This window comes from Ochotona curzoniae, unplaced genomic scaffold, assembly GCF_017591425.1.
Source record: "Ochotona curzoniae isolate NIBS_2020 unplaced genomic scaffold, NIBS_Ocur_1.0 contig_3819, whole genome shotgun sequence".
Lineage (NCBI taxonomy): Eukaryota > Metazoa > Chordata > Mammalia > Lagomorpha > Ochotonidae > Ochotona > Ochotona curzoniae.
This window is the reverse complement of record NW_024466004.1, coordinates 53409232-53697589: the sequence shown is the minus strand read 5'-3', so window position 1 is coordinate 53697589 and position 288358 is coordinate 53409232. Positions and strand designations below refer to the sequence as shown.

The 288358-nt window shown below is 43.6% G+C and overlaps 1 protein-coding gene, 1 non-coding gene and 2 pseudogenes across 2 annotated transcripts; 2 read left to right on the top strand and 2 right to left on the bottom strand.

The window, feature by feature from the left end:
* Positions 1–11963: 11963 nt before the first annotated feature.
* LOC121158653 lies at positions 11964–12756 on the bottom strand (annotated as a pseudogene).
* A 39165-nt stretch (positions 12757–51921) lies between these two features.
* LOC121158882 lies at positions 51922–52028 on the bottom strand. Its single transcript, XR_005884254.1, has one exon. It is a non-coding gene; the product is annotated as a U6 spliceosomal RNA (small nuclear RNA).
* A 17515-nt stretch (positions 52029–69543) lies between these two features.
* LOC121158785 (prolyl endopeptidase) lies at positions 69544–189372 on the top strand. The gene is made up of 15 exons (XM_040983833.1): positions 69544–69753; positions 76185–76259; positions 99335–99468; positions 101460–101590; positions 103468–103677; positions 110728–110849; positions 124680–124785; positions 135349–135540; positions 139017–139214; positions 145703–145806; positions 179302–179438; positions 181926–182020; positions 184638–184769; positions 187282–187438; positions 188693–189372. Exons 1-15 carry the CDS (start codon positions 69709–69711, stop codon positions 188985–188987), a joined length of 2133 nt encoding a protein of 710 aa, XP_040839767.1. The 5' UTR covers positions 69544–69708; the 3' UTR covers positions 188988–189372.
* Positions 189373–246586: 57214 nt separating this feature from the next.
* Positions 246587–247687, top strand: LOC121158652 (annotated as a pseudogene).
* The last annotated feature ends 40671 nt before the right edge of the window (positions 247688–288358 follow it).

The window sequence follows — 288358 nt, the reverse complement described above, 5'->3', positions numbered from 1 at the left end:
TGATTTGATCATCTACACTGTTTACATGAATGGCCTAAGTGTAGACAATTGTGATTTGTTCATTAGAAATGAAGTGATTGTTTCATAAAAGCAGTACCAGTGGAAACCAAATGAAGGCAGAATGAAAAAGAAAAACAAAACATTATGCCAAAAGAAGGAATGCCGTGTGGTGAGGCAAATACCAACTCTTGATCTGCTTGAAGACAACATCCAAGTGGATAGAAATGCTGGGAAGCTGCTCCAATCGGTTTAGTCTATGAAGCTAATGATACTTTTGTTTTTGGTGGTAGAGATGGTAACTTTTAGTCAGAAATATTGACTGGGCTGTTTAGGGGATCCCCAGGGTTTCACTTGCAAATTCTTGGAGCTGTTGCACAAATACTGTTGCATCACCCCTAAGGCACATTTGAATGTACCATATACACAGCCATCCAGCACCATTAGGCCACATGGACCAAGGAGTCCAATAGGACCAGGGCCTGTCAATGAGACTATTGATGCAAAGCCTTGGGGATAAGTTCAACACCTTGAATTACATGGGAAATGAGCAGGAGTTCGGGGCAGCTGGGGAATATAGGTGTGGCATGTCCACTACAACCTTCATACTTAAGATTATAGGTGGCCGTATTCTGTTCAAATGTCATTCCCCGGGTGGTCCAGCTAACAAAGCTTCCTGTCATAAAACTATCGTTCAGTACAAGGAAAGTGTATTGTGAATGCCAGGTTCAAAACAGTTCATTGAAAACTTCTTGCCTAAGTAATTAAAGCAAGCTGAGCTTTGGGAAAGTCTCCAGGAGGGAGCTCATTTTGAGAACAGCTTTACAATTCACATGTTTCATAAGCTGAGAGTAAGCTGAGTTCAGATGAATAAGACACATACACACAGATACATATGCACCCCACAAACTGTGGGATTAAAGAGTAGAATTGAGGTCAGGCCTAGACCACAGCAAAAGTGAATTGGTTTAAAGGAAACGAGCTATTTTGTCTCCAAAACCATCTGTTTATTGGATTGTCTTGCTTGATTGCTACTACTTGTATCTCCAGATTAAAATCTATTTTAGAAAGGTTTCAGGTGAACTTGCCTGCCTACCAACCACATGCTCAGCCTTTTCTTCCTTTGGGCAAAAAAAAAAAAAAAAGAAAGAAAGAAAGAAAAAGAAATTATATGTGTTTCAGGGGAAGGAAAGCCAAGCAAAACTTAATTTCTTGCCTATCTGCAAAACCAAACCAAACCAAACTTAGTGGAGTCATTGTTCCCACAGCTCTGTACAGACAGCACAGACAAACCCTCACCACCTGAAGCCAGGCAATCAGGGGGATAATTACTCTAAGTCCTTTCCACTCTATTTTCCATTGTTTTGATCATTCATGTGGTTGTACACTTTTGTCCACTTGCAGAAATTGCCTTTTGGAGACGTGTGTGAGTCCTCTACACTTTTGTTGGGACAAAGTGCACCACACTGAGTGGGTTACAACAGCACAACTATTCTCTCAGTGTTGTAAAGGTCAGAGATCCAGAGTCATTTTCCTAGGCCAATATCAAGGTGAGAGTGGAGCTTGTACCTCCTGAAGGCTCTGAGACAAAACAATGGTGGCCTTGCCGTTTTTAGCTTTACGTGGCTACTAGCTTCTTGGTTTGCTTCTCCCTTCTGCCTTCAAAAATGTTATCTCTCTGACCTCTGCTTCTATGACCACATAGCCTCCTCTGTCAATCTCACTCTTCCTGCCTCCCTCTTTTAAGAACCAATGGCATTGCGAAAGTTCCATCTGCCTAGTCTTCATCGCATAAAATTCCTATATTTTAAATATATATATATGTATACATATATATATTCATTCTGTTAGAGATACAGAGATCTCTAATCTGCTGGTTCATTTCCAAGTTAACACCTTCCAGGTCTCCCACATAGTGGCAGGGCACTCAGCTAGTGGAGCCATCACCTGCTGCCTTCCAGAGAATGGATTAGCAAGGAACTGGAATTGGAAGCAAAGCTGGGACTTGAACCCAGGAACCCTGTTATGGAATGTCAGCATCCCAAGAAGTGCCCAAAACCATTGCTCAAACATCCCCACCAAGATCCTTCACTTATACCTGCAAAGACCCTTTTGCTGTAAAAGACAGTGTTCACAGATTTGAAAGATGAAGACAGGGATGTATTTGGGATGATATCATCGAGGCAATTATAGTACTTCAGAAAAGTTGATTGATGCCATTTCTTGAACTTGTTCTATGATTTCAGTTTTTTAACACTGTGAGGAGCAATAAATAACAGGAGTTTTAGGAGGTGTGCCGCTGTAAAATTTGTAATCAAATTGGGGAAACAGTATTCACAGGCAGGCTAGGGAGGTATTCTGCAGTGACATGGGGAGGATGGTATAAAGGGTGCCCATTACATGTCAGACAATCAGTGAGATGATGGGTATGAGAAGATGAATGAGTTATGGTCTCCACCCTGAGTGGAATAATAGTCCAGATAGTAGAGAATTCATTGTGGGAGGGAATCTGTCCTCATAGAGGAAGACTGTGTGTTGTGTTCCCACAATCTGTATAGATTGGATTGGTGAGATGAAAATAACAGTGGATTGGAATCATCCAGAAATCTGGACTTTTCCAATGAACCACGTATCATAGGAAACACCTGTCACTTCTCTGAATTTGAATAATTTTCTGGTCTTAATAGTGTCTGAGATTTCTGACTTCCTTCAAGAACTTCAATGAACGACTCATGTCAGCAATGGAATTGATGGAAATTGGGACCCCAGATACTGAGAAAATAGACAATTCAAGATTGTTCGAAAAGTATAAAGTGAGGCAGTAGCTATTGCTACAGATCTTAGGATCATGAAAGAACAACAGGTGTATGAAGAGTACTGCCACATGTAGAAAGCATTGCCTTCCCATCCAGGATGGAACTTGCTGTTCTGGAATGACCAACACATGTCCAAATTGGCTTGACTTTGTCACCACCATATCCCATAGTATGAGACCTACCTTTAGGGAGACAAAACACTTCTCATGGTACACGTGTCTAAGGAAATTAAGAAGTCATTTGTCTTCTGGAAGCAAATGTTAACTCCTGCATAAAAGCTGGTACTTTCTGATACTGGGCATGGAGTTTTCCAGAATAGTCATCATAAGACAAATAATGTTATTATGTCTATGGAAAAGTGTCCCTGAACTCTTTTTATTCTTTCTGACATAAAGGTGTAATTGCATATAAGGATAGGAATAGAGATATTAAAGAAAGTAAAAGTTTTCTCACGTACAACCTGAGGTGAAAAGACCTTTGTGGCTGGCTCCATCTAACCTGCATTCTGAGTTTGAAAGGCTGTTGTCATTGGTAGACAGCATTAATGCGCCTCAGGAGAGAAATAAACTGCTTTGAGCTGACCTGTTCCTGTTAGTTGAGAAAATGGGAGAGTCTTATTTTACCTCCTTAGGTAAAAGGAGAAAAAGAAATGGCTCACTTGAGAGAAATGATGTAAGTGGTATTTTCTGAAAGTTTCTGAGATGGTCCACAGAAATTGTACATGAGCTTCCAGATTTTATTTTTTTCAGAGTAGTGGAAATTAAAAAAGTATAGATTTTACTGGAAAAGGGACTCAAATTCAAGTGGTTGACCTAGCAAACACGTCTTTTCCCATTCATCTCCTGGAGAGCAGGTGCTTGACATTTGCTACATTGCAAACACAAAGAAGCACAGTTCCCAGTGTGAACAGGGGTAGAACAAATACACGTGCCATTTGTTGCTTTCTAGGAATGCCTGTTACCAATCTGTGATCAACAATCCTCAAACACAGGGTCATTGTTTGTTTAGCACAGTTGAGTTCTGTTCCAATGCACAGCCTCCAAGGATAATAAATCCCACTACTTTCCCTCATGGACTTACTCTCCTTACGTTCTTGAGGTGAGAAATATTACACCATTTGACCAATGACATGAAACTGTTAAAGAAAAGATTTATTTGCTTAGCAGGTTAATTCATGAAAGTATGGTTCTAATTGTTGCATTTGGCAACTGGAAATATAATAGTTGAACAATACTGTCATTGCTAAAATAGGTGGATGTTTTGTAGCCTCACTTTCATTCCATGGGATTTGCACCCCATTACTAAAGCAATCAACAGCCCTTGATTGATGGTGATGCCAATTAATTCAAGTGATGCTTTCCTAGGATTTACCACTCATAAGATTTTCCTTTTTAAAAAAAAATATTTTTATTGGAAAAGCAGATTTACAGAAAGGAGAGACAGAGAGAAAGATCTTCTGGTTCATTTCCAAGTGGCCACAACAGCTGGATCTGAACTGATCCAAAGCCAAAAGTCAGAAGCGTCCTCCAGATCTCCTGCGTGGATGCGGAGATCCAAGGCTTTGTGCTATCCTCTATTGTTTTCCCAGGCCACAAACAAGGAGCTGGATGGGAAGTGAAGCATCTGAGACATGAACTGGCACCCGTATGGCATCCCAGTACTTAAAAAGTAGGGATTTAGTCACTGAGCCAGTGCACTGGACCCAGAATTTACCTTTATTCCTTTTTCTTCTTTGTTTTCATAGAATTATGTTGAGGACCAAGCACCTACCTAACAATGGATTTTCCTAGTGGCTTTAGATGTTCTTCTGCTTAGAACATTAAAAAAATATTTCAGGGTCCGGTGCGTTAGCTTATTGGCTAAATCATCACCTTACATCCGCCAGAATCCCATATGGGCACTGGTTTGTATCCTGACTGCTGTACTTCCCATCTAGCTCCCTGCCTGTGGCCTGGGAAAGCAGTCAAGGATGGTCCAAAGTCTTAGGACCCCGCACCCATGTGAGAGACCCAGAAAAAGCTCCTGTCTCCTGGCTTCGGACCAGCTCAGTTCCAGCTATTTTGGCCAGTTGGGAAGCAAGCCAGCAGATAGAAGATATTTCTCTCTGGCTCTCCTTCTATCTGTAAAACTTCCTTTCCAATAAAAATAAGTAAATCCTTTTTAAAACAAATTTAAAAGCATACATTTTATTTTAATGCTTCTATATACCTGTCTGAAGGTGTTGGCAGTGCTGGATGAAAGCTATGCTCAAGTAAATGGTTCATTTTTCTTTCTGCAGAGAGGTTTATCATGGTGCATGTTAAAGTCAGTCGGTGAAGAGATTTGAAGAGAGAGTGTATGCATGGGTTCTGCAGGAGGAGGAGTGGGGCCTGAGGCCGCTAGGGACCAGCAGGTTTTTCCCACTGGCCATCTGCAGCACACAGAGGGCCAAGTCTTCTTCAAGGAGGGGAGAGTGGAGGCAAACAGAAAGGGAAAGGAGGACTTCCTGGAAGCCTTCTGTCCTCATTACCCATTGCCAGAGTTCTCAAGACAACCCTGGTTTCTGCAACTCTCCATAAAAAAAAGCTACAGCTGCATAGACTGGTAGCGACAGCTCTGAAGTTGTATCATGAACATTCAAGCCATGTAAACTTTGGCAAGATATCTGATTTCTTGAAGCTTAAATGCATTCCTGTATTAAGTGGTGAGGGTCTTAAGTACCTCCATTATAGAGTTATGGTGGTAACTAAATGAAATCTGTGCACGACAGTGTTGCTGATGCTTGCAGATGCTGTTTTTGATTATTAGGGGTATTGGCAAGGCCCCTATTGTACTACTCACTCATTCGATGTTCATTTATTAGTCAAGTGTCAACTGTAGGGGCAGTATAATATCTGACATTGGGACAGGAAAAGTTGTTAATGATAAGGGAAAATTGGCTCTCTTATCTGGAAGTGTGTGTTGGCATCCTATTTGGGTGTCGCTTTGTGTCCTAGCTGCTCCACTTCCCATCCAGCTCCCTGCTTGCGGCCTGGGAAAGCAGTGGAGGACCGCCCAAAGCCTTGGGACCCTAAACCCACATGGGAGGCTTGAAAGAAGCTCCTGGCTTCACATCAGCTCAGCTCCATCCTTTACAGCTACTTGGGGAGTGAACCAGCAGGTGGAAGATCTTTGTTTCTACTTTGCTCAGTAAATCTGCCTTTCCAGAAAAAAAAAAATAAATAAATCTTTAGAAACTAAACACACATTTAAGAAGTAAATTTGCTATCATAAAAGTTCTTGGCATAAACATGAATCAGGGAATCAAGAAGGAATGGCCAGGGTGGGATCTTGCGTGTTGTTTCCACAATCTTAGAAGAAGAAATTGAGCCAAGGCTTAACAGTAAATAAAATTACGCAGCAGATTGCCAAGAAAATACTTTTAAATGAAAATTTCAACCTTATCTTTCAAAATGTGCTGGTTGTTGGTCTTTCTCAGTGAAAATGTTAGTAACCTGGGTTGTGATTTGACTCCAAGTGACCACTGGGAAGTCAGTTATGAGACTTGGCAGGTTAACTCCAATTCAGACCCAAGCACCTGGAACAGTGGTAATTTTTTTGTTTGTTTTAAATTTCTTTCCAGTATGTGGTTTTCTGAAAGTGCTTTGCATATATTACCTTAAATAAGCAAGGGACTAAAAGCACATTTCTAAGGATACATTAGTGTCTAATTGCACCAAAACCCCATGCTTTTTTGGTTAAAAAAAAAAAAGGAAGATGATAGTGGTTTAAAAATATACATATATATAAATATATTATATATAATAATTTTTATATATTAAATATATAGCTTTGCTGTCAGGAGGGCCTACTTAATTTTTCTGAGCTTCATCTTCAAATGGGAGATTACAGAAGTATATACCTCACAGGATTCTGTGAGTAGAAGATGAGGTAGAAGTGTGGATACGTTTACTGAAATGTTGGGCACATACTGGGATATGCACTTTGTGGTTCATTTTGCAAGTGGTTCATCATTCTAAGTGGCTAACTGCCATAGCTGGATGCTGGAATCACCTGGCGAGCTTTAAAAGATGGAGGATGATAGATAGATAGATAGATAGATAGATAGATAGATAGATAGATAGATAGATAGATAGATAACTGGCAGATGGGTGAAAATGCAAACTAATCATAGGCTTTCTGAGTCTATTGGTGTTAGAAGCAGCCAATGCGTTGGCAAATTTCAGGTTCTTGAGATGGGAAAATGTGTTGCTGGCAATGAAAAGCACTGCTTTAGACTTGGCAGCACCCAGCACCAATGCTTACAATCCCTCCGTGATTTTTTTTCCATAGGGAATGATGCTGTTTAAGTTTTTAGATTTTCATTTTTAATTAGCAAACAAAAAATTCTACATATTTGTGGTATGAAACATGATATTTTTAGCTACGTATACCTTGTGAAATGGCTAAACCAAGCTAATTCACATAAGTATCATCTCACATCCTTTTGGGGTTGTGTGTTTATAATGAGAACACCTGGTAATCTAAACTCTCAGTGCTTTTCAAGTACACAGTACAATGTTAGTAACTTCAGTGGTCATGCCGTACAATAGTTATAGATTTCTTAAAGTTATTCTTCCAGTCTCACTGAAAGTTTTCTTTCTTTGCTCAACATTTTCTTAATCCCCAGCACTCCCAGATCCCAACATAATCCAAGTTAAAGCTCTCCCTGCTAACTGTCCAGGTTCCTCTCTCACATCTCAAGTAAAGATGTCTTTCTCAACCTCACATAGATTCAGAGATATATGATCTTTATATGACCCTCGTCTAACCCTTTGGTTCTGCCTTGTTTGACTTAGACCCCATAGTTTATCAAATTTGGGTGAATTAGTATCAGGTCTTCAAAGATAGCTTCCAATACAACATGCCTTGTAGTGACCTTGTCCTTGTGTAGCTTCCCTGCCCATACTGAGTCTAGCTGATCTGTGGCTCACTTGAGCCAACACAATGCAGTGCGGGTACCTCCAACTAGACCTAAAACTTAAGAAAGCCTGAAAGTGCCTGTGTTTGCATTCTGGGGAACCTCAAACTGCCACATAAAATGAAGCTACTCTGCTGGAGAGACTGAAAGGTGGGGTCCTTAGGGACGAGATGCCAGTTTCCTAGCTGAGATCAACCTCCCAGCAGTCTCTGGAAGGGACTCACGCTTAGTGATGTGCAGGTAACTGCAGCCCAAGTCAACTTCTCATACTGCAACAGAACAGTATTGCCAACCCAGACAATCAGAATGGTACATTGCGATTGCTTTCACTGGGTGACTTTTTAGGAACTTTGTGCTACAACCCTAGACAACTGAAATAAAAATCCCTTTCTATGATTCTTGTGCCATGATAGAAGACATCTAGAATGTGCAGCATGGCTTTGGTATTTAAAGAAATCCAGGGAATGTCACCCCAAAATATGGTGCTGTGCCATTGTCCATTATTTTAAATAAAAATCCTTATGTGTCAACAGATGCTGAATGGTGTTTTTCTCTGATGCTCCCTTATCTATGTAAAGACTAGATTCTACAAAGAAAAATATAATTGCTTTCTGTATTCCTACTGAAGTTTTATTAACAAAGGAAAATTAAATTCATGCCACAGGAAAAGAGACTGAAAGTTAATCGTTACACTTGGAGCCCAGAAGAATTTCACCTAAGCCATACTCCATTTATCTCCTTAAAAATCACCTCCCACCTGTCTATTTCCTAGAGTCCATACTTTCCTACTCCAGTAAAGGTATGTAAGAATCTTTTTTGGTTGAACTTTTTTTTTTTTTACTTATTTGAAAGAGCAGAAGAGAGACAGAATGCTTCCATCTATTGGTTCACCCACTGAACACCCACAGCCCAGAGCTGGGCCAGGTCAAAACCACAAGCAAGAAACTCAAGGACCCAAGTTCTTGACTCATCAGCTATTTTTCTCCCAGAGTGTGCATTAGTGGGGAACCAGATTAAAGTCATAGTAGCCAGGACTTGAACCAGGCGCTTCAGTATAGGATATAGGGGTTCCAAGTGGCAACTTAACCCACCATACCACAACACGCATCTGAGGTGCGTAAACTTCAGAACCTCATTGAGTTGCAGGATGTTCACCTGCGTGTGGCACCCTCTTGCACATAGATACGTGTGTCTGCTTTCCTGCTTATTGACCTCTCTACTGTCAACTGATCTCAACAGTTATAAAGATACACTTCCAAATGTGGGGAAGCTCTCCTTATTTATGCAGAACAGACTTAAGCTAGAAGAGTCTCAAGGACAGTACTAGTGAGGACTGTTAGGGTAGGGAGGAGACGAGCATTGTAGGCTGGAGAATAGGAGGAACTGGTGATGGAATTACAAACAGCTGGCAGAATGGTGGGGCATCGTGTCCTTATGGGAAAGGTACTAATGAAGGATTTACATAAGGACATCTTCACAGAATGAGGGTTTTTTTTGTTGTTTTGGGTTTTGTTTTTTGGTTTTTGGTTTTTTTGTTGTTGTTTTGTTTTAGGGCAGAGATTTTAATTCGATACATAGGAAACGATAGTGTTTTTAGACTGAAAAGTACCAAAAGAGTTCAAAAGGAAAAATGGCTTTGAACTCTAGCTTCTTCCAGGTAAAAATCAGACTGCAAATGCTATTTAAATACAAACATGAATCATCTCTTAAGGAGAAGCAGGGACAGATTTTACGGAGCCTCAGACTCAAAGGAGAGAACCAAATGCCAGAAGGAATGACTTCGAGGGAGGAAAATCATACCCTAGCCAGTGAGAATCCTTCGCAGTCCCACTGATCCCATCCCACTATTGGATGTTGAAGACATTGAGGACTGGGAATTTCGATCTTTACTTCCCAAGCCTTCTAATCTAGAGGAGCTGAACTCACGGAGATGCATCTAGATGGGATCATAACATCCCAGATTTTGAAACCTGAACCTCATTTTATAATGACGTAAAAGTTTGGGGAAAGCTTTGGGAAGGGTTCGAGTGTTTCATACGGGAAAAATGTGACACAGTGACGTCTCATTTCCAAGATGGCCACCAAAGTCCAGTCCCACACTGGACCAACTGAAAGTGGCAAAAGTGATGCTATACCAGTTCTAGTCCTAAGCCGCAAGAAGAATTGGCACCTTCTGGTTTTTGGTTGTTTTTTTTTTTTTCACTTTCAACTTGGAGCTGCCATGAAATAAGTCTGATTGCCCTGCTGGAGAGGCTGGGTAAAATGGAGGAGTACCTGAGGATACACAGAAACAGAGAGGTCCAGCCTCCCCCGCATCCCAGCTAAGCCCTATCTCCCAGCCATCCTGCCAACAGGCAAGCATGTGAATGAGCCAAAATGGACATCGTGGCCCAGCCAAGTCCATCACGTGACTGCAGCCCTGCTGACATCCTGTGAAGCAGAAGAACCAACAAGCCAAACCACAGACTTATGAGAAATAATAAAGGCTTGTTTAAAAATGACTGTGATTTGGGGTTGGGTATACCACAAATGATAACTGAAATACCTCTATTGTAACTGAATAGAACACTTCCCCTGTGTAAATGTACAAATGTGACACAGGTGTGTTCCCAAAGATAGGGGAGGCTGGAGAAACACCTGTACTCTTGCTCATTATTCTCCCTCGAGATCACGTCCCAAACTCCCAGAGGGCTCTTGGTGCTGTAGAGTAATAACACCATCCCCAATCCATTCACTCACCGGGACATCTCTTTCTCAGCATCTCACTTTACCTGTTTCAAAGTACTGGTGTCTTGTCCTCTATGCTTGCCATCCTCTGTAAATCTATCCTTTTGCTCCTTTTCCCACTGCTATATCGGAGGAAGTAAAAGATAATGTCTGCAGGCTCCCACTACCTCTCTTCATAGACCGAAGATTAGGAACATCTATTCTACCTTCCCTTTGCTATTTTCATAAACTGTCCGTGTTCCTGTTTAGTGGTAATCTCTGCACTTTTGTACTGGGTCTCATTCCCCATCACTCCAGCCTCCTTTGCTTCATCGTTGTTTCCCTCCCCACTGGATCATTTCCTTAGAATAAAAGACTTCTCCCCTCTCAAAACCTTTCTGTCAATCCCACTTGCCTATTTAATCACCATCACATTTCCATTCCCCGCTTTACAGAAAATTTGCTCCAAAAGATTGCCCATACTAACTCAACTGCTTTTCTTCTACTCTTTGTTAAAGTTGCTCTAAATAAAGATTTGCTGCCAATTACTTATTTATTGACTTTGAGCATCAGAGTTAGAGAGGGAATGAGAGAGAATTCTTCCATCTGTTGGTTCACTCCCTAGATGGCCACATGGCCAATGCTGGGCCAAACCAGACAAGAGCCTGGAGGTTCCTCCAGGTCTCCCATGTGAGTTTCAGAGGCCCAAGTACTTGGACCTTTTTCCACTACCTTCCCAAGGTCATTACTAGGGACCTAGAGCAGATGTGGAGTAGCCAGGATATGAATCAGTGCACATATGGGATGTCAACATCACTAGCAATGGCTTTACCTGCTGTGACACAATGCTGACCTCAAGATCTTGCTTCTAACCAATTCGCTAATACTGTTTATTCAGTCACAACTTTGAGTTGATACAAAGACCAGCTCCCAGTACTTATTTTATTGGGATGATCAGCAACATTTGACCTAGTTGATCACCTACCTTTGAGTCACTTATTTTATTTTATTCCCAGGACACATACTTTCTCAGATTACTTCTACTATGGTGATCCTTCTGTGTACTCTTCTTTCCTGGTTCATGTTCATTTTCACAACATCTGAAGTTGGAGTGTCCATGGCCTGGTCCTTAAACCTTTCCTTTTTTATCCATTGTCTCAGGCTTTTTTTATGTCATGTAGTCTCATGACGTTAAACCTGTAAATATGCTATTATTGATCTCAAGTGCTTATTCCCAATCTCACTGCTAAATGGTACACTCTTCTGCCCACTCAACCACAGGCATATCCAATTTAACGTGTGTGTAGTGCACTCCTGTGTTTCCCCTCTCCCACAACTTACTTCTCTGTTGTTTCCCAGACCTAACTGAACTTTAGTCTCTCCATTGAAAAATGGATGTTCTTAGTTTTAAGAGTGCCTTTCCTGGCAAAATTTATGCCAGCACACTTCGCTTCTTTCCTGCAGAGTTTATAGCACAGCACTTCTTGAGATGAGGGCTTTGTAATTCAGGTGTGAGCTGTGCGCTTGTCTTTGGTAGGGAACTGCTGAACGGTCACAGAGGGCTCCTGCGTACCATCTGACCAGTCTGCAACTTCATGTTGAGAAGCAGAGAACGCAGGAACTGAGGTAGTCTGTTCATCCTGCAGTTCCTGTTCGGTCATTGGCTTTTCACTTGCTGCCTGCTCTTTCTTCTGCTTCTCTTTAGGATCTTGTTATGTAATAGAGATCAGGCATGCACTTCCATGGATGTTCACAGAAGAGAATACCTCACATACTACACCTTCCCGGGACAGCATCCATCTCATCAGCCCCACTGATTAAGCACTAATATTCATGTAGCACAGAGGTGAGTCTGTTCACAGAGAAATGGCTGGTAAACTCACCTAGGAAGCCTCTGGGAGAGGCAGGCAGTCAGTACTGGGATCAATAGCCTCCAGCAGGCGTGGTTTCCAGAGGCTGCCTGCATCTGCTTAGTGAAAGTTCCTTATATAATAAAGCAACCAGTGATAGGAAAGCTCTGATGGTGGCAGCAGATGTCAGCCCAGCCCTCTGGCCAGTGTCCCTGGAGGGTATCATGCTGACATCAGCATGGCTTTCAATGGCAACCATGCAGAGCTGCCTGCAGAAATTTCTCCCAGGTCCTCTTCAGACTGATGATGTAGGTGTCATCACATTTCCTTTTGCAGATGACCATTTGGAAGTCAAGGCTGGTGTCACCTAGGTGGGTTCCTAGAATTTGAGGGTATGCTCCTTCTTCAGTTGCAGGACACCAAAGTCCCAGGATTCCACTGAAGTCATACTGGGAATCAAGAACAATGCCCAGTGAACATCTCCCTGGGTAGAACAGAAAACCAGCTTCATTCATTATTTTAATGAATTTTCATCTTGATATTTCGATCTGTAAAGTAAAACTCAATTGGGTCCAGATAGACTTTTTTTAAAAAGCCTTGGCTATTACATATCCAATGAGCAAATACTGTAATTTTTAAATTGTTTATTTATTCATTGGAAAAGTAGAACAACATAGAGGGAGAGACCAAGCAAGAGATCTTCCATCTGCTGGTTTGCTCACCAAACACCCACAGCAGCAAGGCTGGGTCAGGCTGAAGTCAGGGGCAGAAACAGCATCCACGTCTCGCAGAAGGGTCATCTTCACTGTTCTCCCAGGTGTATTAGCAGGGAGCTATAATGGAAACAGCACCGATAGGATTCAAAGCAGTGCTCCAACTTGTAGGTGGCAGCAAATCCTGCTGACTCTGCCTCTAAAATGTGTTCACAATATGGCTTCTTGTCAGTCTTCCAACACTGCTTTTTCTGAGCAAGCCACCACATCACTTGCATGGATTTTACCTTATCTCAAAGTCCTCTCACAACATAGCAACCAAGGTAATCCTTTTGAAATGTGAATAAAACCGTATCATCCCACAGTTCTAAACCCTCAGTGATTCCCATCTGACTTAAAATTAGAACTCTTACATTACTTACAGGAACCTAAAGCAGCCCGCAACCCCTCTCCTGTCTTTCCCACCTCTGTAACCTCACTCTGACTTTCCCTCCTTCTTTACTCCACTCCATCCATGATGGACTTTTTAGACTCCCCAGGCAGGCACCAGGCACCTGCTCCATCACAGAATATTCTTCTAAACAGCTCTTTGCTTCCTCCATTATTTGCTTCTCTATTAAAAAAAAAAAACATACCTATCTATTATATATGACATAGACACACTCTCATAGCTTCACATGTGTACTCAGGCATTGTATCTAATATCTCAGTAAGCACACTACCTGTGAAATTTTCCCAGGTACCTTTTTCTAACATTATCTAAGAGTTGCCTAACTCCCATTCAGGAGCCGTCATTTCCTATCTGCACTAATGCACACGCTCCACGACAGCAGGGATTTGTCTGTTTTTCACAGCCTGTGTTTCTATTGTTGAAAAAAAAATTGCCTAGCAGGTAGCAGATGCTCAGCAAGCATTTCCCACCTGATGAATGAAATGTTTATAATAATGATACCAGTAGCACATGGCTATGTGGGCAAGTATCAAGAACTTTAAGCTGGACTAAAGAAACAAGATACAAAGTAGTATAGATTGTATGAATCCAAGCATGTGAAGTCCAGAAGACATAGCAGTTAAACTAGTGATTGCCAGAGGCTAGGGGTGGTTGGGGCAAGTGACTGACATGGACAAAGGAGACTTGTAAGGGTAGTGAAAATACATACATATGTATGTGTGTATGTATTTATTTAATTGTCACATAGTAACTATATGGAGCATGGTGTGGCATTTCCACCAATATGTACAGAGTGTAACAGTCAGATCAGAGTAATTGTCTTATCATTTCAGACAGCCAAAACTCCCTTAACTTGATTGTAATGGAGGTTACACAGATGAGTCCAGCAAAATAGCCTCATTTTAAAATGCAAGCTACACCGCAATAAATTTTATATTTGTAGTTATGAGAACACATGTGACCAGGTTATGTGAAAGAATGTGAGAAGCATGGTGTTAATTTATATCTTTGGGGTTATAAGATTCACAATGACGTTAGAGGAACCATAAATCTCACAGATCATTACCTACAGTAAACACAGGCTCTCAAGAGAGCAATGCCAATCACGCTTCTCTTGCTACCTGTGTTAAGTGGCTTGTGTCTTTAGAAAATGTTAACCAAATGGGTCATCTCTTGGATTAAGTTCTCCAAATATGATTTTCTCTCTCAGCAAGACACATTCATTTCTCCTTCTGACAGCATAACTGTATAACTACGTTTAGTGGCGATACAGCCAGCAGGGAGGACACAAATCCACAGAGAAGAGAATGGAGAGCAGCTGCCAGGTCTCACTCTCAGCAAATTTAATAAAGGAAACCAAGGTAAGCCAAAACCCACAGGAACAGTCAATTCCACTCATTTAGAGTACCCAAGGAAATTTTATCTTTTACTCCAACAGTTTTTGAGGACCATATTTAATAAATGTTTCTAATAAATTTTTAAAATTAGATCCACTATATACATATTTGTACATGCTACATAAAAATAAGCTTAACCCAAAATGTACAGAAACGAAATAAAAATAATAGCAAAACATATCCATGCAGTTTTAAAAAAGCATCAGACATTGCCAACCCTGGCTTTCTCCTACCTGGCCAATCCTCCCTAAATATACACATAAAGCAAAGAGTCTGAAATTAATCTACCAGGAATCGTGCTAAATGGAAAAGGGTAACCGAAGAAGGTTGTATACTGTGTAGTTGCATTTATGTGGTGTTCAGCCAAGCAGTGGTTGTAAGGAGTTAAAGAGATGGCTGGGACAGGGAAATTGGGTGTGGCAGAAAGGGCAACTTTCTGGTGGTGGAAGTGTCCTGACTGTACCAACATCAGTACCCTGCTTTGGTCATTGTATATAAGATTTGGCAAGACGTTCCCACTAAGGAAAACCAGGCAGGTATACAAGATCTCTAAGTTACTTCTCGCAATTGCATGTGACTCCAAAGATATCTCAAAACTACAAGGTTGATTTGAAAAATTGAATCAATTATTTAACCATGGGGGAAAAATTAAGGTCATTCCTCTGCTTCATACGTGACAAGAAAACTAATTCAGGGATACTGAGGTGTTAAAGGTTTCATTTACTGAACAATTACTATGTACCGGGCATTTTCATATGTATGTATCAACCCCATAAATTTGTAAGAAATATATTAAAACCCACATTTTCCAAAGAGGAAATTTAGTTGATTTCTTACACACACTTACGCACACACACACACACACACACACACACACACACACACACACACACACAAATTATAAGTAGAAATCACATACAACAATGTGCTGGCTTTGACTTGGGCAAATAGTCTAAAAGCCTTTTTTTTTCTATAATTATTCATATGCACTGTGTTTTCTATAGTAAATATGCTTTATATTTTAGAAAATAGTCATGTTAGGCAAAAATAAAGTACAGCATTTTTATGAGTGATGAGAATCAAGACATACTGAATGTGGCTCACTCAGTGTGAGACAAAAAAACCCAGGTTAACATAAACTTCATTCCAATAATTGCATCTAATTACAAGGAGAACTAAACATTAATAATGTTGTTTTTAAAATAACAATTAGCAATTACAAAAAAGAAACTTGGCCACATTTAGGAAATAAGAAAAATAGTTTGTGAAGAGTGGAATTTATAATTACTAACTACTTTTGTAACAATTTCTACCCAACTGAGATCAGCCAGAGACAGCCAGTCTTCCAGACAAAGGGTAATCAGTACTTGGCTTTGAGGGTAGGAAGAAAGGGACAGAGATTAGAAAAGCTTAAAGGAAGTGGGTAAAACTTGATGATTCATTCGTAATTAAAAAAAAAAAAAGACAATGGACAGAGAAAGGGCAAAGTATGATGTAATAGAAAACACAGCACTAGTTACTGTTGGTTTTGCCGTGATCCGTATGTAGACCCTTGGGGCAGTCAATTAATGCTCCCTTCGTCTCTACAACGAATGGGCTGCTCCGTAGTTTTCAGAGTCTCTGCCAGATCTATCATCATGAGGCTGAACGTTCAGTATGATCCTTAATACGGGAACAAAAGTCTCAGGAAGAAAGCTGATCCCAGATGCCAGGGTTTAGAGGCAACTGCAGCCAAGTGAGCTTCGACAAGTTACCTACTGCCTCTGTGTGTCCATGGGAAAATGGTCACGACAAGATTCAAGGGCACCTGTCTCTGAAGTATATTTAATGGCCCCAAAGGAGAGACATTCTAAAATATCAAAAACCATATCATGAAATTCAACTTTTATGACCTCTCCTCCCATCAATGAGTATTACCAGAAGAAATGTTGCTGCGTATAGGAATGTGTGAGTGTCTGGGATCTTGGGGGTCGGGGGGGGGGGTTCAGGGAGTGTTGAATCACAAGTCTGGACTGACAGCCCTAAGGGACTACTTTCTGAAGTGGAGGAATGCCGGCTGTCACGTCCACTCTTTCTAACCCAACACCATGCCATCCTGGTATTTGTCATAGGTATTACCCGAAAGCAACAGAACATAAAGATCTGAGTCATTGTGAAAAACATAAATGTTGTTGCAGCAGCAGTAGCAACCGTCATTAGCAAACCACTCTGAGCACAGCGGGAGCCCGCACACGCGCCTGAGAGGGTTGTTGACCTCCCGGTTGTTGGCTCTCTGGGCATCTTGCAAGCCTACTAAGCAAGCACGGGCGAGATGGCAAATCCCCACACGTCCACAGTTTTCCTTTCTGCCTGCAGTATCCCCACTCCCTGAATCCTGTAAGAGACAGCAGTTCACAGAACAGCTGCCAACTTAAAAAATAGCCTAGGACTGCAGGAGGAAAACTTGTAACCAAAGAGTCAAACTTTGTGAAGGAGGAAGTGCTACTATTCCTAAATATTAAATTGATATTAAATAGTGGGAAACATCTTTGCACTATAAAAATGCAGAGAAATAATTGTGAAATTTGTGATTTCAGAGCCAAGCTCCAATTTCAACTTTCTTGAGGCTGCATGCATCAATTCCTCTCTAAACCACCTTCTAGAAAGTACTAAGGGTACTTTCCAGTCTAGCAACATTAGGGTAATTCTCTTCTATCCGGTTCCTTTGATTTCACTTGAATGGCCACCAAGATTGCTGGTTTGCAAATTATTTATAATATAAGAGTTAAATGGAATTAAATAATCCTTTCTTTCTTGGGCAGCAAAGAATATTTTTTAATTGTTTTCATTGTTCTTAAAATTATACAATTAATGGGTAAAATGTTTACATCAAGCCACAACATCTCTGTTTAAAAGGAAATCACAAATAAACAAAGTATTTCAGGGTTTGTGTCTAGCTCTGACTTTTAAAATAACTTAATAACTTATTTTTATTAATATAAATAAAACAGATTTTGTGCATTCCATGAGATGGTTTCAAGAAGACAACCCCACTCCCCTCACTCTCTCCCTCTCCCCAACAATATAATTCCCTCTCTTCCTTCTCTTTAAAAGTTTTTGCAAAGATATCGTTTCAATCCTCTCTGTATTCACAGGCTTAATTTTCCACTAAACATAATATTCAATAAGTAATAGTACATCTTTAAAGAAGCAGAAAAAATTTTCTTAAAAAGTCAGGGACATGAAGCAGATCCTTGATCTTAGTGATGAGAGAAAATGGAAGGACAACAAATGCATTTATTCTCTTGCACTATTTGGAATGTGTGCTTTGTAACAGAAGACCAGAAGTGAGGACTGGGTGCTGTTGTGATTTGTGCTTTTCAGATCATGACATAGCACTGAAAAAATTTTCAAACATGTGGCATTGTGTTACACAAAGCGTACACAGATTTCTTTACATGCTTCTTATCTTCCCTCTCTCTCCGCCAGATCTGAATATGGGGATAGCCGAAGAAAACCATGTGCAAAAAACAGTTGGTGAATCGGAAGTATGCAAAGCTGGGATGATGGAACCCAGAAGAGAAAGATCATGGCAGACTTGAGCTATGGACAGGAAACAGGTAAAATTTTCAGTGAGTTGAACAAAGACTTGCACCTGTGCACCATAAAGCATCTGTTCATGTTGGGAGATGTGAACATTGACCAACCCACTCCTTGATGTACTTTCCTGAAGTTATCTTGTAAATGGTAACAAAAATCACTCCATAATACTAAAGCAGGGTTAAGTTCATGCAAAGTTACTGAGAACAGGACAGAATGGGAGTTGACTGCATCATATCCGAATTCATGTTGCAAGTGAGTGCATTATCTTCTGTTTCGTTGTAGGAAATGTGAAGCAGGACAGAACTTCTCTTTTCTGTAATTCCCATAGTGTTTTATGGCCTGCACATGTAGAACTGTAGCTTCTAAAACTAATTAAGATAATAATCACTCTCCTGCTATTGGCACCATGCTTGGGAAGTCTCGCCTCCCCCTCTTTTCCATCTGTTGTTCCGAATCAACCTGGTGACAATGGTGACTATGGAAGGGATTCGAAAATCTCACCGTGAAACATATCACATTGACTTGTTAATTATTTTGTGATAAAGTGACTGAGAAACAACAGCTCCAGAAAGGGTTCTACTTACAAACAGAGCAGGTTTTCCATGGAAAATGTGCTCCCTGATAGCAGAAAGAAGAGAACACTATTTTCAGTAGTGCTGAGCTGGGACAAGCAGGCACTGCGATGAGCCTGCATAAGCAAGCCTTGCTAGAACAACTCTTAGCATCCATTAGCTTCCCTCGTAGAGTTCCCACTCTCTCCCAAATTACTGCCTCTAGGAGCCCCAGTTCTCCTACTTTGTCTTGTCACTTTGCTACAACTTATTGCCAGCTGCTAATATAAGCCTAAGTCTAACAACCTCTTCAGGATGCCTTCTTAAGCATTCCCTACTTAGCCCCACAAGTCACATAAAATGTTGACATCAAATAAAATTTGTATGTCTCTCCCTTTACTATGTCTTTTATCAGTTTATTTTGTATGCCCCTACTGTTCAATGTAAAAGTTGGAGGAATTATTTTTCCCCTGCAAGCTCGTTTTCTTTTCCTTCCTTTCTTCTTCATTAAAAAAAAAGTATGTGAAATTTATTTGAGAGACAGAGAAGGAACCTATGCTCGAATTCGCTCCCTAAATGCTCTCAACAGCTGAGGATGGTTTGGAGCTGGGCAGAGGGGCCAGGGACTCATCCAGTCCTCCCTTGTGGGTGCAAGGTTCTAATTTCTTGAGCAGTGACTGCAGGTTCCCAGGGTTCACACTGTAAGATACTGCAGTTAGGAACCAGAACGAGAGTCAAACTCATACACTCTAATGCGGGACACAGACATCTTTATTTATTTATTTATTTTAAATTTTAAAGTTTTTTTTATTTGAAAGTCATATTTGCAGAAAGAAGGAAAGACAGAGAAAGCTCTTCCATCTGCTCGTTCACTCCCCAAGTGGCTGCAATGGCTAGAACCGAACTGATTCGCAACCAGGAGCCAGGAGCTTCCTCAGGGTCTTCCATGTGGATTCAGGGTCCCAAAGCTTTGGGCCATTCTTTACCACTTTCCCAGGCCACAAGCAGAGAGCTGGATTTTAACTGGAACAGCCAGGATATGAGCCGGTGCCTATATGGGATCCCAGCACATGCAAGGTGTGCTTTAACCACTAGGCTACCAGGCTAGCCCAGACATAGACATCTTAACTGATAAGCTACATGCCCACTTCAAACGAGTCTAAATAAGAAGAGGAAGAGGAAACTATTGACCTCTTACCATTGTCAGAATTTTTATAGTTATTTGGTGCAACACAGATGTTATTGAGTTTCTTTTTTTTTTTTAAAGTACTTCTTATTTAAAAGGGAGAGAGGAGAGAATGTTTTGCATCTGCTGATTCATTCCCCAAATGGCCACAACAACCAGGACTGGCCCAGGTAGAAGACAGAAGCCAGGAATTCATCTGAGTCTCCCACGTAGATGGCAGAAACTCAAGTACTTAAGCCTTCATCTGTCGCTGTGTAGAAGCATTAGCAAGAGAGCTGGGTCAGAAATAGAGTAAGCAGACTTGAACCAGCAGTCCAATATGGGATGTAGAAGTTCAAAATGGAGGGCTAGCCCACTGAACCCCAACACTGGCCCCTAGGACTAAATTTTTGTTAAGTTAAATGAGCTTTTGATAGAACTCCAGTGCAGCCAGGAACATAAGGAAGGCTCATAGCCATGATACGTAACTCAAGAAAGAAATATTGAACCATATCATGATGTGTTTATAGAAAACCCCATTGAGACCTCAGAATGTTTAAAGTGTTATTTATTGAAGGAGGAGCTGGAATAGAGATGGCCATTTTCAAATAGTCAAGGCTGTCTGGGGCTGGGAACAAAAAGAAAAAAAAATATATGAAGTAGCATCCAAGCTCATTAGGAAACAATTCTAGGTGACAATGTCTGTCAAATGCTTAAAATAAAATAAAGACAGTGCCCACATATTGAGAATATAATGGCTATAAGAGACACATATTAGCAACTCGAAAGAGACATTGATGTGGGACTGAGTAGCTATTTTTTGTTATGTGTAACTAAGAAATCCAGAAAAAAAAGGGGGGGGGGGATCCAGGATCAAAAAAAGGGAGACAAGGAAAATTTAACTCATTGTTGATTGAGAACAATCTCATTCATATCTGGTAAGTTTTCACTTTCACCATCTCCTCATAACCAAATCTTTATCTTTTGTTTTTAAGATTTATTTATTTTATTGGAAAGACAGATGTATAGAGAGGAGGAGAGACAGAGAGGAGGATCTTCTGTATGATGATTCACTCCCCAAGTGACCGCAATGGCCGGTGCTGCGCTGAGCCGAAGCCAGGAGCCAGGAACCTCCTTCTGGTCTCCCATGCGGGTGCAGGGTCCCAAGGCTTTGGGCTTTGGGCTGTCCTCGACTGCTTTCCCAGGCCACAGGCAGGGAGCTGGATGGGAAGCGGGGCTGCCGGGATTAGAACTGGCCCCCCATATGGGATCCCGGCATGTTCAAGGAGAGGACCTTAACCACTACGCTATCATGCCAGGCCCCAAATCTCTGTATCTTTCCAATAAATTTCCTTTTTGGGCTCCCAGCAATTTCTGAGTTGTGTATCACAGTGGAACATATTTTGTACCCATTCAACTCAATCCAACCTATGTTTGTTGACTGCCTATTGTGATTCTTATGCCCAATAATTTAGATTTAGTTTTGAACTTGACTTGTGATTAGAGTATTGGAAGATTCCAAACTAGTATCAGGTATAGATTACTGCAAGACATAGATAATTGGAACAGTACAGAACCTGATGTAGAGCCCTTAAGTTTCCTTCAACATTTTGTCCAAGTAGATGCTAGTAGGTGAAGGCTATAAATGCTAGTATTGAATCATGGTCCCTCAAGTTGTCTTGTGTGTAGCCTGATGGACAAGGGGGGAGTTTGACACAGGAGAAAAACAGCATACAGCCAGGCTTCTGACCATTAGGAACAGAATCCAATGTAGCCTTTTAATTAAGCAGGATCATTTTTTTAATTATTTAAAAACTACTGCCTTAATCTCTAGAGGTAATAAACTCCATCTAAAGTCCTGAATTAACTCACTGTCCATAATGATTGCCATATAATTGGAGCCTTTATCCGCCCCCCCCACACACACACAAAAGTCATGACCAGGATACAACAGATTAAAAAATTAGCCAAAATCCCAATCTTCAGTTAGTATGCTTTCCTCTAGGAAAAGCCTGAGGCGAATACTAAATGCAGTTTCAATTTTGTATCCTCATTGCAAGGTCAGACCCCAAAAAGCAAAGTCAAAATAGATAGTGAGAGTAAGTCAACCCTTCATCGGTGACAAAGCCAAGCAACCCTTCAGCTATTGATTCTTGTTGCTATAGCAACCCAGTCATGATTCTCAGCACCAAATATCCCAGAGATCTTGCTCTCATTTTGTAACAATTTCATCTCCAAATAATGATCAAGGTTAGTTACCTTTCCCTATACAGCAACTTCATCCTTTGCCCTCCAAGGGGAGCTCAAAATAACCCAGCAGATGCAGATGGGGTGAAAACTACTCCATGCGTCCTATGTGAAGCACTCCCAACGTGGATCTTAGGCAATGTGTTCCACCCATCAGTGGCAGCGCCATGCCACAGCTGAAGACGGACTAGCATGTAACACTTCTTAGCCATATCCCATCTGAAACCATCTGTCTGACACCCAGGAGACAGATGTGCGTTAAGTACCACACACTGTCTTCAGCTTATTATTAGGATCCTTGACAACCAACAACCAAAGCAACTCTAAAGTAACAACAAAAGTCACTAAAGATTATTAGGTGAGAATCTTTGATAGGGCAAGAAAGCTAGGCTTAAAAACAGCACAGCCCAGGGAGGAAATGCCCAGTCTGCTCCATAGGACTCCAACAGGACATAGATTCTAAGGCTCTGCTTCCACTCCCACCAGAATATGGGCTCTGGAATCAGCAGACCCTGCTTGGGCCTTGCCACAAGAATCCAAGAAAAGAAGTTATTGCCTCACATTTAGGAGAGTTATTCCAAAGAAGCTAGTCAGCCAAAAGCACACAAATGTCCATTATATCAATTAATAATCTGGTTTGGTAAAACAGCGCTACCCATCACAGATTAGGAACCAATCTCCACATACAACTCCATCCCAAGCTGAGCTGAGCGTATGGCCGCTCAGCAGCTAAAGACTCCAATTCCCAGTCTCCTTCAGAAGTAAGATTTGCAATTAAATTCTCACCAATATAATAAAAAAAAAGTCTTTGTAGCTCCTGAATCTTTTTCCATACAGATGAAGGTACTTAGTCTATACTTCTTCATTTCTTCCTTCTCCTGGCTTAAGAATGGCAACGACTTGCCCAGCTGCCTTGGGTTTAGATGTAGACATGTGTTGATGATGGCAGAACCAACCACATGCCTTGTGTTCCTTGATGATGTCACAGGACAGCATCTTTCTAACCCTATGAGAACACCTTTGAACTGTTACACAATAGGAACAACTTTTATGTTTCTTAATTTGATATATTGTTCCAGCTGTTTGACCTCCACACTGTTGACCCATGTGGCTTAAAGAGAAGGACAGCTTCAATAAATGGGTCATTTGGAGACTTCGTCATCATGTGACTATCATAGATACCAAACTAGATGGTGTAGGTCAATCACCTGAGGTGGACTTGATGCAATCAGGACACACAGTGCATGCCAGGCAGATGAGGCTGCTGTGACCATGGCCCAGTACATTGTATAATAGTAAACACTTTCCAGTACATAGAAGAACACTGTTATGATTAAATGTGAGATAGAGTAAATAAATAAAACAATATTAGCTATGTATTTTCAATGTCAAGTATCATGCCCTATATATTTCACTTGTATTATACTTCTATAGGAATGGCATTGTGGTACTAACTCACAAAACTGGCTCCACAGTTTGTTCGTATCAGAACATGACAAACCTGTGAGTAATGCATTTGTGCTAGGACACAAACAAGGCTATGATGGCCCTAGGAAATGGAAAATTTTCAGCTCTAGTATAATCTTATGTATGTATATATAACCATCATGTATGTGGTCCATTGCTGACTTAAATATCACTATCCAGCCCATGACTGTAACATGGCTATCTTTCATGGGTGAATGTGCATGCTTTTATAAGTCCTGAGCTGCCTAAGGGCCAGAGCTGGACTTAAAGGCCCCTGTATTCTGGATGTCTTTTCACATAGCATGTAACAAATAGAAACACTGTGGAATGTCTCAGGGAATTTACAGATGTATAGGTCCGTGCACAGAATATAGTATGCATTTAATGCTAGGTAGCTGACTGCTAGGAAAGGTGATTCTTATTAGCCTTAAACAGTCTTCAAAAACTCCCAGAGAAGATCATGAAATTTTTTATCAGAACTAGATTCCAGCTTAAATGAATTCAGATAAGAACTTAGCAAAAGGAAGGTAGATATCTGGTTTACATTTGAAACATTTCAGGGAAAAACATTTCTACAATATTTAAATAGATATTCACCAAGAAAATTGCTAAGTTTCTATTCATGGAGTATTGTGGGTAGGGAGATACCACCTTGCTTAGATAAGGCCAGTGGCAGAAGGATGTAGCAGAACATCCCAGGGAACCTGTGATATGAAAGAGGTGGTAAGTGAGGAAGTAAAGGGTTAAGGAGAGTGGGACAGAAATGAGGTTTCCACCAGTGATGCCATTCTAACACCTCTGAAGCCTTCTGGTCCCTCCCTGATTCTAACTGAGTAATCCATACACTCATTCAGTAGTTTAGCCATGCTTACTGAGCACCAGACACCTGCCAGACACTTTGAAAGGACCCGTGAACATCAATGAGGACAAAACAGTACCTAAAAGGCATATGAGGAAAATTAAGGCTGAGATGATGTCAGCCTTGGGAGGCTCTCTTAGGAGAAACCTGAACAAAAGACACAAGTGACAATGAGGAAAGGGGCCCTTCTGGAAGTACCAAGAGTGTCAGAACCAGAACTTTAAACAGAAGTTTACTTACCAGATTTAAGTAAGAGGAAGATTTCTGGGGACACTATGGTAGCATATAAAGCTAAAACTTTGCCTGCAGTGCCAGTATCACACGAGCAGAGCAGTTTGTGTCCTGGCTGCTCTACTTACAATTCAACTTCCCACTAATGGCCTGGAAAAGCAAAGGAGAATTGCTCAAAGTCTGGGACCCCTACATCCACATGGGAGACTGGGAAGAAGTTCCTGGCTCCCAGCTGTGGACTGCCCCAACTCTGGCCAGCCATTACAGCCATCTAGGTAGCAAAACCAGCAAATAGAAGCGCTCTCTCTCTCTCTGTCTCTCTCTCTCTCTGCATGTATGTCTCCCCCTTCCCTGTAATTTCAAGTAAAATAAATAACTGTTCGAGAAAGAGAGAGAGGTTGCAAGAATTTGGCAGAGTGGTTAAGACACCTGCAATTCCACATCACAGCACCTGGGTTCAAGTCCTGGCTCTATTCCCAATCTCAGCATCTTGTTAACATATACTGTAGAAGACAGCAGGTAATGGCACAAATGGTTGGGTTTGCCACTCATGTTGAGTTCCTGGCTCCAATGCGGGCATTTGAGAGTAGAGGATGGGAGAATGGGAGAACCTCTCTCTTTCTCTCTCTCTCTCTCTCTCTCTCTCTCTCCCTCCCTCCCTTCCTTCTTCCCTCCCTCCCTCTTTCTCGCTCTCGCTCTCTGTCTCTGTCTCTCTGTCTTTCTCAATAAATAAAGCAATAGATGGAGACTGGTATGGTGAGAAGCAGCAAGAAGCAGGCTGAGGCTAGACACATTGACCCTGAGGTGCTAGAAGAGGACTCAGCTTTGGGGTTGTCAGCCCTGAGATTGAGTCTCCTTACTCTAATCTTCTGACACTGTCAATCACAGCACTTTTAGCACTGTGGACAATTGGCCAAAAAATTGAAATGGACTTCAGGTAAACTCTGAAATAAACTGAATGGTCTCATTAGTTGTACCCAACCTTGAAAATTACCTGTGCAATGTTTACTTGGTGTATGTGGCCATTCTCTGTACAAATAAGCTTGACTTTGTCAATCAACCTGTCAAATTTACTATCAGAAAAGACCAATCCTCTTAATTTGCATATGAATGTCAGTCTTCGAATTTCAGATGCATAGCTGCTCAAAAAAATTGACTAAAATTCCACATGTGCTGGAACAGCAGGGACACAAATCTATCTTGCTGATCATTTGGGGAGATTTTTGTAGAAGCAATCAGCTAGCCCAGCTCCGTCCGTTGTGGATATTTGGAGAGTGAAACAGTAGATGAGAGCATTCTCTCTCATGCTCTCTCACTCTCACTCTTGCTCTCTGTGTCTCGATCTCTTTGTCTCCCAAATAGATACTTTAAAAAATTATTTTCAGAAGTCATTGTTGAACAAATTGGGTTATAAGTCCATTTTCCAGGAAATATGAAGGAAAACTGCCTATGGGAAGGAATTTGCCCAATTATAGAAACATTCTTACACCTGGATTCACTAAGGAGAATTATTTCTTAGTTTAGAAACTTTCTTCAATATTAATTCATTTCTTATATATGTTCAAACTACACTGTCTCCATTCACAAAGAAAGATGTTTAAATCAGGGGATTTTCTTTTTCAACTGGCCTTTGACTCAAGGTCAGATGAAGATATTCCATAAAGGACATTGAGGGCTTTGTGACAGCAACAGGAAAAGCCCAAGAAAAGAGAGAAGCTTGCTGAAGGATGCTTCCCAGGGAGGGGTAGATGGCTATGGTGGAGGAGGGCGGGAGGAAGGCACAGAGTGAAGAAGATGAAGGGCACATGGAAGTGACTATTATTTCAAGAGATGGCCTTGATAAGCTTATTGTAGAGCCTGGAGCTTGGTCAGTGACCTTTAACTGGACTCGAGTTACATTAGCTGTCGTTATTCCGTCGTCACCAAAATGGTGCTGTCTATTTAAAAAGCGTATATAAACTACAGCTTGAGTGGAGCTATGTTGGCAATAGCGGCAGCATTTCCTGCTGTTCTGTGTCACATTTGTATAGAGTTTTGAGACAACCTTGCCTGCTAGGTACCTGCCATGATTTATGCTGTGTCAGGTGCTGTGCTCCCCAGTCTTGGTATCATGTGCCTGCTCCCTGGTAAAGACAGGATGGGTGGGGAGACAGCGTAAAGAGAAGGAAATAGTACAGATGGCTTCTATTTCACTGCAGCCATTTCTTCAAGATGTTCTTATCTCCACATAGGTTTTTTGTGGCAGTTTACAAATAGCTGTATTTGAGTCGTTCCGATATTCATGGTTTCTTCATTCTCCTTTCTCCTTTCTTTTCCCCTTCTAGGCTGTCCCTCACTTTTAAAGTCTCTCTTAAACAATTTAAATTTATAGGGATAACCAAACCAAAAACATAGTCAGCTTAGTGAAGGAAGATATTTCATTGCCTCAGAACATGCACATTTTGAAAAATAAACATGTTTCTTTTTCTCCTTGGTCAATTTGGCAGCATGAAGTAACTCATTTGTGGCTGCTATTTGTCTCCACAATTTCCCTTAATAGTAGGTTTCACAGTCTTTATATCCATGAAGCATTTCCTTATGTCTGGACCAAATCCCCTTTTCGCTCTAATTTGAAGCCTGCGACTCGGTGGAGTTGGTCACCATTGTCTGTTGAATAGACAAACACTTGGAGTTTGTTTTTGAAAATTCACTTTAATTTTTTCCCTACCAGAATAAACAATTCTGAGCCTTCCTTGATGGCCTTGTAATGCACACATGAATTGGATGCAGTTTAACACTCTCAGAGACTAGTTTAAGAAATGCAATCCGTAATTGATTTTACTTAATGTTATTATGCCTTATGTCTGAATAGTTCTTTAATTTACAAAGAACTTTCAAACAATAGTTCATTTGATCTTGATCGCGTATCTGATTTAAACATTACTCCTTTTCAGATGATATTACTGAATCTTGAGTAAAATTCTCTGGAAGGCAGACATTCAAACTGGGGTTTCTTATAAGACGAAGACTGGTAGGCAAATGTCCACTCTACAGCAGCTCCCTGTGATGTGCAAAGCCACGAGTAGCGTGTTGCCTGGGATATGATGATATCCAATATGTAAAGGATGTATGTGTAGGCAGTTCCCACAGACGTGTTTGTGGAGGTGAGGATTAGGTGCTGGGAAGAAACTACTGTGAGCTAGACTTCAAATGTTACAGTTTCGGCATATGATAAAGTTCAGGATGTACCTGGGTGTTCAGTGACATGTTATGCATCATCAGTGCATGGCAAACTCATTTTCAGAGCAAAGGGCATACCTGGGAGGTGATGGAGTGCTGAAGCTAAGAACTAAGGTTATTTGGGGCCAGCACTGTGGCATAGCAGGTAAAGGCACTACCAGCATGACAGGCATCCTGTGTGAGTACTAGTGCATGTCTCAGCTGCTCCACTTCTGATCCAGCTCTGTGCTGATGACCAGGGGAAAGCAGTAGAGGGTATCCCAATTACTTGGGTCCCTGCCACCTATGTGGGAGACCTGGATGAAACTCCTGGCTATTGTGATCATCTGGGAGGTAGGCCAGAAAAAAAAGAAGATTCACCTTCTCTCTGTTTTTCTCTCTGTGTCTCTCTCTAATTCTGACTTCCAAGAAATTATGTAAATGAATTTTTAAAAAGAGAATAGCAAAAGAAGAAAGAAACTAGGACTGTAGAGTCCTAGAACATGACTTTGGATTTCAACAAGCAGTTACTATATGGTCCTGGGAAATTACCTTCCCCTCTTTTGCCTTCATTTTCTATATATAACACGGGAGAATTTAACATATTAATGAGCATAGTCACATAGCACAAGAACAACTAATGACAATAATAATATGAATCACTGGGTGAAGATAAAATGTGTTCCAGTACTTCTCATAGAGGCTCTGACCTTCCACGATTGTGACAGGATTCAAGATCATTCTTATCCTTCTGCCACTCAGTTCCTTGGGCTAAAGCGTAAGATTGTTCTCATTTTCACTCTCACTGTATACAAGTGTAAACTAAATAATCACTTGGGGGATGAATAATGTAGCCCTTCCACAGAGGTCACTGTAGTTCTCAGTCTTGAATTTTAGTGAATTCGGTAAATTACACACAGACGAAAGTCAGTAGAATAGAAAAATAAATCTACTTTTTTTTATTTTATTTTTAAAATATAGAGGTACAAACACAGAAAGGTCTTTCAGTCCCTGGGATTATTCCCCAAATATCCATAACAACCAGGATTGGCCCAGACTGAAGCCAAAAATCCAACCCTTCATCCGGGCCTCCCATGTGAATGGCAGTAACACAAATACTTGAGTCGGCATCTATGCCTCTGGAAGCTGGCTTGAAGGTTCAGAAACCAAGAGTCAAAACAGGCATTCTAATAGGGGCATGAACGTTTAAACATCAACTTAATTGTTGTGCCACACAACTGTCCCTGAGCTCAATTTTTAAATTGGCTTAGACTACTATTGACTTTTTGGATTGGGAAGAAAGTTTCAAGTATTTCTTGTACATGATTTGCCTTTTTCCCTTTTCATTGTTACTATTTTTTTTCCACAGTACGGTTTTGTAAATACAGGGATTTCCCACTACCCCTTTCTTTTCTCCTTCCTCATTTCCCCTCCCACCATTTTCTCCCGTATTATCATAGTATTAATGTCCTCTAGTAGCAGTTGCAAGTTTAACATTCTGCTATTTAAGTGTATCATGTCATTGTAGGTATAGACAATGTAGAACATCTAGTATCAAATTGCCAAGTTGTGTTTAACAGTTTCATTGGGAGCCCTCCTTTCATTTGGAAGTAGAGATGCATACTTCAGTGTATCTTCACTTCTCGGTGTGCTAGTCTCCATTATACAGTTCGTCTTTGAGAATATATATAAACACATGTTTAGCCATGTATTTGTATTTTGATTGGAGGTGGTCTTATAAGAAAGAACATGTGGTGTTTGTCCTTTTGGGACTCACTTATTTCATGATGGTCTGCAGTAGGGACCACTTTGTTGCAAATGATGGAATTTCATGCTTTATAATAGTTGAGTGATATTCCGTGGAGTAAATGTACCACAGTTACTTAATTCATTCCTGTTTCAATGGGCATCTGGGTTGTTTACATGTCTTTGCTATTGTGGATAGTGGTACTATAAATATAGGAATAAAGACCTCTTTATTGTATGCAAATTTCACTTCCTTTGGATATATTCTCAGAAATGGGATAGCTAGGTCATAAAGTAGATCAATTTTCAGTTGTCTTGGCACTTTCCATACTGGCTCCCATAGTGGCTGCACTAATTTACACTTCCACCAACAATGAAGTAGGGTACATTTTGATTTCTATATGTAGGCCATTATCACTGGAGTTAAGTAGAACCTCAATGTGATTTTTATTTGAATTCCCCTGATAGCTAGTGAGCCTGAGCATTTTTTTTATATATCTATTGGCCATTTGAACTTGTTCTTTTGGAAAATGCCTGCTCATTTCCTTCATCCATTTCTTCACCAAGTTGGTTGTTTTTCAGTTACTGACTTTCTGAAGCTCTTTGCAGATCCTGGATATTAGTCCCCTATCAGTTGCGTAATGTGCAAAAATTTTCTCCCCTTCTGTTAGTTTCCTATTCACTTTGTTGATTGTTTCCTTTGCTGTACAAAATTTACTTAGGTTGATGTAATCCCCTTTGTTTATTTGGGCTTTGACTGACTGTGCTTTTGGTGGCTTTTCGACATTAAGATGTGTATTTCCATTTGAAAAACAACTTCTCATTTGTGTCCACAATCATGAATTAGGAATAAAGGAAAACAGCTAACATCATAGAACATTCACAGTGATTTGAGTACAACAATAAAAATGTGCCAAGTACCTGAAAGTCTTCTAGCATGTGTAGTCTAGGCAAAAAAAAAAAAAATGGAGTCACCAATACATGGATGTTAAGTAGGATTTTTGCAGGTAAACTAGGAGAGGGAAGTACTTATATATCTTGGAATGAGGTTATTCAGGGTCTCTCTTTTAAGGAGGAAGAATGAAGTACCACGAATTGTCTTCATCACCATGGGTGAATGGTACATGTGTACAAGCTACAAAACGATCATAGTTTGGATTTATTCCTTCCAATTACTTAGTGTGATAGGAGGGATGTCATTTGGAATTGTTGAGTAGATGGGTTCAGTTTCCATGGCTTGGGAAAGAATTACCACAAAGTTTGTGACTGAAACAGTACACCCCAAAAACTTCACAGTTCTGTAGAATAAAGGCCAAGTAGGGATCTTAAAAAGCCAGTCTAAGTGTCGGTAGGACTGCATTAATTCCAAAGTCTCCAAAAGAAAATCCATTTCTTTGCCTTTCCCCACTTCCAAAGTGTGCCCTCAATTCTTGCCTCCAGGTCTCCTGCTCTTCCTCCAAAACCATCAAGAGCAAGTCAAGTCATTCCCATACCCCATTCTGCTGAGCTCCTAGGTGCCTTCCTCTGCTGTTCATAAGGATCTGTGTACACTGGGCCCACATGGATAAGCATAATAATCTTCCTATTTGAAGGTCAGGAAATTACCAACCTTAATTCTATGTGCCATCTCTGCCATGTACTGAATTATATCCACAAAATTCAGAAATTAGAATATGTACATCTTGGGTGAGAGGGCATAATTCTGTCTACTGGAGTAGATGCACCAAACTTTCCGCATACTGAGTATTCAATAGACCCTTTGATTAATGAAATTATAGGCCTCATTTTGTACGTACACACACACACACACACACACACACACACACACACACACACAATCAATCAGTCACAAAGCCTATTTGGTACTGGTGTTTACCTGAAATAGCAGCTTTGCCTGCCAACTTGGAGAGGTACAAGGAAAGAAGCCAGAATGAAGACAATATGTACTATACTCAGCTACTGCCAGCCAACATTTCCTTTTTGTTATAGATGCTAGGGCCTTCCTCATTCATAAAGGGCACTTGCTCACCCTCCAAGGAAAACCCAGAACTTCTTTGCTGTGTGCTAATGAGCTCTCCCACATCCACTTGCAGCCTCCTTACTGCAATTCAAGTGGGTACAGAATAATTCCATTCTTTTCTGAGTATTTAGCCTTCCTATCCAGAATGCCTCAGGACAGAGGAGCTCAAATCCTGAGCTGATCTAAAGAAAAGAAGAAATACATCCAAGTGCACTTGGAAAATTCAATCCATGGTTCAGTCTCTCCAGTAGAATAGAGAAAGGAGTATGTTGCCCCTCTTCCTGAGAACAAAAACAGATATTAGACATAGTTCAGGAAAGATGATTCAATTTCTAATGTTAACTCATGATACTTTATGAGCTTGGAGAAGCTTTGAGCAATTTTTCCTCATGCATGACTTCTTTGTGCCAAAATAGGGATCAAATCTACATCTACGACAGTTGTCTTGTTTTTTGAAATGCTCATTCCATTGGAGGATTTGCCTGACAATATCATTCTCCCTCTGTAATGTATCCTAGCTCAAGTCCATATACATATTTTTTCCTCTTAGCACCTGTGCATAAAGATCTGCCTTTAAGCTTTTCAAGCTACCTGAGGACCTGCATCTCCATTTGTCTTTATTATGCTTGCCTGGTCTGAATCTAGAGAATATAGGGCCAGTTTTGACAATCTGTCCTAATAATGCTGTCCTGTTAGTCCAGACTGGACTCCAGACATGCATGTGTAACTGCACGTGAAGGAATGACTGATGACCGACAAGTGGATGGTGTATGTGTGTGTGTGTGTGTGTGTGTGTGTGTGCTCGCGCACGCTTTCAACAACAAAATTCCTGGACAAACCCCATTCACATCTGCAAACTGCCAAATTCTGTGTTTTTCCAAAATCAAAAAAAAAAAAAAAAGCCTAGCCTGGCTTAATTTGGTTTTTAAAATCCATGTTTCTAACATCAAAATGAATCATCCAAGGAAGCAAGAATCACAGCAGTTCCCACAGATCTCCTTGTATCTAGGATTACGTACGTCGACCTTTGCTGAAAATGAGAGGATGTAGCAAATGGGTGATTTTGCTTATTTCTGCTCCCATTGGAAGTCTGTGACACAGAATGAAATAGGATGCTGTTGGATATTTCAGTGTCCAGATCTTTCACAGCATGGACACAGGCGCTGTGGACAGACAAGTAGTGAGCCTTGGACCTGCTTGATACGTGCACAGATAGGACCCATCTCAGGGCACCAGTGGAGTCACTGTGGTTGACTGGTGCTTCCCAGTCAACCAGTGTTTCAGAGGTGATTTTTCTCCTCAGAAAGTCTCAAAAATACAGATAGGACTGAAAGAGACTGGGTATCATTCCAATGTAAGTTTCTGCCCTGTTATGAAAATCGTGCCTACAGTGTACTTTAAATACTTCTTTGGCATCTCCTCGTTATCTTATAAAAGGTCAATTATATGATGTTACTTTTGGATTGAAAGCATGCACTGGCTAACCATAAGTATTCAAAAGCTCTCACAGCTTTTTCTAGCCCTCTTCTGAGACTGGGAAAGCGGCCTGAGGTCTCTGCCAACCTCAAGGAGTACCTGTAGATTTAAAATCCCCTCTTGGTTTCTGTGCCTCTCCCTAAGAACCCACAGGCTCCCAATGTGTGGCGCTATGCCAGTGTCCTCTGAAAGCAGGATCTGCCTTTATTTGGCGTGATGCTTTGACGGCCTTTGATCAGGTGATAGAACTAGGGCAGCTGAGATATCAAGCGAGATGTGGCCTTTCAGTAACCTTCCTTTCTTGTTTGAGAATAAGACAAGTTAATTAGGCCTGACAGTACAGATGACCCTTTCAAGTCAGGTAAAATGAGACTTTTGTGCTTATCACGGGCAGATACCCATTAATATTGCTTGTACTATCTCTGGGAAGAGAAAGAGGCTTGTTTGCTTTAAATGTTTTTCAAGGAAGACAACCCAGATTCGGAGGCAGGCAAGTTGCCTGGCCAGGTCCAGGTAAGGAGACAATGGGGGCATTGGAAGGCTGCAAGACACAATGACAGCTAAAGAACACACTCCCATTGATAGATTACGATTATTGATAGCCCCTTCTTTGTCCGCTTTTTCACAGAACTGTCAAAGTTCAGGTTGCAGGGAACCAGTGGACTGACTTGGCTGCTGTCTTTAGAAAGCTACAGAGGAAGTCTCCTTGTGTTTTTGGCAGTGACAGAATGCCCCCACCATCTGAGCTATGTGTGTAGTGCTGTATTCAGAAATCCGCTTTGCTCACAATCTAGTTAGGGCTGTTGTTCCTTTGAATCAGTTTGATTGTCCTGCTCAACACCAGAGTCCCACGCAGGAGCTCCCTGAGGGAGAGAACACGTGGGACAAAAAGCCCCACAGAGGAGGATTCTCTCTTCTCTGTAGGCCAACTTTGCAGGGCTGCCAGGAGGCACCATCCTCCCCGGCCCCAAAAGGAGGCCCATTCAGGGAGTTGAGGACCATTGAGGAGGGTTGGTTTCACCACAGTTGGTCCTCTCCCAGTCTCAGCACTTCAGAATGTGATAAGGAGGAAGGCAGCAGAGTACATTCTCAGGCAGCCTGCAGGGCTTTCTGCTCTCCCTGACCGGGGCCTCGCAGACAGGGCATGAGCTAAGATCGGTGCCATGAGTCTTACGTCGGTAACAAGAGATCTCCAAATAGCTCCAACACGGGTTCTATTGCCTAGCACTGCAGGGCCTCAGAAGAAGAGGCTCGCCCATTTATTGCTCTGGGATTCACCTATTGGCAACATTTCTTTTGAAGAACAATCTGCAATGCATTTTAAATGCCAGAAAACAGGATAATATTATTTTAGAAGGCAATAATTCAGGAGGAGAATATTATATTAATGGAAATCTCTAAATAAGTAATCTACTTAAAGCAGCATTACATTATTCAAAAAATAGATAGTCTAACCTTCAAACACTAGAAGCTAATTGAACAATGAAATACTAAGGCTGTAGAATATTAGGTACCCATGAAAATAGAAAGCATGCTGAATCGACATGGAAAGATTTTGTGAAGAACAAAGTAAAAAACTAATATAAAATTCTACATAGAGCCCAGCATGTTAGCCTAGTGGCTTAGGCATCACCTTGCATCCGCCAGGATCCCATATGACTGCCTGTTCATGTCCTGACTGCTTATGGCCTTGGAAAAGCAGTAGAGGATGACCACAGGCTTGGGATGTTGTATCTATGTAGGTGATCCAGGGAGGCTCCAGGCTCCTAGCTCCTGACTTCGGATCAGCTCAGCTTCAGCCATTGTGGTCATTTAGGGAATGAGCCAGAGGAAGGAGGGTCATTTGCTCGTTTCTCTCTCTCTCTCTCCCTCTCTCTCTCTCTCCCTTTCCCTCTCCCTCCCTCCTTCTCTCTGTAAATCTGCCTTTCCAATACAAATAAATAAATCTTAAAACAAAACAAAGCAAAACCAGAGCCCGTATGGGATGCCAGTGTCTCAGGTTGCAGCTTCACTGGCTAAACCACAAGGTTGTCCCCAATTTCCTTTTGTCATTATACATAAGGGGATATTAGGCAACTTGGTTTAACATCAAGCTTTTTCTATAGCAATTCAATGTTTCCACATGCTTGGTAAGAAATGATATTAGATCTCCCTGCCCCACGGTCACAGAGGAATATGGGGGTTTTCCCTAACTCACCTTCCCCCACTCCTCTCCATCCTATTTGGAGGCCTGCATGGGTATAAAATACCTCACCTATGTAACAAACATTAAAAATTAAACAAATATTAATAATAATTAATAAAATCTAAAATGTATATTAGAGGGGCCAATATTATGTGACCATGGATTAAACCATTGCTTGTGACATCAGCATCTCACATGAGAATGCCAATGTAAGTCCCAGTTACTCCACTTCTAATCCTGCTTCCTTCTTATATGCCTGGAAAGGCAGCAGAAGATGGTGTGGGTACTTGTGACCCTGCCATCCATATGGGAGAGCAGGAATCACCTGGCCCCTGGCTTTGGATTGGTCTGTCCCTGGCCGTTGCGACCATTTGGGGAGCGAACCAGTGGGTCGAATATCTTCCTTACCCTATATCTTTCTCTCATTCTGCATGCCAAATAAATAAAGCTTATTAAAAAAAAAGATGGAATGCTAAGCACAGCATCTTCTTTTCCTTGAACAATCAGTGGATAAAATCTATTTTCACCATCTTTAACAACAGCTACAAAAAGCCCTAATTACCCTGTGAAGCTTCAGAAAAATAGTGAAATTGGACTATATAGTTAAATGGAATCAATTTGAAAATTAGCTCTAGAGATTTTAATATTGTCCCAAATTGAATGAAACAATAATACATGTACTCTGAGAAGAGCATAATCTTATTAGCAAAGCAAAAATTAATTTTCTAAATTTCTATGTATGACAAATGGGCTTGGATGAAGACATCTCCTTACTTCTCTGTTATTTGTGGAAATCTGTCCCTCTGTATACTAAACTCTTCTAAGGATAATTTGCTTTTGCATCATTTATCCTCCCACATATCTCTGACGCCTGGCATACAATTGTATTAAGTACATTTTTGCTTAAATTAATAACAAATGGGGACCAGAAATGGCACAGCAGGCACATCCCCTACCCAATGGCATCAGCATCCCATTTGGGTACCAGTTCTCATGCTGGCTGCTCCAGTTCCCATCTAGCTCTCTGCTTATGGACTAGGAAAGCAGTAGAGTGTGGCCCAAGCCCCTGCGTCCCTGCATTCACATGGGAAACCTGAAGAAGCCCCTTGGTTCCTGGCTTCAGATCAGCTCAACTCTGGCTGTTGAGGCCATTTCAGCAGAGAACCAGCAGATGGAAGACCTTCTTTCTCTAATCTCTCCTTCTTTCTGTATAAAATCTATCTTTCAAATGAAAATAAATATTAATAATAAAACAAATCAGTTACAAATGAGAAGGGCCAAGCCAAATTTTAAACAATCCTTTAGCCAATTTAATTTCTATGTACCATGCTACATTCAACTCCATTTAATAAAATAACACTGCCAACTTCAATAGAAAGCCAAAAGGAATTCAACATTTAATCACAAAGTTCAGTTCAACCTTGTGCAAAACGAGGAAATGCTACTGTTAAATTTTACATACTTATGAGTTTTTTATCATACAAAAATGCATTGCTTTTGTAATTTAAGAAAAAGAAAGAAAGCTAAAATGTTGGACCCAATGTAATAGTCTAATGGCTAAATCTTTGTATTGCAAGCCCTGGGATCCTATATGGGCACCGGTTTGTGTCCCGGCTGCTCCACTTTCCATCCAGCTCCCTGCTTGTGGCCTGGGAGGGCAGTAGAGGATAGCCCTAAGCCTTGAGATACTGCACCCACATAAGAGACCTGGAAGAAGCTTCTGGCTTCTGGTTTTGGATTGGCTCAGCTACTTGGGGAGTGAACCAGCAGACAAAATATCTTTCTGTCTCTCTTCTCTGTAGATGTGCCTTTCCAGTAAAAATAACTTTTTTAAAAAAGAAAATGGAAATGTTTTAGGATAAACATTCATACTTTAGGATTTTTTGGAAAGATTTGTTTTAGGTTTTGAAAGGAAGAATTATGAAAACTAGACAAAGAGAGAGATGAAAGAAAAAGGGAGTGAATCTCTTCTATCTACTGGTTTACTCTCCAGGTGGCTGCAGGAGCCAGGGCTGAGTCCAGCCAAAGCCAGGAGCCAGGAGTGCCATCCAGGTCTCCCATGTGGGGTGGCAGGAATCTAAGCATTGTGCTGCTTTCTGCTGTCCCAGGTGCATTAGGAAGGAGCTAGATCAGAAGCAAAACAGCCAGGATGTGAAGCAGTGCCCTCTGGGATAGAAGTATGCTTGAATTTGTTGTCCCTAAAAGGATAGATACAAAAAAAAGTTTCAAAAGTTCTGAAGCATAGGAGCTGTTGAGGGCAAGGGTTAAGATCCACATAAATAAGATTCATAGAAATTGCTGCTGATCTATTTCCCATCAATCCTCTCTTAAAACAATTTTTATGAGAAGCATATTTTCTGCTTTTTTTGAAATATTAGAGAACTTTCAGCTGACCAGAGGAATCATGTTGCTTTTCCTGTCTTACATGTAAATACACTTTAAAACTCCCCCAAGGAGAAAGGAGAAACAATTTTCAAAAATAGGGGCAAGTGCTGGCCCTGCCCTTTTCCCTTGGCAATTATATTCTTAGTTAAGAACTTACAGGACTGCTGCTAAAATGATCTAAACACTCTCTAAGCTATGTCTGCGGGGTAAGAAGATTGGACTCTAACGTTCAATTTAGAGTGACTTCCAATTGAGGTCCGTCTTCCTGTGTCTTAAACGCAAAAAGGAGAAGAGCATCCGCGGGAACTTCAGGGTAGCAACATCTAACAAACTGACCTTGACCTCAGCCAGGGGACCACAGTCCTCTGAGTCCTCTGACAACACGTGCCCTTCCTTTCTGTGCCCCGCTTCCATAAAAACCTGTAACGACAATCTAATCAGGAGAGTGATATCAAACATATTCCGCAATATCTCACCTGCATGGCCCACTTTGTCAAAGGTAGACAGACCAAGGCATGTCTGAGAAGCTGTCACCACCCAGGGGACACTGAGGACTCCTGACAACCAGTATGCAGTACAAGGGACTTGAGAAAGTTCCTAGGAAAGGGAATTTTAAAAATAAGCTTAGTTAGGTGCAAGAAGATTCTGAAATCTATACCCTTAAGAGTCCTTAAAAGGTTTTAAAAATGCATTTGCGAGAAAACTATGCATGAGGTTTTTTTTTAAGATTTATTTTTTATTGGAAAGGCGGATATACAGAGAGGAGGAGAGACAGAGAGGAAGATCTTCCGTCCAATGAGTCACTACCCAGGCGGCCGCAACGGCTGGAGCTGAGCCAATCCGAAGCCAGGAGCCTCCTCTGGGTCTCCCATATGGGTGCAGGGTCCCAAAGCTTTGGGCTGTCCTCGACTGCTTTCCCGGGCCACAAGCAGGGAGCTGGAAGGGAAGTGGGGCTGCTGGGATAGAACTGGCGCCCATATGGGATCCCGGGCGTGCAAGGCCTTAACCACTGCACCATCGCGCCGGGCCCTATGCATGAGTTTTTAAAAACACAAATAAACTTATCTTTCAAGTCTGCTTTTCCACAAACCTTGTGAAGCACCCTCCCCAGGCATTTTGGATGAAATCCCTCTTGGAACTGAAAAACACATTAGCAAAAATTAAGCAAATCTGGATCAAGTGTCAACTTTTGTTCATGTCAGTGTATTAATATTTGCTCATAAGTTGTGCCAAATATACTACAGTAATGCAGGATACCAATAAGAGAATAAGGGTGCAAGTATGCAGGAATGCTTTGTACTATTTTCACAACTTTCCTAAGAATCAAGAACCATTCTAAAAGCAAAAGCTTAATTTTACAAAAAAAAAAAAAGTAGAGTAAAATGAACAATTTAATATTCCAGTGTTAAGTGTTGAAGATTTCTTTAAGCATACATGTTCTAATTGTTTAAAATATATAGAAATCTTTGTGGGTTAGTACCACTCTAAAAATACTGTTTCCTGAGGCATACTCTTGAAACACATTTAAATACCCCCCCAAAAAATATATATATATATATGAGGATTCAGAGACCCTAGAAATCTACTCATTCAAATTCTTTGTTTCCTGAATGAGCTGCTGAGGAGCTAAGGAGCACAAAGCAAAATCGTTAATAAGACGTCCTAGGATTTCCCTGTGACGTAAACGTAAGTGATCTGTTTCTCACCACAGCTGAATAAATACCTTAAAAATCATTTCTGGTTCTTGATTCTTTCCTTTCAAAAACTCTTTAACCCTAAGATGTCACAGTATGTATATCCAGACTTCCAGTAGCTCAACATTTGAGCAAAATTTTTAATTCATGGGGCTGTCGCTGTGGCACAGGAGGTAAAGCCGTTGCTTGTTACAACAGTGTACCATATTGACGCTGGTTTGAATCCCAGGTACTTCACTTCCAATCTAGCTCCCCACTGATGCACCTTGGAAAGTAGTGGAAAACAGCCTAAGTGACTGGGCCCCTTGCACCCATGTGGGAGGCCTGGAAGCAGTTCTTGGCTCCCGGCTCCCGGCTCCCGGCTCCCGGCTCCCGGCTCCTGGCTCTTGGTTTCAGACCAACCCGGCTCTGGCTACAGCCACTGGGGGAACTTGCCAGCCTATAGAATATCTCTTTCTGTCTCTTCCTCCCTTTTTCTGTAATGCTATTAAATAAATAAATCCATGAGAAAAAAATGATTTAAACTCATATCTGCAAATACTCTAACAGAGGAAGCAATTGTTGTACCACACAGCTTTGTATGCACCCAAAGAGATGTTAAATAATAGTTTTGGGGAAGGAATGTTACTTTTACTTTCCTATCACTTTTTGGAATGATAACATTTCTGATGCTGTCATTAAAATGACTTATTATTATTATTAACATTTCATGATATAGTTCCATAGGCCCTAAGATTTCTTTATCTCCTCCCCAATCCCCTACCCCATCACTGAGGTCCCCAATATTACTATAGCATAGCTCTTCATAAACAGTCATATGTACATCATTGTGGGCATGGACAAAGGCAGAGTCCAGCATCCTATGGTCAAGATATAGTTGCATTGGGAGTCCATCTTTGTCTGGAAGTAGAGATGCATACTGCATTGTATCCTCACATCTGGATATGATAGTCTCCATTGCACAGTTGCTATACATCCCCTTCAATGAAAAATCCACAATACAAAATCAATAACAGAGAGAAAAATAGAAATTTACAATACCATGAAGTTAAATAACAAGCTGATAGATATGATAGTCTCCATTACACAGTTACTATACATCCCCTTAAAAGAAAAGCCACAAAACAAAACAACAGGAAGGAAAAAAAAAGAAATTAACAACACCATGAAGTTAAATAACATGCTACTGAATGACTAATGTGTTTAAAGGAGTCAACCTCATAGACCAGGATACTAGATATTATTATTTATGATTTATTTACTTATTTGACAGGCAGAGTAACAGGGAGAGAGAAAGAAAGAGAGAAGCAAGGAGAGTAGAGGGAGGAAGGAAAAGAATCCTTCCATCTATTAGGTACTTCATTCTGCAAGGGTTGGGCTGGGTCAGAGCCAGGAGCCTGGAATGCCACCCTAATCTGTCACATGTGTGGCAGGCTGCCTTCCCAGGAACATTCAGGGAGCTGAATCAAAGGCAGAACAGCACTTTGGTATGGGATGCTAGCATCACAAGCAGCAGCTTAACGTGCAACACCAGTCCCAGTTACAACATGTTTTGTAGCACTTCAGCTCAAGACCCAAACAAATTCTTTCTGGAGTTCAAGCAGGATTCTTGACTCTCAACCCAGGACCCTATACTGCATGGCAGCTGTTTATAGTTGTTGGGATAGTTTTAATATCTAATCTAGCATTTCCAATTAAAAAAATAAATAAATGTAGCCATTGTCAGGTGCCATGGAAAAGCACACACGTTCACATACTGCACCCAACGATTCTGGCTGGATATGCTCCCCAGGAACTGCTTCTGAAGTGCTCGAGTCATCCTGGCATCCTGAGCCCTTCTCTCCAAATTACTTTAACCTATGAAAGAGGACAGTTCCAGTGAAATACCATGCCTCCACAAAGATGTGATAGGCACTATATTTTCACTAGGACAAACCCAACACCGGCAATGTTTCCTTTTCACCTTGTCCTGGAGGAGAACAAATTGCCAGTCTGAGTTGGCTGACACACCCCGCTATTCATTGTCATACTGACAAGATTGACTCATTGATCAAGGACCAGTGATAACACAGAATCCACACTGCCATGTAGATCCTGGACCTGAGCTTCTCCAACACAGCCTGAGGAAATAGTCCAGGAAGAAGGACCACTGCCTCCCTTTTTTATTATTTATTTATTTTTATATTTTTATATATTATATGTAGTATTTACATATATTTTGATGACATAACCATGCAAGAACAGTTATACACAAACAATTCATTAGGCTCCGAAGAGACTAACTATATGCTCCTTCTAAAAGGACCACACACCCCTATTTTGGGTGATTGAAAGTTACCTTAGAAAAGGGTTTCATTAAGACTTTTGTTTTCAAATGCCATGATCCTTTCTTTTTTGTGATACCCTCATTCAAATAGTAAATAACATCATCTTTGATTGAGGAGAATAATTTGAAAGCACATGGACAATTTCCTACCAGTGTGTGTTTTTCATTTTCCCAGTTGTTAATGTTTCTCGATGTAGAAAAGAAAGATGGAGCCTGAACAGGTACCCCGTCCTAGGACTCCACATTCTAGACCAGTGATACCGATGGAAGTGTTTTGTAATGACAGAAAAGTACTGTATCTGTGCTGTACAATCGGGTAGCCACCCCTAGATATGGCTATGGAGCACTTGAAATGTAATTAGTGTACTTGAAGAACTAAATTTTAACTGAATTGAAGTTATATTTAGGTAGCCATAAGTGGCTTGTGGGTGCTTCCAAGCACAGTGCAGCTATGGACGGCAGAGTTTAGACTCTGAGGACTAAGTGGAGTCTGGCACATGGACCTGTATAACAGCCAGGTTACTTACAAAAGAACAGACATTAACTTTGAAGTCTGTGGAATTATGCATTGGCCACTGCACCATAACATCCATGCAGCTGCAAAATCAGAGGAAAAAGAAGGCTTACTTCAATAAAAAGTTAAAAGTATTTTTCAGGTTTGTATCCATCATATATTTCTGAGCAGCCAACAAGATTGCACTTTAATTTTTGGCAGTCTTCCTTTGCCTAGTCATTGCTCTGGAAATTTGATGACCATTGATTCTAGGAAACCATGCTGGGCCCTATAATGTTATTGTTAAAAGATTTTTTTTTTAAGTCAGAATTACACAGAAAAAGAGGGGCATATCTTCTATCTGTTGGTTCACCTCCCCAGATGGCTATAATGGGTAGTGCTGGGTCAAGCCCACGCCAGGGGTATCTTCCTGGTCTCCCAGATGGGTAGCAGGGACCAAACACTTGGGCCATCTTTCACTGTTTTTTAACCCAGGCTATTAGCAGGGAGCTGCATCAGAAGTGGAGCAGGTGGGACACAAATCCAGCACCCATACAGGATTCCAATGTACTATGTGGAGGCTTTACTTGCTATACCACAACACCAGTGAGCAAGTACATTTTTTTTTAATTGGAAAGTTGGATATACAGAGAGGAGAGACAGAGAGGAAGATCTTCCGTCCCATGATTCACTCCCCAAGTGAGCGCAGGCTGGAGCTGAGCCAATCCGAACTGCCAGGAGCCTCTTCCGGGTCTCCCACGCGGGTGCAGGGTCCCAAAGCTTTGGGCCTTCCTTGGCTGCTTTTCCGGGCCACAGGCAGGGAGCTGGAAGGGAAGCAGGGCTGCCGGGATTAGAACCGGCACCCATATGGGATCCCGGGCGTGCAAGGCAAGGACCTTAGCCACTGCGCCATCGTGCCGGACCCAAGCAAGTAAAATTTTTTTAAAAGTTTTTAAAAATTTGTATTGGGAAGTCAGATTTACAAAGAGAAGGAGACACAGAGAAAGATCTTCCATCCACTGATTTAATCTCCAAGTGGCTACAATAGCTGGAGCTGAGTTGATCCAAAGCCAGGAGCCGGGAGCTTCTTCTAGGTCTCCTATGTGGATACAGGGTCCAAGGCTTTGGGCCATTCTCTACTGCTTTCCCAGGCCACAAGCAGGAAGCTGGATGGGAAATAGAGCAGCTGGGATATGAACTGGTGCCCATATGGAATCCTGGCATATGCAAGGCAAGGACTTTAGCCACGAGGCTATTGTGTCAGGCCTGAACAAGTAATTTTAAGTGACTAAGAAGTTGAGTTCCTTTTATCTAAATGCTTAATTTATATGTACTTGCTAGCAGTATTTGGAACTTTACAAAAATCCTTTTAAAAATCAGAGGCCAGGTCTTTCACCTAGCAAAGGCATTGGTGCCCCAGGTTAGTGTGTCTGAATCTGATACCTGGTTGCAGCTCCTAATTCCAGCTTCCTACCAGCACTCAGCTTGGGAGGCAGGGATAAGAGCTCAAGAAGACAAGTGCCTGCTACTCATGGGAGATAGCAGGATTGCATCTCTGCCCTGACATGTCTGGCTGTGGCAGGCATTTCAAAAGTGAGGATTAAATGGGAGCTTGCTCTCACTAACACATAAATTTAAAAGAAATTATTTTTGAGAAAGCATATATGTTTGAGTCAACAGTCATCAAATTTCCAGAGCAATGACTAGGCAAAGGCTAACGTCCTCACCTTGTACATGACGGGATCCCATATTAGCACTGGTTCATATCCTGGCTGCCCTGCTTCCCATCCAGCTTCCTGCTTGTGGCCTGGGAAAGCAGTGGAGGACGGCCTAAAGCCGTGGGACCCTGCACCTGTGTGGGAGACCCGGAAGGAGATCCAGGCTCCTGGCTTTGGCTCAGCACAACTCTGGCCATTGCAGCCGCTTAGGGAGTGAATCATCAGACAGAAGATCTTCCTCTTTGTCTCTCATCTTCTCTGTAGATTGACTTTGCAATTAGAATAAATAAATCTTTTTAAAAATGAACATTATAAATATATTACAAGTTCCTTTTTGTCTGCACTAAAGTAGCATAAGTCTGATGAAGCAGTTGAAAATGCATGTCTATGGTTAAGGAAGAACCCAAAACAATAGTTTTCAAACCTGTCTTTAAACATTCTCTCACTGTTTAGATATTCACTTATTAGAATTCTTACCTTCAAGAGTCCTTCCCATAGCATTTTGTCCACTTTTATATATCATTGTATTGTTAGCAATACTAAATGAAAGGGAATACAATGGCATAAATGCATTCGCATAAACATTTTGATAATTATCCATATGTACATTCAAATTAATATTTTAGCTCTTTGCAAGAAACTGGAAGATGGCAACAATTTCAAAGTTCCAAAAATTCCCATGCATTTCAAACTATTACAATCAGAAAAAAATAATGTAAGCTTGTACATTTTGAAAACTTCTTTGGGGCTGATTTTAATGTGATATGAGCTATGATGTAAAAATGTAATGGCATTGGGCCCGGCACAAGTGGCGCAAGTGGTTAAGGTCCTCACCTTGCACGCCCGGGATCCCATATGGGCGCCGGTTCTAATCCCGGCAGCCCGGCTTCCCTTCCAGCTCCCTGCCTGTGGCCTGGGAAAGCAGTCGAGGACAGCCCAAAGCTTTGGGACCCTGCACCCGTGTGGGAGACCCGGAAGAGGCTCCTGGCTTCGGATCGGCATAGCATCGGCCCGTTGCGCTCACTTGGGGAGTGAATCATCGGACGGAAGATCTTCCTCTCTGTCTCTCCTCTCAGTATATCCGCCTTTCCAATAAAAAAATAATAAAAATAAATCTTTGAAAAAAAATGTAATGGCATTGTAATGTTGCATATATATTAACTTCCCCCCATGCATTTAATATTAGAATATCAAGCTTACAGACATTTAAAAAGAATCTCCTGAAGTTGTTAGTTCATCTTTATGTATTTGTGTTTAAAAAAAAAGATACAAAGGATCCATCCTGCATATCATTTTATAGGGCTGTTGTAGCATCCTGCCACATTTAAAAGAACCAGAGAAATACTAAATTCTGTTGTTATGAAACTTATTCCTCTTAAAGCCTCACTTTTTGATTCGTTTACAGCATACATTGTACAAGCACCTCCCACTCAACATCCTCCGTTGTGGAGCTTTCGGTTTTTTAGCATGTTTAAAATGAACACATTTTAATTCTGAAACTTTGAGAATTAAAATCAAAGGCATCCAGCCTTCCTGGATCTTAACTCACCAAAAGCTGGGGGTTTGCTGCCACCTGTTGACAGTAGTTGAATCACAAACTCGCAGTTGCGGAGTCCTCAGAAGCCCACTCGTCATATGTTTTCCATTTCCTATATGATAAAGGAATAGGTGATTCCCCCAAGGCCATTCACAAGGACACTGGGAAGGGACTAGAGTGTAGGTTTCAACCCTAGAGAACTGTGTTGGTTTTCCACTAGCAGTTTTTAGTTTCGTGTAGGTAGCAGAACACCTGAGACACGTGTTCCTCTTCACATGACACCAGGAAACCCTGATATGCTTAAATTCACTGTATTTGTTAAACTTTTCTTTTTGCCATATTATAGAGAAACTAACCATTGCCTCTCTGAAAAATACTGTAGCAACCGTGTCTGTGAGCGTGAGTAGTCCTGGGGGGATTTTGGGAAAACTCTTCTCTGTGAGCAGTCTGATGCCAGAGGGAGATGCTGAGCACAGCTTAAGGAGTATCAGCGCGACCAAGGGCTCATGTTTAAAGAGCTGATACAAGAGTCCACAGCAACTAGAAAAACTTTTCACAGTTTTCTGGACACTGCAGATGTCCTCAGAGGCCTATGTCACAGACACCATCATGTCCCTGAGAAGGGCATAGCTCCCTTCAACATCAGCACCAAAGCCCTGCCTTGGGGAGCAAGGGCAAGGACAGGATGCCTGGTGCTCTGGCACCAGGCTGGCCACAGCGGTCAGCAGGGCAGTGTGAATCTCCCAAGAAGCTGCTGGAATCCATTGAGAAGCAAGACTCAGGAAAGGACTTGGAGCTCTCACAGCTGCTGAGGGCAGGAAAGTTGCAGAAATGCAGCTTTCTATCCTCTGAACTGCCAGCTGGTGGTACATAATGGATACTCATTGATCGGAGGTTAAGAATATAATGCTGAAAAGTTGAAGAGAACTCTTTAGAAAGGCAAAGCAGCAGTCATAACCTAATCAAGGGAAAGTTGTTGGGCTTTAGAAATATTTAACTTACTGGCCAATGTTAATGGCGCTGCAAGTAGAGCCACCACTTGTGATGCCGGCATCCCATATGGGGCACCCTTTGGTGTCCTGGCTGCCCCACTTCTAATCCAGCTCCCTGCTAATGGCGTGAGAAGAGCAGCAGAAGACGGCTGCCATGCTTGAACCCTAGCTACTCAATGGGACACCCTGGAAGTAGCTCCTGGACTTGGACTAGGCTAATCCTGGCTATTATGGCCACTTAGATAGCAGACCAGTCAATGCTCACTCGCTCGCTCGCGCTCTCTTTCTTTCTCTCTCTGGATTTCCCTCTCTGTAACTAGGACTTTCACATAAACAAATAAATCTTATATAATATGTTTAATTTCCCTATATGTAAAATGAAGACAGCACCCACCTATCCCTCCTACGGCTCTGAGATATCTGAGAAGTCTAAGATTGCAAGACTTACTCAGAATCAAGAAATGTGTTTATTTAACCTATCTTTCATGTCTTCTTGATTTCAGTTAATTATGACATAGGACTTTCTTTGGTGAATAAAATATTAGCAGAAGTGACATGTCATTTCTAATGAGGAGATTCAGAAGCCAATGTATGTTTTGCTACATTTTCTTCAGCCTTACACAAGGATCGCAGGACACATGTTAGGATGGGGCCTCCGTGGATCTGGTCCTGGTGCCTGAGACCACATATGCATACACAGAGCTCCCCACTGACACCAATGGGACAGGGAGCATGAGACAGAGACACTGTTCACTGATTTCAGTCTCTGAGATTTGGAGATTGACACTTCAGTATTACCTGGACTAGAATTCCGGATGCGAGGGCCAGGCCACATCTGGGATCCAAATGGAAAATACAAAGAAACAATGGGTCAAGCAGAGGTGAATAAAGAAAGGTTTCTTGGAAGAGATGTTTTGGAGGAAATATCTTTAAAAAGAACTATCAAAAATAAGAGATGGGCATTACTGATGAAAAAAAAAAAGCTATTATACTCATATGGCTTAATATGAACCATACTTCAGAACCAAATAATTGGTAATAACCATGCAGTGTTTTCAGACATTATCAAAATATTAATCTCTCCTATACTATAATGCTTCAGTTGTCTTTAGGGAAAATCAATTCCTGTATTTCTGTGAGGTGCAGGTAATAAATGAAGACAAAACTACAAAGCCTTAACGTACAGACTTCCTTTCTCTAGGGAGACCCATTTGGTCTTTCATAACAGTACGTATCTGGATGAATCAAGAACTCTGACATAGGATTTGAAAGATGTCTGAATTTGCACACAGAAAGGAGACAGGCACAGGGATGCACAGAAATAAAAAAACAAATTCTTGTCAGCAAACATCCCCTGAGCCTCCCGAGCCTCCGTGTTCTGTTTGGATGCCATTTGAAAGTCTTGATAACATGAGGTGTGTCCGCATCTGGATAGAACCCACACCTCCAAATGGTGCTATGCAAAGTGAGCCAGCAGGCATTGCTGAGTGGAAAGATACCTGAGCAGAATGACATATCAGCCAAAGAAAGACTGCCAAACAATGAGGCCTTTGATGGAGAGTGTAAGGACTTCCCAATAGGACTAATCAGCTATATTGAAAGTTGTAGCTCCATTAGAAAGGTGAGGTGGGGCGCAGGGGAGGAATGAAGAAAAAAGTCTCATGGAGCTGCTTCTCCAGCACTGGGGAGAGAAACCCAAAGGAGAGCTGTTCACCATGGTTTCCAGCCCAGTCAGGTCCAACTGCCGAGCGTGGGGAAGGTGACATCAACACAGGGGCAGCATTTTTATTGGCACCAGTTCAGAGCACGCTGCCACCCCTGCTTTGAATAGTCCATTGGTCAGTCTGGGTGTGGCTACTCTTTTGAAAGTAGAGTCTTGAGGAAGTAGGCCAAGTGAGCCAATGTTGTGATTCTGAGCGTGATTGAGTCCAGGTGTGAATTATGTGTGTGTTGCTTTACAGTTGATGTTTTGCTGACACAGAGTGCCACCTACTGAGTCACAAACCAGCATTTCTGGTTACCCCAACTGACCAGCTGGATTGGACTCTGCTTCCAACAGGCTGAGCCAGGCAAGCAAACCGCCTGCTGAGCCAAGCCTCAGCGACTGATGAAAGCATGAAATTAGTGCAAGAAAGACAGGTGGCCAGGGTTAGGACCAGTAATCTAAGAGACACTATCTGCATGAGCAAATGAGAACTTGAAAGTAAGGACCCATGGGATGGTCAGAGGAACCAATCAGGGGGCTGAGAGGAGACTGCACAAACAACGGTTCTCACAGAACCAGTTCCTCCCTCTATGACCATTACATGTCTCCAAGTCCACGTCCCCTTCTTCCTGGGCAAACAACTTGGGCTCCCATTTTCCAGGTTCCCTTAATGCGCAGTGTGACTATTAGTTCTGGGACGTGACAGCCAACGAAGTGTGTCACTTCCAGGCATGTCCTATAAAAGCTTTCACTTTACCATCCCCTTCTCTCCTCCTGGTAGCCTGGAGTGGTGACATTGGTGGCCACATATTACAGATGAGATTTTGCAGCTGGCATTGTGGCATTACAGATAGGGAACTGATGGGAGTCTCACCTGCCCCACTTCCAATCCAGCTCTCTGCTAATACATCTGGGGAAACAGCAAAAGATAGTCCAATATTTGACACCTGCATCCATGTGGGAGATGTAGATAAAAATCCTGTTTCCTGGCTTCAATCTGACCCACACCTTGCTATTATGGCCCTTTGAGGAGTGAACCAGTGGATGGAAAATCTCCCTCTGACTCTTTCAAATGAATAAATATATTTTTTTAAAAAGGTACCTCTGTAGTTAGCTAGGGTCTCTACAGCGCTCTCCTTCCTCCTTTCCTATCTCTACTTGCTGCCTTGAAGCCCTTTGGTCATGGAAAATGGGAGAGAAATAAATTCCTGTTCTTTAAGTTGCTGAATTTGGGGGAGCTTTGCTATAGCCACAAGGCCTGCCCTGACTGCAGTTCTTGTCACACTTTGGACATCATCCGACTCTCCCTGTAGAAGCTGTCTTCCGTAAGCCAGGGTGTAACTCCTGCAGTTCCTGATTCACAGTGAGCGGAGGTGACCAGTGGAATTTCACCAGTTTCCTTCTTAGTCTCGCCTCTCGCTCCCACATTGCTCTGCAGATCTCAAGCACACTGTCCGCTCCCTTCCCCAACTTCTCCAACCTCAGCATTTCCTTAGGAAGCATCCTGTACCAATCCCTCACCAAATGGTTCACACTTGTTTGAGGCTGATTATTCCTCATTCTTCACATTTCAGGCAGGACCTCATGACCCTGGAGATCACCTCCCGATTCGTCCAAGGCTGTGCTGAGTGGTTTTGTGCCCTCCTCCTCCCAGCTCCCTGGCCTGTAGAGAACCTGGCATTAGATCACAGGTGCTTACGACGTCCACTCCTGAACCTTGGCTCCCTGAGAACATGATTCATAACTGAGCATCCAGCACCTGTCTTGGGAACTGGAGTGAAATATTTGCTCCTGCAGTGACCATCCAAACTCTGATAGGATCTGAGATGATGCTTGAGAATGATGCCTTATCTTACCCGTTTTTCCTTTTGTTTAGATTTTGTTTTTATTGCAAAGACAAATATACAGAGAGGAGAAAGGACAGGAGGAAAGGTCTTCTATCTGCTGATCCACTCCCCAAGTAGCCATAATGGCTGGAGCTGAGCCAGTTTAAAGCCAGGAGCCAGGAGCTTCTTCCAGGTCTCCCATGCAGGTGCAGGGTCCCAATGCTCTGGGCCATCCTCAACTGCTTTCCCAAGCCACAAGTAGGAAACTGGATTGAAAGTGATGCAGCTGGCACATAAAGCAGCATGCGTATGGGATCCTGGCGTATTCAAGGCAAGGAGTTAGCTGCTGAGCCATCACATCAGGCCCTATTTGTTTTTCCAATTGCTCTGTTTAATGCAGGTTGATATTACTGGTACATAACTGTTGAGAAACTATTTTCTTTGAGAATGACTTGCATTTTGGAAAATCTGGATGAAATTTTGATACCTGGCCTTATATTTGCATTTTAGCCTTAAAGTGGTTCCCTTTTGTCAGCTCTCCCAGTACTTCCATACGCAGAGGAAGAACAGTTTTTCAGGACTGACGTTATGGCTTGGTGAGAAAACCCACCATGCCTACAGTGCTGGCATCCTACATGAGAGCTGGTTCGTGTCCCAGTGGCTTTACTTCCTATCCAGCTCCCTGCTGGTGGCCTGGCAAAGCAGCAGAAGATGGCCCTGGCGTTCGGGCCACTATTCCCTTTGTAGGAAACCTGGATGAAGCGCCAGACTACTAGGTTTGTTTTGGCCCAGCCTTGGTCCTTGCTGCAATTTGTAGTGAATACCATCAGATGGAAGATCTTTCTGTTTGTGTATCTCTCCCACTTTCTCTCTCTCTGTAACTCTGGCTTTCAAAAAATAAATCTTCTAACAAAGGAAGTACAATTTTTCCCATGAGTGATCATTGGAACAATCCAGAAAGGTCATTGTAGAGGAAATAAAAGTGGCACCGATGCAAAATAGTTTTCATAAATAAGGTGGCTTCAGGTCAGAAATGAGGCCAAAGTGTTCATCTGAAGCATAGTAGATTTCGGTGGAATATCAACTCCTCTAGGCTAGCAAATAAAAATCTGTTATCAGAAAAGATCGGTGGCTTCTTTCCTCAGCTTGATTTGGAAATAAAAAGCCAGGAACCGGTTGCAGACAGTGAAGTTTTATTTGTAAAGTGATCAGGTGAGTGGGGAAAGAAGAGGGAACAGGAGAACCAGGAGGTGGCATGCCTCTGGAGAGGAGAAAGGGAGAGACGCCAACCGAGGAAGGTCTTGGGATTTGAAGCATTCTCTGACTCTCTCTTTGTTGGGTGGGAACCTGCAGGTAAAAGGTTCCTATTGGTGATCTCTTAACCAGTTAGGAAATGGGTGGGCAATTCTTGTCCCACCTACTTGAAGGTATGGCCAAGATTTTATCAGGCTTGGATGGTCTCACCAACCAATATTTCTAGATTTGTGGAAGCCTGTTAAAAGAAGCTGGTGCAAACTGTGAAAAGATATGTATTTGTACAACTACATGTACACAAATATTCTGGTACTAGAATTTGCAGAGCTAAGTCAAAGAAGGTAGAGAAGGGACACAGAGCAAAGAAAATCCTATTTTTGTTGATACTTTGTTTTTAAAATAAGGAACGCTTCATGAATTGGCATGTCATCCTTCCGCAGGGGCCATGCTAATCTTCTCCGTATCGTTCCAATTTTAGTATATGTACTGCCAAAGCAAGCACTTTGTTGATACTTTGAGATATTATAGTATACTGCTTTATGTGAGAGATAATTTTTAAAAATATTTATACATTTTTTTCTAGAGGGGACTGGAGGGAAGACAGTCCTGGGTCAAATTCACAGGATAAGCGCTGCTAGAAATTACAGGTGATTTTGTGGGGTCAGTCTTAATTGGAAGAAACAGAAAGCAACTGATATCACTGTGAAAACTTCTAGGGTACTCCAGAGAGCTTTTCTAACCCCCACCCCATCACACACACACACACACACACACACACACACACACACACACACACACACACACTTTTTAGGAAAAAAAATTGTATCTGTTTCTTACTTGAAAGTCAAAATTACAGAGAGGTCTTCCATACTCACTCCCAAAATGGCTGTGACAGCCAGAGTTGTACCAATCCAAACCCAGGAGTCAAGAGTTTCTTTCAGGACTCCCACGTGGCCATAGGGGCCCAAAGACTTGAGCTATCCTCCGCTGCTTTCCCAGGCCATTAGCATGGAGCTGGATAGGAAGTGGAGCAGCTGGGACTAGAACCAGCACCATTTGGGATGCCAGTATCACAGGTGGAGGATTAGCCTGTTGCACCACAGTGCCAGCCCCTTGCTAACCTCTTTTTTAAAATCGCTTATAAGAGTGTATGTTGGTCAACATACTTGAAGACCAAGAAAGAAGATCCATGGCTTAGAAAACAGAATAGATCTTAAATCTTGATCTTACAAGAAAATGTCAAAGCAGACATTAAGTCACAATCAGATAAATGAACATAGGAGGGGGGCATCTCCCTTTCCAGGAACCTCAGGAAATGTTTTCTGAAGCTATTCAAAGGCATAAGTTATATTGAACCAGGAAAAGGAACCAAGGGTGATAGAAATTGGGCAAGCAGTTGATCTACGGTGAGGCTCTTATCATAGGAGTTTCACACATTGATACAATGGCCACTTCAGCTTGCAATAAAAGCATTTAGCAAATCTGAGTTTGGTCAGCAGAGGGCAGTGTGGTCGATAGCAAACGGCTGGGACTTCTCAAGAGTTTGACAGATTCAAGTGGCAACCCTGGCTCAGAAGCTGACTAAGGAACCTGGGACTGCCTGTGAGATCCAGGATGTTTTGAGAGGATGGACAACCAAGACAACCACCCCTCTGGTGAGTAAGCTTTAGACACATGAAGACAGGCATCCGTCTGTGCTTCAATTAAAAACAAAAACACAGGCAAGTAGGCAGCTGGTTCCTTTTTGATGACTCCAGAGACCCTTCCTGAATCTGTGGCTAGCACCCAGATTCCGTCCTGGTGAAAGCCTGCACCTGCACTTGTCTTTTGACACAATTGTGCAGAAGGCTGGCCCAGTGCATCACGGACTGTGAGAAAGCCAGCTAACCCAAACCCATTGCCAGCTGTTAGCCGAGAGCTTCCTACCCTGTTCTAAGGTGGGAGGACTGTGCTCCCTTCTTCATCCACTGTGCTCCCCTATCAGGAAGCTTCCCCTCTCAAAACAATTTGCTGTGTTACAAATGGTTTGCTTTGTCCCCATAGGCAGTTTGTTTACAATGGAAGTTTCTCTTGGAGCCCACTGCCCATCCGAACTGTGAAAAGAGGCCCTGCTGCTGTGTCTCGAGCTGATGGAGAGCAAGTTTTGAGAGGAGACACTAGTATAAGCTCAGAGATCTCACTGCCATACCCTAGCTCTGGGACAGACAGCTAGTCAGAAAGGCATGCTGTGGTTCTTGGGGGGCTGCTCAGTCGGGGTTCAAAGGAGCTTTCCTGCTGGACCTCCTCCCACCCCATGGAATATTCTAAGCTTATGAAAATGGAGCTCTCCATCGTGTTGCAGGCAGCATGCTTACCAGCATTCACACTGAGAAACGTCCATGGATGAAAGCCACGCTCTATTGTCTGGCTGCAGGCCCTGGAATAAACACAAGGGGGAGCTGGTGTGACTGCTGTCAGTGCTGCGAGCAGGCCTTCATCACTCTGACCTCCTCCAGGGCTCCTGAGTCGCGGCTCACTGCTGACGCCAACTGCTTTCCTGGCTCTAAACGCTGCGTCTTCCAGCTCGCCTTTGGGGTCGACCTTTCAGAGTTGGCAAACTTCAAATCCTAACCGTATCCTTGAATCTTGCTTCTCACTTGAGGGCTGCCCATTGCTTCTGCCTTACGTACCTGACCACAGAGGCTAGCACCCAGCCCCCAACAGCTCTGAGATGGCACACTGTTGCTTTTTTTCCTAATTTTTCTTCCACTTCATTTCCTTTGTTTTTCAAAGATTTATTTTATTTTTAATCGCAAAGTCAGATATACAGAGAGAAGGAGAGATAGAAAAGAAGACCTTCCATCCAAGGATCCACCCCCCAAGTGACCACAACAACTGGTGCTGCGCCGATCTGAAACCAGGAGCCAGGAACCTCCTCCCGGTCTCCCATGCGGGTGCAGGGTCCCAAGGCTTTGGGCTGTCCTCGACTGCTTTCCCAGGCCACAAGCAGGGAGCTGGATGGGAAGCAGGGCTGCCGGGATTAGAACCGGCCCCATATGGGATCCTGGCGCTTTTAAGGCGAGGACTTTAGCCACTAGGCCACCACACCGGGCCCATTTACCCATTTAATTTCAAAGAGTTCTTTTGACAGCTGGAATCCCTAGTTTTAAAGCAATGTCTATCTGAAGTTCGGCAGTTACATCAGTTTTATTTCAGTTTCTTTTTTTCCTTGTCAACGTCAAGCAAATATCAAGAGTTTTTTGCTCCTAAGATTGATTTGTTTATTCAATGCGGAGAAGAGGGACAAATCTCTTCCATCTGCTGGTACACTCCCCAAATACAACAGCCGAGCCAGGGTCAAGCAGAAGTGAGAAGCTCAGAACTCAGTCCACGTCTCCCGTGTGGATGGCCAGCTACCTGGGCCATCAGCAGTTACCTACCAGACACATTCGCAGGAACATCGATCAAAAATGCAGAGTAGCCAGGACTCAAATATGAAATGTAGGAGGTGCTCAAGTCTCATTTCAACCATTTTTCTTTTAAAATAGCAAGTATTGTAGACCTTGTTGGATGCAACTGCTGTATGAATCCACCGTTGATGGGCATGTAATTTGTTTCTAGAATGCACCTGTTATACACAAATGCTGCTATGAACATTCTCGTACGTGTATATAAGCTGCTCTTAAGAATATACACCTGTGGGCCTGGTGGCGTGGCCCAGCGGCTAAAGTCCTCGCCTTGAACACGCCAGGATCCCATATGGGCACCGGTTCTAATCCCAGCAGCTCCACTTCCCATCCAGCTCCCTGCTTGTGGCCTGGGAAAGCAGTCGAGTATGACCCAAAGCTTTGGGACCCTGCACCCGTGTGGGAGACCCGGAAGAGGTTCCTGGATCCTGGCTTCGGATCGGCATAGCATCGGCTGTTGCGCTCACTTCTTACTTGGGGAATGAATCATTGGACGGAAGATCTTCTTCTCTGTCTCTCCTCCTCTCTGTATATCTGACTTTCCAATAAATAAATAAATCTTTAAAAATAAATAAATAAATAAATAAATATACACCTGACTGGAAGTACTGGTTGTAACATGTGTATGTTCAACTTTATCAAATAAAACTTTTCCAAAGAGATTTTACCAATCTTAACTCCCTCACATAGCACAAAAGAATTCCCTTGCTCTGTATCTGTCCCATACATTTGATATTTTCAGAATTAATTTGTAGATTTGTAATAGGACCTCATTGCATTTTTAATTTTTAATTTGGTGCTAGTAAAACTCGGTAACTTTTCATGTGTTGATTTGCCTTGTAGATTTCCTCTTTTTATAAAGAGCCTGCTTAGATCTTTTGCCTATTTTCTGCTGGTCTGATCAATGTTTTCTTGCTGATTTCTCAGAATGTTAAAACTAGATTATGCAAATTAGATTCCAGTGGATGCAGTAGATGTAGCAGACTGGCCACTCCCAGGCTCAGCCCACATGCTGGCCAGTAGGTTGCTATAGTCCTGCACAGCCAGGCCTACCCCCAGTCCTAGCTCTCCTGTTCATCAATGGAAGCAGTGGCCAGGGAAGAGAGTCCCCAGAGTTCCCCTACCAGGCCCACTCCCAGCCCCAATTCTTGCATGTTCCAGCAGGTGCTGTGGCTCAGTCTGCCATGCCATGCCCTGCCCCCTATCTTGGCATTTGCCGGCTGGTGCTGCAGCCTGGTCCACCCCCAGTTCCAGCTCTCTCTGGTAGGTGCAGCAGCCTGGCCCAGCCTGCCTATCCCCAGCTCCTGCCCTCATGTAAACTGGCCTGTACTCTGTCCTGACTCTTGTTTGTGTCAGTGTGTGCTGTGGACTGGCCCAACCCAACCTCCCCACGGACTAGCCCACATATATGCCAGTGAGTCCTACAGCCCAGCCTGGCTTGGCCTATCCCCAGTTCTGGCTATTGCACTCTCCAGCAAGATCTGTAGCCTAGGAAAGAGTTCCTTAAGTTCTCCTACCAGGTCTATTCTCAGCTGGATCTTGCATGTGCCAGCAGGTTCTGCAGCCCGTTCTGATATGACCCACCCCCAGTGTCAACAATCATTGGCAGGTACTATAGCCCAGACTGACCAGCCTTCATCCATCTGGTTCTCACTGGTGGGTGCTACAGACTAGCCCAACCTGGCCCATCCCCCTATGCCTGGCTCTCATATGAACCAGCAGGTGCCACAGAGTAGCCCAGCAAGTCCCATCCCATGCCTGGCCTGCCCCAACACCTAGCTCACATGCACACTTGTAGCCTTATCCAGCTCCAGCTCTCACACTCATCAGTGGGAACTACAGCCCAGCAGATGGTCTGTGGAAGCTGCCAGAAGTCACTCCTCACCTATCAAGCATGCCCTCAGCTGTTCCCACTCAATACGTCTCCAGAATGCCTTCCCTGGAGCAGCACAGAGCCTCCCACCCCACCAGCCACATGGTGGTCCATGACATGCCTGAGGCCTAGGGTGGCATGTCCCCTGCCCCCTCTGCAGCAGCATACTAGAGTTCCCCACATATCTTAAAAAATAAAATAGGCAACTATGCTGGCACACTTGTATAGTTAATGCAAATTTGGCATTTAGCAGACCCAGAATGCCCACCAGCTAGTGGCTGCTTTTCTCCAAGCAGTGTAACACTTGCCTAAGTAAACAGTTGCTACAGCTAAGGAAAAGTTGATTCTTAATTTCTCTTATGAAAGACCTCATCAGTCCTTTATTTAAAAAAATAATAATTTATTTTTATTTGAAAGAAAGTTTTTATAGATAAGGAGAGATACAGAGATAGGTAGGTCTTCTGTCAACTGGTTCACTCTGCAGATGGCCGCAATGGCCAGAGCTGAGCTGATCTGAACAGTTTATAGGAACATCTGAATCTCCCACGTGGGTGCAGGTTTCTTCTCAGGATGTGAGTAGAGAGCTGGATCGGGAAATAGAGCAGCTAGGACACCAACCAATACCCATATGGGATGCCAGTGTTAGTAGTTGGAGGATTAGCCCGATACACCACCCCAATTCTTAATTTCTAAAAATGCTGAGCTCTTCAAATTAAGAGCTCTCACTTAAGCTATTGTAGTCAAAACCATAATTATGTCAGTATTATTATTCTATAATATTTTCATTCTTGAAAACATTTTAAGCATCAGGTTTGGTCTCAACACAAAACCGCTGTTAAGCACTGGCTTAGACATCCATGTTTATAGTCGAGGGGTTTTCAGAATGTTCTTTCTGTGCATAATAACAATTGTGATGTGTACCTGTCAGGTAGGAACATTTCATCAAGTTTGTCAATCCTGTCCACCTCAGCTGTTCACGGAATTTTCTGCTTGCTTTTTAGCTAGGTAGAGATGAAAAAACTACCATCGGGCCCAGCTCAGTGGCTCAATTGATTAATCCTCCCCTTCCAAGCCCTGTGATCCTGTATCAGTGCTGGTTTATACTCTGTTTCCCATCCAGCCCCCTGCTTATGGCTTGGAAAAACAGTGGAAGACGGCCCAAAGCTTTGGGACGCTGCACCCACACAAGAGACCCAGAAGAAACTCCTGGCTCCTGGCTTCAGATCGGCTCAGCTCTGGCCATTGCACTCATTTGGGGAGTGAACCAGTGGATGGAAGAGCTTTCTGTTTCTCTATCTCTCTGTAAATCTACCTTTCCAAATAAACAAACACACGTGCTATAAAAGTAGAATTGTTCCTAGTTAATTTCCTTAATATTTGCTTTATATTTTAAGACATTAGGTGTTCTCTTAAATGCAGTGGTACTCCCATCCCCATTATGTAAGAACTTAGATCCTCTTGTATATTCGATGTATTATCTGTGTTTTGTTAATTGTGTAGATGTAAAATAACACTTCATTGTCCGCATTCCTATTTTCAGTCTTATTCTTGCTCATTTTTGGATGTTTATCGACCAGAAGTGCTTCCATTTCTGTAAAATGCTTATTCATATGGTTTCGCCATTTTCCTGTTAGCTGTTTACTCATATTTTAGCCCAAGAGGAAATTTTGTTTTTATATGCAGCAAATATTTTTTTCTCAGGTCATGTGCTGATGTTAGTTTTCTGTAAGTTATCATTTGGATTCCCAACTCAGTTATTTTAATGCAAAGTAATCTGTTCTTGAAAAAAAAAACATTTATTTTTATAGGAAAGGCAGAGTTACAGGGAGAAAATGTGAGAGAAAGATTCCATCTGCTGCTTCATGATCCAAATGGCAGCAAAAACTAGGGCAGGGTTGATCCAAAACCAGGAGTCAGGAGCTGCTTCTGTGTCTCCCATGTGGCTACAAAGGGCCTAAGGACTTGGGCCATTCTCCACTGCTTTCCCAGGGAGCTGGATCAGAGGTGGAGCAGTCAGGACTTGAACTGGTACTGTTACGGGGTGCGAGTGACATCACACCAGACATGACTAAGGCTTATTAAGGAGTCTTTATTAACCAAGCTTGGTGATAACAGCACACTAGAAATAGCAAATCACAAGTCCATACAGCAATCCAATCAATCATAATCCAACCAATTATAATCCGATCAGTCGTAACCCAAAGAGGAACAAATGGTCATTACCCTCAAGTCCGTCTGTTAAGCTGTAGACCTATGTCCCAGCTTCCCCAACAATATAAGTTATCCATCCTAAGAGACATGCAACGAATAACCTGGACACACTTACAAAGCTGCAGACATTCACCTTTCCCTGGCTTCTCTGCCCACATTCCACTACTGCCAGGCCTCTCCTCTCCTGGAACTCCAGACAGCACACAAACCAGAAATAACATTGCTATCTTCATTGTCCTACCTAAGCAGAGGGTGAGGGGTGCAGACACACAGGGGCCATGCTCAGGGGATTTACCTGACCTGGGGAGGCCAGCGCAACGGAAGCACCCGACCAGGCACTCAGAAGAGAGAGGGAGCCCCTCCTTATCATGAGCCTTTAAAGGGGCTTATGAGGGGAGTGGTTACACAACAATGCTATACCGCCCCTCTCAGGTGCTAGGTGAGAGTCACAGGTGGGCAGGAGGGAACACCTAGGTGATGGATGGGGGGAGAGTGGCTGAGGGCTTAGAGGGCGGGGTGACACAGCCACATTCCATTTGCCCACTGTCAAGGGGTGCTGGATACCACTGGCTGCACCCCATAGCATTCTCCACTTCTCTTCTAACACCTGAGTCAAATCATTGGCTCCGTCACCTGTGACAGTGTCCATAGGAAATGTCAGTGCTGCCGCAGGTAGAGGCTTATCCTGCTACAAGCACAGGAGGCACCGACCTCTATCTAGATTTCTTTTCTTTTTTTTAAAGACTTATTTTATTTTTATTGGAAAGGCAGATATACAGAGAGGAGGAGAGACAACGAGAAAGATCTTCCATCTGCTGGTTCATTCCCCAAGTGACCGCATTGGCTGGAGCTGAGCTGATCTGAAGCCAGGAGACAAGAGCTTCTTCTAGGTCTCCTGTGTGGGTGCAGGGTCCCAAAGCTTTGGGCCGTCCTTCACTGCTTTCTCAGGCCACAAGCAGGGGGCTAGGTGGGAAGTGGAGCAGCCAGAACACAAAGCAGACCCAAATGGGATCCATGTGCATGCAAAGTGAGGATTTAGCCACTAGGCTATTGCACCGGGGCCCTTTATCTGTTTTTTGTTTTGTTTTGGTTTGGTTTGGTTTGGTTTTTGTTTTGTTTTATGGTGACCTTTCTATGTGCCAAACTAAAGGATTTTTTTTCCTAAGGTGGCAGTATTGTGGCATAATAGGTAAAGCCAACACCTGCAGTGCCAGCATCCCGTATGTGTGTTGGCTGTGTCCTGGCTGCTCCACTTGCAATCCAACTTGCTACTAATGGCCCAAAAGAACACCGGAAGACGGCCCCGCCGCCCAGGTCCTCCCGTCCTTGTGGGAGACCTGGCTGATGCTCCTGTCTCCTGAGTGCAGCCTGGCTCTGCCTCCGCTATTGCAACCGTCTTGCAGTTAACCAGCAGACAGAGGATCTCTCCATCGCTCCCTCTCTTTCTGTAACGCTAGCTTTCAAATAAATATATACTTTACTTAAAAAATAATCTTTTCTTAGCTTCAGATAAGACAGATATTCATCTACTTTGGAGTACCAGTCTTTATTTTTTTAAAGATCTATTTTTATTTTTATTACAAAGTCAGATATTCTGAGAGGAGGAAAGACAGAGAGGAAGATCTTCCATCCAATGATTTACTCCCCAGATAAGCGCAACAGCTGGTGCTGTGCCGATCCGGAGCCAGGATCCAGGAACTTCCTCCAGGTCTCCCACGCAGGTGCAGATTCCCAAGGCTTTGGGCTGTCCTCGACTGCTTTCCCAGGCCACAAGCAGGGAGCTGGAAGGGAAGCGGGGCTGCCGGGATTAGAACCGGTGCCCATATGGGATCCTGGAGCTTTCAAGGGGAGGACTTTAGCTGCTGGGCCACCGCACCGGGCCTGAGTGCCAGTCTTGTGATGATTTTTGCTTGTTCAGTTTGAGCTTATAATCCTTCTGCAGTCTGAGCATGGCAGGAGACAGGCACACACTGCTTTCCCCCTGAAAGGTAAATACAGGCATTCCAACTTGCTTATTGAGCAGTCTCCATTTGCCATTAACTTACAGTAACTCCACAGTCACATGTCAAAATTCCATGCTATTTGTACAATTATTTTTGACTGTTCTACTGGCAACTTTTTTCAATTGCCATTCAAGTACATGCAATTCCTATAATCTCATATTTATTCTTACTTCCATGCAAATTAGAGAATTGACTTTCAGGTTCCACAAAAAAAAAAAAAAAACCTAAAATATTGGGATTCTAACTGTGGTTACATTAGATCTATAATTCAATGTGTGGACAATTTACATCTTTTCAGTGTTAAATATAGCAACCAGTGAATAAGCATGAATAAATCTTCATTTATTTGTATTTTCTTTACTGTCTTTCAGCAAAGTATCCTCATTTTCTGTGGTATGGTCTTTCACATCCTTCTAAAGGTTGGTTCCTAGATATAGTGTAACATTACTGTTTTGGGGTGTCTTTTAAAATGTCAACTTGTCTAATTGTTTGCTAGAAATGCTTTTGATTTCTACAGCCATCATGTACAACTTCCTTATTATTTTGAAAAATTTCTTGGCAGATTCTTTCATTCTCTAAGGAATCATACTAGGGAAAAATAATCATCTTTTCATTCACTAAATTCTCTCTTGAACATCCACACTTAAAATCTAACCTGTCCATGGGTTTTTGAAATTTTATCAATTTATTTTTCATTTCAAAGCGTCATATTTTCCCTTTTCCAGGCTCAGTGGGTCATTTGTAGGCTTTCTAGCAACTTACTGTTTTGGAGATGTTCTTGTCTTGAAACGCTTTGCATCTTGGCATCCTGATATTGAAAACAAGCACAACCTTCAGCAAGTGCATATATATATATATATACAAATATATATATATATATACAAATATATATATATATTTGTATATTATAATAAATTGTACCTGTATATTATTCCTTCTTTCTCTTATTCATAGGAAAGAAAAGCCTAAGTAAAAAGAAAAAATGATGACAGAAAGGAATTTGATGTAAGAACTTTGTTCTGTAAATGGGCCGGCCTGCATGATTATAACATAGAAAGGCGATGTTATCTAGAGATTCGGAACCAGCAGAGGTCACCCTTACTCTTAAGCCTCCTGCAGCCAAAGGTTCAGTCACGGGGTGTCATGCATGCCATGCAGCCTCATGAGCACACTGATATTTATAGAGTCAGCACCACTGTTCTCATGACTGCCACCCCTGCGTAGGAGGCCCAAAGTCTGGACTCTCACTGCTGCTGCAGGAGCCAGGGAGGCCACAGCCCCTTTGAAATGGCTGGGTTTGTTGATGCTGGTGCTACTGGGGCCCACAGTCCTCCCCCACTGACCCATCTGAGCTGGTGTTTTCAGACGACTTGAATGACTTGCAGGTCCCTGCCACTGCCAGAACCTAAGCAAAGAGAAAGGGAATTTTTCTCTCCTTCCCCTTTCTAATATCTATTTTTTTTTCCTTTGGTAGAACATAGCCAGGAATAGGCTAATCAGAGACTTTAGGAAATGTTCTATTCCCTTGCATACAGAGGCCAGCACAGAAGTGTGAAGACGCTGCAGCAAACAGAGAAGAAGTTAGTGGGCAGTTTCATCACAAAGCCTCTGATTGAGATAAATCATGTTTGATTGAATTAACTAGGAGACCTCAAAGACAGTGGTTTGTGGGGGAGAACTCAGATATGGCCAGTTGGTTGCCGAGAGATCTTCCTTCGGCACAGGGAGACCACATTGCACCAGAATGTCCAGTGCTGACTTTCTGCATGCCTTCATGTATTATTTGAGTCCATGCTATATTGACCTTTGCTAGCATTAGCAAGCCTATCATGCGCTTTCTCCATCATGCTGAGCTTCCTCATTTTTTCTCCCTCTTTGTTCCTTTTCAATCTCTTACCTCTCTATCTCCATACAAGTAGTTTTGAACATGTATTTTTCTGTTTTATATTATAGTAATTATATTGCTTTTGGTGCTGGGTTCTGAATTTAAAATTACAGATGAAAGGCCAGCATTGTGGCATACAGAGTAGGTAAAGCCAGTGCGTATGATGCCAACATCTTCTATGGGTGCTGGCTCAGGTCTCTGCTGCTCCACTTCTGATTCAGCTCCCTGCTAATGAGCCTGGGACATGCAGCAGAAGATGGCTCTGGCGTTTGGGCCCCTGACACCCACATAGGAGACCTGACGAAGCTCCTGGCTCCCGGTTTCAGCTTGTTCCAGCACTGGCCATTATCTGGGGCATGAACTGTAGATAGAAGATTTACCTCTCTCCTCCCTCTCTTTAATTGACATTCAAATAAGTAAATAAATCTTTAAAAAGCAGCAGGATAATATGTCATTTGTTTTTTTTTCTTTAACATAAAATATTTGATTTTACACATGAAGGTCACACTTGGTTTTTCCTCTAATAACATTGAAGCAAATAAGATTTCACATTTCTGATATAAAACACTCCTAACCTAGGAATATTACTAGAAATGCCACAATTTGCATTAATTACAGTAGAAAAATACTATAATTTCATTTTTTTAAAAGATGATTTTTGAAAGGCAGGATGATAGAGAGGGATAGACACAGAAAGAAAGTAATCTTCCATTCCTGATTCAGTTTCCAAGTGGCCTCAATTGCTGGGCGGGGTCAGGCAGAAGCCAGTAGCCAGGAGCTCCAACAGGGTCTCCTACATGGTGGCAGGGGGCTCAAGTACTGGAGCTAACTCCAACGCTGTGCCAGGAAGCATTATTAGGGAGCCAGATCAGATCGGGAGCTGAGCAGCCGGGACTCAATGTTCCATATACAGGATGGAAGCGATGCAGATCAAGGTTTCGTGTGCTGTGTCACTATGCTGGCTACTAGATTCATTTTTTATCCATTTTTCTCTGCCAAATACATTTGTTTCTGAATTCAGTCCTATCCTTTTTTTTAAAAAAAAGTTATTTATTTTCACTAGATTTGAAAGGGAGGGAAAGAGGGAGAGAGGGAAACAGAGAGAGAGAGAGAGAGAGAGAGAGAGAAATCCAGGTCTCCCACATGGGCGAGAGGGACCCAGATGTTTGAGCCTTCATCTGCTGCCTGCTAGAGTGTCATTAGCAGAGGGCTGGATTGGAAGTAGCGGAGTCAGGACTCAAACCAGGCACTCTGACCTGGGATTGGGCATCCTATGCAGCGATTTAATGGCTACACCATTGCTCACCCTCAGCCCTGTCCTTTTCTTCCAGTACTCAATGCAACCAAGCAAAAATAGAGAAGGGGCAAGAGGTAGAAGCCTTGATTCCACAGTATGCTTCCAGACGTGTCACATTATCTTTTTAATCATATGCCTATATGATAGAGGATATTGTAAGGCAATAGTAATAGTTCTGAAAACTTCAGATTTAAGAGTTTATCATGGACTGCAAACTTATCAATGACACACAAAGCCAAACATGCCCTTGTGAATGGCTTGAATACAGAAGAAAATTATGAATAAAGTCCTTTCAATGGTTAGACACTGTCCACCCAATCTTAACTTCAACTTGTCCATGAGGTACAGACAGGGGCTGGCATTGTGGCAGAGCAGGCTAAACTGTCACCTGTCACCTGTCAGCTCCCCAAATGGGCATTGGTTCAAATTCTGGATGCCCTACTTCCCATCCAGCTCTCTGGTAATGTGTCTGAGAAAGCAAGAGAGGATGGCTCAGTAGCTCAGGCCCCTGAACCCACGTGGAAGACCTGGAAAACTCCGAGCTAATGACTCCAGGCTAGTACAACCCCAGCGTCTGTCGCCCTTTGAAGAATGAACCAGTAGATGGAAGATTTCTTTTTCTTTCTATAGGTACTTCTTTTTAAATAGGTACAAAAATTTGCTTTTTAAGACAGAAATATACAGATAGCAGTCTCCTGGGACACTTCCATTTTTAAAAAAAATATGTGTTTTGTTTATTTGACAGTCTGTAACATACAAACAGAGAGAGAGAGAGAGAGAGAGAAATCTCTCTCTACTGGCTCACTGCCCAAATGGCTCTGTCAGGAGCCAGGACTCCCTCTGCATGTCCTGTATGAGTGGCAGGGGTCCAAGTACCTGGGCCACCTTCCTCTACCTTCCGATTAACAGGAAGCTGTGCCGGAGTCCAGCTGCAGCTGAGTTCGGAGCTTGAGAAGGGTGCATGGAGTCGGCGATAAAGAAAGACACAGACACTGTCACTTGGTGCCTTCTTGCTTTTTTTGCTCAAGAAAAAGCTGTCCTTCTTATTAGACACATCACAAGCCTCTGCACAAACGTTTGATTTTTTTTATCTTTAACTTTAGAACTAAGACAGCATGCACAGATGTTCAATTACTTTTTACTTCATGGTCAACCAAGTGCTCTTAAAGATAATTCTGTAAGTTACTATAATCAATTTCTTTAAAGCAAGCCGTTATTCATTCTTCAGAAGTAGCCACTAGGTGACAGCCAGAACTCCAAGGTCAAGGCACAGATGGTTGCCTACTAATCAGTAAAACATTCCTACTACATTTTATTTTCACAACTTATTTATCACTTAATGGGAGAAATACATCAAAAGAGAAAAGAAACAAAGATCTAAGACAAAAAGTTTCAAATATTAAATCCCCCTACAACTGCAGGCTCTACAACCTCATAAAAAATCAAATAATAATCAAAAGTATATCTCTATGATGTTAATAAAATTGCCCTATATTTCCTCTAGTTAAAAAATTATGAAATAGGTTAAAACAGCTACATTTTCAATGCTCCAAAGAAACTGCAAAGACAGACTAGCCTTTGAGATAACAATAATTATATTTATTGCCATCGCAGTTTCAGCTGTCACTCCCATCATTTGCATTAATATTTAGGACATTTATCAAGCCCTTTTCCAGAAGGTGTGCTACATGTCTGGGCCAGATTCTGAGGCAATGGTTAAGTACCCAATAAAGTGTCCAGAAATGGCACGGGCTTAATTGTGCTCCTGTGTGTAAATTGTCAAAGGCCCACTCACCAAGACATTATCAGAAACATTAACTCTCAAGCTCTTATCGGTTGCAAAATCCATCTCACAGGGGCAAACAACAATGCCTCAATGGATTACAGAATTCTTAGTGGGGTGCTTGAGTGTCGGTGCAAAAAGGAGGGGGGGTGAAACAGTGTCAAGGTGGTCAGGGAGAAATCTGCCGGGCCCTGCCAAACAGCTGGAAGTTCCCCCCGGCCCTGCCAAGCAGGGGAGCTGTTCTCTTCACACCTTCGTATCACCCACACCTACTGCACAGACCCCAGCAGAGCTGGATTGGAAGCAGATCATCTGGGACTTAAACGGGTTCCTGTATGGGATGTCAGTGTCACAGGCTGTAGCCTAATCCACTGCGCCACAACACCAGGCCAATCCTGGCCTCACCATTATCAATCCTATTTAATAATTAGTTTTGAGATTTCTATAGATCCACTGTAGCTCTCATTTATGACCAAAGATCAGTTAGCATTCTCTGAGACCTATTGACCCAATTGCTGCAATTTATAGATTAAAAGCAGTGAGACTGTAGTATACCAGTATGCTATACTAGCATAGTCCAGTGATACTGTAGTCAGTCAGTTAAATACTAGGCCTAAAAGAGAACCTTACTCTTATTCTAGGTGCTCTTCCCTAATGTGAATCTTTGGGGAATTGTAGTCTGAAATCGCTGTTTCCTACCAACTCGGCAGTAGGCTAACTTGGCTGCCTGAAAACTGGAGTCAAAGGATGGGTTAGACTCTGAGTCTAACCCAGTCTCTGAGAGCTGCGAATAAGATGGCACCCTGGGCAGGTGCAGCCATTTGACCATTAAAAAGATACTCCTTCCTCCAGGTAATTGCAGCCAGAGCCTGACAACTGGAGGGTGGGGTGTGTGAAATAAACTGCACCCTTCCTGACACTCTGGCTGAGCCTGCTGTGCAGTTACCAGAAGCCTGATCTCAAAGACTGTGTGGGTAGGGTTGAGGCATCCGCAAAGTGTGGGCCTCCTTCAGGGGTGGTTCTGCCGGATGGAGTGGGGCACCACACCTAGGATCAGGCCCAGAGGAAAGGGTGAACACCTGTTTGTCCCACACTCCTAAGGGTGCTGCGAATGAGGTGTTCCAGGACACAGCCTGAGTTCTCGGGGTCCGGGCCACACTTTCCTTTCTGTTAGAGCAGTGCTCCAAGTGCTCCCCAGTGTATTCTGGAGGTGGTACTTCCATTTCTGTGATGATTCAAATGCATGCGTTCTCTTCATTTTCTGTGACTGGGTCAACTTTGTAGTCAACAGATGAATGGCTGTGTGATAACTTTGGAGAAACTCCTTCAAAGATGCGTAAGTCCCCTTCCTTCGTCTGTGAAGTGGTACTTGTGATAAAGCTTACAAGAGACGGCACATACCAAGTATCTGACAAACTCAGGAAGCAGGCTGGTATGGTCAGTGAGAAAGGAATGGAGCTCACTTCCTTTCCACTTCACCTCCTTGCAGTTGCACATGGTCTATCTGGTGGCCCGTGACATTCTGCGGGTCATGTCCAAACTTGCAGTTTTGGCGACCTAGGGAAGTGAGACTCCAGGAGCTGTCTGGAAGGGAACAGTGGAGGGAGGCTGCGGTTTGAGTTGTTCTGAATTGAATAACACAAATCCTGCCAAGTGGGCATTCTAAGGAAGTTCTCATCTATGAGAAAGGAGACCATCGGTGGCTTCAGAATCAGTGTTAGCACGAGAGGACTTGAGTTTGAATCCTGGCACCATTTTACACTTCACCCCCCATTTTTTTCTTAACTATTTGTGAAGCCCCGGGTATGTCAGCCCCAGATTTCTTCAACTATAAAAGCAATCCTAGTTTTCTCTTTAAGATTTATTGTACTCATTTGAAAGGTAGAGTGACAGAAAGGCAGAAAGACTTCTTCCACCTGCTGGTTCACTCCCCAATGGCAGCAACAGCCAGAACTCCATCCAGCTCTCACAAGGGAGACAGGGTCCAGCCTCTGCAGCTCTCCCAGGTGCATTAGTGGGGGGCTGGATTGGAATCAGCTGGGTCTGAATTGGACCTGGTACTCCAATGCCATTGGAGGTAGGTGAAAAAACCATATGGCTATGTCATAATGTCAGTCCACTAATACTAGTTCTTATCCAAGGCAGTTCAAAAAACACAATTTCCTGGTACCTAAAAATCATAATTACTAGTACTATTATTATTGGAACTACTGTTCCTAAGTGATTATTCTAGAACTGTGCACGAGGGGCATAGGAGGTGGGTCCAAGCGTGGCAGCACCCCTGGGGCAGGTTCCAGCCAGGAGGAGGGCACAGGATGGTGACTGGAGTCGGGAGTGCTGCTGGGGTGCAGCACAGGGGGCCAAACCTCCCACATGTATTTAACCAGCATCAATACTGTGAGTGTCCCCAGACCTGAGGGTTTGGGGACAGAAGCATGGGAACTGATGCAGACGGTCACGATCAAACATCCCACCTAGAGTAAAAAGGCTAGACAACGGGAGAGGCGTGGCATTGGGACAGTAACACACAAGCAACTTTATGCCCAGGTGACCAGTGTTGACCACATTCACTGGGAATTCAGGATGTGAAGCACTTCCTGGCCACGCCCATGCCCTCTTCCAGGACTTGGGAGAAGTTAGTGACAGGAAACACATGCATGGGAGCAGTGATGGTGGGCTCCAAAAGCTTTCTGCACGAAGCCAGACCAGGATACACACCATCGCTGGGGCTAAGTAAATGCAGCTACTGCGCTGAGGGGGGTTTGAAGTCTAGCACCTTGTCTGGTTACATTTTTTCCCCCTCACAGGATCAAGAGCAAGTGCTCCGGAAGCACACATGTAATGCAGGAAGAGAAGGGAAGAACCGACACGTGGAATAGATTATCCTAGATGGGTTCCAGCTCTCCCCACTTAAGTCCCTCTCAAACAACGAATCTCCAATAAGGGCTCATGCATTGTCCTTCAAATTCAAGTGCCCTTCTTAATCAGGATGCCGGCCCACCTAGTGTCCACTAGGGGTGCTGCGGCGAGAGGAGAAGCGTCGCCTTCGGGGTCCTTAAGACCCCGGTCCCTTGTTCCCTCTGAGGTCCGGAGTCCCGGCCCGTGGAAATTGGGTCATCCCAAGTCCTCACAGCTCCCACGGCTGGGGAGGCGCAAGGTCTCCGTTGGCCAGCCTAGCCCAGCCCAGCCACCCAAAGGCTGGAGAAGCTGGGAGAATCGGCTCCATGAGGTTCATTCGCCAGGCCCGTGGCCGTGGCCAAGCTGTGCGCGGGGGACCCTCGGCGCCGGCCACGGGCGGGATCGGCGGCCGGGCGGAGGACCGGGACGCCCGCGGCGTGCTCCTCCGAGCGCCCGGTGGGCGCGGGCACGGCCGGCGCTCCTGCAGAGGGAGCTGTGCGCCGGGCCTGGCGCACGCACGGCGCCGCCCGCTCCCTCTTGCCGCCGCTGGGCCCGCCCGCCGGGGAGGGGCTCCCGGCCTCGTCGACAGCTGCTTCCTGCTTGCCCGCACAGCCTCGCCGCCACGCTGCGGGTCGGGTCGTGCAAGCCCTGAGCGAGAGCCGCCTGCAGCCGCCGCCGCCCGCTCGCCGTCTCGGCCCGCCGTCCCCGCTCTCCATCCAGGGCCTGCTCGCGTCCTCTCTCGGAATCCGCGCCCTCTCGCTCTGCCCCCCTCTGCCAGTCCCAGCCATGCCGTCCTTCCAGTACCCCGACGTGCACCGCGATGAGACGGCGGTGAGTACCCGGCCGCCTTCCCGCCCGTGCCGCGCCTGCCTGGCCAGCCCTGCCCGGGGCGCGTGGCTCCGCAGCCCCTCTGGCCCGCAGCCCCGCGCCCCTCCCGGCCCTTCCCCCTCGGCCTTTGTTTGCGAGGAGCCGGGCGGGGGGCGCGGGGCTCCTCCCGAGCGGGGGAGGGGAGGGTCCCGGCAGGCGGGCGCTGTGCGTGTGCGGGCGGAGCCCTGTGGTGTGCGGCGCTAAAATCAGTGAGGTCAAGAGCAGACGCCAGGTAGGCAGGGGCGTCTTAAGGGAGAAGACGGGAGGTGTCCTTGCTTCTCGTGGAAATATGGTGGTAGGAGAAAGTGTACGCTGGGTGTGTGTGATGATGGTGATGAGGCAAAACGGGAAAACAAAGGCAAAGTTTTCAAACTTAACCATCTTCAAGTCCTTGAGAGTTTGAAGTTCATTCATTCGTGCTGAACGCGCCGGCTCTTGCGGGTGTCTGGGCGTTGGTTGCCAGGGGTGCGGAGAGGCATGCGTGGGGGAGGCGGAGCAGGGGCCCTGCAGGGTGACCGCTGGTGGGGTAAGTTTTCTTGAACCAGAGGAGGAGTGGAGAGTGGCTAAGAGGAAGGGAGAAGGCAGGGGCCCCTCCGGAATGACTGCCCCAGCGGCAGAGTTAACCATTAAGCTAAACTGGAGAGGCTCTCCAGCTGTTACGTGTTGAGGTCCAGCCTGTGGAATTCTGGGCAGAGATTGGCATTTCAAATACTGGACTGATTCCAGATGTTTGGCCCTGATTCTCTCTGCAGAGAGCCAGAGTTCTCAGATTGCTTGAAACAGACTCAGAATAGAAACGTTCTCTCCTGATTGCCGCCCCCTCACCCCCACCCTACACCCCCATTATGGAGGCCACATGCACGCTTGCAAGTCTCTTTAAAGTGCCTCTCACTCTGGGGCGGAGGGTGCGCCCTGATGAGTATTTGGGGGTAAAGGGTTGTTGCAGCTGAAAACCTGCAGGTGGCCTGGTGTCTTGGACCACTGCTGTCTGGTGACCTTGTTTTGCTTATTAGATTTGCCCTGCCAACCCGATGCCATATTCCTGTGGCTCCAGGGGTACTTGGTTGATTTCGAAGGATCCTGTTAGAGTGGAAAGGACTGAAGGTGGAAGTAGGCCGAGTGCTGGTTCTGCTGTGTGCTGGGCTGGTGACCCCTGACCTTCGCTCAGGTGTGGACTCTTATGAGGTCACTGGCTTCAGCTGTCCTCCTGTGTCATCGGTGAGCTTACTCACAAGGTAGGTTAGCTTCCCAACTTTAGGCCTAGGAAGATGTGTGACAGCCTCGGTTCTGGCTCTGGCTCTTGAGTTTCTTAGGGTTTTCAGGATAGAATAAAAATATAATGAACCAGGTAAGGGCTGGTGCAGTGGCTCAACAGGTTAATTCTCTACCTGCAAGCGCCAGCATCCCATATGGGCGCCATTTGGGTCCTGGCTGCTCTACTTCCCATCCAGCTGCCACCTTAAGGCTTGGGAAGGTAGTGGATGGTGGCCCCCAGCTTTGAGACCCTGCATCTAGGAGACCCAGAAGTTCCTGGCTGCTGGCTGCTGGCTCCGGATCTGCTGAGCTGCAGCCATTGCGGCCTTTTAGGAAGATGGCCTAAACTAGCACATGGAAGAGCTTCCTGTCTCTCCTCTGTAAACCTGTCTTTCCAATAAAAATAAAAAGGTTTTAAAAAATATGATAACTACCCTGTGACTTGGTGAGTGCAACATTAGGTAGATTTTTATTTTTTGTTGTTTTTCGCTAAGGTGGCTGAGGTTTCCAACTTTGGATAGTTTGTCTTTTTTTTTTTTTTAATTTTAAGATCTGCTTATTTGAAAGGCCGAGTTGTAGAGAGGAGGCCGTGAGAGAGGGAATGCTTCCATCTGCTGGTTCACTTCCCAAATGGCCAGGCTGACGCCAGGAGCCAGGGGCTTCTTGCTGTCTTCTACATGGGGTGCAGAGGCTGAAGCGCCTGGGCCATCTTCCTGGGGCTGCTTTCCCAGGCACATTAACAGGGTGCCGGATCGGGAGCAGAGCATCTGGTACTCCAAGTGGCATACGGGATCCAGCCGCTGTTTGTCTCTGTTTTACAATTGTCGGGGATTTTATGAAGAGATCTAAAAGATTATTAACTCAGTTGCAGATAATTAACTCAGATGCACATAACTGTGCTTTTTTTGAAAAGATTATTTAATTATTTTTATTGGAAAGTCAGCTATACAGAGAGGAGGAGAGACGAAGAGGAAGATCCTCCTTCTATTGATTCACTCCCCAAGCATCCACAGTGGCCAGAGCTGAGCCGATCCGGAGCCAGGAGCCTGGAGCCTCTTCCTGATCTCCCATGCCGGTGCAGGGTCCCAAGGCTTTGATCTGTCCTCTGCTACTTTCCCAGGCCACAAGCAGGGAGCTGTATGGGAAGCAGGGCTGCTGGAATTAGAACCCGCACCCCTGTGGGATCCTGACATGTGCAAGGCGAGGACTTTAACCACTAGGCTACCGAGCCAGGCCCACATACTGTGCTTTTTAGAAGTCATGCTAACCCTAAGCCTTGTGGCCAAGGCAGTGGAGTTCTGGTCCGGCCCCAGTCCTCTTCTGTGGCTGCCACAGTGGACTAACCCCAGCCCTCGTGATCTACAAGAGCCATCTTTTTCTTGCATCAGGGTTCTGGTTACTAAGCCTTGGGTTTGTTTGGCTTATGCATTTGCTCAAATCATAGCCTTTGATTACTTCCCGGTGGGGATGTTACTGTGACACCTGTGCTGGAGAATGCTGTGTGCGCATGCTCCCTCCTTTTCCCTGGCGCAGTCTTCAGCCGTGTGCTCAGCACTTTGCTGCCAAGCTGGGAGTGTTGGAACATGAATCCCCTTGGGTGGATTTCTTCCCCTCTGAGCAGTGTCATTGTGCATCCTCCGAGCGGGGCTCTTGTCAGGAAATCCAGCCTGGGAGAGGTGTGAGCAGAGGGCACAGAGCTGGGCCGGCCTGGTTTCCATCAGGGGCTGGAGATGGGAGTTGAACCTGGGAATTGACTGGTTAGATAAGGGAGGATGCGCCTTCGAGGGGCCTGAGTGACAAAGAAGTACTAGTGGCACAGGCCTCCGTGGCAGAAGGGCCACTGTGAGTAGGCCACCTTCCCTGGTTGGACAAGCTTGCACAGCGCTGGGCGGAGAAGCAGAGCCAGGTTTGGTGGGGTCCTGCCTGCTGTGTGGGTGAGTCTACAGGTTATTGTTAGGGCACTAGGCAGGCTGGGGATCAGTGCAGATAAAGTGTGGCGTGGTCCAGTACCTTATCAAGGGGCTTTATTGTCAAGTTTCTTGGGGGAAATAAGGAATGGCTCACATATCTCAGTCAGATAGAAGAATTGGATAGACAGAATTGTGTAGTATGTAACTTGCTTTCAAAGCAAATGGTGCTGAGCCCATCCCACCTGAGTGGTATGTTCCCTTAAATTGAATTGTGGCAGGGAAGGTTGCGGCTCCTGGGGTTGTCCGATGGAATCTGTTTCTTGTCTTGGTTAAACATGCTGATCTGTGTCTGTTCTCGGCTTCCTGTTGATGGCAGTGCCAGATCTGGGGAGGTTTGGCTGTTTGCTCAGTGGTAGGCCCCATTCAGGAGGCAGCTTGGTGTATGCGGCGCTGGGTCCTGAGGCAGAGTTCGGCTGTACACCTGATCTTTTACACCTGCAAAGTGCATGGGCTTTGGGATGAACTCCAGATGGGTTACAGTCCTGCTGCTATTGCCTTTCAGATCCTTGTTGATTGCTGTAACGCACTCCGGCTTCACTTTCCTTACCTACCAGAAAGTGTCGGTGATAACCCTGCAGTGAGAATCAGATGAATTAATTTGGGTGAGGTGGAAAGCATAGTGTTTAACTCACGGCAATCTGTGAGTCAATAGAAAATCTGTTGGCCTTTACCACTATTCACTTACTTTAAGATTTGTGGAAAAGGCTGAGCCACACAGGTCTTCTATCAGCTGGCTAACTCCTCAAATGGCCAAAAAGGCCAGGCGAAAGCCAGGAGCCTGGAACTCTGGGTCTTCCACTGAGGTGGCAGGGGCTCAACCGCTTGGGCCATTCTGGGCTTTCCAAGGAGTGTTAGGGAACTGGATCACAAATGTAACAACAGCATCTGGGACTTGAACTGGTAACCCAGCATGGGCTGCTGGTGTCACAAGCAGTGGTTTAACCCACTGTGCCACAGAGCTGGCCCCGACTTCTGATCACATTTTGTCCTCTAACATAGGAGTGTCAACTGCTGTTACTGTGTGATGGACGGTCAATGAGTATGCTTCACTTTGAGTTCACCCAGCACTCAGCAACAGCTGTGCTGCGTTACATAATTAGTATGATTTCCAGTCTCTGTTTCCCACTTCCTCGAGAAAAGTTAAAGTGTCTGGAGATGCCTGGGTTCTAGTAAGCTCACGATCCAGGAGCGTTTTTCAGGGGTCTGGTCTGCCTTCACTGAGGAATAGCTGGGGACAGTGGTTGACTGGCTCTGAACTTGGGAGGCCCAGGAAGCTTGTTGCCTTATGTTGTGCTCACCATTCCTCCTCGGAATGTTGATGTGGGAAGAAGGTTTTTATGTTAAGCATGTTTAGTAACTATTGCAAGGTGTGTAAAGTGTAAACGACTGGTGGAAGCGAGGGAAAGATGAGCAGCTTTCAATAAGCGGTGACAGCTCAAATTGAGGGTGGCAAGGACTGACAGTAGATTCATGAAGATGCTGCAGGAGAGGATTTGTTCTGTTATTTTGTTACTTACCGTCTCCTCCTCCCTCCTTCCCTCCCTCCCTTAAAGATTATCTGTTTATTTGAGAGAGAAAGAGAGTGAGTGGGCAAGCATACTTATATCTGTTTGCCACAAATGCCCAGAACTTCATGCAGGTCTCCCACGTGGGCAGCGGGGCCCACGTACTTGGCCATTGGCTGTTGGATTCCCACGTGCATTTCTGGGAAACTGGATTGGAACCTGTGGAGTGGGGACTTGAACCAGTCCCTATATGGGATGCCAGCACCACAGGTGGCAATTTTACTTGCTGTATCCCAACACTAGCCCAAGACATTCTTTTTCTGGAAGAGCATTTGTGCTGCTCTGAGAGTGGTGTGTGCCTTGTGGTATTACAGAGCAAAGCCAGGTGACCCATACTGAGCTGAGCTCGGAGGGTCCTCCCCGCAGCCTCGTGCAAGGTGCCCCTGCTGAAAAGGCAGGGTTGCTCAGAGACTGGTTCATCGGATTAACCTGGGTGGTGTGGAGTGGTGTGGTCTGGTGCAGTTTTGTTACCTACAGTCACCTGCATAGAGAGGATAAGTGGGTGCTGATTTGTTTTTTTTTTTTTTTTGTGAAGCATTAAAGGAGGCATTTCATTGGCATCCAGGAGAGCCGGAGAGGGGCTGTCATTGTAGAGGGGTTCTTCCATTGCCTCTCAGTCAGCTGTTCAGGATCGTTATCCCACACAAAAGGGACTTGCTTTTGTGGCAGTGGACACCTCGAGGCAAAGCTGGTCGCATGTTGCAGTGCCAGGGAGCTGGTCCTGCTGCTCTGAGCCATGGCACGTGGCCCAGCACACTCGCCACGATGCCTCAGCCCTGTGCCCCTCTCACGTGCCCATTGCACACCATCGCTCTGGACTTCGGTCTGGGTAGCGTGTTTTTAGGTATCTGTAGTGTAACGGCCAACTCCTGTTTGGGGTCCTACGAGCAGAGTGTGTTCCTCCTCTGACCCTTCATCTCTCTGGTGAGGAAAGAGGAAGCAGAGCAGGAAGCTAAGGCCAGACCACCTAGGTGAAGATAAGCCTCTGGCGTCACTCCCTGGGGGTGCTGGCAAACACATGGCAGAAAATGAGTCCCCTTTTTTTACAGTCTATGGTTTATATAACACAAGGCCAAGGGAAGGGTTTGGGCATCTGTGCTCTAGCTGAGCTGCCAAGATGGGGGGAGAGCTTGGGCTAGATCCGTTGATCCTTGGAGATAGCGATATTGGCTGGCAAGGGTTTGGGGCGAGGCTGTGCTGGGGGCAGAGCTGGAAGGGAGAGAGCTTGGGAGAACCCAAGCTGATGGCTGGATTCTATGGACAGTGATGCATCCGGTGGAGGAGGCAGGGTAGGGCCAATCAAGATAGGACGGGGCTGTGCTGGCTGTGCTGGGAAGTGGAGGCCTGCTTGCTGTCATGTAGGTAAGAGGCCAAAACACATCTAAGGCTTTTGTCACAGCTCTCTCATTTCTTCCCTGTCTGTCTCGACACCTTTAAGGACCTGCCGACTCGGCTTCCTTGGGCAGCCTGGGCCAATGTGTTACTAGTAAGCCAGCCAGTGCTTTTTTGTGTGTCCCTTTTCTGTTTCTCTGTCATCGTCCCAAAGTGCTCATTTTAATTGCAGTCAGATATGATATTATCTAATGGCTTCTTCTCTATTTTGCAGGTGCAGGATTATCATGGGCATAAAATTTGCGACCCTTACGCCTGGCTTGAGGACCCGGATAGTGAGCAAACGAAGGTAATATGAATTTCTGGTTAGAGATAGTCACTTCGGCATCTGGGTGCTGAATTCCAAATACTGGTTACGATAGCGTTTCCTTCCTGGTGTCTCTGGTAGGGGCACTCCTGTTCATACCATCACTTTTTTTTTCTTTTTAATCTAATGATTTATCAGAAGAAAGAAAAGCAGGTTGAGTCCCAAGGGAAACACCTCATTACTGTCTTGAATGGTGTGTGTGGCTCATAGCGATACCAAACAACCAGCTATTTGAAATGGAAATATTGGAAAGAAAGGAAGCTGATTTTTAGCAGAAAAGTGATGAGAAGAGAAAATTGGCCCATTTCTTTAGGAAAGAAAATCTTACGTATCCAATAGCAGGTCTTGATTGAATGCTTATGCTGGATTACTTAGGGCTTTATTTTATTCATGGAAGAACTTTCTTATATTGGTTCAAAGTTAGAGGATGGAAGAGAGAATTTTCTGCTCTAAGAGTATTAAGCTCCTCTCTTCTTGTGGAGAAATGCTTAGTATTTCCAGGGCCTACGGAAAGTCTCCTTGGGTGAATGAAGCTTCCCCAGTGCCCTGGCTGATCAGTACTTTTCTTTCTCTGGGTGTGTGCTGCTTGTGGCCGATGGATGCCTTATGTAGTTAAGTGAGCGTACTGTAGTGGAAGACTAGTCCTTCTCAAATTCACTTAGACGCTGTCCTACATGTTACTTAGTAATGTAAGAACATCTATATGCAGTTTGTTTTTCTAAACTCTTTTTTTGAAAAAATATTTCTTTTTATTTGTAAGAGTTACAGAGAAAGGAAAGATGGAGAGTTCATCCATCTGTTGGTTCACCCCCCAGATGACTACATGTTGCAGGGCTGGGCTTGGCGGAAAGCCAGGAGGCCAGAACTTTATCCAGGTCTCTCACATGGATGCCAGGGACTGAGCACTTGGGTCTTACTCCGCTGCTTTATCAGAGATAGAACAGCCAGGGCTCAAACTACCACTCCTGTGGGACACTGACGTCACACATGGCAGCTTAACCCAATGTGCCACAACACAGGCCCCACCTATACAGCTTCTAATATATCCACCACTGCTGAGATGCTGTTGAGCCAAAGTACTTTCTGTATATATATAAAAAAGTTTCATGCATTGAGTAGATTCCCAGTGCAGCCTCTATAGCCTGTCTTAGCTCTTCTGGTGCTCTGATGCCGATAGACAGGGCTACTTTTTGCCAGAAAGTGTCTCTCTCTCTCATGTGGAGTTGACATTCTCCCCTTGTGTATCTGCCTGCCTGACAGAGGGAGTAGTGGGCAGAGCTGAGCTGGGGCTCTCTGGTGTACAGAGGGGCAGCAGGAGGAGATAGTTCCTCCTGGAGTGAATCCTTTGCTATCCATCTCTCGCACTGACTAGTCGGCCACCCCTCATCTTTGAATAGTGCACACTGCCATTCTGAGATTTTTCTCACAGCCTTTATCACTGTCCGCAACCCTATACTCTCTCCTTCAATTCAAAAAAGGTGGAAGTCTCCTGAGTAAGAGCAATTGATGCTTGGGTTTTGTTTTTCTCTTAAGCACTGGGTTATAGAGTCCAGTGTGAGACTCAGCTGAGTGTTGTTTTAGGGTCAGCGAAGGTTTTCTCTACAGATGGGGCTGGGAGGAGCTGGGAGCAGGTGGAGGGGTAGCCTCTTCAACCCTTTCCCTGCCGCCTTTGACCTTCAGCAGCCACACAGGGCTGAGCTAAGACACAGGGCTTGAGCTGCCTCCTGGGAAGAACACACTGAGAGGAGGCTGAGCTTGGGGTAAACCACCCCCTGGGACAATGTGTGGTCCTTTTTATTTGTGTGTGTGAGGCATTGGATGCAGCCCGGGTGTCTTCAGCCTTTGATAGTGAATGAGTGATTCGGCAGAGTCAAGCTGACATACCTTTGATGTGTTGCAGTGTTAACTTGCTGTTCCTGAGGTGGTAATGGCTGGTTTGGTGGAGGCGAAGCTTCCAATTAGTGGCTGGAGCTTTGCTGATTAGTGATTTGACAGTCGCGGCTTCTTAGAGGCTGGTGCCGCTGCTGTATACTTTGTTGTGGTGACGGAGTGCATGTGTTGGATGGCTGTTGTATACCAGGTCCTATTCCAGGAACTTTGGGTGCCCTCTTGCATTCAATTCTCATGCTCTGAAATAGGTTAAGAAATTGAAGTACTTGACTGATTACGTGATTTGTCTGTGGACACTTAGTAATAAAGTCAGGTGGCTAGGTGGTTTTCAACTTCACTGGAAAAACTGAGTAAAGTTTTTAATAGCTTTGGAGATGCGGGTCCAGAAATTTCTTCCTGTTTGCCAGGATGTTTGGTGCGTGCAGCGTCTGGACTCCATGCCATCCCTACTCCCACCGCAGTCTGACCCACAGCCTGACTCAGGTGCGGGCTGTGCTTGCCATGCCTTCCCGAGCCATTGTTCATACATAGCTGTCTCATCACTGAGTAGCCATATTGTTGACATTGCTGGCTTATTTTCTGTTATTGAATGGGTTAAATTTTGGTCTCAGATGAAAGAAGTATGGTGTGTGTGTGTGTTTTAAAGATTGTTTTAAATTTATTTGAAAGGCAAAGTTAGAAAGAGAGAGGTATCTTCATCCTCTGGTTTACTCCCCAGACTGCCACACTACCTGAGGCTGGGCCAAGCCGAAGCCAGTAGCAAAACTTGCTGGCGATCTCCCATGTGGTGCAGGGACCCGAACACGTAGGCTGTCCTCTGCTGCTTTCCTTGCAACTAGGAGAGCCTAGTTGCAAGTGGAGCAGCTAGAGCTTGAACCAGTAGCCTGTATGAGGTGCCAGCGCTGCAGGCAGTGACTTCATTTGCTTTGCCACAGGCACCAGCCCCAAGGCTTGTTTTTCTAATGAGCAGAGAAACGGCATACAGCAAACATTGTCTCCTTGTAATTATGAACAAGCGTATCTGTAGAGTGTATCAGTCATTCCTTGGTGTAAAATGGAAGATCTTTACAAAGTATTCAAAAGCAGAGAATGCTGTTTGTTATAGTCTCAATAAAAAACAGCCGGGAAATATTTATAGTTCCTTTTATGGGAAGATCCGAAATGCCATCTGTAGGACTTTGGTTTCATCTAGTATTTTGTCTAGGTTATCCAGTTCTGACAGTACCTGGCACTTTGGACTAATTTTTTTTAAAAAGGCTATCAAAATAGATCTACTATCTATAATGTTCTAAAAGTCATGGGGGGAGCAGAGGTTGGGGGCTGGATTTTGAGGCATACATACCCTGCTTTCCTAGCGAATGTTCTGGACTGTGGGTTACATGCAACTCCACGGATCTGCAGAAGCATGTCCTCTGCCATTGACAAAGTACCAGAGATGTTTGCAAAGCAGAAACAGCAGCTCATGCCTGGTGAATGTGTAATGCACGTGTGAGTGTATTCTAGAAAACCCTAGGAGAAGCAACTGAGAACTCACTAGAATGAAAGATTTGGTAATGTGACTGGGTACAGAGTGTCAAGTGGCTGTACTTGAGCATTCCACCAATAGTGAAAAAAGGGACCCATTTGGCAACAAGAACAAGCTCATGAACATCAAGAAGCAATGTGAAGCCTACTAGGACAGTAGTCATGTTACTGAAGTGCAGAGAACTGGAGAAGGGCTACCTTGGGCTGGTGTAATAAAGAAAAATGGAAAAATAACCATTTTCCACAACAGTGAAGTCATTAAGTGTGTCTGCTTGATGAAATAGTGTGAATCTGAACACGTTGGGCTGTACAGATGGCTTGTAACATGGAAAAATGCTGGGGGGGGGTGGATTACTGGGAGAATTCAAGATCACAGGCTCCAAATGATCCCACTGTAGAAATACTTGGATGAAATCTATTCTGGGAGCACCAGTGTAAAAATGCCAGCTAACACCCGGTGTAAGGTGAAGGAAGAACTCTGGGTTACAAACCCATGGAGAGCAAAGCTTTTGAAGCATGTAAACCATGGTGAATTCTCACAGGCTGTCAATGGGACAGCAGGATAACCAGGGGCAGTTTTAACACAGAATGGACCGAAAGATGCTTGCAGTCCCTCAAAGTGATTGGAAGTCGAGGTGCGGGTGGTTCCAACAATCGGTCAGTCCCTGCCTGTCTATCAGCAGGCATTTCCAGGTAGTAGCAGGACATTTCCTGACGTTTGGATGGCGCAATCCCCTGGCCTGCTGATGGCAAGCACGTGCTGTTCCACCAGGCTGCTTTGGGCTGACCTTGGCCTGTGTACTCCTGACTTCATGATCGTCTCCGCCGTCAGTGTCCCTCTACACTAGGCATCTGTTTCCGGTGCAAAGAAACCAGCATACCTCACCCCCATTGCCTTGGCTCTCCAAGGCATCTTTGCCAGGGAGCTTCCTCACCATCTGGCGAGGGATATCCGTTTATTGGGGAACTTATAGGCCTAAATAGTATTAGAAAAGGGGGAAGGTAGAGGGGATGTCTGGACAGTATTCTTATAAATGCTTATCTCTCCAGACCCTCCAGCCAAGTCACGGTCAAGTTCCTTATGTGTGGCTGGAAGCTGAGCCTCAGGTCACGGGCAGTAGACCTTGACTCAGTGAACACAAAAGCCACAAAAGCTAGCAGTTAGACTAAAAGCTGTGCCTCCTCTCTCTTACTATGTCTCCACCCTCAAGTTCAGTTGTTACTGAAGGAGAGAAAGAATTTGTCTTTCAAGGGACAGCCGCTGTGTAATTAATTTTCAAGTTTGTTTTTTACGGAAATTGTTTTGCGGTATTCCCATGAACATGAGCTGTGCATGTATATGTAATAACGGTGTGTGTGAGAGACAGAGAGAGAGAGAACGAGAACGAATTTCCCTGGGCAGTGAGAAGAATGATAGCTCCCTTTCCTCTGTGGACCCTAAAAGGAGAACTCTTAACAGAGGGCATGTTTGTTCCTTCCTACACAGATGGTAAACTTAGGTTTTTTTTCCCAAGACGATCCAGGGAATCTATGCTAAGGCCTCATCCCCTTTACCCTGCTGCAGAGAGGCTGTGAAAAGTAGAGTGAGTAGAATTCCTCTAGTCTTGCAGGGTGAGAAACCTGGAAGGCAGCGTCTTCCCCCATCCCAGCACTGTTGCATTGCTTTGCAGGTAAGATGGAATTTTCTTTTAAAGGTTTGTTTGTTTGGAAGGCAGGTGACAGTGAGAATAAAGATCTTCCATCTGCTGACTCATTCCCTCAGTGGCTACAACAACCCGGTGCCGGGCCAGGCCAGCATCAGGAAGCAGCAACTCTCTCCAGGACTCTCGTGGGTGACAGGAGCCCAGACACTTTAGAAGGGAGAAGTATCAGAAGCACATTTTCAGGTTTCCTAACGCCTGGAACTTAAACCAGGCATTGAAATATGAGATGTGAGCCTCTCAAGCTGTGGCTTAACTCACTGCACCGCAGTGCCTGCCCTAACATTAAATCTTTTTATTTCTTATTTTTATTTTTATTGGAAAGTCAAATATACAGAGAGGAGGAGAGACAGAGAGGAAGATCTTCCATCTGATAATTCACTCCCCAAGTGGCTGCAACAGCTAGAGCTGAGCCGATTTGAAGCCAGGAACCAGGAGCTTTTTCTGGGTCTCCCACACGGGCGCAGGGTCCCAAGGCTTTGGTCCACCCTCGTCTGCTTTCCCAGGCCACAAGCAGGAGCTGGATAGAAGCGGGGCCTCTGGAATTAGAACCAGGGCCAGTATGGGATCCCATCGCTTGCAAAGTGAGGACTTTAGCCACTAGGCTACTGTGGTCGGGCCAAGATTTGAATCTTGAAGGACTTGTGGTAATCTCTAGGATAGTTCAGTGTCTTTGGATTTCTGTATAGAATTTGTAATGTAACGGAAATAGGGAGACGCCTGCTTTCCCTGCTGCCATTCTTTCGCTATCTGAAATCAGTATTGATTTGTTTTTGGTTGGTTTGCTTACTTCTCTTTTTTCCTTTTTTTAACGATCATTTTCTAAAGGCTGTTCTTGTGTAATATACTGTTATAGCTAGGACATTTGCTTCTGTTATTAAGATTTATTTTTATTGGAAAGGCGGAGTTTCAGAGACAGAAATCTGCTATCCATTGGTTCATTCCCCAAATGGCCACAATAGGTGGAAGTGAACAGATCCAAAGCCAGGAGCCAGAAGTTTCTTCTGGTTCTCCCATATAGGTGCAAGACCCTGAGGACTTGAGCCATCCTCCACTGCTTTTCCAGGCCATAAGAGAGCGCTGGTTCCAAAGTGGAGCTTCTGGATTCAAACTGGCACTCCTAGGGGATGCTGGTGCTACAGGTGGAGGCTTACATGAGCACACTTCTTGCTTTTCTTTAACCTTAGAGCATCTGGCATGAAGAGTTTTTGCTTTCTTCTGATATTAGTCTGGCCCGATTCTGTCTGGACCCTGTGTTTGCCCTAGCGTGGAATGGCAGCCAACCTCAGGAAGGACTTGGAAGGAGCTGGTTGAATAGGGATTCCTTTGCCTGGTTGCTTCTGATTGCATCCTCCTCAGGCCACCGAAGGCATCCTTGTGGGGCTGAAGAAGAACGTGAAAGAAGCAGCTGGCTGCTAGAACTTGCAGCACCACAAAGGCTAGCTGTTTATCTGTGAGCTGAGCTAGCGCAGCTAAAGCTTGCTGTTGGGAAAGAGAAGACTCAGTCCTTAGAAGGTCAGGGACTGGCTTTGGTTTCTGATGGTCTTGGGAAATCACACAGCCTGGGAATGGCCTCCTGGTGGAGAGTTCCTTCCTCCTGTGAGCTATCCAACATTTCAGCTCTAGCGGGATGCTTCGTAGAAGTTGTAGCCCCCGGTCTCCTGTTTCCTTGTCTTCCTTCCTCGCAGCCAGCTGCCTCTTCTGGGATTCTTAAGCAGGAAAAAGAGTAAAGCCCTATTCATTCATTTAGCTCTGAGGTGTTAGAAACCTTAGGTGAAAATTCACGTTATGTACCCAGCCAAGAAACAGAACTCTGCACTGGTGAGGGTGTGATGCCCCTGGGGCATTGCTACTTTTAGGTAGGGGGCTACAGACCTTCTCCTTGTGCCCTGATTGCTGAAGCACAAGGTGGAGCTTCAGAGCTCCTACCTCTTTTCAATATTCATCCACAAAACTAAGGCAGGTTTTCTTTTTGGATTCTGAGTTTTTGACAAAGCAAGAGATTACGAGCATTACTTTTCTTTTTCTTCCTTTTTTTCCAGTGGACCTGTGAGCTGTAAGCATGGTCTCTGTGCTAAGTTGTGGCGATGAAACTAGGACAGAGCACTTCAGAGCTGCTTGGTAGCATCCCTTCTAATTGGCTCCTTGCGAGGCTCTATGGCAGGGCAGGCTCGGGAAATGCTCTCCCACCTATTTCTGAACATTGCATGCATGTGAGGATCTGGGTTCAGAATTGCAGCTTGACGTCATTCCTGCTTTGATGGATGGAGACTGTAATCTGTAGATAGAATACCACGTATTCTTACAGCCCTGAGAGCGTCTTGGGTCATAAATGGTTCATAACCTCCCGTGAAATTACAGTTTGTAAAATATCCTTCTCATATCTCCACACTTGAAATACATGTTTAGGGAACAACTTCCTTTTGATCTTGGCTGCACTCATTAACAAAAGTACAAGGAAGCTGCTGGTCCCAGGCCACTCCCTTGCTTGTAAATAAGACTTACACTTTTCTTTTCCCATCTCCGTCCCCTAGCTGCATTCCTTTTTTTTTTTTTTTTTTGTTCAAACTACAGAAATTCATCCTGGCCGATTTAGCTTAAGAGGGAACCGATGGCAAAGGGCGTGAGGACAGCTCTTGCGATGGAGCAAGGGCCAGGCTTGGAATCAGCAGCACCCAGGTGCTGATGGAAGTGGAGTTGGGGATTGCCAGTTTTTAATCAGAGGCTGCTAATTGCATCCATGATCTGCAGTCCTCCGATGTGTCTGTCCCTTGTTCAAGTGACCACATTCCGGGAGAGTGATCTTGGTTGGCAGGTGCTGTTCCCTCAGCTGTGCTGTGGCAGTACCAGAAGAGCTCTGGGAGGGGTCATAGTCATCCTCTCAGGTGTCTGGAGTGGCAGGACAGTCCCACGGCCTTTCTCTGTCCCACTTGGAATAGACGGTGTTTAAGAAGCACTAGGGGCGCTGGCTGCTCAGATGCCATGTGGCCTGCTGGTCTCGTTCTCCCTCCTGTCTGCCTCTTGCTCCATTCCCAGCCCCTTCCTTTCCTTTTCCTCTTTTGTCCTAAGTTAACCTGCATGCCCGTGGTGCCAGGAGGGAGATCAAATGAGTGCAGATATGCTATCATACGTAGAATTTGTAGGCCTTGGTCTGTGCCAGGATGGGACTTACGTCTGCCTGGGAGGTCCAGAGATTGGAGATGGCCAAGTTCATGCACATGAACCTGCTGGGGGGCAAGTGCTGAGAGGAAGCTGAACCACGTATCTTGAGCAGAGGCTAGGACCCTAGCCCCATTGCAGAAGAACGTGCCCCAAACCACTGATGAGGTGCTCCAAGTGTCTGTGCCTTCCACATACTGCAGTCTTTGCCCACAGCTAAGCTACTAAGCGTTCAAGTCAGCAGTTCATGCTTTTTCTATGAAAAATACTGACATCACATTGCAGTATTTCTGGAACTTAAGAACAAGCAACTAAAGAACTAAGATGATGCTGACTTCTTCCACAAACACACACATGTATCCTTTCCGTTATTTCTCCATGCTTAGGTGCAGAGAAAACCAGTTTGCATTCTATTCTGCCAGGCCCCAGAGAGAACTTCTTCACTTAACAAAGTCACCAGGGACACCAGTGAAGACACAGGGGCCTGAGCTCCACTTCTGGAGGATCAGGTTTCAGTAGAAATCTGTGATCCTACCCCACCCACCAGACAATTCTTAGGATGCAGGAAGCTTGGGGAAGCTACTCTAGAAAATATTTAGACATTCACAAATGGTAATAATCTTTGGTTTCTAGGGCCCATTTTTGGTAACTCCCAGGTAGGGGTCGAAGTTTGAGTTGGTGCCTTGTTATTGTTGACTGTGTCTTTGCAAATTAAAGAGACAGTGGTTTGGATTCTGTTTTACTTTACTGAGGAAAATGATGGCACATGTCATAATGAAGACTCCTGGGTGGTATTTGGTACAGCAGTGAGGTGGCCTCTTGAAATGCCTGCATCCCATGTGAAAGGTCTGAGTTCCCAGACCTTAGTTCTTGCTAATGCTTGCCTTGGGAGGCAGCAGGTGAGGACTGAGTACTTGGATCTCTGCCACCTACCAGACCTGGGTGAAGTCCTGGGCTTCTATCTTTGATCTGGTTTAGCAGTGGCTGTTGCAGGCATTTGGATAGTGAACTAGCTGGTAACAAACCTTTCTCTGTCTCTTCATGGTTTAAGTAAAATAAATTAAGCTTTTAAAGAATGACTTCTGGGATTCTCTTGGAGGTTCTGACCATGTAAGTCAGCTGTTACCATCCGTGGGCCATCACATCACTTCCAGAGGAATGTTCTAAGAAGTGCGCTGTTAGTTGATGTCCATCACGGAGTGTATCAACAAGAGCTGCAGCAACTAAGACATCACGAGGTGACAGAGTTTATGGGACTGTGGCATCTGCAGTCTTGGACTGAAACATCATTACACAGCATGTGACTGTAATTGTCTAGAGCTCTGCTTCTACCCCAGACAGTCTTGCCCCGGGCCAGGCACCTGTTGCCACTGAGCCTTTGTCTTCCTTCTTCTAGACTTGTTGTTTCTACCGAAATGCCCTCCAGCAGCTAAAAAAGGCCTTGTGAAGATCTTAGAACTTGCTCATTTCTTGGAAGGCAGTCATGAAGACAGGGTGCAGGACATGTTTCAATCTTAATTAGATGTACCACCTTGGCTGTATTTTGAGTTTCTAGACATTGATTTTTCTGAGTTGCAATTTGGAGAAAACCAACCTTCTAGAGTTGTGAATTTTGAATGATGCAGTTTTTCAGTCCTTGAGCACAGAGTACAGCAAATACTCAAAAATGCCACCATTGTGCTTATTGCTCAGCACTTTAAAAGGCATAGAATTACTGCGCCATCATTCCTGGAAAGACCAGATCTTTAGAGCTAACTGGGTGCTCTCTCCCACCATCCTCTTTTGTTCTGACTCTGGTCAGTCTTTTTCTTTTTGGATTCGCTGTTGTCATATACATTTCTTAGAAAGGTGTGCATTCTACTGAAATCTAATGGGTACTAAAATCAGAGCAAAGGAATAAAACTCTAGCATTGCACAGCTTAATGTGCTTCATGATAGCTTAATATGTTTTTAGAAGCAAATAGAAGCAACTCCAAAGCTCCGATCATGAAATAATATCAGGGAGGAAGGGACGTGTTGACCCTAATGTGTTCATTTGGGACACATTGTGTTTGTGGATTGAAATGTCACATGATAGCTTGTAAAATATATGCAGTTATTGTTATTAAAAAAACAGAAGCCGATCCTATTGGTATGTGTTGTGTACCTGGATGGAAACATCACACTCTACCTCATAAATTTGTATAATTGCTAGCTAAAATATTTTGCAATGCTAAACTAAAATTTATTAGCATGATGTAATGTATATTGTTCCCTTACAGGGATTTTCTTCTGCCTTTGGCTATATTTGTTTACCGTTTTGATTTCCAAGTACGTGTGACTTGTCTGCCTCAGACTTGGCTGGTTTAGCCAGAGCAATGGTGCATTTTTTTTTTCTTTTTTTGAAAAGTAATTATTGGGCTGGCGCAATAGCTTAGGCTCAGTCCCCTCCTTGCATCTATTGGGATCTTGTATTGGTGCCGGATCATGTCCTGGCTGCTCCGTTTCCCATTCAGCTCTCTGCTTGTAGCCTGGGAAAGCAGCAGAGGATGGCCCAAAGTGTTGGGTGGGACTGTGCATCTGCATGGGAGACCCAAAGGAAGATTCTGGTTTCGAATCAGCTTAGCTCCAGCCGCTGTGGCCACTTGGGGAGTGAATCGGTGGACAGATGATCTCACTATGTCTCTCCTCTCTGTACAGCTAAAAAATAAAATAAAAAAACTAAATCTAAAAGTACTTCTGTGACATCTTTGTTAATACTATTAATTATCTAGTTCATTTGACTTTTTTGTTTAAAACATTGTAATGCTTTATGCATGCTTAGTTTCATTTCACTTTCTGATTTAATGGTGACACATATGTAGTATAGGTGCCTTTGGCAGGCTTCGCACCAGCCACTGGCCAACTCCTGCTCTACCCACCTGTTTGTAGGCAGTCTCGCCTTGCTTATTAGAAAGCCAAGGCCTTTTTCAGGAGCCGTGTTAGGTCTCTGCTCAGTGCTGCCTGAAGCTGACCTCCTGTCAAAAAGAGGAGCTTCGTGACTCGCATGCTGGAATACAGCGTGTGTGTGTGGTTTTAGCACAGCCGGATGCCAGGTGTCATTAAAACTTGTCTGTCCGTATATGGCAAGTGACCCACTTTTCTCTGTTCATTTTATTTTCTAGACGCTTCTTATCCTGTGTCATAGTCATTACAATTTCAAATGCCATAAGTTTAGAGAATATTTTTTTTTTAAGATGTATTATTTACTTGAAAGGCAGAGGTCAGAGGGAAAGAGGTAGATCTTCCACCCACTGGTGTGTTCTCCAGACAACAGCCAGGGTTGGCCAGGCCAAAGCTAGGAGCCTGGAGATTTCTTCTGGGTCTCTCATTTGGTAGCAGAGAGCTAAGTTCTTGGGCCATTTCCCACTGTTTTCCCAAGTACATTAGTTGGGTCGGAACTGGAGCAGCCAGGACTCAAGACAGCACTCAGGGGAGTGCTGGCATCTGAGGCAGCAGCTTAACGCACTATGCCACAATGCCGACGCCAAAGATAACTTCCATCTTCCAGTGTTCATATCTGTCCCAGAAAAAGGATCCTGATCGTTTAGCTTTGTGGACTGCTTTGTGTGGATAAGCACTGGTGGGTCTGCTCTGTTTGTGAAAATGATAACAATTATAATTTATGATATTATAAATTATTACAGCAGAGGCAGACTGAGGAGGAATGCTAGTACCCGGCTCCTGACCGAGGATATACAATTGGCGGAGATGAGCTAGGTCGGGGAAGGAGGGGAGACTTCAGACTGCCTGAGGACATAACTGCCACTTTCCATAGCTGGCCCTATTATGTGAATGCAGGGCAGCCCCCCGCCCGGTGTCCCTCCTCATCACCGTATGGTCACTTCAGGATATGCCGTGCCCAAGCAGGGCACTCGCCCTCAGCTTTTCTCTGCACGCTCCTGAATTTGGTACTGCAGGGCTCAGCGAGCTGGCCCGCTATCAAATGGGTGTGACTCCATCTGCTGCGGCCTCGTCCTGCCTGGATATGGTGCCCAGCCCTGGATCCGGAGACAGGTGCTCTGATACGGCAAGAAAGGTCCCCTCCCCAGCTCTGTGAGTGCTCCCTCCCTCCTTCCCTCCCTCCCAGAGGTACCACAGCCAATATTTCTTTTTAAGCCACCTGTGAACTTCAGTATGTACTATTCTTACTTTTCTTGGTTTCTAAATAGCTTCGTCGTTTGCATTTCCTTGTTGATAGTTATTCCAAGGTGAATATGTGCATGTGTTTAATTTCTGTAGAGATAGGTTTGGATTTGAGGTATGTAAAGCATCTCTCCTTTTTTTTTAAAACACTTTTTAGATTTTATTTATTTACTTATTGGAAAAGCAGATCTACAGAGAGGAGGAGAGACGGAGAGAAAGATGTTCCATCCACTGGTTCACTCCCCATGTGGCCGCAACAGCCAGAGTTGAGCTGATCTGAAGCCAAAAGGTGGGAGCTTCTTCCAGGTCTCCACGATGGGTGCAGGGTCCCAAGGCCCAGGCCACAAGCAGGCAAGCAGGGAGTTAGAATGGAAGTGGAGCAGTCAGGACATGAACCGGCGTCCATATGGTATCCTGGCTTATGCAAGGCGAGGATTTAGCTACTAAGCTATTGTACCAGACTCTTTTTTAAAGATTATTTTTATTTGAAAGGCAGATTTTACAGAGAGAAGAAATGAGACTGAGAAAGGTGCCTTTCATCCAATGATTCACCTCCCAAACAGCTGCAACAGACAGAGCTGAGCTGATCTGAAGTTGGGAGCCAGGAACTTCTTCTGGGTTTCCCACATGGGTGCAGGGTCCCAAGGTTTGGGCCATCCTCTACTGCTTTCCCAGGCCATAAGCAGAAAGCTGGATCAGAAGTGGAACAGTGGGGACACGAACTGGCACCTGTATGCTAGTGCCACAAGCTGAGGATTAGTTTACTGTGCCACCATGCCAGCCTTTATCACCTCTCCTGTCAGGTTTCTTGTCAGTAGAGTATGTATCAGAGAACTGAGCCAGGAGAGGTTAAAATTTCAGGAATGAATGGGCTCCAACTGTTGAAAGCAAGGCTTCAGTCTGAGGTTGAAGTAAAGGTTTCTGAGTCCTAGTGTGTGCACAAGTTGATTTGCCGTTTCAAGGCAGGCCAAGAAGGTGGGAGGAGACCTAGACTTCGGTTGGCCATGACCCTAGGAGCCTACTGTGAGTTCTCCAACTGAGGGGCTTAGGGCCCTCACCAATCATGTCAGCCACGCCCCTAGTCTTTAGTTGCAGACTCTGTGGTATGACAAGCTTTTTCTTCTTGGAGTTGAATGTTCTTCAGTTGTCTGAAGTATTGCTCATTTAACATCCCATGAGTCCTGCAAGTTGAGAGGCAGCTTTTTTTTTTTTTCCCCCCAATAGAATTCTAAAATTAGCCTTTGAAAATGCATTATTCCACTCCTTTAGTTTCCATTTCTAAATGTGCCTCCTGGAAAGCAGGTGCATCTGGTTCTGTTTGGCCTGCCTGCTTCTGAGGTTCTCTGCCTGTCCTTCCATCGTAAGTGGTGCAGCCTCAGGGTTGAGCGGTGTACTCCTTGGCTGCTTTTCCCTGAGGGTCTCTGTCCCCTGAGAGTTGCTAAGTTTTGCTAACATGGGAGTGGACCCACGCGTGCCTTTCCACAGCCTCCAGGAGGCTCTCGCTTGCATGGGATTGAGGCCACCTGTCAGGTCTTGCTGGGACACCCCTCCCCTGCTCTCTTCAAAAACCCCCTGGTAGTGGCTTAATCTGGTCCTTGTGGTTGTTCCTTAGTGTTATCTGTCAGGCGCATTAGGAACCCTGGTATCACCCCCAAAGTCTGCGGTTGTTCAAGCTCTGGTTCCTTTTTAACGAGTGCCTGAGATGGGCCATTCAGGAAGGAAGGAGTTGATTTCCGCTCACAGGTTTGGGGATTCACAGTGTAAGACCAAGCGATGCTGTTGGGCAGCTGATGTGGATGGTGTAGAGCGTGTAGAAGCCGGGCCACGTGGCATGCACATCAGGAAGCTGACAAGAGGGAGCATGTTCTTCCTTCACTCCAGGTGCCTCTGTCCATGTTCATGTCAACCATCTTAGCCAGTTCAGGCGCTCCACCCTCAGGCACAAAAATTGGATCAGGCCTTCACTTAACCCACCAACCGTTTATCCTGAGACAAAGACTTGGGCCATTGTAGGACATGGAAATTGTTATCCAGTCCCCAGCTGTGCTGTAGGATTTGCATATAACCCAGGCATATCCTCTGCGTTCTTTCAAGTGACTTCTCATTGACTTATGGTACCTAATACAGTATAGACGCCATGAATAATTTTCCCACTGCATTGTTCGGGCAATGTTGACAAGAAAAACTGCCCACATCTTTAGTGCAGGTACATTCCACCCCGCCCCCAATATTTCTGCTCTGCAGTTGACTGTAGCTGACAGTGCAGAAGGAATGAGCGTGGAGGGTAGGTTGTAACAAACTCCTCTGAGCCGGTGGGCTGTAGGCAGTGCCGTATGGGGAAGCGAGGAGGTTGATAACACCTGCCACAGCCCCATCTCCTGTCTGCAAGTCCCTGCTGCTCTTGACTGGCTGCAGACCTCACCTGTGCCAGGCTGACAGGCAGGAGAGGCCCCCTGCTCTTCACCTGCAGCACTTAACCTCTGAGCTAGTTCATCTCCGTGTTGCACTGCCCAGTGGCAGCATGCCTATTCCTCTTTGTTAACTCTTGTCCGTAGAAAAGGACTCAAGCTTCAGTGAGCTGCGTTTTATTAATATTTCCTTTAGAAAGACCAGAATTATTATTTAGAGAAATTGAGCCCACCTCTGTCTTCCAAAATTGGCAAGTAGAAATTGTATATATCTATATCTGTGGCTTGCAACATGTTTTGATCTATAAATCTGATGTGGAAATGGTGAAATTAAGCTACTTAGCATATGTATCCTCTCATGCTTTTTATAAAAGTGTACTCAGCAGCTGTCAAGTATGCAATCTATTCTTACTGATTGTAGTCACTGTGGTGTATGTTAGAATTCCTGAACTTCTTCAACTTAATCACCAGCCTTTAGCCAATATCTCCTAAGGACCCTCCATCGCACTCGCATAGCGCTTTTTTTACCCTTTGCTTCTTGTGGGTTCAACTCTCGGATTTTCCCATGTGAGTGGAATCAAAGTGCTTGTTTTGCTGTGCCTGATCTGTGCTGTGGGCCTTGAGGATTTGATGTATTCGAATACAGCACAGATGAGGATAATGTGAAACCATTCTTTTGGAAAGCAAACAGAAGGCATCTCCAGCTCCCAGGCTGAGCTGCCTTGGCCGGGGAGTTGATGAGCTAGTTTGCTTTTCATTGTAGCAAGAGCGTTAAAAGTGAGATCTGCATTTGTGGCAAACATGGGGGTGCATGATACAGGATTGCTAACCACAGACAGTGTTGTGGGGCAGCTGTCTAGAACCTGAGTCACCAGTTTTAAGTGAAACTTGGCTTGTGCACCCCCTGCCACAGGAGGCAGGAGTAGGATTTCTCAGTTTGGAGCAGCTGCTGTCATTGCCAGACACATGTGTTCAGATTCCTCCAGAGATTTGAATCCTAAGGTCTTCATAGGCTCAGCTGGCTGTGGCATCCCTGGGCTATCATGCTTCTGTCATTTTAATGGACTCTGGAGTGGGGCGGTGGCTGCTGGCACTCCTCGGGGAACAGAAAACTTGACCTATCTCTCCGCACCTTTATCACCAATTTTTCCCATCTTGCTTTTTATCCTTGCCGTTTTTCCCCTGAACTTGTTCCAGATTTTAGATTAAGAAGCCAGAAATGCTTAAATGCATTACCAACCAGGCAGCTGTTTTTCCTGATAAGCATCAAAAATATTCCTAGCCTTCTGTGGACCTCAGAATGCAAGGAGGTGGCCTTTGCAGAACATTTGCTCTATTGCCTTTGTGAACAGGATGGATCCAAGCTGTGGAAACGTAGGTTCTTAAAGAACTTGAGACTTTAGATATTTCAACAATGGCTTTGCATCAGGTCATGTGTCTTGGAAGGTGTGCGGTGTTTAAAGGTTACTCTGGGGAAGCTAAGAGGTGACATTCGGTGTGCTTACTCTAGTGACATTACTGTGTCTGGTGTAACAGATTTGTGAAAATTCTGCTTAAGAAAAGTCAATGCTTCTGCCTTTGGGAAAGTGGATGCTTTGGAAGTGGATGCAATGAGACATGCAAAGGGAAGCAAAGGGTTGTGAAGTGCAGACCTCAATCCTGCCTTTCTGAAGACCATAGGTGAGAGGTCTCTTGAGCAGCCATGACCCTGGGAGCCACCGTGGAATTGAGTAGAGCCTACCACAGGAGGATTGGGGGACTGCTGTCTTCAGTGTGCCTTCTCAGTGGCAGGGGAGGGATCTGCTGGGACCCTCAACATGGGGACCCAGGAGGAATGGGGCGGGAGGGGACCCTACTTAGGATTTGGACTCCTGGGAGCACTTCCATGAGGCCCCTCTGGAAGACAGCCTTCAACCTGCAGCCTCCTCCTCCTCCTGTAGAGCCTTTCTCCACACCACACTGCCCCAGTCTCATTTATGCCCACTTATAGTCTGTTCCCCATGCAAAGCAGGAATACTCTTAAAAAAAAAAAAACGGTCAAGGACCTGGCATGTTAGCCTAGTGGATAAAGTTCATGCCTTGCATGTACCAGGATCCCATATGGGCACTAGTTTGTGTCCCAGCTGCTCCACTTCCCAATCCAGCTCTCTGCCTGGGAAAGCAGCTGAGGACAGCCCAAAGCCTTGAGACCCTGCACTTGTATGGGAGACCTGGAGGAGGCTCCCGGCTCGTGGCTCCAGATTGGCTCAGCTCCAGCGGTTGTGGCTACCTGGGGAGTGAACCAGCAGATGGAAGATCTTCCTCTCTTTTGTGTCTCGTTCTCTTTACGTAACTGTCCTTCCAGCAAAGCAAAAAAGAAACGAAAAGCAGCCAAATCATTCGTCTCCTTACTCAGCTGTGACTTCTTTTTCTGTGAGGCAAGAGTGAACCTTCCTATTTGCCCAGCAGCTAGCTTGCCAGGTGGTGTAGCTCCCCACTGGTCTTAAGTCCTCCACCAGTGCCTCTCTCACTCATTCCCAGCCTCACTGACCACCTCACTCTTCATGACTGCCCTGGCCCTCCTTCTGCCTGAGCTCTCCCACCTGCTGTTGGCCCTGCCTAGAGCTGGCACACCTTGCTAGCTGCCTACTCTCAGTTCTGGGCCCTCAGTTCAGAAGCTCAGAAGGGCCTTGCTGGCCACCTGCCTGATTAAGAGAACCTCCTTCCCTAGTGCTTCCGGCGTATATTTTCAATGTTTGCTTTGTAAAGGTCCAAACCATCAGAATTGGCATTTTGTAAATTGCAAGGCTGTTTGGTAAAATTCGTGCAGAGACAGAATTAAAAGATGCATATGTAGGTGCAAAAAAAAAAAAAAAGAATTCTATGCATGCTTTTTTTCTTCCCCATAAAATTCATTTTGGATGAACTTCTTAAGAGACTCTTTATATAACACAGATACCAGGATTTTGTCAAATTGCTGTGAAGGTTTTCTACGTTTGCTGTGGGTGTCTGTGCTCATCTCATCGTGGATGAGTAGCAAACAGTTCAGGTTTGTAAATGGTCATTCAAGCCGCAGCCTTCCGCACTGATGATTCTGTGCGGGCATGGCCTTAGGCCCTCTGTATCCTGCTGGCTTGTTTTTTTGTCTCTTCCAATGGGGTGTGAGCTCTGAGAGAGCAACGAGTTTGTCCTAGAAGACTCCTTACCTCTCCTCCTGCAATGCCAGGATCAGTGCCAACATAGATGAGGCGCTCAGGAAATCCTTGTCCATGCCCATGCCACCCCGTCCAGCCGAGCACAAGCAGGGGAGGAGCCCTGGGATTCCAGCCGCCGCTCCCTTCTCCCTGGGTTGTCAGCCAGTCCCTGCTAGAGTGGCTGCAGTGCAGTAACTCCAGTGTCGGTTGTGACTTAGCCCAGGTGACTTGAATGCTGCACGCCCCTATCCCCGTGTCTGTAAAGGAGGCAGGACGTTACCTTCCATCAGAAGCTGAGACCGAGCTGTTTTGTAAATACTTCCTCTGTGGCTCCTCTCATATACAATGATTTCCTATCCAAAAAAGCCAACTTCTTCCTTGGTGCTCTTCTTAATGAGGTGGAGTGGCATTGACGTACTTTTTAGGCCAAGGTGGGGGCTGCATTATAAATCTTCTTATTGCAAGTCCCATGGATCTAGGTTAGCTTCCCGTCGCCTTGTTCTTCTATTTTTAAAATTTATTTATTTAAGATTTATTTTTATTGCAAAGTCAGATATATCTAGAGAGGAGAAGAGACAGAGAGGAAGATCTTCTGTCCATTGATTCATTCCCCAAGTGACCGCAGTGGCCGGAGCTGAGCCAACCTGAAGCCAGAGCCAGGAGCCCTTCTGGGTCTCCCATGTGGGTGCAGGGTCCCAAAGCCACAAGCAGGGAGCTGGATGGGAAGCAGGTGTTTTTTTTTTTTTTTTTAAGATTTATTTATTTTGTTGGAAATGTAGATTTACAGAGAGGAGAGACAGAAAGATTTTCTATCCCTAAGTAGCTGAAATGGCTGGAGCTGAACTGTTCCAAAACCAGAAGCCAGGAGCTTTTTCCAGGTCTCCCTTGCGGGTGCAGGGTCCCAAGACTTTGGGCCATCCTTCACTACTTTCCCAGGCCACAAAAAAGGAACTTGATGGTAAGTGGGGCTGCTGGGATATGAATTGGCACACATGTCGGATTTGCCACATGCGAGGCAAGGACTTTAGCTACTAGGCTACCACGCTGGGCACCCCCATTCTTTTTTTTCTTTTTTTTTTTAAAAAAGGTTTTTGTTTAAGGGCCTTAAGAAGACAGGTGCCAGTTTGTATCCCGACTGTTCCATTTCCCTTGCAGCTTCCTGCTTGTGGTCTGGGAAAGCAGTCTAAGATGACCCAAAGCCTTGGCACCTGTGCCCACATGGGAGACCTGGAAGAAGCTTCTAGCTCCTGGCTTTGGATCGACTTAGCTCTGGCTGTTGCAGCTATTGGGGAGTGAACCAACAGATGGAAGATCATTCTGTGTCTCCTTCACTCTGTAAATCTGACACTCTAAAAAAAGAAAAAGGCTAAGGTGATGTTTGCTGATGCCTGGCTGCTGGGAATGTGTTTGTGAGACTCGATACATTTTTGTGTTCAGTTGGAATGAAGTGTGACTCGGAACACTGTATTTTCCTACAGTTGGCCCTCTTTCAGAATGCTGCTGAACGCCGCATTCAGGCTTCACACTCTGGTTTGGTGTGATAAACAGCGATGGGGTTTGGAACAGCTTCTTTGAGCGCAGAATCCAGGCTCTGCAGAGTGAGGCTGGTGGCTTGTGGTGGCCAACCTCCCACCCAAGTGTCCATTTTGAATTGATCTTGAACCTGCATGGGCCCTTGGAGCTTGGGGATGCATCCACAAGCAGACCTGACAATGAAGTAGTCTGCTGCTCAAAGATAACAACCTTCTTCATCGCTGACCTTTTCCCCTCATGCATTGTCTATTCATAGACATGATGGAACTTTATATTGAATTTAAAACTGATACAAGTTATTCCTGTTTTTTTCTTGGTGACCAGATGTGAGGTATTGTGAAGCCAAGTTTTTAGGGCATTAGGAGATTCTAATGACTCAGTTATCAATGCGGTGTGCTTGTATGCATTGCTGTGTTATAAACGTAGCCCTTCTCCCCGCCTTTGTTGCCAGGATCTCCTGGCTTCCTGCAGGTAGATTCTCTTGCACTTCTTGGACACAACTGCAGATAGTCTTTGGGGCCACTTCTTTCCAACGAAAAATATTCCTCATTTGCTGATTGAAATAGTTTTCTTGAGATTGACACTGTGTCAGGCTGTGGGGAATGAATCAAAACCCAAGTCAGTAAAATTGGTGCCCAGGCATCTTCACCTTTATCTCTCTCTCTCTTTTTTTTTCCCAAATTCTTTTTTTATTTTGACAATGTTTACATAGTTAGTTTGGGTAAAAAGGTTCAAGGGCTACAGGAAAGTGGGTAAGACTATTACTTCCATATTGTTTCCTTCATGTATCTGAGGTAGAGGGGGATATTGAGGGAGAAGCCCCACCTGATTTCCCACCCACCCCAAGACCCGCATGTGGAGCATCTCCGAGATACTCGTTGAAGTGGTTTCAATAGTTCACCAGTTATGAATCGCTGCCAATCTCTCCCCTCCAAATACAATGAGGTCGTTGAGAAATCCACTGATTGACATTGTCCATCATAGCGTCTCTACTTGCCTGGTATTTAGTTGCCAACCTATAGCTGAGGTGGTTGATTAACTTGTTCCATCTTCTGTCCCTTCATGGTTAGGGTTCTGAGTCTGGCATTTCAGTTGGGGGGATCCCCAAAGAAACTTCGTCTGAGGTGTCCCCAGGCCAGATTCTTGTATGTACCAGCAAGTACAGGGCCCAGCACAGTCCAACACCCTGGTCAACTGGTGGTTGCAGTTGCTGGATTGGTTCTGTTTTCAGCCCCGCCTTCCACTGGAACCAATGGGTGTTGCAGTCCAGCCTGGTTCTGCACAGCACATACTCGGCCCTTGCATAAACCAGTGGGAGCTGCAGCCTAGTTGGAGTGATCTGCAATAACCCCCACCAGGCCCGGCCCCTACCCTGGGTTTGCCAGTATGTGTAGCAGACCAGTCCAGTCTGTCCCACATCCCCCATGGCTCTTGTACACGGTAAATGGCATTGAAGCTTAGATCCATCTAAGCAGCTCAACAATCAACCCCTCACGCGTGTTGATGAGTGCCTCTCTGTCTAGCCACCCCAGCCCCTGTCCTAGTTTTTGTGCCAACCTGTGGGAGTGGTAACCCAAGAGGGGGAAACCCACTATTTCCCTCCCAGGACTCTCACTCCTGGATTGTGCACTTTCCAGGTGGTTCTGCAGTTTAACTTGACAGAATTAGCCCCCAGTGCCAGCTTCTGCCAGCTGATGCTGCGGCTATGCCCAAACAACCCTCGCCCACTCTAATTGTAGGTTGCACCCATAAGAATAATCGGTCCAGCTTAGTCTGGTCTGCCCCCATCCCAGTTCATGCTCTCCAGTGGGAGTAGCTGTCCAGCAGGGGAACCACCCCTTATTCCCCTGCTGGCTCTGTCCCCTCCCTTCCTGGTTCTCACGTGTGCTGGATGGGCACTGCAGTAACATCCGGCACAGACAACCTCATCCTGGCTTTCTGTAGTGTGGACTGGTTTTTATCGCAACCAAACCTGGCTCGACCCTTGCTCTGTTCTGGTGCTCAGATTTTCCAGTGATGACATTAACTGATTCAGCCTGGTCTGCCCCCAATCCATGCCTCTCTCTCTTTTTTAAAGATTTATTTTTATTGGAAAGGCAGATATACAGAGAGGAGTAGAGGGAAAGGCAGATATACAAAGAGGAGGAGAGACAGAAAGATCTTCAGTCCACTGGTTTACTCGAGTCACCACAATGGCTAGAGCTGAGCTGAGTCCGAAGCCCGGAGCCAGGAGCTTGTTCTGGGTCTCCCACATAGGTGCAGGGTCCCAAGGTGGCCCACCTGTGCTGCTTTCCCAGGCCACAAGTGGGGAACTGGATGGGAAGTGGAGCAGCCAGCACACAAACTGGTGCCCATATGGGATCCTGGTGCATGCAAGGTGAGAATTTAGCCATTAGGGTATTGTGTCAGACCCCAACTTCTACCTTTTAACGCAACATTTTTGGGGCTTACTGACTGCTCAGCAGAACACCTGAGCCATGGAGCCATGCCACTGCCTTTGAGGTGCAGTGGGGAGTGCTTGCCTACTTCCTAGATGAGCGGCTTTTTTGTTTTTTTAAGAAAAGCTATCTATCTATTTATCTATCTATCTATCTATCTATCTATCTATCTATCTATCTATCTATCTATCGGAAGTTGGACCTACAAAGAAAAAAAGGTCAAAAAGAGAGATTGAGATCTTGCATGCGCTGGTTTACTACTTAGATGGGTACAGCTGCCAGTGCTGCGCCAGGATGAAGCCAGGAGCTGCTTCTGGGTCATGGGGGCAGGGACACCGAAACACTTGGACCACTTTGCACTATTTTACCAGGCCATTAACAGAGAACTGGATCAGAAGTGAAGCAACCAGGACTCGAACTGGCACCCATGTGGGATGCTGGCATTGTAAGCCGCAAGTACCTGCTATGCCATGACAACTGCCTCCCACCCCTTTGGGAAAAAAACATTTTTATTTATCTAATTGGAGAGAGAGAGATAAAGAGAGGGGGGGGAGGAGCGCAAATGTGAATCTTTCCTCTTTGTGTCACTCCCCAAATAGCCACAGTGCTGGGAGCTAGTCCACATTGAAGCCCACAGCCTCGAATTCCATCTCAGTCTCCCACAAGGATTCAGGGGCTTGGGCACTGGACCCTCCTCCACTGTTTTCCCAGGCACATTAACAGGGAGCTAGATCAGATGTGGAATGCCCGGCACATGAGCTGGCGCCCATGTGATATGCTGGGATTGCAGGAGGTGGCTTTACCCCTATATCACAATGACTGCTCTTGAGCTAGGCAGTTTCTAAGTCCCACGGAGCCTCTCTTGCTCCATCTGTGAATTTGGTGATATAAAGGAATTCTTCAGGGCTTTTCAATACTTGAATGAATTCATACTTGCTACCAAATAAGCATCATTCATTATTTTTATCGAGAGAAAATTGTGATTCTACCGATACACATTGATGGATAATATTCTGCCTGGAAAGTTCTGGATTTGACTTGCTTTGTCCACTTTGGTTTTCTCTACAGGCTTTTGTGGAGGCCCAGAACAAGATCACTGTGCCTTTTCTCGAGCAGTGCCCGGTTCGAGCGCTATTCAGGGAGAGAATGACTGAACTATACGACTATCCCAAGTATAGCTGCCACTTCAAGAAAGGAAAACGGTACATACCATTGCTTTTACATCACTTCTTTTGACTTTCAAGGAAGGTATTTTATTTATTTATTGAAAGATTGATTTACTTTGGAAAGAGTTAGGGAGAGACAGAGTGAGTAGCATCTTTTGTTCACTGGTTCACTCCCGAGTGATTGCAATGACCAGCGCCAGACCAGTTCCAATCCAAGAGCTTCATCAGTCTCCCACACGGATGGCAGGGCCACTTGGGCCATCTTCCAGTGCCTAGGCCACTGGCAGGGAGTTGGGTCAGAGGTAGTACAACTGGGGCACACTCCGGCACCCAGATGGTAGCATTGCTGGCTGTACCATCATGCTGGCCCCTTATGTAGGATATTTTCTGAGATTATAAGATAATAAATAACTTGTCAGTTTATAAAATTAATTCTATTTTTAAAGTTTATTTCTGTGTCGGATATGAAAATAACATGTGTTGATCTACCAACTGCTGTCAGGTTCTTAAAATAATGATTAAGGAATTTAATAGAGATATGATGTATAAAGAAATGCAGGTTGATTCCCCGCCTGCCACACTGGCGTCTCATAGGAGCACTGGTTTGAGACTGGATGCTCTGCTTCTGGCTCAGCTCCCTGCTAATGTGCCTGCAAGGTGGAAGGTGATTGGTCCAAGTACTTGCATCCCTGCTCCCTGTAGGAGACCAGGCTGGAGTTCCTGGTTCCTGGCTTCAGCCAGAGAATGGAAGATCCTGTTTCTGTCTCTGTGTGTCTCCCTCTCTAACACTGCCTTTCAAAGCAAACAAAAACAAATAAAATCCTTAAGAAAAAGGACTTTTTAAAAAGATTTATTTTTTTTATTGCAAAGTCAGATATACAGAGAAGAGGAGAGACAGAGAGAAAGATCTTCTGTCAGCTGATTCACTCCCCAAGTGGCCGCAGCAATTGGAGCTGAGTCAATCCAAAGCCAGGAGCCAGGAGCTTCTTCCGGGTCTCCCACATGGGTGCAGGGTCACAAGGCCTTGGGCTGTCTTCGACTTCTTTCCCAGGCCACAAGCAGGGAGCTGGATGGAAGTTCAGCCACCAGGATACGAACCGATGCCCATATGTGATCTGGGCACATGCAAGGTGAGGATTTTAGCCTCTAGGCCATCAGTGCCGGGCCCAAGAAAAAAATTTTAAAAAAAGAAATTTAGGTAATAGAAAACAAAATCGCTCTTGTCTCCTGGTGAATCATTGTTGAGATGGGAAGATTTTGGACAGTGATGGAGAACTGTTGCATCTATTAATTATGTTTGGTTTTTACCACTTAACCGTGTCATTAAATGCGTTTCTGCTACCTAAAATGAAACTGGCTGGCAGGTGGTATCTCTCAATTTACCTCCCTTTGTTCTTCCTGTTTGAATACCCACTTAAACATGGTCTCTTGTTCTTTTCAATCTCTCTGGTGCCACCATCAGATTGACTATCAAATGTCCTAGGCTCTTGTGTGTAGATAGTGGAATCCGTGGGCCAAACCGTGTCTGCAACCTCTGTTTATAAATATAGTTGGGACACAGCCGTGCCTGTCTGTCTATGTGTTGTGCATGGCTGCCTGTGCACGACAGCTGCAAGCTGAGGGGCTGATTGCAGGACCCTCAAAGCCTCAAATATTTGTAGTCTTGCAACCTCCTCCCCTAGGTGATAGCGGCCAAGGAAGTGAGCTAGACTTTCATCTTGGCAAAATGTTTTCTATTTCATTTAAAAAGAAAATGTTGCTACTGTATTTGAATATCAGTTTTAATTTATTAGTCACTCAAGGCCAGGTAGATTGCAGTAAATGCATACTAGAGTAGTTCAGGTTACAAGCTATGGTATAGTGAGATGGTTGCCTTTCCCGTACTTTGTGTACCTGCCTTTGGCAAGGCCTGGTTTGCTTTTGATTGTTGCTTGCTTGTTTGGAGTGGGGGAAGGATTTCCTTATATGTGTATTACTCTACAAATTGAAAATTCCTCAGCTAAATAAAGACCATTTCTGTCTTCCAGGTATTTTTATTTTTACAACACAGGTTTGCAGAACCAGAGGGTATTGTACGTTCAGGATTCCTTAGAGGGAGAGGCCAGAGTCTTCCTTGATCCCAACCTCTTGTCTGATGATGGCACAGTGGCCTTGCGGGGTGAGTGCTACACGACCTGGGGCTCTCACTTGCAGCTCTGAAGGGAGTGCATTGCCAGGCAGGGCATGGACCACACGGTATAGCAGGTGCATGCAGCGTTAGAGAGCTCATCTTTGCCCAGTATGTTTACGACACTCGCAGGATCTCGTTCCTCCTTTCCCTCCCCAAGGAAGGCAACAGCTCTGGAGTGGAATTCACGCTTGACTCATGTTATCTTCAAATACTTCTGCAGTCTGCTAGGATTTTGACTATTTTTGTTTCCTGTAACATCCCTGACACCTAGCTATGGTCGAAAAAAAAAAGTTGCTTGAGTAAGAAGCTGAAGCCATGTAAAAATGTTCCAACAGTCAAACAGGAAATAATATCGGAGTTTTCAAGCCTAGTTGATGGTTAGCATGTCGGAACTGAAGGAAAGAACACATTCTGTACTCTGAAGATGTATATGTAAAATTAAGGAAATCCTCCTTGGCTGCAGTTGCTAAGCAGGCCTCAGATAAGTCCCAAGGTAACCCTCTGTACAGGACGTGGGGAATGTGACCCTGGGTCTGCACTGTGAGCCAAGTTCTAGGACAAGGAACTAGGTTATTTGGTTCTTTGCTGAATAATTGCACATTTTAAAATTTATCTTAGTTGGTACCTTAGATTGCAGAGTGAAGTTGGCTCAGGATTTCCCCGGAGTATCTTCTGTTGTGTATAAAAGATGCTAGCTTATGCTTGTGTCTACCCAGAACTGAGAAACTGCAACTCTTAAAAGTCCACTGTAACCCATGAGACAGGAGGGAAAGGGCCCTCTGGTATCAGATCAATTCGAAGACCCTGCCCCTTCCCCCATTTGTTTTATTCTTAAGATTTATTTATTTTTACTGGAAAGGCAAATTTATAGAGAGAAGGAGAGACATAGAAAAAGATCTCCCATCACTGGTTCTCTCCTCAAATAGTCGCAACAGCTGGAGCTGAGCTGATTCGAAGGCAGGAGCCAGGAGCTTCTTCACGGTGTGGATGCAGGGTCCCAAGGCTTTGGGCCATCGTCTGCTGTTTTCCCAGAGCATAATTAGGCAGCTGGATGCGATTAGAGCACACATGACTGGAACTGGTGCACATATTTGACACTAGGCTTGAAGGTCTAAGCTTAGTCAGTTGAAGCACATCACCAGCCCTAGCCATGCAAATATTTGTTTAGCATATTCCCCAGTGATCAGAATGTTCTGGTAGGATCCTGGCGTATCCATCTGACAGCAGTGTTGCTTTGCTTTCTTGGGGTCACTTTTGAAATGTGGGTGCCAGGAGCCTTCATTTCAGAGCTGTGGGCTTTATTTACTTAAGTGCTTGATGATCAGACCCCATGGACGTGAATCTGAGTAGCAGTAGCACAGTGAAAATGAAGTTGTGAAGAGCGATTCTAAGTAGTTTGGGTTGCATCCCCAAATTTCCTAATGGCTGCAATTTAATTCTGTTATATGGGATGTGTCATAATTTAGTCATTAGTCTAACAGCCGTTTCCTTTCTCCCATTATTCCCTTAAGAGTATAAATAAAATAAGCTGTAAGTCCCAAAGGAATTGTGCTTCTCACTGAACTAATGAACAATAAAAACTTAAACATGGAAGAGCATCTGAGTGGACAAATAATCCAGTACTTCATCTCACAGAACAAACTAAAACCAGAGAGGTTAGGAACCTTGTCCAGGGTTATCAGGGTAATTCCCACAAGACCAGGCTGAGCCCCCCGAAATCCTTGACTCTTAGTTTCCTGTGCTGTGTACTGCCCCATTCTGCGTTCTAGACATTGTAGAAAGCTTTGTCAGGTCACGTAGAGGACAGTGGGCAGTGCTTGCACCACATCGCTGTGTTCACCTACGATCTCTCCTGTATCCTCTAGGTTATGCGTTTAGCGAAGATGGTGAATATTTTGCCTACGGTCTGAGTGCTAGTGGCTCAGACTGGGTGACGATCAAGTTCATGAAAGTGGACGGTGCCAAAGAGCTTCCAGATGTCCTCGAGAGGGTGAAGTTCAGCTGTATGGCCTGGACCCATGATGGGAAGGGCATGTTCTACAACTCTTACCCTCAACAAGATGGCAAAAGTGATGGTGAGTAAAACCTTCGGGTGAAGCTCTTTCATCCAGGCGCTGAGGTGTGACTTCATGTAATAAAAGGGAAGCTAAGACAGTTTGCTCTAGAAGCTAGGCTTCCCCCACGGGCACTATAGCAGTTACCTTGGCTGTGTAACAGACCACACCGACGTTTAGTGATTTAGAATAGTAACTGCTTATTTTTGCTTTTGAGTCTGTGGATTGGCCAGGCAGAAACAGCTCCCAACTGCTGGTTCATTTCCCAAATGACTGCCACATCCTGCTCTTTCATATAACTAACAGTGGCTCAAATCATTGAACCATCCTCCACTGCCTTGCCAGAAAGCAGGAAGCTGTATTAGAAGGAGCAGCCTAAAGTCAAACCATTGTTTTGATAAGGGATACCAGCTTCCATCAGTGCCACAGTGTCGGACCCGCAAAAAACTTGTTCCATTATCGCAATCACAGATGTATTAGATCTCCCAGGGAGATCGTGGAGAAGATGGACTTTTTAACAAAACCGCAGCCTATTTGATGATATTGAGCACTTACAACATTTTCCTATTGCAGTAACCACGTCTCTTCCTCTAATTAGAAGCTATCAGTCACCTGTTGGTTGCTTAACTCTTCTGTTTCTTACTTCCTGCACACCCTTTGTTGCTCCCCTCATTTGTACAAAGACCCTGTTGTATTCAGATGGGCCTCTCTTCTTTCCCCATGGACTCCGAAAGTTTCCAAGCAGGAAAGGCCATGTTCCTTGCACCTTGCTGGGACAAGTTGTCCACCTCTTCCCTGTGCTGCCTCACATGCTGCATGATATGTGATGGTTTTCTTGTTCCCGTGGATGATCTTGCGGGTGGATTTACGGTCCCCTGTGGTAGATTCGGAGCTAGAGTGCAGAGGCCCAGTCATTGCAGGGCTATCCGTGCTGCTCGATGACTTGCTCTGGCATCCATGGCTGGGCTGGCCTGCCAGAAGAATTGGGAATACGTGTGTAGTGCTTTCATTTCTTTGACTGTTGAGGTTTTGCTGCCTTTTGATTAGACTGCAGCAAAATCCTTTTTTTGAAATAGGTATTTATTTGAAAGGCAGAAATATAGGGGAGAGAAGTTGATTTAAAAAAAAAAAAAACGAGATAATTTTTCATTGCAAAAGTCAGGGATGGGGCAGGCAGGCCAAAGCTGGGAACCAGCCCAAGCAGAAGGGTCATCTTCTGCCTTTACCAGGCTATTAGCAGGGAACTAGTCAGAAGTGGAGAAGCTGAGACATGAACATGTCCCCGTAAGGGATGCTGGCCTTGCAGGCTGTGGCTGTTCCAGCTGCACTGCAGCACTGCCCCTATAGGCTTTTCTCGTAGCAGTGAACTATAGGGGTGTTAAGGTTAGTTAAGGTGGGGTTGGGGATGATACAGCATGCTAATCCTCTGCCTGAAGCACAGGCTTCCTATATAGTTTCAGTCCTCACTGTTCCCCTTCTTACCCAATTTCCTGCTGGGTCTAGGAAAGCAGTGGAAGATGGCTCAAATGCTTAGACCCTTGCACTCGTGTGGGAGACCCTGAACAAACTCCTGGCTACCAGCTTCAGATGAGCCCAGGCCTGGCTGTTGCAGTCATCTTTCTCCCTCTTGGTCATCCTGTAACTCTGAATTTCAAGTAAAATAAAAGAGTGAGTTTGAGTCCGGCATGGTAACCTAGTGACTAAAGTCCTTACCTTGAATGTGCAGGGATTCCATATGGGCACCAATGCTACTTCCTGGTGCCCCACTTCCCATCCAGTTCCCTGTTTGTGGCCTGGGAAGGCAGTCAGGGATGGTCCAGAGTCTTGAGATCCTGTACCCATGTGGGAGACCCGGAAGTGGCTCCAGGCTCCTGGTTCCAGATCAGCTCAGCTCTGGCCATTGCAGCCACTTGGGGAGTGAATCATTGGACGGAAGATCTTCCTCTCTGTCTCTCCTCTCTGTATATCTGACTTTGCAATAAAAATAAATAAATCTTTAAAAAAAAAGAAAGAATAAGTTAAAGACATGTGGAGATCAACACTGAGGCACAGGATATGTTCTTATCAACAATAGTCACCGTGTTTTGCAGTAAGTCTTTTGTACTTTATCCCCTGACATTTTATATGCCTTGACCCCAACATGTAGAGATCAGTACATCTTTTCTAATTATCTCTAAGTTCTTGGTGGATTCAGTTGCTCAAGGAAACTGAACTATATTCAGCTCTGATTAGCTGGCAGGCACCGTGCTGGATACTTTATGTATACGCTCTCCTGTACAGTCTCAGGCAATGAAAGAAGTAGGTATTTTCATCACAGTTTTATAAATAAGAAATGTCAGATTCAGGGCCAGTGTTGTGGCATAGTTAATCCACCACGTACAAGGTCAGCATCCCATATGTGCATTGACTCACTTTCCAGCTGTTCCACTTCTGTCCCAGCTGCGTGCTAAGATTCCTGGAAAAGAGCAGAAGAGACCAAGTGCCTGGGTCCCTGCGGTCCATGTGGAGACCCAGTAGATGCTCCTGGGTTCTGACTTCGGCTTGTGCCAACCCTGACCATACTGGTCTTTTGGAAAGTGATCCAGTGGATGGAAAATCTTTTCTATTTAATTCTGCTGTTCAAAAAAAAATTTTTTTTAAATATAAACTAAAACATACCCATACACTCTGCTTTGAGGCAACTGCCTGTGTTAAGAGTATTCTAGTTAGGAATTTCGGGATGTTTGCAAATTCCTGGGAGGCCAAAGAAAACTGTAGCTGGCCAGTGCTTGCTAGAGAACAATGTCATTGTGCTATCTTGTGGAAAGCTGGTAAGTTTTTACTTGCTTTCAGCTTTAGTGGCAGAGTCTGTGTGGTTGTGATTGGTTGGAGGAGGCCCACATCCTCTCACAGCTGTGGTTTGCTGCTTTCTGATGTGGAGACCGTTAGGAACATCTCAGACCTACCTTGGGGTCCTTGCAGATGAAACTGGACTATTCAGCGTGGGCCAGTGTTCCTGGAAAAACTCAGTGTCAGAAAGCTTTTTTAACAGTATGCCAGCATCTCACTTTTCGTTTTGTTTCCTTGCCATGAAAGTTCAGTTCATTTTTTTTAATTGAAATTTTTTATTTTTGAAAAATTTTATTTGAAAGGCAGAGTTATAGAGTGAGAAGCAGAGGCAGAGAGGGAGAGAGACAGAGGATTTCATCTGCTGGTTTACTCCCACAAATGGTCATATCAGCCAGGACAGGGCCAGGCCAAAGCCAGGAGCCTGCAGCTCCAACCAGGTTCCCATGTGCATGTCATCTTCAGCTGTTTACCAGGTGGGTTAGCAGGAAGCTGGACCAGAAGTGGAGCGGCTGGGACTTGAACCGGCATCCATTCAGACACTGCAGGCAATGGCTTTACCTGATGAAACTTAGTCCGTTTTCTTTCTTTCTTTCTTTCTTTCTTTCTTTCTTTCTTTCTTTCTTTCTTTCTTTCTTTCTTTCTTTCTTTCTTTCTTTCTTTCTTTCTTTCTTTCTTTCTTTCTTTCTTTCGTTCTTTCTTTCTTATTTATTTATTTATTTGAAAGAGTTACACATGGAAGGGGAGAGGCAAAGAAGGAGATCTTTCACCTGCTCGTTCACTATCCAGCTGGTCACAGCAACTGGGCATGAGCCAAGTGGCAGCCAATGGCTTAATCCAAAGTTGCCACACAGGTGCATGGGCACAATGACTTGTGTTATCTTCCACTGCTTTCCCAAGTACATTAACAGGGAGCTAGATTGGGAGCAGAGCAGCCAGGATGTGAACCAGCACCCATTTGGCATGCTGGCATCACAGATGGTGGCTTTGGTGCTATGCCATGGTGCTGACCCCTGATCTATTTTCATAAAGAAATAACTTAAGTTCAGTTTCATTCTAGTCTCTAAAACCAGTAAGGGTACCAGGGTTTCCATATAAGCTGTGGCTCCACACATGCGGTTCTCTCTCCTGTTAATTAATGTTCCCAACCAGAGCCATGCAGTTGTTATAATCAGTGAACCCACGTCGACAAATCATTATCATGTAACACCTGTAGTTTATGCTAGGGGTTTGTTCTTCCTGTTGTACATTCTGTGGGTTGTGACAAATGTGTAATGTCTGGCATGGTAGTAAGTGTCATGCAAAGTGATCTCAATACCCTGAAACTCCCCTCTGTTGCACTCATTCATCCTTCCTTTTTTTTTTTTTTTTAACCATTTCCATCATTTTGCCTTTTAAAAAATGTTCTACCTATTTTGGAATTATACAATACATACTCTTCAGATTGATTTCTTTTAGATAGTAAACAAGAGCATATTTTTAAAAAAGATTTATTTATTTATTTGAAAAGCAGAGTTACAGAAAGAAAGAGGGAGAAACAGAGATCGTCCATACACTGATTTGCTCCCCAAGTGGCTGCAATTGCCAGGGCTGAGCCAGATTGAAGCCACCAACTTAATCCACATCTCCCACATGGATGACAGGCACCTAAGTGCTTGGACCATCTTCTGCTGTTTACCTAGACGCATTAACAAGGAGCTGGATTCAAAGTAGAGCAATCAGCCGGATATGAACTGGCATCCATGTGAGATGCTGGTGTTGCACCTGTTGACTTAACCTGCTACAAGCTGCCCCAAATCTACAAAGACTGTCCACAAACCCTCTTCTTAAGTGGCTGTATGTTTTTGTATTCCTACCTCTAGCAATGAATGAGAGCTCCTGTTGCTCTACATTCTTTCCTGCTGCTCTGTTTGGGGGATTCTGGCATTCCAGGTGTGTAGTGGTATCTAGCCATTGTTGGTTTAATTTACAATTCCTGGGTGATTTAGCCTGGGGAGCATCTTTTCTTATGCATATTTGCCAGTCAGTACTTCAAATAGTTCATAAGAAATGGAAGTAAGAAATGTTTATTTTGGTGCAAAAATTTTTGAAACCCCTGGGTTAACTGTTTTTTTATAATACACATTTTTCAGGAATTAAAAAAAAATGATATATTCATTTGCTGATATACTTCACAAATTACCTCAACAGCCAGGACTGGGCCTTGTCATAGCAGGTAGTTGACAGAGACTAAAGTACTTGTGCCACGAGCTGCTTTTCCAGGCACATTTAGCAGAAATGGATTTGAAACAGTTGTCTGCTAACAAAATAATCACTGTGATCTGGGATGCTGACTTGACAAGTCAGCATGCTACTGTTGTGGGGAATTCAACCATAAAGACAACAACAGCCACGTTTCTTGTCTCACACGAAAGAAGACTCTTCATGTGGACAACTTCAATGTGCAAAGCAAGATTTATCTAAGATCTCCTGCCAGAGCAGCAGGAGAGGACTCTAAGGAAGAAAAAAAAAAACCTGAGGAAATGGTGGAAGTGGTGTCCTGTATAGACCAGTTCACGAGAGGCACCAAATGAGCCACTCAAAGGGCAGAAAGAGCAAAACATCAGAAGGCTGTGACTGGTTTCTTCCTCCTCCCAGGCGCCATCTCTTTGATGGTAACTCAGAGATGGGTGTAGGTGTGGGCTGTGTCTCCTGATTCTGTCCTGACAATCTAAGATGGGAGGTGATCCTGTCTTTATTCTCCCTCAAGAGGACTAGGGAATGAAGCAAGGGAGAATGTGCACCTGAAAGGGTAAGGATAGGGAGAAGCAAGATTTTATATTTTAAAAGGTAGCTTCACCAGGAACTGACAACCCTGACTGCCTCTTAGCCTGTCTGAGGGCACACTACACCACAACAGCATGGACTTTTTGAAGACTATCAAATGCAAAAAGCCAAGCACATTTTGCATTAAAATAGATTCCCTTTTAATTCCATTTACATGAACTTTTTGGCACCTATAAATCTGTTTTGGCAGGGTATCTGTTAAGGTCTTTGGCCCAGTTTTTAGGTGGGTTGTTGTTTTCTCTTAACGTTGAACTTCAAGTGTTCTTTGTGAGGCTGGTGTTCTGGCATAGCCTGTTAAGCCCCCACCTGTCATGCTAGCATCCCTTATCAGTGAGATTTTAAGTCCCAGGTGCTTCACTTCTGATCCAGCTTCTTGCACCTGGGAAGGCACTGGATGATGGTCCAAGATCTTGGGCCTGTGTCACCCACGCTAGAGAACAGGATGGAGTTATTGGCTCCTGGCTTCTGAGTGGACCAACCCTAGCTGTTAAGGCATTTGGATAATGGAAAAGCTGTGTCTCTGTCACTCTGCCTTTCCCATAAATTGTTTAAAGAGTGATTTGGTTTTTGTTGTCTGTTTTTCTTTTGTATTTTTTGAGTGATAGTCGTCTAGCAGCTACATCTTTGGGAAATGTTAAACTCCCAGTCTGTCTTGTCTTATGTTCTCCTGACGGTGTCATGGAGTGAGCACGAGTGTTCAGTTATTTCTGTCATGCATTATTCCTTGTTAGAGACAACAAGTCACCACTGTACCAGAGATCTTCTAGGTGATCTCATGTTATCATCTAGGAGTTTTGTGTTGTACCCTTCATCCTGTGATCTGTTTGGAGGTAACTTTTGAGGAGCATGTAAGAAGATCTGATCTAGATGTTTCTTTGCATTTGGATGTCCAGTTTAGCACCATTTGTCAAAAAGGCTGTGATTGTATTACCCTTGCTCCTTTATGTACATGGGTGTATTTCTGACTCACTGATCCGTCATGTAGTCTGGCAATGCCATGCCGTCTTGGTCACTGTGACCCCATAGTGACCCTTAGTGTTAGATAGTGTTGGTCCTACGGCTTGATTCTCCTTCAGTCTTGTACTGGCTATTCTGGGTATTTTTGCCTGTGCATATAAACATTGGAATCAGTTTATTGTTATATATAGGATAACTTGCAGGGATTTCGGTTGGAACTGCTTTGGATCTATAGATCAAATTGAGCAGAACTGAATATTGAGTCTTTCTTGAGTCCTAATGTAGTGTGCTTTTACTTTCAAATTGGACTTGTTTGTTGCTGGTATAGCAAAGTTGTACATTAACCTTGTGTCCTGCTGCAAGTAATTAATTTGTTAAATGTTTTAGCATTGTACAATATGGGTAGAGCAGGTTTCTTAAAATTGCCAACATCATTTCAGGATACATTTTTAACTCCCACAGGTACAGAGACATCCACCAATCTCCACCAAAAGCTCTACTACCATGTCTTGGGGACGGAGCAATCAGAAGATGTTCTGTGTGCTGAGTTTCCGGATGAGCCTAAATGGATGGGTGGCGTTGAGGTATTGTACACTGTGCAGTCTTACCCTCAAAGACCTTATTTCTTGAAGGTGCATGTTGCCTTGCCATTTCAAGATATCTATGAATGGCATAAGCCCTGGGAGTGAGTTTTCCTTTGTTAAAATTTAGATGTTTTTCCTTCTTGGAAACACTTGCACTTTGCTTAGGGGTCTTAACTGGAACCCACCTGTATTGAAACAAGGTGTCTCTCAAGTTACTAGCTGAGATTTTGCTCTGTATCTTGAGGTTCAGCTGTGAAGAAGCAGGGTTGTGTAGAGAATGAGCGTGCTTTGTTAGTTTGTTACTGTGTGCTGAGGAGTGTTTGTCATGAACAAGAACCTTTCTAAGTGTTTTAGAAAGGTCTTACCTCATTTTTGGTGTAGAATATGAATCCACTGCAAACTTTTCAGCTCATGACCTCACCTCTTCTCGGAAAGATAATTTGAGCTTTGGTAGGAAAGAAATACTTTAACTTTTTACTTCCACTGAGGGTCAGATTCATGATAGTATATGACAGGAATTATAGTTTATATCTGTGAACATTGATATGCTATATTTCAAAATCTCTTTTTATGTTTTATTGTTTTTCTAAACTGGATATCAGTGAACGATTGTCTGCATCTTAGAGAAAAACAGCACTCTTCTTTATAACCTTAAAGACATGTTGCACCTGTTGTGCTCCCTCTTTCTCTCAAGTGCTTGTCTTGGGGAGCATCCTGGGACTAGATTTCGACTCATGGCTCTGACAGTGTCTGTGAATAAAGGGCTGCCATTGCTTAGATGGGCATGAGCTGGAAAACAAAGTGGGAGATTTTTATTCTCCTGTGGTCTCTGCAGCCTTGGGACAAATTTGCCTTCCCTGTCCGATCTTTTTCCTTCATTTCCTCTGGGGCTTTGTGAGCTTTCAGAGACTGTGGATCGAGGATTTATTGTAGCATTTCACAGACCCCCCCAAAATGGTTTCCTGAGTGAGGACAGAGCTACTGGCCTGAGACTAGTGCGGTGTGGCTTTGGGGGAGTGGCTGGAGCGGAGCTGTGGGTTTGACTCACTTGCCTCCTTCCTGTTCCACACTGAGCTTTGGCCATGCAGGGAGCAGGGGTTAGAGAGGGCAATGGAATGTTATGAAACTGCTCGACAGTCCCTCTGGGCTGCTGGCGGGGTCAGCATGTGTGTCCAGATGGCAGCAAACAACAGGAGACCTAAGATAGGCCTCTATCGGGAAAAGCAGCGTACCGACCTCACTCTGCTGGAAGTTCAAGGCCCCCAGATGGTGATGGCCATTCTGTCTCCCTGGCGGAGTCCCAGGGCTGCTCAGGGCATCACATAGCATGCAGGTGTGTCTCTGATCTCTGTTCCCTCCTAAGGCCACGAGGATCCAGTCTTGGGGAAACTCACCCATGTGACCTTTCCCAATGTTGATCGCCTTCTGAGACTCCACTTGAAACACCACCGTGAGGTTAAGTTTCTGCCTCTCACAGGACTGCAGTTCAGTCCACATCTTCTCAGAGGATGATCTTGGACTGTATCCACACCAGAGTGCCACTTGAGGAAAACCTGCCTGGTTCTGGAAGCTTTTCTCCTGCATCTTTCCCTGTGGTGGCTGGCGTTTTGCTTCAGCTTCAATTACCAGCAGGAGTTCCCTGAGACTTGGGCGTCTCTGCTCTTCCCGCACATCTTCGTGGCTCGTCCAGCAGGGAACCTCACAAGCTGACTTGAGGCCAGCAGCCTTCCTGGTCCCCTTGGACAGTGACACGTGTCCAGGTGGCTGTATCCTGGAAGCACAGGCTGTGGTCACCTCTGTTCTGAGCTGCTATCCGAGGTGCCCTGGCCAGCCTCCTGCACTCAGCCCCTCCTGAGTGCTTTACTCAGCAAGACCGGGAGCTCTGAGGGAGAACGGACTCATGGCTGGTGTGGACAGGGGTGCCCGTTGTATCTGAAATGGACTCTGAGAACGGACAGCATGTTGGCAGGATAGACACTTCCCTGTTCTAGAAGGCTCTGCTGGACCTTAAAAAAAAAGTCTCTGTTACTGTGAACTGAGAGCATTTGGGGGATATTATCAAAACCAGTAATTCCGAAGTCAGACAGTTTGGGACTTAGCTTCCAGCAGAGGGTGCTGTGGACTGAAGATTGTGAAAAGGCATCAAGTCCTTTTTGGAAGGATCAAGGAGAAATGTGCAGCCTCTTTGATATTCTGCGGCTGAATGAAAACCTAATTCACTTATGTGTAATTCTTTGGGTTTTTAAAAAAATTATTATTGTATTTATTTGAAATTAAAATGGGAAAAGATCTCCAATCCTCTGATTCGTTCATTCTGGTACCACACCCCCAGTGGCCAGGGCAAGGCCACACTAGTTGTGGCCAGGGACTCGGTCTTGGGTGGCAGGGACCCAACCACCCGGCTTGCTTCCTGCTGCCTCCCAGGGTGCTCATCAGTGGAATTTAGAATCAGAGACGGTGTCAGGATTTAAGCCCAGACACTCTTAAAAAGAATGTGCAGCCCCAGCAGCGTTTCAACCACTGTGCCAAAATGCCTGATCTTGAAAAAAAGCTTCTTTAAGCAGGTCACCCTGTGCTTCCTTGGTGCCCACAACTCCACAAGCTGTGTTGACGTGTCCATTTGAGATCCCTAGCCATTAAATACTTATTTATATCTCATACATTACACAGGGACATGTAAAATGCGTTGCTTGCTGCTTGGCTCTTGTAAATCCCTTTACTCACCCTCCTCCCCTCCAGCAGTTCCCCCACAGGAGGCTTGGCAAAGCTTCCTCACCTTCCAGAACATGCGCAGTGCCGTCTTGTTGCTGAGTGATCTTCTGTGGGATCTGTGACCTCCCTGGAGCCCTCTTTCTGGCCAGGTCCTGTGTTTACCAGCCGTTAGGCAGCCCTGACATGTGGCTGCCCCTGGCCTCTCATCCTTTAGCATGGCCTAATACACTAGAGCCCGTGATGCTGAGGAGTGCATAGAAAAATCTCCACAGTGTGGTTGAGTGACGGAACAATCGGAAAGGCAAGGAGAGACCGAGAAGCAAGAAAAGCAGGCTCATGGTGAGAGAGCATTGGTAGCAGCCTGCTTGTAGGTCATGTTGCTCCCCTGGCCTTCGTTCCTGTCCAGAAAGGGAGCAAAGGAAAAAAACAGTATATTCATGTGTAACCACGGTTATCTGCCAGAACGACAGGCAGGGAGGTTGGGAATTGTAATGTCAAGACCCATTATTTCTTGCACTTTGAATTGATTTTCCTGTCTCATAGTTTCTAGCACACCAGGCAACACATAATATAGTGTTTGCATTGGCTGCTTTTCCCCTGTTGGCTGTTTTGCCCCTCTCAGCAGCAGCCCCCCCAACCCCGATGGCTGTGGTACCCCCTCTCAGCAATAACCCCCCGGTGGCTGTGGTACCCCCTCAGCAGTAGCCCCCCGATGGCTGTGGTACCCCCTCTCAGCAGTAGCCCTCGCCCCAAACATCCTCAAAGGGTAACTGAGCTGTACATAGTGCCAGTTTGAAATATAGTTCTTCTCCCTATGAATGCCAGTTTGTAACAGATACAGTGAGAGATGAATAGCATTAACAAGCAATAATTGAAATGATGTAAGAGTTACTTGAACGCTAGCACTGTAATTTGAAGGCTGTCAATCTGTGCATCAGGGACAGCTACTGAACAACTGCCAGGTGAGTGGTGTACACAGTGTGGATACACTGTAGGAAGAGCTGATGCACAGCCTCAGTGGAAAAGTGCAGGATTTCATCATGCTACTCACGACAGTGTGCAGATTAAAACTTAATTATTGCTTATTTCTGCAACTTTCCATTTAAAGTCTCTGGACTGCAATTTGTCACTAATAACAGGAACCCTGGAGGGCGAAACCTTGGATGGGGGGAGTGCTGTACTGGAAATGCTAACTACTTTGATTTGTTGAGTACTGGCTCCTTTAGAAATGGCTGAGGTCGGGCCCGGCGCAAGTGGCGCAAGTGGTTAAGGTCCTCGCCTTGCACACCCGGGATCCCATATGGGCGCCGGTTCTATCCTGGCAGCCCTGCTTCCCTTCCAGCTCCCTGCCTGTGGCCCGGGAAAGCAGTCGAGGACGGCCCAATGCTTTGGGACCCTGCACCTGCGTGGGAGACCCGGAAGAGTCTCCTGGCTTCGTACCAGCATAGCATCGGCCATTGCGCTCACTTAGGGAGTGAATCATCGGACGGAAGATCTTCCTCTCTGTCTCTCCTCTCTGTATATCTGCCTTTCCAATAAAAAAAAAAAAAGAAAAGAAATGGCTGAGGTCATGTACATTCACTTAGGCTTCAGGCTAACCCTGCACTTCTGTTGCCAACAGTCTTGGCTACAGATCTGTGACTAAGTACAATAGCTGAAAAGTTGTCATTGGCAGTAGTTTGAAATTTAAAAGTTTTCCTAAATGTTAGGAACGTACCTATTATTAAGGGGATGTTGTTACGCTTCACAACACTTAGGAAAGGAATTCAGATGTGTCTGTGAAGTACATTTGATAAAGTCTCCCGCTCTGAGAGCGACATGATTAACATTCAAAGCTATTAAAATCCACTTAACTTCTTTTGTTCAAGTCCAGGACAATTTCAAGTCTCACTGCTTTTTCAGATACTTCTTCAATTACACAATTAATTCTTTCATAATAACTTATAAAAGGAAATACTTTGAAGAAGTATATGCAGAGTCAAATAACGTAAAAACTTTTTGTTGGATTCTAAGTGGAAAAATCATGTGTGGTTAAGAAATTTCATGCCCATGAAATTAGCTTAGATTTTTTTTTGTTTGAAAATATAGTTCCTGAAAGTCCATGTTCCTATGTAGATGTAGATATCAGTTTTGTGTCCTTTTGTTCTGAGGGACACATGTTTTATAGATGGTTAAATGCTTGGCAGTTCTAAATATTAAGTGCTTTTGTGTTAAATTTTTTGTAACATGAGGGTTATAAAGAAAGGCTTGCTTATGTTATTTTAAAACCTTGGCTCTCCTCATTATGATATGGTATTTAAACTTTTGGAGTATGAACAAATGATTATATGGATTTATTGTTTAAAATATTTTTAAAAGATTTATTTGTTTTTATTGGAAAGGCAGATACACAGAAGGAGAGACACTTGCATCCATTGGTTGACCTCCCCCCTCCCCAACCCCCAAACGGCCACAACAGCCAGAGCTGAGCTGATCCGAAACCAACAGCCAGCAACTTCTTCTGGTTCTCCCACGCTAGTGCAGGGTTCCAAGGCTTGGGTCATCTTCGACTGCTTTCCCAGGCCACAAGCAGGAAGCTCAATTGGAACTGCACAGCCAGGACACAAGTCTATACTCATATATGACGCTTTCACTTGGAGGTGGAGGATTAAGCAGTTGAGTCAAGTGTCCTAGCCCCCGTTGTTTAAGATATTAAAAGTCACATTCTCCAAGAAAATTGCAGTGATTTGTATATTAATATCTGTTGCACTGTTATTTCTGTAGATTCACTTCTATATAAGCTTTACATTGATATAAGAGTTAACATCTCTCAGATGACCTGACAGGGGAGCCAACAGTGTCCTGTGTGGCAAGGGTAGCTTTGGCCAGCCCCTCTGTCTGCATGAATCACATGAGACATTAACGGCAGGTACTTGATAAAAGCACTAATTTCAGAGTAGATTGTCTTGAGGCATGCTCAAGTTGCTGCTGCTTTCTTTAAGCCCTGTTGCTGCTGCTGCTGTTTTGGTTTTTTTAATTCTTGGGTTTGTAGATGTTACATTTCTGAATACACTCTGTGGCCTGAGTTAATGCGAGTTGCTAGAGTAGCAAGTGTGAATCCAACAAAATAAGCTCTTAAAAAATTTCTCTGTCTAGTAGAGTTTGATAGTTTGATGTCTTCTCAGGAATTTTCTTTGCTAATCGTTACCATTTTTCCATGTTGCCTGATGTATGCACAATTAAAATTTGTTAATAAATATGGCTTCTGCAATAATATAGGGTGGTGTTCCTCTGTCCCTTTTGTCCTGTGTTGAGGAATGACAGTGAGTGTGGCAGCTTTTGCTCGGTGCTTTCTTCAAAAATCAAGGCCAAGTACTTAGAAGGGTTTGCCCAGACCATCATAAAATGACCAGGGTGAGAGACGCCCAGTGTTTGAAGGGAACATTTAGTTCCCCATTCCTCTGACAGCCTGCAGAGGAGTGCTGGTCATCACAGTCTCGCTGTGGCTAGCCAGGAGAGAGGTTGGGTGCTCGCCACTTGGCTGATTCATGGCTCTAAGCTGTGTTCTGCAGTGTGTACCTTATCAACAGTGGTGTGGATAGCTTGGACCTCCCTGTTAGGTTCCATTTCGCTTTTAGTTGATTTAGGACTCAGGCAGGGGAGAGGGGCCCAGGAGTTGGAGTGCAAGAGCAGTAGCCATGAACTGTGTTGTGCCTCATGCTGTGGGGCAAAGTACCACCCTTGGGTCATTGCCATTATGGGCCAGGATCCCTGAGCAGTAGTATTAGAAATTAGTATGCTGGAAACTTCACCTGGAGCCCTTTGCAAGTCTCTCCCTGTTCCGTGCTGGGGAATGCAGACAGCAGAGGGAGAAGTTGAGCTGTGGCACAGACCCTGCAGAGGCCTCGGCTGGTCTGCTGAGGGTGCTCTCATGGCATGTCAGCGCTGCAGCCTGGACTCTGGACTGGGGGTGAAGGCTCAGGGTCTTCTCATCCTATGTGAACCAATCCTGCTGCAGGGTGAGGCTGACACAGTGCATGACCTCGAGAAGGTGCCGTTCTCCTTTGAGGTGGAGTCCTGGAGAGGCTCTTAGCTTCGTGCTGCCTGCCCCCTGCACCCGACAGGAGGAGTGTCTTAGTGCCAGAGGGGATCCTGCATGGGTGGTGTGTGTGCAAGCACGAGAGAAGAGATGTGTGTTGCTTGCGGGCAGGTTAGACTTGGCTCTTTGTGCTGGATTCTGTATCAGCCTGGCAGGTATAAAGTTGGAAAAGTCTCAGCCCATCACTTTTAGTGGGATTCTACCTCCTGCTTCTGCTTTAAGAACCAAATAGGAGCTGTCCTTTTCCTGGAAGCCTTTTTGAGGTCTTGTTTTCTCCCCCAATGGCCCTCTCTGCTAAATGCCTCTCCCTGTTGATGTTTGACAGAATGACTCATCTGTCTTTGTGTTCAGCTGTGTCCCCTCTCTGAGCCTGAGCTCTTGAAGGCCTGTCCTGCTTATCTCTGTGTTTTAGAAGCTAAGGTCTGCAGCAGGCACCTGGCAGCCCCTCGGTCGGTATGGGTTGAATTCCCAGCCTCAGCTGGTGCAGCCTGAAAAAGTGGAAAGTGCTTGGGGCCTTGAGCCTGCCTTCAGTAAAGGACATGGAAAGTCGGCTGACACCCAGGTTCTCCCAGTGAACCAGCTGCCTTTGGTGACAGTAGTCTTGTCCAGACTGGGCAGAGGACTGTATTTTATTGATAAGGCTTTTGCCCTTGAGCCTGTGGTCAGTACTAACCATAGGCTGCTTTGCTCACCTGTAGAATGCCACATTCTTTTTTCTTTTTTTTTTACATCGGAGTTATTCCTCTGTTCAAACACTTGTATTGGTATAGTTGTGATGCTTCTTACTTGGTTAATGTTTTCTAATTACATTTAAGTAGTACTATAAGTGTGATTCAGTAGATGACTTCATAGAATAAAATTGTCCAAGTAAACCTGGATGTTAAAAGTTGGCGGTCATAAACATTGGGAGCGCTTTAGTTTTCACCCCTGTAGATTGTGTTAGGAATGCAAGTAATGGGTTTTAGGTCAGTAAATGTATAGTCGTTTTTAGAATTTGGTTTTTTGTTACATTTGTTATGTAAATGGTAGCTTTTCAGGAAATGAAACGATTTTGACATTAGGAAAATTAAAACAATAGGCGTAAACCAGAAGGAAGCTATGGAAAGCACAAATCTAGGATTGGTTTGGCTACTGTTGCAATCAGTTACCAGTCAGTGTTTTTGAATCAGATTGTGCTTCTATGGAGCACAGTCATTGCACCTGAAGTATACATTTGTAGGAAGATGAAATTAAAAGATGAGTTTTCTAGGTATAGAAAAAATCTCAGAAGTTCCTGCGTATGAGGTGTCTTCTAAAGTTCTTGGAAAATGTATATGAAGAGAAAGCTGTGTGGTTTTTGACTTGGTTTCACCAAATGAACTTAACATTATTAGTATTTCTTTAATACTGATTACATGACCGAGGGGGTTGCAGACCCATATTGGGCACTGATTAGGGTGGACTGGGGTTTGAAAGATTGGGATTGGAGGCAGGTGGGTAAAGTAAATGTTTTCAGTTTTTTCTGCTGTGTTCATGGGCAGGGCAGGGGTTTTGGGGGGGCGCGGTGTGCACCACTCCTTGCTGTCACACTATGTCAGTGCTTGGAGACTGAGATGGCCCTCTGATGCCACCCTGGAGATGCCAATGTAGGGAAGAATTGAATTAACCTTTTCATTCCGCTTTTCCACAAAGTTTTTGAAGTTTCATATAAGTGACTTGGAGATTGGAGAATTTGAAATTTAAATTTGTTTTCTGGTTAGCCAATTTTAATGACTATAGAACATTTCTGGATTGTGACAAAAAGAATAGAGAAAAAGACTGACTTAATTGGCATTTGAACAGTGAAGTACTTGGACTTCTTGCCCTAGATTAAATATAAATGGCTACAACCATTTAGTCCAGCCAGAAATGCTGCAAAAAACTCATTAGATGTGCTTGAGACAGCTGTCATCAAAGGTTTGGTGTGGTTCCTGCAGGGAATTTTGCTGCCTTATCTTTCTGTTGACGGAATTGCTATGACTGAATTAGCCATCACTTATGATTGATGTAGCATGACTTTAAGCTCTAAGCCATAAAGATTCTGTCTTTATTTAAAGGACAAGAGAACAAAAGGATGAAGTATTATTAATGATGCTGCTTTCAATCCTGTTTAACAAAACTTTGTGTGGTTGCTGTTCTTTATATATATATATAAACTTAAGAAAATTAGAGCATACAGCTCCCAGGCCAATCAAAGAAGAAAAAACACTCATAAAGAAATTTGTCTTGATACAATACAAAGAAGAAAAAAGAGAGAAAAGCCAGGAAAATAGGACATTCAGAATTTAAAATGTGAAAACCAGTACAACATCAAGTCACAATCAATGCTTATACAATAGTCTTACACTGAATTTTACAAAACTAAGTAAGATTGTGAGAGCTCCATTTGAGGCATGCTACAGATTTTGCTTATGGCTGTGGTGTTGTAAATGGTACTGGGCTGGCCCTTCTGCCCCTATACAGCTAAAACACTGTATAAAACAGCTTGGCCTGGTATTCCATGTACTGGTCAATAGACAGCCCAAGACTGGTGCTTGAGAGAGATGAGACCTGCCATTGCTCCGACTTTCTGCCCAGAGCTCTTTTTTGGACTCCAGCACAAGGAGGAGCTCAGTGTATTGGTCTTGCTAAACTAGAACCCCAATATTGGTATTAAGGGGGGCTGAAGCCACTGGGAGTGCAGGACAGAGCATCAGAAAGTGGGAATCCAGCCACTAAGGGTTTCAGATCCGTTCTTGAGATCTTGAGATCCATTTCTGTTTTTGGCTGATGGTTAAGCATTGTGTGTGTTAAGTGAAGCTCCCTGGGTCAGGCTAAGAACAGCAAGGGAGCTGTAAACTGATAACTACCAAAGATGGGTAGGAGACTTTGGCATTCTGATTAGAGTGAAAAGACCTTGTAATCACTCAAGGTAGGTGTTTGATAGGAACCCCAGAGAGGCTGTAGACCTTACCTTGGCAAAACTAAGCCTTGAAGTGCATCCTACTGATACACCACCAAATTTAGTGCCCCAGGTGCTGTTTGTTTGAAAGCGAAGGAGGGGGCCCAGCGCGGTGGCGCAAGTGGTTAAGGTCCTCGCCTTGCACACCCGGGATCCCATATGGGCGTCGGTTCTATCCTGGCAGCCCCGCTTCCCTTCCAGCTCCCTGCCTGTGGCCTGGGAAAGCAGTCGAGGACTGCCCAAAGCTTTGGGACCCTGCACCTGTGTGGGAGACCCGGAAGAGTCTCCTGGCTTCGGATCGGCATAGCGTCAGCCGTTGCGCTCATTGGACGGAAGATCTTCCTCTCTGTCTCTCCTCTCTGTATATCCGCCTTTCCAATAAAAAAATAATAAAAATAAATCTTTAAAAAAAAAAAAAGAGAAGGAGGGATAGAGATTATCTTTGATTCCCTCTCTCCTCTTCCCTTTCAAACAAACATCTGGGTCTTTTTCTTGGGTTAAAGAGACCCAAACACTTGAGCCATTTTCTGCAGTCTTCGCAGGCGCATTAGCAGGGACTCAAATCAGTTCCCATATAGGATGGAATACCAACACTGCCAGCTGTGCCACAATGCTGGACCTGCCCTATGCAGATGAAATTTATTTAACAAAACAATCCAGATAACATTGAAAATGTCCAGCATTCAGTGAAAGGATTGTTTTACAAAAATGAAGAAGCAGAAAAGTATGGGTTATTACCAAGAGGAATGTGAGTCAGTAACAACAGATTTTGAAATGGTAAATGATGGAATTGATTATAAATTACTTCTAAAAAGTTATTATAGTTTGTATTACTATATCTTGACAATAGGATGCTGGATTCTCTGCCATTTCCATGCCCATAATGATGAACAAATGACTTTGTATGAAGAACTATACTTGAGTACTGATATAGGGGAACTCGGGGGAGGGAATTGAGAAGGGGATAAGGGAAATCTCAGGAGCCTATGGAACCGTATCATAAAATAATAATAATAAAAAAATTGTTAAAGTTATTACAGTTTGCAAAAGATTTTGGAAAACATTTACACATGAAACAAAGAACAGAAAATTCAATAATTCAGCACATACCCAACATAAGCCAATCAAACCAGGCAACCAACATCCATTTCTTTTTGTTTTCTTTGTATTTAGCCTTACCAGCCCCTCTCTTCCAGTTCTTATTGTTGCAAGTCATAGTCCTCGACATATGCTATGTAATAACCGTGCTTGTTCCTTCTAACTCTGTTCTGGAACTCTAGCCAGTCTTCCTCTTACCTTTCCCTCCCTCTGGAAATCATCTTTTTTGAAGACTTACTTATTTCTTTGAAAGTCAGAGTGAGACACTCACACACCACACACATACACACAGAGAGACATACAAAAATCTTTCTTCTGGGTTGACCATGTGAGTGACAAGAACTTAAACAATTTCCCTACTTTCCCAGGTGCGTTGGCAGGGAACTCTATTGAAATTGGAGCAACTGGGACATGAACTGAGACAGAAAGCGAACTCCCATTTGCTGTTTCACGATTCAACCAGGGTTGGACCAGGTTGAAACCAAGAGTCAAATTCTATCTCCCACATGGATGCAGGGGTCCAAGCACTTGGACCATCTACTGTTTTCCCAGGTACATCAGTAGGGAACTGAGTGGAAAGTGGAACTGCCAGGACTCAAACCTGCCTACAGGATATTGGTGTCCCAGGCAGTGGCTTAACCCATTGTGTTACAGCACCGGGAACGTATTTTAGTTCCATTTCCAATGAACTTCAAGTGTCCTTGAAGAAAAAACTATACTGAAGGAGGAGGATTATACAGCATTTCTTCCTATGCTTGTGAAGACTTGGTGAGTCCCTTAACTGCAGGACAGCCTGCCGGAATGGGGACTGAGGGAAGAGATAACAGTTGACTCCAGGAGTAGTCTGCTGTCTGGATTCTTTGCCTGATTGGAAAGAGTTAATCTTTATTCAGTGAAGGCTGCCAAATGCCCGGATGAGCCTAATCCACGTGCTGGAGAGTGTGGTCTGCAATACTCCAAATCTACTTACAGAAATGTAATCTCCTCTTTAAAATACCATCATTGTCACACCTAGGATAACTCCCCAATATCAGAACACTGTGACCCAGCCTAATTGACCTATAAAACTGTTAAGAATCTAGGTTAAAGTGTAAATTGGTACAGTTACTTTGGAGAACAATTTGACAACTTATGCCAAAGTTGAATATGTGTAAATTCCTACTTGCAGACTACTGTATTTCTGTTTATATGCCCTGGGTAGCGCGTTAGAGCATAGACAAGTTTGGGTTTTCTAAAGAATTGTTCATGTGGACTAGAATGTTGATATAGTATGCAAAATCCCTGCCAGTGGTGTCAGTAGCCCATACAGGCACCAATTTGAGTCCCAGGTGCGCCACTTCCAATTCAGCTCCCTGCTAATGAGCCTGGGAATTCAGTAGAGGATGGCCCAAGTGCTGAACCCACAGTGGAGACCTGGATGAAGCTTCTGGGTCCTAGCTTCAGATGGTCCCAATTCCAGCCATTGAGGCCATTTGGGGAGTGAACTAGTAGGTAAAGATTTCTGTCTCCACTCCCTCCTCTTTTCTCTTTCAGTAACTCTGCTTTTTTTTTTTAAGATTTATTTATATTGGAAGTTCAGATACACAGAGAGGAAGAGAGACAGAGAGAAAGATCCTCTGTTTGATGATTCACTCCCCAAGTGGTCACAATGGCTGGAGCTGAGCTGACCTGAAACCAGGAGTCCGGAACCTCTTCCGGGTCTCCCACATCGGTGCAGAGTCCCAAGGCTTTGGGGCTGTCCTTGACTGCTTTCCCAGGCCACAGCCAGGAGCTGGATAGGAAGTGGAGCTGCTGAGATTAGAACTAGCACTTATTTGGGATCCCCGCATGGGCAAGGTGAGGACTTTAGCCACTAGTCTGTTACGCCAGACCCTTAACAATTATTTATCACAGTAAAAAATAAAAACAATCTAAACATTTGTTGGTAGATGGAAGGGTCAGTTAACTGTGAGACAATCATACATTTGTATAGTTTATAGATCACATAAAGTAAATGAAGTAGATTTACACATACAACATGGATTAGTTATATGTATTATGAAAAAAAATCTGCAGTAGAACTTAGGTCAATATTAGTTTCATGAGCTTTTTGAAGAACCTTTGTATATATGATTTCATGCCATCTGTGTTGATGTGAATAACTCAAAACAATATTTTATTTCGGTTTTTAATCGAGATTCATTTTGCTACTAATTAGTCTTCTGATTCACAGTATTAAAGAAAACAAGTACTTCTAAGTTTAGATTTTTAAAAGGTATTATTGCTGACATCTTATGGGGAAGATGATAAACACATAGCAAGAGTTTGTTGGGAGGGCCCGGCGCGGTGGCACAAGTGGTTAAAGTCCTCGCCTTGCTCGCCCGGGATCCCATATGGGCGCCGGTTCTATCCTGGCAGCCCCGCTTCCCTTCCAGCTCCCTGCCTGTGGCCTGGGAAAGCAGTCGTGGACGGCCCAAAGCTTTGGGAACCTGCACCTGCGTGGGAGACCCGGAAGAGGCTCCTGGCTCCTGGATCGGCATAGCATTGGCCGTTGCGCTCACTTGGGGAGTGAATCATCGGACGGAAGATCTTCCTCTCTGTCTCTCCTCTCTGTATATCTGCCTTTCCAATAAAAAAAATAATAAAAATAAATCTTTAAAAAAAATGAGTTTGTTGGGAGCTTGTGAATGTGGCCAGTGTGAGTCTCCGTGACTTCTTGCATCCACACCCATGTTGCTCATGTGTACTCATTTAGATCAACAGCATGTAAAGTACATCACACCTCAAGAAACATTACAGTCAAGGACGTTAAAATCTGAAACATCAGATTTAGTGTAATTTAGTGTAATATGGCACAATGCAGGTTCATCTTTTTTCTGTTACTTTATCAGATCATAAGTTTGAGATACAGACACTGTATTTGAGAGTTAATGTATTCAGTTCATAGGAGTAGTCTCACAAGACATGTATTCTAACCAGCCCCTTGAACTGTGTTTCTTCGTAGCTCTCCGATGATGGTCGCTATGTCCTCTTATCCATACGGGAGGGATGTGACCCCGTCAACCGACTGTGGTACTGTGATCTGCAGCAGGAGCCCAACGGCATCACTGGTGAGTTCTTTTTCAGACTTACATCATTATACCCAGAAAACAGTTTGAGTCTTCTTATTCATTTCTGAGAAAATTTCTCTCGTCCTGTTTTGGCTTGTTTTTCAGTATTATCTCATTAAATAGGGAGAAACTGATTGAAACTAACCATTGGCCAGCTGTGGCATTTTCTCTAGATGGGGGCTCTGTGAACCCTGTCCTTTGGGTTTTTTGGGGGACTGTGTTACATAAGCATGGTTAAAGCATGGATCACCATGTACAAGTGGGAATAAGCAGAAAGCATGAGCCAGCTCTGAGGCTGTGAGCCTGAGCGGAAGCTGCTGGAAAGCTCAGTCTCTCCAGAACCTTCTAACCCTCCCTGTGCAGCATTCCTGCCCCCTGGGCGTGAGGCAGCCCCTCCTAGGGCTTAGGATCCATTCTCAGAATATTTCTGTATGGCTAGCTGTTAAGACAGAAAGACCCAGAAAGAGTAGAGCAGAATTTTTACTTTCTGTAGTGGAAAAACATCTACTTACTGTGATCTGTCTTGAATAGAAAAAGGAATGGGTGGAAGAAGAGATTGAAGGGTCAGAGTGTTGAGGCTTTGGAGGGAAAAGAACGTCTTGTTGCTAGTAACTAGGGCTGCGAGGATTATGAGCCAGAAATGAGGAATAAAAACCAAAATACCCACAGGGCAGGTTGTTGGTGTTGTGCTTTAGTTGTTTCTGAGACTTGGGTCCCTTATTTGGTTCTGCTCCCAAATCCAGCTTCCTGCTTGTTGTACACCCAAAAGAGATAGCAGGTGTCGCTTTGGGTAATTGGGTGCCTGCCACCTATGTGGGAGCCCTGGATTGATTTCCCAGCCTAGCCAAGCCCTGTTCTTGGGCAGTGACTTGGGTAATGAGAACATTGTCTTTCTCTGTATCTCTCTCCCTTGCAAAAACAAATAAAATTAAAAAAAAAGAAAGCCAAAGTCCGTATATGTTAATATCACAGTGAAGTTGCACTCCAGTTCTGTGATGTCACTGACAGAATAAGGCAGGTCCTGGCCTTCCTCCCATATTGATGTTTCCTCAGTTGCTAGGCAGTCACACCAGGAATCCTGTGCCTGCTAGGGGGATTGTTGTATACCTTCTATGAGGAGGCAAGACCACAGAACGGGTTAGCAGTGACTGCTCTGCACATTGCCCCCTCTCTCTTTCTGTAACTGTTCCAGAAGAATAGGTCATTTTGTCTTGATGGGAAATTAGCTTCTAGGACTGTGTGTATCCCACGTTGAGTCGGGCCCATGACTCTCAGCATCCTGCAGGAGTCAGGCATTCTTGTTCAGGTTCTTCCAAGGCGTTTGTATTGGTGAGGTGTTGAGAATTTGGGAGTGTTTGGGTTGGAGGAACAGAAGCAGCGGGAGAGACATGGTAGCACGCAGATTGCCAGGAACTGGCCCCCTTGGTGGTGACGGATGTTAGCTGCAGATGCCCAGGTCAGGTGATGGGTCAGGAAGGACACGACTGTAGTGCATGTCCACATGCGGAATTTCCTGTCTGGGGAAGCCCTGGCTCTGTCCTGGGGTTTCAACTGATTGTGTTGGGCCCCTCAGACTGCTGAGAATACTCCTGTTGAGTTGTTCTGATGAGGAAATTTGATTAGCTCTCCAGCAGCGCTTCGGTGATGGGAGTTTGAGTGATTCACTTGGGACATCAGCGAAGCCAAACATGCATCACAGGGAGTTCCCCCAAACCTTAGGGAGAGCAGGAGCACAGACGAGAGGTGACACTAGCCTGATTTCATCCCCTCCATCCCCCGGATTTACTAAACGGCTCAGGATATGTGTTCAGATGTTGGGAAGAGTAGGTCAAGTCCTGTGGTCAAGAAAGCAGGATGGGGGGTGAGTAGCAGGGGAGGTGGACTTGAAGCTGCCCGGCTGTGTGCTGACAGCTGGGCGTGACTCGGTATGTGCCAGTGATGGCTGCTGGAGGCTAAGTGCAGTGCCTGATGTCTTAAAGTCACTGCTTTAGTGTCATGAAGTTTGGGGCTCGCATTAACCCCAGAACAGCTCTTCTTTGGAATCGTAGCTGTGCAGGTCCGAATACTCCTGAGAGTTGTAGCGATTGAGTAAATGGATGTCAGTTGCAGCACTTCAGTTCAGAAGGCAATGTAGCACAGTGGGATTAGGGTGAGCTCGCTTGTTTGTCAGTCTGTTTCAGTCATTCATTGTGAGTTGGCATGGTGACCACCAATGACCTCCGTATAGAGAGAGTTTAACTGTCGCAGAGACTGTGTTTAGTTGGGAAATGGGAAGACAGCAGGTGGAGAGTGATCATAAAGATGTATCAGTTGTTCCAGTTTACCACAGCATGAATGGAGACAATAATCACAAGACATTCAAATCAGATTTGAATTTTCATTTTGTTGTGGAGTGCAAGAATGATCATGCCAGATTACTCTAAGATGTATTAAAGAGTCTTTATTAACTGTAGTTGGTGCTAACAGGGCCCACTAGAAATAGCAAATGACAAATCCGTGTGACAGTCCCGTCTGAATCGAAACCCTGAACGGTACAAATAATCATTACCGTGAAACCCATTTGTTAAACTGAAGACCTATGTCCCAGCTTCCCCAACAATATAAATTATTCTAAGGGACATGCAGTGAACAACCTGGACACACTTAGAAAGCTGCAAACATTCATTTTTTTCCTGGCTTCTCTGCCCACATTCCATTACTGCTAGGCCTTACCTCTCCTGGAACTCCTGATAGTACACACATTAGAAATACAAAGCATCTTAGTATTAGCATCTTCACTGACTCACCCAGGCAGTGAACAGAGGGTGAGGACTACAGACACACAGGGCCATGCTCGGGGGCTACCTGTCTGCCTGTCCTCAGAGTGTCTGGGGAGCCAGAGAGCAAGAGATACTGGGGAGGCCAAGTGATGGAGTGCTAGGGCTTGCTAGGGGAGTGGTTACACAACAGTGCAATCCCGCCCCCTCTCAGATTCCAGGTGCTGATAGGTGAATGTCACAGGAGGGCAGAAGGGAACACCTGGGTGGGGGGAAGTATGGCTTTCAAGCACATGACCCTGAACTAGCTGCCTTAAGACCACGATTTCAGCCCCACCACTAAATAATCGGTGATCCTGAGAAATTTGTTTTTCTTTGTGTGTTAATGTGTTCGCATCTACCATGGGGGAAGAGAAGAGCTACATCTCTGAAAACTGTTAGGAATAACAGAAATGCAAGAGAAAGGGCTGAGCTAGCAGGGTTCCTGGCAGCCAGTGGGCTGTGAAGTGTGTGATGTCTTTGGTGTGGGGTCACCACAGTTGGCTTATAGGTAGCTCAGAACAGTCTTAGGGTGTGGACATTCTTCAGGGAAAAAATGTTCATCATGAGATACAAATTTTGATATTAACTTATTTTTAAGAAATAATTCACACTTAAAAAAATCAGTCAAAACGAACGTAAGTAGGTGCGTGTCTGGTGGAAGACTATGAGGGAAAATGCGTGAGTCCATAGATTGGTAGTTAAAAGTTCTAGGATTTATGGGCCTGATCGGAGATCATTACCAATTCCCAGCACCTTTTGTTTGCTATTTCCTTACCCACTCTCCCATTTTCTTACCCTTTTTGGGGGAAGAAAAACACTTAATTTAAATGCTATTTCACATATTAACTTACATCTTAGCTAACCTTGAGTAACTGGTGACAATTAAATTCACTATCGTGCATCTTCTAAAGGTACGTTACTGAGATCCAAGCCCTTTTTGGCACTCTTCAGGCACTTGTGCTGTAACTTTCAGTCTTTATTTCCTGAAAGGCAGGAAGCATTATCAGCATCTTCCATACAAATTAATGTTTTCACATTTATTTTTATTTGAGAGAGAAAAAATGAGAGAGAGAGAGAGATCTTCCATCTGCTGGATCACTCCCTAAAAGGCCACAATGGCTGGGGTTGGACCAATCCAAAGCCAGGAGTTGAGAACTGCACCTGAGTCTGCCATGTGGATTCTGGAGCCTAAGCACTTGGGCCATCTAGCACAGGCTTTCCCAAGCCATTAGCAGGGAGCTGGATCCAAAATGGGGCAGCCAGGACTCAAACTTGTACCCATATGGAATCCAGTGTCGCAGATTGCAGTTTTACCCACTATGCCACCAAGCTCTTTAATAAGATACCAGGAAATTGCCTTTGTTGAGAACTATGTCACATCACTTACATGGCTTCTCCCAAGCTGTCTGTCCCAAGAAGGCCTTCGGCCTGACTGCATTTTGGAATGAGAAGCCCAAAGGGCTTAAGAATAGAGATAGATGCCTGAGGAATGCAGAACTGTGTAAAGACAGGGAAAACCCCAGGCCAGCTGAGAGTCCCACAGGGCTCTCTGTGCATGGTGGCCATCCTTGCTGGCCATCTTCCTGCTCACTGCCTCCTGCCAGGGGCCCTGGTAGCTTTGCTTAGCTTGTAGTGCTTTGTGAAGCCGAGCAAATGAGTTCCAGATGCTGTTTTTTTTTAGTTTGTGTTATTTGATTATAAGACTTGGCACTGCTTTTTTTTTTTTTTTTTTTTTTGCTGCTGCTGCTTAGTTCAAATAAGGAGCAAAAAAGAAGCAAGGTGTCAGCAAGCTGTCATTGAGGACATCGGGCTAGCGTGACATTTTATTGGTTCTGCAGTAGCAGGGACAGCTGAGTCTAGAGTCCTGTGATTCTTAATGTGATTCATGGCTGCTGATTAGTTGAAATTAACCACCCTGAACCTTCCAAGAAAATCATTTATGTCTGGGTTTTCTTAGGATTTTTTTCTACCATTTTCTAAATTAAGACTATGTGTACTGTATGCGTATATACACATATATGTGAGTATATATAGTGTAGATAAATGCATATATGTGAATATGCTTGTTTCTCAAATTTGATATAAATAATCCTGATTTAGATTTGTAATTTCATTATTTGAACTAATATTAGGATCAAGTGTTTTTAGAAGTAGCTTTCCTGGTTTTCATTTAGACTAACAGCATTCAAACTAGTGAGTACTAAAAATGAATGAGTCCCCTTATTCAACTGAATACCTTCTCTCTCAAGTTATTTTTCTATCAAAGCCCGGAGGATCAAGGTTTTTGGAGAGCAGGGGGACCTCAGGGGCTCTGGTTCCTAGCACACCCCAGGGGGAAAGCCTGTCCTTTGCACTGTTTTCCACGTTGTATATTGGGTTGGTGTAACTCTACGATTGTGATTCCCATCTTTATGTCTAAGGTTAAATGCTTCCGACAAATCATGGCCATAAACCTACTGTTCTAATTTCATTGGAACTTCATTATTTAGGAGTCTGAAGACTCCCCTGATTAGGTAACAGTGGGGAAGACGTTTCTATTGTGTTTTACCTTTGCTACATACTGTAGTGACTTGGGAGGCCAGGAATGTGAGGAAAATACCACTGGCTACAAGACCTTTTCAGGCAGAGGCCCTAAGCTGGTTACTTTGTAGTGTAAAGGTTTCACATCAGGAAATGCTTTATTGTCAGGGGAACAGTTAAAGAATCTGACATTTCACCGAACCAAGATTTTATGTCTACAAATGTCATAGTCAAGAAAGTTCTGTTTTATCATGCTTCTTATAAACAAATGGGACCTTTCTGGTTACCTTAGACATTTTGTATTTCTGGTTAATGAGAGAGAGAGAGAGAGAGAGAGAGAGAGAGTGTGTGTGTGTGTGTGTGTGTGTGTGTGTGTGTGTCTGTCTACGTAGTGGGGACATTTATTTTTGCATAGCATTGTTTCATGCTAGCCGCAATACAGTTACCCTTGAATGGTTCACCTGCTGAGTAGTCTTTTGAAGTAACAGCTTGCCACTGAAAAATAAAATAAAATTGTATCTTAGTAATAGAGTTTAACCTTTCAAGAAAATTAATTGCAAGGGAGTTTAGCTGATTATGTACACCGAAAACCTTCCAATTGAAGCAAAGTAAATGCTATGAAATGTATATAAAACATCTTTCCAAGTACGTAGCGACGTTAGTGCAAAAGTGGAGAAGCCATAGAGACCCAAGACAAAAATGAAAGCAGGAATCCTGAGCCTAAGCTGGGCTGTCCCTGAATGTTTGGCAAAGGCAGGGGTGGTGGGAGTTGAAGCCTGCAGTCGGTTCTCCATGGTTGAGGGTCAGTGTGGGGGTGATGGGTGGATATACCCCGCAATGGTGCCGTTGGGTGGGGACGCACAGTGCAGAGAGGGTCTGCCTGTCTTGACTCCTGACACTGGGGAGGACCTGGAGGAAGACAGGGTGTGAAATCTCCTAAAACACCAGAAAGGCTGACCTTCACCTTGATGTATGTCCACTTGGGTGTGCTTTTGAGGTTCACAATCCCTCACGCCAAGAATTTAAAGGGACCCACTTTAGTTGTATCCCGAGAGACAAGCAGCAGGAAATCTCTGAAAGAGTGCCACTTCAACCTAGGCCCCCTAGCATCCCGGCAGATAGTGTTTCAAGGCAAATGAACAGTTCATGATAAAAAACCATTAAGTGCTGGCTGGCCCTTAGTTTAGTGTTTGAGATAACCATGTGTCCCACAGGAGCCCTTGGCTTTGATGCCTGGCTCCAGCTCCACACTGTGGCTTCCTGCTGAGGCAGAACCTAAACAAGCAGCAGTAATAGCTCCAGGCACTGAATCCTTGGCCCTCACGCTGAGACTTGGATTGAATCTCTCCCAACTTTAGTCTAGATTGAGAGCATTGGGGGAGTGAACCGTCAGAAATTTTCTGCTTGTGTCTTTTGGACAAAAATAGTTATGCATTTTTTTAAATGACAAGATCCAACGGGATGGTTCAATGGCTAAATCCTTACCTTACAAGCACAGGGATATGGGTGGCAGTTCATGTCCTAGCTGCTCTACTTCCCATCCAGCTCCCTGCTTACAGCATGGGAAAGTAGCAGAGGACAGCTTGTGGGAGACCCGGATGAAGCTCCTGGCTTCAGATCAGCTCAACTCCAGCCATTGTGACTATTTGGGGAGTGGTCCTTCTCTCTATAAATCTGATCTTCCTTTCGTATAAAAATAAATAAATCTTTCAAAAAAATTACAAATAAATTAGAGAAATAGATCCAAAGTGATGCTGCTTTAAATACGTAATCAAGAAACCAGGAAGCCTAAGCAGAAGTAAAACAATTGCAGAGAATGAGCAGTTCACTTGTGAAGGACTCTGTAGAACTCCCAGAAATAACTTTAAAAATCAGCTTTAAAGGTTGAGTTCTTAAAGAGATTAGCTCAAAAAAATTAGTGAAATAGAATGTAAACGTAAAGCAGTATCTAGTACACAAGCCACCAAGAGTGGGACAAAGGACATAGGAAATCGCAGACTCTCCCAGAAATGGCAAGCTATGAACTAGCACGAACCATTTTGCAGAAAATACCTAGAAGAGCTTGGGGGCTACAGGAAGGGGGGACCACCTTTTTGAAGTCATTATAAATCTAAGAAAAACGATTAATAACTTATCACAGATAATGACATGAAAATGATATAGTTATGTTAGTATTCAAGAAGAATGTAAAGCAAGAAGCATTTATAGAGATAAAACCTCATAAAAAGGTTTAATACAGTTTTATTTACATAGTGGTAATTCTTAATTCTGTATATGGCTAAAAGCATGATTTCAAGATATATGGAGCAAAATTAAGAGAAATACAAGTAACGGTAGACATTCACAATTGTGGGGGAACCTTTTTTTTAACAGTTTATTTTCTAAGATTTATTTTTATTGAAAAGGCAGATTTACAGAGAGAAGGAGAGACAGAAAATCTTCCATCTGCTCGTTCACTCCCCAAGTGGCTGCAATGGTCAGAGCTGAGCTGATCCGCAGCCAGGAGTCAGTAGCTTCCTCTGGGTTTCCCACATGGGCTGTCCTCTACTGCTTTCCCAGGCCGTGTATGGGGAGTTGGAAGGGAAATGGAGCAGCTGGGGCATGAACCAGCACCTGAATGGGATCCTGGTACTAGCCACTAGGCTAGCCTGCTGGGCTCGAAGGGGAACATTTTTAAACAAACCTGTTCTATCACTGATAACAATCAACAAATAAAAATTTGAATAATAATTGACAAGTGATACATAGTAATATTTAACAAATTACACATGATGACAAGAGAGTGCTCATTCTTCAGTTGCATACGAGTACAGTTACATTTTTAATCTATGTATTTAGGCTGTTGAGCTGTTCTCAGTGAATTCATGAGGAATGACATCAGAGTATTTTCTTTGAGCATAATAGGATTTAGCCAAAAGTAGATAACAGTAGCCAAAGGTTGGGTAAATTCACAAGTGTACGTCACGTGAAAGAACTCAAACCCAAAGAATACAGGTATATGATGTCGTTTTAGGAAGTTGAAAGCAGGAGAAACCTGTTGTAATGTAGATGTATGTGAAGGCAGAAAAAGTGCAAAGAAAAGCTAGAGGGAGATTAGCATAAAAGTGAGAGTGCAGGTTGCCCCTGAGAGGGGGTGGGGCTTATTCAGAGCGTCTTTGGTGTGAGAAATTCCTCCTCGTGCACATTTCATGTATTGACTGCTCGTGTATTTGTTCTTCTAGATTAAACTTAAGATAATGTCAGATTTCCCAAAAATATCATTCACATTTTATTTGGACTTGTGTTACATCTACGGTTTTCCTCTGAGATTATTTGCACTTTTGAAATCATGACTTTTCCCCTATAGGGAAAATGTTTCCAGATATTCTGGATTTTTTTTTTGTTGTTATTTTTATAATTTTTGTTCCAACTCAGAGGTTTCTTTGTATAGAAGTTACAGTTTATAGAAAATACATTGTTCAGTGGTTCATTTTCTTTGATGAGGTTATGCCTATTCAACCCCACATTTTCCTGCAGGTTACTTGCTAACATAAAGGAAAGCTGTTGAATTTTTTTTTAAAAGATTTATTTATTTTTTATTGGAAAGACAGATTTACACAGAGAAGGACAGACAAAAAGATCAATCTCCCATGCGCTGGTTTACTCCCCAAATGGCCCTGATGGGGAGCAAAGCCAATCCAAAGCCAGGAGCCAGGAGCTTTTTCTGGGTCTCCACCTGGGTGCAGGGTTCCAGGGTTTGGGGCTGTCCTCTACTGCTTTCCCAGGCCACAAGCAGGGAGTTGGAAGGGAAGCAGAGCAGCCAGGACACAAACTTGCACCTGTATGGGATCCCAGTGGATGCAATTTGAGGACTTTAGGCTACCATGCCAGGTTCAGGCTGTTGGTTTTTAAAATTTTTTCTTCTGGGCCCGGCGCGGTGGCGCAAGTGGTTAAAGGTCCTCGCCTTGCACCCCCGGGATCCCATATGGGCGCCGGTTCTAATCCCGGCAGCCCCGCTTCCCTTCCAGCTCCCTGCCTGTGGCCCGGGAAAGCAGTCGAGGACGGCCCACAGCTTTGGGAACCTGCACCCGCGTGGGAGACCCGGAAGAGGCTCCTGGCTTCGGATCGGCATAGCATTGGCCGTTGCACTCACTTGGGGAGTGAATCATCGGACGGAAGATCTTCCTCTCTGTCTCTCCTCTCTGTATCCGCCTTTCCAATGAAAAAATAATAAAAAAAATAAATAAATCTTAAAAAAAAATTTTTTTCTTCTTAGTCAATTTTAATAACATTTTTGAAAAATAATTTCAGTGTTTATTGTAGGGTAGGTACTGATAAGTTATTACTGCTAGTTTACAGTTAAGGAGTTGGGATTTAATAGGTAATAAATCGTTCAAGGTCACAATCCAAGTATATTTGACCTCAAAACTTTCTGTGGTGGAATTATATTTTCCCTGGTAAGTTTAATCCAACACACATTATATAAAACTATGCTATAGACAAGAGATAATGAATGTAAAATTGCTTTGAAAGATTGAAGAAATGGAAATGAACTATTCAAATTAGTATGGCAACTTCGCTGTGAAATTAAATGCAAGAGATTATTGGAGGATGGCTAAGACTTGGCGTAGCCTTTTGGTAGTTTAGCCATTAGAGCTTTTCTTTTTAAGACATTTGAGATGTTCTGCGGACATCAGTGTCATTGAGTTTTTTGGGTTTTTTTGTTTGTTTTGTTTTATTTTTAAATACTCGATGTCCCTTAGGGATCCCTGTAAACAGTGAGGCCAGAGGCAGTATTTAAGATGTGGTGGCCATCTCCAGACCAGTTTTCAAAACTTTAAAGGACTGGAAACCATCCCTTCTATCATTAAACACAGCTCTCAGTTTGCATATTTGCAGTACTTGCCACTCTTCAGTGCATAGCGGGACATGGCAAGGAAAACGACAAATAATAAAGTGACACAGAAACACATGATTGTAGCCCAGGAGAAGTGCTAAGAGGATGTGCGCTGGATGCTGATGACAGTGCTCAGGTTTGAGACTTGCTCAGTTAGAAGAGACCTGGTCACCCGGGGCCCTTTGCTCTTCCCTCCCTCCCTCTCAACCAGGGACTGCTTCAGCTGTGGAGTTCTCCTGCACCACGTCCTTAGCTCTTTTGGCTCCGAGCTCTGTGTATAGAAAAGCCTACCCTCCCAACCCTACACACAAGCCAGCGCCATTTTATTAAACCCTGGAGAGATGACAGGAATGCCGGGTCTCTTTCCAGGGATCTTGAAGTGGGTAAAACTGATTGACAACTTTGAAGGAGAATATGACTACGTCACCAACGAAGGGACGGTGTTCACGTTCAAGACCAACCGCCATTCTCCCAACTACCGCTTGATCAACATTGACTTCATGGATCCCGATGAAGCAAAATGGAAGGTGCTTGTTCCTGAGCATGAGAAAGATGTCTTAGGTAAGATTAGAGGTGGCTTGGGATTTGTGCTCTTGTTTTTGATGAGAATGTTGACAACTTGGTACCTCTCCCATCCTCTGGTGACTTCAGTTTCTGATCATGGGGCGTGGCATCTTTGCACACTAGTATCAGGTGGAAGTATAGCGCCTTTGTAAAAATCGTGAAGGTGTGAGTTAAGACTTTCAGAGGTACTGCTTTTTAGAAGCTCCAGTTGTGTTTATATAGTTACTGTCTAATAATATATTTGCATTTATGTCCCTTAGCTTTAAACTTTTGAATAAGCATTGACTATTTGCATTAAACCTGTTATAGTGGAATTACTGCCCTCTTACTGGAAAACAGAATAAACTGTTAAACCCTTGCCTTTGCTGCCTGGTGCACTGGCTTCACAATCTTTCTTCCCGGTCAGTCATTGTGCCTTTAAATTCCCTTTCATTGTCTCTGATTTTTTTCCAAAACATTACATTGCTTTGCACATCATTAATTGAACAAAAGATGATTTTGATTAAAGCATTCTTTCTGACAGCCTTTTTTTTTTTTTTTTACATAGAAGAGTTGACAACTTCTACTGATGGTTTAAATAAGAATAAAACCTACGGCTGTTCGAAAACACAGAGGTACATGGGATATGATAGAGAAATATCCCTTTCAGATCTACGGCAGGGCGTGTCTCAGATCAAGTAGTCCTGAGATGTGGTTTTCATTGGATGGAAGCAACTGTGTTGGAGTCAGGCCGACTCAGGTTCATGTCCTAGGCCAGTAAGGGCCTCCCCCTGGCTTGGGACAGTGTGCCCCCTATCGTGGTGTTGCTGGGGAGCACACTGGATGGGCCCCCTCCTTACTGTGCCCTTGCTTCTGCCTTTCCCATGTTCTGGAGGAGTTACTTCTCAGGGTAGTGTCTTAAGATTCTTCTCAGCCTGCTGGTGTCTGACTTTACCCCTCTGCCCTCTTCCTGGGGTCCTGGCATTCCTCCAGGCCACTCTATGACATCCATGACAAGCCTGTGTCTGCTCCTTCCGGTAAAGCCCACCTCCAGCAAGCCCCATGGTGGCAGCCCCCCTGTGCTGCTCCTCTGAAGTAGTTGTCTGTTTCCTGCCCTCTAGATTTCCCTTTACTTCTCAGGTTTGGGTTGATACTTTGTCTGTCTCAGACTGGGGCAAAGCAAGGGGAGGAAATGTTCACTGTCAAGGTCGGCGGTCTTTCCAAGTGGTCACCTCGAAGGTCAGAAGGTCCGTCTGTTCACTTTCTGGACCTCATGTATATTTGAATGAGGAATTCATGGATCACATGAATCATGGGACAAGTGTTTGGCCATTTCCTCTTCCACATCATGTGATGAGTCTACTTCATGGTTACTTGTCAGCCTTGTGGCTTCTGCCAAACTGACAGGAGAGGCCCCCCATGAGGGGGTCACAGCCAGCATGAGGCCAGTGATCCCCAGGTGCCAGAGGCAGCAGCCTGCACGTTCCCCACGCATTGCTGACCTTACACATGGGTGTGTTCGAAGAGACTTGGTGGCTATGCTGTTTCTGCTGGGTGCCCTGGATCTTTTTCAGGTGCAAGTCAGGTTGGTCCAAGTAGCCATCAGGATGTTGTGTTGCCCAAGAACTTGGACTTTGCCTGCTGTGCAGAGCTTAGAGGTTTTAACCATCTCTTGAAGTGACTCACTCTTCTACTTGTAGATCTAATGAAATGTGAATAAATGCTCAGAGATTGGGGGAATTGATGTATGGTTATAACCTTCTTTCTAAAAGACTAAGGTTATTTTTTTTTTGACTGGAAAGGGGAAACCTTCAGTATTCCCTGGCACTCATCAATCCAGAGAGAAGCCCAGTTGAATTTGCTGTATATCACGAGCATAGACTGCCCTGTTGAGAATAACAAACCAGAGATGAATCATAAAGTACAGCTATTAAGTCAGAGCTTTTATTCATGACAGTCCGCAAATCACCTTGTGCCTTTCTCACTCTCTGTTTCATAATTCCGAAGTACTCATAGTTAACACTGATAGATTATTCTTTGGCAGCTGTAATTTACTTCCATCCCCTCAACCATGCTCTCCCTCTCTCCCCACCCTGTACTTTTCTCTCTTTAAAGTGTCAGATTGTGTGAAATATGTGCCTCGGTTGAGGTATTTTGAAACCGGTGTATTACAGGAGGAGCAAGTGACTGCAGGATGCAGTTCTTTGCCGTCTGTGGAGATTGTTGACAGTTGGGGGCTGGAGGAGACTGGGTCCTGTGGTTCACAGGGGAGTCTCCGTGTTGCATTCACCTCGCCCTTACCCCAGTGTCTTTATGTCAACATCTGTTCCGACATGGGCACTGCAGTCCCATCTGCTAATCCCCCCTCTCCGGCGCTCAGCAAATGCCCCCTCGGAGTATCACCAGCAGCACCTCTGCCTAACCATGCATGAACTGAGCAGCTCTTTCCCCTCTTTTCAAACAAGGCTCTGTCTGGAGTGGGCACTGAGCTTAGCAGCTCTAACATTGAAGATGCCTGAATCGCACATTGGAGTGCTGGCATTCGGCACCTGGCTCTCCGGACTCCAGCTTCCTGCTCGTGCGCACCCTGGGAGGCAGCAGAGATGGCCCGGAGACTTGGGTTCCTGCCACCTACAGGGCAGACCAGGATTGAGCTGGCTCCACTGGGGACTAATGCAGGCATTTAGATGGTGAGCCAGAGGAGGGGAGAGCTTTCCATCTACCTACTCTGTCTCTCAGATACATAAATATATTCTTTATTAAAAATAAACCTGGTCTCTTCGCCAGTTTTCCTCTCCTCATCTTTCTACCATGCACTCACTCCTTAATTCAACTATTCCTTTTCCTTTCCTCTCTCCTTGGTCCTAATGTTGATTTTCATTCTTAGACTAACCTGTCTTCCCACCACTTACTTCCCAAGAAAGCTGTCTTTCCTTAGAACCTCCTGGCCTCTGCACCTCTGTGCCCAAGACGTCTTGCTGAAGGGCTGGCGCCTCTTTTAGAACCTCCGTGTGCCAGCTACTGTGCTGTGTTTGCACCATCCCATGGTTGTCTCTCCGAGGCAGGAGTGATCTCATATTCTTGCCCGTCTCTCCAGCCTGTGCCAGGCACATAGTCATCTCTTGCAAAATAGTCAGCCCTGTCAGGCAGAAGTCAGGATCTTGGCTTTTGTCCTTTTCCCCACCCTTCTGTGCCCTGCATCTTGATGCTGGACACAAAATAAATAGCTAGAGTTCTTTGTAACCCACTCCTCCTCTCTGGCTCATCAAAAGCTCCTGGCCCAAGAGAGGTCATCGTTTGTTTCCACGGGACCTAACAGCAATAACCCCTCATTAAAGGAATATGCTGCGCACTGGATGAGCGGCCAGACGCAGTTATGAACTGACTTTACAAGTCGCATTGCTGTCCAGCGCAGTGGACTGCTCTGGCGCTTTGTACAGGTAGATGAGTGGAATGCTTTTCACCTATTTTCTGAACTGTCTTCCTCTTTACAGAATGGGTGGCGTGCGTCAGGTCCAACTACTTGGTCTTATGCTACCTCCGCGATGTGAAGAACATCCTGCAGCTCCACGACCTGACCACTGGTGCTCTCCTCAAGCCCTTCCCGCTGGAGGTCGGCAGCGTCGTGGGCTACAGCGGCCAGAAGAAGGACACCGAGATCTTCTACCAGTTCACCTCCTTCTTAGCTCCAGGTGAGAGTCTCCTCGCTGCTGCTGTGCACTTGCAAAAGCAGAGGGAGTGTAGGTTTCTTGGCGAAGCACAACCACAATGTTATGTGTTGAAAATCTCATAGAGCATCTTGCAGCTGAAATTGTTGAGAGGAAACCAGAAGCTTGGAACAGAGGGAAATGGAAACACCTGCCCCGGCACTCTTGTTATTGTTATAGCATGAGTCTGTGGTCCAGTGGCAGGAACAGCTGTTGTTACACACTGATTAAACAATGCTGATGGGCGTGTGGCCTGGTGGCTAAGACACTGTGGAGATGCCCATATCCCTGTCGCAGTGCTTGTCTTGCCTGTGGCTGCTCACCCCTAGCTTGCTGCTAATGCATATCCTGCTAGACAGTAGTTGGGTTCCTGCTGCCCACATGAGAGTTGTGGGTGGAATTTCTGGCTCCTGGATTTGACCGCAGCCCATCGTGGCTGTTGCAAGAATGTGGGGAGTAAGCCAGCACTGGGAACTCTGTCTAGCCTTTTCTTTCTCCCTGTCCCTCTGCTTCTGAAATGAAAACAAAGAAAAATTAGTACTAACAAATACAAGCTTTTTTTTTTTAAAGATTCATTTCTTTAGTTATTTATTTATTTGAAAGGCAGAGTTAAAGATTTGTTGAGCTGGTGGTTTATTCCCCAAAATAACTCCCATGGGCAGGATGGGGCCAGATGGAAGCCAGAAACCAAGGGTTCCATTCAGGGCTCATGTGAGTGCAGGGACCAAGCACTTAGGCCATCTTCCGCTGCTTTCCAAGGTGCATTAGCAGGAAGATGAATTAGCAGCCTTCATGGTGCTGCCAATGATGCAGCTGGACTCAACCACCAGGTGCTTGTGAGGAAGGCTGGGCCTTGGAGGCTGCAGTCCAGCTCGCTGCAGCACAGTGCCAGCCCTCCAAGAACCTTCGAGACAGACTTTGATCATATATACAAGGATGCATTACAGATAACAGAAATCCAAATAAAATCATTGCAGCCTTTGATAATAAAACATTTTTAAAATTAATAGAATGTATTCTGCTGTTGCTAACGTAAATTAAAACATGGTCCTGAAGCTGTAGTTTTTACATTGTGAAAAACAATTATGTTACTTGGGTCTAGTGAAAAACGAAGCAGTTTTGATTTTTACATTTCACAGTGAGCAGAAGTCTTTCTAACTTAATGTTAACATTGGTCAGAGTTCAGTTTGATTTGTTTGGTTTTAATGTTTCTCCATCTGGCTGCCCTGTAAGTCACAGCCAGACATGTATTACAATTTGTCCTCAGAGATGGCTCAGTTGATGGGGCAAACCCCATCCTCCAAGTGCTATGGCTGGGAAAATTCCTGCCTTTTCCTTGCTCATTTGCTGAGCTTCTCCAGAGCACCTTTTGTCCCCCTGGATTTAGTTTCCCATCAAATATTTTCATATTATTTTGATTGTTTTCACCAGAAAAGGAGCACTAGCAGAGTGAGGCAGATGCTGACATGACTCTGTCTCCTTCCTGGGATGCAGCCGATAACAGTGATGTCTCATCCACTTTCACTTCCAGCCCGTTCACAGAGCAGACAATCCATAAGGAATCTTACTGTGGTGACAAGTTGCTGTCAGGACTATTAAAACCATGAGATGGATGGATGTTCTTTGAATAGGCCAGTCTGTCTCCCAGGGAAACCTAGTGGGCCTGACTTGCCAAGGACTCTTAGGGGATCAGGTGGGACTAGGAAACAGATGCACAGTGGTGTCGACTCCTGGCTCAGGGCCAGGAGCCCTGAACCCACAGTTTGAGAACTCCTTTTTCCTGGGGGCTAGAGCCAGTGGACACACCAAGGGAAATCCACTCTCTCTTGGTGGCCTTGCTCAACCCTGGGCTGCAAGGCCTGCCATTGATTTCCTCAAACTTGCTCCTGAAATTGTCCTTTAGAAAATTTTGTGTCATCAGCAGTGAGGACGACAACGTGAGGCTAACTCGGCTCTCCTAAGAAGAGCCCGACTCCCCAGAGGCCCGTGAAGCTCCCTCAGTGGCCTCCATGCGGCCATTTATTTCAGGGACAAGCTCATCACTGCCTGGGGAAGAAAGGACTCATGCCCGCCCCTATAAAATCATGGATTCAATGCCAAGTAACAAAATGTTAGCCGTGCCTGTGACTTGGGAGGTTGGGAAGTGGAGAGTGTTTCCCTGGCTCTGTACCACCAGGCAGCTTCTGAGTGGGCTGTCATTTTTCACTGTAACACCCCATGTGTTTCCTCTGTCCCCTCTTTCTCATTTTTCTTTCATCTTTCTCCTCTCCTTATCCCAATTTGATACCTAAAGCCAGTCATCCAGGTTCGGGCCTTCTGCGGCAAATGCAGAACTGACCATCAGATAACAGTGCTAGAGCTTATGAAAGCAGAAACTGTCAAAAGACATAAACCCATTCACACCTGCTCACACTGACTTGAACTGGTCTCTGAAGTTAGTTCTTGGTTGCTGCAATTGATAGCCAAGGCTCTCGGTTGTGTTTCAGTTCCTAGGATCCCAAGTTGCTCCAGCCCTGCGCATATGGCACATCTGGCAGGTGCGTGCTGGCTTATCGTTCCCATGGACGTGAAGGGAGAAGTTGCATTTTGAGCCCTCGCCAGTTATATCTTTTGCAGCTTTAACCACGCTTGGGAACAGATAGGCAGCTGGGGGCAATTTGAAGTGTGATGCGTTTAATCCCTGTGGCTCAAGCCTCTTAGTGGTTGAACTGATTATTTCTATACGCTCTGAGGGAGCCCTAGGGGTTTTCTAAACGTAGCTGCAGTCTGACTTGCATGACCCTGGGTGGGGCAGAGCTGCAGTCAGTTTGGAAAGGGCAGACCTTTTAAGGGACGTGATCTTTTATGACATCAAAACCCAGCTCGTCACCAGATAAAACAGTAACTGCGTGAATTGCAAGGTTCTCTCACCTTCTCTTTCCACGTCAAACTTTGTGAATTCTCAGATTCTCTTCTGGCAGCTTTGTCTGGGGTTGGTCCTCCCTCCTAACTTGCATTCATCCTGCCGCCTCTGCCACGAATAACAGACTGGCCTGGAGCAGCTGATCTCCCTGCCTCCTTCCTGGGGTGGGAACAGCCCTGAGAGCAGCATCATGAGCAAGTACGCCTCTGCTGGTCCTGGGGGACTTCCACAGCCTGATTCTGTCTTTCACCCTTCAACTCTGAAATACATTTCCTCCAGATCACCCAGTCAGTGTCCTGTGATTCGTGATTCTCCACACCCCACTCTCATTATTCTTAACCCCGCATGAGCCAGTCAGAGAGGATGCAAAACCTTATTGGGTGACAGGGATTCAGACAGTAATGTGAATATGTGTTGGCTAGCCTGGGCTAATCCAAAGGGATCTATAAATAGAAAGGTTTTATGCAGTATGTGGGGCTTTTAAAAGGTTCATGGAAAATGAGTACTATAAAAAAAAAAAACTATGCATGGATTTTATTTTCTTTTTTTTGCCTCAAAATGAACATTTAATTCTTTTTTTTCCATAAAACTTTTTGATGTTTCCTCATGTGAAACGCTTTATTTGCAGATTTTACAGCCTGTTTCCCAGTATTGCTGCTGGGCCAGAGGGCAGAGGAGAGATCAGGCAGCTGATACCTTCCTCTGAACAATGACTTGCTTTTTTTTATTTCATTCTGCTCTTGGATTTGATGTCTCAACCTTTCTAGAAAAGCAAGTGTCTTTCACTTAGGGAATTCCTATTCTAGGTCCTCAGTGGAATATCTAAACTCACCACGCTAGTAACCAGCCACCCTAGGAGTCACCTTGGGAATCGTGGCTCCAAGGCCTGAGTTATTCCCTGTGCTGCATGGTGCAGGGACACCTGGGGGAGTCGCATGCCTGGGTGCCACATGCTTGATCTATTCTTGGTCTTGTTTTTTGCTTGATTGCAATTTTGGAGTGTTTTAACTTTTTTTTTTAAAACAAGGATTCAGACACTTTTTATAGGTGTCAACAGAAACTGATCCAGAAGATTTTGACAATTGAAATATTTCTAAAAATAGTCTTTTTCCTTCAAGGTGACATACATATAAGCCAATTCAGTATTCAGTGTATCTGAGTAACTTAGAATGTATACTCGCAGATATAGTTTGGAAGTGTAATATTTATTCAGATATAGTCTAACAAATATCCAAATATAACAAACAAGAAAGTGAATACTTCAGTCATTTTGTACATCTCCTTACTGATCGTGCAAGTCACAAACCCTAACATGGTCATCTTAGAACGGTTTGTCCATAAGCATGAAAATTGGGAGAACATTAATGATTGGCAGTCATGGATGGGTATGGAATACAGCATTCAAGCTTCTGTTTGGGGTGCCACATCCCCTATCAGAGTGCCAGATCAAGTCCCAACAACTCCATTTCCAGTCTGGCTTCCCACTAATCCACTGGGAGACAGCAGAGGATTGCTCACGCATGTGCGTAGCTCCCTGCCATCCATGTGGGAGATGCCAATGGAGCTCTGGTTCTCTGGCTTCAGCCTGACCCGGCCCTGGCTGGCAAGGGCATTTGGGATGGGCCAGTGTGTGGAAAATCTTTTCCATCTTTCTCTCTTTGTCTCTCTACTTTTCAAATAAAGTGAAAATAAATATGTGATTTTTTTTCTCCTGAAAGATGAGCTGTTGTTAATGTGGTAAGTTTCTGCATGTCACTCCTTGTTTCCCAACCATGTAGTGTAGGATTTGCAGAAGTGAGAAGAGGGGCAGGGCCACTGTTTCATTACTCCGTCAGTCAGTCAAGAAGTGCCAGCGTGGGGACCGATTGATTTCTGGTTTTCCAGCAAGTACTGGGATCACAAAATGGCTTTTTCCTATATTTGACAGCATATGTCTAAGTGTTGCGTGGGGAGGTGCCATTTCACACCAGCCACTCTCTGGGTGACTAATTGTGTTTCATAAACCACAGCAGTGCCATTGTTTTCAAACATTAATGACTTGTCTTTCCTCATTGTTTCTTTGATTTAGTTCTCAAATGTTAGTGAGTAGTCATAAGAAATTCAGGAAATGGAATTTTAATCACTGGCTGAATATGTGGGACTCGTTGGTGTCTGTCAGTTCTTTTGTGTTGTGTGTGCTTACCGTGATAACCAGAACTGGGAAAGCAGCTCTGATAAGTCTGTCACCTGTGATCCTTGCCGCTCTCCGTGTGTGTGGTGATGGATGGTGTCTGTCCAGTGGCAGGAGCTCCGGAGCACCTGTCAGGAGAGTCCTACTGGGCTCTTGACCATGGGTGGCCACAGGGCATTAGTCACCTCCTGGGTCAAATGAAGTTCTCTGCTTCTGGTCATTCTGTTTGTGTGTGTTTGGGTTAGAAACGGGAAAGGGAGAGAAATCTTCCTCTCACTCGTTCCCTCCCCAGATGCCCAAGTTGTCAAGAGCTGAGCTGATCTGAAAGTGGGAGCCTGAAGCCTCTTCCTGGTCTCCCACATGAGTGGAGGCACTTGGGCCAGCCCCCACTGCTTTACCAGGTGCATGAATGAGGAACTGGACCAGCAATGGAACAGCTGAGACTAGAATCAGTGCCCAGATGGGGTGCCAGTGTCACAGGCAGCTCTACCTGCTTGCCATGCCTCAGTGCTAAAGTTCACTGTCTTACCTTGTACTAAACCGTCTTTTGTGGTGGAAACCTATTAAAATTCCCCAATTATGGGGCTGACCTGGTGGCTTAGATCTATTTTTATTTGAAAGAGTTATAGAGAGAAGAAGAGACAGAGAGAGCTTTTATCCGCTGTTTCCTCCCCACAGGAACTTCTTCCAAGTCTCTCACATGGGTGCAGAGGCCCCAGGACTTGCCATCCCAGCTCAGAAACAGGGAGCTGGATCAGAAGTATAGCAACTGGGATTAGAATTGGCACTTATGGGATATCAGCCCTATAGATAATGATTAATCTGGTGAGCTACCACACTGGCCTTAATAAATGCATCTATAAAGAAAGTTAAATATACTTAGAAAAGGCAAGATTACAGAGGAAGATGAAGAGAGATATTCTATCCACTGGTTAGCTCCCAGGAGTCACTGTAGTGGAGCTGGACCAGTCGAAGGCCAGGCGCTCATGGGCGGCAGGGTTCCAAGCCCTCAGGCCACCTTCCACGGCTCTGTCCTTGGTACATCAGTGGACTGTAAGTGCAGCAGCCAGGATCCTGAAGGGATACCAGCATTGCAGATGACAGCTTACCTTGCTGTGTCACCATGCCAGCTCCTAGATTTTTTTTTCCTTTTCTCATTTGTGTGGGCTCTTTGCGAAGTGCTGACAAGAGTTAAAAGGAAGCTGACAGGGGTTAGAGTGGAGGTGGCCATTCAGAGCACTCAGCACACAAGAGTCTTTGTGTAGGGACCTTTGCCTCAGTGGCGATTCACCAGGTCCTTGACTAATGCTTCTCTCGGCTGCGTGCTCCTGGAACCTGGCCTCAGTGCCCTCAGCTCTCGCGAGACCTGTGGACTCACCTCGGCTGTGCTCTCCTTTGCAGGTATCATCTATCACTGTGATCTCACCAAAGACGAGCTGGAGCCCAGAGTCTTCCGAGAGGTGCCCGTCAAAGGAATCGATGCCTCTGAGTACCAGACCATCCAGGTAGGGAGAACGCAATGTCATGAGCGTGAGCGCCAGGGAATGGGTACTCTCCGGCCGGGCTGGTCATGCTCCAGCTGGTCCCACCTGCCATGGGTAATCCAGGGTAACATCTCGAAGCTCCCACTGGCTGTGGGCATTGAGCCAGGTGTGGAAGACTCAGCAGTGAGTTTGAACAGACACTGCCCTCCTGTAGTTCGCTGATTTTGATCCATGGCTGCTCCTCTAACCGCAGCAGGTGTCAAAACTTTCCTGCATGTCCGTGTCAGTCTCCTGACCTGGTTGTGTTCTTGCTCAAGTCAGCAACAACAGAGGTCAGTCCCATGTCAGATGCTCGGAGTCCGTGGTTTCCATCTGCATTCCCTAGGTGGCTTTGCCCAGGACACACAGAGACCTTCCGTGAGATACTTGAATGACTTCAGAGAACTGAGTTAACTGTTCAAGGCATTGCAGCTCAGTCTCTGGGCCTCGTCTTTTCAGATCAGTGATCTCCTTCCTTGTGTTTTCTGTTTCCAAGTGTAGCAGAGTTTTCCAGGGGCTCAGTTACTTGGTGATGGAAGGCGATAATGCTGGTTAAGTGATGGTGCTGTCAGTAGTGAACGGTGATGCCACTGGTTTGCTGGATGATGGCGGTGACTGTCTCTGCAATGTGAGGTCACCCAGGGGGCTCCCGGTGGTATACAAGGCCCTGCCCACCAGGAGGGCTGAGGCAGAGGGCCCACATGTTAAGAATCAGAGCATTGTTAATGAAGAAAGAGTGAAACTGAGAGCACTGGCTGCCTCTTGGTATGTGTCTGTGAGAGCGGGGCATTGGGGTAGCTCCATAACTACCCCTCAGCTGTCGAAACATAGCCTGGGTGATTGGCTAGATATAGGTCACAGAGAAGACAGGTGCTAGGCTGTGTCCCAACCTCTGTTCTCTTCTGGTGGCAGCAGATTGGCCTCCTGCTTTCCTGGAGCACAGCCAACACCTGTTGGTTGAGCTGTCCTCTGTGGCTGTCCTGGCCCATGCAGGCCTCACTGCTTCGTGTGTGGCCCTTTAAGAACAGATTTGCCAACTCTTCAGCTGTGAAAATGCAATTTAAAATCCGAAGAGTCTAGAGAGTTGCCAGGGCCTTTGTCAAGTGGGACTGAAATCTGGCATGTTACACAGCTTTCTCCGCCACAGGTATTTCAACTGTACAATTAAGAGACATTATCTGCTTTTCAGAATTCCTTCAGAATTATCAGATCATATGTCTGAAACATCTGGCACATAAATTATCTACATAAAATATAATCAGCGGTGGGGAAAAAAGAGTTTTGCATATGTGCTTGGCTTCCCTCCACTTGGCTGCATCTCAAGGTGTGCCGTCACCTTGGAGGATGGCGGCGCCTGGCATGTTCACACAGCTCCTCCATCATGCAGGGCTTGCCCAGGCTTTTTCTGCCTATACATTTTTAGGTCATTGCTCTCTGTAGCTCCCCCTTCCTCCAGAGGTTGTGTTTGGCTTTCTCAGGGCTTCCTCTGGTCACTATTGTCCCATCAGCACTGCCAAGGCAGCCAGCAGCGCCCAGCAGGTGCACCCTGTCCTGCTCTCAAGAGCAGTCTCACAGCTGCCCTAGCCCTGGACAGATGTGCTCCCAGATGCTCCATTCTGCCATATTCTGCAGTCCTGCAACTCTGAGTAAGGAGGACAGCCTCGCCTCCGTTTCCCTCATGTCCAGTTGCCCTAGAGGAGGGCAGAGCACAGGGCACTAGGACAGCCATCAGGGAGACACCTCCTAGGGTTCGTTCTTACATCTGTAGATTGGTCTTTTTCTAGCTCTGAGATATTCTTTATCAATGATCAACCAGTTACCATTTCCTACATATTGTTGTCATTTATAAATGGAAAGAGAAAACTTTGCAGATGAGCAGGTGTTTCATTGGGGTAGTATCTGATAGCTGTGTGCACAGCAGCCTCACAGCTCCACAGGGAGTGGGCCTGGGTGCCCCCAGCCTCCTGTGTCACGGGAAAATGCCAAATGTCCATGCCTGGCACTCCACTTTCCAATGAAAACTTCCTTGACCAGGAGCTGTTCAAAGATGCACAACTTCCTTTTCTTACTACTTGTCCTGTGGCAGCAGTGGGGGAGAGAGCAGTGTAAATTTTTGAAGAGTGACAGAAGCAAAAACACTGGCTTGCAGCTCTCGGTGCACTTGCTGCTGGCATCCTTGTCTTAGAAACATCGAGCCATCCCCATGAGCATGGACAGTGATGATAGCAGAGCTGATAACCAGCAAATGCACAAGCGTGATGTGCTGCTGCTGAAGTACAGTTTGTGTCAGCCCGTAAAGGCGCCTTGGAAATGTGCTGTCAGGCCACGATTGTCCTGTGTGTTAATGTAGAGTCAGGTATACTGTAGAGTGTGACAGGTGGTGGTTAGGCTCCCGGCAGTGTCCCCAACAGTGACCTTCCATTGTCCAGACTGCAGAGAGGGGTCGGACAGAAGGTGTCTCGGTGCTGTGAAATAGCAACAAGAGCACTTCAGGGGAAAAGCTTGTCCATTGGTGTTTTCTGTTTCTTTAAACCAGTGGTTTAATTTTTACATTTATTCTGTGTGCAAGTTTGAAAGAATTGCTCCAAGGCTCTTTGTATTTGTGTCTTTCTTAATGTACAAAGCCAAGTACATGGAGGTTATTCCTCGCCCATGATTGCTCAGCACTAACTGGTGAGGATTACAGCCATGCATGGTGCTGTCTGCAGGGGAGGGAAAGCTGACCGAGCCAAGGAGATGCAGCAGCAAGGCAGGAAGAGCCGCCGAGGCTGCCTTGGCACCAGCCCCTTCCCTGCAGACCCGGAGCTTCTTGCCTGGGCTGGGAATGAATTTGGTTCCTGCATGACAAACACTTGCTCTGTTGCCTTTATCCTTTCCTGATGATAGCTGTGGGCAAAATGATGCTGTGTCAAAAATGCAATTTTGAAAACCACAAAGTAGAAAAACCATTGCTTTCCTTTGCAGTCTACTATACACAGAAGAATTTTTGTTTTAGGTAGGAAATATCTGCAATTGATTAATGCTTATCCGGTCCTGCTTTTTGCTACGAATGATTAGCCACAAGTAACTGATTGGAACCTCTGTGCCCTGGCCTTCATTCATTTATCTTTGAAAAGCACAGCAACAGAGATCATCCATATACCTCCACTTACCACATATCCACAGCAGCTGGGGTTGAACCAGGCTGGAGCCAGGAACTCAGCCAAGTCACCCTTACAGGTGGCAGGAACCCAAATACTGAACCATGCTCTGGTGCCTTCTCACATGCTCATTAGCAGGCAGTCGAATCAGAAGTGGGGGTGACACTGAGTCCCCAGTACTCTGACGGTGAATGCGAGAGTCGCAAGTGACAGCAGAGCCCATTACACCACAACACCCAGGCCATATACCCATATCCTTTAGAAAGAAATTGAAATACTGGGTATTAGAAATCACAATTAAAATTTTGGTTATGAGTGAACTTACCTAGTCAGTAATCTTGCATGCTTAATTTTTAAAGTAAGTAAGTAACAGAAATGGAAATTCAACTTTTTAACCCATAAATAAATAAATATTCAGACTATGACAAGCAATGCCAGGTGCAATTTGAATGCAAAGAAACTGCAGACATAGGCCTTGCCCTTGGGAAGGTTCTAGCTGGGCTGGGCAGTAGAGACTGAGTGGCTGCACAGATGTCCCGTGATCAAGGGGAAAGGGCAGGCCTCGCTCAGTGCTGTTCAGAGATCAACCTGGCTGGGAGCCAGGAAAGACAGACAGGACTCTCAAACAATCTTACGCTAGACCCTTCCAAAAAGATAGCCTCTGCCTTCTTGTTGCAATATAATTTCTTAGATTTCAGATTAAATTCAAGAAGAATCACCCACTGAGTAACCAGGGCAGTGGCATGGCCTTTAGTCCTTGTCACTTGCAGATGGACCAGTGCACCATGGTTGATGCAGAGTGGCAAACGTGCACTCTCTGGCTGTGTGTCATGTTTGCCCAGCCAGCTGAAAGATGAGCTTCTGTTCTCCCAGAATGAGAGATAAAACCTGCTGACCTGAAAAAAGAATGAGCAGTTCAGTATGCTACAAATAATCCTGCCATCAGTCGCTTCCACATCTTATTAAAGACGGTGGAATAGGAGAACCGATGTGGCCATATTTTATGGGGAGGACACTGGAATTGGTGTGGAGAATGACAATTTTAGGTATTTGGTTGACATTTTACTATCTTTATCCATGTTCCCTTGGAGTAAGTAGTTTTTCTTTTTTTGAGGATTACATATGCTGGACCCAAAAGCATCCCTAATGACGTTCCTCTTGAAACTGAACAGACATGTTGAAGTTCATGGTGCGGGTTGGGGTTTGGTATGGCAAACATACTTTAAGTCATGGAGCAGGGGTGAGAAGGTTGGTTTTTTTTTTTTCTGAATTTTGATTTTGCTTCCCTGGGTAAAAAAATAATTTGTGGTTGCTGCCAAGCCAGCTTTGAACTCCGGAGAGCTCGTTTTTGGAATATTAATGAGTGTTTTGGTGCTCATCACCTTCTGCCCTGAGCTCATAGCTTCTGCAGGTGTTGAGAAGTGACTCATGTATGCCCTTGCTAGGCCGACTGTTGAGCTAGTGATCACTGTGCTCAGAGACTTGAGCTGTAGGTCAGAAAGCTGCAGAACATAAGAATGAAGAGTGAGCAGGGGGTGTTTTCAAACTGTGCCCACAGATGATGAGGGGCCTGGCTAAAATGGCATCAGTTCAGGTGACCTGTTCTTGCCTATCCAGACTCCTGCCCTAGCGTAGAATACTCGTGTCTCACAGGCACCCGCGAGTTGGGGGTATAATATTGAGCTTTGAGAGTGTGCTTGATTGTTTATCAACTGTGTTGTATTCACATGATTTGAGAGATGACAAGAGTCTTTGTTTTCTTGCTGTCTTATGATGGAGAAATAAGTTATGTGGAACCTGTCTGTAGTCTCTATACTACTGAACATAAATTGCCTTCTGTGTCTAGAAAGGGACCTTACTTTGCAGCAGCCTGGGAGTTTGCAATCCATAATATGTTCCAGCCATGGGGCGGCCTCAGGGCTGGAGCGGTGCCCATTGGTACTGCTCCGTGACATCCCTGTGATGGAAGGACTCGGAGATTGTTGAGCCTTATTCAAGCTGTGCTCCAGCACGCAGGATGGACGTCCAGTTCAGCCCTGAACTGCACATCTGCTGAATTTCTGTGTGTGGTGGGGACCAGGAACACAGCTGTGCCTGGGTGAGTCACGGTATGGGCAGGACCCAGAAAGGAAGCCCCATTGGCTGACTGACCTAGACAGCCTGGGACTTGGTTATGTTTGCTTTGCTGAGATGTAAGCAGATGTTGACTTCATACAAATGGCTTAGAGCCCATCCTAGAAAGCCCTTTGGGTTTATTGTTCTTTAGTAAAGCTTTTGTTTTAGAGGCCATCAGTCGCAGGCCAGGCTATTCATAAACTTATTGCCATGGGTGACCACCATACTCACTGGAGCTTTGTTTGACCTTAGTTACAAACAGAAGTCTTAATATTCCAATGTCTGTCAATACTCTGGGATTTGCTATTCCTTGTAAGAAACTTCAACAGGTTTCACACTTTGTTCTGCGAAGCATGGCTTTTGAGACCCTCCTGGTTGCTGTTGCTACTAAGTTTGCTGCTACCAAGGTGGAGAAATTATGGGTTACCCAAAGCTGACCACAAGCTTTTTTTTTATGTGACACAGTTTTATAGGTACTGGGATACCCTCCACCCCTCCCTTAACCCTCCCCCCATGGTGGATTCCTTCACCTTGTTGCTCTACCACAGTTCAAGTTCAGTTGAGATTCTTTCATTGCAAGCATAAACCAAGCATAGAGTCCAGCATCTTATTGTCCAGATAAGTTCAACGGCTTCTTGAAGAGACCTTCTCTGGTCTGAAGGTAGAGCCAGCAGAGTATCATCCTGATCAATTAAAAGCCCCAACATAATATCAGCAACAATTTATAGCGTTATGAAATTAATTGACATAGTATTGAGTAACCAATATGTTAAAAAAAAATGCAAGTTCTTAACCACATCCTGTGACTACTTCATTGACATTTCAATTTTAGTTTATATACAACCAGGTTCGATACATCTTTAAATGGCTATAGATTACTGTTCAGCTGTCTCGTGTCTATTTTCATTATAATTTTTAGCATTTAATAGCGTTGAAGCATGATTTTGCTGAATCTGGCTTTTTTTCGGGTAATCTAGACTGGCTTATAACTCTATCAAGACATATGTCAACAGTTGAGGTGCAGAATAGTTTTAGGAGGGGTGTGCAGAGAAATCCTTAATACCCTAGTGAGGAGTAACTAATCTTTGTGTCCTACCTAGTAAGGTATATGTGAATCCACGCTGACCGTTTCCTGTCTGGTTCTAAGCTTTCCTTGTTGTTCTCTATCTATTCTAGATTTTTTTTGTTTGTTTGGTTATTTGTTTGTTTTGAGGGGTTTCCGGAGCGATCCTGATGGTCATTGCCAGAGAGGGTGGGGACCCCAAGTTGGAACCAAGTGAGGACCAGAGAGAGCTCCTCTCCCTAGTTCCAAAGGAAGTTTACTATTCTGTTTCTGTGGACTGCTCAGGGCTTCTGGCTGTTGTTCTGATGCCCTTGGATCCTGTGAGGAAGGATTTGGACTTCTTCTATCCCATGTGGTAGATCCAAGCAGGAGTGGATGACTTCAGAGTTCTTGGCCTCCAAAGGCACTCCAATTCCCCATGGTCTCCTTGGCAGTTGGGATGTAGTACTCGCTGCTCGTACTGATAGTCCTTGGTGAGGATCCGGGAGTCTTCAGGGTTGGGATACAAGCCTCCTCCTGTCCACCTGCTCTACTCTGGCGTTCCCCCCTGCTCTGTGCATATGACCTCCTGTTAAGAGGTTGTCAGGATCGCTCTTAATTCCCCCATATGTCTTTGTAGTTTAACTATTGCCTAATGCTGATTCAAGTCTGTTGTCTATGAGTTATCAGTTATGATCTTTGTAGGTTGTATTTCACGTCTTTCTCACACATTCTAGGGAGATGGAAGATTTCTCTGTTCTCCTGCCCCATTACAGAATAACATAGCATATTAAAAGTATATTAGGTTGTACAATTCTTTGATTTAGATCATAAGCAGTCTGACTCACATTGATTGTTGGGTCGTTGGTTACTTCACAATATCTTATTGCATGAGGTACAGGCTGTTTGAGGTTGAGATAATATTACATTTTACAGGTACTATTTTTCATATTGACATCATTTCATCTTAAATTAAGGCAAACATGGTATCTAACCTTTTGGGATTGACTCATTTCCCTTAGCATTATGTTTTCCAGTTGGGCCCATTTGGCCACAAAGAACTGCATTTTGTTTTTTTAATAGCTGAGTAGTATTCCATGGAGTAGATGAACCATAGCTTTCTTATCCAATCTTCTGTTGATGGGCATTTCGGTTGCCTCCACTGTTTTTGCAATTACTGATTGTGCTGCTATGAACATAGGGGTGCATGTTGGTTTCTTGTGTAACAGGTGTTTTGGATATATTCCTAGGAGTGCTATTGCTGGATCATATGGTATGCAGATTTTGAGTTGAGTGTTCTCCAGACTGATTTCCATAGAGGCTGTACCAACCTGCAGCCCCACCAGCAGTGGAGTAGGGGTTCCCTTTTCCCCGCATCCTCACCAGCAAGTGTTGTTGGTGTTTTTTTGTATGTGGGCCAATCTTACTGGCATTAGGTGGTACCTCATTGATGTTTTAATTTGGATTTCCCTTATTGCCAGGAACTGGAGCATTTTTTCATGTGTTTGTTTGCCATTTGGGTTTGTTCCTTTGTGAAATGTTTGCCCATTTCTTGAGTGGCTTGTTTGTTTTGGTATTTTGGTTGTTTTGGAGTTCTTTGTATATTCTGGAGATTAGCCCTCTATCCCCTACATAGTGCGCAAAGATCTTCTCCCATTCTGTGGGTTGCTTTTTTACTTTGCTGATTGTTTCCTTTGCTGTACAGAAGCTTCTTAGTTTGATGAGGTCCCATTTGTTTATTCTGGCCTTGATTGCTATTGCTTTTAGAGTCCTTTTTAGGAAGTCAGGGCCTATACCTACATCTTTTTGTGTTTCCTACATTTTCTTCCAAAAGTTTGAAGGTTTCTGGGTGTAGTTTTAGGTCTTTTATCCATTTAGATTTGATCTTAGTGTATGGTGGTAGATGCGGGTCTTTTTGTTTCTGCAGGCTATCGACCAATTGTCCCAACAGCATTTATTGAAGAGACCTTCCCATTTGCCTAGATTGTCGTTTGTCTTTTTGTTAAAGATTATTTGACTGTATCTGTGTGGGTTCCCTTCTGTTTCTATTCTGCTCCATTGATCCTCCTCTCTATTTCTGTGCCAGTACCAAGCTGTTTTGATAACCACCACGCTATAGTATGTCCAGAGGCCCGGAACTGTGTTTCCCCCTGTTAACTTCCTGTTCTTTAGGATGGTTCCAGCTATTTGTGGTTTTTTGTGTTTCCAGATGAACCTTTGTATCATTGTTTCCAGTTCCATGAAGAATGTTTTGGGCAATTTGATTGGGATTGTGTTGAATGTATAGACATTTTAATGATATTGATTTTACCTATCCAGGAGCATGGGATTGGGATGTTACTTCATCTTTTGAGATCTTGTTCAATTTCTTTTTTAAGTAGGTTGTAGTTTTCTTCAAAAAGGTCTCCTATATTTTTGGTTAGATTTATTCCTAGATATTTTTTTTTCTGCGTTATTTTGAATGGTATCTTGCTGGTTAGATCTTTTTCCATCTTGGGGCTGTTTGCATACACTGTGGCTGTTGATTTTTGTTCATATAATTTTGTACCCTGCCACTCTACCAAACTCTCATATAAGTTCTAGCAGTCTCTGTATTGAGTCTCTTGGTTCTTCTATGTAAAGGATCATGTCATCTGCATGTAGTGAAAGCTTGACTTCTTCATTTTCCATTTGAATTCCTTTGATTTCTTTTTCTTGTCTTATGGCCTCAATGAGTACCTCTAGGACTATGTTGAATAGCAGTGGAGAGAGTGGATATCCTTGACCACAAGCTTTATAACAGCTTCCTGAAAGCTGGCTTGGAAAAAGAAAGTATCGTTGATATTAGTGGCATTAGTGGTATTACGAATGCTATTATGTCGTTATCCTACAAAAACGGTAGACCATCATGTCCCTGTTAAGACCAAATCAGTGGTGTGAAATGATTGCTGATGGTACTTGTATTTTTGTTATTGTCATGTCTGCTTTTTTAAAACGAACCTGGTTTTTAAGGTATGTTATGCATGGTGGGTTCTGCTGTGACGAACAGGAAAGATGGAACCAAAATAGCCATGGCTTGAAGATCAAAGTGTTTTCCCCTTGCCTCTAAAGGAAATGCAAGGGGAATGGTCAGTCTGGGACCACCTTGGTGTCCAAGGAGGGAAGAGTCCCAGGTCCTCCTCTTGCTGCCCCAGCACCTGTGGTTTCCATTTCTCGACCTTAAACGGCTGCTGAGGGCTCAGCCATTGCTTATTCACTTCCCAGGCAGCAGGAGGCAGCAGTGGGGAAGGAATGGGAATGGACGCGTGCCTTCTGGCTTGTAAGGGCTTTTGCTTGATATGCAGTATAATGCCTACGTGTTACTGGTGGAAATGTCCTCGTACCCAGTTGCAAGGAGATACGTGGAGTTCTATTTCAGGAGAACATGGCCAGCTAAACACTAGGGTCTTATTAAGAAAACAGGAGGAATCCGTATTGGGAGACAGCTTGTCTTCTTTGGGGCAAGACAGGGTGTCACAAAAAGCTCCAAGACTTGGGTAGACTCTGAGACAAAGGAACCCAGTCGCCCCCTGGTGGGAAGAAAAAAAAACCTGAAAAACTTGTGTGCTTAGATATAGTTGTTGACAGCAGAAATCACTAGAAAGACAAAGGTGCCTTTGTGGGAGGTGCTTTTCCCATGGAGGAAGAACTGTAGCACTGCTCTTAGAAGATGAGGTGTCACCTCAGACAAAGTTTCTTTGGAGATCTCCCCAATCAAAATGCTGGACACAGAACCCTAACCAAGAAAAGACAGAAGACAGAACAAGTCAATCAAGTCAATGTTGGCAATGAAATACGGGGCAAACGGAGACTCAATGATGGACTATGTCAATCAGTGGATTTTTCAAAGACTTCATAGTGCTTGGAGTGGCAAAATTGGCAGCAATTCATAACTGGTAAACTATCAAAACCACTTAAGCCAAAGAACCCCAGAGCATGCCCCACATCAGGGACCTGGGGAGGGTGGGAAATTGGGTGGGGCTTCTCCGTTAATATCTCCCTTTAAACATGAAGGAAACAATATAGAAATAATAGTCTTACCCACTTTCCTATAGCCCTTGAACTTTTTACCCTAATTAACTATGTAAAGATTCTCAAAAATATAATTTGAAAAAAGTAAAAATAAATTAAAAAAAAAAGATGAGGTGTCAGACAAGCGTGTATGGAAATCTTAGAGGATTGAAACTGATTCTGCGAGGTGGTCTGGCACAGTGAGGAACTTGCTAAGCTGAGGGCTGGGTGGCTTTCCATGCGTTTGGTTCCATGCTACCACCTGCCTCTCACCTGGGGTAACCAAGCCCCAGCGGTCCACGTGCGCTGTCCTGGGAAGTCCTTGGCCTCTTGCTGAGTGACATGTTTTCTTGCCGTTACACTTTTGGCTTGCAGACAAGACTGGATGCCTTCCCAGGCTGAGCTCATCAGGATTTACCCTGCGGAGCCCTCACTGTACAGAAAAGGAAACTCAGGCATCTTAACGAAAATTGTACAGTTAGAGATCGGCAGAGCCGAGGGCAGCATGCAGACCGCCAGCTTATGTTAAGCCTGTGTGGTGTGTTCCTTGTGGCTCACAAGGCTTTATTTTTTTTTCACTCCTAAAATAAACAGATGATTAAATGACCAAGAACTGTTTTTGGTAGACTCTAATGCAACCTATAAAATACTAAAAATGTTCTCAGCATAAAAGGGGAGAATAAAAAGGCCTGCAAATTCGTATATTTTTAGGATTTATAAATAATAATATTTAATGGCTTATTTAATAAATAATTTGAAGTGATAAATATTTATGATATATTTTAATGCTCACTTCCATCTTCCTTCTTGCATGCTAATGGAGTATCTGTTTATTTATTTATGTCCTTATATACACCCATGTTTATATTTTTATCTGAGGAGTGTCACTGAAATCATAAGTGCCCTCCATTGTGTGGCAGGCCTGAAACCCCCATAGGAAGTGTAGGTGGCATGGAAATGAAGTCTTTCGGCTTTTGCTCTTATCTAACCACTTGACTCTCCCCATACAGCAGTCTTCAAGACTGGCCTGAATGCCCACATTGGCCCTGGCCGGGTCCTAGCTGGGATTCAGAAGAACATGCGGGCAGATTTGGGACCCCAGCACATGACCACTGCCCCTTAGAGAAGGCATCGGATGGCAGCTTCGCCACTCAGACGAGGTGGCTGTCTCTGTAGCCTCTTAGCCTGCTGGGTCCTGGGATGTTTCTGCCTTCTCAGTACAGTAGGTGGAGGTAGCGACAGGTGCAGATGAGGGTCAGGAAGTCATGTGGGCTGCCTTGAGAAGGCTCTGTGGCATCCTTTTCCCACCTTTATGTCTTAGCCTCCTCCTGAACCCCAGGGGGACATTTCAGGATGCCAGCTTCCTCCCCTGTTCCTCTTAGACAAAAGAAGAGAAAGGCCAGGAGGGAGCTTAGTGTGGGGCTTCAGCCTGCTCTGCAGGTGGCTTTCGTTCTTGCTTCTAGTTAGTTTATTTGAAAGTTGGAGTGAGAGAGAGAATCCCTGAATGACCACATGGCCGGGGCTGGGCCAGGGCAAAGCCAGGAGCCAAGAGCTTCATCTGGTTCTCCCACGTCGGTACAGGGGCCCAAGCTCTTAGGCCCAGCCTCTGCTGCTTTCTCCCAGCACATTAGCAGGGAGTTAAACGGAAAGTAGAGAAGCAGGGACTGGAGCTGGCATTTACATGAGATGCCAGTATCACTGGCAGCAGCTTAATGTGCAGTGACAAAGCCCCAGTCCTCTCCTCCCTTTGTCTGCTGTGCTGGGTTTACAGCAGTGGCCAATAAAGAGCATACAGTTTGTAGAAATGGACTAGTGCTGGGCCCAGCGTGGGAGCTTAGTGGTTGAAGACCTTGCTTTGCATGCACTGGGACCACATACGGGTACCAGTTTGTATCCCAGCTGCTCTACTTCTCATCCAGCTCCCTGCTTGTGGTCTGGGAAAGCAGTAGAGGGCAGCCTAAGGCCTTGGGACCCTGCACCCCATTGGGAGACCCAGAGGAGGCTTCACATTGGATTGACTCAGCTCTAGCTGTTGGGGCTACTTGGGGAGTGAACCCAAAGATAGAGGATCTTTCTCTCTGTCTCTTCTCTCTATAAATCTAACTTTCCGGTAAAAATAACTAAATCTTTAAAAAAAAAATGGACCAGGTCTGTCGTCTCTTTGGAGGAAAGACTGTTACTGGCTTGTCACTGCTCGGCAAAGAAATGGGGGCCACTGAATGTGGGACATGGATTAATAGTGTGGTCAGGGTTATAAAAACGGTGGCAAATTATCATAAAGCATAAGGCACCTTGAGGGTCTGGCTTAGGTTGCACCCCAGTTCCTGCCCCTTACCTGTCAGGACTGGGCACCTTTGCACAACCCCTGGTGTGCTCTGCCTCCTGCTCCTGGATGCCGCTTCCTGGCCACTGCGCCCAGCTGCACCCATAACCGACAGGCTGATTCCTCCATACCCCCTACTGACAATACCGATTTCCCTTTCTCTGAAATGCCATACATCTCTCCATTTGCAGTCCAATCTTAGCGTCCCTGTGGAAGCCTCTGGTTTGTGCCTGCTCCTGGGAGCTCAGGGTGAAGGCACGAGGAAAGGGGAAAGAGGGTTAGAGGGGAATATATCGAGGGTGCATGAGCTCAGCCAGCCCTGCACTGTCACACTTAACTTCTTTAAAAAAGTTCACTGGAGTCAGCACTGTGCCAGCCTGTAAAGCACCCCTGTGATATTGGCATCCTGTATGCATGTTGAGTTAGAGTCCTAGCTGTTTCATTTCCCATCCAGCTCCTTGCTAAAATGCCTGAGAAGCAGTGGAAGATGGCCCGAGTTCTTGTGTTTCTGCACACACGTGGGAGACCCAGAAGAAACTCCTGACTCCTGGCTTTAGCCTGGCCCAGCCCTGGCTGTTGTGGCTGTTTGGGGAGTGAACTAGTGAATGGAAGATGTGTTTGCTGTTTCTGTTTCTTCCTCTCTTCCCCTCCCTCACCCCCCACCCCACCACCCCCGTCTTTCAGAGAAGGGGAATATGGATATATAGATTCTGGTGTCAGAATCACTGTGTTAACCCTCTGGGCCGTGATGTTAATCCTGCAAGTGCTGACTTTGACCAGCAAATATTGGATTAGCATTTATGTGCTTTTCTTTTGTGCATTGGTCAGGATAAACCAGGCTATTGGGGTAACAAGCAGTTCCAAAATCTTTCAGGTATAAAGCCAGAACTTGCATGACTTGTTGCTGTATCCTGTATGTCAGGTGCCAGTATGGGGTCTCCCCAACGTTCCTCACTGCAGGTCTTGCTAAAGGCACTCCCTGCACTGTCCCCCAAAAAACACACTGGATGCATCCCATGTGGCACAGGGAAGGCACACTGCATCATCTGCCCTCTTAAGCAGAAGCCACAGCCCCACCCCACCATGGACACCCCATCACTGGACACCTGGTTATGGGGGCAGATGAGCTGGAGAGCCAACAGGGAGTGTGCTGGAAGGAGGGATTGCAGACTGGTGCCACTCCTACCACGCTCCCATCACGAGAAAAAGTAGGCTGGCCCTTGGTGGGACTTGGGGGTGGCCTCTGTGCTGTGCCCTGTCCTGACCACAGCACCTGTGATTGTGTCCCCAGAGACCCATGCTGTTATCTTCAGCTGTCATTTCCTCCCAGCACTTCCTTTAAGAATATAGACTCCAGAAAACTCTAACAAATACTCTGGGTTTTCCCTACCCCCACACAGAAGGACTGGCTCATTTTCTCTGGCTGACTCCGAATCATGGAAGCATTTGTGTCTGGAGCGTCTTTCTATTAATGAGTGGCCTTTGCCTTCCTCCCCTGCTTCATAACAAACATGTATACCAGCCACCAGCGTGTCTGCCCCGCCTGAGTGCCACTGATGGGAACCCCAGGCTGACCTGGGAGGCTCCTGTGTACATGGCAGCTTCCCTTTGGGCACTCGGTTGGACCAGGGTCCAGGCTTGGGTCCCTTCTTCAAATGCCCAGGTCTGTGAGTGGGAGCAGGCTCAGGGATAAGGGCCCAAGTTGGAATCAGCATCAGGGGCCACTGGGGAGCCTTTGTTCTGAATTTTTCTATCTACCTTTTCAACTCCTCCTTCCCCATCTCCCTAATTCTATTTTTTTAATTTATTTTAATTTTAAAAATTATTATTAATTACATTGTATTATGTGACACAGTTTTATAGGTACTAGGATTCCCCCCACCCCTCCCTTAATCCTCTCCCTATGGTGGATTCCTCTACCTTGTTGCGTAACCACAGTTCAAGTTCAGTTGAGATTTTTCATTGCAAGCATATACCAGGCATAGAGTCCAGCATCTTATTGTCCAGATAAGTTTAACAGCTTCTTGGGGAGACCTTCTCTGGTCCCCGTTCAGCTGGTGGTTGCAATTGCTGGGTTGGTTCTGTCTTGAGCCTTGACTTCGACTGGAATCAATGGGTGTTGTAGTCTGTCCTGGTTCTGCTCGTCATGTACTCGGCCATCACATCAACCACTGGGCATCTCCCTAATTCTGTGCCACAGCCCTCCCTAGGCCACCTCACCAGTGGAATAATGTACCTAGACAATCTCCTTGGGGAGACGTGCTGGTGCCTTCTAGCCTCCCAGGAACACCTGGTCCCCACTCCAGGATGAAGACCTTATGGTGGTGCCACTTAGGACTGAGTGATTTGCGTCATTTTGGATACACTAGCCTACTGATTTCCTGGCTGGGATCAGCATTGGCAGGCTGGGCAACCCGTCCTGAAAGATATAGTGAGAGGGGCATGACCACATGCCTTTGTTTCAGAGGAGGATCATGTGACTCCTCTGTGAGTAGCCGGTCCCTAACAGCAACGCCTGTCTGCTGCCTTGGCCAGCAAGGAATAATGCCAGGCAGACCAACCATCCCAGCCTCTGCCCTTTCTCCTGCCCCTTGTGCCCTCTGCTGCAGCCACACTGGCCTCCAGGCACAGCCACCTGTGCTTCTGCAGCGTCCACTCCCTCTCCTTCTCTTGCTTTCAGTGTAGTGGTCAGAGCCTCCCATCAGGCAGCCCTTCCCAGCCCCTCTTCTGCAGGTCCGGCTCTCTTGTCCCTCCCATGTCCTTAGCATCAGCTGACCTTGCACTGTCTTCATTGTTTACCCCACCCCCGTCCGCCGTGGTATGTGGGTTTGCCCACCGCCATACTTAGGGGGGAATTCCTGTGAATACTTGATGAGCAAAGGCAGGTGGCAAGCACAGGTGATGGACTCTGAAATCATCTAGTTCTTGCCAGAAGCCTGCAAAAATGGAGTATTTCCTTTCTGTCATGTCCCTGTGCAGAACCATCACCCTTTCCCGTCCTAGGGTAACTGCTTCTGTCCCTTGGAAATAGACAGCTGAGATCTGAAAATGAGCGTTCACTCCCAGGGTGACTTTGTGGCTTCTGGCTGTGATGTTAGCTTAGTCTATGACTGAAATGGGAAATAGCATTGCCCTGCCCTGGCAGAGACCCTGAGTCAGTTTTTAATCTGTTCTTTCCTAGCATATACTTCGTTGCATTATGTCCCTCCAGTTCTGCATTGCTGTATGCATATAGATGCTTAAGAATCAGAGAAGTTAAATAGTCAAAATAATTTTAGTAAGACATAAATTCAAATTGATTGATTCCTTATTGTTTTACGAGAATATTTGATCATGACTTTGGATGTCTGTTCAGACTCCAGAAGCTTAAAACTGTACTCTTTTAAGTGGTTTTTGGCTTTTCACATGATTTTATTGGTTTTGTTTGTTTTTTAACTAGTCTCTTAATTCATGCATTCAATTTCCTTTTCCTCCTTTGCTTGTTTTCACGGATTTCATCTATGGATTCATGTTCCCCCAAATGGCTGCAACGGCTGATGTGGAGACGCCGAGAGATAGGAGCTTCTTCCAGGTCTCCCCTCTGGGTGCGGGGGACCTTCTGGGCCACCCTCCACTTTCCCAGGAGCATTAACAGGGGGCTGGATCACAAGTGGACTCAAATTGGTGCCTGTAAGCGGTGCCAGTACTGCACCATAGAGCCAGCCCCTTCTAATCCTAATTTAAACAAAATTAGATTTTTCAAGTGAGAAATCACTTTCTTTTTAAAAGTTCTATTTGTTTAGTTGAAAGGCAGTGAGCCAGAGATGTTTTCCATCTGCTCATTCATTTCCTAAAGTATGCAACAGCCAGGGCTAGACTGGGCTATTCCAGACACCTAGAACCCCATCCGGGTCCCTCACATGTGTGGCAGGTGCCCAGACACTCAAGCCATCACCAAATCAGAAATGGGACCTGGACTCAGATCCAACAAGTCCAGTGTGGGACACGGTGTTTCCAACAGCAGCTAGACAGCATTGCACACCTACCTGGAGAAATCGCTTCCAGGGGAGTGAGTGTTCAGGAATGCCTGACTGCTTAAGCAAATAGAAATGATTATCTCACAGTCATTTACCAAGTGCTCTTGCTACGCCTCACTTACCCAGAAGCGTGAGGATGTAATCAAACACATCCAGTACTGGTTGGGGAGCTCAGGGAAAGAAGAGAAAGGTAGCTTCTGGAAAAGGAGCATGGAGGGGTAGATCAGGGAAGGCCCCAGAGTGCCAGGAGCTGGTTCCGCTGCAGAAGCTTACCTGATTCCATAGATGGCTGGTAGCCTGGCTGCAGCCCAGGCAGCAGGCAAAGAGCAAGGAAGGGGCACCAAAACAGGTGTGCCCACCCAAGCAGGTGTGATGCACAGGGGACCATCCACTAGCAGGTGCTTACTCTGAGCTTTAGGGTCAGTGGCCACCATGGGCACAGCTGAAAGCCCCAGCAGTGTGAATGGAGGGACCAGACTGAGCGATGGGGAGAAAGAGAAGCCAGAGAAGGGCTTCAGGGAGGTGGGCATGGGATTGCAGAGAAGTCATGGGGGTGGCAAGGCACAAGTCAGTCTGTGATGGGGTTGACCGTGAGCCATGGGAGGAGCCTATGGACACCAGGTAGTAGAAACGTGTACCTTGGCCCCCCGGGAGCCCCTGTTGCTTGTAATTGAATGAAGGTCTCCTTGCTTTATGCAGCAGTCATGCCAGAACAGACATACATAAAACCCACTACGTGAGTTGTTGCGCTCCAGGTGCTGGCTCTGTAGCCAGCCTGCTTTTCTGCACACACTCCCCGATGCTTGGGAGTTGTCAGGTGTACCTTGGCCACCATTCTGACAGCACAGCAGGCCGGGTTCTTTTCAGGATCGCCTGTGAATGTGACTCAGTATTTTTTCTCCAACTTCCTTGTTTCTTGATGATGGCTGATAATGAAACGGGAGAGGAGACAAGAAACATTAAAATTACATTATTTTCAGTATATTTTAAAGGCATACACAAGGTCTTTCCCTGGTAGTGCCTGGGGTCTGAGGAGGTGGTAAAGCCAGGCACAGATGCCCTGACAAGATTTCCCAGGCTGTTACTCTGCTGCCCAAGTGCAAAACAGCACTTCCCTTAGCTGTGTTGAGAGAGAAGGGATGTGTTCTTGTACCTTCACAGTGGGGTGGCTTGGCCACTGGCTTTCATTTGTTGCTCTCATTTTTTTTCCAACCCCCTAGTGAGTTGCTTCCCGGCAGCTGTTTTGATGCTGCCTGGAGCCCAGGACTTGGTTCTGCTAATTGGCCCAGCTTGAGGCCTCTGTGCCTGCACACTACCAGTGAGGGGAGGACACGCGCCGAGTTGCTCACTGGTTTCTAAGCGCTTGTTCCTGAAGCTGTCTGAAATCAGAAAGGATGGGCTTCGTTGTTTGCCTCCTGCCCGCTTAAGGATGTGTGTACTTGGGTGATTTGTGCTTGCCTTGCCCGAGAGACTCGAGAGAAGTGGCTCACAGCCTGATGGGAGCATTGGATTTGTTCAGCTCAAACTCCCAAGTCTTCATGCCTGAGAATTTTACTTTGAAAATCACTTTTCAGTAATCTCATTTATCTCGCGATAATCAGAATTGCTATGTGCACATTTGCTCCTCACAGCACTTTGCTTGATTTCTGCACGGACGTGCAAAAACAAGTGGGCATCAGACAGGTGTGCCAGGTGCCTGTGCTACTGTGCTACTTGTGTTGGTGCTGTCCTCCATGCCAGGCCCTCTCCACTTTGTGCTGTGCAGGGTCCCCACAGTGCTGGGACCTGCCCCACCACACTAACACTAATTGGCTTTCTACTCACTAACATGCATCCCTAACAATCACTCCTTGAAAAGGAGGAAGTCACTGCTAGCCACCCATTTTTCTTTTCTTTTTGTAAGTTGTTGAAGGAGTTTTCTTTATTTTTTTTAAAAAAAGATTTGTTTATTTTTATTGGAAAGTCAGATTTACAGAGAGGAGAGAGAGATCTTCTATCTGCTGGTTCACTCCCCAAGTAGCCACAGTGGCTGAAGTTGAGTCAATTTGAAGCCAGGAGCCAGGAGCCTCTTCCAGGTCTCCCACATGGGAGCGGGGTCCCAAGGCTTTGAGCCATTCTCCATGCTTTCCCAGGCCACAAGCAGGAAGGTGGACAGTAAGCGGGGCCACTGGGATGTGAACCGGTGCCCATATGGGATCCCGGCAGATGCAAGGGGAGTAGTCGCTAGGCTACCACACCGGGCCCTAGCCACCTATTTTTCAAGTTGCTTGGTTCTCTCTTGCTCTGTTAGCATTCTGGCTGGGGTTTGTCTTTCCAGCAATTTGGTTATTAATTTTCTTTTCCTCACACAGAAAGCTAGATTATCTGCTACAGTGTTGAACTCATGAGGACTTAAAATGGATTTCTTGTGTCTTGTCAGTTTTTTATTGTGCAGGTGCAGTCTTATGCAGTAAATTACCATAACTAAACACTTTAAAAGCCATAAAGCTCCTTGACTGTGTAGTGCTCAACTAACAGATTAACAGCTCCACATAAGGGAAATGTCAGGTGTTAAATAGTTTTCATTAATAATAAGTGGGAAATTTGTGACCTCGGGAAGCTTATATGCTCTCTCAAGTGCTTCAGCTGGCATTCCTTTCTATTTTCTTACTTTAGGTTTTTTTTTAAGCTTGTGGAGGTCAAAACATTCTAGGCTATTCCTGTTTGAATGGATTTTGTTTTATTAGGTGTCATTTTAAAAGAAGTTTTGCTCAATTGCTCACTGCAACACAGGGTCCAGATTGAGAGCAGTCATGTACAGGTTTATCCTGCGTGCGTTTGCTGGGCACTGGCTGTCCTGTGCATGCCACGTCAGGTCCAGGGGCAGACAGATGCGTGGAGGGAGGTGTGGGGGAGTGCCATGTGATGCCAGAGGGAGTGCAGGTGCCCCTGGGATACGTGCCTAGCTGGTATTTCTTTGTTTGCTTTTAAAAAGATTTATTTATTTTTATTGCAAAGTCAGATATACAGAGAGGGGGAGGGATAGAGAGGAAGATATCCTGTCCACTGATTTACTTCCCAAGTGGCCACAACGGCTGGAGCTGTGCCAATTTGAAGCCAGGAGCTTCTTCCGAGTCTCCCACACAGATGCAGGGTCCCAAGGGCTTGGGACGTCCTTGACTGCTTTCCCAGGCCACAAGCAGGGAGCTGGATGAGAAGCGAGGCTATCAGGATTAGAACCTGTGCCCATATGGGATCCTGGTGTGTGCAAGGCAAGGATTTTAGCCACTAGGCTACCACGCTGCGCCCTCTTTGTGGTTTTTTTAAAATAAGATTTTATTTATTGGAAAGGCAGATCAGATTTATAGAAAGATCTTCCATCCACTGGTTCACTCCCCAAATGGCCACAAAGACCAGAGCTAAGTCAATCCAAAGCTAGAAGCTTCTTCTGGGTCTACTGTGCAGGTTCAGGGTCCCAAGACCTTAGGTTATCTTCTACTGCTTTCTCAGGCCACAAGCAGAACTGGATGGGAAGTAGAGCATCCAGGACATGAACCAGCGCCTGTATGGGATCATAGGTGCTTACAGGGTGAAGATTTAGCCATTGGGCCATTGTGATTCCCCCATAGCCGGTATTTACGGTGGCCAGGGACATGGAGTCTTGAACCAGAAAACCTAGCTTCAAATCCCAACTCAGGACATACGATTTGTGCTAATCTGCTCTGGGTCAGAGTGATCTCCATTCAAACTCCGAGTGTTTGTTACAGAAAGTCATGTGGACTGAAACCAAAGACTTCTAAAGCTTTAGACAGATGCTCCTTGGCAATCACTAAATAACATGTAATACATGGTAATAACTTGAGAAACATTTTAAAAATCAAAATCAAAATTAGTAATATGTCTTGTGACCAAAGAACTAAGGAATAACTATAGTGAACGATACAGAAATGAACTGGCAAATGCTTTAATGGTTGTTTGTAAATGTGTGGAAACTGTAACTACTACTGAGCTGACCTGGCAGCTTCCTTTCAGCAGGGTCTGCTTCCGGGAAGTTTGTCCTGTGTTTTAAGGTCACGGTGCATATCTTCTCATTGCTAGAAATAGTCCAGCGAAGGCTAAAGCTGTCCGGGATGCGGCTTTGGAATCGGGGTAGGGGGATTCCTACAAGATCACAGGCTGTTGTTGCTGTAGTCATGACCCGTCTGTACAGACACATGGTGAGGGGTGGGGGGCTGCTGGAGGGCAAGACCATCAAGCAGAGAGTACCATCCAGGACATGGGCAGGGGTCAGATGGTGGCATAAAGTTGGCACCCAGGACTTGAGCCTCAGGCATGAGGCAGGCTGGTGGGGGAGGGTGCCCAGTGATCGGGAAAAGCAAGGCCTAATGCAGAACTGCAACTGTTCATCTCACTGACTGCAGTCATGGCCAAGTTCATATCCCCCCCCCCCCACTCCTCACCGCCACCACCATGATGGATTCATCATTCTCACGTAGGAACAGAACTCCCGTGTGTACATTCTGTGTGGGGCCTGAATTCCACAATGGTGCCATTCTGTACCAAAAATATAGAGCGCTTTCTCTGCTCTCTACATATTGATGGAGTCAGTTCCACTTCCTGATAATGCCTGAGGATGTGCTGTCATGGACCACAAGGAGACGAGAACAGTGGAACTTACAGATAGGGCTTTTCTGTCCCATAACCAGTCAGGTTTTCTCATCAGAGCTCTGCCTTGGGTTTTGCCTCTCAGGGCTGGAATGCCTCTCAATTGAAAGACCTCATCATAGTGTACACACGCGTGTGCGCACACACACACACACACACACACACACACACAAAGAGGGAAGGAGAGATCTGGTTGTGTCCGTTCCGTTGCCATTCTTTCAATGTGTTCAGACACCTAATTTTTTATTTTTTGAGGTTTATTTTATATTGGAAAGGTAGATTTACAGAGAGAAGGAGAGACAAAGATCTTCCATCCCCTGGTTCACGTCCCAAATGGCCTCAATGGCTGGTGCTGAGCCATCTGGAAGCCAGCAGCTGGGAGATTCTTCCGGATTCCCCACGAAGGCACAGGGAACTAAGACTTTGAGCCATCCTCCACTGCCTTCCCAGTAAAGAGCTAGATGGGAAGTGAAACTATCAGGATACAAACTGGTACTCATATGGGATCCCTGTGCTTACAGGCAGAGGATTACCCAATTGCGCCATTGCACCGCCCCCAACCCCACAGCGTTTTCACTTGCTATGCATCTGCACTTGCAGCCTCATCCTGGAGAAAAACCACGTTATTGCAAAGAACATTACAGACAGGAGACAAACCGAGATGTGACAAACCGGAGACTGAGTACAGCATGCTGCACATGGCTCATGCGTAAGAAAGACCCTCAGAATCAGTAGCCCGACTTTGCTGTGACCTTAGGCACATTGTGGGAGTTTTAAATCCCCAGTGTTGCCAAAATGTCCAGCCGTTCTTTGCAAAATGTACAATAAGCGGTCTGGAATAGACTTTCCCTTTTTATTTTCTTCCCAAAGGTGACTCTTAAAACTCCTCCCCAATCCTCCAAAGTCAAATGCCTGGAAAACAGACAGGGTTGCAACCTTTTAATGCCAGCCTGGTATTTTTAACCTCAGCATGGCACAGAAATGTGCACCGGCTCCCTGTGAGTCCTGAAAAGTTTTTGGTGCCCTGGCTTTGTTTATAAGGCAATCCATCGAGGCATCGGGGCTGCCTTCTGCCCAGTCCTTTGTGCCCTGGAAAATGCCCTGCCCTCACTGTGGAATCTCGGGGCAGTCCTGCTCCTCATCACATTTATCAGCTGCTCTCAGCTCAGGCCACACAAGTGGCCTCTGTCAGTCCTGATACAAGGGGGAGCTCAACACTGCTTAGTGAAAATTCTCCTTCAAGCAAGTCAGCCGCTAAAATTAGGCGGCAGTTGCTGTCACCAGACATTCTTCTCTGAAGGGCAAGGGCATGCTCTCTGCACACCACCTTCATCTTTCTGAAAGGAGTGGGTCCCTGGCTGCCAGTCATGGGACCCTGGCATTCGCCTCTGAGAACACCCCTATCTGAACAAACCAAACGTGTGGCTGGAGTTGCAGGCACATGTGTTGATTTTATTCCTAAGTGGGGAGCAATCATTTCAGGGCACGCTGGAATTTTTTCCACAGCTAATGCCATGCACTAGAAGGAGCAGACGTGTTCCTTTGCTCTCTTTGGCCTTGGAAGGAAGGTGTGTTTTTTGGTTTTTTTAAAAGATTTATTTTATTTTTATTGGAAAGGCGGATATACAGAGAGGAGAGACAGAGAGGAAGATCTTCCATCCGATGAGTCACTCCCCAAGTGAGTGCAATGGCCAGTGCTGAGCCAATCCGAAGCCAGGAGCCTCTTCTGGGTCTCCCACGCAAGTGCAGGGTCCCAAAACTTTGGGCTGTCCTCGACTGCTTTCCCAGGCCACAGGAAGGGAGCTGGATGGGAAGCGGGGCCGCCAAGATTAGAACCGGCTCCCATATGGGATCCCGGGCATGCAAGGCGAGGACCTTAACCACTGCACCATCATACCGGGCCCAGAAGGTGTGTTTTTAATGTTGGTTTGACACAGACTCGTATGTGCAGTCAGCCGGCTGGTACTCACGTCAGCCACTGTCTTGTGCCAGCACATACTCCCAGAACTCACTCACTTCCCATTTAGCGGGACCTCTGGGACGTCCGCCCATGGGATCGTGGCAATGGTGCACTTGGGAAATTATAGACAATGTGCTTAATTTTATAAACCTAATTGGAGAGAGATTCCCCTAAGAACACTGCCACACGGCAAGCAGCACAACACTGCCACAGGAGTGCGCATGGCGCAGTAAACTTGATTCACCCTGAGAACAAGTGAGTCTGAGGAGGGAAGCAGGAACCTCTAGCCGCAGTGAGGTAGAGCTGGGGATGCCAGTCTGGGATTGAACAGCTAATGGTATGTGTCCTTCTCGCGTGAAGCTGTGGTGGCCTCTGTGTGCTGTGGCCCTGCAGTGTCAGCTGTGCTGGCTGGTTCCCATCTGGCAGTCACGTGTCAAAAGTTTGATCGCAAGTTCCCAGCCTTATTTATTTTTGTCAGGGTTGACACAAGCAACTCCATCTTGACTCTGACAACTTTCCCATAATCCTATAAATGTAAGCCTTTTGTTTTCCACAACAGTTTTTTCAGATTTATTTTTATTTGAAAGGAAGAGCTAGAGGAGGAGAGGCAGAGAATCTTCCGTCTATTGGTGCAGTCTCCAAATGGCTGCAACAGCCAGGACTGAATCAGGTGGAAACCAGGAGCCAGGAGCATTTGGGGAAGTCTTCTGCTGCTTTCCCAGACACATCAACCTGTGCCTATACGGGATGCCAGCACTGCAGGTGGAGAATTAGTATGCTATACCACATCTCCTGTGCCAGTAGTTTTTTGGTTTTGTTTTCATGTAAAGATTTCCGTGCATAGAATGTAATGTAAATATCTTGGAAGGCTTATCTACTTAGATAATCATTCATTGGGCCATGACTTTCAGTGTGCAAATTACACACTTTCAAATATCAACAGATGAATTTGGAGATTAAGTTTCCAAGGAGACATTCCAGACCATGACATTGACTAAGCACATCAAGAATGCTTTCCTTGGGCCCAGCGGGATGGCTCAGTGGCTAAATCTTCTTCCCCTTGCAATCTCTGGGATCTCACATGGGCGCTGGTTCTAATCCCAGCAGCTCCACTTCCCATCCAGCTCCCTGCTTGTGGCTTGGGAAAGCAGCCAAGGACGGCCAAAGCCTTGGAACCCTGCACTCCTTTGGGAGACCCAAAATAGGCTCCTGACTTCGAACCAGTTCAGTTCTGGCCATTGCAGCCTGGAAAGTGAAGCAGTGGATGAAAGATCTTTCTCTGTCTCTCCTCTCCATAAATCTGATCTGCCTTTCCAATAAAAAGTTTTTTTTTTTCTAATTATGGTTCTTCCCAGCATTTTTTGGGTTGCATTTACAAAGTGTGCTGTGTCAGTTCTTTAAGAAGTAATGTTATCACTGAGATGTTCAGTAGAACGGCATGGCAGGATACTGTGGTAATTTTAATTGTATTAATTCTTTCCATGATGGTAACTGATTACTGGGTGGAGAAGGATCATCTTTCTTAGCAGATGCCTTTTGCTAAAATAGCATGCTACCATGCCTGGATCTGGAACGTGGCCTTCGCAGTGCTCGAGTGAGTCTCCATTTTGACAGCATAACACAAACAGAAAAGCAACCCAGGCATCAGGTCTCTGACAGAATATTTTATTTATTCCCTGGGTTCCCTAGAGATTGAGTTGGGGAGAGGAAAGAGGGGAACTGAATATGTTAAGTCCACACCAGAATTCAAGCATTTGTAACATTCTGCATAATTATATCCAAATGAATATTTATAAGGAAGTAATAGTTTGAAGTGGAATTGCTTTTTGATGCAGTGGGAAGAACCTTGGGCCTAGGGTTTAGGAAACCTTGGTGATAATTTGCCAAAAGCCAGCATTGTTAATATGCCATCTTTGTGGATCCCATTTTGCCATGTGTGAAATGAGAGGTCTCTGAATGATGGCCTCTGGCAGATCTGAAACGTGTTAAAATTATTGTCTCATTTCCACAGAGCTGTGGAACAGCTGGCTGCATTCTTGTTTGCCAGGTGGCATACACTTGTCCCTGCTCAGAAAATCCCCTCTTGTCAAGGGGCAGTATGAATGTCACTGAAGGTGAGGTTCCTCACAGCCTTGTCACACTTAATGTTCTAGGTTTAGATGGGGACTTACTGTTCGAGTCATGTCTCTCCAACATGAAGGGCCTCCAAGGCACAAAGAGAGAGAGAGATCTAGATCTGGATTGCTATCGTCTATCACCTGGCTCACTACCCAAACAGCTGCAAGTCTTCACCAGGCCAGTCCCAGGAGTCAGGGACTTCATCCAGATCTCACATCTGGATGGCAGGCACCCAAATACTTGGACCATCATTCACTACTACTTAACCAGTTGAGTGATAAGTTCTTAGGCATTTGCCTTTTTACATCTTGGCAATGCGAACCTCCCAGGTTTGGACCAAGGATGTACCCTTTCTGGTTATGGTCCACTTGATTATGTTTGTGGTGGTAACTGCTCTGGGAGCAGTGCTGGGTTAGTCAGGGATCCTGGCATCCGAGGAGCTGAGCTGTGTGAAGGCAGGGCTGGTGTCAGTCTGTGGAGCAGAAACAAGTCTGGCCTTACTCTTGGTGATGTACTGGGGACACTCATCCTTGACTAGGACAGGCAGGGAGACAGGCAGCTCACTGGACCCATGTTATGTGCAGGCGCCACTTCCCACACCTGCTTGCTTTCCCCTGAGGTGGTGATGGTGCTAGTCCCTGCTTAGTAGACAGGTGGTCTCTTGGTGGGGATGATGTCCCTTTGCCAGCTGCTTTTTTCTCAGCCCAGGTTAACAGTTTGTGAGTCATCTTGGCTTTATTTCTGATGTTTGCTTGTGGTACAGCTAAAACAGTTCCGTAGCTCTTTGGAGGATTAGCATGTGCGTGAAGAGGGGATTCATTGTAGGAGGTTCTTTGAGCCGCTTACAGAGGACAGCCCATTATCACTATAGCCAGAAAAAGATGGGAAGGTGAGTTGGGAGCTGGATGACCCATCCCATGCCAGCTCCATGGGCCCTTTTCTTAGGGTACTTCCTACCTTCTTGGCCTCCTGCATCTTCACGGCTAGAGGTCAAGGTCACCTTCCTCCCTACAAACCTCCCACCCAACATGCTGGAAGAATGCAAGTTTGGAAGTAGAAGCAAGGAAGAAATGATGGAAGCACACCTTTAATTCAGTGTTTAATTCCCAACAGTATTTGGTTGAGTCACTGTTTAAAACTGCTGTGTTGGCTCACTGTTGTGTTTGGCTTTAACTTTTCACTTACATCCATACATGCTGAGACGGCCCCACTCCACACGCTGATATTCAGAGCCCACCTCGTTCATCATAGATTCTTGGTGGTGCTTGTATCTCTTGGGTGACAGCATGCACCAGGTCACAAGCTCCTCATCCAGGTGAATCTATCACGTGGTCACCTGCTTAGCCAGACAGGAAAATGAATGAGGTCTGCCAGCCTCACAGGAGAAGCCATTAGCCCTGGATGGCAACAGACTTTTGCTGTTACTTGCATGGTCACCTGCTGAATCCCCTGTGAGCTTTGTTTCCATGTCCAATAAGGAGCCCCAGTAGCTCCAACATCCCACTGCAGGGCTGTGTCCCCCGTGGGCACTCACAGTGAATGGACACGTGTATCATCAGTGCTGTCACTGGCTGTGGAATTAGGAAAAGAAAGTCCTTTTGCTTTTTAGCTAGAGCTAAAAGTAGTGCTTGGATTTAAGCTTTGGCAACTGTTTATTCACCCAGCCCTGGTAGCTTTTGTGTTCCTTACATACATAAATGACAGTAGTTTTCCTTTAATAAATAACAGCTCAACGTCTTAATGTTCCTACCACCTCAACTCCCTATTAGCTAATGAAAGGAGACAGGGAAAACCAGTGGGTGACAAGGCCAGTGAAGTGGATAGCCCTGCACAAGGTTTGCCAGCATAGATAGGAGGGGGAAGAGACCTGGTTCTGGAAGCCAAAATGAGCAGGGGCCTGGCCGTTTGGGTCTGTAATGGTTTATATCTGAGTGGCAGCTGCTTTTGGCCATAAGAACAGCAGGGACACAAGTGGGTCTGGGCACCCAGGCTGGAGATGTGGACAGGCTGGCCACCATGGGAGGTCTTGGGGCTGGGCATTCCTCGCAGAAGCCCTGCAGGCTCTGGACCCACAGATGTGCATATGGAGGTCCCTAGTGTAGAGTAACCCTGGGGCTCTCTGCAGAGAGAAAAGAGACAAAACCCCTGCCAAAACAGGAAGAGGGAAACCAGTAACAGATCAGTTCAGAATGTGGAAATCAAAATCCATCCAAGAAACGTCCACCTCCAAAACCAAAAAGGTGCCATCAAAGGACAGACAGATGAAAATGACATTTCTAAACAAAGTGGGAACGAGTAAAAACGGACTCTTCTGTACATCATGTATGATTGCTGGCCACTCGCAGCAGTGTCAGAATCAGGCCATCCATACAAACCAAATGTAGATGCAAAAGTTCAAAATGAAGACATAGACAACCATTTTGTTAACTTGGGGTGGTTTTGAGTCTATATAAAATAGGAAACTATAGGGCAGCGGGGAAATGCTTCGGTACAGAAAAATTCCATTACCTTATGATGCCATGGGGAAAGTTTTGAAAAGGAAAAACAGGTGATGTGCTGGGAGGAAGTTGAGGTAAAATATGACAAAGAATAGGCTGATGTCCTAATGTAAACAGTTTCTACAAACAGGGATGAGTGACACGATAACAGGGCAGGCACGCTTCATTTCTGAGTACAGAATTTAAATGACAATAAGCAGATGAAAATATTTGCTTAAAAGCAGTCTAATAGGTAAACTGGCATTTCATGATTAAGAAAAATTGAAGTTCACTTTAACCTTCACTTGCCAATGAGAAATGGATGCTTAGTTAAACGTTGTCACCAGGAGTGTTGGTTGATCACCTCTTCCTGGAGAATAATTTCTGAGGATCCATTTTTAAATGCACATGTATTTTGATTAGGAGTCTCATGTCTAAAAATATATGCTTCAGAAATCATAGCTTGAGTGCACAAAGTTTATCACAAAGATTAATCTCATCATTATTGATAACAAAGATAAAGAATGATCTAAATATATGTCGGGGCTGGCATTGTGATGCAGTGAGCTAGGTTGCCATCTGCAGTGTCAGCATCCCATATCAGAACTCTGATTTGAGTCCCAGCTGCCATGCCTCCAATGCAACTCCCTGCTGAGACACCTGGAAAAGCAGCAGGGGATGGCCTTGGTACTTGGGTCCTTGCCAGCCATGTTGGATACTGGAATGGATTTCCGTTATTCTTGGCTTTAGCCTGGACCAACTCTAGCCATTACGGCCATTTGGGGAGTGCACCACCAAATCCACTCTCTCTCACTCTCAGGCTCTCCCTCTCTCTCCTCTATCCTCCCCTCTTCCTGCCCTTCTTTCTTCCAAGTGTGTGAGTGTGAGAGAGAGAGGAAGGGAGGAGTTCTCTTTAGATAAATGCATATCAATAAGCAATGGTTAAATAAATGTGCAAGAAATGCAATGCAGCCAGGGTTTATTTGTTTGCTTGTGTCTAATTATTTAAGAGTTCCTGTTGACTGGTTAATTTCCCAAATACCTGGAGCTGCCAAGGGCTAGGGACTCTCCTACTTGAGCCATTATATGGTGCCACTCAGGGTTAGCATTAGCAGGAAGCTGGAATCAGGAAATCGAGGCACTCCAGTACAGATCACAGGTCTCCATCAGCAGGGCTACTGCCCTTCCCTTAATGGGTCAAATTTGAGTCTTTTAACCTGGAAAGAATGCCATGATAGTTGTTAAAGTCAGGGGTGGGAAGAGTAAGTTGTACCCCAATATTAGCCTGCTTCTATTCATCTGTATAATAAGCTTAGATGCATGTGAATGTAATGAAGAGGTGTGTTTAGTAAGTATATGAAAAAGTTGAGATGTACACCCCTGAGGCAGAGGTGGAAATGCAGAGCCAACTGGATGACCTTTGAAAAAAAGCAGAGGTAAGGATAGAGGGATGATCAAGGGGGCACAGTATGAGCAGTGGGCATAAGTTATTCTGGCTAAGTTTGGGGGGAATTTAGCATGAGAGATAGGCAGGGCAATGTAAAAGGGTTTTGTCACTGCTTATTATGTACAATAGGAAAAATCTGAGTCTGTTGTATGCAATTGAAAGAGAAAATGTAAAAACTCTTAAGTGGCTGTGATTAGGACAGAATGGTGACCCAGGAGTCGGCCACGTGATCCATCCTCTGGAGTTGATTGGTTGGGTGGAGTCAGAAGGCGGTATTTTGGACTTTGTACAAAGAATAGGGAATATAAATGGGTGGCGCTGGGAGTGGAGGACACTGGAAAGCCTTGCAGACAGCTGGTGTAGAGTTAGTTTAGAAAGAATGTCAGGAAGACTTCTGGGAAACACAGGGGATGGGCAAGGCTTAAGGAAATCATTTGGTCGGGGGAGGAGGGACACCAGAGCTCAGCTGAATTTGGCTAAATTTGGTGTGGAGCAAATGGCATTCCTGAGTGTTAAGCCACATGGGGAGAGGTGGGACCCCACTGGGCCTAGATTAGAATGAGAGGTTTCAGGCATTAAGGATATTTACAGAACTGCCTGGCTGTCCCACGCTGACAAAGAAGATATGAGCCTGACAGCTGAAGAACATATAAGGCATTGGATGTTGTCTCAATAGCAGTTAAGAAAGCAAGCAGGCGGGCCTGGCGGTGTGGCCTAGCGGCTAAAGTCCTCACCTTGAACGCACCGGGATCCCATATGGGCGCCAGTTCTAGTCCTGGCAGCTGCACTTGCCATCCAGCTCCCTGCTTGTGTCCTGGGAAAGCAATCAAGGACGGCCCGAAGCTTTGGGACCCTGTACCCGCGTGGGAGATCTGGAGGAGGTTCCTGGATCCTGGCTTCAGATCGGCATAGCATCGGCTGTTGTGCTCAATTGGGGAGTGAATCATCGGACAGATTTTCCTCTCTGTCTCTCCTCCTCTCTGTATATCTGACTTTCCAATAAATAAGTAAATTTAAAAAAAAGCAAGCAAGCAGACACCCAAACCCCAGGAATAAGGAAGGAGACAGTAAGAAATCCAGATGGGACCACCAGCAAGCGGAACTCTCAGAATTCTCTGCGGAATTTCAGGCTTTAAGGTCCCAGGTGATGGCCACGGAGGTGCAGGAGGTGTGCAGGTCGTGTTCATCTTTGCATCTCTAAGTGCTTAGTGCAGTGCTGATCCATAACAGAACAGGTACAGCAGGCTTCAGAGCAAGCCACTGGGGAGGGGAGGGTTGAAGTGAAGCTCTTGATACTGAAACATTTGAGGTCATGTTGCTGATGGGTCATTGATTTCATCACTTGAGTCCAAGAGAAACAGAAGCCCAGATTGAAATTGTCAGATTATGGAGAAATATCTGGATATTATTGTTGTGGGTGAGGGTAGAAGGAGCAATAAAGGAATGAAATATCCACACCTGCCTGCCGCAGTATCTCGGATATGTGACAAATCTGCAGGTGTGGGGATTCCACCCACCCCTGTGGAATTGCCACCTCTAGGGATTCAGCCTGCAAAACTCCTTTTAGCAGGTTCTGTTCCTTACAGATGTGTTGGCCCCACCAGCAAGGCTTAGACTCTGATGTGGAACTTTCTGAAGCAAATGGAAATGGCCTTTGGCTCCTAGGGACTAGCAGGTCTTCAAAACCTTAAAAGGAAAATGTGGAAGGACTCTTCCAAAGGAAACCAGTTTAAGTAAACAAACATGAGCTTTTGTTTTCTTAAGATCTATTTATTTGAAAGGTAGTGAGAGAAAGATTTTTTTCATCCATTTGTTCACTCCCTAAAAAAGCCACAATGGCAAGGGCTGGGCCAGGTGTGAGTCAGAAGCCTTGGCTCCATCTGAGTCTTCATGTAGGTGGCAGGGACCCATGTACTTGGGCCATCATCCCAGGCACTTTAGCAGGGAGCTAGGTCGGAAAGCAGAGCAACTAGGACTTGAATGGCCACTCTGATTTGGGATGTCCTCTTCACAAGTAATGGCTTAGCCCACTGTGCCACAGTGCCCCCACACCTGGGCTATTCTTAGTGATGGTTTCCAAAAGGCCCACATGGATTCCTTCCTCAGTTATCAAGAGAGTGAAGGCTCATTCTCCTTTTCATTGGAAAGTCCAATGTATAGTCACAATTGCCATCCATAGTGGAAATGACACATAATACGCCATATGATGCTCTTGCAGAAAGGTAGGAGTGTGTATGTATGTACTTAAAAGTTTATAGAAAACAGATTTTTTTGGTGCAAAAAAAAATTGCCACCGAGGCATAATTTGCCATCTCCAAACTTGGATGGAGTGCTCCAGCTGTGGGCATACAGGAGACTTGGTGCTTCTTTGATGGTGTCCTTCAGGGATGCCTTTGCCTGGGAGCCCAATGAGAGTAGCAGGCCAGCTGTGGGCACTGGAAGCCCTGTAGGTATGATAGCAGCAAACCTAGAGCAAGATGGCGAATTTTCACTATGCAATGAACCAGAGAGGAACATGAAGAAAGGGTCCACCTGGGCAGGGATTTGAATATGGGTGGGAAGTTGTAGGGTAGCTGGAGCACATGCTAATTTTTTTTTTAACCAAATGATTTAGTTAAAGTGACATGGCTTTCACCGACTGTTGGCTGCCTTGATACTGTCAACCTGTTTGGTTATAGTGCTCCAAATCCTTCCTAACTCTTGAGCTGAAAGCCCTATTTTGTTTTGTTTTGTTTTGTTTTTGTCACTCATTACCATCAATCACTTGAAACTTGTTCTCCTACTCTGCATTTACTTGTACCCACCCACCCACCCAGTCATACTCTATCAGTAGCTGCTAACTGACACATAATAAATTGAAATAAAACCTTGTGCCCTCTGATAGTTTTGAACACTGCACAGTAGTTTCCATGGTCCCTACCATGCAAATTTCATGTATTTCTCAGCATATCCCTCCAAAGTCAGGAGCAAATGCTACTTTAGTATAAATACTAAAGTAGTTATGCTCCTACTTCTTTATAGGTTTCAAAACACCATACCATACTTGCAAGCATTTGTGCTTCTGGTCTTATATCAGGCATCTCTAAATGCCCATCATCTGCCCAGCCTTCTCTCTCTCCCCTCCCCACCCTGCCCCAAGGTTTATTTCCAAGGACTTTATAGCAACTTTCCACAATAGAACTGTTGTCTTAAAAACCTTTGGATGTCATGTGATGTGTCCAGGTCACATGATGCGCAGACCAGCAGCAGATACCCTGGACTGTAACATTGGGCACTTCCCATGCATCAGTTAGGGAACAACACCACTTTTACTTACACAGTTTCCCTGGCTGGAAGAAGCCGTTGTCAGCTTTCTGCAGCTTATCGGCTTATCGTTATTCTATGGCTTATCACTTGATTAGCATTTACTATTCACTTCCTTATCCATTTTCTCTTAATCCTTTATCCAAAAAGCAATGAATATGGAACTGTTGACTGTGAATTTGGCTACGAATGCCCAGATTCAAGAAGATTTGATGAGCCTTAATGATCGATGTGCAAGAAAATATCTTTGTTTTGCCAGGAATAATAAGCTTTCTGTGTTGCTTCTCATCAACTCTTGATGCAAATATGCTTTGTTGCTGCTATGGCATTTGCTCAATAGTTGAACATGGAAAATGAGAATATGCTGAGTGTCTAACTTAGAGGTGAAGAGGAATATGTTTTCCTGGAAGGAAAGTCTTCCAAGTTTGAGTTGCTTGGCAGGATGGCTAAATCTGACTCTCACGGAACTGGAAGAGTTGAGCAGCAACTGAAAGAGCTGAACAGCTCTTCCATGTGCCTCAAGGAAAGGGATGGGCCCCATGGCTGTATTTTGGGGCTGACGAACCAAGGCTGAGGGAGCATGAACCCATTGAACAAGGGCACCCCGAAGTACAGTTGTGGAATAAGAATTCCCATGCTGTTCCCTCTGTTTTCAGGCCCATGTTCTTTTCTTTACCACATCTGCATAAAAGCTGAAAGACTTCTTAGCATCAAGTAGCTATTTAGGGGAACTAGCCTGTCATTGTGTCGGACTGTCATTACAGTTGGACGAATCTGCTACCTAAATATTGTTCCCATTTAATAGCATGCATGTATTTACTAAACAATGCAAAATGTACATCTCCTGCTTACTTTTGTTCTAGATTTTCTACCCCAGCAAGGATGGTACAAAGATTCCCATGTTCATCGTACATAAAAAGGGCATAAAATTAGATGGCTCTCATCCTGCTTTCTTATATGGCTACGGTGGCTTCAACATTTCTATCACACCCAGCTACAGGTAAGCATGAATTTTGGTGTGTGCTTGATCCAGAGGCTGATCTTTTACTAAATCCTGGTTTCTGATGTTTTTAAATGTATGTTTCCTCTGTGTTGTTTTCATGTTAGGAGAGGATGATGTGTTAATTACTTGAATTTTGGTCAGGAATTTCAAAATCATTACAAGATAATCCTGCTTGAAAGAAAATCATTATGGAATAAGTTGTTTAAGAATTAGATTTTAGGCCCAGGCAAATTAGTTTGATCTGAGATTGTAACGAAGCTTTTTTTTTTCAGTGTTTGTCACTTGTCACCACCACCCTCCTTATTACCCTTAATGTTTTGTTCAGAGGGAATGATCTTTTTATCATATTTTCTTTTACAAAGCCTTAAAATAGATTGTCTTAACATTCAGTTACAAATACATTTTTAAATAATTTTATTGCTTCCTCCATTTTAAACTGTTCTACATTCATGTTTCTGTGATTCTTTCCCAGATAACTTCTCAGGGAGAAAAATCTACATTTGTATACTTGATATTTTTAGATTAATATTATCAGGTATACACAACCTTGATTTCAACGTCCTGTACCTATCACAAAATCAAATGTGCTTTGGATATTTTCAATAGAAACAAGGAATTTCCTACTAACAACCCTAGCTCTAAGCCAGATTTTAGATACAGCCTCATGAGAACATATCTACAGATCTATCTCAGATCATTTCTACTTAGAAATGGATTCATAAACTGGTAACATAAATACTAGAACCTAAATCCAGAATAGATTCCACCAGCTGTTCTAGGGTTGGAATCTATAGAAGCTCATTGATGGAATCTGTAGAAGCTCATTGATTTAGATATAATGAAGTATGATTTGTCCCTGCCCTCAAGTGGCTTAGAACCAAATTGTGACCTACCTTGAGCATCTGGCTCGAGTTTGGTTTTATGTTTCTGTTAGCAAGAAGCCTTATGTGAGTTCATGAAGTAGGACAATATTTTCAAACATTTGTGTGTCATTATCCTATAAGTTGCAGGGAAACTAGTTGGAGTCTCATAATGACTGTTGTTCATTGATTCTACGCTAGCAGTGTCATATACCAGGCACCTTTACAGACATATCCTGAACCCCAGGAGGGAGCCAGAACCCCACAGTCAGGATTCCCCTCTCTCCATAGTTGCCCAAGCAGTGAGATTTGTTATCATTAAGTATGGTATATGTGTTGGTAAAAAACCATATACCATATGCATTTCTTGAAATCATTAGTCTAAAAGCACTAGCTAATGATTTAGTTCATTAGATCAACCAGATCCTTATGCTAAAAATGTACTGCTGTTTGCTGCTCTCACTCCAAGGGGCAGAGTTACAGGCTTAATTGGTTGCTATGCACAGGGATGCTTCTGTGTGGAAACACATACTTCCTCCTAGGAAAAGGAGAGACGTGCACCTGAGCCCCCACTTGGTCCCAGCAGGGGCTAGGACAATAGTGATCCTTGAGTGGATCTGCTACCGCTGAAACCTCTTGCTTCTGTTCATTTGTGTGACAAGGATTCTTTTAACTGAACTGTTGAGAATAGAGAGAGTTGTTCCTGGACCATTTTCATCCCCAAACTCAGAGGATAGGATAGTAATTTCAGAAGCCCCTCCGAATGGCGAGAAGTGATGAGAAATTCGTTTAGTCAGTTAGCTGCGGTCTTATGGACTCATTTATCTCCCAGCTCTACTCTTTCCTCATTATCCCTGATGTTCAGGATGGTGGCATCCAACCATCCAGGCCTCAGGTTTGCAGAAACTCATGGTCTTCCCAGTTAGTCAAAGAGAGAATGATAAAATTCCCAGAAATAGTTTCTGGAGCAAAATCAATTTTAACAGCAAATGGAAAACATCCACACTTCTAGGATGGAAAGGGAAGGGGGTGAGCTTTCCAAAAGACCTACTACGTTCCCAGAAAGCTCCACATTGGTTTCTTGTGTCTCCTTCTAAAAGACAGCCTTGAGGATGTGCTCCTTGCTCTCTTTGACCTCTCACACACCCTGGGTTGTCTCATTTAACAGCTAAACTTCTGGAGAACTAGACACTGTTTAAAATCCATGTTGTATGAAGATCTGGCTTTATCCATTTCCCTGAGAAAGAATAGCTAGGGCCGGTATTGGTTGATCTTGCAAGTCTGGTGCCAGTAGTGTTTTGCTTTGGCAAGATAACTTGTATGAAAGATAGATTCACTGTGAAATGAGGGCCTCTGGTTTATTCTCTATTTGCATTATGAATTGCATAGTGAAATATTTCCAATATAGAAAAGCGAGACATATTGAATGCTCATGAAAATGTATGAGCTTTGCTGTTAGACATTAATCAGAAGTTATGTATTCCATGCTTTAATCAAGTAATATCGGGCTTCTCTTTAGATGCTATTACTCAGAATTCCTGGGGATACTTTTTTTTAAAATGAAGGCAGATAATGTCCTTGCTAAGCAGATCACAGAAGGTTAACTGTTTTCACTGTTTTTCAGTGTGTCTAGGCTTATTTTCGTGAGGCACATGGGTGGTGTACTTGCAGTGGCCAACATCAGAGGTGGTGGCGAATATGGAGAGATGTGGCATAAAGGTAGGAGGCTTTCTCTACAGAAGCAATAGTCTGACAATGTCAAAGCCAAGGTTATGTGGATCCTTTCTGTACAAATGAGCTGAAAGGGTCAGAAGCAGAAAAGCATCTGCACTCAGACCAGTGACACAGGAGGATATTTTTCCATCATCTTGGCAGGCACCACTCCCTCTTAAAAAGCTCACTCTTCCCTTCACGCATGGTGTACATTTTGAATGATCACTATCAGAAACGATTCTGCAGAAATGTGCAGTACGTACTATCTTCTGTCAGCTTTGGCTATCCTGAAACAGATTTCAGAATAGGTCATTAAGACCAAGCCAGCTGAGTGCTCTCCCATCCCCATGTCCCCAGCATTGCTGCTGTGACTCTATTGTGTGTAGGTTTAGATACAAAAACATTTTGTTCTTGATTTTAGTGGCTTTCCATCTCCGGCTCCTGGAAGCACGGGTTCCAGTTGAATTGACTAGTACTCAACTTTGGGTTTTTTTGATCATCATCTTGGATCTTAAAATTCCTGTCTTTAATTTCTTTATGTATGGGCTGCAGATATTTCTGTGTGCCGGAAGTGGAACTCTGACTAGACTTGCCAGTGGGCTGAAGAGGCCATCCTTCCCTGCCTGGGTCCTGTGTGCTTAGGGAAGGACACGTGGAAAGCACTCCCACTTGTAGCACCCCACACTCCCCTGCACACACCTCAGTTGCCACCCTGGCAAGCACACTGAAAGCTATACCTTCACTTTTTCTTCCCTACCCCTCTGTTCTGCATCAAATCAAGACAGCGAAGAGATTGTCACAAAGAGCTGTGAGGTCTCAAGGTGCAGGACAGGTCCAGGGGCTGACTAGATGGGCTCCTAGGTGTCCTGCCAACACTGGGTCACCTGTCCCCAGATGTGATTGGTTATCATTGTGTTTGAAGCTATATCCAATTCATTGTGTAATTCCCTGACCTGATATCTGCTCTGAAAATAAGACATTAAGAGATGACTGATAAAAGAATAAATTACATGTTTGATCTACATCCCAAATGGCTAGTATTCTAAGGCTAGGACCTTTGACTCTGATTTCTATTTTAGTCACATGCAGTTTGTACACACAGTACAGACTGTCAAGTCTTCAGGCACCTTCCTGAAAGAACAGATTTTTTTCTCATAAAACTCTTACAAGTCATCAAGCATGCAGCATGTTGTGCTGGGAAAGATGTCCATGACTTGGATGGACTTACCTTCCTCTTTTGTTAATCACAACCTACTTATTGCCCAAAGCCTGCAGAACTATAGGTTGGAGCTGACGGATTCAGGATGTGAGAGATGAGCATGTAGCTGAGCAGTTAAGCTAGGCTGCCCCTAGCCCCTGAGCTTCACCTTCCTGTTAACGCAGAGCCTGGGAGGCAATGATGGCTCAAGAAATTGGGTTCCTGCCACCCAAACAGGAGACCTGGATTGAGTTCCAGGCTCCTGGCTTTAGCCCAGCACAGCTGTTGCTGGCATATATGGAGTGAACTGATGGCTGGAGCTCCATCTCTTTCTAAAAAAGAAAGAAACATTCACGTGAGGATAGAAGCAAAAATGGACCCTTCCCAATTATAAGTTCACGTATGGAACAAATTTCTATTCCATTAAGAGTTTAAAATTTAATGATCTTTTAAAAATATAGTCATACATCCAAAACAATGTCATACCTGGAAACTAAGTAACTCTAATGGGTCTAATTTGCTAATAATTTCTTATTAAAATCTTAATAACATTTGTTTTGATATGAAAAATTTTCTTCAGTAGCGCAGTTTCATATTTAATTCAATTCTGGCAGAAGTGGTTCATCTGAAGTATCTCATTAGATCTGTGTCTGCGTTTTATTCATTCAGAGGCAGGCATTTCAGACATCTGTGCCTTCCAGGGTATGCCCTGGCTTTTTGGCCATTGAGACAGCCCCAACCTCTGTAACCATCTCCCCTGTTTGATTGGTTTAATGCTTTGGCATGACTTGCAGAGAAGGGCAAGCCCAGGTTCTCCAGGAATTGAGCATCTGTAACAGGGTGCCGTACAGTACATCACTACCCAATTCCTGTGTGTTAAGGCAGTAGCCCAGGGCAAAGCTCAAGCATAATTTCTCTTCTTCACTTACCCATTTCCAATTCCTGCAAAGAGGATGGGTGAGAAGTGAACCTGTGCTGAGTGCTTGTGTCTTCATGGGGAGGGGATGCCCATGCAGTCCCCAGCACCAGCTCTGGCTGCATGGAACCTGGAGGAGTAGACATCACTGGAGGTCTTGTTTCATATTTTAAGTTCAGCTTGTCCAAAATAGATTCTCTGCTGATTATATGCTTTCACGCTTTTCTTCTTATGCTTCTCTCATATAAGACTGTTTTATTCCTTTGGGGACAATTGCCTTTTAAGTTTTAGGATTTTTTTTAAAAGATCCTGATAGAGATTAGCAGTTGGGGCATTGGCAGTATATTTCCACAGTGCATAATAAAGTATATCTTTAAAGAAACGCTTCAGGTTAGTGTAAGCAAATCAATAGTTGAGACTCTGCTCTGTCATTCTTTTGAATTCCCTTGAAGTCAAACTTGCTTGGTATGTTTTGTTAATTAACTGTCATTCACTTTGGCACCTTGTAGGTGGTATCTTGGGCAACAAACAGAACTGCTTTGATGACTTTCAGTGCGCGGCTGAGTATCTGATCAAAGAAGGTTACACATCTCCCAAGAGGCTGACTATTAATGGAGGCTCCAATGGAGGTCTTTTAGTGGGTAAGAGCTGGATTTTAATCCTGGTACTCACTCATCAGTGCTTGAGGTTTTCAGATATTCTGAGGGCAGCTGCAGTTGACTTTGAATGGGAGCAGTGTTAGAAAGAAAGCAGCATCCATTTATTTTGCAGCATCTGACAAATAATACATATACGGCTCAAACCATGTCATTTCTGGTTTGATTCGCAGTGGCATGAAAAGCCGTCCCAACCCCTGCTCAGAGTTCTTCTCTGCCACACAAATTGGATCCACAGGTTCATGGGGATTGGCAAGTATAGGACTGAGCCACACACCCCCTCTGTGTTATTTACAAGTAGTAAGAAGCAATCATTACTTAAAATTTGCCGACTGCTCTACACTGTGTGATGCCAGATGCCAACCGGTGACTAGAGAGGGGTCGTGAAGGAAAATGAGATGAATACAGAGATGGGCCCACGGCAGCTCGTAAGGGTGGTTCACACCTGCTGTGCATACAGCCTCTCGAAGTGGATGCTGTCATTCCATTTCATAGGGGAGGATGCTGCGAACTGGAATAGCTTACCTAGTATCACCTAACTGGGAACTCTGATGCTAGGGCTGAGACTGGCACTATGATTTTCAACGTTTATATTTACATGGCACCACCTGTAAAAGATTCTCCTAATTTAGAGTACTTAACCAAATTTAAGTTTTTTATTGTTGTTTGGTTTTTTTGCTAGTGCAATAGCATTTGCATGGAAATAACCATTTGTGGTAGGCCTGAACTTTGCTTGCCGAATCCTACATTTTGTGTCATTCTACACAATTACAATGGCTTCTTCTATTCTAATTATAGATATATATTTTTTTTCTTCCACAGGAATTATGTATGTCCAAAATAACTCATTTAGAAGTATACTGCTATAATTGCTGGATATCACATAACAAATAGGTTCCTTTATTCAAGAACTAGTTCTGGAAGGGCAAGGCATTTTTCTGGGTATTGGACATGCATATGGTGAAATAGACAGCAACTCTACCTTTAAGGAGTTTTCAGTCTGGTGGGAGGAGGCAGGCAATCAGTGCAAGCAGGGGAGCAGTGAGGTGGGGAAGAGGCATTGGGTCCTTGCACAGGTTCAGCCAGTCTATAGGACTCTGGAAAATGAGAAGTCTCCCCAGTTGGAGTTCGCTCTTAACAGGATCATGTCGACTATGATGCCAGAGAGGATGTGGAATAGGGGAAGAACAGAGCTCTGCAGTTAGACACCAGTCCTGGTAAGAGATTGGAGAGAATTGGACCCACGATGTAGCAGTGGGAGTATTGAGAATCCAAGATTTAGTGGCATTGGATATTGAAATGCCACCCAGCTTCAGCAGTGGGAGAATTGTGTTGGGATGTTTTTGTTCACGCAGTGACAACTTTGAATTTCTAGAGTTTGATATACAGGAAGTTTGTTATGCCTGCTGACAGACCAGATGCCTTCTCCCACAGAGATGGAATTCCCCTATCAAGATCCTGAATGCTGACTTTAGAAGTACAGATAAAAAAAAGGGGGGGGGGGCGGGGAGGGAAGAAAATTACAATCTCCCCAGGCAGATCTAAGCATTCACTGCTTCTAACAAGTGCTGAAAATGGAACAGCAGATGGGAACTATCTGGTGTTTTGCTTTTTTCACCAGAGGTAGGAAAAGTCCAGATCCCTCAACTAATAAAGCTGGCTTTCATTATTTCTTCCCAGAGCCTCCCTGCTGATGTACCCCCCCACACACACCTGTTTCACAGCACTTAACACTGGCTAACAAAACATGCCAACACAATTCTCTCATTGTTGAAACTAGGCGGTGATTCAATGTCCTTTGACATTAATATGTGAAGTAGAGGAGAAAGATTTAATCAGCAAGCAGATTTATGAGGCTTAAATTCCAAATGTATCTAGAATCTGACCACTTCTCAGTACTTCATCCTGAGTCCATGTCACTGTAGCATCTCAACATGGCGATTGTCCTTCCTATAGCATTATGTTTATTCACCTGCATCTTTCCCTGTAAGCTTGGCTTTATTCATTACATGCCTAGGCCTAGTGCCATGCACACCGCAGATATTCAGTAAATATTTGTTGAATGACAAAAAAGTTACAAGTTTCTTCCCTCCAAAAATACATTTCCAAATGGAGCTAAATGTACCAAGTATTGTTCAGAGTCCTAAGTGGTACATCAGACCCTGTTCTACCTTGGGCTGGTTCTGAGATCTGGGACTGACTCTTGAAAGTAAGTGGGAGGCAAGACGAGGACACAGGTTTTTCAGAAAGTAAAACGCCCCCGTTGAGATTCAGCTTGGGGGATTAAAACTCTAGTATGGATGCATTCCCAGCCCTGGACACTTGGGAGGTGAGAGGTGCAGGTAGGCAGCATGTGGGTCACTGGACAGGTTATGTCTTAGGGTTCTTCCTGGGCTTTAAGGATAAAGGCAGGCAGGGTCCTAAAGCCTTTGTGTCGTGTTCTATTGTGATACTGAACCATGGCCTGCTTGTCTCTCCTTTCTGTCTTGGTTTTTAGCGGCTTGTGCCAACCAGCGTCCTGACCTCTTTGGTTGTGTCATTGCCCAAGTTGGAGTGATGGACATGCTGAAATTCCACAAATACACCATCGGGCATGCCTGGACCACTGATTATGGGTGTTCAGAAAACAAGCAGCACTTTGAATGGCTTGTCAAGTAAGGTTGAACCTCATCCTAACAAATGTATCTTGGCAATAATTTTGTATAAAATTGAACATAGTCAACAGGGTTAGAGTTTAACTTGTATGTTTTAGGTTTTCTTCTAAGTCATGTGGAAATGCATCTTTCATGTTTTTATCTGGTCTTTAGAAATCTGACTATGAAATCTACTAAGTTTGCAGTTTTGTTAAAGATCCTGCCTCTGTTCAGTTGGTCACGTAGGTACTGCTGGGTGGCGACTGCTGAAATCAAGGACATCAGCCAGCAGTCCTTAAACGACAGAGGTTATTCAGAATCTGCCAGTTGGTCCCAATCCAATTTCACAAACTCCTGATGCAGGCCACATTTTCTGGGTGCAATGCAGGGTCTAGCCAAAAGGAAAATCAAGGAAAAGAGGAGACCTCCCAAAGCTCGCAACCAGCAGCTCTCAAAGAAATGGGAGCTCAGGCCTGCAGCCTAAGCCTGCAGGGAACTTTTATGTGAGTTTTCCTCTTCTAAATCAAGGAATAAGGAAATTAGTTACGCTTAAAAACAGGAATATAGGCAAGCACATCTTATGATCTTAGTACAACTGCATATTCATGAGAAAGTTCATGGGGAAATAACATTGAATAAGTTTATCTGGATTTCAAGCCTTTCACCAAAATAAACTTGTAATTTAGGCTTTTTTCATAAACTTTTTGAAGTATAAGTTGCATACTGAAAACTACAGCCTTGTTTGTATGCCTAATCTGCATCGGTAGCAGTAACTGATAGCTGTTTAACCTCTCTTTGTGGCACTCTCTATGTAGGAATAGCCCTTGGACTAGCACATCCAAACTGAGAAATGTTTTATTTTACTACTTATAAATAAACCTTTCACTTTAACTAAATTACTTTTTTTCAATCCAATACTTTGAACTCTACAGTGAATAAAAGTTCACTAAGAAAGCTTCTTTGACACACATTGGTAAAATACAGGATACTTCAGAAAGTTTGTGAAAATTTTTATAAAGCTTTTTTAGAAAAAGCAACTCTTGAAATCCCTGCATGGTCTTTTTCACAATTAGCCTTTTCCATGAACTTTGTGCACCAAGTAAAGGCAGGGCACGTGCAGTCTTCCAAAGCTACAGCCACATCAGTAACATGCCCACCCTGCCTTCCAGTTTCCAGAAACCCCGGGCTACTTCAGCTGCTAGTTCCCCTCGCAGGTCTGTGTCTAATGACTTAGCTTTGGAGATCCATCTTCACACATCTACCTGTGCCTTCCAGGTACTCACCCCTACATAACGTGAAGTTACCGGAGGCAGAGGATGTCCAGTATCCATCCATGCTGCTCCTCACCGCCGACCACGATGACCGTGTGGTCCCACTCCACTCCCTCAAGTTCATTGCCACCCTGCAGCACATCTTGGGCCGCAGCCAGAAGCAGACCAACCCCCTGCTCGTTCACGTGGACACCAAAGCAGGCCACGGGGCAGGGAAGCCCACGGCGAAGGTGATAGAAGAAGTCTCAGATATGTTTGCATTCATTGCACGGTGCCTAAACATTGATTGGATTCAGTAATTGCAACTTCCTACCGACAGCCACAGAGAAACTCAAGAGCTCTGACACCATTCACACGAGAGAGACCGTGAGGCTCCTCCACAAGGACACCACTCCTGTTCACAGACCACCGTGGAACAGAACTGCCATGGGAATTTTATCTTTTCTAGGCTTCTCCAAAATTTTAAGCAAGCCCTTGGTATTTTTTTCTACCCTACCTGGGCACATGTTGCAAAACAGGCATGTTAGGATAAATAGCTAAATGGCAGCAAACATTGTGAAATACAAGATTGCTGAATCAAGGATTGTAGTTGAGTGTCCTTCGTGTTTATCAGCTCAGTGGCATCTGCTTCTATAACCATAACCTATATATCTTTAAATAAACATGAGAATTCTCTTGAAAAAACTTCTTTGCAATACTGATACATGCAATTTAAGAATGGGAGAAGGTGGGGTAAGTATGTCTGGTCCCTTTGCATTGGGCAGTAACTCTAGAAACATCTGCCATGGGAGTAAGCTTTAGGTACACATTAGTTTCCAAATAGTTAAGCCAGAGAAATTACTCACCTCTTAGACCATCTCTATTGACTTGGCTACAAAATGCTCTTGGAAATTAGACAGATTTACATTAAGCAAGTGAGTGATTCATCCCAACAGGTACATTTGTCCAGGTTGATCTCCTAACCAGAAATTTCTGCATCATGATCTACTTCCTGGAAATAGTCATAAATAAGGATGTTTGGTTTATTCCATCATCCCCAAGAAGCTTAAGAAGATATGCCATTCTTCAAATCTTTGTCCATGAAAGCAAGTTTTTAAGGCTTCTGTAATATCTCAGAAGCTTGTTCCTTTGAGTATCAGTCTTACAAGAAAATTATTTTCATTGTCCTTATCAGATATGGTGAAAATCACCATCCATTTTGTATAAAATATCCTTACATAAAATAGCTTAAAAGATTGCTTCATCATTCTAATAACTTAAGCTTTTGTAAGCCCTGTTTTCCAAATTGTACATATGTAAAAGCACTCACTCCACTTTTCAAGTTGTAGTCCAAAATCAGATACCAGCTTCTACCATGCGTGACTGCATACTAAACATAATTGCAGGGTGGCCCACATGGCTTTATATAAAAGTACTGTATACAATGTAGGTGACATTGCATACTGATTCACAGTGACCTGAAGAATAAGTATGCCACTTGACTAGCAGTCTATGCTAAGTGCTCATCGGGAATAAAACTACAGCTGCACAAGGCAGCCTGTTCCTCATACTAGTAGGTCATAGTTATACCCACCTAGTTTGCAGCATTTTCAAGCTTGCACATAATCGGCCAGCAGAGTCCTCAGCCAGAGAATCCTAACAGCAGAGAATAGCAATACAGTATAGGCTCCTGATCTGGAGTGTCAGCCCAGCCAGGCTTCAAATCCAAGTTCAAGTCATTCAGTAGCCAATGAGGATTGAGGGATAAAGTACTGCATTCCTTGCACATAGTTGTCCTCCAGTTATGAGATTTGTTTTCCAACATTTTTTAAACTTAGACTATATTAGGACAGTTGACCTCACCCACACAGTATCTTCAATGTTAAGCATTTAAAGCAAGACTTGAGACTAGGTTCCTTCCAGAACACTCAGGAAATCTGTGTAATGCCATCTTTCTCTGTGTTCCTGTGTGCTCTGCCCTTCAATGTTGTTTACATTGGCTGATTGAGCACATTACACACATGGTCCAACTACCTCCTGCCGGGACCTTGCTGAACACGCCAAGGAACATTTGTTACCTTTGTAAAATAAAAATCACGAATGGGCCATTCTATGTGTATACACCTAGAATGTTGCAAAGTCTTGCAGTTAGTCATATTTTTTGAGTACTGCACTAAAGCTCAGGCAACTACACACAAATGGTGCTACCAGTTTGAACAGGTTCATTTCCAACTAGGAAAGTATTTGACCAGTCACTTTATGCTTGGCATATGCTTTGCAAACCTTAGCAGTTCCCCAATGCAAGCCACATAGATAATATCCAGAAAGAGTTGCAAGGCTTAAAGATGGGCTGGAAAGCTGGGGCAGGGCATGGAGCAGCAGGGACTGGCTGTGAGGAAGCAAAGGTCAGGCTGTCAGAGGTGTCAAGCCAGTAGTATTAGAAATGAGGCTGATGAATGAAGAACCCTCAGCCACACTGCATCCATTCATAGTCCAGGAGCTGGAGATGTGGAGCAAAGAATCCCTATTCCCAACAAGTTGGCACTACTGAGAAGACAACGGGTAACCCTGTGCCACCCTCTTCCAAGGTCTGCGGACTCAACATGTTTGCCTCCAGGCAAGGCAGTAACCTAGCAGGCCCTTGCCACTGCACTCTGACATGGTCAGGGTGTGTCTACCCAAAATTTATATGTGAAAGCTTAAGAAAGTTTGTGGAAAGATTGAATTTGAAGACAAATTTGACATAAACTTTATGAAGACACCAAATGGTGGAATTAGACATCCTTAGGAGGTATTAAGTTGCCAGTGGAACCTTCTTGAATGGCATCAGTTCCCTCGTAAGAGATATCTGAAATAGTCTTACTATGGAAGGAAAGAGGAGTTTCTTCTGGGGACCGGTGCCTTCATCTTAAACTTCTGGGGACTGGAATGTCCAAGAAAAAAAAAATGTATTCATAAGTCACCTGCCTTATGATATTTTGTTATAGGAACCCCAACAGACTATCCTGTTAACAGAATAGTAGTTAAGATAAACAGAACTTCAGGAATGAACAACAGCTGGGAAAAGACATAAAGCAATGCAAGTAAACAGTCCATGAAAAGGAGATGATCTGCTCCAGAAAGCTGCACTTGAAACAAAATCTTGATAGAAGGAAAGATAAACAATGAGCAAAGATGGGGGAGTAGTGGGAGGAAACCAGCAGGCATTGGAAAAAGAGCAAGAAGCCTGTTAGGGGAGCTAGGAGACCAGGTCGTGGGGGTGGAAGGCAGGTGAAACCAAAGAAAAACCTAAGACAGCCTCATGGAGAACTGGCTATAGGATGCCTGGCACAGAGCAGGAGGCCACCGAAAGAAGGTGATCATAGCGCCTTGCAGGAACTTTGGCACTTGGGGTGCCAGGCCCCTGCACATGGTTGACATTTGTTATCATTAATGAACCTCAAGGATGTGCTATGTGAAAGGAGCCAGACAAATAACCATCTCAAGGAGGATCCCACTTACATGAAATGTCCAGAAAAGGCAATTCAGCAAAGACCAAATAGATGAGTGGGTAGAAATAGACTGACTCAGTGTCAGAAAGGATCTTACCAGGGGGATGGAAATATTCTGGGTTATGATGGTCATACAATCTGATGAATTTACAAAAATGTCACTGAGTTGTACACTTAAAATCTCAAATTTTATGATATGTGAATTATGCCTCAATAAAGTTGTCAAAATAAAAGTGTAGTGAAAATAAGAACTGGAGCCCTGAATGTGAGTGCCAGCTAGGAAGAGGCACCTGGAGAATCACGATGCAGAGTGGAAAAGACAAGCAACAAGGAGAATGGAGATGAAAGCTTGCAGGGCGGGCTGGGGCTGGGAAGCAGAGGGCTATTTTGAGCCGCAGTTTAGGTAGGTTATGGTTCATGTCTCACAGCAAGGCTGTCACTGTCCCTCCACCAGCTTGGCTCGTTAGGTCAGACGTCAGGTTGGCCATGCCCTGTGTCTGCTGCTCTGGCCTCACTCTGCCAAAGAGCTCACTCAGAGCCTCCTGCAGACACAGAAATGGAGGCTGGCAGGGAGCGTCCAAGGAAAGCGCATTCTGGGATGCTGGATCAATGACTAGGAAAGGGCTTACTGTGCAAGAGAAAGTGCCTTCGTGCTATTTAGGAAGATTGTTAAATAACTGCCATGACTATTGTTAAAGAACTACTTTGAGCACCTCATAAATCCTGGAATTGTAAAGAAAATATTTTCATGGTAATTATGACTCAACGTGATTAACATTCATTTACAATGGGAAAAAATGGAAAAAAAATTTACTGGCTTCTAGTTGCAAAGTATTTAAAGACTTGGTAAAATACTATACAGTTTCCTTTGAAACTTGACTTTGAAGAGAGTCAAACTGAGATTAATCTGTAAACAAGGCTGATATCCAAATATGACGATCCTAAATTCCAGAGGAAATAATTCAAGTAGACACAGGTTATATGTAATTCCCCCTGCAGGGTCCAATGTTGGCTCTGTGATCGGCACTCTTCCAGATATCCATGTCCTGTTGACCTCAGTCCCCTTCCCCAAAGTTGTTAGTCCTGCAACAAACCAGGAGACCCCCCCCACCCCAGTTGTCACTGCTCTGGTCCTGCCTCAGAAAACAAAGCTTTTCTAATTCATCTAGGTAGAGGCTTGATCAAATTATGCTGGCTAGCAAGTGGGGCCAGCAGGAGTCATGGGGGCTTGCCCTTTGAAGATAGCTCTTCTAAGAATGTTGGTTATTCAAGTCAAGTTTGGCCCAGGTCCTCTCAGCTTCCCTGCTCATCAGGTGATCAATTCTGTGTATGCTCCATATTGCCACCTTCCACTGATGCCAGACTGTTGGGGCTGTCTGATAGTGAACTATGAGGCTTCAGACTGTAAGCCAAAGTACATTCCTTCCCAAGGGCTTCTTGAGGAACCATTGTGGGTACCATTTGTGCACCTGTTAAAATCCCAGCTGTTCCATCTCTAATCCATATCCTTGATAATGTGCCTAGGAAAGCAATGGATGATGTGGTTGGCCTCTGCCATGGAAGTAGTTCCTGGATCCTGGCTTCACCCTGGCTAAGCCCCAGCTGTTGCAGCCATTTAGGGAGTAAATCAGCAGATCAAAGTTACCTCTCTCTCTCTCTGCCTTTCAAATAAATGAATCTTAGAAGATAAGCTTCTCTCAGATATTTTAAAGTAACAGGAAGCTAGTACATTAAGTATTAGAAGAGGGAGAGTGGGGAATAGATAAAAAATTTTGTCTGCCTCTTGCACTCTCAGCGCCTTATCCCAGAAGTGCTGTTGCAAGGCCGAGGGGCCTTCTCTGTCACTTAGAAGTCTACCCAGGAATCTGACCCTGTCAGAAGCTCTAGCTGACAGCACTGATCTAAGTGGCAGAGAAACAGATTTTGCTATCTGAATCAGTCCTTAATGGTAGAAAAGGAAAATTATTAGACACACAGGAACCAGAGTTAATTCACAACTATAGTGGCCACATTCCATGCACCATATTCCAAGCACCTGTAGTTTATGCCTAAACTGTATACTTCAAGAGAAAAATACTTTACTTTAAAATTTTTCTTAAATTATGAACTAATAAAGACAAAAAAATACAAAACAATATGTATCAACCAACTCTACCACCATCATCAAAGCATATTTTTAAAATTGTGTCACATTTGTTCAAGAATTCAGGCAAAAAGAAATAATGGAAGAGGAAGAATGAAACAGCAAGGGAGAGAGGTGGGAGAAAGCAAAAATTTACATATACAAAAACATCCCTCTTATCCATTATTCCTATGCTTTCCTCAGGTACTACAACTCTCCTCAACTTGACAAGTGTTATTACCATACACTCTATAATTTTTAATATAAACTTTTAATTAAGAGAACTTGAGGCAGGTATTAAGCCTACCAGTTACAACACCTATGGCCACATTAGAGCACTCTGGTCTGGTTTCTGACACCAGTTTGTGACTCTAGCTCCTTGTCCATACAGACCCCAGGATGCAGCAGTGATGGACTCAGGTCACTTAGTCCCTGCTATCCACAGAAGAGGCATGGGATAAGTACCCATGTACAGTCCCAGCCCACCCAACCTTGGCTATCACAGGCATCTGTGGAATGAATCTCAAGATGGTAGTGCTATCACTCTCAAATAATTTTTAAATTTTATTTTCCTTTTGATAATGTTTACATAGTTGATTAGGATAGGAAGGGTCGAGGATTAAGGGAAAATGGGTGAAACCATTGTTTCCAAATTTTCTTCTTCCAGTATCCAGGAGAAGGGAGGACATAAGAGGAGAAGCAGCACACAGCCTCCCAACCGCCTCAGTACGTGGGGATGGGAAACTGCCACCTGATGTCATCCCCATGTCCCCAATCTGGAACATGCTCCAAGGGTTCTGCTCAAGTGGTTTCAGTATTTGTGAAATGCTGTCGATCTGGTCACTCCAAGAATGAGGAGATCTTTTTGAGGTCCACTGGCTGACATAGTCTACCTGAAAGTCTCCATTCACTCAGATACTTGCTGTCAATGCTTGGCTGATAAATCCGTTTGTCCTCCTTCCTCTGCTATGGTACCACATGTCCTCTACAGGCCCCAACAGACTGCCACATCCTCCATGTGCATCTGGGTATGCTGTCCACTGCTCCACCTAAGCCATGGGGAGGCCCAGTTCTGACACATGCACTCCACAGTCAGACCACAGCTTCTGCGATTTTCCACATGGTTGGAGCTCTGAGTCCAGTGGTTCAATTTCAGGGGGAAGGGGATGATCCCAAAAGAAACCTCTTCTAAAGTAATCCCAGACCTGATTCTTGTGTGTGTGCTTGCCAGTATGGGTTTGGCTCTGTCACCTACATCAGCCTAGCACACACTGGTCGTTGCACTTGTTGGGTTGGTTTTGTCTCTAGTTCCTACTCATATGCAAACCAATGGATGCTGCAGCCCAGCCCAGTCTAATCCTGCCCACCACGCAATTGGCCCTCATATAAACCAGCAGAAACTGAAGCCTAGTCAGACTGACCTCCAATAACCCCACTGGGCCTGCCCCAGTGCTGGTTCCTGCACTTGTCAGTATTACAGCTGACTGGCCAGGCTGTCCCACATCCCATTCAGCTTGTGTACATGTCAATGGGCGCTGAGGCCTAGCTCAACCCAACCAACACTACTATCCATCCCTCGCTCATGCTGTCAGGTGCCAGAACCAGCCAGGCCTACACCAGCCCTGGTTTGCATGCTTACCAGTAGGAGTAGCAGCTCATCAGGGAGCTTCCCAGTTTTCCTTCTGGGCCCACTCCCAAGCCCAGATCTTGTACGTCTCCCATGGTTTGGCTGTCTAGCTCGACAGGTTTTGCCTCCATTCCCAGCACTTGCCAGCTAATGATGCAGCAAAGCCTAACCTTACTCTGCCTTATGCATGCACCAGTGGGAGTCAGTTGCCCAGCCTGGCTCTCCCCCAACCCAGTTCACATACAGGCAAACAGGTGTTGTAGCTCTGCCCAGCCTGGCATGTACCATGTCCCAGTTCTCACAGTCACCAGCAGGAGCAATGGCTCATCTGGGGAGCCATCTGCAGCCCCCCTATCAGGCTCATACCCTATTCCCCAGGTTTCACGTATGCTGGTGAGTGCTGTAGCTCATTTTGGCATGGATTACCTCACCTCAGCATTTGCCAGTAGGTGCTGTAGCCTGGCCCAGCCCGGTCTGCCCCAACTTTCAGCTCATGCTGGTGAGACATGTAGCCTAGACCAACCCAGCAAGCACCTAGTCCTGGTCCTAATGTGAACTGGCCAGTGTTGTGGCAGAACCCATCCCGTCCTGCACCTCTGTTGGTTCTCAGATCTGCTAGTGGGTTTTAGGAACTACCAAGCTTGGCCTGCCCCCAGACCTGACCCACACACATGCTGGTGGGTACCATAACCTGGTCTGGTGTTGGCTGCTCCCACTCACCTGTGGGAGCTCAACTGCGCTTACCTGTGGGGACTGCATCCTGACAGAGGAGTTCCCAAGCTGCTCTATCAGGTCTCTTCCCAGTGGCAAATTCGTGCACATTGGTGGGTCCTTGACCCAGATTGTCTTAGTCCACCTCTTGTCCTGGCAGGTACAGTGGCCTTGCCAAATTGGCCCACACCTATTACAGTTCTTACTGTTTGGTGCTACACACCTTGTCCATGTGCCCAGACACAGCAGGTGCTGAGACCTGGCCCATCCCATCCTATACCCACTTTGGCTCTCATGAGCTGCAGAATGTATTGTAGTCTAGCCCAGTCTGGCAGATCCCAGACTCAGTCTACACTCATGCTAAGGGATACTGTTCATGACAAGTCCAGATTGCCACCCCCATTCTGGCTCTTGCACTCACCAATGGAAACCACAACCTAGCTGTGTTGTCATCTTAGCTCCCCACCCAGGCCTGGTCCCAGCAACCAATCTTGTACCAACTCCAGTACCCATGAGTGTCAATGAATTCCATGGTCATGCCTAGCTCAGCCAACCCTTAACTCCCCAACCAAGCCTGGGACACTAGCCTAGTACCTATGTCTGTGCAGAAACAACTGACTCATCACTCCTCCTGAAAACATTACTGTAGTATCATCTCAATACTACAGGTTGGATCTTCAAGGCCTCAGCCCAACCCCTGCTTCAGTAGGTTGCTCCTAGAATGGCAGACCCTGCACAAGGTGCCTGACACGGGATTTCCTGTGATCCTGGTTCTGCCCCTACAGTTTGCTGCAGTGTCCACAAAATATACCCTATCACTTCATGCACCTGCTAGGGTCTATTTTCCTCCACGCATACTACGTCAGCATGCTTGAACCCTGCCTCCATGAGCTGCCACTAGACTTGTGCAATCCCTTGAGAAGTGAGGAGTGCCCCAGATCCCCACTGCTGCTGTTACCAATCACAGCACAAGAAAGCACAGACTGCATATCATTGTCCAACTGGAGCTAACAGCAAAGTAGATGAGCAGACTGACACTCAAAAACACAACATTAAAAAAATGATTTTCCACATAATATACCCTTTAAAAATAACTGAGCCACCATGTGTACAAATTTCAATAAAGGGACAAAAGAAATATGAAAAAACAAAGCAGTATGGCACCATAAAATAAACCCAATAATGCTTTAGTAACAGACTCAAAAGAGAAGGGGATTGTCTGACAAATGGAAAACAATGATTGTAGGGATACTCAGACAAGAGAGTACAGAACATTTAACAAAATTAGAAAAGCAATGCATGATTTGAATGACAAAAATATCAGAATAAAGATTGAGATCTTGAAAAACAATCAAATACAAATCTTGGAAAAGAACTCCGTAAGTCAATGAAAAACACAATGAAACCCTCAATACCAGACTATATCAAGCAGAATAAAGAACACCTGAACTTAAGCGCCAGCATTGCAGCATAGCAAGTTAGCTACTGACTGCAATACTGGCAACCCATTTTTGAGCAATGATTTCAGCCCCTGGGCTCTACTTCAGATAAAGCTTCCTGCTAATGTTCCTGGAAAAGCAGAATATAATGTCCTTAGAATGCATGTGGTGTACCTGGATGGAGTTTCATGGTTCCTTTCTATGTTTTAGTCCAGCCCTGACCATTGGGGTCACCTAAACAATAAACAGAGGATTGAAGCTCCCTTTCTCTTTCCATTACTTTGCCTTTCAACTAAATAAAATAAAATAAAATTTAAAGGCTATTTGAGGTTGAAGATAGGTCTTTTGAAATATTCCAGGAAGACAAAAAAAAATTAAAGAAGAATGAAGACAGCTTCCAAGACTTCTGATATACCATTAGTTGACAAAAATTCATATCTGGGGGAAGAATGGAGAGAAAAATCAATTCAGTGGCATAACAGCTGAAAACTTTTCCACTCTAGAGAAATATGTGGACATCCAAATACAGAATGGCCTACTGGGCCCTCAACAGACATGACCAGGAGTGATTAGCATAATGACATATTGCAGTCAGCCATTCAAACAATAAAACACAAAGAATTCTAAAGTTTGCAAGAGAAAAGAGTCAAGTCATAATTAAGGGAATTACCAGTAAACTAATAGCAAATATTTTCTTCAGTAGAAACTTCACAGATTAGGATAGAATAATGCATTCAAATTCTAAAAGAAAAAACAAAATCTCCCTACCAAAAGGATGCTTAGAAAAGCTAACAATCAGAAATACAGGAAAAATATATTCCAAGATAAGCAAAAAATAGGGAATTCTTCATCACCAGACTGACTTCATAAGCTACGCATAAAGAATTCTTACATAACAGAATCAAGACAGTAGAATAGGGTAAGGGCACATTTAAACGGATGGAAAAACATCAACCAGTATGAAACAGAGATGGCACATCCCAGGAAATAGGAGAGGACAGAACATCAGCAGAAGGGTACCTGAGACTGAAAGACACAGGAAAGCAGGGAAAACAATGGTGTGGTTTGAAGTGACTAATACTCCAGCAGCATTCAGCTAACTGTGATCTGAACTCCACTAACAGCCGGAACTCCATCAGCAACAAGATGGGAAGGGACTTTCACTGGGAGCTCGAGAGGTGAGCCCAGACAAAGAACTGCCTATCCTGCTGGTCTGTATGATTTGACCAGGAACAGAGAGTGGCAGGTCCCAGAAAGGAAGTACAGGAACAGGGTGAATTTCACAGCCCAGTTCGCCCCACAAGAGCCAAATCAGGTACCATTTTGTTTAAAGAGGCAAAAGCAAGGGAAAGGATTGGGCATTAACTGAGCTGGGAGTGAACTCATTTCTGGCTCATTGAACTGCAACAGTGTGGCATTTTCCAAGTGGCACATTAGGTACCATTTTGTACAGTGTGGCAAAGGCTTTCAGACTGCAAGGACAACAATGAGTTGCCCATGTGCTGAACTCACAAGAAATCACTGAGCTCAATGCATCACACTGGTCTCACAGAAAAATAATACTGACTATGGCATCAAAATAGGTCAAAATAGGTCCGTGTAGCACCCAGAACTAACAGCCAACAGGTTCTGGCAAGATCAACACCACCAACAACCTAGCTAAATAGGACTCCTGGTGTCTCCCTAATCCTGGGATCTGCTCCACCAGAAGTAGGAAAAAGTTTGCAGAGGCAACACTGCAACCTCAACATGATATCGCAGGAAGTAGAGAGTGGTGAGGCAGGAGCTGGGGCTAAGATGATCATAGTGGAAAAGTAACATAAGAACCAAGATCTCGAACTCACTGGAGGCAGTGGCACAAGTGACTACAAAAAAAGAACCGCATACCACAAAAAGTAAAATCAAATAATAGGCCTGTGGGTGACACAGCTAGAAACCTGCCCCAAGGACAAGATTCTGATAACCAGAAGTACAATGACAAAGAGCAAAGGAGGAGACAAAGGCATCATGAATATTACTGAAGATGCCCCTGAAAAGGAGCAAAAGCCTTTGCCAAACTCAGAGTTCACTGAGGAAGATATCAAGAAAATGGGGGATATAGAATTCAAAACACTTGTTATAAAACTTCTTATCAACAATGAGAAGCACATAAATAGGTGTTCAAGGAATTCAAGAAATATGTCACACTGGAAATGAATCAAGTGAAAGCTGATATATCAGAAATGAAGAATACAGTGGAGCAAATTAAAAGTGCAATGGAGAGTCTCCAAAACACAATGAAGCAAGCAGAAAAAAGAATCTCAGAGCTGGAAGATATTTCCTGTCACCAGGAGGAAATAAACAAAAAGGTGGATGCAGAGCTGGATCAGGCCAAAACAAATATTCAAGAATTGAAGACACTATTAAGAGGCCTGATATAAGAGTTATGGGAGTTCCAGAAGGTGCAGAAAGAGAAGCTGGGTTTAAAAATGTATTCAATGAAATAATACAGGAAAATTTCCCTAATCTAGAGAAAGAATTGGGAAACAACATCCAGGAGGACTGCAGAACTCCCAACGGGTTTGATCAAAAGTGATATTCACCACGACACATGATAATCAAGCTCTCTTCAATTGAACATAAAGATCCTTAAATTTACACATGAAAAAAAAATCAACTGACATAAAAGGAATGCCAATTAAACTCACAGGAGACCTCTCATAGGCCAGAAGAGAATATAGCGACATATTCCAGATTCTAAAAGCAAAAAACTGTTGGCCCAGGATAACATTTTCAGCAAAGTTTTCCTTTGTCTTTGAAAATGAATAAAATTCTTCCACAGTAAACAAAAGTTAAAAGAATTTGCCTCTTCCAAACTTGCCCTACAAATGATACTCAAAGATGTTCTCTTGACCGAGAAAAGAAATAGCACCCACCAAAACCAAAGGCAAATGTGCAAAGCATCCCAGTAAAATGACAACAGAAGTGTAAATCAATGAACAACCCATTCCTAAAATGACAGGACCAACTTACCATCTATTCATATTAACCCTGAATTTAAATGGCTTAAGCTCAATCAAACGTCATAAATTAGTAGACTGCATTAAAAAATAAAACCCATCTATTTGTTGCCTACAGGAGACACATTTCACCAACAAAAATCAGTGGAAACTGTAACTCATGGATTTTGATTTTTTGATTATGGTTAGTTTCATCTCTTAAATTATTCAATGACTCATAGATCATACAGCAGCATCATTTTCTTCCAGAAGGTTTTTGATTTTCTTTTTCATTTCTTTAGCGATACATTAGTCCTTCAGTAGCATGTTATTTAAATTTTTGGCATTGTAAATTTCTTTTTTCTTCCTATTGTTGATTTTGTATTGTGGCTTTTCATTTAAGGGGATGTACAGTAGCTGTGAAATGGAGACTAACATATCCAGATGTGAGGATACAATGCAGTATGCATCTCTATTTCCAGGCTAAAGATGGACTCCCAAAGAAACTGATTACTATATGGCAATAGGATGATGGACTCTCTGCCATTGTCCATGCCCACAATAATGGAAATATGACTGTATATGAAGAACTATAATTTAGTAATGATATAGAGGAACTTGATGCTGGGGGGAAAGGTTTCGGGGAGGGGATAAGGGAAATCACAGCCTATGGAACTATATCATAAAATGATAATAATAATAAAATAAATAAAAGATTTAAAAATTTTAAGAAAAGAATTTTTACGTAGAAAAGTAAAAACACAAAGTAATCACCTGTTCTGAAAACATGTGAAAGCATAAAATCCACAGGAATAGAAAATGCATGAAAGATAAATAGCAAAGAGTAAACCACTTTCAATTCAGTGAACTGCTAAATCATGAAGTTGAATGAGCAAAGTGGAAAAAAAGAATCTTCAAAAGAAACAGCACAAAGTTTTAGCAATGGAATGGGCTGAGGAATTATGGATAATCAGCAACCAGTGAGGTAAATGGGTGGGATAGCATTGTGGCACAGTGGGTGAAGCTATTACCCACAACGTTGGCATGCTATGTATGAGCAACTGTTGAGAGATGAAAAAAAAGTTATTCTGTACCTGTTAGCCACAGCAGTACAGGGGAACACCAAGGAGAAGTGTAGGTACTTTTACACCAACAAATTGGAAAGCTAGAACAAATACCTAGATTCTGGATGCATACAATTTACCAATATCTAACCATGAAGACACTGAGGCCTTCACCTGAACAGACTTATAATAAGAAATGATCTTAACTCAATAATTAAATATCTCCAATGGAAGAAAAGCTCAGGGTCAGATAGTTTCACTGAGTTCCACATAACATTTGAAGAAGAACAAATACCACTTCTTAACCTATTACAAAAACTTACACAAGGGAGCCTTTACAACCCATTTCATGAGGCGAGTGTAACCCTGATACTAAAAACCAGATGACACCACATAACAAAGAAAATCATAGACATCATTCTCCTTGATTAACAGATGCAAATGTTTTCCACAAAAATACTAGCAGATCAAGGCCAAAAATATGCAAAAAATACTGATCACCTGAGATTTATTCTGGAATTCAGAGATGACTCACATGTGCAAAACAATAAAATAATTACTCATATCAACAGAAATCAAGCATAAAACGTTTAAACAGGTGCAGAATAAGCACTCTATAGGACTGCGCATCCACTCACAATAACTTAACAAATTAAGTACAAATGGAACATTCTTCAACAAAATTAAGGCTATATCAAACAGATTCATAGCCAACATTATAACCAATGGGGGAAAAGCTAAATGCATCCCCCTCTAGCTCCAGTTCTAGATCAGGATGTCCATTCTCATTGTTCATTCTTACTTTTATTTATTTTTTTTAAATTCTTATTTTATTTAGATGATCTTTACATAGTTGATTAGGGCTTTAAGGGTCAAGGGCTACAGGAAAGTGAGTTAGACTACTGTTTGCACACTTTTTCTCTCTTTTTTTCCTCTGTATCTCGTGGAAGGGGGGAGATAAAGGGAGACGCCCACCCAGCCTCCCAACAATCACAGGGTACCCAATTTGGGCACTGCTCAAGTGGTCTTGATAGTTCAATAGTTCAGAATTGCTGCTAATCTCGCCACTCCAAGCATGATGAAATCTCTCCTGAATCCACTGGCTGACATAGTCCATCTTAGAGTCTCTGTTCGCCCAGATTTTCACTGCCAACACTTGGCTTGATAGTCTGTCAATTTATTCTGTCATCTCCCTCTGTTGTGGTTCCAGCTGTCTTCTGCGGGCTGCAATGGATTGCACCTGGATATGCTGTGCATCTGGATATGCCGTCCACTGCTTTGTCTGAGCTTCTGAGGAGGCTCAACTTTGACACTTGCAGTCCATGGTTAAACTATGGAACCTGCACTTCTCTTAATGGTTGGGGTTCTGAGTTCAGCAGTTCAGTTCAGAGGATTCCCAAAGAAACTTTGAGGTGATCCCAGACCTGATGCTTGTGTGTGCTTGCCAGCTCAGGGTCTGTCACAGTTCATCGTCCCAATTAGCTTATGCATATATGGGTGATTATCATTGCTGGGTCAGATCTGTTTCCAACCCTGTCTTCTACACAAACCAATGGATGTTGCAGTCCAGCCCAATCCTGCAAAACCCTCATGCAAACCAGTAGGAGCTGCAGCACAGTCTGAGTGACCCACAATAACCCCAACCAGTACTGCCCCCTGCCCTGGTTCCTGTGCTTGCTGGTATGTACAGCAGGCTGGTTCGCTCTGCCCCACATCCCATTCAGCTCTCATATATGTCAATGCGCATTGAAGCCTAGTTCAACCCAACCGCCACCACTATTCAGCCCACACATGGGCTGGTGGGTGCCACTTTGTCTGGCCATGCCAGTCCCAGTCCTGGTTCTCGTGTTCACCAGTGGAAATGGCAACCCAAGAGGGAGGTGCCCACTGGTTCCCTACTGGGCATTTACCCACTACCAGACCATGCACTCTTCAGGCGGTTCTAAAGTTTAACATGACAGAATTAGCTCCCAGTGACAGTATCTGCCAGCTGATGCTGAGGCAAAGCCCAACCAACCCACACCCACTCTGACTTAAGATTACACCAGTAAGAACAGTCAACCCAGCCTGGCTTTTCCCTGATCCAGCTCACTGAGGCCAACAGGTATTTTAGCGCTGCCTGGTCTGGCCTTCCCCCATTCCAACTGATGCTCTCCAGTGGGAATGATGATCTGGCTGGGGAACCGCATGAAGCTCCCCTACTGGGTTTGTGCCCTCCCCTCCCCCTGGTTCTCATGTGTGCTGGTTGGGTGCTGTGGCCCAGTCTGGCATGGCCTGTCTCGCCTTGGCATTTGCAAGTGGGCGCTGTAACCTGGCTTGGGCTAACATACCTGATTCCAGCTTATGATAGTTGGGGCTACAGCCTAGACCAGATCAGCTGAAACTCAGACCTAATGTGTGCTGGTATGTGATTGAACCCTGCCAGAACACACTCTATTCTAGTGCTCATATTCGCCAGAGAGTGATATGAACTGGCCCAGCTGGGTTCGCCTCCAACATTCGCCAAATGAATGCCAGTGAATACCATTTCCTAGCCTGGTCTGGGCTGCTTCCTATTGTGGTTCTTGCACTCATTTGCAGAGGCTGTGTCCTGACAGAGAAGTTGCCCAAGCTCTTCCATCAGAACCTTTCCAAGTGCCAGACCTCACACATACCAGTGGGACCATTAGCCAGTTCGACTCAGGAACAGTGGCCTTTCCTGAGTGGCCTTAACCCATTCCAGTTCTTACTGTTGGATGTTTCAGTAGTGCCAATTCTGGTCCATACCCACAGCTCACACATGGCTCAGTAGGGCAGAGACCTAGTCCAGCCTGTCCTACACCTACCCTGGTCTTCATGAGCACCAGTTGGTGCTGGAGTCTAGCCCAGTCTGCTGCTCCCAACCCCAGTCCACACCTGTGCCAAGGGACAGTGCAGCTATGTCCAGATAAGAACGCAGTCCCCACTCCAGCCCCTGCCCTCATCAGTGGGAACCAAATTCAGCTAGGGTGTCCCCTTAGCTCCCCAACCAGGCCTGTTCCCAGCTGTAGATCCCACACATGCCAGCGCTTGCTCTGACCAAGCTTGGTATAATCCCTCACCTGTCATGACCTTTGTCTTTGAATGCTGTAACCTGGCCTGACCTGGCCTGCCCACAATCCCAACTCTTGCTGGAGGGTGCTGGAACCTGGTTCTGCTCAGTCTGCTCTCATCCCTAGCTCATGGAATCCAGTAGCTGTAACAGACTAGCCCAGCATGACCTGTGCTCCAGCCTGGTTTCTACTCTTGCCACTGAGCTAAGGTTTGCTCAGCACTGACTGCTCTGCTCTGTCCCTTCCAAAACCAACCCACACATTAGCCAACAGTTGAAGCAACTCTGCCCAGCTTGCCCGACCCCAGGCCTGAACCATGGGAGTTCATGACCCACTATGGGAGTGTCCCACATTCTCCCCCCACTTGGACTACTCCCAGACCCAAATTTCACACATGCCAGTGAGCATTAGGCCCTTGGCCAGCATAGCCTGCTCCTCCATTTTGGTTTTGTATGGGCTGGTGGACATTGCAGCCTGGCCTGCCCCACACCCTGTTTTAGGCTGGGCATGCAGGTGCTGGAGTGGTCCCTGTACCTGTGAGTGATGGCAGGTTCCATGGTCACACCTAGCTCTGCCCATACCCACCACAACACTTGAGCTAATCAGCGGGACTTGGATTTCCACAGGCCTGGGCCCACATATCCCCATAAACAATCTATCCCTGGACCTGATTCTCTCACATGCTGGTTTGTGTCATGGCCCTGCTTAATGTGATCTGTCTCCTGTTTCAACATTTAGTCAAGTATTTGGAGCTAGCCCTGCTAGACAGGTCCCCAGCCCTAGATTTTGCATGGACTGGCATGGTGGTCAACAATATCCCATGATAACAAGCCCTACTCATGACTCTCATGTAGGCTGTTTATCAGTCTGACCCACAGAGATCATCTGGACTCTCTTCTCCAAACCACCAGATCTCAATCCCCTGGCTTTCCTGTAGGTACAGTATCCCATTTTTTCAGAGTAGTTCAGGATTTATATCTCACCAACATGCACAGAGGCCTTATCCATGAATGTCCCTAGGTAGCAATTCCATACCCCCAAGACCGCAGAGATCAGCACTGGACAGTCAGCAGGCATAGCCTGGCACCAATTGGTCATGGCTGCCCACAAGCCGAGAACTCGCTCACCATGTGGCAGTGGTCGCTGTAGCCAGGGCCCCAAGCATTGAGTCCAAACTGGTTCAGGTATCACAGCAGCTGCCAGGATGCTGGAAAGACTACCACCCAGGCCCCAAGGTCCAACTCCCTGAGGTTCCTCCCACTGCAAGATGGTGGTGGTGGGTGGAGCCAGGTCTCACGTAGCTCCCAAGAGATTCCTTCACAGCATACTTACCATGAAGGGAAAAACCTCTCAGGTTCAGGCAAGCCTAGGATTCATTCACCGTGTAGCAGTGGTGACTGTAACTAGGGCCCCAAGCATTGAGTCTAATTTGGCTTAGGTATCCCCAGCAGCTACCAGGCTGCTAAAACCTCCCACCCAGACCCTGAGGTAGAATTCCATTCTTGCTTTTAATGTTATACTGAGAGTCTTAGCCAGAGCAATTAGGCAAGAAAAACAAATAAAAGACACCCAACTAGGAAAGAATGAAATCAAAGTATCCATTTTTACAAGTGATGCTGTTCCTTATATAGAAAAACATGAAGACTCTACCAGAAAACTATTATAGCTGATATATGCATTAAGGTTGGAGGATGTAAAATTAACATAAAACAACATCATTTTATTAAATAATTCACATAATGGAAACATTAATAAACTGGTGCTGCTCATACAAAAATTAATATCCAGAAATTAATACCTAGAAATATACAACAGACTTTCTATGTTTGTGAATTGAAAGAACTACTATCATTTTTAAAATGCCAATAAAATTAGAATGCCAAGTGATACATGCAAATCCAGTGCAATCCTCACAAAAGATCAATGAATTTATCCACAGAACTAGAACAAAACAATTCTAAAATTCATATGGAAGCACAAAAGACCTCAAATTGTCAGGGTAAATTTTGAGCAAAAAAAAAAAAAAGTGGAGATATCTCACTACATGATTTTTTTTTAAAGATTTAATTGGAAAGGCAGATTTACAGAGAGAACAAAAGAAAGATCTTCTGTCCATTGGTTTACTCCCCAAGTGGTGGCAATGGCTGGAGCTGAGCCAATCCGAAGCCAGGAGCTTCTTCTTGAGTTTACCACACAGATGCAGAGTCCCAAGGTTCTGGGAATCCTCTACTGCTTTCTCAGGCCACAAGCAGGGAACAGAGCAGCTGGGACATAAACCAGTGCCCATATGAGATCCCGGCACTTGCAAGGCAAGGATTTAACCACTAAGCCAACACCCTGGTCCCTCACCACATGATTTTTAAGACATAACTATAGCGTAAAGGCAGACACACAGACCAATGAAATAGAGATCACAGAAATGAATGCTGCCTGGTACAGTCAACTGATTCTTGATAAAACTGCCAAAAACATGGACCAAGAAGGAACACAATAAGTTCCTCAGGAGAAATCGAATATCTATCTGCAGAAGACTAAAACTAGACATTGCCCCCACTGACATGTCACTTTACATAAAAATCAAAATGACCAAAGACCTAAAGACTAGTAAACCACCAAGAAAAAACAAAGTAACGATTCAATATATTGGTTTAGGTCATAATTTTATGGATAAAACTTCTGCAACATCTATATTTTATAAAGAAATAGGAGAGAGGTGCTCAAAGCTTCCAAACAAGATTCCAAACAAAGGTTCCAGACATGGAGGAAATGCTAACACCCTTAATTATATACATTTATTCAAATATCAACCTTCATTCTATAAATAAGAGTTAATGAATGTGGTTAATGGTTAAGGTGATTGTGCTGCTAACCTGCTGTAACTATCACCAACTGATACATGTATTAAATTATCGCATCGTACCCCATAATAATGGACAATTAAAATCACTTAGAAAAAAAAGCAATTGACAAAAAAGAATGAAACCCTGAAATGCACATGACAAATTGGTAGGATGCAAAATTTTCTCAGCACAGTGTAAAGTTCATGTAAGGACTGTACTATAAAAGATTCACCCAATAAAAGCAAGCATTATATAAATCCAAAAATAAATAATCAGCTAAATGAGAAGTGTTGGCATATTCTAACTTCTGTAGAATTTGCATGTTACAAGGGTGTTATTTTTCTTAAGAATGATGATCACTTTGTCTCTGAGGCTCATTAAATATAACTCCCTAATGGTTCTCCTTTTTGGGGTCATAGATGACGTCCTGCTGCCCTGGTTTAAAGACTGCAACTACTATCTACACTCAGCAAAAGCATCTACCAAACCTGAGTGTTTGTATCTCAGAATCCAGGCTGGGCAGTGTACATGTCTATGGAGTACAGGAAACACTACACACCATATTGGCTCTCACAATTTGAAAGGCAAATGTGGAGCATTTACCTTGCGCTAAGTAGGCCTTCTTGGCCATTTTTAGTTATTCTCAGTATTTTTAAGTTTAAATAAACATTCATCAATTTCCAAAATTTAAGCAAGCATTACTGCTGAGATCTTTATATTTTCACAGATGTATATTACAAAACCTCTACACATCAGACTTATGAAAGCTTCAGCAACATTCACTGCACAGAACTCAGCGTTATTTGTAAGATGGCAAAATACATGTTCCAGCAGTGACATTCAAAGTTTAAAATACAAGTTGGTGTTTAACGCAATGATTAAATCATTGCTTGAGGTGCCTGCACTTCATATGGGGTATTCAAATCCAAGACAGTTTTATGCTAGTGCACACACTGGGAGGCAGCAAATGATGGCTCAAGTACTTGGGACCCTGCCACCATCTGGAAAACATGGAGGAGCTTGGCATGGACCAGCCAAGATGTGATGGACATTTGGGGAATGAACCACTGGATGCAAGAGTGTGGGCTCTCTCTCTCCCCTCTGCCTTTCAAATAAAATAAAAATAAATAAAAATTGAAAAGGTTCAAATATTTCAAACAAAATAAGAGTAGCAAGGTGTAATCAAATTTTGAAACTGTTTCTATGTATAGGAGGTGAAAGAGGGAGGGAGGCAGGGAGATGGGGAGGGGAAGGAAGGCAGGAAGGAAAGAAGCAGGTAGGCAGGCAGGTAGGGACGCAGGGATGGAGGGAGAGACAGGTAGACAGACTGGTCTCACATCTTTGGTTCACTCCCCAGACACCCACATTAGCAAGGACTAGGGCAGATGAAAGCCAGGAGTTTGGAACTCAACCCAGGTCTCCCATGTGGCTGGGCAGGGAACTCAATTCTTGAGCCATCACCTGCTGCCTCATAGGGTGTGCATTAGCAAGAAACTGAAATTGAAGTAGAGGTAGGATTCAAACTGGGGCACTCTGATATGATACAGGAATTCCAAATAGCACCTTAATTACTGCAAAAAAAAAAAAAAAAGAAAGAAAAGAAAAAAAAGAAAAAAAAACCTCTAACCAGACTTCACACTCAATACTTTTCCTGGTCTTGCCGATTTTGCAGTTGAACACCCTGGAGAAATGCTGGGACAGAATGGGGAGATGGGCCCAGCATGGTAGCCCAGAAGCTAAAGTCCTTGTCTTGCACCCACCAGAATCCCATATCTGCACAGGTTCTAATCCTGGCAGCCCTGCGTCCCATCCAGCTCCCTGCTTATGGCCTGGGAAAGCAGTTGAGGACAGTCCAAAGCCTTGGGACTCCGCACTCAGATGGGAAGCCTGGAGGTAGCTCTGGGCTTCTGGCTTCAGATCGACTCAGCTCCAGCCATTGCTTCTGCTTGAGGAGTGAATCAGCGGATGGAAGATCTTCCTCTTTGTCTCTCCTCCTCTCTGTATATCTGCCTTTCCAATAAAAATAAAATAAATCTTAAAAAAAAAAGAATGAGGAGATGAGGGACAAAGGAATGTTGGTATTCATTGGCTGGTGATAGCTTTATGTAACCACTCCCTGAACAACTCCTCTGAATAACAGTCACGGCAGAACACGACTCTTGCTTGGGCATAGAGGTAACTCCTTTACCATCCCTTCCTGGGTTATTTAAGTTAGGAAAGTATGTTTTAAGACTTGTTTTAAAAATAGAACCTAGCATTAGCTTTATAGCAATGTAAAAACAATGTATAAATTTCTTCCAAACACCATTGGGTCCTCACACTTCATTGTCTCCTCCAATAGCAACAGCCTCTACTACAACTAGAGTTCACAGTTTATGTCAGGGTTCACTGTTAGTGCTGTGTAGTACAAGGTTTGGACAAATGCCTAATGACATGTAGAGTGTATTATGGTAGCACATGCTCTGTTTTCATTGCCTTAAACATCATATGTGTGCTACCAATTCATTCCCCGCCAAATCCCTAAAAATCACTCAGCACCTTACTCCTAGTTTTTGCTTTTTCCAATCACATACTTATAACTCAGATGTGAATGAAACAGTTTCTTCTGGGTTTTTTATGGCTTGACAGCTCATTCATTTTTAGTGCTGAGAAATATTTCCTTGACTGGCCATACCACAGTTTATCTAGTCACTTGAAAGAATATCTTGGTTACTTCCGAGTCAGACAGTTATGAATGGAGTACATATCCATGTGTAGGCTGTTGAATAGACACAGATTTTAAACTCCTTTGGGTAAACATCAAGGAATGCAACTGCTAGATGGGATGGTAAGAGTATGCTAGTTTTTATTAGGAACTGACAAGCTATTTTCCAATGTAGCTGAACTGATTTTGTGCTCCGACCATCAATGAATGGCATGCCATGTTATTTTATTCTAACCAGATTGTATGATCTCTGTTGCAGATTTGAGCCATTGTATCAGGTGTATGGAGATATCTTATTGTCATTAATTTGCATATCTATAGTGATATATGATGTAGAACATATTTCACATGCTTACTTGCTATCTTTACACCTTCTTTGGAAAGGTGCCTCTTAAGAAGTTAAGTCCTAGGGAATTGGAGTGCCCTCATAGGCCGAGAACTCTGAGGTCATTCAGTCCCTATTGGATCTCCCACACTGGATGGAAGAAGCCCAGAACCTCCACACAGGGTCTAATGACATTGGAACAATAGCCAGGAGCCCCGAGTGGTCTTCAGAAACAGAAGAGCAGTCAACTTCCTTTGGGACTCAGGAAAGGAGCCTTCTCTGGTCCTTATTTAGCTCCAACTTTGGCTCCTGACCCTCTCTTGCAATGACCATCAGAATCACTCCAGGAGCTCCCAGAATTAGATCAGATAGACAAAGTGAGACCAATAAGGAAAGCTTAGAACAGAAAAGAAAAAGTCAACTTGGACTCCCATATACCTTACTAGGTAGGACGCAAAGGTCAGTTACTCCTCACTAAAGTATTGAAGATTTCTCTGTACACCCCTCCTAAAACTGTTCTGCTCCTCAATTGTTAACATATGGTTTGTTAGAATTATAAGCCTGTGTGGACTATCTTAAAATCCACGAAGTTCAGTAAAAACCATGGTTAAATTCTATAAGCTGCTAAATATAAATATGAAGAAAAAAAAAAGACATGAGACAGCTGAATAGTAACGTATAACCATTTTAAGGTTTACAGCAGTCAATTATGTATAAACTAAAACTGAGATGTCAATGAAGTAGTTATAGGATGTGGTTAAGAAATTGCATTTTCCAATACATTGGTCACTAAGTACCATGACAATTGACTGCGTGATGTTGTAAAATTCCATATTTCTTCCTGTTGTTGAATTTGTGTTATAGCTTTTCATTGGAGAGGATGATATTCTGCCAGATGCACAGTTTAAGGAAAAAGACACCATTAGAGAAGAAAATCCACAAGCCATTGTTGAAATGCTTAAGAATAAAGGCAGAGAAACCAGCAAGGAAGCCAATATGACTCTCTCAAAATAACACAGAGATATTTTAATTTTAAAATGTGAAGATGAAGCAGTTGGAGAATTGACTGAAGCAGGAAAATAAATAAGGCTACTCGAAGAAAAAATGTAGGAATTAAGAAAATTCATGAATGTTATGAATGAGAGCTTTTTGCAAGATAAATTTTGAGAAGAAATCCAAATGAAATACTGGAAATGAAGAATTCAATATGCCAAATAAGTATAGAGTGGAAAGACTTCACAACTGACAGAGGCAGAAGAAAGAACTATTTAACTGGAAAAAAAAAATTGAAAGGCTCATCCAGACAAAAAAAAAAAAAAAACAAGAAAAAATGAGAGGAACCAAAAATAGCATTCAAGAAAGAAGTGTGGGTCATTATTAAACAACCTAACATGTGTCTTAAGAGTTCCTGAAGAGCACTGCAAGCCGCCAGAATATTCGGGGTGGCCTGAGACACCATTTGGTGCCAGGGGCCCCAGGCATGCCCTGCCACAGGGACTGTGGATTGAAAAGGTCAAGGGGAAAGGGGACATGTGGGAGGGAGAACCGCTGAGGGAGTATGTTGCAGATGAAGAATGACTTTTGAGTGACTTCCATTGACAAGGCCACTGTACTTGCAGGTAGGCGAGCAGGCTAGGACAAAGTGGTAATGAGGGAGAAGCTGAAGCACTGTTTCGGGCAGACTGATGCACAAGCCCATGTTGGAGACCTGAGCTGGGCTACTTAGCACCATTCACTGGTACACTAAAGCTAGGGCTGGGAGCTTTCCCGGAAGTGCTCGACACTGAGCATGGTCAGAGCAACTACTGGCATGTGGAAGATTGGTGGCTGGTACCAGGCCTGGTTGGGGAAATAAGAGGACAACATAGCTGGGTTGTGGTTCCCATTGGTGAGCTCAAGAGCCAGAATAGGGGTAGCGGACTGGGCTGGTCATGAATGCAGTGTCCCTATGCATGGGTGTGGACTGGATCTGGGATGTGCCAGAGTGGGCTAGACTCTGGCAGGCCAATTGGCAAGGCCACTGTTCCTGCCAGGACAGGAGGTGGACTAAAGTGAGTCTGGGTCAAGGACCCTCCAGTGTGCATGAGATTTGCCACTGGGAAGAGACCTGATAGAGCAGCTTGGGGAACTCTGTCAGGATGCAGTCCCTGCAGATGAGTGCAACAGCCATGGCTGGGAGCAGCCCAGAGCAGGCTATGATACCCACCAGAATGCATATGATTCAAATCTGGGAGCAGACCAGGCTGGGCTAGTTCATAAAACCCACTGGTCTATCTGAAAACCAGGAGACGGTGCATGACAGGACGAGTTGGGATAGACTGCAGTGCTCACCAGCATGAGCTGAAACTGGGGGTGCTGAAGTGAGGTGCGCCATGCCAGAATGGTCTACAGCACCCACATGAGACCCACATGAGACCCAGGGAGGGGATTTGATCCTGGTAGTGGGGTTACAGTGGGCTCCTCCACAGGGCCACTTCTTCCACTGGTGAGCATGAGTACTGGGACCAGGGGCAGGCCAGGTAAGATGATTGGACTTCTTACAGCATCAGCTGGCAAGTTCTGGGGATGGGAGGCAAATCCTGTCAGGCTATATTGCAGAACTACCAAGAGACTGCAAGATCTGAGACTGGTAGTGGGCCTAGTAGGGAAATTGTGGGGAGTTCCGTGACGGGCTGCAACTCCTACAGATGAGCAACCAGGGTTAGGGGAGGGCTTAGCTAGGCAGGTGGTGGTCCTGCCAGCATGAGCGCAGGCTGAAAAATGCAGTTGGTTGGGTTGAGCTAGAATTCAACACCCATTTTTGTGTCTAAGATGAATGGGATGTGAGATAGACTAAGACTAGTTAGCTGACAAGTGCAGGAACCAGGGCAGGCCCAGTGGGGTTACTGGAGGTCGGTCTGACTAGGCTTCAGTTCCTGCTGGTTTACATGAGGGCCAATTGTGTGGTGGGCAGGATTAGACTGGGCTGGGCTGCAGCATCCATTGGTTTGCATATGAGTAGGAACTAGAGACAAAACCAACCCAACAAGTGCAACGACCAGTGTGTGCTAGGCTGATGTAGGTGACAGAGCCAAACCCATACTGGCAAGCACACACACATAAGAATCAGGTCTGGGATTACTTTAGAAGAGGTTTCTTTTGGGATCACCCCCTTCCCCCTGAAATTGAACCACTAGACTCAGAGCTCCAACCATGTGGAAAATCGCAGAAGCTGTGGTCTGACTGTGGAGTGCATGTGTCAGAACTGGGCCTCCCCATGGCTTAGGTGGAGCAGTGGACAGCATACCCAGATGCACATGGAGGATGTGGCAGTCTGTTGGGGCCTGTAGAGGACATGTGGTACCATAGCAGAGGAAGGAGGACAAACGGATTTATCAGCCAAGCATTGACAGCAAGTATCTGAGTGAATGGAGACTTTCAGGTAGACTATGTCAGCCAGTGGACCTCAAAAAGATCTCCTCATTCTTGGAGTGACCAGATCGACAGCATTTCACAAATACTGAAACCACTTGAGCAGAACCCTTGGAGCATGTTCCAGATTGGGGACCCGGGGATGACATCAGGTGGCAGTTTCCCATCCCCACGTACTGAGGCGGTTGGGAGGCTGTGTGCTGCTTCTCCTCTTATGTTCTCCCTTCTCCTGGATACTGGAAGAAGAAAATTTGGAAACAATGGTTTCACCCATTTTCCCTTAATCCTCGACCCTTCCTATCCTAATCAACTATGTAAACATCATCAAAAGGAAAATAAATAAACACTGATATAATGACCAGCTATAATAACAGACATGTATATAAAGGTGTTGATAAAGTACATAGAGCTTTTGAAAAAATAAAAAAAGAAAGTGCTCTTGAAGGCAATGGAAAATAATAAAATAATCATGGAATATTTTAATTTTGAGAGTGAAAGGATTATCCAAGTACATGAAACACATAGAATAAGCATGACCAGAAAAGATGTATACCACTGCACACTGTAGTCAAGCTTTCCACAGTGAAAATAGAAAGAAAAAAGTTCTAAAATGTGCACAGGAGGAAAAAAATAAAAACCTTAGCTTCAGAAGATCTCTAATCACACTTACAGCTGACTTCTCAACAGAAACCCTACAGGTTAGGAGAGAATGAAGACATATCCCAGGTCCTAAACGAAACTGCCAAATCCCCAGAATAATATGCTCAGCAAATCTCTCCCTATATAAATAGGGCAAAATAAAGGTCTTCCAAAACAAACAAAATTAAAGAATTTCCTACCACTCAACCAGTCCTACAGTGATGTTTATGGATGGGCTACAGACAAAAAGAGAGACAATAAATTTCATAATCAAAGAAGGTATGGGTAGAGAGCGTCCTAGTAATGCTGAAAAACAAATCTAAAGCAAAAAGTATGAGTGTTTATGTTGAACATAGTACGGCCATATATTCATCTTTCAATAATCACCTAGAACACAAAGCGCCTAAACTCTCCAGCAAAAAGACAGTGGACTAGGTTAAAAAACAAGACCCATCTATTTACTGCCTATGCACCTCAGCAACAAAGATCTATGAAAACTGAAAGTTAAAGAATGAGAACAGATACTCCATACTGATAGGAAAAATGAGTGAATACTTACATTCTAATATCAGACAAAATAATATTAAAAACTATTAAAAGAGATGAAAAAGTACATTGCAAATTGGTTAGGATACCAATTCAACAAGAAGTGACTATAGTAAATGTATGTGCACCCAGGGGCATGGTACCTGGTTATTTTTTTAAAATTGTTATTGGATCTAAAGGAAGAGATGGATTCTAATGTAATAAAAATGGGGGACTTCAATACCCCAATTTAATCAATGGGCATGTCCATTAGACAGGAAATCAAGAAAGAAACAACAGAGCTAATCTATCGTGTGGACCAAATGGACTTGCTATCTACAGAACGTTACCATTATCCATAATTGCAAAATACACATTTTTTTTTTACCACTTCACAAAATCTTCTGTAGGTTAGACCATATTATAGAGCATAAAGCAAGTCTCAGCCAATTCCAAAAAATTGAAATCATACATGCATATTTTCCAAAAATTAGAGAATGAGGCTAGAAACTAGCAACTCAAGAGACTCCAGAAAATACACAAAAACACAGGGAATGAATAGTGGGTCATTAAAAAAAATATCAAGACAGTAAATAAAATTCTCAGAATCAAAAAAATGACAGCACAGCATATCAAAGTTTATGGGATATAGCAAAAGCTGTACTAAAAGGGAACTTCATAGCAATCAGTGCCCATATCAAGAAACCAAAAAGGCATCAAATAAATGAGCTATTAGTGATCTCAGGACATAAAAAAACAGCAAACCAAATTCCAAACTAGCAGGAATAAATGAATTATGGAATAAAATTAAAACAAAAAAATATATATATAGGATCAATGAACTAAGAGCTTGTGCTTTTGAAAAAAATTAACAAAATTGATACACCACTGACCCAAATAACCAAAATAAGAGTGAGAAACCCCAAACCACACCAATAAAATCAAGCAAATGGAAACACAGTAAGAATTATCAGGAATTACATCAAACAGCTTTCTGGTAATAATTGGATGATCCAGAAGAAACAAATTTCTGGAGACATGTGACTTGCAGAAACCAGTCACAAGGAAATTGAAAATCTAAATAGACCAATTCTTGGGATGGGCATTGAATCAATAACAAAGGCCTCCCTCCTCAGCCAACAAAGAAAAGTCCAGGGCAACAGATGGCTTCACTGCTGAATTCTACCAAACCTTTCAAGCTGAACTAATTCCAATTTTTCACAATCTGTTCAAAACAACCGAAAGGGAAGGAAACCTCACAAACTCCTTCTATGAGGCCAACGTCATTTTAATCCCCTACCAGAAAAAGATATCACAAAGAAATAGAACTATAGACAAATAGCCTAACAAACAGATGCAAAAATCCTTAACAAAATACCAACTAGTCGAATCAAACAACATAGCAGAAAGATCATTCATCAGGACCCAATGGGATTTATCCCTGGTATGCAGAGATTGTTCAATATATGCAAATCAATAAATGTGATAAGCTAGATTAACAAGCTGAAGAATAGAAACCATGTGATCATCTCAATAGGTGCAGAGAAAGCATTTGGTGAAATACCATATCCCATTATGATAAAAAAAATATGTAAGCAACTGGTTTTGGAAGAAACATTCCTTAACACATTCAAGGTAATATATGAAAAACCCAATGTTAGCATCTTATTGAATGGGAAAAAGTTGGAAGCATTTCCACTAAGATTGAGAACCAAACAAGGCTCTCTATTCTCATAACAGGTATTCAAAATAATCCAAAAAGTTTTAGTCAGAGCTATTATTAAAGAAAAAGAAATCAAAAGGATACAAATTGAAAATAAGGAATTCAAACTATTTTTGCTTGCAGTTGACATGACTGTCTACATAGAGGAACCAAAAGACTCTAATAAGATACTATCAGAACTCATGGCAAAGTTGCAGGATGTAAAATCAATACACAAAAGTCAATGGCTTTTGTATACACAAACAATTGCATGGCTAAGAAAGAACTTGTAAGACCAGTCCCATTGCCAATCACTAAAAAAAAAAAAAAAATCAAATACCTGGTAATAAATTTAACTTAACTAAGAATATAAGTGATACTTACAAAGAAAGCTACAAAATATTAAAAAGTAAAAAATATCAAAACATGAAAAAAGTTGCAATGTTTGTGAATTCATAGACTGATATTATCAAGATGCCCAGGCTGGAATTTATTTTCTATACCGACAGTGTAATGATACACTTTAAGTAGCAGAATGATGAACTTGTGGCTGTTGCTGAAGTACTATACTATTGTTATAAATAGGAGAAACTTTGGAGGGGTTTGGGTAGGTGGGGGAATCACTAATAAACTGTATCATAGAAAATGAAAATTAAAAAAAACACACACAAGAGCCCCCAAAATGTCCATATTTCCAAAAGTAATTTACAAGTTCAGTGCAATCTCATTCAAAATACCTTTGACATTCTCAGATAAAAAAGATGATGATGCTAGAATTCATATGGAGGTGCAAGAGATCCCAGATAGCTAAAGCAATTTTAAACAATAAAAACAAAGCTGATGATATAAAAATATCTGATTTCAAGCTGTGCTACGGGGCAGCTCTGATCAAAACAGCTTGGCACTTGCACAGAAAAAAATTTCAGGATCAATGGAACAGATTACAAATCCCATAAATGAACCATACAACAACAGCCAAGTAATTTTTAACAAGAGAACTGAATTAAATCCCAGGAGAAAAGACAGTCTCCTCTGCAAATGTTGCTGGGAAAACTGTATTTCTGCATGCTGAGTATAAAAGAAGACACCTATATTATAACATTCATAAAAAATCGACTCTAAATGGATCAAGGAGCTAAATCTAAGCTATGACACCATCAAATTACTAGAGTAACACATCAGGAATATTCTGCAAAACATAGGAGTAGACAAAAACTTCTTGAAAAACACTTCAGAATCACAGGAAATGAAATAATAACCAACTGGGATTACATACACTAAGAAGCTTCTGCACTGCAAAGAAAATTGTTAATATCATGAAGAGGCAGCCAACAGAACAGGAGAATATTTTTGCAAAGTACACAGCAGATACATCATTAATATTAAGGGTTATAAAGAACTCTAGAAACTCAAAAAACCAAGTAATCCACTTAAGAAATGTGCAAAGGATAAGAACAGGCATTTTTTCAAAGGCTAAAATTCAAGTGGCTAATAGACACAACAAGAAAATATTCAGGTTATCTAGCTATCAAGAAAATGCAAATTAAAACTACAATGAGGTTCTACATCACTCCAGTGAGAATGGCTATCATACAGAAGTCAGAAAACAATAAATGCTGGTGAATATGTGAGGAAAAGATGCCCTGATCCACTATCAGTGGGAATGTACACTGGTGTAGCCAATTTGAAAGACATTTGGGAGATTCCTTCAACATCGTAAATATGTCTTCTATATGACTCAGCCATCCTATTCCTGAGAATATATCCAAATGAAATGAAACCTGCATATTAGTGTTATCTGTACTCCCATGTTTATACTAAGACAATTCACAACATTTAGGATATGAAACCAACTCAGATGTCCATCAACTGATGGCTGGATAAAGAAAATGTGGTATATGTACACTACAGAAAACTACTCAGCCATTACAAAAACTGAAATATTGTCTCTTGCAACAAAATAGATCCAGTTGGAAACCATTATACTTAGTGAAATAGCCAGTTCCCAAAAGACAAATTTCATATATTCTGTGATCTATGACAATACACCAGTACAAAAAAAAAAAACCAAAACATAATCTCTCAGCAAGATAAACAGCCTGTGCCTATATACCTGAGTAATTATAGAATTTATATGTTTTTTTCTTTTACCTCTACTTGTATGTCATGATATCTTTATATATTGGGATGGTAATCTGTGACTGTGAAGTGAATGAATATGCCACTGATATAATTTGGGGAATACGGAAGGAGTGTAGGGAGGGGGAGGGAAGAGCACCTGTTTCTAAATCTGTACTGGGAAAGACATGAAATCTACTCATTTTACATAAATCAAGATTTGCTTATTAGAAAGGCAGAATTTACACACAAAGAGGACTCCCATCCTCCATCTGCTGGGCCACTCCCCAAAGTGGCTATAAGGCTGGAGCTAAGTTGTTCAGGAACTAGGAGCCTGAAGCTTCCTCTAGGTCTGCCACATGGGTTTAGGGGCCCAAGGACCCAGGCCATCACCCATTGCCCTCTCAGGCCATTATCAGGGAGCTGGATCAGAAGTGGAGCAGACAGCCCCTAAACAAATCATTTTTAGAAAACCTTATATTTTTGCTAGATTTATAATTGTTCCATTTTGTGATTATTAATGTAAATGGCATAATATTTTAAATTTTGAGTTCTTCATTGCTAAAAATAGGAAAGTGATTAGCTTTTTTTTTTAAGATTTATTTATTTATTGGAAAGTCAGATATACAGAGAGGAGGAGAGACAGAGAGGAAGATCTTCCGTCCGATGGATTCACTCCCCAAGTGAGCGCAACAGTCGATGCTATGCCGATCTGAAGCCAGGATCCAGGAACTTTTTCCGGGTCTCCCACGTGGGTGCAGGGTCCCAAAGCTTTGAGCTGTCCTGGACTGCTTTCCCAGGCCACAAGCAGGGAGCTGGATGGGAAGTGGAGCTGCCAGGACTAGAACCGGTGCCCATATGGGATCCTGGGTGCGTTCAAGGCAAGGACTTTAGCCGCTGGGCCACACCGCCGGGCCCGTGATTAGCTTTTGTATACTAACTTTGCATGCTGATGTCTTGCTCAAATTGTGTATTAGCTTCAGATATTTTTGTCCATTTTTTTTGTTATTTATAATAGGTAATCATAACATTTATAGACAAAAATCATTTTACTCCTTACATCTAAATCCATACTGTTTTAAAAATATTTGTTTTTATTGGAAAATCAGAGAGGAGGGAAGACAGAGAGGAGTATCTTCTGCCCGGTAATTCACTCCCTAAGTGGCTGCATCAGCTGCAGCTGCGCCAATCCAATGCCAGGAGCCTGGAGCCTCTTCTGGGTCTCCCACTTGGGTGAAGGTTCCCAAGGCTTTGGGCCGTCCTCGACTGCTTTCCCAGCCCACAAGCAGGGAGCTGGATGGGACGCAGGGCTGCTGGGATTAGAACTGGTGCCCATATGGGACCCTGGTGTGTGCAAGATGAGGACTTTAGCCACTACGCCACTGCACCATGCTCTCCTTTTTTTTTTTCATGTTACTGAATTAGCCAGAATTTTCAGTAAAATGATAAAAAAGCAGTGGTGAGAGAGAACACACTTTGTTTTTGAACTCAGCAAGAAAGCTTCCAGTTTTTCTTTCCTATATTTATTTCCCTCTATTCCTGGTATATTGAGAATTTTCTCATGAACCAGTGCTAGGTTTTGTCAAATGAATTCTCTGCACCTACTTACATCAAACTTTTCATCCTTCATCTGTTGATGTAATTAATTTGAATGCTGAATTAGCTCTGAATAATTTGAGTAACTTGTCATAGTGCATAGTTTTTATGCATTGTTGGATTCCACTTGTTAATATTTTGTTATGGATTTTTGCATCTATGTTAATGAGATGCATCTTTATACTACTAAAGTTCTTGTTTTTTGCAAAGCATTTTTCAGGTTTTGTTATTCATGTAATGATATACTCATTCATAGAATGAGTTAGATTATTATTTCCTCTGCTTCCATCCTCTGAAAGAGATTGCAGAGAATTGGCATACTTTTTTCAATAAGTGTTTTGTAGAATTCTCCAGTGAACACTATGGTCATATTGTAATAAGCTTATTTTTAGAAATGTGGGGACAGAGAAAGATGCTCCTACTTGCTGGTTCACTCCCTAGATTCTACCTCAGCCACAGCTGAACCAATCAGAGGTAGGAGCCAGGAACCCCATCCAGGTCTTCTGTGCTAGTAGGGACTCAAGCTTTTCTGCCTTTATCTGCTGCCTCCTAGGGTGCTCAGTAGTAAAACACTACATTCAAATCACAGGCAGGATTTGACCCCAGCACTTCATTGTAGAATGTATGTGTCCCAAGCAGTACCACAACCCAAGACCCCACAAAGCTGACTCCCTGGTTTCTGCTTTTGAAGGTTAATTACTGACCCTGTGAAGTACAGAACTCTTCAAATCATCTTCCCTTGTGTGGGTTTTAGGCAACTTGTATCTTTTAAGGAATTAGTCTACTTCCTCTAAGCTATCAGATTTGTGGCCACAGGTTCATTCAAAGTATTCCTTTGTAATCCTGATAATGTCCATGTAATTGGACATTACATGGCACAATGGCACTGTGGCACAGTAGGTTAACTGCTGTCTTTAGCACCAGAATTCCATATGGCTCCAGTTCCAGTTCTGGATGCTCCATTTCCAATCCAGCTCCCTGCTAATGCACCTTGTAAAGCTGTGAATGGGTCAAGTACTTGGATCTCTGCATCTCCATGTGACACTCGCATTAAAATTCCTGGCTTTGGTCTGGCACAGCTCTGGCAGGTACAGCCATTTGGGAAATGAATCAGTGGAAGGAAGCTATCCCTGTTCCTTCCCATCTCTGAAATTATTTCAAATAATTTAAAAGTCTTTTTGATCTGTAGTAATATTCTTTCATTTCTGATGACAGTAATTTGTGTCCTTTCCTTTTTCTTTCTTTGGCTGTCTAAAGACTTATTAACTTCACTGGCCTTTTCTAAGAAACTGATTACAATTACACTGATTTTTCTCTACTGATTTCCTAATTTCTATTACTTTTAATTTTGATTTTTTCTACTCTTACTTTTTCTCGTTTTTCTAGTTTCCCACCTCACGCAATTATAGATCTTCTAATATATGTATTAAATGCTATAAATTTTGCTTCACTGCTATCACACGTAGCACATAATTTGGTTAATCGAGTCTCATTTAACTTAGTTCAGAATTGTTAATGTTCTCTTGAGATTCCTTTGATCCACATGCTATTTAGAGCTTTAAAAAATCTCTATGTATTTGGAGTACCATTCTGTCTTTGGTTACTGATACAATTCTTCTGTGGTCATAAATGAGACATTCGTATGACTTTGAATCTTTTCATTTTAAGTTCCCAGAATGTGCTTTATCTTGGTGAATGTTCCATTTGAGCCTAAGAGGATGCATGTTCTGTGTTAAGGTGAAGCAGTTCACAGATGTTGATCATATGCAAGTGAGTGAGAGCGTTTACTCCAACTATTTCCTTGCTGGTTTTCTGCCTGCTGGATCTATCCATTTCTGATAAGAGGAGCACTAAAGTCCTAACAATGATGGTGGATTCTTGTCTCTCTCCTTATAGTTTTATCAGTTTTGTCTCACACAGTTTGACACCATGGTTAGGGACATACACATTAAAGATTAGGCTGTCTTCTTGGAGAACCAACTCCATCATTATTAGGTAATGCTGTTTATCCCTGAGCTTCCTTGCTTTAAAATTTGCTCTGAAATTAATACAGCTACCTCAGTGTTAGCACAGTGTACTTTTCTCTATTTACTTTTAATGCAAATACACATACATGTTAAAGTTATTTCTCATAATTATAGTTGTCTTGTGGATTCATGCTCCATTGTGATCATTTTTGATCTAGTGCATTGAGACTAGTGCATTGAAGTAATTGATTTGGTTAAATTAGTATCTACCATATTTGTCACCATTTTTTATTTGTTTTTATTTGTGTCTTTCCTTTTATTACTTTTTCAGTTTTTATTAAACACTTTCTATGATTCCATTTCCCTCCTCTCTCTTTTTAGCTATCACCTATCCAGGTATTCCTCTACTAACAAGGGGGTTATTTATCCCAATAAAACCCATTTTAAGTTAAAAATATCTCAAGTCAAACATGAAATTGATATAATCTAATCAAACATCATAAATTAATCATAGTGCAATATAGAGTATCATTTGTTTACGCTTGAGATCACCTAGATTACGAGCAGCTTGTGGTTCACTATCCCACTGTTGAGCATCATACAAAATACCACTGAGCATGGAGAAGAGCAGAATCCAAACATGGCTCCTGCTGAATTGAGTTTAATTTCTTAAAACCATAAACTCAAAAATTCCCAAATCATTACAAGCAAAACTGCCTGTACATATGTTTTTGTACTTCTTAATTGTAAGTGTTTGCTCTGGAGTTTGTAATATACCTCTACAACTGATTTATTTTAGGATCTCTTCCTTGTCCTTGATTTTTCAGTTTAAAAATGTGTCTAGATATAGGCTTGGGGCATTTATGCTGCTTGGCATTATCTGAGCTTCTGAGATCTGTGATTTGTGGTCTCAAATTAATGAGGGGCAAATTCTTAGTTGTTACTGTTTTCTATTTTTAAAAAAAGATTTATTTATTTTCATTGGAAAGTCAGATATACAGAGAGGAGGAGAAACAGAGAGAAGGCTCTTCCATCCGCTGATTCACTCCTCAACCAGCTGCAACAGCCAGAGCTGAGCCGATCTGGAGCCAGGAGACTCCACTTGGTGGAGGGGCTCCACTTGGGTGCAGGTTCCCAAGGCCTTGGGCTGTCCTTAACTGCTTTCCCTGGCTACAAGCAGGGAGTTGGATGGGAAGCAGGGTGGCCAGGATTAGAACTGGTGCCCATATGGGATCCTGGCATGTGCAAGGCAAGGACTTTAGCCACTAAGCTACTGCATCAGGCCCAGTCATTATTGTTTTAAGCATTTCTTCCATTCTTTTCATTCTACTGAAATTCCCATCATATCTTCTTTAAGCACTGCACAGTCCTTGAACATTGTTCCTTTCAGTCTTTGTTCTGGCTTTTCCATGTTTGAGGTTTCTATTGATACATCATCAAGCCCAGAGTTTCCTAAGTCCAAACTTGCTGATCAGCAGATAGCCTTCATTTCTACCAGTCTTTTTGATCTCTAGAATATCTTTTTGGTTCTTCCCAGTAATTTCTATCTCTCTGCTTACCTTGCCTATCTATGTATGTATGTATATAATGTATTAACCACAGTTTTAAAACTCTGGTCTGATTAATTCCACTATCCCTATGATATCTGGTTCTGAGGCTCATTTCGTTTCTTCTATTTATGTCTTTTGCCTTATAGTAAGCCTTGCAATTGTTTCTTGAGAAACAGATTTATCAGAGAAAATAAATTGCTGTATACAGGTCTTTCGTAATCTGGTGGTGTGTGCATGCTTTTGTGTGTGTGTGTGTGTGTGTGCGACTGAGAATGAATCCACATACAATTCTGTTTAGTTCCTCAGTGTTTTAGTGACCCTACACCTCTGGACTGTTAATTTCATAAGATCTCAGTTTTTCCTCACCCATTAGGTGGAACTGAAAAATTAAACACAGCTTGTATTGGCCGATTCCTGTTTCTCACATGAAAGGCTGGGACTGGAGTTTGGTATCTCCTTTCCCCCAGCTCAGTTAAGCCAAGATAGCACCCCCAGTCAGTTAAATCAGCTACTTTTCTCCTGTCCTTTGAAGAATAAAGAGCATTGGGATATTTCAAAATGACTCCTTTCCCCTTCTCTCGGCCAAAAAAGCCACAGAATTTTCTTCCAGCACTTACTGTGGGGACCTGGTCAAGTTGTTGCAATAAATCTCCCAACATGGCCGGGTTCTCCCTGGAGTCTTTAATTCCCAACTGTCCACAAGGAACTACCAGCAAATCATCAATGACAGGTTAGGTTTTCATACTGAAGCACAGCTTCCCACAGCAGTTTCCATTTGGGCAGAAGCCTCTGTCCTGGTGAGCCAACACTCCTTGCATTCTCCTGCCTGGCTCTCCAATCTCAGGGGTAGCAGCTTGCTTCTACACTCCTCCCTCCAGCCCCTCTAGAGTCAAGAAGAGCTCTTCATTTTTTTCCACTCAGCTTTTTTACTTTTGTGGATGAATGACAATGTTCAAGCTCCTTATATGTGGAACAGAAACTGGAAGCCTATATTTTTTTTAACTGCCAAGAAAATATAGTGGACATGGTAAAACCTTAAAAATTTCTTGGAGATGAGTGTTTAGTATAGCTATTAAAACATTAGCATCTATAGCCTGGGCTTGATGCCTCACTCTGCTCCTTCATTCCAGCTTGCTAGTGGTGCGGACCCTGGGAGGCAACAGATCCTGAATAAGGTTCTTGCTACTCAAGGGAAGAGACCTGGATTATGATCCTGCTTCCCCAGCTTCAACCAAGTCCAGCCCAAATGTTGCAGGTTTTTTTTTTTTTTTGGCAATAAGCCAGTATAGTTCGGAGATTTCTTCCACATTTTCAAATGAAAAAATTTTAATTAATGTAATAAACTGCAGGCATTTTTGCTTTAGTTAATTAATGAGTAAAATGTTATATTCAAGGATATTTTGATAGATTCTGACCATATGCAAATGAAAGAAAAATTGAAAGTGAACAAAGTTCATTGAATTTGAAAATTCAATATTCTATGCTTAACTATTAACTTCAGAATCTAAAATGTAAATCCAATAAGCTTCAAGTGAATGAGTCATAAGATCAACTGGGAGAACTAATCAGGGGTTTCCCCAGCAGCCAATTTTATACTGTGTGGAATTTTTCATTGGGATTACTTCAGCGTTTTTATTAAAAGGTGATTGATTGAGTCGTTACCACAGGGCCAAACTACACTGCGTTTTTATTTGTTTGGAGTGCACAACTTGGAAGAATTATGTGCTGCTTCTGAAACTGAGACACTGAACAGTAGAAATGAGGACAAATTAACTTTACAGGTGCAGAGCACGCTAGGCACCTGGGGTGAACTGCTGAAACTGATCACTCACTTCAGCCCTGAGTGTACTAGCCCTTGCATGAACTTGAGGAACCTAAGTTCCTTCAGCTACAACATAAAGACACTACATATTTCAAAGGGATATTTGTTATACAGTGCAAAATTTAAGTGAGTGAAATGACTTCCGTGAGCAGCTCTATCGTCCTTCACTGTAAGGACATGCTACCCACATCTTCTCCCTCTAATGTCTCCCTGGCATCTAGCTCCAGGGAGCCTGATGGCTTCCCACTGTTCCTCAGCAAAGTGCCCGAGGACTGCTGGATCCCTGCCCTCAACCCTTTCAGGCTTTCAAGAACCAGGAACAGTCTCAAGCCCATCTGTTATGCCAGCTTCTTTAGACACACACATGGCTGACGCTCCAAATCTAGAACAGGTAATCCAGAGTGGAGCAGGCACAAACCCCTTCCCTTTAGTGTCCTCCTTGTCCCCATGGCTCCTCTTTCAGCCCTCAGCGCACTGAAGAATAATCAGGATTCTCATCTCATTACCCTTTCCCTGTCACTGCCGCCCACCCCGTCCCACCCCGCATCTATTTTCCTTTAAGAATGGAAAAGGTTGGGCCTGGCACAGTAGCCTAGTGGCTGCAGTCCTCAACTTGCATGTGCCAAGATTCCATGTGAGCACCAGTTTGTGTCCCAGTTGCTCCACTTCCCTCCCAGCTCCCTGTTTGTGGCCTTGGAAAGCAGTGGAGGACAGTCCAAAGCCTTGGGATTCTGCACCTTCATGGGAGACCTGAAGGAGGCTCCTGGTTCCTGACTTTGGATCGGCGCAGCTTTGGCCAGTGAAGCTCCTTGTGGAGTGAGCCAGTGGATAGAGGATCTGTGTCTCTCCTTCTCTGTGTAAATATACCTTTCCAATAAAAAATAAAATGACTTAAAGAAAAAAAAGAATGGAAAAGATTTTGTTTAGCCCCACTCATGCAGACATTTGAATCCCCAAATCTTAGGTTAACAGTAAATGTATTAGTGGTTAATGGACAAGGCTACAGGCTTGATCTGACCATGGTATCAGAAGGTAGAGGTTTGGGAGGAGATTGGATTATATCAGGTTGTCAGGGGAAACCCCATGGCTGATTCATAGTGGACCGCAAGAAGAGGTCCCTTGGGATGGACAGGTAGCGGATGTGCACCCTGTATCTGTCTCCCTGCTTGCCCTGCTCACCTTGGGATCATCTGTGCATGCTCTGTCACTAGCAGATGTGAGATCATGGAGTCCAGTGGATCTCAAAACTGTGAGCCTCCAGTTATGAGCACAAAATCAAGCTGCTTCTCAGCTCAGTAACAAAAAAACCAACAAAGGAACTCATTCACACTTCCAACTTTCCCCATGGCATACTGACTCCTCTCCATCCTAGGATCCAGTCCCCCAGGGTGTCTCTCAAAAAATACTAAAGAGGGTGTGGCGCGATGGCTTAACTTGCTAATCTTTGACCTCTAAAGTGCTGGGATCACATATGGGTGCTGATTTGTGTCCCAGCTGCTCCACTTCCATCCAGCTTCCTGCATGTGGTCTGGGAAAGCAGTGGAGGATGGTCCAAGTCCTTGGGACCCTGTATCCACATGGGAGACCCAGAAGAAGCTCCTGGCTTTGGATTGGCACAGCTCCAGCCATGATGGCCACCTGAGGAGTAAGCCTGGGGATGGAAGATATTTCTGTCTCCTTCTTTCTATAAATCTGCTTTTCAAATAAAAATAAATACATCCTTAAAAGAGAAAAATACTAAAGAAATTTCCTTCCCAGAAAGTTAATCTTCCAACCAACGCCTCTCTCAGACCCTAAAGTCAAAGTTTGACATTTTCTGCTCATATTTTGGGTACAGCAATCCTAATCCTTCCTCCAAAGCAAATCAGATATTTCTAGCCAGAAATATCAAATCTGAACTTTAATATACTTTGAGGAATACAGGCATTTTTCAGAATGCCACACCTTTCAGTAAAAGCATCTCCAGCTCAGAAAGATTCCCCTGGGCTGAAAATTTAAACTAGGATCTTGGGAAAAAGAGGAAAAGGAACAGTTGAAAGTGAAGCAAGTCATCATGGCTTTACAAAAATAAGAAAACAAAAATACCTCATCAACTGCTGCCTTATGGCCCATGTCCAGGAGATCTTCAAAAAGTTCCAGGAAAATGGAATTAGAAGAATTTTATTTTGGTGCAAAAAGTTTGAAACATATGCACAGATTTTTCATGCTATGGATTTTTATGAACTTTTTGTTTCTCCTAAGCCACAGGATCAACATACTCATCCCCCCATTTAGGTCCTATTTCAAACGACAATGTGTTCCTTGCTTTAAGAACTTCTGAACAGATTTTGCAAAATAATCATAGCTGCAGAAACTGTTTTTGCTATTCCAGTGGTTCTGTACTACTCTTACAAAATTCTGCTCTGAGTCTTAGTTCTAGAATATATTTTGTGAAATTCTTTCTACAGAAATTTGTATGCATTTTTTTCTGGAGCACAATGCTCTAGGCAATGTGGGGCTGAAAAAGTCAGTGTCTATGTATCCCAGCAGGTTCAAAGTAGGGAGAAAGCAGCAAGGAGACATGAGCAAGCATATGACTGGCTATAAACAGTAGGAAACATGACAGGTACAGAAGGCTGTGGAAATCTTCACAGTGGGTCCTCAGAGTGAGCCTCCCACATGTTCTCATCTCAGTAACAATGAGCTGTGCTCCACAGAGTGCCCTGACTGTGGTTTTACAATTAGTAAAGAAGCAGGTTCAATGGAACTGTGTATTCAAATAAAACTGCCTTGGATCAAAGCATCATGGTCCAAGTTCAGTGGCTTTGGACAAGTAGAAGCCATGAAAGGCTATCAAGACTCAGATTGGCCAGCTCAATTGGCCATGAAAGGCTATCAAGACTCAGATTGGCCAGCTCAATTGGCCAAAATCCTCACTTTGCAAGTTCCAGGATCCCAGGGTGCAGCAGGCAACAACCCCTTTTCTTTGGTGTCTACATTATCCCCATGGCTCCTCTCTCAGCCCTCTGCACAATAAAGAATGCTCAGGATGTTCATCTCATTATCTCACTGCCTGCCCCTCCCCCCACATCTACTTTCCCTTTACGGATGGAAAAGACGGGGCCTGGCATGATAGCCTAGTGGCTGAAGTCCTCACCTTACATGATCTAGGATCCCATGTGAACGCCAGTTCATATCCCAGTTGTTCCACTTCCCATCCAGTTCCCTGCTTGTAGCCTGGGAAAGCAGTAGAGCATAGTCAAAAGCCTTGGGACTCTGCACCTTCATGGGAGATCTGGAAGAAGCTCCTGGCTCCAGGCTTTGCATCAGTTCAGTTCCAGGCATTGTGGCCACTTGGGGAGTGAACCAGTGGATGGAAGATCTTTCTTTATCTTCTCTCCGTGAATCTGATCTGCATTTCCAATAAAAATAAGTCTTAAAAAAAAAAGACCCTCAGACTGAAAGGTACCTCTGCAAGTGAAGCTCTGTTGCACCCTGGATCCAGGCAGGTGCCTGAGCAAAATGCAGTGACTCACAGAACAGCTGCCCTGCTGTGTGGCTTTCTCGGTTGATGACTGAAAGCAGACACATGTTCTAGAAACCTGATAAGCAGGAGATAGGGTTGCTGTTGCACTTTGAAACATGAGATCATACTCTTTATCTCCAGAGTTTTCATCCAGATGGAAGAGCAACCAAAAAAGCAAAAAGGAGCCAGCAGAGCTGTCAAAGACTCGCCATGAAAGCAAAAAGGGAAGCCAAGTATTAGAGCTGTAGTTGTGCATTGGATAAGCTTGGGATAAGTCTTTGGGGGAGATAAGAACAATCAAGAACTAGAAAAGCCTCGTAAGGAGTTAAGTCAAGCTGATTATTTCAGAATAAATAATCCAAATATGCCCTGCAAAAATGATGCTAGGAACTTGGAAATTAAAATAGTTTCATTTAAATGCATACTTACGGGTCTCTTATTTTCAATGATATTTTGGCTCTAAAGAATGCTGTGCTATACTCCACTGTACTGTAATCTGATAATAGTAACATGGTTAGGCAACTGTGCTTCATCCTGAAGCTTGAAAATGCAGATCAGAGGCCAAATATGTCAGGTTTAGCCAGCCCAACCCCAGCAAGGGGATGCCAATTCAGGTTACTCTGCCTCCACGCAAATCAGTAATTGGTATGTGGCTTGCTAACAGATATACTAACCTAAGAGAAACTGAAGCAAGACTCAATGACACAAAAGCGAAACCCCAGAAGAAAGTGGAAACATTGGATTTTAGTAAAGATGTACTCATGAGAGATGGACCAGTAATAATTCTTCACAAATAGTTGGAACAGAAAAACTAGGGAAAAAATGGTATGTAACCAAAAAACCAGGACAGAATACTAAGGAAGTTTAAAAGCTCATGAAAAGTGCAATTATAACTTTATTTTGGTGCAAAATTTTTTGAAATCCATGTGCAATTTTAAATAACACTCAATCTTTCAGAACATTTTGAAGCTCCTTCCCATGAACGACAAATGTAAACATCAACCGAAGGAACCAAAACAAATTAAACTGTGTCTTGGTACCTGTTTTCTGTGTTAGTTTTTTTAATTAAAAAAAAAATATTGACTTTTTACTGGAAAGGCAGATTTACAGAGAAGGAGAGACAGAGAGAAAGATCTTTCATCTGCTAGTTCACTCCAAGTAGCCACAATGGCTGTAGCTGAGCAGATCCAAAACCAGAAGCCAGGATCTTTTTCTGAGTCTCCCACACAGGTGCAGGGTCGCAAGGCTTTGGACTATCCTCTACTGCTTTCCCAGGCCACAGCAGTGAGTTGGATTGGAAATGGAGCAACTGGGACATGAACCGGCACTCTTATGGGATCCCAGCGCTCACAAGGTGAGATTTGCCAATAAACCATTGTGCTGGCCCTCTTTGTGTTAGTTCCACATGACTTGCAGGAACAAAGTAAGGACATATGATAGCATGGCTGGAAGCCCATGAGGGCACGTAAGGATAAAGACTCAAAAACATTTCTTTATTATCAAAGGAAATGGGGTGTTTAAACATCAGAACTTGTCAGCTGAATAAATCTGTTAGGGAAGAAAATGACAAAATCTCATTTTAAGGGTCAAGCCAGCCCCTCCACAAAATGACAAGGTGGTGAGGTAACTGGAGGGGGAGGAGGCTGTCTAGTCATCCCAGAGTCACACACCCTGGAAGAGCACCTGACAAGTGGAGCCAAGTGGAACAGTACAAAGGCCAAGGGTTTGGGACAAATAACACAAAGCATATCCCTTGGGATAGAAACAGAACATTGAAAAAGACTTGAAAAAACCATTTGGGTAGGACCTGCCACCTGTCTAGACCCCAGTTTCTTATCCATGAAATAACAAAGTTAAGACAATCTCTGAAGTCAGATTAATCTTGGAAATTTCATTACCCAACAATGTTTAAGAAACCAGAGAAAGCAGAATTAGGCCAAAGCAGAGTTATCCATTGATGTCTTATATGATAAATTTCATAAAGATTACACCTGCAGAAGAGTTTGAGAAACAAAGAACAAGAAATGGGACAGTATAGTATCTCTCCCTGGAAAGACCTATTGGAGCCATGCTACAGGACCCTGAGGAGGAGGTTACAATACATGGACAGACTCACATATGAAAGATGAGGAAAAATAAATTGAACTATTTCATTTTAAATAGATTTATGGTTAACTCTTTCACATTTTCATTAGTTTTAGGAATGAAAGAAAATTGTGTCTTGTATATTAAAATTCTGAGCACACTTTTAAAGCACTTAACAGATACACAGTAGTTAATTCACGGTTTCATTATCTTTTTGGTTAGTTCAAAGAGTAACAGGAAAAAAAAAAAAAAAGATCTTCTATCACCTGGTTTGCAGCAGGGCCAGCCCAAGGCCAGGAGTCTGGAACTCCAAGTGGGTGGCAGAAACCCAAGCACTTGTACCATCATCTGTTGTCTTCCTACATGCATGAACAGGAAGCTATATCAGAAGCAGAGGAGCCAGGACTGGAACCAGCACTGATAGGCAATGGAAGTTTCAAACGTCGCCTCTTTCATTATGGTTTAACCATCTCGGTTAAGCACACATTCTTTGGATTGAGTTCATACAACTTTTTGGGAGGACCATTGAAAATATACTACAAAATTATAGGTTAACAATGAAAGTTACTGGTAAACCTTAAAACAAAATGACAAAAAATATTTACATAATGATGGTAAAAATTTAGGAGGACATAAAAAGAGGATAAATGTTTCATACCATTTAAGGTCATCATTAATATGAATATTAGCAAAAGTTTATGAATAGCCTTAGTTAAGCTCTCAGACATCTTTTCATAAAGACAGCAGAGAGGAGAAAATACTTTCAAATTTGAAAAAAAAAATGGTCATAGAGCTATTATCTAGCATTCTACATATCTAAGAGCTCCAGCTCATTTCTTAACACTTGCCAATTTTCTGGGAATCACAGTAATTAGCTATCCCTGATACTTCCACTCTACTCAGTCACCTTTGCCAAAGACCATCAGTAAAAATATGATGAAAGTTTTCCTGCGTGAAGGAGGGAGTCTGTGCTTCTGCCCTCTGTTTGTTGTCACGACGACAGGCATCTGCATCAAGCCTAGAAGTAGCCTAAATGTTTAATGATGCAGGAAAGTCATTCTTTACTGGCAACGCAGACCCACTAGACAATCTGAAAAGATCACCTCCGTTTGTTTTTAACTGGGAATAGGCTGCTGAATATTTAATGAGTCCACAGTATTCAGCCTTGTGCGGGCCAAGCAAGGGTCAGGTTATGGCTACTGCTGCTCTTGAAATTTCAGATGCCCACTGGTTTATTAAAGATGGGAAACATCAAGGTTAAACCAGGCACCCTTTGTAGCACTGTATATGTGGTCGTTAACATGGGAAGTCACATGCCTGCCTAGTGAAGGACTACTAAAACAGCTTTCAGAAAATGAAGAGTAGATCAAGCTTTTATTGCCATAATTCACAAAGATGGAGAAAAACGGTATTAGGAGAGAAAAATGATCAATAATCCTTATTATTATGCTTAGAAAATGATCTTACATCCAACCAATTTCATTATTTGTAAGCTAACTAAATGAGTAAGTCCCACCCCAAAAAGGAGTTTTGTAAAAAAGTCATAAAATTTAATTATTCCTTAACTAATTTGAATCATAATAATCTGGGGGATAGTTAGGGAGTGATTTGGGCAAGAATAGTAATAGAGGTAAAAGCAAGAAGCATTTGATTAAAAATGCATCAAGGATGACTCCAATATTTCTGGCCAGAACACTTGGAATAATGGAGGTGTTATTTACTGAAAATGAAAAGGCATGAACAAAGGAAAGGAAAGTTTTAAAAGGAAAGTAAAAACTATATTTATACAACATTAAACTTGAAATATCCATCAGATAACCAATTCTAGACACCTACTGGATAGTTGAAAACACTCAGCTAGTGTTCAGGGTGAAGATATTTGGAATTTATTATAGAAATGGAAATGAAATAGTTGGAAGTAGAAAGAACAGAAAATATCTAAAAACTGAGCCCTGATCATTCCAACATTTAGTACTAAGGTAAATGGAAAAAAAAAAATTTAAAAAAGGAGACTGGAGAGGAGCCCCCGCAATCAAGAAACCAGATAAGAGGGACAAAACAGTGTGGATCGTGCAAAGAATACCAACATATGCTTGAGATGGGATGTGTGAACTGGAAATCTGACACGTGATTGTTAACACGGAAATTATTGGTGATGCTGATTTCTGAAGATAAGCAAAGACAAAAACCAGAATGCAATGAAATTGAAAGAGAATAAAAGGGTCTATGTAGGGAAGATCAAACATGGGGAAAAAAATCAAAGGATTTTTGTGTAATGGCAAGGAAGGAATTGGGGTCGTGATTGGACTGAAAGATGAAGCAAGAGGATTTTTGTCGTGTTATGGTCCATTTTCAATGAGATAATACCTGCATTTGTATGTTGATCAGGGAAGTTTGACAATAAGGAGAAAAAGTACTGTTCTAGAGTAAACAAAAGAACAGACTATTTGCACAAATGGAAGGGTAGTCCTTTTATAGGAGCACAAACAATCAATCACTTAACGGGCAGAGCAGGGTGCAGGTACACAAAAGCAGCCAACTAGAGCAAATGAGAGTATGCTGAAGTCATCTTTGGGTTGCTTCTATTTAAGAGGTCAGTTTTTTGGGAAGTGGATTAAATCATACAGAATTCTTTGGAATGGATGGGGAAAAACCAAATATGTGAATTGAAAGTGCCTTAAGTAATAAGGAATATTGTTCAACAGCTCAGGGATGACACCGAGTCTCTAGGTTCTTTCTGAATTTCAACTTCCCAAATGAGATTACGGTCTTGGTTCTTTTAACTTGTCCCTTTTGGTTGTAAAATGATTGCGGCACACCAAACAGCATCTGACTGAAATATCAATAAGAATATGAGCCAGGGCTCTAAAGAGATATAAACCAAGAAGAGACTTTGGGGAAGTGGTGGGAGGGAGAGATAAGAGGTATAAGGAATTGGTTTGCTAAATTACAAAAGCTAGGCAGTCCTGTGATCTACCTCTCTGCAACCTGGAGTAGGTAAGCTGGCAATGTAGTTCAATCTAAGGCCAAAGGTGTACAAACTAGGTGAGTAGTGGAGGTCCTATTCTGTACAGAATATGCAATCCTGAAGACTAAAAGTGCTACAGACAAGGAGAGATGTTTCAGCTCCAGCAACCAGGCAGGAAGGAGCCAATCCCTCATTCCTCTGCATTTTGCTCTATCCAGGTCCCTAACAGATTGGATTATGCCCACTCACACTGAGGAAGGCCACTGCCATTCTCATCTCATTGAGAAACACACTCATTGACAAAATGGAAATATTCTTTGATCCTGGTATTGTATGAACAACAATTTTTCTCCCTCTCATAGGTTCTAGGTAGCAAACCTCTCCCATTAAGTAGGCTTCCTCTTTCTCCCATTGGGATTCTGCCACATTCTCATGTCCTTGATAAGGAGGTGGGCTAGAAAAGTGATATCTCAGAAAAACAAGATGGCAGAGTAGGTAAGGACACATTTAAACAGACGGAGAAACACTAGTCAGTGTGAAGCAGAGAGGACACATTCCAGGAAATAGGAGAGAACAGAATGGCAGCAGAGAGGCACCTGGAGACTGACAGACATGGGAAAACAGCAGATACAATGGTCTGGTGTTGCACTGACCAATTACCCAGCATCATTCAGCCAGCAGTGATCTGAACTCCACTAACAACCATAACACTGCCAGTAACAACATGGGAGGAGCATTTACCGGGAGCTCAGGAGGCAAACCCAGAAAAAGAATTGGTCCGTTTGATTTGACCAGGAGCAGAGTGGCAGGTCCCAGGACAGTGCAGGTACAGTGTGGATTTCACAGCCAAGTCTGCATCCTAGAGCCAAATAGGACACGATTTTGTGTAGGGAGGCAAAGGCTAAAGGACAGGACTGCACATGCACTGAGCTGGGAGTGAACTCATTTCTGATTCAGTGAACTGCAACAGTGTGGCATTTTCCAAGTGGCACATTAGGTACCATTTTGTACAGTGTGGCAAAGGCTTTCAGACTGCAGAGGCAACAATGAGTTGCACATATGCTGAGCTCTCAAATCACTGAACTCAGTGTATTGCATTGGTCCCACAGGAAAATAATATTGACTATGGCATCAAAATAGGTCAAAATAGGTCCGTGTGGCACCCAGAACTAACAGCCAACAGGTTCTGGCAAGATCAACACCACCAACAACCTAGCTAAATAGGACTCCTGGTGTCTCCCTAATCCTGGGATCTGCTCCACCAGAAGTGGGAAAATGTTTGCAGAGGCAACACTGCAACCTCAACATGATATCACAGGAAGTAGAGAGTGGTGAGGCAGGAGCTGGGGCTAAGATGATCATAGTGGAAAAGTAACATAAGAACCAAGATCTCGAACTCGCTGGAGGCAGTGGCACAAGTGACTACAAAAAAAGAACCGCATACCACAAAAAGTAAAATCAAATAATAGACCTGTGGGTGACACAGTTTAGAAACCTGCCTCAAGGACAAGATTCTGATAACCAGAAGTACAATGACAAAGAGCAAAAGAGGAGACAAAGGCATCATGAATATTACTGAAGATGCCCCTGAAAAGGAGCAAAAAGCCTTTGCCAAACTCAGAGTTCACTGAGGAAGATATCAAGAAAATGGGGGATATAGAATTCAAAACACTTGTTATAAAACTTCTTATCAACAATGAGAAGCACATAAATAGGTGTTCAAGGAATTCAAGAAATATGTCACACTGGAAATGAATCAAGTGAAAGTTGATATATCAGAAATGAAGAATACAGTGGAGCAAATTAAAAGTGCAATGGAGAGTTTCCAAAATACAATGAAGCAAGCAGAAAAAAGAATCTCAGAACTGGAAGATATTTCCTGTCACCAGGAGGAAATAAACAAAAAGGTGGATGCAGAGCTGGATCAGGCCAAAACAAATATTCAAGAATTGAAGACACTATTAAGAGGCCTGATATAAGAGTTATGGGAGTTCCAGATGGTGCAGAAAGAGAAGCTGGGTTTAAAAATGTATTCAATGAAATAATACAGGAAAATTTCCCTAATCTAGAGAAAGAATTGGGAAACAACATCCAGGAGGACTGCAGAACTCCTATCAGGGTTGATCAAAAGCGATATTCACCACGACACATGATAATCAAGCTCTCTTCAATTGAACATAAGGAAAAGATCCTTAAATATACACATGAAAAACTGACATAAAAGGAATGCCAATTAAACTCACAGGAGACGTCTCACAGGAAATTCTACAGGCCAGAAGAAAATGTAGCAGCATATTCCATTTTCTAAAAGGAAAAAAACTGTTGGCCCAGGATAACATTTCCAGCAAAGCTTTCCTTTGTCTTTGAAAATGAAATAAAATTTTTTAATGGTAAACAAAAGTTAAAAGAATATGCCTCAGGCCTGGCACAATAATATAGTGGTTAAAGCCCTCGCCTTGCACACACCTGGATTCCATTTGAGTGCCGGTTCTAATCCCTGTGGCCCTGCTTCCCATCCAGCTCCCTGCTTGTTGCCTGGGACAGCAGTTGAGGATGGCCCAGATCTTTGGGACCCTGCATCTGTGTGGGAGACCTGGAAGAGCTCCTGGTTCCTGGCTTTGGATTGGCTCAGCTCCAGCTGTTGCACTCTCTTGGGGAGTGATTCATCATATGGAGGATCTTCCTCTCTATCCTCCTCCTCTCTGTATATTCAGCTTTCCAATAGAAGTGGATAAATCTTTAGAAAAAAAATGCCTCTTCTGAACATGTCCTACAAAGGATACTTAAGTATGTTCTCTTGACAGAGAAGAGGAATAGCATACACCAAAACCAAATGTGCAGAACATCCCAGTGAAACAACAAAAAGACTGAATCAATAAACAAACCATTGCTAAAATGACAGGACCAACTTACCACCCATTCATATTAACCCTGAATATAAATGGCTTAAACTCATCCATCAAACTTCATAGACAGACTGGATTAAAAAAGCAAAACCCATCTATTTGTTGCCTACAGGAGACATTTTACCAACAAAGGTCACTGAAAACTTCTCATATATTTTGAATATTTAGTTTCATCTGTTTAAAATTCTTTCTCATTAAATTTTTCACTGACTCATGTATCGTACAGTAGTATCTTTTTTCTTTTCAATTATTGTGATGATCTTTACATAGTTGATTAGGGCTCTAAGGGTCAAGGACTACAGGAAAGTGGGTAAGACCATTGTTTCCACACTCTTTTTTCTTCCTGTATCTGTGGGAAGGGGGAAGATAAAATGGGAGAAGCCTTACCCAACCTCCCAACAATCAGAGGGTCCCCGATGTGGTTCACAATCTGACGACACTGCTCAAGTCGTTTTGATATTTCAGTAGTTCAGAATTGCTGCCAATCTCACCATTCCAAGCATGATGAAATCTCTCCTGAATCCACTGACTGACATAGTCCACCTTAGAGTCTCTGTTCGCCCAGATTTTCACTGCCAACATTGACTGGGGTCGTTGATTGATTTTTTTTCTGCCCTCTGCCCTCTGTTGTGGTATCAGGTGTTCACTGCAGGCTCAGATAGACTGCCACATCCTGCATATGCACCTGGTAATGCTGTCCACTGCTCCATCTGAGACACCAAGGAGCTCATTTTTGACACATGGACTCCATGGTCAGATCATGGAACCTGCAAGTCTCTTCATAGTCAGGGCTCTGCGTTCAGTTCATTTGGGAGGATCCCTAAAGAAACTTTGAGGTGATCCCAGACCTGATTCCTGTGTGTGCTTGTCAGCTCAGGGTCTGGCACAGTCCATTGCCCCAATTAGCTTATGCATATATGGGTGATTATAATTGCTGGGTCAGATCTGTTTCCAACCCTTCCAATGAAGTTGCAATCTAGTCCAATCCTGCTCACCACATATTCGACCCTCATGCAAACCAGTAGGAGCTGCAGCACAGTCGGAGTGACCCACAATAACCCCAACCAGTACTGTCCCCTGCCCTGGTTCCTGTGCTTGCTGGTATGTACAGCAGGCTGGTTCGCTCTGCCCCACATCCCATTCAGCTCTCACATATGTCACTGGGCATTGTGGCCTAGTTAAACCCAACCACCTCACTATTCAGCCCTCATACATGCTGGTGGGTGCCACTTTGGCCACACCTGACCCAGTCCTGGTTCTCGTGCTCACCAGTGGAAGTGGCAACCCAAGAGGGAGTTGCCCACTGTTTTCTAACTAGACCCACTCCCAAATAATGAACTCTAGGTGATTCTATAGTTTAACTTGACAGAATTAGCCCCACCCCTACTCCCGTTCCAGCATCTGACAGCTGATGCTGAGGCAAAGCTCCAAAAACCCCCATTCATTCTGACTTATGCTCAAACAACAGTCAACCCAGCCTGGTTTTTTCCCAGTCCAGGCCAACAGGTGTTGTAGCTCTGCCTGGTCTAGTCTTCCCCCATTCTAACTCATGCTCTCCAGTGGGAGTGGTGATCCAGCAGGGGAGCCACATGCAGCCCTCCTGCCAGCTTTTCTCCTTCCCGCACCTCCCACTCCTTTCCAACCCCCGTTTCTCACATGTGCTGGTTGGGTGCTGCGGCCCAGTGTGGCATGACTCACCTAGCCTCTGCATTTATCAGTGGGTGCTGTAGCCTGGCCTAGCACAGTACACTCCAAATTCTAGCTCATGCTGCTGGGGCAATAACCTAGCCCAGTCCAGCTGGCATCCAGTCAAAGACTTAATGTATATTGGTATGTGTTGTGATTGAACCCTGCTGGAACCACACTCTTTTCTGGTGCTTGAACCCGCCAGGAGGTGATATCAACTGGCCCAGCCAAGTCTGACCCCAAGTCTGACCCTGTTGTTCACCAAATGTATGTCAGTTTGTGTACTATTCCCTGGCCTTGTCTGGGCTGCTCCCTATTGTGGTTCTTGCATTCACAGGCAGGGACTATGTCCCAACAGAAAAGTTGCCCAAGCTCCTCCATCAGAACCATTCCCAGTGCCAGATCTTGCACATACCAGTGGGTCCATGAGCCAGTCCACTCTCTGTCCTAACAGAAACAGTGGCATTTCCTGACTGGCCTTAAACCATTCCAGTTCTTACTATTGGATGTTTCAGCCGAACCAGTTGGTGTTGGAGTCTAGCCCAGTCTGCTGCTCCCAACCCCAGTCCACACCTGTGCCAAGGGACACTGCAGCCATATCCAGAACAGAACACAGCCCCAATTCTGGCCCACATACTCACCACTGGGAACCACAATCCAGCTAGGGTATCCTCTTAGCTTCCCAACCAGGCCTATTCTCAGGTATAGATCCCACACATAGCAGTGGTTGCTCCAACCCGGCCTGGCATAATCCCTCACCTGTCACAACCTTTGCCTTTGGATATTGTAATCTGACCTGACCCAGCCTGGTTTCTACTCTTGCCACTGAGCTAAGGTTTACTCAGCACTGACTGCTCTGCCCCTTCCAAAACCATTCCACACATTAGTGAACAGTTGCAGCTACTCTGCCCAGCTTGCCTTACCCCAGGCCTGAACCATGTAATCACCAGTGGGAGTTATAACCCACTATGGGAGTGTCCCACATTCCCCCACTTGGACTACTCCCAGACCCAGATACATACATGTCTACAGGTGTTAGGCCTTTGCCCAACACAGCCTGCCCCTCCATTTTGGCCTTGTATGGGCTGGTGGACATTGCAGCCTGGCCTGCCCCACACCCTGTTTTAGGCTGGGCATGCAGGTGCAGGAGTCTGGGTCTGCCCAGACTGTTCTCGGTCCCTGTACCTGTGAGTGATGGCAGGTTCCATGGTCACACCTAGCTCTGCCCATACCCACCACAACACTTGAGCTAATCAGCGGGACTTGGATTTCCACAGGCCTGGGCCCACATATCCCCATAAACAATCTATCCCTGGACCTGATTCTCTCACATGCTGGTTAGTGTCATGGCCCTGCCTAATGTGATCTGTCTCCTGTTCCAACGTTTAGTCAAGTACTTGGATCCAGACCTGATAGACAGGTCCCCAGCCCTAGATTTGCATGGACTGGCATGGTGGTCAACAATGTTCCATGGTAACAAGCCCTACTCACAACTCTCATGTAGGCTGTTTATCAGTCTGACCCATAGAGACCGTCTGGTCTCTCCCTTCCAAATCACCAGATCTCAGTCCCCCGGCTTACCTGCAAATACATGACCTTTTCATTGGGAGTTCCTCAGGATTTATATCTCACCAACATACACAGAGGCCTTATCCGTGAATGTTCCTAGGCAGCAATTCCATACCCTGAATACCCCAGCACACAGAGTCTCATGCCAATTGGCACTCTTGCCATCCTGACAAGCCCAGGACTCACTAACCACATGGCAGCGGTTGCTGCAGCTAGGGCACCAAACATTGAGTCTGAACTGGCTGGGCTACCCCCGCAGCCAGTAGACCCTTTTTATTCAAGAAGATTCTTGATTTTCTCTTTCATTTCTTCAGTGACACATTAGTCACTCAGTAGCATATTATTTGACTTAATGGCATTTTTAATTTCTTTTTATCTTCCTGTTGATTTTGTTTTGTGGCTTTTCATTTAAGGGGATGTATAGTAACTGTGTAACAGACTATCATATCCAGATGTGAGGACACAATTCAATATGCATCTCTACTTCCAGACCAAAGATGGACTCCCAATGAAACTGTTAACCGTTTTTACAATAGGATGCTGGACTCTCTGCCATTGTCCATGCCTGCAATGATGGACATACGACTGTTTATGAAGAACTATTCTATAGTAATAATATAGGGGAACTCAATGGGAGAGTGTCCTTGGAAAGGGGGTAAAGGAAATCCCAAAGCTTATGGAATTATATCATAAAATAATAATAATAGAAGTAAAATTTAAAAAATGAACAGTGACATCTCTTCATCTTTGTGGGAGACAGACTCAATGTCAAGGAAGGGATGAAGATCCATCATTGTGTAAATTATCAATAGTGCCAGCATTAAAGGTAGAGGTAACGGTTCATTTCAGACAAAATGAACAAGCATGAATTTTGAAGATAACTACTCAGAAACAATATCTTCCTCATTTAGATGAAGGTGAAAAGAAAAAGCAAAAACAAACATAAAAACGGGATTCAGAGAAAAGTGACTTGTCTGAGTTTGAACAACTGTAAACAGAAAAAAAAGGATACCTAACCTAGTACTATTTTCACTTGAAAACAGCCAATCCTTTGACTTATTAGAGTTATATCTCCAGTGCTTACTTCTGTAGCACATATATTAAAAAATATAAACTGCCAGGATTTTATTACTATGATAAGCATTTTTATACATATGTTTGTGTGTGTGCACACGCACTCACGTGCACCACTTTCCTGACTCAGTTCATGCGGCATTCACCTTAGTTTGCAACACCATTGATGAAGTTGCATTGTTCTGTCAATACTCCCCCTCATCTTGAGCTAAAAACTGTATATTCACACAGTCTTCTATTGGAAGTAACGGAGCTATCATGGCCAACTACTAAAGAAAGGCAAGGTCCATAGACTATGACCTGGGTGTTTGTTTTTAAAATCATCAGAATACCACCACTCACCTTCTTCTTTTTCTGTACCAATAATGTCAGAGTCACTATTCAATTGACTTTCTCTTTCTAAAAACCCATTATGATCCCCTTTTCACTGTGGTATAATATACATAAATTAAAGGTTATCATATGACGCAGTCATCCCACTCCTGGGAATGCGTTAAAACAAAAATACACCCAACATCCATGCATAATTCACAATAGTTAAGATATGTAACGAACCCAGATACCCAACAACAGATGAATGGATAAAGAAAATGTAGTACATTTACTTCGTGGAATACTACTCAGCCATGTAGAATGAAATTTTACTGTTTTCAACAAATGAACCTAGCTGGAAATCATTATGCTTAGTGAAACAACCAGCCCCCAAAATACAAATATTATTTGTTCTCTCCAATATACAACAACTAACACATAGTGCCCACAAAAAGACCCTGTTACCTCTACATGGGAGATTCTGGGAAATAATGGATGGATACAGCATGCATCTTTATTCCCTTATTCCTCTACATTATTTTGTTCATTTTCCTATACTTGCCATGCCAAAATACATCTGTATATCAGAAAGTTGAGCATGTAATAGTGAAATGAATGATTATGCCATTGTAATAATGTGAGGACAACAGGAAGAGGATGTAGGGAGGGAGAGAAGGTTAATTTCTTATCCTTATAAATGAATCTTTTTTTTTTAAAGTTACATTTCAAGTATATTAGCCAGTATCCTTAGATACATTCACAATGCTGTATAACTTTTCACAAGCCTCTCCAGAACTTTTTAATCATCCAGAAAGAAACTCTCTACTCATTAAAAGTACTCTCCTTTCCCTCTTCCCCAACAGTAGCCAATAACCTCTGTTTGGCTTTCTATCCCTATAAGTTTACCTTTCTAAAATATCTGTAGAGAAGAGGTAGTGTTTAACATCTGTCCTTTATCTGACTGATTTCACTTGGTAGAATGCTTTCAGGTCTTACCTATTTTGTAGTATCTATCGGAGTTTAGTTCTTTCTTATGACTGAGTCTTTCCTCTATAAGAATATACCACATTTTAACTATTTGCTCATGTGTCTTTGAGCCCTTGGGCCATTTCATTGGCCCTTTTCCAACACATTCTCCACATTACCAAAGTAGAGGATTTGTCTTAGCAGCAGCCAGCCTCTACATGTTTCTAGCTTGAACTTCATTACTGATCTTTCTACCTGCAAGCTTACATCTTGACTGTAAAAATTGTTCTAATTTCCTCACCTGCAGATGTAAGACTCCATTTTCATACATGATTTTGAACTGTTTTTCAATTCACAGATCTCTCCCAGTTGCTCCTCAATAAACACATCTGAAAACCAGTGACTAGTTCCTTTGCTCTTTCCTCCAAATTCAAATTCACTTCTGTCTACACTATGATTAATGCAAACCAATTAAATATTCACATACCTTAACCCTTCTCACAAAACAAATCCTTCTGCCCAGTTAAATCCTTTATTCCAACCATCTTCCCAAATTCTCCTGACATGCTTCCTTGAAAGTTCATACATCATTTTGTTTAAGAGTTCATGAGGAGTACTAGTTGTCATGAATTGCACCAAGAATGCTCTTGGTCCTTACAAAGTAGAACTGCCTATTGCTGAAAAGGCAATTGGTGAAGATAGAATCTATATGGGCACATCGTGATTGTGCAAAAGGAACTTGGATTAATGAGCTGGTCTTATAGTATAACAGGTTAAACCACGATTTTCAATGTTGGAATCCCATACTAGGGTGCTTGTTTAAGTCCCTGCTACTCCATTTCCAATCCAGCTTCCTGCTAATGTCCATGAAAAGGCAACACAAGATGGCCCAAGAAGTTGGACTTATTTCACTTGGGTGAGAGACTAGGACACAGTTCCTGGATTCTGGCTTCAGCCTTGGTCCAAACATTGCTGCCCAAGCCATTTGGGGATGAATCAGAGGATGGGATATGCCTCTCTCTGTCACCCTCCACACCTCCTCTCTGCTCTGCCTTTTAAATAAACTGTGTAAAAATACAACTTGGGTTAAGGGTAGAGTAATCAAATTGAGTAGTTTTGTTTTGTGATATCTTGATATCTTGGGGCCTTGCTGGCTGGAGAGAGAGCACCTTCTAGAGCTGGTTAATTTCTGCAGATAATAACCAACTAGCCTGAAAACATAACTTTCATATACAAACCAATCAATCATAAATCCATAATGTCCATCACCTTGCATAACTTCTACACAGTAGTCATCATTTCCTTTGCCCTGTGTCAACCCAAGGAACCAGATATCACATGTATGTGCAGAACCCACAAATATTGTTCAAATTGCTTTCCTTACCTTTCCTTCTCTCACCCAGAATATAGAACGAAGGCTCTGGGCTATGCTTTTTTTTTTTTTTTTAACTTTCATTGCCTCCTGATCAAACCTAGTACTTTACCCCAGACCTAATGGCTGTCTGAAACAGGTATGCCTCCTTCTCTGGAGAGATGTTCTTCATTCAGTAGCCTTAGATTGTCTATTATCATTGTTACCCATGAATTTAAAAACCTGCAGGTAGAATTGATTAGTCTAAACTGCCAGTGGTATCCACGCATCCTGAAAGGGAGTAAGAACAGTCCATGTGTTCTTCTATTAACTTGTCTCAACAAATATTCTAAAGCCATGCTGTGCAGAGTTAACACAGCATGCCTGCTGCTATCTTATAAAGGCCTGCTTATAAGGCCAGTCCTGATGGCAGTGGTTGGTGGAGTGCTAGGAGGTTCCTATGATTAATCCATGAGTGTGGATTACTTTTCTAAGCTACTAACATAAGCAATACAGATCATTAGTTTCCTTATGGAAGGATGGAATGTGGGCATAGACCAGCTAGGGGATGTCCATATGAAAAGCCTACACATTGAGTAATGTTTGTAGCATGTCATATGTCTTGCCTCAATGCTTTACTGAGGATCTAGAGTGTCCTGTGTGACTCCATTGGGAGAGGATTCTTTGGAGCTTTTACCTGGTCTCCCCATGTGCTTTTTCCATTTGCTAACTATGCTTAGTATTATTTCACCATGATAAATCATAACCATGAGTAACAGCTATATGTGGAGACCTGTGAGACTTGGCAGTCATTGATGTAATTCAAATTTTATTCATTTGGTTTTCTTATTAAAGCAAGTCTGATCCACAGTCATCATTTACTGACAGATACTATAGTCATTTCTAAGGTCCCTTCCTATCCCTAGAATGTGGAAGCTTCCTGTTTGGTTGTCTATGGGAACAACTACCTTGCTGTGGTTTTTCCCCCTACAGCCCAGGAGTTCCTTTCAGTGGCCCTGCCGGCTCTTTCTGAATGAATATGCAGACATCTCCCTCCACTCTATGGAGCAAGGCCTAGACAATTCCAGGAGAATGTAGTGTCCATGAATTCTATCTCAGTCCTTTCCTTTCCTGAAGGGTGTAGTTTTCGACTCTATTCTCAGACAGTTCACACCCTTGTTCCTTGGAATTTGGTTCCCAGGTCTAGATAACCACTAAGTCCTTCTAAGGGCTGTGAATTGCAGAGCACAGAAGCTAAGATCTAATATGCAATATTTTGGGGGTGAGTACGAACGTGTGTGTGTGTGTGTGTGTAGAAAGCTAGAGAAAGGGGAACGGACTGGTGGAAATCAACCCTTTACTCTCAGAATCTTCTACAACAGTATCAACAAAACACAAAAGTATTACTTTAATAGATTATTGTGCTACAGAAAGAATAACATTAAGCTTTCTTAGATTTAAAAAAAAACTTACCCAAATCATCTACATAATGAGTCAGCAATGCTTCTTCAATTTTATCTGTTACTAACATAGTTCATTATTACTCAACCTTTCATCAATATGTAATCTTCAAGGAATCTCCAGTTGATTCTCTGCTTATAATATGTAGACAAGTCTTACCAGTTTATGACTAAGAAAAGAGTTCTAGCTGAAACAGCTATTGGTAACAACCATTAAGATATATTCTAGAAGACTAACCATCACAAACAGCAACCATACAGGCCATAACCATGGCCTATTTGGTGGCCATCTCCACTGCTGCAGTGGCCACTATTTCCTACCCAATCCTTGACTGGTTGTGGCTGTGGGCCCTGTGCAGGACTACAGCCAGGAATCCAAAACCACCTACCTGGAAAACCTTCTGCCCCTCCCTGAGTATGAATTGGCCCTGCCGAAGTTGGGAGAGAAAGTGGATGATACTTTTCTCATTCAAGCTCAAGGATTACCCTGGTCCTACACTGTGGAAGATGTGATGAACTTCTTAAACTGCAGAATCCAGAATGATGAGAATAGGATACATTTCCTCTTAAACAGAGATGGGAAATGAAGGGGTGATGCCTTAATCAGCATGGAGTTCAAGCACAATGTGCATAAAGCCTTGAAGAGGCACCACATGCACATTAGCCATTGCTACAGGGCAGCATATGAGATAAACAATAAAGATGTGGATGCCTTAATGAAGAACCTGCAGGTCAAATCTTTGCCTGTGGTAAATGATGGTGTGGTCAGTTACTGAGCACTTCCTTACAGTTGCAATGAGAAAGACACTGTAGACTTCTTTGCAGGTCTGAATATAGTGGGCATCACTTTTGTGAGGGATTACAGAAGGAAAAGAAAAACAGGGAGGTCTATGTGCAGTTTTAAGAACCTGAGGTGACCAACCAAATCCTATTGAAACACAGGGAAGAAACTGGGAACCAATAGTGATATTTCCAAGCAGAAGGAATGAAGTTTGAACACATGTTGGCTCTCAAAAGGGAAAGAAAAGGGCGTCTTCTACTCCTGAGTATAAAACTGAACAAAAAATGGTCTTTGAAGAACATTAAGTAAATGAGGATATTCACCCCCTGACAGCTTTTGAAAGTAAGAAATAGAATTGCCTAAAGAAGCTTCAGAAAAGCTTCCAGAGTCTGTGGATTTGGTGATTTCACTGCATTTTGTCCACATGAGAGGGCTGCCTTTCCAAGCCAATGTCCAGGACATTATGAAATTTTTCACTCCCCTGAAGCCCATGAGGATCACCATGGAGTACAGCTCCAATGAGAAGGTCGGCGGGGAGGCCCACGTGCACTTCACTAGCCACAAAGACACTGTGGCTGCCATGTGAAAGGACCAGCCCCACGTCCATCACAGATATATTGAATTCTTCCTAAATTCATGTCCAAAAGGAAAGTAAGACTTCCAATAAAGGTGAAGCAAGAAGCATTTCATTTGCATGTCTTTTGGGGACTTGAGATATAATGTTCTAATTTATTAGCAACAACTGCTAGAGAAAGGGTTTTGGGTTTTTGAATTAATTACTTCTAAGAAAAATTGCACAATGAACTGTTTACAAAGAGAAAGAAGAGATTCATTTTGGGATTATGAAACAAGCCATCAATGAAAACTTTTGTTTAAACTGTTCAGGATTTGATTTCAAAAACTTATGATTTGAACAATTTGTTTTGGTAGAGGATATGTTACACATTATGAAGACTACACATATTTACTTGGCACTTTTTAAAGATCTTTCTCCCATTTAAAATATTCTGAGATCTTGTTTTTTTAGCCCATGAATTAGAAACCTTGACACAATACTTCCCTTGAGTAAAATAATGATTTATTTTTAAGCAAATGCTCTCCAAAGCAAAGGAAACTTTCAGTACTTTAAACTGGTATGATTTGGCAGAATATATTTACATTTGAGGACTTAGGATTAGGAATTAAAGACAGCAAATAAAAAGTTTTGAAAAACATGGTGTAGTTTAAATCCTACAGTTTAACAGTTTTATGTCAGCCGTGTGCTAAAGGCATTGAATATTGGTGTCTATCTACTTAAAGGGAGAATTTAGTCTCAAAAAAGTTATCTAAACTATCCTTATCTCCTAGTTTTTTGGCATTGGGTGAATCTTGAGTATTTATTAGTATCAGAACTGTGGTCTGACATGTGACCAGTGCAGAGGACATTATGGCCTCATTTGAAGTTAAACCAGCTCTAGATAGGAAAAATCAACATCTAAGTTTCCATTTGCTTTCTCAGTAGGGTAGCACATCCCATGTCGTAGGACAAGTTGGAATACCTTGCTTTAACAAAAATAGCATTTAATATATATTTGGGGGGGGTTCAATTACAGCTATACTTGGCTCACATTATGGCAGCACCACCTGTTTTAATATTGAACAGCTTATGATTTAAATGTTGAACAAAATGGCTAGCCTCAAAATCCAGGCCCTAATAAACTAACTTTCTGTGTACCTGTGTAGGAGAATCCAAGTCCTGCATACTTGTTCTGCTTTTTTTCTGTCACATGGTGACAACACCCACCAGAACCAGGAGATATGTCTTCGATTCTTAAAATTAAATTTGCCCAGGCCTCTGAAAAGTGGTATCTGGAAGACTGTGTCTTCTTCTTTGGCTTAGTACATAACTTAGTCTTATCTACCAGCTGAGATACAATATCCTGTATACTAGGTAGTCAACAAATGAAGGCTTGTTTCAGGTTGAAGATTACCTAAGAGTATTTATTAGAGTATGTGAGTCAACTGAATCTATTTTCATTCCATCATTCCTGATATATAAAAAGAAAAAATGATTAATTTTCAAGAAAAGGAGCCAATTTAACTCAGAGACATTGGATTTTGGCACTTGAATTCTTGTTGAGACACTGAGTACAGTGAAAAGGGGTCTCCAAAGGGTGCCATGTTACCCCACACATAATGTCAGGCTCTCTGGACCAAGGCACCCTTTGTGGGGCCATTTGGTATTATTGTCATTTAATTCTTGGTCTGGGTCCAAATCAGATTTGCTTGTGCCAAAGTTTTTTTGGTAGCAAACATTACCTAGACCTGCAGAGCAGTAGTAAATATAAGGACTGTAACGAACTAGCACTTCTTGAATCAATAGCTGATTGTAGGACAACAGAAGTATGAGATAAGCATGGAACATCTCTTAGTGCCAGAAAGGAAGGCAGCACTCAAAAAGAAATAGAAAATGGATGAGGTATGTCAAAGTGACACTAGAACAACCTGAAATAGCTCCCAACAGACAAAGCTGGAACAATTTGAGCCCTGAAATAAATAACACAACACTGGATTATAACCCAAGGTATGACAAGTACCCATAAATCCATGCCAGGACGAATAAAGGAAGAAATAAAAGGTGGAAGAGGACAATTCTCTTTATAAAGAAGTCTGAATAACTGGTGTATATTCCACGTGCTCAAGAAGATGAAGCTTCATCTTTCCTCCTTTGCTGCAGTACCTAGCTTCCAAAGCACAGACTGACTAGGGTGGTGGAAAGATGGGAGGTATGCAGATTAACAGTGCAGAAAACCAGCAAGCATTACTCTAACCAAGTTAGATCTGAGTTAACTAATGTAAGAGACAAATCCCCAACATTGGACATGCATTTTGATATGAGAATAACACTTTATGCTACGTATTCACCAAACCTTTAACCCATGAGAAAATATCACAAAAGCCAAAAGTTGGCAGGCAATCTACCAAGTATTTTACTAGTATTCTTCAAAACCATCATGGTCATGAAGTGAAAGATGAAGAAATGGTTACAGACCAGAGAGGAGAGTAATGAGACACAACTACAAGTGGTGTGCACCCTGTCTAGGGCCCTGGTTCAAGAGTATAGTAGAGAGGAAGCTAGAGAATATGAATAAAAAAGTCTGTAGTTAGCAATATTCTAGGGTTCATTTCTTAGTTTCACAAATGCACTATGTTCTGTAAGATGCTAACGTTAGGGAAAGCTAATGGGGGAGTATCTAGGAACTTTTCACCATATAAGGAATAAATAAGTATTATTTAAAAACTAAGTATGTATTTTAAAAAAAAGGCAGAGTCCTTGCATTCATAGGTTTATGCCCCAATAATCAGTAACAGTTTAGGTTGTGCATATACAAACTGGGATTCCAGAACTCAATCTGAGTTTCCCATGTAGAAGAAGGTACAGCAAACTGTGTTCCAAAATAGCAGGTTAAGCCACCACCTGCAGTGCTGGCATCCCATATGACTACCAGTTTGAGTCCCATGCAGAAGAAAATGGCCCTGGTTCTTGGGTCCCTGCACACACTTAGCTTTGGACTGACCCAGTTCTGGACATTTGGGGAGTGAACTAGCTGGTGGAAGATCTGTGTTTCCCTGCCTTCGCTCTTTGTAACTCTGCCTTTCAAATAAATATTTGAAAAAAAGGGTGGCCCAACAGCTTTAGCCAGTACCTGCTGCCCTTTACAGTGCCCATTGACAGGAAGCTGAAGCAGAGGCAAGACTCAGATCCAAGCATGCTGTTACCCTTATATTTTTAATAACCCATAGAGATACTCAGAAATAAAAATTTAAGTTATGTACATATATTGTACATGTACACCCACACACACTATTCAAGTTTATACAGAAAGCATATTCTGAGAAAACTATGGATTGATTTCAAATTTTTCACGAAGTATGAGGGCCTTCAAAAATTCATAGAAAATGGAATCCAAAACTAAGCTAATTTTGGCATAAAAATTGTTGGAATTCCTTCATAAGCATATTCTCAAATAAGCATCCTTTCCATATTGGTGCTTTACTTGCTCTGGATTTCCTTTGCCTACAAGCTAAAAGCAATTCCTTAAAACTGACCAAGATGAAGGAGTGTGGAAGACAACCCACTCCTCCTGAAATCAGCTCAATATTCCAGCAGCAGTTCCATACCATGAGCTGAGCTCCTGACCCTGGGACAGCATCTGCAATACTCAAGCAAGGGAGAGCTCCAGGCTTCATGGCCCCAGCCATCTGTAATTAACAACCTCCTTTGGTGCCATGATGCAGCATGAAACAATCTATGAGGAATCAGCAGCCTCCACCAGTAACAACTGCTCATGAGCATGCTACCTGCAGCTATTAACACTTCTCAATTGTGACCTTTGGCAATTCTATGCTCCACCACCACCTGCATTTTCCATTCCTGTTTTTTCTAAAGTTTTTTCTCAACACAGAATATCTGTATTAATTTTACTGGCAATGTCATTTTTTAAAGAAAGATATTATACGGGCCCGGCGCGAGTGGCGCAAGTGGTTGAAGGTCCTCGCCTTGCACGCCCGGGATCCCATATGGGCGCCGGTTCTAATCCCGGCAGCCCTGCTTCCCTTCCAGCTCCCTGCCCGTGGCCTGGGAAGGCAGTCGAGGACGGCCCAAAGCTTTGGGACCCTGCACCCGCGTGGGAGACCCGGAAGAGGCTCCTGGCTTTGGATCGGCATAGTATCGGCCCGTTGCGCTCACTTGGGGAGTGACTCATTGGACGGAAGATCTTCCTCTCTGTCTCTCCTCTCTGTACATCCGCCTTTCCAATAAAAAAATAATAAAAATAAATCTTTTTTAAAAAAAGAAAGATATTATTCCACTACTATGTATTGGAACAAAATTTTCAATTTTATGCAATATTTAACAATGTTAGTACCTAATTTTATACTGTATCTGTACAGCATTCTTTCATATGGCTAAATTCATCCTTACAACAACACTTAAAGATAGGCAGCACAAGTTGGTACAAGGTATAAGGGGTGATGATCTCAGCAGTGAACAGGTGGGAAACAGAAAAGAACTAGAGTGCCAGGGACTACATACAGAATGGATGCTATTTAAGGGCAAACTCCCTAGAGAAGAAGCTAATTGCTGAAATTATAAAAAAGGGGGCCTGCTGGACTTTCCCTGGGTCAGATGACTTCTCAGCCAGACATGTAAAGTGGCAAAATAACTTTTGAAACCATGAAGCTCCAACTGATGACAGGGGTGCCCAGATGTCCCGATCCTTTGAGCAATAGTATTAATCAAACAAACCAGAACAACTTGCCTTGTGTACTTCTTATTCCACCTTATAAAACCCGAACCACTATACAGAGTTCAGGCTTGTAGAGACCTCAGGATCTCCATCTCAAGCTGGAAGAGATGGGTTGTAACTATTGTTTCCATATTTTTTTCAAATGCAGAAATGATTTAATCTAGGTGAAGGATGTGACCACAGTGTCTGGGTTCATATGAAGACTCCATAAGAGTGCAGGCAAGGACCTACACTGTGGTAATAAGTAGTTGCCCCAAGCTGCACTGGTGAAGACAGTAGAAAGTTGTTTTTCATACATGTGATACTCTAAGGAGGGTGGCTCCTGGCTGGTGGAAGTAACTCAGGAACCCTACTCTGCCACTTGGTCCAGGGCTACCTTGTGATTTCCATGCAGCCAGCAGAAGGCAGAAGAGCAGGCAAGGGGAGATACTCACCTACCATCAGGGAACACCAAGTCCAATGTTTATGGCTTCCCATAGAAGAGGCTGGGAAGACATCAGCTGCAACTTACCTACAAGGAAACGTTCTGTGTGGCCCACATCTGCCACACAATCTTAGTACCCACCTCTTCCCTCAGCCTACAACAGAAATGGTGATATCATTTGCCCCCAAGGGCTTTTTACAGGAGTGGAATTGATGCCTGAAGAGCATTTGAACAGTGAAACGTCCTCAGTTGAGTGCTCTAGGAAACCTGGCCGTTAGCCTTCTCCCTCTCTTCCTCCTGATCCTCGCTACTTTTGTCATTGTGCTCAGATGCTGAGAAACAGGGGTTTCAATCTGACTCAGAATCAAGGGGGAATTTTACCCACTCCTCTACATGGCTGCTACCATGAAGTGATTCCACTCTCAGCTATCCTTCTGAAATACAAATATGGTTTCTCTAAACAGCACAGATGAGAAAAATATGGTCGCAATAATTGGATACAACTATTGGGACTAATGGAAGAACATGGCAGGCTCATTTGATTAAGTGATTTCAGTTGTTTTATTTTTTTTCTTTCCAGCATTGAAATTTGAATGAAAGCATGAAAATGTCATGCTGGGGAGAAAGACCATCCAAGAGCTCATTGTTCCCTCAGCTCTGTCTTTGGAGAGGAGAATACACATAGTTAATCTCCGTCGCCCCAGCCCATTATCTCTCCCTTCACATTCATGTATTAAACACATTACAGCAGCCATGAGTGCTTCCTTGATTACTCCTTGCCCTTCTAGCCTTTCAGCTAAAACAGATTCTATCATTCCAGTTTTAGTTAATTCTATTTCATTGGCTTCACCATTGAGAAGAATATCAGGAAATGAAAATTTCCTTCACTGAATAAGCCAGACACTTTCAATCAGGTAAATAAAAATAGAAAAGCAAATACCATCACTCATGAACAATGAGTTTTTCATTCAATATCCTGGAGCTATTTGGCCATCTAATGTTGCCGCTTGTCTACAAAATAAACCGGGCCTTTATTGTAAATGTACTGTGATTATGATTCAATGCCCAAGCTGCCTGAATATCTTGCCAACTGCCTGCAGTCGTTTATTATCCTATCTCACTCATCAGTAGGAAAACCTGCAGCTCAGTTCATCTAGCCCAGCAAGACTGTCTTGGCTGGAATAATGTGAAATTGGATTTGAAGCATCAATTTATTCCTCCCAAGACAGAAATCATTAAACACACAGATATTGAAGGGACATAATCTGGTCATCTTGTTTATTTCCAAAGTCATGAAAGTGGGAATCAACTCATGCATTCTCTTCTAAAAAAGCTACCTCTGTGCAGGAATCTGGGAGTAGTGTTTGTCAAGTGTGTGCTGAGGGGAAGAAGGCTGTAAGATCAGGTCTGGCAAGCCTCCAGAATACATGCAACCACACACACCAGATTAGGTGGCCACCAGAGGTCTCTGGGAGGCATGTGAGAAGACTTTAGATAACGTAACATGGCTGGGCCTGCAATTTGTCTGCCAACATCTGGCTCCCTGCCCTCTGACAGAATTGTAGCTGCTCAGAAGGATTACCTTTCCCAGACATTCTTGCAGCTAGGTGTGGCTGTGTAATCCAGTTTTCACCCAAGGAACAGGAGCAGAATAGGTGCGTTGTCCACAGTTGGGATTTAAGTCACAAAGGGGACATACGCACTCAGTCTTCCCCATCCATGCAGGTTAGAATCTGGATATTGCAGCCCCACCTTTAACCATGTCGGTGATGACAACACCCCAGGGCCTTACATTACAGTTTGATCAGGGAGCAACAGCAATGCGTTACCTGGGAGCTCTCAGAATCCCACAACCCCAGGTCCCATTCCAGACCTTCTGAAACACAATGTGCCTTCAACAAGATGCCTAGAGAAAGTCATACGCATTAAAATATGATGCATATGGGCCAAGTAAGGGATGGCAATTACCAAGGTTTGGGATGTCATATGTCAGTGCCATCCCCATGACCTGCAGTGTACATTCTAGAACTCATTAAGAGAAAGGGAAAGAAATGCTACTGAATCAAGGTAGTTTTGAATGTCTTTGCTACTGAGACAGACATTTATCAGATCTGGCTTTAAATTTTCCATGGTAGGGCAATCTTTAAATCCTGCCATCAGCCTGCATTCTGATTAGCTTCAAGATCGGCCAGGTGTGACTTTAGGACTCCACACTTGCCCTCGTAATTAGGGCTCCTCATCCTCAAAGATTTAGCCACTCAGAAATCATCAGCAAAGCAAGGAACTAGGGAAGAGAAATAGATTTACTGTTGATTGGCTACCAATCAGAACCAAGATTATAAATCAAGAGATAAATTGTGGTAGATAAAGTCAGAGCTGAAGTTCTGAGATCCTGGGCGGTAACTGTCTTCTTCCTGCATTCCTATACCCTGTAGTCCAATAGCATCACCTGGACTCCTCAAAGCACTGCAGACTGCCCTGTGCAACCTAGGCCAAACAGTTGTTTCAAGGTCAACATCTGAGGAAAATGCCAAAATAGTGTTCCCAAATGATGCTTCCCACCCAAATTCAGGGATTCAGTCATGTTTCATGATCTCACAGATGACCTCACACTCAATCTGATTGCTAGGTACATCTCCAGACTGGTTTCCTCTTCTCTCCTTCTCATCCCAGACCTGCTCCACATACCCTTCATCCATGTCGATATATATGACAGTTTGCCATTCCACTGGGATCTTCCCTTTCCTGTCTTCCCAGTAAATTGGATTTAGACCATGACCAGCATCTCCTATTGCTGATTGAAGCAGCCTGGGGCCCCAAGTCCACATGTGCAATAGGCATCCCATAGCAATGTGGGTCTTGAACTTGCCCCTGTCATACACCAGACTAGGCAGACTGTAGGCTATAGGTATGATTTAGAGTTGTTATTGCTGGCACTCTAGGCATCACAACACTAGTAGAATAGTCGGCTTAGGAGAAGAAAATGTAGGTGGGCACCATGGCATTCCACAGAAATTTGGGGGTTGGTATCATGGGGAACCAGTGCAATCCATCTGGGACTCTGTGCCAGTGTTTCCATAATCCTAGGCACTGTAGATTGAAAGCTGGTGCACTATGACCCTAGCTTTTCCCTGCAGGCCACTGCAAGATCCACAAACTTCTGCTAAGGTGGAGAGTACCCCACACCTCCAACACACTGTCATCAATTACACTGAAAAGAAAATACAGGAAAACTGCAGCATCCAACAAGCTAAAACTAAATTAACCTACCAAAATGACACCTGAAGACAAATCTTCAGGAAAACAGCCTTTTTACCACAAAACCACTCTTTAAAAGTGATTGCCAGATGCACAAATGTCAACATGGGGACACTGAAGAATGAAAAAAAACCTAAGTGCTATAAAACCTCCAATGGAATAGTAACACTTTAGCAAAAGACTTCAAAAAAAGTAAGTTGACAAACTGCCTGATAAATAATTCAAAAGAACAGCTTTAAGGAAGCTCAAAGACATACTAGAGAAAATAGGCAGGCATTTTAATATTAGGAAAATAGTGCATTAATGAGAAATTTAGTTAATACAAAGATCTTGAAAGAGAACTTGACAGAAATCTTGGAAATGAAGTAAACAAATAACAATATAGTTGAGCGCCACAACAGACTAACTCAAACAAAAGGTCTGAACTTGAAAAATGATGGTTTGAAATATCCCAAAGAGAAAGAAATAAGGAATGGTCATCTTGTGACTCAATGGGCTAAGCTATACATCAATATGGACACAACTGCTAGTCCTGGCTGAACCACTTCTAATTCAGCTCCCTGGTAATGCACCTGGGAAAGTAGCAGGTGATGGTCTGAAATACTTGGACCTGCACATGGGAAAGCTGGATCAAGTTGCAGCTGCCTAGACTCCACCTTGCTCAGCTGTAGTGGTTACAGTCATTTATTTATTTTTATTGGAAAGTCATATTTACAGAGAGGAGAGAGAAAAATCCTCTGTCTGTTGGTTTACTTCCCAAGTGGCCCCAACAGCCAGAGCTGAGCCAATCTTAAGCCAGGAACCAGGAGCATCCTCAGGGGTCTCCCACATGGGTACAGGGTCCCAAGACTTTGGACCATCCTCCACTCTTTACCAGGTCATAAGCAGGGAACTAGATGGACAGTGGAGAAACCAGAACACAAACCAGCATTCACATGGGATCCCAGTGCATGCAAGACAAGGATTTAATCACTAGACCATCATGCCAGGCCCTACATATATACAAAAGACTTTAAGATAAAAACTGTACTGGGATAAAAAAGGTCACTACATAACAGAAGAATCAATTTATTTCTTAAAACAAACTTTCAACAAACTGAAATGACTCAAACTAAAATGGAAATCTGACATACAAAAATTATGGGATAAAGTAAATGCAGCAATAAAAAGTTTATAACAATAAACACCTAAAAAGTAAATATCAAAATAATCAAGCAATGCATTCCAAGCACCTAGAAAATAACTAACCAGTTAGTAGAAATCAAAACTGAACATAAATAACTGATAGTTCCAAATAGTCAATGAAATTAAGATTTAACTCTTTGAAAAAAGACAAAATAAACTATTAGCTATACTAACAAAGATCAGAGAAAAATTCAACCAGAGGTGCAAAATGAGATATTTCAACTGATAAAACAAAAATGCAAAGGACTATTTGGGACTTTATGAACTGTACAGATTAGAAAACCTAAAAGTTAATAAATTTCTGGACACAAGGTACAATCTGTAGTGTCAGCATTTCATATGGGCACCAATTTCAGTTCCAGTTGCTCTTTGCTGGTGTGCCTGGGAGGGCAGCAGAGGAAGGCCCAAGTGCTTGGACCCTGCACTCATACGGAAAACCCAGATGAAGTCCCCAGATCTTGGCTTTGTCCTGACTCATCCCTGGCCATTGTGGACAAAACTGATCCTTCATGACATAAGAAACCTACCCAGACCAGTAAGTAATCCTCCAGGTCACATGGAATGGACTTGTGCAGACTGTGGGTGGAAATTCAAGGAAATGGGAGAACTGGCGAGGCCATTGCACATAGTGTCATAAGTGTTTGACTTTTGTAGGATATAAGGATTTGGTTTATATTAATACTACTAAAAAGCTGTTCTTCTGGGTTTTCTTTGCCAACTATTTACATTCCCAAAACATAGTTCTCCAGAGTTAAATATTAGAAACCAATGGTAAAAGATTTAAGGGATTTCATCTTATTGTATGAAACAAGTCTCTTATGCAGGAATTCAATATTCCCTTAATAATTGGCAAGGATCTCAATCTATGTCAACACAATCTATTCAAGTGTTTAGGTTTCTGTTTTGACTTGGGCATTATGAGAATTCAAAGCATGCTTTAATTTCCTTGGAATACAAAAAAATGCAAGAATAGAAAGACACATCCTGTTAAATACATAATGTGCATATTTTATGCTCAACCTTTCAAAGGAAAATATTAGTTTGGGGAAAGCATGGTCTGTTATTGCAACTTCTCCTCTACCCAGAATTCACAGAATCACACGCTTGGGCCAAAAACATTGTTTCATGAAGCATTTTGGGCTTTTGTCATAATGAGAATCTGAATTTTACAAGGTCGATAAAGGTTATCAATAAAAAAACAGATTCTGCAGATCAATCTCAGCCAACCAATTGTAGAGTGGTTGTTGCAAGACAGCTTCTGTGGAATTACAACTAACAAAGAAAAATAATGACTTTCTCGGTCTGAGTGGACAAAGCAACTGGCTTGTTAACAGTCTACACGGAACCAGCCAGCATGGCCTGTGCTTCCCAGGAGTTCCCGGAAATGGCAACTTCATTTTATTCATAATGTCGTCTGTGAGCCTCACAAAATAATTTCATTTGAGATATTTCTATCTATTTTCCTTCATTAGACCAATTTTAATGTAATTTCATTTTCCAACTGTAATAACAAAAGAACAAATTCAATAAGTTATGAAATCCACAAAGAGACTAATATGAAAATTAGCATTCAGCAATCTGCCCTATTCTTTAACGCACTTAAGTACATATTTATTTTAAAATTATGGAACATGTCATCTCGCTTTGATTTCTTAGCAGTTAAAAATAAGCCACAGGGTCCGGCACGATAGCGTAGTGGTTAAAGTCTTCGCCTTACACATGCTGGGATCCCATATGGGTGCCGGTTCCAATCCTGGTAGCCCTGCTTCCCATCCAGCTCCCTGCTTGTGACCTGGGAAAGCAGACGAGGACAGCCCAAAGCCTTCACCCTGCACCCGTGTGGGAGGCCCGGAAGAGTTCCTGGTTCCTGGCTTGGGATTGGCTTAGCTCCAGATGTAGCAGCCGACTGGGGAGTGAATCATCAGAGGGAAGATCTTCCTCTCTCTCCTCCTCTCTGTATATCTGCCTTTCCAATAAAAATAAATCTTAAAAATAAATAAACCACAAAGAAAGTCTTGTTTGAAGTCCTTCAGGAACATATGTCCAGATGTGGATGCTCATGTCAGATTCTACAGAAGATGTTTGCTCAATTCTATGAATGGAGATTTAATCAAATATGACCACAAATATTGTTTCAGAATTTTTCATCATACAGTAAATAAGATCAAACTATTAACAGGTCATACAACGGTTACCATTGAATTTCATGAAGTTTTAATTAGAAAAGAGGCTAGATTGATAACATTTGTGAAGAAAATATCAAAACTCCCAAATAATTTGATTTAAAAGTGGGCAAATGATCTGATTAGAGATCTCAAATGAAGACATACAAGAGGCCAACAAGTAGATGAACAGATGCTCAATATCACTAATCAAATAATTCATACAAATTAAATTGATGATGACATATCTCAACCCGGTTAGAACATTAAAAAAGGCTTACAAGGATGTACAGAAAGAGGAACTCTTATAAACCAAGAGAATGACAATTAGTACACCCATTATGAAAGATAGTATGGAGGCTCATAAAATAAGTTGAAAAAGAACTATCATTATGCCTTCGGAGGCCGACAACTCAGAGGACATCCCTTCCCGCCGCCCGCCCCCGACCTACAATACGAGATGGAAGAAGCCCAAGCCCTTCATCGTGGGACCAAGGGCCATCAGAACAACAGACAGGAACCCTGAGTGGTCCTCAGAACCAGAACAATAAACCTCCTTCGGAATTGGGGAGAGGAGCTTTCTCTGGCCCTTGCTTGGTTCCAACTTTGGGTCCTCACCCTCTCTGCAATGACCATTGGGGTTGCTCCAGAGCCCCACCTCCAAACACACACACAAGTTAGAATAGATAGGCAGAGAACAAAAAGGAAAGCGTGATCACCACAAACTCATACACACGTCACTAGGGAGGACACGAAGATTAAGTACTCCTCAGCAAGGTGTTGAGAATTTCTCTGCACACCCCTCCTAAAACTGTTTCACACCTCAATTGTTGAAATGTCATCGAAGTAGTCACAGGATGTGGTTAAGAACTTGCTTACTCGATACTATGTCAATTAGTTCCACAAAATTGTATATTGTTGCTGATGTTATGTTTGGGCTTGTAACTGACCAGGATTTTACTTTGTTGGCTCTAACTTTGGACCAGAGAGGGTCTCCCCAAGAAGCTGTTGAACTTATCCGGACGATGGACTCTTAGCTAGGACTTAGCTGGACTCTATGCTAGGTATATGCTCACAGGGAAGGAATCTCAACTGAACTTGAACTGTAGATATGCAACAAGGTGGAGGAATCCACCATGGGAAGAGGATTGGGGAAGGAGAGGGGGGAATTCCAGTACCTAAAAAGCTGTATCACATAATGCAACGTAATAAATTAGAAAAAAATAAAAAAAAGAACTATCATTTAACCCAGGTATCCCACTATACATATAACATACATGCATGATATATATTTATAGTTACTATATATTTATAATTCTACTCTTTATACAAAGAAAATTAAATCAACAGTTTACAGAAATATCTACACTCTCATGTCTTCTACAACATTATTCACAAAAGCCAATATATAGAAATTAATGAAAATATCAATTAATGGATAACTGGATAAAATGTGGTGGATGAAACGCATTTACAATGGACTATTATTCAGCCACAAAATTGTGAAATCCTATCATTTGTTTCAGCATGAATAGAATTGGAGAATATTATGTCAACAAAGTAAGACACAGAAAGACAAACATTGTATTTTCAGTCCTATATCAAAGCTAAAAAATCGATTTGCTAGAACAAAATAGTGCTGACCAGAGGTTAAGAAGGGTAAAGAGAGTGGGGATGAACTGAGGCTGCATAATAGATACAAACACATAAAGACATCAGAGGAATAAATTGTTATGTTCTACAGCACAGTACAATGACTACAGTTCATAGCAATTGCACAAGCTATAAAGAACTAGAAGAGAGGACTCCCAAGGTTCCTAACACTAAGGAATGATAAATGTGCAAGGAGATGGAAATACCAACCACCCTAGTGTGATCACCACACTACATGCATATAACGAACTGTCCCACAAACATATACAATTGATTTTTCATATTTCTGAAAAGCAGAGTTGCAGAGATAGATCTTCCCTGCTCTGGTGAACTCCCACAGCAGCTGGGGTTGACCCAGCATTCACAGGAAGTTGCACGGGAGGTGAAGGCAGGACTCAGTTGAGATCTAGGATGCACTGAGGTGTTGAGATGTAGAATGTAGGAGGTTCCAAGTAGCAGCTTGGCCTATTTTGCCTCAATGTCCACTCCAATCACGTTAATAAAAAATTTGAAGAAGATGGACATAATACCTTTTCAAATAAAAATTTTAAGGGTTTAATTTATACAGAGTAAAGTGGACCCATTTTAGGTGTAAAGTTTGGCAAGTTGACAAATATACATATCCATATGTCCATCACCACAAATAAGTGACAAGACAATGTGAACAAGCAGCAGCAGAATCAGAAGGCAGGAAGACTCCAGGCAACTTCAGACACTGAACTGGTAGAAACAAACTGCACTATGAGTTCGCGACCATATTCCAAAGGGCAATCTCAGAAACTTAACTAAGAAATGTAAAAGTTAACATTTCAGATTAGCAACATGAACAAAAAATAGAACTAAAAATATAACAAAAAATTGAGGATAAAGCAGATGGTTCCCTGAAGGAAATTAGTGAAAAATAAAAATTAAAACCAGTCAAGGAGTAGGCCTTAGGCATGGCTGTTAAGATGCTATTTGGTATACCCACATCTCATATGAGCATGCCTTGGTTTGAGTTCTGGATTTATTTTGGATTCTAGTTGCCTGCTAGTGAGCACCTTGGGAAGCAGCAGGTAGTGACCCAAGGACATAGGAGAGCTGGGTTGAGCTCTAGGTTCCTGGCCTTGGCTTGGTCTAGCCCTAGATACTGCAGGTGTTTGGGGCAGGAACCAGCAGAAAGGAAATCTGTCTATGCCTTTAAAATATATTAAAAAAAATCAGAGAAATGAGAGCAGATATGAAAAAATACAGGAGGTATAGAGAATACAGTGCAAAAGTCTGCATTTACCCTCAGCTGTAGGCAACTGCCCAGGTTGCATTGTACGTAGGCAAGTGTTACAGTGCTGGGAGAAAATCAGCTAATAACTGCTGGCATTCTGGGTCTGATTAATGCCAAATTTGTGTTAGCTATACCAGAGTGCAATCATAGTTGCCTATTCTATTTTTTTAATGTATGTGGGGATCAGATGCTGGCATGCCAGCTGATGGGGTCTGGGGACCCTCACATGAGCATGAATGGGTCCTGGGCAGGTAGGCAGAGCCCCAAGCATGACACACTGCCAGAGGAGTGGACCCACACACTCACAGGCACGGGGGCTGTGGATTGTTCAGGGAAGGGGTTCAGGGATGTGTCAGAGGGAGGATTACCGAGGGAGAATGTGACAGGTAAGGAATGACCTCTGGATGACTTCCACCAACGGGGCTACTGCACATGCAGGTAAACAAGGGCTGAAACCAGGTGGATATAAAGGAGGATAATCAAAGGACTTTTAAGGGCCAAACCAATACACCCACTCACATGGGGTACATAACCTGGGCTTGTTGGTACTGACCACCACCTACTGGCACACACTAAAGCTAGGGCTGGGGGCTGGCCTGGCAGGAATTGACCACAGCACCTGCCAGTGAGTGTCACAACAGAGGATGTGAACATTAGGCTGGGCCATGATACTAACCAGCACTCAAGAGAACCAGGACTTGGGGGCAGATTCAATGAGGGATTTGTTGGTTTTCCTCTGAGGGACTGCCACACCAGCTGGTTTGCTCAAGGGCTGGGGATGGTGATGAGCTGAGCTAAGCATAACCATGGAATTCATGATTACTCATGGATACCAGGGATTGGAATAAACTGGATTGGTCCGGTTGCAGCATCCACAAGCACACTCAAGATTTGGGTGTGAGATGGGCCAGGTAGGGCTAGGCTATCACACCTACCAGTTTACATGAAATCCAGGGATGGAGGCAGGCTGGGCAAAGCTGGGCCTAGCAGCAAGAGTTGGGACTGAGGGTAGGCTGGGGCAGGCCAGGCCAACCTTCAGCATCTGATGGCAAAGGCCAAGCTGGGGATGGGTTATGCCAGGTTGGGTTGGAGCAACCAACAGCATGTGCAAAATGTGTTGCTGGGAATAGACCTGGCCAGGGAGCTAGGATGGGCTCCATCAGATGGGCTGAGGTTGCTACTGGTGAATATGAGAGCTGGAACAGGGGCAGAAAACTGAGCTAGACATGGGTGCAGTATGGCTGAAGCATGGGTGTGGGCTTGGTCTGGGGTGTGGCAGATTGGGCTAGGCTCTAGTATCTACTAGTGCTTGCGGGAACCAAGGTGGATGTAGGATGGGCTGAGTTAGGTCTTGGCACCTACTGAACAATGTGAGAGCTGGGTCTGGGGATGAATCAGGTTGCGCTGTAGCACCAAACAGTAAGAGCCAGAATAATTTGGGCCAATTGGGTAAATCTGCTGTACCTTCCAGAACAGAAGGTGAGCCAAATTAGGCTGGCAAAAAACCCACTGTGTGCGAGATCTGCAACTGGGAGGTGACCTGATGGAGGAACTTGGAAGAATTCCTCTGTCCCAGCTCTGACGCAGTCCCAGCAGGTGAGTACAAGAACCAAAATTGGGAGCAGCCCAGACCAGGCCTGGTTACAGTACCTGCCATCATACATGTGGGTCAAGTCTGGGAGCAGACCACTCCAGGCCAGTTCATAGCACACACTGGCAGATGTGAGAACCAGGCCTGGGTACAGGATAAGCTGGGTTGGGCCACAATACCAGCTATTTCATGCTAGGACAGGATTGGGGGTTGGCCGGGCTGGATGAGGGTGCAACACCCACCAGCATGAGATGGAACTGGGAGTAGACTGGACCAAATCTGGCTACAGCACCTACCAGTGGATGTTGAGTTGAGTTAGGCTATTCCAGAATAGGTTGCAGTTCCCACCAGCATACATCAAGACCTGTGGGCTGGGGTGGGATACATTAAGCCTGGTATGGTGACTGTGGGAAATCCTGTGCTAGGCCACTGCTCCTACTGGTAACCTACTGGCAAGCTCCTATGGGTAAGCAGACCAGGCTGGGGAGGGCTACAAAATCTGTTGACCTGTATATGAGCTGGTTTGTGGGGACAGCCAGGTTGGGGTATGCAACCATATCCACTGGTGCATGCATGAGCGAGAGTAAGTACAGGCTGGTCAGCATCAGCTGACAGATGCCAGGCCTTGGGGGCAAGTCTTGTCAGGCTAAACTACAGAGTCACTTGGGATGTGTAAGATCCAGGGTTGGGAGTGGACCTAGTAGAAAAATTGTGGGTACCCCTCTGATAAGCTGTAGCTCCCACTGGTAAGCATGGGAATCAGGGATGTGGACAGGCATGGCTGGACAGATGGTGGTGCCCACTGGCATGAGTGTGGGCTTAATAGTGGGGTCAGTTGGGCTGAGCTAGGCTCCAACACTCATTGATGTTTACAACTGAATGGGATGAGGAATGGATAGGATCAGTCAGCTGCACATACTGGCATGCACAGGAGCTGAGACTGGGGGTAAGCCTGGTAGAGGTTACTGGGGTTGCTCCAACTGGGCTGCAGTTTCCATTCATGTGTGTAAGGGCTGAGTGTGTGTTGGGCAGTAGCATCTATTGGTCATCCATTGGTTTGAGTATAAGATGGGGCTGGAGACAGAACTGACCAAGCAACTGCAACCACGAGTGCTGTGTGTAGGTTGATGTGAGTGATGGGCTGGGTTGGGCACCCCTAGTCACTGGCACACACAGAAGTCAGGACTGGGGGTCAACTGGTGAGGTTTCTTAGGGGACCCCCCCAGCTGGAACACTGGACTGAGAACTCCAACCATGGTGAAAATCACAGGATCTGTGGTCTCACTGTGGACTTCATGTATCAGAACTGGGCCTGTTCAGTTCCTGAAACTTGTGCAGTGAACAGCATGCCCAGATGCACAGGGGGGACATCACAGATCACTAAGGCCTGTAGAAGACATCTGGTGCCATGGATGGCAGAAAAAATTAGACAACTCTGCTGGACAAGATTTGACAGGGAATACCTGGGCAAGTGGAGACTATGTTGGACTATGTCAGCCAATGGGCCTTGAAAGGATTTCTTTAACCTAGGAGCAGAGATGTCAGCAGCAGAACTATCTCAGAACTATTTAAACCGTTTAAGCAGTAAGTACCCTTGCAGCATGCTCCACATCAGGGATCCTGGGTTGACTGTCCCACACCCGCAGGTACTGATGTGGTTGGGCTGCTTGGAGCAGCCCTCTCACCTTCTCTCTCCATTCCCTGAGATACAAAGAAAAAAAATTGGAATCCTTGTTTTCCCATTCCTTGATCCTTTCCGACCTAATCACTGGTTCACAAGGGCATGCATCCTTCTCAACTATGTAAACATAAAAAATAAAGTTTTATTTTTTTAAAAAAAATCTGCGTTTAGTCACAGGAGAGGAGAAAAGAGCAAATCAGCAAGAAACAAAGGTTGCATTTTGCACAACTTTCTAAAACAGTAATATCATAAACTCAAGAAGTCTAACAAAATCCAAATAGGATTTTTTTAATGTTCACATGTAAATACATTATAGTGACAATATAGAAAACCAAAGCAGAAAAGTTCTTAGAATGTCCAACAGAAGCTAGACTCTGCAATCAATAAACCATGCAATTTCAGTCAAGCTACTTCTCTGGGTCCCTGTTTTGCACTAAGTGAAGAGAAAGAGCTGAATCTCGTGTTGAGAACATTCAACAAAGTCACTTCCAACACCTGATTCAGTATCTGACATACACAAAATGCTGCTCTCCCTCAGGACTCTTGGAGTTAAGCCCACTGCAATCAATTGTCAGGACTTTGCAGCTCAGCCCAGAAATGGATCTCTCCCTAAGAAACTGTTATAAAATCCCCAGTGGAGATTTTTCCTAAATTTGAAGGTTTAGTGCTGAACCCTGAAATCTAGGCAAAGCCTTATGACGTCAATGCAAGAAGCTTCCTCTCAGCCTTACAGTTAAGAGTGGTAAAAGACTACATAAATGTGAACTAAGTAATACTCCACCAAATCCTTTGCAAATGATTTCCCCAACAGCTCTAAGACACACTTCAAGTTCTTACTCAAATCTTTATTTTGCTGAATTATAAAAATCTAAAGGATAAACCCACCTCCAGAGACAAAAATGTTTCCTGTAAATACTATATAATCAGACTTTCTCAACCTCCACCTTGATAGCTATTAATTTCATCATTCAGTTTGCAATACTTGTATTTTCTAGTCAAAACCCGGCCTCTCCTCATCAAGATAGCCTGCATCTTGAACTTTAATGCTGAAAATTTTTAGTTTTAAAACAATGTTTTTGGAAGGCAGGTTTACAGAGTGAAGGACAAACAGAAATATCTCACAGCTGTTGGATCACCACCCCCCAAGTGGCTGCAATGGCCAGAGCTGAGCTGAGTCAAGATGAACCAAAGCCAGGAGCCTCCTCTGGGTCTCCCACATGGATGCACAGTCCCAAGGCCTTTGGCCATCCTCCATTGCTTTCCCAGGACACAAGCAGACAGCTGTATGGAAAGTGGAGCTTCCAGGAAACAAACCATGACAATATCGATCATGGCACTTACAAGGGAGAGGATTAGCCAATTGATCCACTGCACTGGACCCCAACATTTTTATTCTAATTATGATATGGAAGTTCTGCAAAGAGATGCTTATATACCCATACAAGATCTGAAAACATTTTCTTGAGTAACAGGACAGTGCACATTCAACATATTAAGGGTATGTTTCTCACTGTATAGAGAAAGATAATATGGGTATATTTAATACTGATCACATATTACCCCTATATTTAAACTTTTGCTTTTGTGTTGCTTGTGGTTTAACAAATAGTTAATATGAGGACATCAGAAGTATTAAAGTGGGGGCAGGGAGAATCTGGGGTTGGTGCTGTGGCACAGCAAGTGAAACCCCCATCTGCAACAGTGGTATCCAATACAAAGGCCATTCAAAACTTGACAGCTAAGCTGATTGGGGCGATGGAAGGTGCCGGACCCTGTTCTGGCAAGCACACACAAGAATCAGGTCTAGGATCACCTCAGACAAAGTTTCTCTGAAGATCCCTCCAATTGAATTGCTGATTTCAGAACCCCAACCATGAAGAGACTATGTCAGCCAGTGGATTCTGAAGAGATTTCATCATGCTTGGAATGGCGAGATTGGCAGCAATTCAGAACTGTTTAACCATCAAAACTGCTTGAGCAGGACCCTTGGAGCATGCCTCGCGTCGGGGACCTGGGATGGGTGGGAGGCTGGGTGGGGCTTCTCCCTTTGTATCTCCCCTGACCCCAGACAGAGGGGAGAAAAATGATGATATTAGCGTGGAAACAATGGTCTTACCCACTGTCTATTAGCCCTTGACCCTTTGAACCTTAATCAACTATGTAAGATTATAAAAAAAAAATTTAAAAAAAAAACTTGGCAACTTCAGTTCCAACACAGTTCCCCACTAATGTGTCTAGAAAAGTCGATAGTCCAATTACTTGGGCCTTTGTCACTCATACATGAGTACTGGATGCAGCTACTGGCTTTGGTCTGGCCATTTAGGGAGTGAACCAACAGATGGAGGATTGATCTCTCTATAACCGCCTTTCAGATAAATAAAACGATTAAATATTCTTTAAAGATTTTATTTCTTTTTATTTGAAAGGAAGATTAACAGAAAGAAGGAGAAATAGATATCTTCCACCTTCTAGTTCACTCCCCAAACAGCTGCAACAGCTGAGGCTGAGTTGAGCTGAAAACCAGGAACTTCTCCCAGGTCTCCCACATGGATGCAGGGCCCCAAGGACTTGTATCATCATTTGCCACTTCCCCAGTCCATAACCAGAACGCTGGATCAAAACAGAGCAGCCAAAACACAAATCAGCACTAATACGGGATGTTGGTCCTGGCAGGTAGAGGATTAGCCTGTAGAGCCCCACATCAGCCATAATAAAACAATATAAGCAAAATGCTAATGTTTCATACTTCCAAATATTGGTCTCATTTTATAGACACATAGATTTTTGAGCTCCAGTTTAATTTTGCTTGAAAAATGACAAAATCCTTGCTTCAATACTAGAGTAGGACCATGCCAAAATACTTTTTCAGTCTCACATGCTAGGAATTCAGCCATGAATACCTACAGAACTCCATGGTGTGTTCTAAAATTTAAAAACCTTATCCAACAATGAGATGTTCAGTATTATGTGTTGCAGATTAAGTGTCGTAGCCCCCATGCAGCATAAATTGCTACATGCTCCATGGAGTCTCACAGCTCTCCTTTATAACAATACTTGAAATCTTCTAATTCAGTTCCCAAAGGTTCCCACTCTCTTCCCGTGCTAAAGAATTGAGTTTGGGGCCTGGCATCGTGACCTAGACCTTAAAATCCTCGCCTTGAATGCACTGGGATCCCATATTGGTGCCGGTTCTAATCCTGACACCCCGGCTTCTCATCCAGATCCCTGATTGTGGCCTGGGAAAGCAGTCGAGGATGGTCCAAAGACCTGGGACCCTGCACCCACACAGGAGACCCGGAATAAGCTCCTGGCTCATGGCTTAAGATTGACTCAGCTCCAGCTATTGTAGTCACTTGGGGAGTGAAACATTGGATGGAAGATCTATATATCCAGATCTGTATATCTGGACTTACAATAAAAATAATTTTTTAAAAAACAAATTAAGTTTGGAGGTGACCTCTTCCCTTCTTGGGTGTTCATTTTCTCCGAAATGCGATAGTTAGGATAGAATACCCCAAAAATCATAATAGCATATAATTTGAAAAAATGAGAAAAAATTACAATTTGAGGGATATTATACAAAATACCTGACCCAAACTTCAATATAATCAAAAGCAAGGGAAATCTGAAAAATGGCTACAACCAACATCTTAAGATATGACTGAAGATCATGTGGATTTTGAATGGGATCCTGGATCCGAAACAGAACCTAAGATTAAAAACTACAGAAATCTGGGCCCAGTATGATAGCCTAGTGGCTAAAGCCCTTGCCTTGCATGTGCCAGGATTCCACATAGGTGCCAGTTTGTATCCCGGCTGTTTCACTTCCCATTCAGCTCCGTGCTTGTGACCTAGGAAAGCAGTAGAGGATGGCCCAAAGCCTTGGCACTCTGAACCGGAAGAAGCTCCTGGCTCCTGGCTTTGGATCAGCCCCCAGCCGTTTCAGCCACTTGGAGAGTGAACCAGCAGATGAAGATCCTTCTCTCTGTATCACTTCTCTGTGTATATGCTTTTCCAATTTAAAAAAAAAGGGGGGGGATCTGAAAAAAACCACATGGACTTCAGTTAATGAGCCAATATGAATGGATCATTGTGACAGATATGCCACACTAAATTAAGACAGGGATAGGAGAAACTGGTATGGAGCATATAAAAAATTTCTGTGCAAGCAACTCTTTTGCTTATTGAAAACTATTCCAGCGCTAGTATTGTAGCTTAGAGGTTGGAACTGTTACTGATGAGGCTGGCATGCCATCTGAGCGACAGTTCTGGCTAACCCACTTCTAGTCTAGCTCCCTGCCAGTGTGCCTGAGAAGGCAGCAAAGGACATCCCAGGTGTTGAGGCCCCTAAATCCATGTGGGACACATAGGAGAAGCTTCTGGCTTCAGTAGGGCACAACCTCAGTCATTGTAGCCAAATGAACCAGTGCATGAGTGGATGGAGGATCTCTGTGTCTTCCTAACTCTGCCTTTCAAAGAAATATTTTAAGAAGGTTATTCCAACATGAAAAGTCTATTTAAAAAGAAAGTTTCCCATTATTTAAATTATTTGAGAAACTAAGCAATATGAAGATTCATAATAATACTACAAGCTTTTTAATTAAAGTTAATTTTAAAGAAATGAAAGGAACTGGGCATTGTGATATCTGACTTCTGATCAGTGAGGATTCCCCCTCTTCCTGCATTAGTCTTTCAGTGGTGGGCACCTTCTATCTGCCAAGGGCCATTTGGTTATCTAGGGCAGCATTCACAGGCCAAATGATCAATTGAATAATTAGTCTGTTACAGATTCCTTGAATTTTGAATCCTACCTGTGATTACCTGGGCAGGACCAGATTGAATGATTTCACAGGCCTTATACAGCCCATGGTCCAGACATTCCCTACCCTTCATACCCTTGTATGAAAGGCGATGAGATTTTATTTGACCATTTCTTTTTATGTACTCGATTTTAAAATTCTGAGTCTGTGGTCTACAACTCAGCTTTAAAAAATCTATAAAATCAAAGTGATACCAAATGGCAGTAGAGAAAGACATCTTAAGAAATGAAGAAAAAGGGCCCGGCACTGTGGCGCAAGTGGTTAAGTCCTCGCCTTGCACGCCCGGGATCCCATATGGGCGCCGGTTCTAATCCCGGCAGCCCCGCTTCCCTTCCAGCTCCCTGCCTGTGGCCTGGGAAAGCAGCAGAGGACGGCCCAAAGCTTTGGGACCCTGCACCCGCGTGGGAGACCTGGAAGAGGCTCCTGGCTTCGGATCGGCATAGTATCGGCCCGTTGCGCTCACTTGGGGAGTGAATCATCGGACGGAAGATCTTCCTCTCTGTCTCTCCTCTCTGTATATCCGCCTTTCCAATAAAAAATAATAAAAATAAATCTTTAAAAAAAAAGAAATGAAGAAAAAGCCACCCTATGTTTGGGCACATTACCTTTGAAGACTGGGCTATTGCCAATATATGCCAAATACCTCCCAACAGTGAGGGGAAAATTAGCGCCCCCTACTCTTCACATGAAAATCATAACTCTCTTACATGTGGGTAGTTCTTCAGGATTCTTCATTAACCTCATTTTTAAAAATAACTGCCCTAGCATACCAGCAATCAGAGATTTCCAAACAATGTTGGTATTTTATGAGATAGGTTACCAGAAACTCCTGCCAAGGCCTGTCAGGGTATCATCAGCTCATCTATAAAGCACATGCCTCTTCATCTTCATTGTCAGAAAAGGTAAATGGAAAGATCCATCAAATGACAATAAGAAAAATAAGGGAGAAAAATGTCAGGCTAGAACTAAGAACCCTTAAAAGGGTCTATTGTCTTTCTGCTTTGACCTAGCTTCATATGCGGACTTCTCTCCCATAAATGAGACAAGCCTGCAATTAATCAAAAACTCAAATAAAAAGCCATACTGTCTATCTTTAGTTCATTAGGCAACTATTTCCTGTACTGCTAACCCAGGATGAAATGAACTATAATAATAGAAATAAGATCTTTAGGGACATACACTTACCTTTATGTTAAAGGATATAAATATGATAAGAGGCTCAAAGGTATGAAGTATATGATGTGTATAAAATGATTAAAAGTTATGATAATGTCAGGAATTGATGATTTAGGGGCCAACGCAGTGGTGTGGTGCACCAATCACCTGCCTGTCATACTAGCATCCCATGTGGGCACTGGTTCAGGTCCTGGCTGCTCTACTTCTGATCCAGCTCCCTGCTTGTGGCCTGGGAAAGCAGAATATAGTCCAAAGCCTGTATTGGAGACCTGGAAGAAGCTCCTGGCTCCTGGCTTCACATTAGCTCAGCTCTGTCCATTGTGACCTTCCAGGGAATGAACCAGTGGATGGAGAATCCCTTTCTCTGTGTCCGTCTCCTTCTGTCCACAAATTTGCTTTTCAAATAAAAATATATAAACATTTGAAAAGAAAAGAAATAGATTAATTGAAATAACACAGAAAAACACACACATACTCAGGGCTGCAAATGGAGAGGACTCATGGAACTTGGGGAAGTCTCTTGAAAGACTTGGTGCCCCACTGCATTGTGATATCAACATACAACCTCCAATGAACATTTCTCTCTCTCTCTCTCTAGCTCTCTCATTTCTGTCTTTCTGTATCTGAAATACAGATCTTCTATCCTCTGCTTTACTCCCCAGATGGCCACAACAGCCAGGGCTAGGTCATCCTGGAACTCCAGGTGGGTACTCCAGTGGGTGGCAGGGGCCAAAGCCCTTGGTCCAGCTTCTGGTGCTTTCACAAGTGCATTAGTAGTGAGCTGGAATAAAAGCAGAGCATTTGGGTACAAAACCACTGATAAGGAATGCTGCCATAGGAAACAGTGGGTTGACCCACATGTCAGCCTGCCCTTTTTATAACTGCTTCAGCTGAAGAAAATTCTGCAAGCCCCAGATCACATCCTTTATAAGGAAAAGACCACATCCAGTAAGTGATGACATGGGTGAACAAATGCCTTGACCCCCTTGAACTGATGATTCTGAAGGGCTGACCCAGTTTATGAACTCTGTGGGTTCAGCTATGATCCTGAGACACGCTGCCACTAGACATGCTCCCCACAGGAAGGGAGAACCAAGACTTAGAACATTTTTCAATCTCAATGCAAGCTGGCTCCAATAAACTATGCATATATATGGTATAGCCAAACTTTTCCCTAACTTTTATCTGCTTTCGCCCTCTTTGACAGGTGATAATCCTCAGAGTACACCCTGATGAGATTCCTGCTCTCCACCTGTATCAGAGCCCACTTCTGAGAGAACCCAACAGGCACACATGATGACTCAGGAGGGTGCTGAAACCATACACAGGGGAGTAAAGTTCCATGACTGAGAGAAAAGACTTCACTGCTGGAGTAATGCAGAGCCTTGTCCATAACACAAAGCAGCTGGGAACTCACAGGCAATGCAGACACAGTGCAGTTCTTCACCAGGTACTACAAAAATCACATATACATTTTAGGAAATTTGTCCTGGAAGTTTAACACAAATAAACCAGAGAGACAAGAGACTTGTATCACTCCAGTTGAGACAGGGACAGAGGGGCTGAAGAGGAAAACCCAAAATAAACACGGGGCTGGAGCAGAAGAAGGAAGAGTCAGTAAGATCACTAATAGTTTGAGAGACTGGTCACTATTAGTTTATGGGAGAGAATTCAGGGGGAGAATAAATTCCAAACTTGTTGATTTTAAGGTTCCAATGCAGATACTACTGGAGTATAGCTATTCAGTGCAGATGTTTGTGTGCATATACAAAATATTTTAAGTCACATTGTGTTGTTTCTATACCCTGAAGATTTCCAAAAGAAAGGCTATACACATACATAAAAGAGAATTTAAACAAAAGCATATCTAAAATGGAAATGAGCTCAATTAAGATGGATCAGTTAAAGACACAAAAGGCAAGCTTTCAACAGCAGCAACAGATAGGGTCAGGGCAGATTTGGTGACCCTATGTCAGAGGGCAACCTGCTGGGGCTAATTATGATTCTTAAAATTATGGTTTCGTTATCATTTTCTCTGAAGCTTAGAGTGGTTAAAGTCCTGACAGTGAAACCCTGGGGGAGCCTTGGCCAGAAGAAAGTTAAGCTCCGGAGTGTGGTTCAGGTGAGACACAAAAAGAAGGCAAAAGTCTAGATGCATGAAAAAGAAAAAATTAATCACTTACAGAACCAGAGATTGGAGGTGACGATGGAGATGATGGTGACAACAGTGACGATAAGGGCTGGAAGTAGGGAGCTCGGCCATCGTGCACGGTGCTCTAAGCTCCATGGGTGCTCTCCTTTGGCTTCTCCAAAGGAGGATATGCATTGCCTAACAGAGAAAACCTGTGCAGAAGGGAGGGGCATTTGCCTGAATAGCCAGTTGACCATTAGGTTTATCAGGGTAAGCAGCTGTGAAGCATAATGGCGTGGAATGAGTGCGATGATGAACAAATGCCTGGGCCTGGTACAATGGCTTAGTAGCTAAATCCTCACCTTGCAACAGCTGGGATCCCATAAGAGTGCTGGTTCATGTTCTGGCTGCTCCACTTAGCACCTGGCTCCCTGCTTGTGGCCTGGAAAAGCAATAGAGGATGTTTCAAAGCCTGAGGACCATGCACCCACATGAAGCTCCTGGCTTCAGATCAGCTCAGCTTTGGCTGTTGCACCCAATTGGGCAGTGGACCAGTGGATCTGTTTCTCCTTCTCTCTATACATCTGCCTTTCAATAAAAATAAATAAATCGTTGAAAAAAATGGGCTACACAGTAAACAAGCACATATTAATTAGGCCTAAAGTGATGGGACACAACCAGGCCCTAAACACCAAGTCTAAACTGGGTGTGGAGGCAGCAACTCTGTTCATTTGTAACAGAAACACCATCAACCACATAGTTCCTTGAGACTCCAAATTAAAATCACCTCAGTGGCTTCAGAGAATCACTTGCTTTCAAGTACCAAGGTCTCTAAGGAAACATCGACAGCTGAGTATGGAGAACAGCTGACTTAGCAAAGAGGCTACAACAGAACTCATAACAGAACTGTTATGAGCCCACAGGTGTGAATGATGGCAATGATGGTAGGCACAGGAGAAGAAAAAGACAGATACACGGAGCCCTGAAAAAACAGGAACTTAAGAGGACTGCTGAAGAAAGGGTCACGAGATTGGGGAAATTAAACTGCCTAAGGTGTCACAGCCAGAGTTTTGTGCATGATCTGCAAAGTGTTTGCAATATTTATAATTCCGTTTGCACCCCAATGACAGCAGACATCACAGCCTTGAAATCAACCAACAATAACCTTCAAATGCTTACTTGGGAGAAGATAAGTCAGCTATATCTTATCCATCTTTTCAAAATGACAGATTAAGGCCACTGTCATTAACATAACATAAAATGCAAAGGAATATTAGATTATACCAATGATACCACAATAGTACTAAAGTAATGCAACTAAGCAATAGCAGAACATTTATGCAAGAGGTGAGCATTTGGCTCAGCAGCTAAAATACCCCTTGTGATACTGCATCCCAAGTCAGAGTAACCAGTTCCAGTCCCTTTGCTATGGATTTAGCTTCCTTTTGATGGGCACCCAGTGAGGAGGCAGATTATGGTTCAAGTACTTGAGTCCCTACGCACATGGGAGTCCCAGATTGAGTTCTGGGCTCTTGGCTTCCAGCTGACCCCGCTCCAGTTGCTGCAAATACTTGGAGGAATGAAGCAGCAGACAGAAGCTCATTCACTCACTTTCCATCCCTCTGCCTTTCAACTAAAATGAAAATAAATTATTTTTAAAGACAAATGTTTATAATAGTTCCTATATTACTCATAATTTTAAAGGAAAGATTACATTTTTGCTCACCTCAGGAATGACAGTCTTTTAAAAAGATCATTTTGGAAGAACAATTCTTTTACCATCTTAAGAATATAAAGTTTTTTCTCGGCATTTTTATTTGCTTTGCAAATAAATTCCTCTATATCCTACCATAACAAAAGACTCCCTAGGCTTATCTGTGGATTAGATGATGAATGAAATCAGATAATCTCTGCCCTGAAGAAATTTGAAATCTGTTTTTCTCTAAGAAGCAAGGCTCAAGAGAACCCATGCACGGGGTCACTGCAGTTTCTGCCTTTCTTCAGGGGGCAGGGAGGAGATGAAATCCATGAAAACACAGAGAAATAATGGGAAGAGACGCCATAGAGTCTCCCTCATCTAAATAGTTTCTGCTAAGTCATCAACCAATAGAAAAGTTATGGGGAACATACATTATTTTACATTCAATTTAAAAAAAAATAGGAGTAGGCTGTGCACCTTTGCCTGAAAAAGGGATGAACAGATGTAAAACAGCCAACCATGTGAAGAGCCCATTGAAGAGAACTGGATGATTAATACCATACAAACAGGTTGGGACAGCATGATTTATCTCCATCTCACAATGGAAACCTACGATGCAGAAAATGAGGTTAAAATGAAAAATGTATGAATCCTGACAAACAACAGAATAATGGATAATCTATGTTTAAAGTAAGAGCATAAATTAAAATGAAGAGCCAACACTCTTCTCATAAAGCATCCAAGAATCTACCGAAAAATTTTGGTGAGTAAGCAGTTGAGTAGTTTCTTAGAGCACTGGGACTTCTATAACGCAAGACTACCCACAGATCTAGAACGTTCTCAGTGAGATGAGGATGCTTGCAATGGAAGTCACCTTGGCTTCTCTCTGTGGTCGATGTAGCAGAATGATTTGGGAGGATACAGGGAAATGGTTGCACACAGATGATAAGTCATGGTAGGAATAAATAAAAACAGTAACAGACATTGCTAGTCACAATGTTTAAATAACAATAAAAAATCAAAATTGATCACAAATCAGGGCGCATAAACATGGTATGAATGTATAATAGCACCCCTCTGTGGAAGAAGAAACTGGTTCAGAGGAGACAACTAAGAGAATATGATCACCACATTGGCCAGGCATCTGATGGTCTAATGAGAGTAGCCAGAGCACTTCCGCACCCTACAACAAATTTTAGGAGAAAATAATGTCTTCAGTGCTTATAAGAAAAAAAAATCTCTATTTTTGTTTCTCAAAATCAAAGACTCAAGCTTTCTAGAAAAAGTTATTAGGCCACTGCATTTTCACCTTTTGTTAGCACCAAACATTTCTTCTTAAACCAAGAGCAGCAACGTGTAACTATTTTATTTCTTCAATTAAGTCTGATGATTTTGACACTGAATTTGGATTTTAATGTGTATATTTACTAAAGTATAATTAAGAAAGTGCACAGATTAAAAAGTATGCTGTTCAATGAATGTTCACAAAATAAACACACCTAAGAAACTAGCTTCCATTTAAAGAAATAGAACACAACCAGGTCCACGGAAATTTTCTCTTGTCCAGTCCTTGTCACCAATCTTCTCTCATGGTTAACAACCATCTTAATGTATAAAATGATGAATTAATTATATGTTTTTGAACTTCACATACATATAGTTACACAAATTAAAATATTATGGTCTTGCACTTCTATCACTCAATGGGAAGTGAAGATACTTCAAAACGTTAATGGAAAATGTGCAATATGAAAACAACTGTGCAAGGATTTCAAAAATATTTGCATTGAAATAGGTATATTTTGCCTTGACAAAAAGATATTAGATTCTCTAACATTGCCTATACCTACAATGTCATGACACATATAAATAACAGAATGTTAGAATTGTGACTGCAGCTGAAGGACTACCTTATTGTAAAATACAGGGGAAAATAGGGGGTAGAAGAAAGGGGTGGGGGAAGGAGAAACAAGATGGCAGAATAGGGTAAGGACACGTTTAAACAGACACGGACGGAGAGAGAATCAAGATGGTGGAATAGGGTAAAGACACATTTAAATAGACAGAGAAATATTTACTCAGGATGAAGCAAAGAGGACATATTCCAGGAAATAGGAAAGCACAGAACAACAGCAGAGGGGTACCTGGAGACTGACAGACACAGGAAAGCAGCGGGCACAGCACTGTGGTGTTGCAGTGGTTGATACTCCAGCATCGCAATCTGAACTCCACCAGCAACCAGGTGGGAAGGGACTTTCTCACAGGGAGGCTTGGGAGGTGAACCCAGACAAAGAACTGTCTGTCCTGCTGGTCCGTTTGATTTGGCCAGGAGCAGAGACAGAGTAGCAAATCTCAGATTGGCAGTGAGAGAACAGAGGGATTTCATAGCCCAGTCAGCTCCCTAGAGCTGAATTGGGAGCCATTTTGCGTAAGGAAGAAATGCCAAGGGAAAGGATGGAGAATACCCTGAGCTGGGAGCGAGCTCATTTCTGACTCGGTGAATTGCAACAACGTGGCATTCTACAGGTTCCACCAGGGGCAGGTCTGGGTAGCCCTGGGACCTGACGGCCAGCAGATCAAGAACTGTAGTGGTGGTACGTCAGGCTTGATCAAAAGCGATCTTCATTACAACATATGATATTCAAGCTCTCTTCAATTGAACATAAGGAAAAAGATCCTTAAATGTACACGTGAAAAAAATCAATTGACATATAAAGGAATACCAATTAAGCTCACAGGAGATCTCTCACAGGAAACTCTACAGGCAAGAAGAGAATGGAGTGACATATTCCAGATTCTAAAAGAAAAAAATTGTCAGCCTAGGATAACATACCCTGCAAAGTTTTCTTTCATCTTTGAAAATGAAATAAAATTCTTCCAAAGTAAAGAAAAGCTAAAAGAATTTGCCTCTTTCAAACCTGCCCTACAAATGATACTTCAAGATGTTCTCTTGACAGAGAAGAGAAATAGCACCTACCAAAATCAAAGGCAAACAGGAAGAACATCCCAGTAAAATGACAACAGAAGACTAAACCAATGAACAACCCATTCCTAAGATGACAGGACCAAAGTTCCACCCATGAATATTTAATTCTGAATGTAAAAGGCTTAAGCTCAATCAAACATCATAGATTAATAGACTGGATTTTAAAAAAACCCATCTGTTTGTTGTCTAAAAGAGACACACTTCAACAAAGATCAGCGGAAACTATATCATATGGGTTCTGTTGTTTCCTGTTCGTTTTGTCTCTTCAAAACACTTCCTTCTGATTAAATCATTCAATGACTCGTAGATCATGAAGTGGCATCATTTTCTTCAAGAAGGTTTTTGATTTTCATTTCTTCAGCTACACATTAGTCATTTAATAGCATGTTGTTTAACTTCTTGGTATTGTTAATTTCTTTTTTCTCCCAGATGTTGAGTTTCTTTTGTGGCTCTTCATTTAAGAGAATGTATAGTAGCTGTGTAATGGAGACTGTCATATCTAGTAACATGTCATTTAACTGTATGGCATTGTAAATTTTTATTTTTCTTTCTATTGTTGATTTTGTATCATGACTTTTCATCTAAGAGAATGTACAGTAGTTGTGTAATGGAGACTGTCATATCTAGTAACATATCCTTTAACTTCATGGCATTGTAAATTTCTATTTTTCTTTCTATTGTTGATTTTGTATCATGACTGTTCATTTGAGGGGATGTACAGTAGCTGTGAAATGGAGACTAACATATACAGATGTGAGGATTCAGTGTGGTATGCATTTCTATTTCCAGACAAAGATGGACTTACAATGAAACTGTTTACTATATCTTGACAATAGGATTCTAGACTCTCTGCCATGGTCCATGTCCACAATAATGGACATACGACTGAGTATGAAGAACAATATGTTAGTAATGATGTAAAGGAACTAGATGGGGGGGGTAGAGATTTGGGGAGGGAATAAGGGAATATGGAACTGTATCATAAAATGATAGCAATAATAATAGAATGTAAAAAGAAATTGAAAAAATAAACAGATGGAGAATCATTAGCCAGGGTGAAGCAGAGAGGCTGCAATCCCAGGAAATAGGAAAGGACAGACCAATAGAAGAGGGACACTGGAGACCGGTGCACACAGGGATGCAACATAGACAGCGGAGTGGTGTTGCAGTGACCAGCTACCCCAGAGGTGGTCAGCAACTGGCAATCAGAGCTTCACTAGCAGCCAGGTAGGAAGGGGAGTTGACCAGGAACTTAGGAGGTAACCCATGCACAGAACTGCCCATTGCTGGTTTGCTAGATTCAGCCACGAGCAGAAGCAGAATCTCGGAACCCATGCAAGCAGGTGCAGTAACAGAGTGGATTTCATGGCTCAGACCCACACCAGTGCCACATTTGGTGCCATTTTGTGTACTGAAGAAAAGGCTGTAGGGCTGGAGGGACAATAGTGAGCTGTACATGTGATAAGCCAGAAGCAAGCTCATTTCCAACTCAATTCATTTCACTGGTCCCACAGGGAAAACAGTACTGACTTGGCATCCTATAGGATCCACTCAAGATAGGTATGGGTGGCCTCTAGACCTAATGACCAGCAAGCCCACACTCCCCCATTAGTGCTATGTTGGGTGCCATTTTGTGTACTGAGGAAAACACTGTGGGGCTGAAGGAACAACAGCTAGCTGCACAGGTGCTGAGCCAGGAGAGAACTCACTTGTAATTCAACGCATTGTAGTGGTCTCACAGGGAAAATAGTGCCAACTTGGTATCCTGTGAGTTTCACCCAAAATGGATCCAGGTGGCCTTCAGACCAAATGGTCAGCAAATTTTGGCAAGACCAGTATTGCTAACAATCCATTAACTTTAGGACAGCTGGCATCTCCCTAATCCCAGGGAAGTGCTCAAACTGGGTTTGGAAGAAAGGCTTTTCAGGTTAACAGTGTGGCCACAGCACAAGATCACAGAGGGTAGAGAGTGGTGAGCCAGGAGCTCAGGTTATGGAGACCATGGTGGAAGCCTAGCACCAGAGCATGAGACTGAAACTCACTGGAGGGAGTGGTACAAGTGACTGCAAACAAAGAATTGGATACTAAATGCAATCATTAAAGTCAACTTGTAGACCAGTGGGTGACACAGCTTAGAAACTGGAAAGGAAACTGTTAACCAGAACTGCAATGACCAAGAGCAAAAGAAGAGACAAAGACACAATGAATATTACTGATGACTCCTCCACAAAAAAGCGAAAGTCTTTGTCAACCTCAGAGTTAACTGAGGAAGACATCTAGGAAACAGGGAACAAAGAATTTTAAAAACCTGTTATAAAGCTGCTTAGTAACGAGAAGTACATACAGGAGCTCAAGAAATTTAAGGAATATCACACAGGAAATAGCAACACTGAAACAAAAACTCAAATTATTACAAATGAAATGCTTCAATAATAGAATGAATGAGGCAGAAGAAAAAAGTCTCAGAATTCGATGACATTTCCTTCAACAATGTAGGAAAAAACAAAAAGCTGGAAGAAAAACTGAGTCAAGCTAAGAAAAGTATTCAAGAATTAAGGCATGTTATTAAGAGGCCAAATACAAGAGTTATAGGAGTTCCAGAAGGAACAGAAACAGAAACAGGAGCTGGGTTTAAAAATGTATTCAATGAGGGCTTGGACTGGGTGACAGCTGGGCTGGGTTTGGCTATAGCCCCCACCAACCTGAGCTGGAATTGGGGGTGGGCCGTGTCTGGCCAAGGTATGACACCCACTGGCAAAAGTTGAGGTGAAGCAGGCCATGCCAGAATGGGCCATAGCACCCAGTCAGCACATGTGAGGCCCAATGGGAAGGGGACAAAGCCAGTAGGAGGATGGCATGGACTCCACTGCTGAATCACCACTCCCACTGGAGAGCATGAGTTGGGATGAGGGTAGACCATACCAGACAGAGCTATAACACCTGTGGGCCTCATGTGAGCTGGGTCAGGGAAAAGCCAGGCTGGACTGACTGTTCCTACTGGTGCCAGCATAAGTCAGAATGGGTGTGGGTTGTGTTGGGCTCTGCTGCAACATCAGCTGGCAGATGCTGCCACTAGGGGCTAATTCTGTCAAGGTGAACTGCAGAACCACCTGAAGAGTGCATGATCCAGGAGCGGGAGTGGGCCCAGCAGGAAAATCAGTGGGCACCTCCCTCTTGGGAGCATGAAAACCAGGACTGGGGTAGATGTAGCTGGACAGAACGGCACCCAGCACCATGTGTGTGGGTTGGAGAGTGGGACCGGTTGGGTTGAACTAGACTTCAATGTCCACTGACATGTATGAGAGCTGAATGGGATGTGGTACAGACTGGACCAGTCTGCTGTACATACTGGTAAGCACGGAAACCAGGGCAAGGGAGCAGGACTGGTGGGGGTTATTGTGGGTCACTCCGACTAAGCTGTAGCTTCCACTGGCTTGCGTGTGAGCCAGGTGTGTGGTGGGCAAGATCAGGATGGGCTCCAACACCCATTGGTTTGTGTAGAAGATGGGGCTGGAGGCAAAACTGACCCAGCAATTGCAACCACCAGCATATGCATAGGCTGATTGGGGCGATGGTCTGTGCTGGACTCTCTATAGCAAGCACACACAAGAATCTAGTCTGAAATCACTTCAGAAAAAGTTTCTTTGAGGATCACCCCAATTGAACATCAGGGCTCAGAACCCCAACCAGGAAGAGAATTGCAGGTTCCATGGTCAGACCACGGAGTGCAAGTGTCAAAGATGAGCTCCCTTGGTGTTTCAGATGGAGCAGTGGACAGCATATCCAGGTGCACATGAAGGATATGATAGTACATTGGAGCCTGCCTAGAGCTCCTGGTACCACAACAGAGAGCAAAGGACAGAACAAATTGATCAGCTACCCAGCAAAGTGTTGACAGTGAAAATCTGGGTAAGTGGAGATGTTAAGGTGGACTAATGTCAGCCAGTGGATTCTGATTAGATTTCATCATGCTTGGAACAGCGAGATTGGCAGCAATTCAGGACAGCTGAACTACTGAAACCACTTGAGCAGTGTCCTTGGAGCATGCCCCACATCAGGGACCCTGGGATGGTTTGGAGGGTGGGTGTGGCTTTTCCCTTTACTTCTCTCTTTCCCCAGATATAGGAAGGAAAAAACAGCATGTGGAAACAATGGTCTTACCCGCTTTCCTATAACCCTTGACCCGTAGAGCCCTAATCAACTATGTAAAGATCATCAAAATAAAAGAAATAAAAAAGAATTTAAGCCTATAAAAATGTATTCACTGAAATAATAAAGGAAAGCTTCCCTAAACTGGAGAAAGAATTGGGAAATGGAATATAGAAAGGACACAGAACTCACAATAGGGTTGACCAAAAGCAATCTTCACCACAACACATGATAAGTAAGCTCTCTTCAGTTGAACACAGGGAAAAGATCCTTAAATATGCACAAGAAAAAAAATTAACACATAGAGCAACCCCAATCGGAGTCACTTTTGACCTATCTGAGGAAACTCTACAGACCAGAAGAGAATGGAGTGATGTATTCCAGATTCTAAAAGGAAAAAATTGTCAGCCCAGAATAAATTACCCGAAATGCTTTCCTTTGTCTTTGAAACTAAAATTCTTCCACAAAAGTTCTTGAACAAAAGTTTTCAAAAGTCACCTGTTTGAGATCTACCCTGCAAGTGAACCTTAAAGATATTCTGCTGACAAAGAAATAGCACCAACCAAAAGCAATGGCAAACATGGAGAACATCCGAACAGAACAACTAAAGAAGACTAAATCAAACAATGAACAATCCATTGCTAAAATGACAGGACCAAATTATTAACTATTGATATTAGCCATGAATGTAAATGGATTAAACTCATCAATCAAGCATAATTGATTAGATTAGTAGACTGGATTAAACAACAAAACCCAACTATCTGTTCCTTACAGGAGACACATCTCAGCAACAAAGATATACAGAAACTGGAAGTAAAAGGGTGGAAAAAGATATCCCAGGCTAACGGAAAATAAAAATGAGCTGGTGTGGCTATTCTTATATCAGATAATAAAGACTTTGACATAAAAATTATTAAAAAGTTGAAAAAGGGCATCACACAATGATTAAAGGATCCACTCAGCAAGAAGAGATCATCTTACCAATTTCTTACGGTGTTTCCTTTTTCATCTCTAATTTTACTTTGTTTTTCTCTCTTGCTTTTCTTTGCTAGTCTGGCTAAAACTATGTTTTGCTCATCTTCTGTAAAAATGGCTTTTTTCTTGTTGCAATTTGTAACTTTTTAGTTTCAATTTCATTTATTTTTTCAGTAATTTTTATCATTTCTTGCTTCCTGATCCTTTTTTGATAAGTCCCTGAGATGCATCATTAGATCATTTATTTGAGATATTTTGATGGTTTGTTAAGTGCTTGATGTTATATATGTCCCTTTCAATATTATTTTTGCTACATTTCATGGGTTTTGATATTTTTGTTTTCATTTTCATTTCTTCAAAAGTTTCTTTTCTTATTAATCTCTTCAGTGACACATAAGTCATGCAGTAGCATCATTTTCTTCAAGATTTTTATTTTGTTTTTTACTTCTTCAGCAACACATTGGTCATTCAGTAGCATGTTATTTAACTTCATATTCTTGCATATTTTCTATTTTTCCTCCTACTGTTGATTTTGTGTTATGGCTTTTCATTTAAGAAGATGTACAGTAACTGTAATAGAGAATATCATATCAGGCTGTGAAGATACAATGCAGTATGCATCTTTACTTCCAAATCAAAGATGGATTCACAATGAAACTGTTAAACATATCTTGACAATAGGATGCTGGACTCTCTGCCATTGTCCACACCTAGAATGTCAAGATACACTTACATAGTAGAATGATGGACTTATGAAGGTTTATGAAGGTTCCCATACTACTGTAATAATATAGGGGAGATCAGGAGGAGTAGGAAGAGGGTAAGGGAAATCCCAGAGCCTATGGAATTATATCACAAAATAAAATTAAAAACTAAAAAAAATGTGGGTGGGACCAAATGGAGGGATGGAAGGGAAAATAAATAAATAGTTATATTTAATTATATTTCCCCATGAACTTTAAAAATACTTTCATATGTATGGGTTCTTCATATAGTTGCAAGTGGTTGTAGTTTATTCATTGTCATTGTTGTACAATATTTCACAATTTATCCATCCTACCATTGATATATATTGTTGTCGGTCTCAATTTTTGACAGTTTGGGAAAATGCTGCTGCAAATGCTTCTCTGTATCTTTTAGTCAACATGTAGGGGTTATTTTGAAGTCATTAGATTCACAGGCTGTATTTTTGAGGACTTTGGATAGAACTTAAATGCATACTATTTCTCTCTTGTCACTGTGTATTCCACATAAGTCATTTACTGTAGACAATATAGCTTGCTCAAGTTTCAAGTGCACATGTAGAAAATTTTATCCAGGGTACAAATGCAGAAGTAGAATTACTAATACATACTTTGAGAAACAGAGAGGAAGATTAAAATCTATGAATGGACTTTCACTTTTTCCTGAAAAAAAAAAGTTTTATTAAGTTATAGATTTACAGAACTAATTATTTTTAAAGTAGCACATAATTTAAAGAGCTAGTAATAGGTGCAGAAGATAACTATATCACACTCCTTATTTTTACACATGTTTGAAAATTACAATAACAAAGTTGTTTAAAATTATTGAGGATGAGAACCAGCACATATACTTCATATTATTCTTTTGATCTACTCAGTAGTTAATACAAAAAAATGTGAAAGTGGCTTCAGCTTTGATAATATAAACTTCACATCATTTCCTAGATAATTTGAATACTTTTAGGAGAAATACTTCAAAAGATTTGTGGGAAATGGAATTAAAAGATAAGTTTATTTTGCTGCAAAAGTGTTTCTAAAATCTATGAATTATTTTTCATAAGATTCATTTTTGAAGGCCTATACACTTCAAATACAGTTTAGAGTGAGGTGGATATGCAGAAAAATTATTTATTCTAATTTCTGAAATACCATGTAACAAAGAATTTTAATAGTGTGAAAAAAAATCAGAATATCCCATTTTGTTGTCAAGAGTAAATTCTTGAGTCCATTTACCCAAACTCAGCCTCTTGCTAAAATAGATACCAGCACTAATAGCAATTTCATGTCTCAATTTCCCAGTTACACACCCACAAGAATGCAGGTCACCCCAGTTAGGTCAAGGACTTCATTGCACAAGACATCCAAATGCTTGTGAAAAATGGAAATAAAAGGTATGTCTATATTTAGTGCAAAAACGAAGGGGGTTACATGCTTTCTTTCTTCATAACACACATTTTCCATGAACTTTCCCAAGTCCTCCTACCGATCTTTGTATTTGTGATCTTGGCATAGTGTCTGGTGTATGTTACACGCACATTAGACAGAAAGGCTATATATTATATTACACCAGCTCCCCACTTTCCTCACTAGAAGCTTAAATGAAATGAAAGGAAAAGCCTCATAAATTGACTGTCTAATTGAGTCTGATCCTCCGCCCCAGAGAGAAAACCTGCAGGTCTGATCGTTTGAAGCAAGCTTCTCAGAGTAGAGGAGAAAGCTCTGTACTTCACCCCCCACCCTCACCCCCAGGAACAAACAGAATTTCCTCTGTGATGCTATTCTTTCACTTGAGGAGAGTTGGGTGTACCCAGAATGCAAAGCAGAGGCTGGAGTCAAAGGGTAGACAGTAAGCTAAGACTCATGGTCACTAATCCCAAGACTCCACAGCGACTTGTTTGTCACAGGCTATTTTAGCCTAAGGTCAGTCAACTTGGGTTAATTTACAAGCAGCACTGCTAGGAGCACATGGGTGTGTGTTACCTTGGAACTAAAGGGTTTAGAATGATGGGAGCATTCTCTGCAGCCTTGCCAAATTTAAGTAGCTCAAAAACTAAAGGAAAATACATTAAAAAAAAAAAAAACCCTCTCCCTCTGCCATACTCTTGGCAAAGTCAGAGAAATCTGAGAGGTCAGTTATTATTTCTACCTTTTTTGCCCTTCCATTGTCAAGACAAAAGAAAATAATCCATTATCATATTTCACAGGGCACAGAATTATTTCAGTTAAGTTGAAAGTAGTATTTAACATGTCAGTTTGTCAATTTAATTGATTCTCCTGTGCACATCAAAAAACCAAAGAGGGTTTTAGAACGAATCCTGGTGGAACTCAGAGACTAGCCACATTGGGTGGATTTGAAACACATCACAGTTAAGTAGTGGGTCTACAAAGAAGAAGATCCATTGTGCAATAGATGTTTTGCTACACAGAATAACATGGATTGATTTAAGGGTCTCACACCCAGGATCAGTTGAAGGATTATTTTACACTTACATATACCAAAGTCCTCATTCTACTTCTTTTTTCCTGTATCTATGAGGCTCCACCCTTCCTATCTTCCTTCTCTGTCTCTAGTCAAGTTCTCCTGTCCCTCTCAGAACACAAATACACACCTTAGTTAATGCAGGTGCATGGGAGACAGCAGTACATCCTTGCAGCTCTAAAATGTTACTGTGTCCAAGGAGAACCACCCCATCCCCTGTAGTCCTAAAGATCAATTCACTGTTTAAATCAATAAACCCAATTCTCCAGGAGAATCATGCGCCAGACATACTTTGCACAATTTCCTGAGCTGTTGGAAGCTTATAGAGAACATGTTATAAGGATACTATGCACACACTGACAAGCTTTGATTTCTCTACTCACTAGGGAGTTGGTATTTCCTGACAATTGGAGGGAGGATTAACCTCTCTTACCACCCTCTTTCCAACTGCCTCTGCTCTCCAGCCCTCCTTGGTCAACTCTGTTGACAGAAAACCGCTACTAGTGTCTATGCACATGGCAACAAGCTCTGAGCCACTCCTGTGTGTGTGCCTCTGTCATGGAGAAGTAGGAGCCACATGAACTAAGATCAGTTGCTGGGATTTCCATTTCCCCTGTGGATTGGCTCATTTGCATTTTCTACACTTTGGGTAGGGAACACAGGGTCACACCCTGCAGAAATTCATATGGCCTAAAACAGTGTGCGACTATGTGTGTCTTGATTAGTTAATGTAGAGTAAGCATTCTTGAAAAATAAATCAGTGATTACCTCGAACTGATGTCCAGTAATTTGGTATCTTGTTGCGATAAACATCTGTTACAATCTCCTACTTGTCAGTGGTCAACTAAATTCAAAAGCATAAGATGCATAGCACAGACTAATTCAATCCTTTCTCAGATTCCAGAGAACAGCTTGTGGTAACTGTTTCTTCAAAGGAAGCCTGGCTCTGTTGCAAGAATGGCTTGCTCATTCTGCTGATGAATTAGTTGTATTAATGTGCCAGAAACAAAACAATCTGGGGATGATTTCTATAAATCTCGATGCTTCATCCAACTGCCAATAACACAGCCAAGAATCTGTGCCCTTGCTACTGTGAAGTAACTCAGAGTCGGAGGTTGAGTTAATCAGGGCTAACCTTTGGCCCACATTTGTAGAACTCTGTCAGTTGATTTTCCTTCCTTATTGGATCAAGTGTTTTGAGAGAGTCATACATAAGCCTCGTGATTTTCCAGCCTGAAGATTTTGTTAGGGAGGAACACAGTGCAGAATCTGCAACATTAGATGTTTGTCTAGGGATGCAGAGTACTCAGGGGAATCAACTGTTATGCAAATTTTGTAACAAAACAGCTCTAAGACAGCTACTGCCTCTTATAGCTGCAGTGGCAGGTTATAAGCCTATATAAGTAGCCTTGCCTTTATTCTTTGGGCATTGGTGGAGGATTGGGTTAAAACCATATATGCACAGAAGGGTATATATATTAATTTGAATACTGCCCCCATCACTCTGGGTTATGGTAGGAATCGAAGCTGTCTACCAGAGACTGCTCAAGGCTTCAGTTTCTCTTTTGCTTACCTTACTGAGAAAGTGCTTAACAAATGGCAGTTCTTCTTACTAACTGCTATAACAATTGGCTATAACAATTATACTTGAGGTGATAATAA

Coding starts and splice junctions, on each gene's coding strand:
- LOC121158785 (XM_040983833.1), top strand. CDS start 69,709: ATGCCGTCCTTCCAGTACCCCGACGTGCACCGCGATGAGACGGCG. Junction 145,807..179,301: donor CTGAGTACCAGACCATCCAG/GTAGGGAGAACG, acceptor CTTTTGTTCTAG/ATTTTCTACCCCAGCAAGGA. Junction 182,021..184,637: donor TGGAGAGATGTGGCATAAAG/GTAGGAGGCTTT, acceptor GGCACCTTGTAG/GTGGTATCTTGGGCAACAAA.